Source organism: Larus michahellis, chromosome Z (genome assembly GCF_964199755.1).
Source record: "Larus michahellis chromosome Z, bLarMic1.1, whole genome shotgun sequence".
Taxonomy (NCBI): domain Eukaryota; kingdom Metazoa; phylum Chordata; class Aves; order Charadriiformes; family Laridae; genus Larus; species Larus michahellis.
Window position 1 is genome coordinate 10,919,049 of NC_133930.1, and position 280,992 is coordinate 11,200,040.

General features: G+C 54.1%; 2 protein-coding genes across 8 annotated transcripts in view; both read left to right on the forward strand.

Annotated features, from left to right (window-relative positions):
- Positions 1-19,948: 19,948 nt before the first annotated feature.
- On the forward strand, positions 19,949-233,884 carry CNTFR (ciliary neurotrophic factor receptor). 7 transcript variants are annotated; one of them, XM_074570606.1, is made up of 11 exons: positions 19,974-20,145; positions 74,586-74,690; positions 110,405-110,472; positions 142,497-142,578; positions 171,159-171,389; positions 208,934-209,051; positions 209,867-210,033; positions 217,401-217,564; positions 229,981-230,161; positions 231,845-231,989; positions 232,588-233,884. In XM_074570606.1, coding segments are annotated over exons 3-11 (1,134 nt in total). In that variant the 5' UTR covers positions 19,974-20,145; positions 74,586-74,690; positions 110,405-110,427; the 3' UTR covers positions 232,589-233,884. The 7 variants fall into 7 exon arrangements, with proteins under 7 accessions (XP_074426706.1, XP_074426707.1, XP_074426709.1 ...); XM_074570605.1 differs by lacking the exon at positions 110,405-110,472 and having other exon boundaries at positions 19,949-20,145; positions 209,867-209,917; positions 217,466-217,564; XM_074570608.1 differs by lacking the exon at positions 110,405-110,472.
- Positions 233,885-260,642: 26,758 nt separating this feature from the next.
- Positions 260,643-280,992, forward strand: part of IL11RA (interleukin 11 receptor subunit alpha) — a 24,433-nt gene continuing 4,083 nt past the window's right edge. Inside the window, exons 1-5 of the mRNA XM_074569519.1 lie at positions 260,643-260,936; positions 279,352-279,451; positions 280,174-280,234; positions 280,354-280,520; positions 280,702-280,816. Of these exons, the coding sequence (XP_074425620.1) occupies positions 279,352-279,451; positions 280,174-280,234; positions 280,354-280,520; positions 280,702-280,816 (443 nt within the window). The 5' untranslated portion in view covers positions 260,643-260,936. The remainder of the gene's footprint in view (positions 260,937-279,351; positions 279,452-280,173; positions 280,235-280,353; positions 280,521-280,701; positions 280,817-280,992) is intronic.

Genomic DNA, 280,992 nt, shown 5'->3' on the forward strand with positions numbered 1-280,992 from the left:
AAGAGGGGGTAAATCACCCCCAGTGCTGTCCCCAGCCATCCTTGTGGTAGCACCTCACTATGTGTTGTCCAGAGAATGACTCTGCACCCCTGCTTGCCATGCTATACCTTGCAATGTGGTGTTAGAAGAGCTCAGCTCCACACACGACACCTGAAGGGTGAAAGGCAGTGGGCTGGTTTGAAATTATGATGCCTCCAAAAAAAAACCTCATGGCATGGATGGATGTGCGTGGGAGGATGGAGGTGAGGCAATGGGAGCCATACAGCAGGGTCAGCTCAGGAGTTTGGTTGCTGAAGGGCTGTGGGGAGCTGGCTGCCCAGAAGACCTCTAGTGAAAGGAAGCAGGAAGCCTCGGAGAAAAGAGCGAGGGTGGTTTGGATGTGCCTAGTGAGGCAATGGCAACTAACAGGTTAATAAGGCAGAGAAAAAGTCCTGCCGAAATGCAACCACTGTGCAGGGTGGTTAGGCCGTGTCCCCAGCAGGTCATTCCGGTCCTGACCTGACCCAGTCGCAGGGACGCGAATAGCCATCCGTGAGTTTTGGTGTGGAAAATATTACTAATTAAAATTAAAAAAAGGAAAGCAAAACATCTGTACTAGGCAGCATCTGTCATTCTTGCTTCTTCAGGGCATCGTGCTTGGAAACTTTAAAACGAGAGGGTATTTTTAGTTTGAAAAAAAATTAAAAGCATAATTTTAAAATTAAAGAAAAAGAGACCACACGACTTTCTCTTTTTTTCCCGTTGCTGCCCGTGCAGCCGTGGAGAAGCTCTCGGAGCATCCACCAAGGAAACGAGCGTGGGGAGGGAGCGGGTGCGCGAGAGGGCAGGGGTGGCAGTCACATCCCTCCACCTCGAGACCCGGCTTGCTTTTCCTCCAAAAAGGAGGGATGGCTGAGCAGGGATACCATCTGGCTCCGGGGCTGCCTCTGGCCCTCAATCCGTTGACAGTGTCACATGCGTTAACAGCAACGTTCTGTTAATTAGGATGGGGCTGGGTGGAGGCAGCGGGAAGCAAATTGGGCCACTTTCAGAAGTCTTCCCTGCTGGCATATTGGAAGCAAGTAAATAAATAGATGTCCATGGCAAGCCAGTGGGAGACAATGTTCATTGAATTTGGTGGAAAAAAACAGGGAAGGAGGAGAAGAAAGCAGCTGACACCAGACACGGGGCAGGCATGTAGGTGCCACACGAGCTCCTCAGTAGATCACAGCCCCCATAGCCATGGCTCAACCCCACAGTGCTCCCCTCTGGTCTCTCACTTCATCTCCACACCCCAGTGCCATCCCAGACCCTGGTCCTTGGCCACCATCCAGCAGGGACCCCATCTCAGAGGCACCATGCACTCTCTCCAGCCTCCAGAGCTGTGGAAAACAAGCAGAAGAAGCCAAACACTTGCCAAAGCGTCATCCATCCCTCAAACGAGCATGTGTCCTTGCCCTCATTGCCTGCTGGCAGAAGCTCCATCTCAGCCAGCACCAGCCCCAGACCCATTCTGCGGATCAATTTGATTCCTGCAGCGTCTGGATTGAGCTAGTTGCGAAATGGTAAGGCTTTTCTAAAGGGCAGAATAATTGTTTTCGGTTTCCTCGTGAATATTTTCTAGATTTTTTTTTTTTTTTAAGTGTATGGTAAAATTACCCTAGGGCTTGCATGGTTGCCTGCATTAATCTTGAGAATTTTGCAGTTTTTAATTGGGAACCTGAAAGACTGTGAATGAGGCAGAAATCTCTGTCTGGAGGGCTGGGTCTGCGGTAAATACAGAAAGCCCAGGGAGACAGGGCTGGCAGGGAGGTTTGGGCCACTCTAGTAACATCAGCGAGTGCTGCAGGATGCTGGCCAAGGAAGCTGGCCAAAAAAGCTGGCCAAGGAAGCAGGTCTATGCATTGTCCAGGCTCTCCTGTAACCCCACAGATTGCTCATTTCCAGGCATTTTATCCATGGTGGTGGCACTGGCCTTTGAGAGCAGGCTCATCATTTCTTGGCTGCTATCAAGATGAAAGGCAGTTGTCATCCTCTCCACCCAAGGGGAACATAGAGCTAGGAAGATCCAGGTGGGAAATGCCAGGTTTTATTCAATAGCCAGGTATGGCATAGCCTTTTCTTCACCCACGGGCCTTTCTTTATCAGGTAGGCTCAAAAGAAATAATTTTTAGGAACAACCTGCAAGATACAACTGCTTTACACACATGTTTAGGCGTCTACGTGTGCAAGCACCACTGTGAAGAGGCAGGGGAGATGCTGTCTTCCCTGGAGTAGATGCCTCCCTCTGCTGAAGCACAGTGAAGAGCATGTGGACCTGATCAGGTGTCCCCTATCCTATTGCCTTACCAGTGGCAGCATGCCTTCCCCCTGCATTCTGCCCATCACCTGTGCCATAACCATTTTTGCAACTAATGGGTAGAGAGGGGCTCCGGAAGAGCAGTGTGGTGTCTTGGGAATGGATATCTCAGCCATCCTTAACCCCAAAAGACAAACAGAAGAGACCTTCACCACCAGGACTCGGGGCTGCCATGCCATCTCTGCCCTGCTGCAAGAAGCATTTTGCCTCTCTAAGTCAGCAGGAAAATGAAGACAATGCTTCAAGGCATGGGCAGTGGGGATGAGGGGGGAGAACGCAGGGCAATCTGTGACTCCAAAAGTCTTTGCGCTTCCCAGACAGATGGCACTTGGCAGGGGCTGCTGTCACTCATGCTTGAAGTCTGGCTTGCTTTTCTCAGGGAAGGAAACCCACGGAAGGGAAGTCATAAACGCTCCTGGCCCCAAAGTCTCCCTGATATCAACCCAGAGCTCTGCCCAAAGCTTAGGGATGCAGGAACCATGCTGCACTTTGGGTAGGAACCACTGGTTTGTTATTGTCGGGACACTTGGGAGCACATTGAGCAAGGACAAGGTGACGAATGCAGGGACACATGGCAAGTGCCGGAGGGGAAGGGCACGAGTTGTTTAGTCCCTATTTCTCAACAACTCACGTGGAGGGGAGCTGCCTTTCAGAGGGTTTGGGGATTTTGATTACTTTCCAGAGGGTTTCCAGCTCTGCTTGGCCAAGGAACCAGGGTGTGCCAGGCGTGCGTGGGCACACGCGTGTGGAGGAGGAGAGACCCCATGCAGGGGAAGCCGTTGCGAGGACAGGAGCGTAGTCCCCGCGTTGCCTCAGCTGCAGCCCATTAGCTGACCATGCTCTCTGCTCCTAAATCATTTCCTGAAGGGCTTTTTTTTTCAAACCAAAAAGAAAAAAAATTCCTCCTCAAGACGGTGGGGTGGGGGGAAATATGGTGAAAAGTTCAAACCCAGCCTGATGTCCCGGCACTGCTTTCATGCCCGGCTCCATCTACCAGGAGCCGTGCCCGGGTGAGTAAAAGGTAACGCCGAGCAGTGGCAAACCCTCCCCTCCGCGGGGGTGGGAGCCCAGGGACCCAGGCTGGAGCTTTTGTCTTTTTTTTTCTTTTCTTTTTTTTTTTTTCCTGCTTGTGACTTTTTAGCAGTCCTTAGGGGACATTCCAAGTATGTGGCCAGGCATGGAGATAGTTTAAAACACATTAAGTTCACGGACAAGGTGTCATTAGGGCTTCTTTGGAGGGGGAGAGAGGGAGGAATTATTTGAAGTTCATTTGCCCAGAGGGAGTGCTCTCTGAAGAGGAATGGTTTTGGGGCACGGCGGGTCTGTTTCAGGGTTTTTGCTCTTCCTGCGACTTCGAGGAGCTGTTTCTTTTGAAGACGTCGGTTCTTACGGTGCGGGACGGGGAACAGAAAGCATCAAGAGTATCTCGCCTGCTCTGCCTTTAAAGTCGCTCTCCCCAGACTGTCTAGGAGAGTGGGTCGGAGCCCCAGAGTCCTGTTTCGTGGGAAATATCGACCTCTTTGTTGTTGTTTTTTCCAAATAGGAATGAAAAATGTAAATTTCTGGTCAAGCAAACATTCCTCAGGGCAGATCTGGAAAATTGAAGTGACACTTTCTCAGCATTTTTGTTATATTAAAATTCAGCATGCAAATTGGGTGTATGATATATATTACATAACATATTGTGAGCGAGTCGCAATAGAATATAAAGTATAAATATAAACTCCAAATTGAATGGTTTCCTCTAAATACGTTACCAAAATGATACCTTTCTGGCAAAAGGTTTGGATTCTACTGAAACAGCTTCTTCTCCTTTTGTTTCGGAAAACTTGCCTGTTGAAAACAAATCTGAGCCATCCACAGGCATTGTCCCAAGCCAAGCCTGCCTTTCCTCGGGGCCGTCTTTCCATCAGGGCCATCTCCTCTGGGAGGAAAGAGCTCCTTCCACTGTTTCCTGCTGAGATTTTGGAAGAGCTTCCTGGTGGCAGAGGCAGCGGCTGGATTTTTGGCTGGTCTGCCAGGCTCTGGGTTCATCTTGATACCCATCACCTACTTTCTGGAGGAGGTAGGAGAAAATCAGCCTGACCTGGAAGAGTTGCTCTTTTTTTCGCTGTAATAAGTCTGCAGTGAGTCCTGTAATAGAGGTGGTTTGGGGTTTTTTTGATTTTCTTTCAGTGCTGTTGTCCATTTGAGGAACGATGCAAGCGAGCTGTTCACTCCCAAGCAGAAATGCTACTTCAAAGGGTGTACTAAAGTGTGTCCTGGAAGATGAAGGAAGATGAAGAAGATGAAGAAGGTGGGTAAGCCTGGGCTGGCAGTCACTAGTGGTGCAGGAAAGGCTGGTGTACGTGGCAAGAGCTTACCCAGCTTGTTATATGGCCACTCAGCAAGCTGGGGGTCCAGCCAGCCCCCCCACCAGTAAGCCCATGCTCTGCCCTGGGGAGGCTGGGCCACGAGGCACCAGCTCAGCATGATTTGCCTGAGGGTCTCACTTCCACAAGCCCTTATGGATTTCGTCGTTATTAAAAAAAACAACAAACATGAAAATTGCCCTGCTTCCTTCAAGATGGGATATGGGCTTGTTTGGGCTGTGAGCCTGGGAGATTGATGAACCTGCCTGCAAAGACTTTATTCGTGCACCTCCTGGGCTGAAGCGATATAACCCAGACACAGCTTGGCGTGCCTTGGAGTGGGATGATGTGTGGGGACAAGGACGTAGCCAAGGGGGCCTCTGCCAGTCTGTCCAGGACCGAGCTGGTCTGACACCAGGCTGGGTGGTGTGCTGGTTGGTGCACCTGGCTGGGGCCCAGCAGTTCGCGCTTGTGTCCGAGCCGCTGAGTCAGCGGCACGTGGTCTGGGGCACATCCCATACCGCTGCCTGCCTCGCTTCTCTGCATCTGAGAGATGGGAGAGGAAAATATGAGTTTGCACACAGCCTCTGGAGAGCTACTGTTGATAGAGCATCACTGGGAAGTGGTTTGTCACCAGCCTCGCTTGGGAAAGGCTCTGGATTAAGGAGGTCCATGGAGACTCCTATCTATTCCCACCATTTTGATTCAGCCCTGAGTGAGAAGGAAAACCCAGGGCTGGCCTGTGGGATACCAGCAGGTTGTTCTTGCTCCTGTCTCTGGCCGGTGGCAGATAGTGGCATGCGCAAGTCCCCGAGGCAGATGTAGGATCCCCATGGGCTCGCAGCATCACCTGCACCCAGGGTGGTACCACACTTAGCACAGGGCCAGCACACTGGACTGGTGGCACCGATCTGCCTTACCCCAGCAAGGGTCAGCCCTGGCCGGGGCTGCAAATATCCCTGGTACCTGTAAAAACTCAGTAGGTGACAGGGAAGGGCAGTTTGCTCTACAGCTAATTGAGAGTGAAGGAGAGTAGACCCAGAGTGACTTCTGAGGTTTCCACGTGTGAGTACTACTTCAAGAAGGGAGCAGGCAGCTTTCAAAGGGATAGAGGACTTCAGATTGCACATGAGATCGGCCATAACTGCTGCAAATCTGCCCCAGGCTCAGAAGATACATAAACCTGAGCATTCCAGGCTGGAATTCCGCTTCTCCCTGCACCACAGCCAGTCTGGTGGGGTGTAAGTCCATGGGGAAGGAGGTTGGTGCAGGCTGCAGCAGGGAGCTGAAGCCCAGCTGCTGCAGGGCAGCTGAAGGCTTGAGAATTGCCATAAGGTGGGAAGGAACACTCCAAAAAATCCCTCCTTCCCATCCACCACCCCTCTGGTGACCCAGACAGCATATGAGGCAGGGCCACAAGCGTTTCTAGCTGTCTTTCTGAATTCTCACAGGAACCGAGGAAAGCAGAGTTACTCACATAGGTACGTGAGTAGTTGCAGGATGGTTTGGGGAAGTATATTTGTTAACGACAATCACTCAGGTGAAGGCTGCAAGAGAAATTCTGTCCTTAACCTGTTTTTTTGGCATACCTAAAGAAGCAGGTTAAATCTGGGGCAGGGTAAAATGTCCCTACAAAGCTGGAATTGAGTGGGGTGGGACCTGAGCCTCAGCTCTGTGGGAAGGAGAGGTGTCAGCAGCGCTCCAGGAGGGCACTGATTTAAAAATAAAAACCTGCAATTTTTTTAAAAAATATCGTAACAGTAAAAAAGAAGTCAGGAAGAGTGTGGGGTCTGGGATCAAACTGGCTGTGATCAAAGCCTCGCGTAGAAAGCCGTTAAATGCAAAATGCTGCTTTGATGACACGTTACCAACGCAGCAGCAGGCGGGGCCCCCCTGCAGCGGGCATCACCCCCAGCTCTGCAGCATCACACAACAACAGGGCTGTGCTTGGTGGGGCAAACCACGCCATGGGAAAGTCTGTTCGACCCCCCAGGCTGGTGACCATGGTGGGGAAATGGGTGCCGTGCCCCTCCATCAGGTTTTCTTCCCAACATGCCAGGGCAGATCTAGCAACATTGAAGGTGCAGACCTCAAACTGTGCCCCACAAGGCCATAGGAAACCCCCACTAGTCTGCTCTGCTGCAGCCAGCCTCAGTGGGACAGAAGCTATCCGGAGAAGGGCAATGATGTTAATTAATTCCATCCATTCATAAAGCAGGACGGTTAAAATTGGTTCCCCCATCTCTGCATAGTGCAGCCCAGGGAGAGTATCTGCTGTGAAGGGCTTATGGTGAAACCACGAGGTGGGACACGGCTGGTGGAGACAGAGGACCCACAGATAACCAGGAGATAAACGCAAGTAATTTGATGAGCGAATTACCTGTGTACATAGGAAGAAGGTGGCAGTGGTTTCATTGCTATGACAAAGCACATAGGCAAAACCAGAATTTAAGGGAAATTTAACACCTTCTATCAGACTAACTAGCATAGTTGGAAGAAGGCAACTGTTTTTGGGGCACGCCAGACCTTTTCCAGGCCTCAAATACAAGGAGCAACTTCAAAGGGAAATGCAAATGGAGAAGCACAGCTGGCAGATTAATTGGACTTGTTAATCAGCTAGGCCGTCGGAGTGAAGAAGTATCTGATACCTGCAGCACAAGGGGAGAGCCTTGCCCCTGCCCCACTGAGCTAACGATGCAGGAGCACTGTCAGCTCACCAGATTGATTTTAAAAGATGGAATAAAATCACTCAAATTACCCATTCACCTGCACTGTTCGCGCAGCAGGTTCCCTGTGGACAGGGTCTGCCTGGTTTTGCAGGTCTGGCTCTCCTCCCCACCGGGTGCCAGGGACACGACTTGGGTATAGGAGCAAAGAGGAGCTGCGAAGCCAAGCTGGGCTGGGATGAGCACCCTGAGGGGTGGCCTTACTGGGCTTCACAGCCACACCAGCGGTGATCAGAGATGGGATTTTTCCTTTCTACTGAAATTTCTGATTTTTCTCCAGTGGAGGCATCACCAGAGACTTCACTGAGCTGTTGCTTTGGGGAAAATGCACTGCAGGAAATCAGGAAGCCACCCTATTTCTGACCACTGAGAGCCCATTTGGGGATCACAGCCCCAGGGCTGCCGCTCGGGGGTTGAAGAGGGATTTGTGCCTGGCACTGCTGAACAGTAAAAGGCATATCTGCCCCCACGGTGGGAGAGCAGGAACAGGCAGATGTAAATCCCAACAACACCTGATCCCAAGGGGGAATTATCTTCAAAACTCCAGTCCTGAAAAGCCCGACAGTCTCATTGTCACATTTCTGGGCAGTACAGAAGAAAACTTTTAGCTTTTCCAGCCTGAAGCACTTTGCTGTAACTTCTTGAAATCATCCCAAGTGCCTGGAGCTAGGTTAGCAACTCCTTGGAACCGGACTTTGCTTTGAGGCTGTTTCCCTTCAGGACCTCAATGCCTGTTGTTCTCATGAAGTCCTTCTCCTAGCTATGGGGCTGCATCTTCCAGTGTCTCTCTGGGTCACTGGGAGGCATGTCTGCAGCAGTCTGTGCTGTACTGTGAAGAATGAGGCTTTTGGGGGGGAAACTCTGTGATAGCAGAGGCTAATTCACTGGCTCTAGGAAATGCAATCCCTTGTGGGACCACACTGGTGGATTTACAATTCCTCATCCCTTTTGCACAGCAAGAAAAGTTGCAAGAAAACATCTTGCCAACCTTGAAATGCAAATTTCTGGCATTTCTGGAGGTAGCAGAGGGCAGAGCTTTGCGCTGGGACTGTGGTAGCAGCAGCGGTGTATGACTGGCAGGAACTGATTTGAATAATTGGGTGTCACGTCTCTATTTTTCTTTCAGTTTAGCTACATGTGCAATTAATTAAAATAATAACCTAAACGGTCTCCTGCTGGGGTTGTGTTTGCTGCTCCGCTTCAGTCTGCCATCAGTGCTGCTGAAAGAGTTTTATCGAGAGCCGCTTCTTGCTGAGAGGAGCTCGAGCTGAGGAAGGCTCTCCCAGCAGAAAAACCTTTAATGCTCATGGTGTCTGCGCTCTTCCCACCCGTGTCATGTGGGTGGCAAATAGACAATAAACAGGGCTTTAATGTATCACTTCCCACATCCTCTGCTCACCCTGCGCTTTGCCTGGCATGGAGAATCACCTCGTCCATGTCAGGGGAGGTGTAGCCACTGTTCTGCATCCAAGGCAGCCTGGCAGTGCCACAGGAGGGCTTGTGGAGGGTGCTTTGAAATCAGGGCCCCTCGAGCACAGGATAGCCTTGCATATATCTGATGACAGTGACAAGGTACAGGAACACAAGAGCTTTGCTGCTGAGAGGTGCCCCAGGACCACCCCATAGATCATAAATGCGCCCAAGACTCCAGGCACTGAAGTTTTCGTGGAAGTGTCATCTCCCCCTCCTTGAATTAACTATTTCCACCAGCTCACCACGTGTGTAGCTGCCTCCAGACCACCCATCTGCACCATTTTGCTGCCTGTTTCCAGCTGTGTTCCCTTCCTCACCTCTGCGCTGCAGCCCAAGTCTGGCAGATGCCCTCAGCAGCCTTTGCAAGAGGAGAAAGCTCTGGTCCACGAGGAAACCACCAGAGAATCTTCATTCATTCACGGTCCTCCCTAAGCAAAGGCCAAGGTTTTGGTGTGAGCTGTGCTGACCACATTCGCTGCAAGATCGTGGTGCAGCTTGTGCTGGCTGCTGCCACACTGCAGATCTCTGTGGAAGAAATTAAATTACCCGGGGAACCGTGCTCCCGCTTTTCACACTCCTCCCAAACACCCTTTAGCTGCAAGCACGTGCTGCGACAGCAGCAGCAGGAGCATACTTTTAAAAATCAGGATGCTTAAATCTGAAGCCTTTTCCTGTTGCAGTGTTCATTGCTGGTACAGGAAACATTGTTCCCCTGCAGCTGAGTGCATTCGCATCTCATCTCGTGCCTTTTTTCCAGTTCATTTTCTTGCCTGGCTGATTCCCTGTCAGAAGCCAACATTAATCTATCCCTGGCAGTCCTTTCCCTCCCTGCTTTAGTTTTAAGGATGCTTGGGATACAAGGTATTGACCATGCTTGTGAGCATGGTGCCAACCAGCCCCTCCACCCCACAATCCCTGCCTGCTTCTGGCAGAGTTGACATAGGGTTTGGGGGCAAGATGGCAGGCGGAGCTGCCTGTCCTGAGATGGCCCTTTTCATCTGGGTTTGCTTGGAAAAGGCTTGAAGCAGCCTGAGCTAGATGGGCAACAGAAGACAATGTTAGAGATTAAAGCAACTGGCTGGCAGGAGGAAGATGATAAACTTGTCCAGAAGAAATTGAATTGGGATTTAGCTGAATGGGAAAGCAATCAAAATTCAAAGGTTTTTTGCTTAAACCAACTGACCGAAGCAGAGCTCCCAAGCCTTTAAACAGCATTAATAAACTGTAAGGCCAGCGAGGACGATTTTGATCATCCAAGTCTGACTTCTTTCTTGGTGCAAGCCTGGTCCCTCCTGCCAGCCTGAGGACTCCTGCATCAAGCACGGGACTTTTGTACCTCTTTTAGGAAAACAGCCTGTATTGATACAGAGAGCCCAAAAGAATGGTGAGTCTCCCATGCTCTTTTGTGGTCTGTGATTGGAGGTCAAGCTGACTTATCAAGTCTTTGAATAAAAGGATGCCTCGTGCTTGCCCCAGAGATAGTGAGGACCCGCTCCTGCACCCACTTCTGAGCTGAGGGCTCAGACCCTGAAGGATGTACCAGGAGGAAAAGCCAGAACATTGAACCAGAAGGGAAGGGGAAGGAATCCAAGAGCTTGATCTCCACTGCTTGGAAATATGCTCTCTCTTCTCTCCCCTCAGCCCATTACCTGAAAATAAGAGCGGATGTTCTCTTGTTTCCATACCAACTCAAATTAGCACTATGGGGACAGCCATTAGTACCCAACACACCTCGCTCAGAGCCCTGACCTCCACAGAGGTCTCTTAGTACAGCTGTGGTCTACAGCGGAGGTCAACACAATTATTTATCACTTATCATCGCAGAGAGTGACACAGCAGGAGCTGTTGCACCCCATGTGCCAAGGTTATAGAACATTCACAGCGTGGGCTGGAAATGGTGCTGATCAGGGGGTGGTGAGGGCAGGAGGCATCTTTTCTCTGGCCCTGTCAGGATCCGGATGCTTGGGAGGTGCTGAGGGGCAGAGAAAGGAGAAGTCCCAAATTGGCGTTTGCTCCCCGGCCGGCTCAGAGGTGGCAAGAGGCTGTGGGAAGAATCCAGCCCATGGGATGCACACATGGGATGTTGTGGACCTGGGCACAGCCAGACCTGAGCGGGACCACTGGTGGGAACAAGCTGGGATCCAACACTGCGATCTGGGCTGTCCCAGCTGCATAAGGAAATTTGGTTGCTTCTCTGTTCTCTGACCTCTCCTCTTGCCTCTGCCTACCTAATCCGATGGGTTGCATATCCTTGGGGGAACACTAGCCTTACCAGCTGGGTGGGCGATGTCTGCTACCCACCCCTTCTGTCTCCACAGATGTCCCAGGGATGTTTCACATTGGAAGCCAAGTCCTGTCCTGCGTACACCCCTGCTGCAGCAGCCACCACAGATCTCAGACAGGAGCCCCCACACTCCTAAACCCAAGTACACACTCCCAGAGGCAAAACTGGTGCTCAAAACCTCTGATGGAGCAACAGCCACGTGGAGGGGTGGAAACTGGTGCTTCTCAACTCTCCTTCTCCTCCATATGACTGCTGCTTTCCCAGGAGTCCCCGCAGAGCCCAGGGCCCACTGCTTGATACTTTGCAGACACAGAAGAAGGACAAGCCCTTGCTTCCCCACATGACTGCAAGAACAGGCAAAGGCCAGGACATGCGCACCTTGAGACCCTCTCTTACATTTACACCATGCTGCAACACCCAGTGTCACTCTTCCCCTTCTGTCCAGGCATCAGATTTAGCAAGGGTCTCTGTCATCCTACACTTCAGGGAAAGCTTGTCTCCTTTAGAGGCCCCACATGCAAGGGGGCTCACAGAATCAGAGAGTCATAGAATCGTAGAACGGTTTGTGTTGGGCAGGATCTTTCATGGCCATCTAGTCCAACCTCCTCTGCAATGAGCAGAGACATCTTCAATTAGACCCGCTTGCTCAGAGCCCTCTCCAACCTGACTTTAACTGTTTCCAGGGATGGGGCATCTACCACCTCTCTGGGCAACCTGTGTCAGTGTTTCACCACCTTCATGGTAAAAAATTTCTTCCTTATATCTAGTGTAAATCTTCCCTCTTTCAGCTTAAAACCATATACCACTTGTCTTAACACAACAGGCCCTGATAAAGAGTTTGTCCCCATCTTTCTTACAAGCTGCCTTTAGGTACTGAAAGGACACAATAAGGTTTCCCTGGAGCCTTCTCTTCTCCAGGCTGAACAACCCCAACTCTCTCAGCCTGTCCTCATAGCAGAGGTGCTCCAGCCCCCTGATCATCTTCCTGGCCCTCCTCTGGACCCGCTCCAACAGGTCCATGTCCTTCTTGTTCTGAGGGCTCCAGAGGTGGATGCAGAACTCCAGGTGGGGTCTCACCAGAGCAGAGTAGAGGGACAGGATCCCCTCACTCAGACGGCTGGCCATGCTGCTTTTGATACAGCCCAGGATATCGTTGGTCTGCTGGCATCTTTTGTATTAATGCAGGAAAAGGTCTGAGAAAACTGGCTTGGTTTTGGTTTAATTTTTTTGCCCCTCCCAGCAAGCTCAGCCCCTCGGTGCTCATCCCAGCCCCTGGCAGGCTGAGGGGAAGAAGCCCAGGTTCAGCATCGCCCACCCTCGCCCCCGCCGCCGCTCCGCACGCCCGGCGCCCCCGGCGGCGATCCCCGAGCGGTCCCCGCCGGGAGATGGCACTGCAAGCAAGGACAACGCTCCCGCCACGCACCGAGGGTGGCAGGAGCCGACGAAGCAAAACACTCCTTTCATTTGTACTTTCCCCCTCTTTCCCCTGAGACCTTGCTGGAAAAAATAAAAAAATAATAATAAAAAAAAATAATAGTCCTCTTGTCGCCTGTGATGGCTGCATCCCCGCCGCTTAGTCACATTTCTTTCATGGCAAGTGAAACTCGCTGCTAATGAAGCAGCGGGTGTGCCAGGGATGGTTGGGAATAGCAGGCGCATCTCTATCAGCAGCTGAGGAAAGCAGGATGGAGGGGAAGAAGTCTGCGCCTGCCCTTAGGGGATGAAGACAGCCCTCTCCATGCAGGAGGTCTGCACTCGCACACTCCGCCTTGTACCCTCCAGAGCATCAATATTTCAACTGCAGACTCTTCCAACTCCAAAATCACCCAAAACTTCAATGGGAGCTTTTTTTTTTTTTTTTTTTTTTTTTCAGATCAAACAAAGAAGCTGTGCAAATATAATGAATTTCCCCCTCTGGGTGGGAAGCTTTGCTAAAGTGGTTGTCAGGGAATCAAAATTTACAGCACCTGAAGTTTTGCTAACTTGCTGTTTCGCATTGAGGTATCAGGGGAGATGCAGATTTTCTTGTTTCTCATGAGAGCTTGAGTCTCCACCTGGATGAAACTGAGAAATTTCGGCAGCCTTTTGCGATGCCGGCCCAATTTCCTAAGGAAATTTCACGGGCTTTTCCACACCCTGCAGATTTTTCAACACCTTTCAGGAAGTGACAGCTGGGCAGTTTTGGTCAGGATAGTTTTGCGTTTCAGGGAGAATATTTGGACCATTAGGTCTTCTCAGCAGATAGATGTTGAATGCTCCCAGGACCGGTGTTTCTGGTCCCCAGCCGTGTATTGTCCCAGGCAGCAAGGTGTTCCCAAAACAGGCAGTATCATGCAAACCCAGTGAGAAGACACCCATCCGTTCTCTTATTAAAACAGATGTGTTTGGGATCTGATAAAAGACTCCTAGTTGAGGCTGTTTAAAACCTTTTTTTTTTTTTTTTTGTGGGGGTGGATAATAATAAAAAAAAAAGCAAAGTTTTTTTTAATTGGAAATCCTGAAGTTTTGAGAACAGGAGTGTGTTGTTGCCCTTCCTGCCCTGAGGAGGTGATAAAAAGCAATTACGCAACTTGTCTTAATGTCCTCTTCTGGCGTTTTTGCAAAAAAAATGGGTCTGGTTCTCAGTTTTGAGCAGGAGCCAAATGAATCTGTACTGAAAAAAAGAGCAGTGTTAAAGGGTCACAACTGAAACATATCAACATGGGGTAAACAGGCAGGTGTGCTTAACACCCTGCGATTTTGCCAGGTTGTGGGAGAGAAAAGCAAACATTTGTCCAATTCTGATCTTGGCAGTGGCGAGGCTGAAGGAGGGGATGGCTGGGGACATGGCTAATGAAGGAGAGGAGGTGGAGGAAGAGGAAGACAGCAGAGAATGCAGGAGCAGCGAGAAGAGGGGGTATTTCTCGTTTGCTATATAGGGCTGTATGGTGCGTAACTGTGCCCATACTGTCTTCGTTAGTGACTCCGGGAGTCAGCCATCCTCATCGTATAGACACATGCCCCACATAGAGGCACCAAGGAACTGTGGTGCGAGGATGGGGCTTAGCCCAAGAGGGTTTCACTTGCTTGGGTGAGCTTCTGGGCTTATAGGAGTTTGCCCTCAAGGCTAGGGAGGAGAAACCCAGCAAATCATTACAAGAAATGCATCTTTGCAAGGTTAATACTCGTTGAGAGCCAAGTGGTGAGGGGCACAGGAATGGAGGTGTTGGTGGCGTCTCTTTCCAGGCATCATATTTGGGATGGTGATTTCCCACTGCGGTTTTCCCTCCCAAATGCAGTGAACAGGAGCTCATGGGGGCTGCTGGCAGAGATGGGGAGCTCTCTCTCCTTTCCTTCCCCTGCTCCCCTCACCCGGCACTGATGTTTCCCAGGTGTTTCTGACTTGCAGAGTTTGAAACTGAGTCACCTTCGATTTTTTCTGACACTTCCCAGAATTTTTTAAACTGTGATATTATATTTACTCCAAATGTGGGTTTCTGTGGGAGTCGTGCTTTTTGGCTAAAGGCAAAAAGAGAGAAGGTGAAACAATATTAATCCCCCCGCCCCCCAAAAAAAAACTCTTTTGAAAATCGTGGGGGCAGGGGTTTGCAAATTCCTCACCAAAAGACATTCAAAAAGCAGCTCTTTCACTTTTTTCTTTTAAGCCCAACCTTTTCATGCTAAAAACTTCAAACTGCTCTAATCCCTGGCTTCTGCTTTCTGTGTGAGGAGGAGGATTCGCGATAGAAGCCAGTCCCGCAACCAGAGCAAAGAGCCACGCTGCTGCTGATGCTGGCCTGCCTTGAGGCGTTAATCCGCAGGGAGATCGTGGGGGACAAACCAGCCATGCCAGCGCAGGGCGTATCTTGGGACGGGCTCACACATGTCCGGCGACTGGTTGGGTTTTGTGGCAGGGGTTCCCAATCCAGGCAAGAGCCACAAGCACCAGGACACATCCTGGCTTTCTCAACGGCAATGAGAGCACCTCTGCCATGTGTAAAAGACTGCAGACCCTGTGGTGGTTTGGGTGCCATCCTGTTACAGGAGGGGCTGGGTCCCCTCCTGAAGATGCTCACTAGCCTGCGTGTGCCTCATGCCAGCCACCTCCCTCTGGGCACCTCCATGGCCCCCAACCCTGACAGCGGGACAGCACTGCCCCATCCCTAATAAGTTGTCCTGATCCATGGTGGGGGATAACACCCCACCTGGCAAATAGACAGGACTATGGTGCTGATTTCTCAGTTCCAGGAGCATTGCAACACCCATCCTGTAATTCAGGACACTTACAAAACAGAGATGCAAAAAAACGATCACTGTAACGTCTCAGTTCTTGCCTGAGATTATGTGGGGTTGTGTTTGTGACACCGAGGAAAAAAAGTGCTGAGGGGAAAGCTTTTCCAGACCCCTCTCCTGTTGTTCCTTGCTCAGAAAGACATATGCGAAAATGTATTTTAAATATGGCTTTCATTCCATGCTGAGCCTCTTCCGAGCGAGGAGCTGGCAACAGTGGGCCATGTGCTGAGTGGGTGATGGGACGGCCGTTATTTATAACAGGTGTCAGGCGGTACTTTGTCATCGAAATCTTACCCGGCAGTAGCAGCGAGAGGTCTCGCCTTATGCCAATCTCTGTTTTCCAGGAGCGGTTTGATAACAGCATGCGCCGAACCTGACATCCTTGCTGCACATGGAAACTTTATTCGCGCATTTTAGATGACCGGTGGGACCTCATCCCCTCTGAACCCCTTGACATCCCAAATCATGCTCATCATTCAGGTCCGAGCGACCGGACGCCCGTGGTCAGGGTTGCATCTAAGGACAGGGTTTTCTCCCACGCAAACCTTTGCGCACACACGTGTGGTCACATCGCACCCTTCCCAGGCACATGGGTAACAGGCTGGAAAGCTACGGCCAAGTCCTGCACTTATTACCTCCATCTTTGTCTTTCGCACGCACCTCCTGCCGTTCCCCTCTATCTACACAGGAAGAAGTTTGGCAAATGTAATAAAGACAAGGTGAAGTTTTACATAAAATAATCTCTCCTGCCATGAGTCCTGAGGAATTTTAATCAGTCCAGGAGTACCAGCAGAATTCCTTTGCCTGCAATCTTTTCATGATCTTGCTTTCCCCTCTTGTTCCTCGTGGGGAGCATTTGCTGAGAAGATGATTAAATTGGGCTGGTAAAAAGGCTCGTCGGCTCCGTAGCTCCCATCTTTTCCTGCTTCTTTGCAAGATCGTTTGTACTTTTTCTCTGGCCTGAGGCATGCCAGGTCAGCTGCTTTCTTTGCCTACCCCTGTACGTTTCCTCACCATTGTTGTGGGGTTTTTCCCCCTCGGGAGAATCTCTTTTGTGCAAAGGCAAGAGACAAGGCTCCTCGCTCAGCCTGCTGTGTTGTTGTTCGCCTGAAGTCCAGCAGGAATTCAAGGAATGGTTCCCCACGTCTCCTATTCACCTTGCTCCTGCTGGTGGCAAGGGGTCGGGCAGGGGGCGGATATATTTTGGGGAAGCTGTGAGCGAGGAGGGCAGACCTAGGGGCTGATGCGAACTCGGGGATTTTGGAGGGCTGAAACTCATCTGCGCATTGTCTGCCAGTAGTTCAGTGCAGGAATTTGGGCATTTGGCTTTGAACAAATGATTCACCAGTAATCATTCAATCAGCTCTCCCCGTGGTTGAATAATCTGTGAGTAATTTAGTCAGATGTTTGCCACAAAGTATCAAATAAATGGTTTGGAAAGACATCGGCTCAGACTCTCACCCTATACATACACAGCTTCGGGGTACAGCTAGGCAAATGCTGTCCCCTGAGCTTTGGCCCAGGGGGTCCAAGGGATCTGTGTTGCTTTACAACTGGCCAGGTCCAGCCCCAAAAGTTCAGGATCTGACCACGGCTCAGCTCTGTCGTACTCTTGCCGTGCAGCTGGGAAGCATCCTCTCTCCTGCCCAGGGTACCACCGCTGCTGGGGGCAGGTGGGTGGCGCGTAACCGGGTAGCGATGTTTTTGGTGACAATCTCCTGGTTAAACATCAGTGTACGGGCTTGTGATGAGCCCCTTGCTTTCTCCGAGTGGCTCCCACTGGTGTACAGTGGACGCACTGTACACAGACGGAAAAAGCAGCCCATGGTGATGGCCTGATGCCAGCTCATAAACTAGCATAGAGTCATTTCCCTGGGTCCAGCTCCCCTCCTGGACCTATGGGTGCTGCAGCTTCTTTCCATCCCCGTCCTCACCAAACCACCTGCTCTCCTGACATGTTTCCCAGTGGCATCTGAGAGCTGCTACTTCCCACACAGCTTTTCCTCCCTCTTTTTCAGCCCTGATCCTGGCTGGCAGCAGGGCTGGAGAGATGAAGAAGGAGAAGAAGAGGTTGGGGTTTTCTTTCCTCTTCTTCCGTTTCATGACTATTTCAATCTGGTCCAGAGTCTCTGGGCAGGAGGATCATTCTCCAGCTCTGCTGCAACCTGCTGAACAGCCTTGGACACATCCCCTCTCTGCTCTTAGTTTTCTTTCCTGTTTTTTCAAGACCTGCTATCATCTATCACAAATTCCCCCAGAGCCCCAGCACACTGGTTATTCTTCATGGGTAAAACCAGTAACGATAAACAGATAATATATTGTGGACATTCATCTTGAGACAAAACATCATTATTTCCATCCAATTAACAGTGGCTTTTAGTAGCATCAATGAAAAACTAGACAACACCTGGCTGTGTGAGGCCAGGATTCGGGAGAGGTGGTATCTTTAATTTGATCAACATCATATATCTAGTTGGAACAAAACAGACCAGCTTTTGTAGGTTTGCTCAAAGATTACCTTCTCCATTTTCTTTTTCTTTTTCAACAGGAAGATCAGGAAGAAAGTTAAGCTGTTATTGCTACTACTGTTGTTTTCTGCAGCCCAGGAGAAGTCCTGGGATGCCAGGGAAAGTGGGAACATGCCAATGGGAGTATTTCTCCCAAGTCCTCTCCGAGGAGTTTTCTCGCATGTGTTGTTTCCTGAGTCACAGGGATTTGTGCCGGGAACGCTCGGATATCTGGAAGATGAAACAGCGCTTACTGCCGACCCGAATGATGATGTCCAGGGAGCAGCACCCCAGCCCTGCCACAGCCACTGGGTGGGGGCCAGGGCAGAGGGCTCCTGTAACAAGTTGTAGGGCTCTGCAGGGCTCCCCAGAAAGCCCCCGTCAGCGCCGGTGTCTGCCCCTCGCTGGCACCCAGCCCCTGGCAGCAAGCAGGATGTTTCTCCATGGGCATTTGTCCCTTCCTGGCTGGGCAAACAGAGAGATTTCTCTGCATGCTGGCAGCCAAACTGGGGATGTGGCTGGGTAGGGCTATGCCTCCCCACATCTCCGTCCCCATGGCACCCCCCAGCCAGTGGCACCGCAGTCCCAATCAGCCTTTCCCCAAATCCCCCCTTTCCCCCCCTCCAAGGTGTCAGGCGTGTCCTGTGCGGGTGGCAGGAGCTGGAGGGAGGAGTAAGCCCTGCAAGGGTGCCTTTTCCTCGGCCTCCTGCCCACCCTGCCCTTCCTCGCCCTGCGGCTGCTCGGGTGTCCTTGCTCACCCTCCCCTTTGGCTCCTGCTCGTTTGGCCTCGCTGCTGCTTTAATTTTAGCAATTCCTTGGAAAGAGTCATTTTCCATAACTCAGCTTGCAGCGAAGCCCTCTGCCTGCCAGCTCTGCCTCCTCACATGTGTTGCTGGCGTGCCCCAGCAGCACACGCCTGCACCTGCCCAGCCAGGCCTGCCTGTCCCAGCCTTTTGCACACCAAAAGCCTCACACCCGGCTCCCGTCCCACCCCCCGCTTCCTTGGCACATCTCATCCTGGCACTCCCAAATTCCGTCATGCCACAGCTGGAGTGGGCACCCTGGCCTGGCTGCATGGCCACCTCAGAGGCTTCTGCCTTGTCTCCAGTCGTGCACAGCACAGGAGGACCTCTGTCCCCCTACACGTGTGACAGGTTTACCTGCGATGGGAAACAGGGAGACCCCACATGCCAACGGGGCACCGTTGGAGGGGCAGGGTGGGTTGCTGTGGGGGTGCGATGGATGGGCAGGTCACATCCGAGTGGGAAAGGTGGGTGCGCGTTGTGGGCGTGCTGTCTTGCTTGTGCATCGCTTGTGCAAGACAGCATGGGAGCAGCCTCGCCTGCGTTGGGCATTCAGTTGTGTAGCCTGTGTGTGTGTGTGTGTGAAAGGGGTGAGTGCGATGCTCTTATTTCAGTCTGCATCTGCTTGTGGTGCTTCCGTTGTGCGCTCCTGGGGTGGGGGAAAGCTTGTGCAAGGGGGTGCGTCACTCACAAGTGGGGTGTGTGCGAGGGTGTGCACGGAAATGTTGGTGTAGTGCCTTCATTTGGGTCTGCATCTCTTGATTTGGGGGAGTGTGTGTGTGGGGGGGAGTGTCTGGAGGGAGCACAGTGTGTGTGACCCCACGGGTGCAGGGCACGCGTGAGTGTGCATGTGCGCGCAGGGGGGCCGTGAGCGTGCCGCCTTCACTGGGGTCTGCACCTCGGGGGGGGGAAGTGGGGAAGGGGGGGTGACTGGCGGCGTGCCCCCTACCCCGTGCACGCCGGGGCTGTGCGGTGCACGGCGTGGGTGCTTCCACGAGTGTGCTCCGCCGTGTGCATTTGCACGGGTGGATGCCTGTGTGCGGCACCCCCCCTCCCGCTCAGCATCCGCGGGGAGGGGTGTGTGTGTGTGGGGGGGAGAGCCTGCGTGTGCAAGGGTGTGTGTGGGGGTGGGGGGTGTGTGTGTTGTGTGTGCGTGTGCGTGTGTGCGGGGCGGGTGCGCGCCGCGGCGGGGCCGGGAGCGCGTCCCCGGCGCTGTGCCGGGGGGTGCGGGCTGAGCTCATCGCTGGCTCCCCGGCGCTCCTTACCAGTGGCTTCTGCGGTCACATGGGTTATGTGCTGGAGTTTAAAAGAGCTTATAGCCCCCGAGCCGGTGCAGAAGCAGCCGGTGGTTGCATGGGGTAGCGCCGGGAGCGGCAGCGAGGAGGGGCGCCGTGAGTACCGGGGACGGAGGGCGGTGCGGGGTGTCGTCCCCCCACCCCAAGCACAGCCGCGGGACGGAGGAGGCGGGGGGTCAGCGGAGGCGAGCCCCGGTGCCCGCCGCCGCCTTTTTGGGAGGCGAAAAGGAGGGGGGGTGGTGGTGGGGGTGCGGGGGGGGGAAAGGCTTGTTTCCACCCCCACACACACCCCGCCGCCGCGCACCTTTCCCCACCGCGCCCACGCATGTCCGCGCCCCCCCCACCCCCCCCACCCCCGCCAACCCCCACTCCCCCATCCCACCGCCGGGGCAGGGGGGAAGCCCACGAAGAAACAATTTGGGCAACTTACTTTCCCTGCTCTGCCGTGTGTGTCCGGCCGGGCGTTCCCGGCCGGGGGAGGGATGCGGGGTGGGTGGGGAGGTACCAGCACACCGCCACCATCACCACCACCACCCCCCCCGCGACCCCGGGCGGCACGGCGGGCACGGCGGGGAGGATATCGCGGCCGCTGGGAAGGGCATCAGGTTGAAGGCTGGGAGAGGGATGAGCCCTCCTCGCCCGCTGCGCCGCTCCGGCGGGGCCGGAGCCGAGGTTGCCGGGTGGCTCTTTGTAAACCGGAGCCCGTGGATTTCCTGGGCGGGAGAGCAGACTTTTTTCTTTGGTTCTCCCAAGGCGCAACCTGCCCTTTCCTCTGCTGTGGCAGCGCAGATTTTTTATTATTATTATTATTATTATTACTATTGGGGGTGGGGGGGCGATTTTATAAGAAAAGTGTCTGCTTGGTCCTTCTGTGGAACTGCTCTCCCTGGGCTAGGCAGTTCATCCCGAGCGCGAGTCCGAGGGCGGCTTTCCAGAATTGCATAATACACACCGATCCCTTTGCTGCACAAACTCCCTGACATTTCCAGATCTTGGTGACTTCCCCCACTGCAATCTTAAAACTGGATTGGGACTCCAACCAGCGCGTTGAGCTAATTTGTGCTGCCTTTGCTGGGGACAGAACCTGGTCTGCATGTTTCGGCTTCCCTGGCTCCTCCAGCAGTTCTTTCTTAATCCACTAAACTTTTTTTTGGTATAAAGATTGGCATCTCTCCTTCTCTCTCTTAGAAAGCTCCTTTCTTCCCTACCCCTTGCTTATAGATACATGCGTAGGGTCTGTACAGGTTGTAGAAAGGGGATTGCCTGCAAAGCTGTTTGATTTCTTTTTCACGTCTCTTTGTGTTTCGATTTGTGGGATAGTCCAGGAGGTCTTTTCCTCAGATTGCTTTTTGCTCAGGAACTTGCTGACTTCTGCAGGGATTTTGCTAATTTGACTCTGCCCGTGTCCACTCTCCGTGTACGCGTCTTGTTTACCTCTGCGAGGGACGGGACCTGCACACGCCAATGCCGGTCCTGCCGGCCGTGTGTGCAGGCAGCGAGGCAGGGACACCGGGCTGCTTCCTGCGAAATGTGCAAATATGTGGGAGCAGCCGATCTTACTCCCTGCCCTGGCCACTCCATGAGGAGACAAATCTTTGCCGTGATGGCTGGGGATGTGCAGGGGATGCTCGTGTCCCACCAGGCATCTTGCTGGGACCAGGTCCTTGGCCCAGAGCTCACTGGGGAGGGCGGACTTTTCCGAGACGGGCTGTGCTTTGGAAATGAGAGCCCCGTGCCTGGCAGGCTTCTTTGCAACAGCGCTTTAGGATAACTTCATCAGAGCCTGTTGTCAGAACAGGCCAAGCCACGATCTGACGATCGTGCATTATCTTTGGTCTGACTTACCCTGGGAGGATCTGATCCTGCCAAGGTGCTGCATCCTCATCCCCATGGAAGGTGCTCAGCACCTCCTGGACTTGGAAAAGAAGCAGCTCTGGTACCTCTCGGAGCTGCAAATCTCTTGATGCACATACACGTACAAATAACTGTGCAGCCCAAGGCTTTCGGAGACGTGGCTGACTCTCCGAAGCTGGCAGCAGGAGTTTTGTGGGTGTGAGCCCCGGCTCCTGGCCACTCTCAATTAATTCCCCAGGAAGCTGGAGGAATGCATCCTGCTCCAGCTCAGGCTGGGGCTGGGTATGCGTCTGGGGAGCCTGTCTCTCGGCTCTGTCGTTTATTATCGCTGCCGCTGCCATTACGCCTGACAAATGGGAGTTGCTGAGTAATGTGCTGTTTGTGTGTAAATATCCGAGTACTCGCAGCTGAGCTCACTCCTGTGACTTTGCAGGAAGCTGTCTCAGCACCTTTCCCCCCGTGAAGACCTGGGAGAGCAAAAGCATCCTTCTGCGGGGACCTTCCCACCTCTCCCAGAAGGATTTAGCCTTCTCTCTCCACCGCTTTCCTGCAAGCGTGAAGCCTCCATCCTCTCGGGTTAATGCGGAGGCCCTGCTGCTTTCCTCAGTGTGAGTCGGGGGCGGGGGGGAAAGGGCTGTGTCTGTGTATGTGTGCGTATGTGTGTGTGCACACCTTCTTAGCCACCCAGGCACGGCTGCTCCCAAGGGTGCTTGTCCTCGGCAGAAAGAGTTTTGGGGACTTTGTGTGTTTTGAAAGAGACAAAGTCATGCAGAACTAGGAAAGGAGTTTTATTTTGGGTTGTTGGTTATGTTTGGTTTTTTTTACCTACCTACTCAGTTCCCCTTAATTTCATCCCATCACTGCTGAAGATGCTAAATTATTCCTTCCCATATCGTTTTCATCCCATTTGCAGATTAGCATCCGACTGCTTCTGTCAGTACTCGTTCAGCCCAGCTAGACTGATCACAGCTCTTTTAATCTCCCCTTGTAAATCAATCCCTTCTGCCTCCTGATCATTTTTGTCGCTCATTTTTCTGAAATCCCTCCAATTTGTCCATTTTGTGTAGGTGACGTATGCCTGGCCCTAAACATGATGTATACCAGGCATGGCAGCGTGAGGGAAGGACACCTCCTCCACTCCCACCCCGCTGGGGCTTGTGATGCTTTGTCAGCACTGAACTGAGTTACTTCCCCATTATTCTAAGCTATAGTCCCTGCTCGGTGTTGCAGAAGAAAGCAGCATACCCAGGTCAGTGCCCTGGGGAGAATTCCTCCAAATTTTGGCGATGAGGTGCTGAGGTTTGTTTGCATGCTGAGGGAAGGGACCGGTGCTCTAGGTGCTGCCTGTGGGGTGCCTGTCCCCACAAGAGCTCACAGTTGAATGAGAAGGGATGAGCCAAATAAGAGAGGGCAAGGTGCATCGGGGCTGCTGGACAGATGGGGAAACTGAGGCACATGCACGGGCTCAGCGCATCTTTCCTGAGCTCCTGTCCAGCACACGCCGCTTGTTTAGGTGCGTGGGGTCTGGTCCCAGTTGCACCCATTAGTATTGCAGCCAGCGTGGGCAGTCTCCCAGGAGATACTGGGTCTTGTCGCTTGGTCAGAGCAGGCTGGCAGGTGGGGATCCTGGGTTCTGGGATGGTTTTTGTGTGTTGCTTCTTGTGCTGACGACCAGAGCTCAATGCCACAGGTGCTCTCCTGGGGAAGAAGCAGGGGCTTTGCGCAAAGGCAGTGGTGTCTTGCATTCACGCACTTTGAAGTTCTGTCACCCCCAAACCCTGAGCTCCTCGCACCGAGCGTTCACATTAGCTGGAAGGACTGTGCCATTCCAGGGACCATCTATTTTTAGGAGGAGTTGTATTCTGGACAGTGTCCACTGCAGATGCTCTGCCTCCTCCTCTTGGCCCCTCGCCAGGGACACCGCTCGGGCTATCTGCCGGTGGGGCAGATCTTGCTGAGGCTCTGCGGGGACCGGAACGGAGGTGGCGCCGTGCCGGCCACGGGGACACTTGGGGGGCTATCGCTGCCCCGGGGGTGGCTCGGGAGGGCCAGTGAGCTCGCGTTGCCCTTCACCTGAAGTGTTGGAGATGGCATTTAATGGTGCTGTGGGTACCAGCAGGACTCGTTGCCGGCTTTACCGTGGGATCAGCCAGGGCAGTGCCTGGGCCCGGTGGTACCGGTGCCGGTGCCCGGTGCCGGTCCGTTCGCCGGGATGACACTAGGGGGCACGAGATCTGCTGGAATCCCTTTGTCGGGGATGGGGAAGAAGGATGCAAAGCCGCTCTTGACCCTCCAAGCACCTACACCGTCCCCCTACCAGCAGATTTTGTAGGAATCGGAGCGTTAAAACCCCGAGGGCTGCCCCCCGGTAACTCGTCCTGCGGCGAGGGCAGGACGCGGCTCTCCGGCCGACGCTCCGCTGGATCCCTGCGTCCGCAGCCGTGGGAGCAGCAGGAATAAGGGTGGGAGCGCTCATCTGGCAACAGCTCTGAAGCGAGGGGGAGATGGATGCAGCCAGAGTGCCAGGGAGTCTCCGGGGAATTTGGGAAATCCAGGAAAACACCTCGCATGGTTTTAATGCCTCTCCGGAGGCATTGTCCGGAGCAGGGATTAAGCTAGATTTGGGGTTGGCTTTCAAGATGAAGCGTGTTATGGTTTCATTTTCTGATGGATGTTAAGTTCATGCATGATGTCTCCTCAGGGTCATGTTTTCCCAAAGCAGCAGAAACTTTAGAGAGTCTGATTTAATGAATGGTTCTGATCGATCTGAAACATGGTGTGTGTGTATATATATATAATGCATATGTGTTCATGTATATATCTGGGTAGGGTGCAAAGAATGTGCTTTTGAAGGTATGTTTATGCATTTCTGCATACATTCAGCTGTAATATTGTCTTCTGTCCTTAAAATCTATTATTCCAGCTGTGAATGCATATATGTATATTAAAACACTGTGTACTGGAGTCTCTCTCTCTTGTTATAACAAACCTCGTGAAAAGCAAATAAAGAGACATTGTTCTCATAGGAGGCTTGGACGGACTCAATATTTATCTTCTATGAATTTTGATAGTTTTTGTTCAGCATGTTTGCAGTTATGATGGTGTGGTGTTTTTTGACTATCTACTTTAAATTTTGCGCTAGTGGGAAACTGAAAACATTCAGATCATTTCAGTTTATTCATTACTTAATGAAAACAGGAATCGGGCTTCTGGATTGAAATGTTGATGCTTGATAGCATTCTGGCATATTAATTTCTAAATGGTTAGGTTTTTTTAATGCCTTCTGTCACCAGATACCAGACTCCTTTGCTGGAGAACCGTTTCTCTTGCAAGCCCCCAGGCAATATTTTTAGTAGGACACTGATGCATCACAAATACTCCCTTTCTCCTAGAAAAGGCTTTGCTGACTGTTGTTGAAAGTAGCACCAGGATGGCTGGAAATGAGAGATCAGAGGAGGACGATGCTGCTGCGTCAGTGCGGTTGCTTTGTGCCTTTGATGGAGGTTTTGTGTCCGGCCGTGCGGGTGCATGCCTGTGTGGATGCAAGGGCACTTCCCCAGCTGGTTTCTGAGCCAGGGCTGAGGACCAGGGCTTTATTTATTTTGAAATGCCTTGTGAAGTGGAAGGAGGTCCGTGAAGAAGTGCCGAGTCTACTTTTAAGTCAATTAGGGATTGTGTCCGAAGGCGTGACGTGGTTTGAAGAGGAGAGGGTGATTTGTCTGAAGGTGTTACCTAATTAGAGGGTATAGTCAGGGCTCTAATTAGCCGTGACACCCTAAAGATGTCATCGAAGCCCTCTTGAGGCACCGCTGCTCCGGCGGCGTGGCTCTGAGCTGTCTGGGCAGCCTGGCCATGCACGGCCAGGACTGCCGCCCTCCGTCTGGGAGGCAGCCCGGATGCCGGAGCTGGAAAAAAGCTGTTTTCCTTCAGGTGACTTGCAATGCCCTCTGGGGCTGCTGCCAGCACCGAGTGATGTTTCATAAAGTCGCAGAATGAAAGGCAAGCTGCAGCAGATGGAAAAATTAATACTGGTGCCCATTATGTGGGAAATCTCTCTCTTTTTCCCAGGGGGGATCGCTTTCTGCTGCTCCCCGCTCAGGGGAGGCTGGAGGAGGAAGGCAGTAAGTGTTTGCCATAAACGGTGCTGTACTTTAGTCATGGCTGTGTTTGCAGCAGCTGGTGGAGGGATCGTGACCCCTCTCTTAATGTTGCCTTAGGAAGGGGCATGGGATCAACTGAAATCCAGCTTGCCCAGACCTGGTTGCATTGAAATACTATGCAACACACACTGTGAGGGGGGAACTGGTAGGAGAAACAGCACAAGAAATGCTGGGAGAGGCTGATGGGCGGGCTTTGCCCCCGGGACTGGAAGCGACTCACAGCCAGGACCTCCGCTGGCCCAAACCTAGGTGGTTGGTCCCTTTCTGAGTGGAGGGACTGGGGGTTAGTCTGGGGCTGCTCTCACTCCTTGCTTTTATCCGTCGAGTCAATTGGTATTTACTGCATCAGTTCGCTCCGCCCCTTGAGGAGAGGACAGTATGAGTTGCCGATTCCCACTAGTGATGCTAAAGGCCAGCTGGAGCCAGGTGGAGCCAAGGAGTTGCCCAGTGGATGAGCGTGGAGAGCAGGGCCCGTTGTCATTCTCAGCATGGGTGAGCGAAAGCATCCTCTCCCCCATCACAGCTGAGGTCCCCACCACTGTCAGAGCCCTCTGAATTGCCAGGAGGGTTTGAGTCTGCTCCCTCAGCACCCAAGTGCTCCCTGAGGGTGGTGCTCACCTCTGGGGGTAGCAGTGGCTGGCTCAGACCTCCTTGGGAGGAAAGAGCTACTGTTATTCCTGTTTTGATGGGAAGAAAAGGAGATCCTTGGGGCAAGGCGGGGTCAGCTGCAGATTTCACCAGTGCTGTGAGCAGCCCCGCTCTGCACAGGGACTAGTGGCCAGCTTTGCTTTTGTAGGCAGGATCACAGGCCCCCTAAAGCACACAACCAGGCACATCTCTGTGCTAGCAATTACAGAGGGATGTGCCTGCTTTTAATTATGTAGGTGTTAAACCAATGAATGAATTTTGTTCACAAAGTTGCAGCCTGGTATGTTCTGACTTCTAGTGGTCTCTGGTGGTTTTCTGGTGCACGGGTGAGAATAGTTTGGAGACTGGACATAGTAACTTGTAGGACCATGGATCTGCAGGGCTGATCCACCTGGCTATCCCTACTCCATGCTATTGCCATGGCTTCCAAGTGCTGCGGGGGAGAACCGCTTTGCATTTTATGTTACCGTGGTGCCATTTTATAGGTGAGGGACGGGGAGGTAGAGAAGGTAGCTGCTTTTTGACTGCTGCATCTTCTTTTCTCCAGAAATAGCTTCATTTTGGGGTGACCACCAAGGCATCTTATTGCTACATGCTTTGCAAATGCCCAACAGCACAGCTAGGGATGAGCCAGGCTGATCCCTGCCCAAATCCCGTGCAGGCACAGCAGCTATTGCAAACTGCACGGGATCATCTGTGAGAGGTGTAAAGTTCCCTTTGCTGGAGCTTTTCAAGCTGACCAACGCGGAAGGAGGGATCCGCTGCTGCCAGCGTGCTCGGAGAAGGCAGGCTGGGCTGGGTTCCTTGGGGTCGGGCATGAGCATTCACTTGTGAAATTAAAGAATATTATGTACCATAAAACAAGCTTGTGTCTGCTTGGAATACAGGTACACACTCTGCACCATGGTCCTTCTGTCCACGGCCTAAAAAATGCTGGTGATAATGAGGACACGTCCTCTCCTGTGGTTAGAGCGTGGCTCTCGGATGCAAAGGGCAGGCAGCCTGTGCCAGACTTTGCCAATGTGCGATTTACCCTCCTCTGTGCATCTGAACTAAGGGCTTGAAAAATAAAATACGGTAAAAATGAGAGAACAAAATGCTGCTGCTGCTCTGACATTCAATCAAAAAAAGCTCTCTCCAGTTCTCCGGGCTTCTCATTTAGCAAGGAGTTCTAAAAATAACAGGGTTACAGCAGAGGTGCACCCACAAATAAAGATGAGTTTGGGGAGGGGACAGTTTTTGAGGCACCCGGCCGCTGTGTTTCACAGCTCTCCCGCCATTCGGAGCGGTTTCCTCTCTCCCCATCCCAAACCCCGGACATGTGCGGGGCGGCCGGTTCCCCACACGTGTTGCACAGACACGTTTCCGCGCTGGCTCTTTGTGCCTGCCCACCTATTCGCAGCTGGGGGAGCTGAAGCTGCTCTTTCTTGTGATTCATAAAAAAAAAAAAAAAAAAAAAAAAAAAGAAGTCTGTCTCTGGATGGAGTTGTCTGTGCTTTTATTGACCTGGTTCCGGGAACGACAGAGGCTTTTCCGTCTCCTGGATGCGTGATTTCTGCAAGGGCTCTGGAGCAGGGGCCGGCCCTTGCTGCTGGTGTGTTTCCAGTCCTCCTAACGTGATTAGTTTGACAGGCCCATTGGGTATGTTGGCGAGTCTAGTTTTTATTTCGTGCATGAAAGTAAGTACTGTGATGGGGCACAGAGCACCAGCTAACGCTGAAATCTACGCAGGAGGGAGCATAGTGGCTGAACAGTATTGCTTTTTTTGCCATTGCCACAGTTGTGCTATGCCACTTGGCAGAAACCCTTGCCCTTTTGATGGGATATTTCCGTACATCCTAGTTCCCAGAACATTTTGGGGGCTCTGCCTTTGGGGCTGCATAGGTTGGGGTTTTTTTGCCTGGAGAATGTGCAGTTTGGGCTCTGTGAAACTCAAGTGTTGCAGGACATCCTCGGTGTGTGCCTGGGGGCTCCCAATGAAGGCATCCGTCTTCTAGACGCTCAGCAAGCTGCCGTCAACCATTTCTTATCCATGCACCTTGCAATGCTGGGCTCCGGTTTGGTGTGCCTTGCCTGCTCCCAGCAATGCTGACACTCACCCAAGTTCTTGGGGCTTCTTTAGATGGGATGAGGACTGGGAGAGGGATCATCAATGTTCTGTATCCCAACTCTGCACGGTGCTTTTTGCTGTACAGACTCATCTGCTGCCCCCCAGGCCTTTTTGCTTTGGATCAGCAACTTCAGGTTCACCCTAGTTTTCTCCTTTGCGAAGCAAGGATGAAGAGTAACTTCTTCAACAGCCACGGTGGATCCTTGCCTTCAAGGACATGCAGTATATCTGCTTCCCAGTTTTGGCACATCTTTACCTGCAGTCAGGCCAGCAAGGTTGTTTTTTCCAAGCAGGGCTGCCTTATGCAGAGGAGAGAGCCAGTTGTGCACTGATGGGATTGCCGTCTCCCCAGCGCTGGCAAAGGGAGGGAGAAGATGATGTGACTCACCCAGTTTGGAGCAGTGGCAGAGGAAGTGGGTTGATGATTTTGACTTCCCCTCTCCCAAGAAGGAACTGGGATGGTCTGACCTGTGTTTGAGCCTAGGACCCAAACAGGAGGTTTGGTTTGGTTTGGCTTCTTGCACATCTGCATTCAGGCTTGGAGGGTTCCCCAAGGCTGCTTGCTGTACTACCAGGGTCAGCCTTTAACCTTGCCACAACCTGGGGTTGCAGGGAAGCATCACTGCCCACAAAGAGGGGAAACTGAAACCTGGAGTGGCTTTGGGATTTCCTTGAGGTCCCAGAGGCAGAGCTGGTGGCAGAAAACCAGATTTCTGGAGTTGCTGACAGCTCATGCCAGCTGCAGGACACATTAGTAAATATTCTGCGTAGACCAAAGCAGGGCATCCGGCTCTGCGTAGCGCTGTGTGCTTATCTGTCTGTCGGTCTCTAGTTCTTCTGGCAGCTGAACCCCTAAGATGACATTTAAAGGCTTTACATTTATTCTCTCTTGCCAGTTCCAGACCAAATTTGCTGAGTTGTCAAGCTGAAGATACTTTTCTCCTAAGTGCTGGCCCTGCAACAGCGCACCCTGCTCCATTGCTGCCCTGGAGGAGTCCTCCTGCCTCTGCTGTCACTGGCAGTAATGGGTGGGGGCTGCGGCAACAGCTCAGCTGGTGGAAGCGTGAAGAGAAACAGATTTCAGCTTCCTTTTTCCCTGTTGCTCAGGCCATGCTGGAATCAGCTGGCGGCGGGTGTTGAAAAACAGCAGGCAGAGGCAGGGCTTGCACTGGAAAAGAGGTGCTGGGATGGAGAGGGAAACGGTAGGGACTTGCGTGCGATCCCTTCCTCCTCCTTAAGCCTGCCTCTGACCTAGGTCTTAGTGGGGAGCGTGCGTGCAATGAGCTGGTGGGTTCTCAGCAGAGTCCCAGCAGGCTGGGTGTCTGCCTTGAGACAGCCAAGGAGGAGTGACGCTAATCAGTGGCTTGCCTGCTGGATTTCAGCAAGGATGGTGAGCACTTGTCCGTGTGTGGTGAGTAAGTTTCTCTCTTGTCCCCAGAGGCTGTCACTCTAATGCTTTGCCATGCTCTGCTGGCAGGGAGCGGCACCAGAGGATGCCTCTGTTGATGCTGTCTGCCTCGGGGACAAGCACAGACACGTGTCTCCAGCTGGAAGCCAGCTTGGGGAAAGGAGAAACCTCCCCAGAACATGCATTTGCAAGCTCTGGTGTGTCGTAGTCCCTCCCAGGAAGTCGCAACCTTCTGCCACCATGAGAGCTGGGACGAGAGGTCTCTGGGCTCAGTGCCCATTTCCCAGTACAAGAAGGGGAAGGTGCCACCTCTGCCCTGGAGCGGCTGGTGCAGAGAGCCAGGGCCTTCCCTTGGTCCCAGCACCAGCAGCCAGCTTCATCTTTGGTCCTCATGGCATTTTTGAGGGTTTTCTGGCATATATTTTTTAAATCCATCCCTTCTTCTTGTGCAAGCTTTCTCCCTGATCTGGCCCAATGATAAAGTCAATCCCAAGACAGATGTATTTTACTGGGTTTTGCCAGGCTCTCACCTCCCACATTACCCTCACCGGACCCTGCACAGTGTCTGTCGGGAGCTGCCTGAGCAGCATTTTCCAGGAGAGATGGCAGTTCGGAGGATACCACATAACTCAGTAGGGTGATGCCAGTTTAACCCAGCTAATGTCCCTCTTGCAGCCCTGGCACTCACCGCTGTGTCTGTGGAGGACACCAAGCTGCTGCTCGACAGTAGAGCCACGAACTGACCTGCATCTTGGCTTTTAAGGGCAGAGTCAGCACATGTGGATGGAGCGAGGCTGTGACACAAGCAATTACAGTGTTGGCTTCAACGACCAGAAGCCCGATGTTGCTCCTGTCACCCGGGCTAGGAGATGGAGAAATTTAATTATCATTCTAACTTCTTCCAGAAGTGACTCAGATGCCTCAGCAACAGACAGCTTTCTAAAACTGAAAGGAAGGGAGAAAAACAAAGGACCTCTCCTTTTGCTGAGTCCTGGCCAGTTAACCCTTTCAGCTGTACCATGCCCAGATGGTGTGACCGGGTTCTCTGGGGCTTGGGATCATCCTTCTGAAGACACCCTTAGACATGGCCATGTCCACAGAGCAGCCGGGCAAGACCTCCTCCCTTCGGTGGAGGGGGGATCCGCCCCAGAGAGAGCCTCTGCCTTGGTAGGACTCGGTTTCAAAGCCCTGCCTGCTCACTGTCCCCCCACTATTGCTGCTATGGACATTAATTTTTCCCAGATTTCTGCTTCCCTTTGAATATCTCTGCTATGGATCATTTTCCTTGCATGTGTTAGCTGGTATTTTCCCAAAACTGAATCTTGTGCTATTTCCTGCCTGTCCTTCTATGATTTCTCTTTCTCCCTCTTCTGTTATGCCTAAACCCACCTTGGTCTCTGTTTCTGCTCCCTTTGGAGGAGACTGTTTGCCCCCTTTTATTCTTAAAGTCTGCAAGCAGGGAGGAATCGGCTGTTTAAAAGGCAAGAAAACCTGCCCACCTGTGTCTTGCTTAGCACTTCCCCATCTGGAGGAAAGGGACTCCAGCCCTATGACAGCCAGGGTGGGAGGATAGATCAGGAGTTTTGGGAGTGGGGAGAGCTGTGTAGGAAGGGAAGGGCTGCAGCAGGGCAGGCTGCTGGGGCTGGCAGGAGTTTGCAAGGGCTGCGGGGTGAAGGTCCTGGCTGCAGCGGTGGCCAGAGGTAAGCTGGGAGCTCCTCTCCTGGGGGGTCTGAAGGACCGAGGGGCTGTGAAGGGCGTAAGGGTGAGGCTACGAGGCCGGGCTGGGTAAGAGGGGTGTAGTCTTTGTGGTGTTGTGGCTGGGATTTCGTGTTGGGGAGCACAAAAAGTAGTCAGCTTGCCCTTTCGCAGTGTTTTCCTACAGTTCTCTGTAGCTTCCCCAGGGGCTTGAAGCTACCCCTGTGCAATCTATTCCTGTGTCTGTGTGTGCTGCGCAAGCTGAGGCTGTACAGGCAGTGTGTGATAACTCTTTTTGTGGCTCCTTGTTTAGGTGTTGCCTCCTTAATTGCTAGTTGTAGTCTTTATCTCTTCCAGCTGCTGCTCTTGTTGTTTGTCTCCCCTGAAGGAGCGGGGAATAGCAGCAAGTGGGACAGGATTACTGCAGGCCCCCTGGTGCCCCGCTGTGTGCCCCGAGCTGGGGATGGAGCATCCCGGGTGTTGGGTCCTCTTGCTTTGCCCCAGTTCTCCTGCAGCTGGCTGTGCCGTGACACCTCCAAAGGGGGTGGGCAGCCTTGTGTGCAGGAGGAGGCAGAAACGGGGGTTTCCGAGAGGATGCAGTGGAAGGGGGGGCTTTTCCTATCTCAAGCAATGAGCCCCTTTGTGCACCCTTTTTTTTTTTTTTTTTCTTTTTTTCCCCCCCAGACCTTGCCTTCCTTGTACCCTTCGTGAAAACAGCAGGGCAACACTGCTTTTCCCAAAGCCCGGTGCGAGGGGACCACCACCTCATGCCACAAGCTCAGGAGCCAGACAGCGGCTTAAAGGCTAAATATATCTGCTGCTGCAGCTCCCGGCTTCTACGAAAATAAATCTTACAGAGGTAACTTTTTGCTGTGCAGTTCTCAGGGTTGGGTCTGCTGTGGTTTCCACTGAGATAGCATTTGGCTAACACAGCCAAACATGAGTGGAACAAGCCTGGAGCTGTACAGAAAGTGATAAGATAAGGCAGGGTTATGATTTGCCTGTCTGATCCTGAAGCTTTGTGCATTATTTAGTGTGTGTAGCAGGAGGTCAGTAGCCTCCTGATAATTTTCATTAGATTAGTCGGGCAGGATAATCACCTGCTCAGAAAAAAACAACTTGACACTGTCTGTTCAATAGTTGGGGTTTAACTGAAAATAAATAGTCTTCTAATTATAAGGACACTGCCAAGGTCAAGAGGCTCAAAGATTCACTTTCTTTTTTCCTCTGGTATGTTTACAGAGATCCTGTAATTCTTTGTGAGATTTTTTTTTTTCTCTCTCTTAAATTCAAAACGAGAGCTCCAGAGCTCTTAAAGGAAATTCAACACTTCCACAGCAGCGGACGTGAGTGGTGTTGCAATAGCCAAGTGGTGCTTGTGCCCCGCTGCAGCTGAGTGACCCCATGCTAATGAGCGGGGCACTGGTGAGTGAGCCAGAGTGCCTGCCGCCAGCCCAAGCAGAGATGCTCTTCCCTCCTCATCTGTGCTAATTGCGGGATGGATCCCGCCCAGAAGACCTCCTAATGTGGCAGAGGGTAATCAGTTCCTCCTTGGGAGCCGGCGGGCCAGCACGAGTGCCACCCTCTTGAAATGAGACGGTGCGTTGGCTCCTGGGGGTGACTTTGCTGCTGCAGTTAGCTGCTGCTTTTGGAGACCCCAAGAGAGAAGAGGTGGGAGTGAAGCTGATGCCCTGATTGGTACTAACGGGCTCTGTTAAGGAAGCAAATAGGATATTGTCCTGGTTTGAGAGTTTGGCACTTGTGCGCTGCTAAATTGCCTGCCCTTTTCCACCCTGGAAGTGGCTGTGTTTGCTATTTATCTTCTTCAATCACGTGCAAAAATAAAGCCTGGAGGGGTCTTTGTCACCGTCTAATCTGGCCAGTGGCAGGACCGATGCGTGCTGGGTGAGATCTGGGCACGGCTTGCACGTGCTCAGGGGAGAATCAGAGCTGGTAGTGCCCAAAGGGGTGGAGAGCTTGCTGTGTCCACGCTGGGTGGTGTGGTTCCTCGGCAGTACGTTGTGATGGCAGGTAGCCTTGCTTTGAGCCAAGCAGGGGTGTGGAATGTATGGGGGAAGATCTCAGCTTGCTGTCCCGAGCTCGGCCGCGAGCCAGCAGAGCTGCTGGCTGTGCAGGGGGACTTCAAACCTGGTAGCCTACATGGCAGAAGAAGCAATGCGTGAATGTTTGTGCCAGCTGTGCATGGCTCTGCCATGGAAAAAGTGAGCTGATGATGTGGCCAGACGAGCTAGTGCATTGAGCCCTTGCTGCCCTCAAGTTTTGTCTTTCCCCCCGACCCCGCCCAGCCTAATGGCCCATAAGTGGGGATTCTCATCGGAGGAGCTGGTGGGGCTTGTGCCTTTGCTGGGAATCTGCTGCTCTCGTTCCCTGTCACAGGCTTTGACGGATGCCCGAGGGAAAGCGAGGGCAGGGCTCGGCCCGATGTGCCAAGTGACTGATGGTGTGGTCTGATGACTGACGCCACGTGTCCATGGCAGGCGTGCGGGTGCTCCCTCACTCTTGCTCTGCGGGAGATGGGAGGAGAGGGGGCTGCCTTGACAGCTTGTTTTGAAAGCAAAATGACTCCAGGGCTGGATTCCTCCCCCCCTCATCATCATCTCCCCCCCCACCTTTTTCTTTTTTGCTTGACAGAAAAAGCATAACTCGTCTTTGTTTAATTGGTGCTTTGTGCCTGTCTCCTGACAGAACTCGGCAGAGAGGGGGCTGGCTGGATCAAAACGGCTCGAAGTTGGGAGGCTGTTATACGTCTGGCCTGCCTGTTTAAAACAAAAAAATTCAACTTTTATTTCTCATCGCCCTCCCCCCGCCTCTTTCTCCCAGTTGTAAGCCAGTTCCTCGTGCACCGTGACAGTCAAGCGGCAGATGCTGTTGTAAGCCCTCCTCGGAAGATGCCCCATCAGAGGGGCCTGATTGACACGGGGAGTGCCGGCAGGATGGTGCACCGTGTGCTTGACCTTCTGCTGGAAGTGGGGTTTGGAGCATCTAATTGGCATGTTCGTGTAAGGCTTCAGAGCCTTTCATGATCTTACAAATAAGACCTGCCGGTGCCTGGAACGCAAAGCAGATGCGTCGGGGATGGAGCTGGGAAGCGGTCTGTGCTCCTGGGGCAGCGCGGCAGCATGATGGCAGTGGGGTGAGCAGGTCCAGCAGATCTGTTTGGCATGGCTTCCTATGTGAGCAGGGCAAAAGTAGGGTTAGAGTGGTGTCCCCGCCACTCCGGGAGGGTTCCTTCAATCACCTAGTCTTAGTTTCCATCACTGTTGAACATCTGTGATGATACAGGGGCAGGTAATGTCTCCTCAAGGGGTGAGGTTTGCATATATGGGAAGAAGTCATAGAATCACAGAATGGTTCGGGTTGGAAGGGACATTAAAGATCATCTCGTTCCAACCCCCCTGCCGTGGGCAGGGACACCTGCCACTAGACCAGGCTGCCCAAAGCCCCATCCAGCCTGGCCTTGAACACCTCCAGGGATGGGGCATCCACAGCTTCCCTGGGCAACCTGTTCCAGGGTCTCACCACCCTCACAGTAAAGAATTTCTTCCTAATATCCAATCTAAATCTACCCTCCTTCAGTTTGAAACCGTTACACCTCGTCCTATCATTACACTCCCTGATAAAGAGCCCCCCTCTCCCATCTTTTTAGGTACTGGAAGTCCATGCCCTTGTGCTGTCTTTAAGCTCTAACTCTGGCAGAAAACAACAGAGGTTTGCCCATGCTTTGAGACCTGCTGGAGCCTTTGCAGGCTGGGCTTGCCCTGCTCCTTGCAGAGCAAAGGCAGCCAAATAGTTTGCTGCAACCTGTGCCTGGTGCCTGACGGAGCCGTCCTCCCTCCCAGGGGCTGCAGCTCCAATCCTGGACTTCTGGAAGGGGCTAGGTGTCTCCTAGAGCTGCTTTGTCCCAGCCCTGCCTGTTGGCATGATTGGGTCCAGTGCCCCTTCCTGGGGACACAGGGCATGAAGTCAATGTCTCCTTGAGGTCTCTTCCAGCCGGATCTGTCCCTGTGCAGGGGGAATGCAAGAAAGTCAATTGCCTGGATTTTTTTGGTCTCTACTGTGGAGTTTGCAGATGCTTCTGCCCTTCCCCAGACAGAGGTAGGTCCAAGGCAGCAACTTGCAGCTCGTTCTGGTTTTGGGCATGGCCTAGACCTGCTGGGCTGTGGTCCTAGCTCTCTGACTTGCACCAGCATAAGTAGCTTTTGGTGCAGACCAGCCCTGGGGCATGTGGGCCAGAGAAAATGGAGGTGTTTGCAAGTGGCTTCACAGCAGTTGGTTGGTCAGTTCTGAGGGATCAGAGCAAGCCTGGTGCTGGGGCGATGTTTCTGTAGGTGTTTCTGGGGCTTCTTCTCAGGATGATGGGAGCAAAGAGTAAAGTGGCTTGTCTATGAACGTTAGGCTGTCCCGTGGTCATCCTGGGGAGCCTTGCTTGAGGTGGTGAGCAGTGTTTTCCTCCTCACCACCTATAGCAAAGGGGTGCTGGGAAAGGGCTTGGAGGAAGACGCAAAGAGGCTGGAGGCTGGTGGGATCTGAGCAGGGCCCGTTTGCCCGAGGAAAGGCAGCTGCAATGATGGGCATGTGAGAAAGCAAGAGCCTGGAGGAGCTGGGTTCAGCTAAAGGGGGGAACGGTGTTAAAGTTGATGTCATTGGGTCAGGGGAGGTACTGTGGTGAGCAGGTGATGGTCAGGATGGGAGGGTAGCTGCTGCAGAAGCATCTGGAGAGAGAACTGGGAAATTGGCTTGTGCTGGGATGAATTGGAAGTGACAGCCAGGTCTCAGTGAGGAGGTGTCAGAGCGATACTGCTACAATTTACTCTGCACAGCCACCAAAGGGCCATGAATGGGGTCTCCTTAATGTTTGGTAGGTGCCTGCCTACAGAGGAGAGGGGAAAGGGCTGGACTGATGGAAGTCCAGAGTCACTTTACTGTCTGTGGTGAATGGTGCTGCTACAATGATCTTACCCTGCTCTTGAGACAGACAAGGAGGTGAAACACCATCTGTGAGAGACCAAAGCCCTGGTGGGCTGCACATGTTGTGAGAGATGGGGATGTTTAGATTGTGGACAGGGCTGGATGCCCAAAGGAAGAGGTATTTGAGGGAAGCAGGCCCTTGGGGCTTGTTCCTTATTATATTTTCTAGGGGAGCTTTGGACCCTCTTATGGGAAGGAAGAAAAAAACAAATAGCAGCTCCATCACAGTAAAGTCCTAATTTGCCAAAACATCTTGTCCAAGGCTGTCTGCACTCTGCATGTAGGATTTTTCTTCACTTTTTTTTGGGACTGCTCCAGGCATCCTCCCTCAGGGGTGGTCTCTCTCTCCCGTCCACAGCCCTTCTTCTTGCAGCCACCCAGAGCCTTTCCCAGCTTGTTCTCCGCTCTGTGCTGAGTAAGGCATTGCTGCTCTGGGTTGGTCTTGCTTCTGAATTTGTAGAGTCTATTCAGCAGATCAGTATTTCAGACCCTCCCCAGGGCTGGCTGTCTTGGTCTCCAAGCGTGGGAGAAGCTGGCAGCCACTTTTGTGGGCCACTTCTCTCTTATTTTTAGCTCCAGGTCTGCTGTTACAGGGCTCCCACCCCACCATGCTGACAGCTGTGGTTGCCCTCCTTGGGGATGTCTGGAGGAGAGCAGGGCAACTTCCTCTGACCTGGTAGTTTAAGGGCTAGTGCAATGAGTCTTCTGTGCTTTTCCTTCTGACCCTCCTACTACCTGAGCTTTAGTTACTGTTTTCTTGCCGGTGGAAAATAACTGGTATATACCTATTCTTAAGTTCCTGAGGAGTCTTAACCTTATTTCTATGCTGGAAATACCATACTCCGTAGGGCAGAAATTGAGGGCTGCAGTAATTCCAGCACTGCACTATAGCCTCTGGGGAGCAGCCCATTGCTTCCCTGGGACAGATTCTTTGTTGGTATCGCTTTGTTCTTGCTGCCAGATGTGTGATGCTTCTCTGCCCTGACCCTGGGGACCGGGCTGTGGGGAGGAATCATGCCCTTCATCAGAGGAGGTTTGGTTGGGAGCTTTCTGCATTGCATCTTGCCCTGGGGACCCATTTTCTGCTCCTTAAGCCTGATGAGAGCTCAACCTGCTGCAAGCTCTTGCTGTTTGTGCCTTTCCAGGTGGAGAAGGTGCAGGGGGCAGAGGAGGGGATGGCCCCTTCCTGCATCCCTCTTCCCCATCAGTGTTATTCAAAGCTGGGTTGGGAGTCCCTCTTACAGAGGTGAGTGGGGAGCCCTAATTGCCCCTCTTCCCAAGGCTCCTCTGTGTGTTAACGACCTGTAATGGGATGGGTTGTGTTAGCCTATTAAGCCCCAATGGGGTTCCTTGTCGACTTAAAAGTGTGAGGAATTTCACTCAACCATGTTAAAACATTTCCACCCCCTTTAATAGCTTCATGCATTGATTTAACCCTATGGCAGCTGGGGTTGTTTGCTGGGAAAAGCCATCTGGCTCTCCCCAGCCTCCTGTCCTTGCCTTCGCGCAGCTCCTTTGGCCAACGCTTGCGTTTCTGGGGGATCTTATCAGCAGGAGGGCTGCTCTGGCTCTTGCCTTTGCAGTCCTCCTGGTGGCTGGCTCAGCAGAGCCGGTGTGGGAAGCAATTTTCCTTCCATCGTGCCGAGCGTGGTCTTGCTTAGCTGCTTTTAATGAGAGTCATTTTGCCCTGGCTTGTATCAGCCGCAGCCCACCTGTGCTGCCAATTACACCGGCGGATTTGGTGTGACCTGCGGAGCTGGGATCAGGGTGTCCAAGGTTTAAGTGTTTCTGAGCTGCAAGGTGTGAAAAATCTCACCAGTGTTGAAACAGAGAGGGGTGGGGGGTAGCAGCTTTCTGGGTTATGAAAGACCTAAGGACATGCCCGTATCAGGTGCTGTTGATCTCCGGGGAATTTAGAGAATCAAGGGCTTGCTAATTGCAGGCGTGTTGCCAGCATGTTGGGAAAGAAATTCTCCTTAATCACAGGCTGCGTGCCCTAATATTTTTGTGTGTGTGTGTGTTATTGAATTAATTAAATGTGTATTGTAACATTTCGGTGCCTGGGAAGGCTACGCGTACGGACCTGAAGTGTGTGCCAGTATGCAAACACACTGACAGGGCTCTGCGGGAGCGAGGGTGACGGTTCTGCTACATAAACACGATGCATCTGTCACACATTCCCCATTCCTGGAGAAGCCGGCATGCAGGCCAGCGCGAGCAAGGCACACGCTGACCCAGGCACCGTCCAAGATGTGCTTTCTGCGGTGTCCACGTAGCCGTGACTTCCTTCTGGCTGGTGGGTGGCGCTCAGATTTGTTCCTGCCTCCTTGTAATTACTGCTGTTGTTATTGTCACGGCTTCAGTCATTGCAGGGCAGGCTTGGAGGAGAATATTGGCTGGTCTGGTGTTAGCCTGTGTCCTTCGGGGCAAAAGGCAGTGGTGGGGGGGTGTGGAAATGGGGGTAGCTGGGTGACTGCAACACCAGCGAGCCCTGTCTTAAGGACTTGGTGCCTCTGATGATGTTTCCGCACTGATGAGCAACCCCTATGTGCAAATATACTGATATCTGAGGCACGCATTTAAGGTTTTGGCTGGTTCGAGATGCTCTGCTAGGGCTCAGCATCTGAGGGTTGGGAGGTGATACAGTATTTTGGAGGCTGGATGGGCACTGCTGTGAGTTGGTGGGTGCTGGGGTCCTGCCTTGGTGCGGAGCAGGAGACACAGCCCGTGGGGAGAGCGATCTCTGGCAGCAAGGCTGCATATAGGACTGCTTAAAGCAATAACAACTCGTGTCAGCTCTTATTTTGTTGAGGTTTCTGGCATGGGGAGGGCGTATTGTCGCTAGTAAGCAGCGCTCAAAAGGCTGTGCACAAGGGTACTTGGTGAATTTGGGGGCAGAAGCTGTTCTGGCTCTTGCCCTGTGTGCAGGTCAGCTGTCTCATTCAAAAGTGCTATGTTCTGTACTAATACCTCTGCAATTAGGTGCAAGGAAGAGTGCTCCATGTTTTCAGTGTAGGGCAATTGGAGGGAAAGCTGCAAATGAATGAGGATGTTTGTAGGGTCCATCCTCAAAGCAGTGCCAGGGGAGAGGGGGAGGGTGGGGTGGGAAGGGAAGGGGAATTGATGTGCTTTGAAGAAATGTAAAGATGCTGTTGATGAAATGAAGACTAGCTTCTATTTCAAAGGCTTAGACCTTCTCTGGACACACTGGCATAGCCTGGCCTGGGCTTGTTCTTTCTTGGCAAGGATATTCTTGTAAATCGAAATGCTGGCCTGGGTGACCTTCTGTGTCCGGCTGTCGGAGGAAATGTGCTGAGCTGAAACAAGTGCTTCCAGAGCTGAGGTCTCAGGCTCGGGGTCTGTTGATCTCCCTGCTGAGATGCTGGGGTTGGCAGCCAGGCCGCGGTCCTTCTCAAGTGCCTGGGCTTGCTCCCAACCCAGGGCCCATCAGACCACTTGTGATATGAGCTTGCTTTTGACTCTGAAGGTCAAATGGCTTGCAGCAGGGTGACAAAGGAGCCCTTGATCTGAAAGCCAGATTGTTCTTGTGCCTCGCCCCAGGAGGGGTCTCGTGGGCTGGGATGCATGCTGGCTGAAAGGAATGCTTAAAATGTTCTTTCTTTGCTCCTGTCAAAAGCCCTTGCAAATGTGAATCAAAATATCTGCCCCAGTGCTTTCCTGCTGCATGCTTCAGGCTGGCTTATTCCCTGAGAATGGCTTGACCAGTACAGCCAAATGTCCTGGGGTCCTGTCCCTGACAGCGGACAGCAGTGGGCATGCAAGGAAAGGAGTAAGGACAGGGTGAGAATGCACTGGTGTAGCTCCAACCTTTGGCAGCCTGTAGCTCAAATGTTTTCAGCCAGAAGCAAAGAGATTTTTTTATCTTCTGCTGTGAATTTGTCAAAGGGCATAGATTTAAGAAAGCAAGTCTCAATCACCCGCAGCATCATCCAGCCCAGTATTCCCACCGCTCTGCTACACCTCTTGTGAAGAGCTGGCCCTTTCTGCCTTAGGGACCTGCTGCCCGCTGCCTTTTTTTCTGTCTCTACTGTGGAGGTTTGGATGCTGTCAAGGGCTAAGTAGGAAACTCATGTCTCACTCTCCACCAGTGCAAAGCCTGTGCTTGTGTACCTCCAGCCTTGCAGCAGCAAGGTATCCTCCAGCCAGGCACTGTGCTATGAGGGGTCTTGGATGATGCTGTGCACCCCAGCCTCACGCTACTTCCCTTCTCTGCCCGGCCATGCCTCCCCAGGTGTCTCCAGGCACATGTTTTATGCTGTGCCACTGATGTCCAGTTGCACATCTCCAGCATGACAGCTGAAAGATGAGGTTGTTTCTGCGGGGAGGCAGCAGCTGCAGCTGGGTGTAAGTTGCTCCTGGTTTCCCATGTGCATCTGCTGGGCTGTTGTGCTGCAGCCGTGAGGCACATCCCAGCCACATCTCACTGCGATTTTCCCCCAGCTCTTTCTCTTTGTTCAATTATATTTTGGCAATAAAGTAACTGAGGGCTCTCATACTGGGCAAATAAAATGTCAGTGTCTCAGCCTGAAAAATACCTCATAAATTTGTCTACACAACTTTAAATTAAAAAAGAAAAGCTGCAAACTGGCAGCATCCGTTCCGATGAGCCTTTGGCAGTGCCCTTTTGATCACGAGGAGAGGGGACTGGGGTGACTTCTGCATTGCAAGAAGTTGTGCTGGGGCTGGAGGGAGGCTGTGATCGCTAGATTGATCATCCAGTCTTGATCCATTGGTGAAGGTGTGTTGATTACTGCCTTCATGTGTTAACATGACACTTACACCAGGGGGACCTGTCATACCCTTAACTTTTTGCAAGCTGTCCTGATGGTGACTGTCATTCCTGTTACATTAGCTGTAAACTGAAGACAGGTCCCTGGGAGACGATGAGTGTACTTAAGCACATCAAAGGGCTGCCAGTTGGAACAGCATGGCCCATGTTGCATTTGTAGCCTGATTTGCAAGCTTCCTGCTCTGCTCCTGCTGCAACTGTGGCTTTCTACCATCTGCTTGCCCTTGAGGTGCAGAGCATGGTGCTTGGCCCAAGCAGCGATGTGCAAGGATGTTTGTAGAGCAGCAATGAGCTGCCTTGTGCCCAGTGGGGAAACACCAGCAGGAAAGATGCTGGGAGCACCCAGCATCGCAACCATGTGCCTGTTGTGCTTTGCTGGGAGTGATGCTCAGGCAGATGGAAGCGTTTTGGTCTTGCTCTCCATCTGTTCTAGGCCTGTACAGCTGAGCTGCGGGCAGAAAGTTTTTCGCAGTCTCTTTGCTCCCTGTGTAGATCATGGTGGGCTTGCTCGGTGCTTTTGAGTTAGGATAGCCCTCACCTGGCTCTAGCCAGCAGGTGTGGTGGTTTGCGGCCCTGCTAGCGGTTTATACATGTCTGGTTAACCTAAAGCTGAGTGGTTGTGGCTCTTTCCTTAGGAAAACCCAAAGTACCTGCTGTCTTATGCTCCCCTGGGTGAGGCAGGGTCTGAGCAGCCAGACCGCAGCCAGTGGAAAGCATGCTCCCTGCATGCCATTAAGTCTCGCATGTTGCTATTACAGCTCTCTGTGAAGCGCTTGGGGCATTTCTCTGCTTCCTCCGTGTAAGTGTAATACAAAATCTAATCTACTTAAGATGCAGCTCTGCATCTGCTCCCTCCACCCTGCAAGTCTGGGTCATGGATGGTCACTTAAAAATCACAGCACTCTGCTTGCCTTGAACTGGAGGAGGCTGTGTGACCCGCAGCCTCTGACCAAGAGATGCTGCACAGGCGGGTGGGGGAGAGAAGAAAATTTATTTTTTTTGTCCTCTTGTTTCTTGTACCCTCCCTTTGAAGTGCTCCGAGCTGTTTAAGGCGTGGATGGTCAGGAGGCTGGCAAGGATGGGAGGAGAAGGGCGAACTGTCTGTTGGTGCCAGTCCAGAGTACCGAGAAGATTGTGCGGGGCTGCCCAGGGGTTCCTGCCGGTGGAGGGTGAAGTGTTTGGGCTGTCGGCAGCTGATGGACAGCCCCACTGTGCCCCCCTCCCTGAACCTGCTGGCCCAAGTGCCCTTCCCTGGGGGACAGGGACCTGCCAAAGTGCACTTGTCTTGTTCCCCGCAGGCCATTCAAAGGCAAAGCGGCCACATTTCCCCAGCATCTTCCAGCTCCTGGGGGATGGGGATGGCTAAGCCCACCCAGTGCTACCTGCAGTCCGCCTTGGCTGGTCCTGGTGCCTGGCATGGGAGCTGAGGAGCATAGGAAAGAGACGGCACAGACTGCGAAGGAGCTGGCTGGTTTGCTTTGCTCTTCTCTTAAACAGATGATGGAGCTGATCAGCAATCCTGGCAGGTTCCCCATGCCCAGGAGCAGGAGCATCATGGCAATGCAGGGAGCAGAGGGACAGCGGAGTGTGGGAGGTCTGAAAGGGGACTGGGAGGTCAGGGCTCAAATCCAGCCAAGTTTAATGTCACCCCAGGCTCTCCCAGGTGACTTGCAGGAGAACATTGCTGTTGTGTGGTCAGTGCAGCCAGAGCTTACTGTGATCCCTTTATCAGGGCACTTCCAGAGACACTTAAGAACTAGGTCTCTGGTCCCACTGTGTCTTGGCTGGGCTGTGGACAGCCTGGTGAAAGGTTACCTTGTGGCACAGCATGAAGTGGGTTTCTTTGAAATGCTGCGGAAGGAAGGAAATCTCCCCTCCTGATTGTTTCCAAATCCTCTTCTAATCACATGGATTAGGCTGATTGTCATCATGTCAGCGCTGTGATTGTTCAGATGATAACTTCAACTTTTTTGTCTTAAGCGATGGAAAGCATCAGCTAAAAGTCTGTTTGCAGGAAATCAGTTAGAAAAACAATTGCCTGATTTTTTTTTTATTTTTTTTTTTTTATCGAGCTGGTGGTTTCTTATCTGGCCTTTGGCTGTACAAGAGCTTAGACCAGCAGAACCTCAGTTGGAACAAGCTCCTGTTTTTGTCCTCAAATGCATGAGGCCAGAGCACGTGTACATGACCCATGTCTCTGCTGCATCAGGGAAGTGATGGGAGTTCGAAGACCCCCTTGGTTATAAGACTTCTTTCTTTCCTGGCCTTGCTGCGGCCATGAAGATCTTGAGCTTTCAGGACAACATTCCTTGACTTTTAAGGGCCACTTTGCCTCTTTTGACAAACATCCCTAGACTGTTTTTTTGAAGTGTTGCAACATTTCTCTCCTTACAAACTCTCTTTAGCTGCTTGTGTGTGCAGGTGCTGCTGTATGGGTGTGAGGTTTTGCCCTTGCAGCTGTGCTTGGGCTGCTGCGTGATGCCTTCAGTGTCTCCAGATGAGAATTGCTGGTCTGGGGAGCTCCACGCTGGTGCATGGGGCTAGGAAGGGAGAGCAGCACCTGGAAAACATCACCCTCCTAGCATGGATTGCATTTCTGTCTTCTCCTGTCAGTCAGTAATGCCTGGCTGAGCTCACCGTGCTCAGGAGAAGTTTGTCCCTGCCTTGCTTGCTTTGAGCCCTTCTAATATGCTTCCACAGGCATTTTATTTCTGTGCTTTCTCCAGAGCTTTCACCAGCTCAGAGAACAAACCTCTTCAGGATTGAATGCTCTTGTGTTATCATTTGGAAATACCTGAGGAGAAAAAGATTTTTCTGGGGGATGGGAACGACCTTGTTGTGTTTGAGGTCAGTGAAACATCAAGCTGCCCCTTCTGTGGTGCCTGTGGCTCACTCTGTGTGTGTGTGAAGCTGAAGCCTTTCTTTCAGGGAAGGATTTCTTGGTCATATTTTCTAGTCCTACCTGCAGCCACCAACCTCCTGTGATAGTTACTCACCCTGGAAGACAAATCTTTCTCTTGTTCAGGCATCTTCATACTAAGGATATTTCCTGTTAGGGGAAGCTGTCAAGAGAAGGGAAAGGGCTTTCTTCTGCCCCCCATGCCAAACTCAGTCCCTGAGTGTTGAAGCACCCTGAAGTGCCTCCAACACCTTGCATATGCTTATGCTGAGGGTTGCATGCAATGACACGTAAGGTCCGTGCTTGGCCTTGTCCGCTCCTGGAAGCCAGGCTGTGCCAGAGACCAGCTTCAGACTGGTATCCCACTTGCCCTCTGAGCTGTGCCACTGGCCAGCAGACTCCAAAGCTGGTGACCCATCAGGGTGCAGTGCAGGAGCTTGTCTTGGCACTTGCTCCCATGCACTTGGCCGTAAGCCCTGTGGTGTCTGCCATCTCTGCTCGGAGGGGACAGGCGTGCTGAGGGTTTGATCTTGCCAACTGCTGGCAATAGCTCATTTTAATTTCCGTAATGGATCTGGTTCCTGCGGAGATGGTCTGGAGAGAGATAAATCACAAGGCTTGGAGAAGAAGGGTGGGGGCACCAGGTGAAGGAAGAGCCCATCTAGTTCCCATCCAGTTTCTTCCTCTGTCTCTTGTCTTTGCCAAGGCAGACCTGCTTCCTGCGGTCCTGGATGCTGTCCAATATCTTATAGTTTACCGGGCTGGAGATGGTATAAATCACACTTGGAAGAAGCTGAACCAAAGAGTTTCCCAACCCTGACAGGAGTGGGGAGGGACGAAGAAGAGCGAGCAATGCTGAAGAGGGGAGGGAGCTGAGGCTTGAGTGAGTGGGAGACGATTTCTGAGTAAGGGTGAATACTAAGCAAGCAGGAGCCCAGCTCGGCGTGCCGTGAGGCTGTTTGAAAGGAAGGTGGTGTGTTGTTGCAGCATGTCACTGCTGCTTCCCATTGCTCTTCACCACCTATCCCAAATGCTCTGCATTTGGCACAGAAGCTGCAGGAGCTGGCTCGTAAGCAGGTGATAGTTCCAGATCTGTGCATCCCACCATCCGGCAGAGGAACACAGCATTGCTGGGGGTAGTCCTGTATGCAGCTACCCTGTGCCCAAGTTGACCAGACCTCTGCTGCTTCCGTGTTTGATGCTAATGCTAGGTATTGGGTTTGCGTGGCAAGGGTTTGGTAGCGGGGATGCTACAGGTGTGGCTTCTGTGAGAAGATAACAGAAACTTCCCCTAAGTCCATAGATCCAATGCCAACTGGCTCCAAGATGCAGCCGCTACTGGCCAAGGCTGAGCCCATCAGGTAGCACCTCTGTGATAATATATTTAAGAAGGAGGGGGGGAAACTACACAACAGCAGCCAGAGAGAGGAGTGAGAATACGTGAGAGCAACAACTCTCCAGAATCCAAAGTCAGTGCAGAAGGAGGGGAGGAGGTGCTCCATGAGCTGGAGCAGAGATTCCCCTACAGCCTGTGTTGAAGACCATGGAGACACAGGCTGTCCCCCTACAGCCCATGGAGGGTAACAGTGGAACAGATATCCATCTGCAGCCCATGGAGGACCCAGTGATGGTGCAGGTGGATGCTCAAAGGAGGCTGTGACTCCGTGGGAAGCCCATGCTGGAGCAGGGTCCTGGCAGGACCTGTGACGCCATGGAGACAGGAGCCCATGCTGGAGCAGGTTTCCTGGCAGGACCTGTGGCCACATGGGGGACCCACACTGGAGCAGTCTGTTATTGAAGGACTGCACCCCATGGAAGGAACCCATGCTGGAGCAGTTCATGAAGAACTGCAGCCTGTGGGAAGGACCCACGTTGGAGAAGTTTGTGGAGGACTCTTCTGTGGGAGGGGTCCCACCCACACTGGAGCAGGGGAAGAGTGCGAGGAGGAAGAAGCAGCAGAGATGAACTGGCAGCAGCCCTGATTTCCTGTCCCCCTGCGCTGCTGGTGGGGAAGAGGCAGAGAAAATTGGGAGTGAACTTGAGCCTAGGAAGAAGGGAGGGGTGAGGGGAAGGTGTTTTAAGATTTTTCTTTATTTCTCATTAGCCTACTCTGATTTGATTGGTAATAAATTAAATGAATTTCCCCAAGCCGAGTCTGTTTTGCCCATGATGTTAATTGCTAAATGATCTCTCCTTGTCCTTATCTCAACCCATGAGCTTTTCAATACATTTTTTTCTGTCTCCTGCCCAGTTGAGGAGGGGGGCTGGTAGAGCAGCGTTGGTGGATACGTGGTGTCCAGCCAGGGTCAACCCACCACAACCTATAAAAAAGGTGCTGTCTGGTTTTAGCACATAGGCTGTCTGCAGCATCTCTTCTGGATCTTCTTTTCAGGGATATTCTGGAAAAACAGACCTGGAATATGCGGTCAAACCAAATTGGTTTTGTTTAAATCTTCACACTTACTTAGCTTCTTTGTTCTGCATGTCTACCAATGCCTCCTTCTCTACCCAACTCTCGGCACTGCTGAACATAGGAACTTTTTGCAGTCAGGTGGTGAAATGTGGTCCCTGAACAGCTTTTTGAAGGCCTTGTAGTGAGGGGGAGCTGTGAGATGCTGGGGGTGGGACAGAGAGTGACCTGGGGGCCACATGTCTATCCAGTCACCTCCTGGGAGGCTCCAACCAGCCGTGGCAGCAGGGTAGAGGTGGCCAAAGCTTAGGAGCAGAGAAGAGGTCCCTTGTGCTCATGCAATGGCAAAGAAAAACCCCAAAGCCTAAAAAAAATTACCGAAGAGGAAGAAAAACTTCTTCGCTTTTCCATGTCATCTTTTTCTCAGACTGACCGCCAAGGTGAGGAAACAACTTGGGGGATGGCAGGATAAAACTCATGCAAGCCAGTGGGCAGATGGGAATTGAAGTCTGCCTCTGGCGCCCTAGCACTGCCCAGTTCAACCCACTCTCCTGCAGAAGCTCTAGGAGGCAACTTGTGCTGCACAGGTGACCCTGTGCCTTTGTTGTCTTGTCCTGAGTACAGGCCCTTGTGTCTCTGGCTGCAGGTCCTTGAGGAGCTATTAAGTGGCTCGGTTTGGTTTGTAGCATTCTGAGCTCAGCTGCTTTTCTGCCCTTTGTCCCTGTGCCACAGTCTTTCCTGTTTGCTTGAAGCTGGTGGAGACCAGAGCGAGCCTCACAGCTTGTAATAAGCATGGATAATACGGATCAGAAGTGCTCTAGGTAATGATGTTTTCTTTCAATTATCTGCACTTGTTACTTGTGGCAAGGGGAGGAAGTGCCCTTGAAGGTGAAGGGTGGGTAGAGTTCATGCAAAACCAAACCAGCCTTTTCTTGTCTGTTGCTTCGAGTCTAATTCCTTCCCTCCTCCCTTGCTCAGACATTTCTTTGCACTGGTGCCCGGAAGCCATGCTTGTGCAAAGATGTCTGAACTGGGTTGCTCCAACCTCGGCCGGTCCTGCAGACATGGTTGCAGATTAGCACATCAGGCAGTGGAGAAAGAGAAGTGCATGCAGCACGGTCTACTCCTCTGGGGCCAGTAGCTAGTTGCTTTTCTCTCTCTGGACCTGGGTTGTTTTGTTTTTTTTTTTTGTTCCCCCTGCCCCGCCACCTGCTGTGCCTGCGTAGGCTGTAAATCTTTCCAGGCAGGGCCTCTTGCTGTGCCTGTGGTGTTGGAGCTGCTGTCTCAGCTGGAGGCTCTGGGCACGGCTCAGGCACGAGCGTAAACGGATGGTGGGGACAAGATGGCTTGGCACCACGCCAGCTGATGCTGCCAGCCTGGGAGGCTGCTCTTGAGGTGATGGCATTGCAAGTCGGCAGAGGTTCTGAGGACCAAAGGATTTGCGTTGGTCCTAGCTGCCTTCAGGAGGAGGTGGTAGGGGGAAGGCTGCGATGAAGCAGTGAAGGACTGTTGCGGGGTAAGAAATCCCCGAGGCAGGATCCTTGCTGGGAAGTTGTGGGCAGCTTTGTATCCCCATGATACCTCGCCCCAGTTGCGTTTTTAGGTCAGTGATTCAGTGCCTGGGGAAACTGAAGTAGAAAGTGGACTTAAAAATTACAGGCTCTAGGGGGTGTAAAGTGGCCCTGGAGGGTTGCATCAGGGAAAGAACCAGGAAAGAAAGAAATTCAGGAGGCAAAATGCAGCAATGAGGGATGTAAAATGGAGAACAGAAGTGTGCTCATAGATGGATTTCTGGGGGGACTGGGAAGAGTGGTCAAGCTATTAAAAACCTGTAATGTCTGCAGGGATGCTGCTGGATGCCAGAGAGGAGTGTGGACCCTCTTGAAAGCAACAGGATGAATCTTTAAGTTATGATGTGGAGGTGTCTGAGCAGTATGATCTCAGCCCTTCCAGCTGGCGATGGAAGGAGGGAGAAAGGCTATTTCACAGTACTGCCAAGGAGGAGTAAATACAAGGGAGACAATAGGTCTATTAAATAGAATTGGTTTCTCACCAATTTCTTTTCCCTTCTCAAATGACTGAGTTCCTCACCATCTCTTTATACCTGTCTTTAGCAAGATTTAAAAAAGCCCAAAGAGGTGTGGGGGAGATTGGGAACAAAAGACGACTATACAGAAATTGCTATTAAGGAAAGCTCGAGGGTACTTTGCAAGCATCTCAAATGCTTGGCTAACCTCAGTAAATACTCTTCAGGGCATTAGGGGAATTAGTGAGTGAATGTAAATAACTGGTGCCCCTTTGCTTTAAAAAACAGAAGGGAGCCTGGTGCCAGGGTGTGCTGCCAGTGCAGGGTGGGTACCAGTCTGAGGGACAAGACGGGCTCGCAGTGGGTCGTTCCTGTCCCTGCAGGCAGCTGTGTGATGTCCCTGCTCTCTCCTCTTGCAGCCTGACGCTCCAGGAGGCCGCTCTGCGATGGGATTACGGCCACAGTCTGGCAGCGGCTGATCTGTGCCATTTATTACTCAGCTCAAGTAGGCATCCTGGGCAGCCTTGCTTTAAAGGTGAAGCGAGCACTGTAATTGGAGGGAGGCGTGAAGAGCAGGTTTCAGTCTTGCAGCTGCGTTTTAGCGCAGTGTTTGATGCAAAGCTTCTGTGGTGAAAACGGTTTCAATATGGAAGCAGGAATGAAAGGATGGTGAGACTTCGAAGTGCTGGAGAAGCATATGGGATGCCTGTTCTGACCTCTTAAGTTTGCTGGTTTGTCCAGTGAGGATAGCTGAGGCTTGCATTTTAAAAACAACATAATCTGCCTTCCCTTTTACCAAATGACCATTGGCTTGACTGTCTTTAATGAGAACACAGGCCGTCACCTTTGGTATGTTTTGTGTGTGCAACAAAGAGCTAAAGGTGCAGAGAGACATCTTGGGGTGAGCTGTCAGTAGATGCCCTTGGTGTTGGCGATGTGGCTTGGTTTCTGTTTCATCTTTGTGGCTGGTCTGGAAGGAGGGGACCAGGGCATCTCCGCTGCTTATCTGCCCTCCTCTGCTACGCCTGAGGGCTTAAGGGTGGCGTGGATCACGATTGGAGCTGAGACTCCGGTATCACGCTCTCCAGCCCAGGGCAGTTTGTTTGCCCTCTTACAGTGACCCACAAGCCGAACCCTCTCCTTTGCTCTGCAGGATCTGACCCCACAGCCCTTCCGATGCCCTTTGCCTACCGCACGCCTCATCCAGGAGCAGTCTTCCCTTCTCCCCTCTCGGGAAGGGCACTTTGCAGGAACCTGAGCAAGGGGCAGGCACGACCTGTTCCCCCTTGGCAGCCCCGGAGGCAGGGTCCCTGCTGCCAGTGGAAATATTCTCCCTGCACGGGTACTTTTGCAGGGGATGATTAAATCCTCTCTCCTGATCGTCTCTTGGCTTAGTTGAACCAATTGAGCACTCGAGCCTGTGGCTGCACAGCAGGCTTTCCAGTTCCCGACTCATTCTCCTAATTCTTCTTGGAAGCTGTTCCACTTCCACAACTTTTTTTTTTTTTTTTTTTTTTTGCAAGAGCGGACACCAGCGCTGAAGGCAGCAGCCAGGAATAGTCTCACTGTGCTCTAGCAAGAGCTAATACTAAGCTCATGCTGTTCAGGATGCTCCCTGGTGTATGCAGGGTATTTTTTCCCCTTAATTATACGACTGTCCTTGAACAAGCCTGACTTGTGTGTAGGAGCCATGGAGGAGATTTGGAACTGCATTTTAGAATATATGAGGCTCATTTAGACCAACAAGTGAGTTGCAGTATTTGGCTGCGCTGGCACAAACGGTGCTCAGGTTGGGAGAGGAGCTTCGGCGAAGGGGACACGGCAAGGGTAGCCAGTTGCCCTTGTGACGCTGGGTTTGCAGCTGATGCAGCGGAGCAGGGTTTTGCTTATGCCATGGCCTTGCCTCTGAGGGTAGGGATGAAATAGTGATGATTACTTGGGAGGATCGACTTTCCGCTGAGCAAGTAGGTGGAAAGTCAGGCAACAAAATTAGCTGAATACACAAACAGTCTGGGCTGGAAGAGGTTCTCTCCCCGGGGAGAGATTAAGGCATGTGGTGTCTTACGTAGCGGTGATGGCCCGTGTGCTCTCGCCGTGCCTTGGCGCTCTGAGCGGACAGTTGTTGAGCTGTTGGCTTTGTGCTCTGTCCTCGTCGCTCCCGGCTCCTTTCCGGTGACCAGATGGGGTTGAATATCTTGTGACACACGCTCAGTCCTTCTTGCTGCTCTTTTCCCACAGGCAGTTGGGTGCTCTGCCTCAAAGCCCTCACTCCCTGGGACACTTGAGCTCAGCTTTGCATTTCGTCTGGATCCATATGCAACTCCAGGGTGTGAATGGCTCTGGGGGACAGGCAGGGCTCTGCAAGCCCTGTGCCGCTGGTTTGTGCCAGCTGAGCTTTTAACAGCGGGGGCTGTACCTGTGAGCATCACATGAGGCTTCAGAAATTGCTTTGGTTGCTCTCAGACAACCTCCCTGAGCTTCTGGGTGCTAATGTCAGGACATCGGGTCCTGAGCACAAAGCAACAGGGATCCCTCTCAGCCTTCTTCCCTGACACACAGGATCGCAGAGGGGAGGGGATGGGTGCAGCGGAGCATAGCAATAAAAATCTGCAGGTCCTCAGTTGTTTGGCTCCTGGAAATGTAGCAATCGACAGGATGCTGTTGGTCCTGGCAGCAGGCTGGTGTGCAGGGATTTTCCTTGGCTCACTGTAGCCGTGGAAAGCCGTGGGAGGCTGTAGCTGACCTGTAGGCAGTAGCTCAGTTTCCTGTGCAGGTCTGGTAACATCCTACCCAAATGCTGTGAAAGGATAAAAAATAAATAAATCGTGTTGCATGTTTTTTCTGCACGTGGGTCATATCTGCTGTTCAGTGTCAAAAGATCTTATCAAGTGGAAACCTCTCCAACGTGCTTGATGCAGGAACTGGAAGCTTTCAGCAAAGCCTCAAGATTGTCCTATTTCTGAGAAGGATGAGAGCTCTTCCCACAAACCTACCTAACAGGATGTAGATAAACTTGGCAAGGTCCGGACGTAAAGTCCCTGGGTGGGTCAGAATTCACAGTACATGTCAAGGCCATAAGAGGCTTGAAGATGTCTCAAGTGGTATTGCAAATAAAGTCTTTAATTCTGCTTTTAATTTATGTCTGCTAATGATCAGGAAGGAGTAGCAGAAGTCTTAAATTCAGCTCGGGTAGTTTGGAAAAGGGGACGAAACTTGAGGAGCCGCCAAAAAAATAGCAAGGATGTGAAAAGAATGTAAGGAAACTATAACCTGAGAGGATGAGAAATGAAAACTGCAGGCTACTGCAGGAGGGGGAATTCAGCCCCAAAGTGTAAGGACATTGGACGTTTCCTGTGCTGAAAGCATCAGGCTTCAAGCATTTTGCAAATGGAGTAGAGGGGCCAGGTTTCCTTGTGCAGAGCTTGGTGTGCCCCATGCTGGGTTCCCATCAGCTGCCTGGCTCCAGATGTGCAGTTGTCCTGCTCAGGCAGGAGTGGAGATGGGAGGAGAGCTCTCTGGTGGTCTCCTTCTTTGGAGTGCATCCCCGAGGGCTCCCCACCTGCTCTGGGGATGCTGGTGGCTACTTCTGGGCAGAATTTAATAGTGTGAGTCTTCCAAGTACTTGCAGATATCAAGCTTGGCCTGTTTCTCCAGCTGTTTTTGAATGAAATGACTCTCATGCTACTTATTGGCACCATTTAGCACCGGGCTAATAACGTTGGTGTCTTGTAGCTCCTTTGCCATGGATGTGTGTCACCAGAAAAGCAGTAAGGAAGGAGTAGGGGGTGTGGGAGGAACAGATGTGGGTTTTCTGATCCCTCTGCCCTGCCCCAAGCCCAGTCTGGGAAACCTTTAGGAGGTACCTTGAGGTGGAATCATGTGCTGCAGAGGACTGGGACCATGTTCGGCAAGGCCCAAAGATAGCGTATGGCTCTGGCACCAAAAGCCAAAAAAACCCTCATCTGTGCAGGTGGGGGGGCTTTTGCCCTGCCTCCCCCAGGCCCGCCAAGTGAGGCAGGGCTTTGCAACCGGGAACCTTAAACCAACAATTTGGTCTCTGTCTCCTCATGGCCAATGTTGGACGAGGCAGATGTTGAGTTGCCTCTCTTCCCTCTCATGTTCACGCAGAGACCCCCGCATCCTTGGCTAGTAAATTACTAGCCTAAACTTCTCCACAGCAAACTGCAAGGCAAATAAATATTCTCTTTTAGAAACCTTTTTCCCAGTTAAATTGACCCCCTTGGTACTCTCATGCATTTCAAGAAGTCGGAACAGTTCACAATTGAAAACAAGCAGTGTTTAGCTCCTGCTGTGAAGGGAAATAGTCAGGCACCAGGAAGACTGTCATTTTAGCCGTGCTCTTACAAAAGAGGGTGTTACAGTAAACTTGCTTATTTCACTGAAGGAGAATTCAGCAGGCTTGACGGAAACCGGATGAGACAGGCACGGTAAATGGATTTTGCTGGCCGAATTGAAAGCAAAGAAACATGCATGTGCAGTGGCTGGTCAAGAATTGACTGTATCTTGCAGAAACCAGGAATGAATTAGGGACAGAGAATTAGTGAGCCCTGAAACAACATCTGTCTAGCTGTATTCAAAGTCCCATTCACCTGCGGTATGCCTCCGATGGCAATTGAATGCAGCGAGTGGGGCAGCTCTGTTTAACTGCCTTGCTGCCTTTTAGCTCTATATGCATGCTTGGAAAGGTTAGGGGTCTGCTCGAATGATACTGTTGAGGTTCAGCAAGATGTGATGCTGGGTTAGGTCAAAGGCAAGCTGAGGGAGCTTCCCCTGGGCGCAGCATCCTGGGGAGCAGCATCCCATGTGCTTGGCACCAGCTGCTGGAGGTGGCTGGGAGCCAGTGGGGACCATTGGGGTAGAGCCAGGGGAGAGGATGGATGTCTCCTGGTGCCCAATCCCCAGGGGAGGAGAGGTACTCAGCCCTGCTTGTTTTGTTTTGTTTGTTTTTCCAATGTTTCACCACCTTTTAGGGGCTGGATTTAACTCCCCAGTGGGCACTGTGTGGGGATCGCAGTGTTACTTACATCCCTTACTGCCACAAAGCATTTGCTCCCTGTTTTTGATGCAGCATCGGCAGGGACCCTTATGATGAGGTGGATCCTACCCTGCCTTGCTGATAGCTGTGCGGAGGGCTGGGTTGATGGAGCACTAGGGAGGTGTTACAGCATCGTATCTGTGACCTCTTCCGCAGCATCTCACTGCCAGTGACACAAGAGCAAGGCTCTTACCCTGCTGTCCTGCAGGCTTTCGTCTCTCCGGGCAAAGCCACTTGTTGCACCGTTATAGCTACCAAAAAGGGCTGATGTCGCCTTCCCTCCTGGGCTGGGGGGACTCTTTTCCTCCTGGGAACGCAGAGGGGACTCTGAGCTTCAGACCTTGGAGGGGTGACCAGGTGGGAGTCCAGCAGGGTGGTGGGCAGCACAGTTGGGTGCAGTGTGCTCCCCCCGACCTGGTGAAGGAGCCTCAGAGCTGCTGGGGGCTCTGGTTAGTGTGTGAGGACAGCTAGAGCAAAACAGCCTTTCTGGTGTTATCCTAAGGTAAACCAGCTTGGCAGGGAAAAAAATCCAAATGCCAGAATGAAATGTCCTCCTTAATCAGCGTGTTCCTCTAGCAGAGTTTCTTCTTTCCTAACCAGAAGTGACATTGGCCAGGTCTCATGCACAACAGAGGGCTTTTGTGTAGCAAATCTGATCCAAAGTGTTAGGAAGGTGGGCTTGGTTCTCCCGCATTGACTGTCCTACCTCCCCCTTAAGCACTGAGGCAGAAACAAGCTTGTTAATAATAAATAAATAAATAAATAAATAAGTGTTCTGCCTTTTGGTAGTGGTTCTATTTACTTTTCTAAAGAGAAGTTATACTCTTCATCAGTATAAATCAGGAACAGTTGCCAGCACTGTGTCCCTTGGCAGGCTGCTAAACCTCATCTGGGGGTGAAGAGCAGCGGGGCTTGAATAGTGGCTGCAGTAACTAGGTAAAAGCTAAAAAAAGTAAAGAAAGAGGCAGGGGCTCGCAAGATTTGGGAGGCTGCTGGGGTACAGGTGGCCTGGGAAGTGCTTAAGAAGTGCCTGTTTAACATTAGAGCAGGACGTCCTACACGGTAACTCATAGAGCATTTTGATCTGTGGGCTGATAATCCAGAAATGGCTCTTGGACAGTTGGTTTGCATTTTCTATGCATTTGAAGTCAAAACACCTGGGGTCCCTCTGGATCACTGATCTTCTGTATGAGGTGCAAACTGGACATGTGCTTGGACTCAAAGGCTCGGTTACCTGGATCTTGCTTGCTGTGTTGGAAATGGCTGGACCTAGAAGCCTCTTTTTTTTTTTCTGCAAGCAGATTCTGTCTGCCTCTGTGTGTTGGTTAGTGACACAGATCAGCTCGGCATCATGGTTGGCGTTACAGTTAAATGGAAGTCCCATACTTCAGGATGAGGATAGGAGGGAATCAATATTACACTGGTCTCAGTGACAAGGGTAGAAGTGTATTGCCTCTTCCACCAAAAATTAAATCCTTCATCTTCGTGTGTGTATCAGCAGCGAGTCAGTTTTGCAGGGGCATCAGTGTCCTTCCTGTTTCCAGCGCAGCTTGGTGCTAGACAGTTCTGTGTGGTCCCACTGCTGTTTTCCTCCGGTCTCGTCCTGTGACGGCCTTCCCCTTGCTCCACAGGTGGCATGGCCAGTGCCTGGCTTTCCCCTTCTCTGCCCGGGGGCTGCCCGCATCCCCCTGCCTGGCAGCAGGCACCTGGCTGTCCCCAGGGAAATGGAGATTGCTTGCTGGAGGCTCCCAGGGAACCTGGAGGTAGACAATGCCTTGGGGAGCTGGAGAGCTATCATTTTCCAGCTGCTGTCATGTTGGCACAGGCTTGCCATGGAGACACAGCTGCTGTGGGACTGGGGAGAGGCTCTCTGTCTCGCTGGAGGGTTTGTTTTCTCTCAGCAACCTCCTTTGCTGGCCCTGGGTTCAAGGCTTTGACCTGGTGAGGTCTGGAGAAGCTGGACTCCTTGTGAAGCATGCGCTGGGAAGGGCATCCCTTAGCATGGGGTTGTGGCTGCTCATTGCAGGGTAGCAGCAGAATTTTTACCTGGTGGCAGCGTGCCTGGGCTCAGCACTGCCCCATACCTCACGATTTATTGGCTCTTCCTCACCTCTCCATCCCTTTGCTTAGATCCCCCACCCCAGCCTGGCAGTGCCGTGAGGAGAAACATCCATCTGGGAGTCGGTACCAGAACAGCAGCGGGATTAACAGAGACATGTTCTTGGTGCACCCCAGCCGGTATCAGTGCCACCTGCGGATGCCACCTCACCTGCCAGGCAGATGCTGCCCATGGGTGCCATCTCCCCCGGGTGAGCAGAGGCAGCTGCAGGCATGGGGAGGCCATCGAGCGCCTTTTAGCAGGAAGCCAAGGCTGCTTCTCGAAGCCGGGAGGACAATGAAGGCGCTGAAGCAGCCAGAGCACGGCTGGGGGCAGAGAGGGACAGGCAGGCAAGGGGAAGCCATGCAAATGGGGACTTTGATGTGGCTGCAAGGAGCGGGGCTGGAGCATTGTTCCTATCACATCACATCAGTTTCACATTCCTCATGCAGGAGTGATCAACGCTTTCAGGGCCAGACAAAAGAGCGGGGAGATGAACAAAAGCGAGGGGGGGGCTTTACCTACTGCAGAATAGAGGCAGAGGATGAATTGCTCTCTTGGCAAGCCGTGGAGATGGGCTGGCGGTTGCTGTGCTTTAAAGCACCAGTTTAAAATTTTTCTCTTTTATTTAAAGGAGGGGGAAAAAAAAAAGGTAGGAGAAAGGGTTTCCTGTGTGCAGAAGGGGAGGATAAATAAGATAGCATGACAAGTATCTGTGGTCTTCTTACATTCCCTTGTCTGGTCTCCCCAAGTGACGACTCTCAGCTTATCGAAGAGGTGCATTGTGTCCTCTTGAGATGAGGAGCTGGCAAACATGGGTTTGACCCAGACTGCAAGGTGAGAGTACTTTTAAAGGAACCTTCTCCCAAAATTAGCGATGTAAGTGGGTTTGGAAGGGGGCTGGCCACATACAGCTGAAGAAAACTAGGCTCTGCAGACCCACAGAAGGTGTTGGCATCATCCCTGGTACAGGGGGAAAAGCTGTATTGGAGGGAGCCGTGGGTTGTGCCCAGGTCTCCTAAGCTAGGGTGTGGGGAGGAGGAGGGTGGAGGACATGAGGAATCCCTTCATGTTTTCTGCTGGCTGTTCTGGGGATCCTACCTGTTGCTGCAGGGGAAACTTGGTGATGTCCCTTCACTGGGCTGGGTTTTGCTGGGGCTGGAGAGCGGGGATGGGGCACTAGGCAGATCATGACACGAGGTGCACGTGTCCACACGTGTGTGCTTCCATGCTGCCATCCCAGCCTTTGCTGCAGCCCAAGGTCACTGAGTGCTGGGTTTGCTCACCTGCTTTCCCATCCCTGATACCTCCTAGCTCTCACTGACCCCTCTTCCTCTCTCTGCGCCTGGGGTCCCCCTTCTGTCTTGTCCTCAGCTCCTTGCTTTTTCCGGTGTACGCTGCTGTCCACTTACCTCGGGAAAAAGTGCATTAAACCAACTCTCTTTTTTTATTCCCTTGTATGTGCTATCTGCAAATTGGCTTTTGGCAGGATTAAGTGGAACTGCGTCCCTCAAGAATGCTCTAGCCTTTCTCATCCTTCCCCAGAAACCTTTTTCCCATGGAAGCACAAACCTTGAGCATCGTCCCCACCTCGCAGCCATCCCCTGCTCTCCCAGCCCTGTGCAGGGCTCCGGCTGTCCCCTCTTAGCCCTGACCCACGGCCCCCTCCTCTCCCTCCAGCCCCGGGCCTCTCTGCCTGAAAGGCTGTCAATCAGGCTGAATTGTCTGGTGGTTTTGTGATGTGGAAAGACTCCCACCAAGGAGTCAAGGGCCAGGCTGAGACCTTTAAACTCGATCCCGTTTGCGTCCTAAATCAAACAGGAATCCAGGTCCTGGGGTGGAGGGGGAGGTTTAAGGGGACGCAGAGGCTCAAAAGCCTCCGCTGCTTCCCCCCACCCCCCGCCCGAATTTTCCTGGAGCCCCTTGCCCACCTGCACTGTGTGGAGGGGGGGATGTGCCCATGGCCCTGGAGTTTAGGGCTTGTTTCCCACTGTAGCCCTTTGCTCTGGGGCTGTCCTGTGAGGCTGGGCATTGGCAGCAGTGCTTCCTTCAGTGCTGGCCCTTTGAACAAACCCAGCTGCCTGGGGTATGTGGCCGGGAGGGTCCTCCACGCTGAGCCAGAGGTTGAGGGTTGTGCTGGCAAATGGAGGCTCTGCTGTAGGGAAGGGGAGGTTTCTGGGATCTGCTGTTGGGAGGACGTGGGGCTGGGGAGGTGGGCAATGCCGTGCCCCCAGCATCTCTGGTCTCACCAGTTTGTGGTGGCTGCTGGTGCATGGGAGGATGTGGGTGCAGAGGACAGATCTGTGGCCGACTGGTGTCCCCTGCAGATGGCTGCAAGGTTAAAAGCAATATTTTAGCCTCCTCCCAAGACAGTACAAGCAAGCGTGAACTTTTTGGACTGTTGTCACTGAAAAGGGAAGAGTGCCCTGGTCCCTGTCCCCAGTGTGCCCGTGTCTGGGTGGCTTGAATCACACAGTGCCTGGTGCTTCAGGTCATCCACTGGTGCCCCCCGTACAGCAGCAAAACCACAAGGCAGCATGTGCGGTGTCCTGAGTTCCCCATCTGCTGCCAGAACAGGGCATCAGGGCCATAGGTGAGGAGGCTTAAACACCCTCTGTCTTGTGTGCAGAGGTGGGCTCAGCCTCCTGTCTGCAGAGGAAAGATCATCTTAAATGGCAGGTTGATACTTCTGGTTTTTTCCTCTAGAAGAGGGTTTGGTGGCAGCAGAGCTAGTGCTGCCCGATTTCCCCTGGGGCTGAGCCCCATCCCGTCTCACGGGGACTGCTGGGAGCCCTTGGACTGGTGCTGCTGGAGAGAGGAGGGAGAGCAGGGCTGGGTGGGGAAATGGCTTTTGCAGCTCAACCCATGTCTTTCTCCGCCTGCCTGTGAGCAAAGAGTTTGTTTTTCTCTTTTCTTCCAACTCTCTTCCCAAAGTCCACGTAGGTGAGAGATTTCATTTTACCGTCCCGAGGGAAAGTTGCAAATCTTTCTTCCCCTGACCAAGCTGTGTTTTCAGGAGAAGCCTGGGGCTGCCTTAAGACATGTACGAGCTCAGAAATGCAGTGGCTGTGTTTGTTTTTGTGTTCTGGGCAAAGCCAGGGCTGCTGCCAGTGCTAAGTAAATACAGAGCTGCCCTAATGAGTGACTGCAGTAGCCAGGGCCATGCTTGCTGCCTGCGTGAAGCCAGATGGATCTATCTGGGGACTTGAACAGCAGCCTTCTTGTGACTAGCAAAGGCAGAGCCACTGGCATTTGGATTACCAGCTCTCCTGTGCTTTTAACAGAGTGCCAATGTTTGACAAAACCATTAAGTTAAATTAAGCCTTACGCATTTCAAATGGATTCGGAGACTTCTGGCTGACTCGCTATTAGCAGAGCTGTCTCTTCTCCCTTTCGTCTTTCTCTTTTTTCTTTTTTTCCCCCCCCCCCTCCTCTTCCATTTAATTCCCTCTGGTGTGTAGCTGGTTTTACTGCTGACATTTAAAAGCAACGTGCTGGGACTCAAGGAGAGGCCTGGCACTGGCGATGGCACCGCTGTGAGCCCAGGCACGCCTGGTCCCTCTGTGGTGGACCGGCAGGATGCTTGGAAGGTGTTTGCTCAGGGCAAGCCCTGTGTCCCGCAGAGCCTGGGCATGGGTTGGCCAGGGATGCTCTGGTCCCTGCAGAGCCCATGGCTGCTCTGCTCTTGCCCATTGCCAGTGTTATTTACGGCACACGGGCTGCTGCTTTGCTGGGCTGTTTCCAGAAAGCGAAGAAGGACGCTCTCTGCCCCAAGGGGCTCGCAGCACAAGGGCAGGTGATAACAGAGGGCATCGGTGGGAGCAGCAGGGTCTGTCCAAGTCACCTTGACTTGCCTCGGGCAAAAGTGGAGGGCTTTAAAGAAGCACAGGGCAATGACCTTGTAAATGGATGCATGACCCAACTGCTCCCCTGTGGTGCTGGCTGCTTTGTGTCCCTGATACTGCTCTTCATTGCCTGTGGGGAATCGCTGGGGCTGGGAGGTGGTTGCTGGGGTCTCATTTGCACAGCTGCATCTCCGCGAGTCATTGGTATGAGAAATGCTGTCAGCTTCCCCCTGCCCTTCTTGGGGCAGGAGAACCCCTGTGGCACCTCACCGTGGCTACTGGTGGAGCTGTTGCTGCCCTGGAGCATATTTTGGGGATGGGCTGTGGAGTTGAAAAGCGTGAGCAGAAAGCACAAAAGGGTAGGTGTGGGGCATCAGCCCACCTATGCCACTGGGATGTGGGGGGATGAATGGCCTCTGCATGAGGACCAACGGCAGCTACATCACTGAAGCTGTGCTGGAGTGTGAGTGGGGTCAAGAAAGAGGGAGAGTGGTGGGATGGAATGAGCCAGAGATAGAAAAACACTGAATATTACAGTACAGGAGTGAAGGTTTTCCAAATAGTAAATATACTGAGGGGGATCTGATGGAACTCGTGGACTAGGGAGAAGATACAGCAGCTAGATGGTGGACCAAAGCTGGAAATGTCTTGCTGGTGTCCGAGGCTTACAGCACTCTTATCTGCTGCCCTGTAGTCCTGGTCCGTGGAAACACGTTGTGCCAAGTGCTGTCCTGGCAGACAATGTCCCACGTAGCAGCTCCTGTTGCTTGGCCTGCAAGCTTCAAAATATTAATTGCAGGTGATGTGGTGACTGCAAGCTTTGGAGAGAGCTGGAGCAGCCCTTCCTGCTGAGCAGGTCACTGCCCCTTGCACCGAAATGCCCTCACGGACCTCTGCTCCTGTGCATCTCTTGCCCCTTGCTCTTTGCTGCCTTGGACCTGTGTTGATCAGGTTGCTCTGAGATGTGCCCTCTTGCTGCACATCTTGATGCAGGCCCCTCTTGCTCTCCTTGTCACAGCTTGCTGGGAGATGAGCCGGAAGCTGCTGGAGGAGAGACTTCAGCAGAGGGACAACATGGTCGGTCTTGGGTGTGCAAAGCTGGAGCCCTAAAGCGTGGGAGGCACCTCTGGATGAAGACCTGGAGGAAGCTCAGCACCATGCAGCCCGCTCCCATTGACACCCAGCACGCAGTGCCCGTAGCCATCTCATCCTGCTGGGTGAAACCGCCCCCCCCGACCCCTGCCGTCGGTGTCTTGTTTCTCTGGGTGCTCTCGTTATTTCCATGTTCATTAACGCTGATATGCTCAATTGCATCAGCTCGTTTCCAGGGACCTAAGTGCAACCCTGCGCCTTCATTTGCATCCCCGCTGCCTAGCTGTTGCCCAGGCAATGCCAGGTGCTTCGACATCATTACCCAGCCGACTGGCATCCTCTCTGCACCATTAACCTTGCCGTAATTGACTTCGAATTGAAGGAAAGGGGGGAAAACTGTGTTGGAACAGCAACTGTTTGTATTGCTGTGGAGCAGGGCTCCTTATTTTTGAAGCGGAAACTGTGACAGTCGGTTATGGCTACAACTAGGTTTGGGAAGAGTTTCTTGCCCTCTAGGAAGCTGTGCAGTCTGTCTTGGTTTACAGTATTTCCCCACCACCATCTCCCGTGGGAATGTGATGTCAAAACTCAAGGATGGTTGTCAGCAGGGAAACTCGGAGGGTTTATGGAGGAGAAGAATGGTGTCGGAGATGCTGAGAGCAGCGGGTCTGTGCAGTCTGGGGAAGGGAAGGTGAAGAAGGGTGTTGGGGGGTCGTGCCTCACTGCTGTTTTGAGCCCGTTGGTGGGTGAGGAGAGGCAGGTGGTGGACTCATTTTTGGATGCAGCCAGGGACAGGGCAGTAGACAACAGCCCAATTTGCAGCATATGATTGCCTGGGGAGCATCGTGTACCGTGAGTGTGGTAAAACACTGTAAAAGGATGGGAAAGGTCCAGCCCGTGAGACGCTCAGCCCTGACCTGCGGCAACCCCTGTATGACCTGAGATGGCTGGTCCTGCTCCTCCTGCACTGTATTAGGTTGAGATCTGGGCCAAACTGTGTTATTCTACAGGTCTGATACTAAATTCATTCTGGTAACTAGCGATATTTTCTTTCTTCTCAGTTAAACTCTTTTTTTTTTTTTATTTAAATGTTGAAATAGTATAAAACTTCTCTGGAGTTTTTCCTATTTAAAAGTAGAAGTGGCTTTTGCCACGTTTTCTATTTGTCCCCTTTGAGCCAAAGTCACTCAAACAGATGCTTCGCCGCAGAATCTCTGTCACTGAATTGGCAACTTCCAACAAGTTTCACTGAGCGGTTTTCTGTCAACTCGAGTCAATTTTATTTATCCACCTTCTGCTTGCATAGCACCATGGTCGCCAAGTCTTCCAGCACTTGCTCGTGACTCGTGCTGGATGTAATTCGTTAGGCTTAATTGAGCTGCCCGAGGAGAAGGGCAGTGTGAGAGTGGATGGATGGAGACCTCAGCAACGGCTGCTTGATGGCCAAACCCAGAAGAACTGGTCCTGCTCCAGAAGAGCACAAGGCAGGTCTATCCAGCGCCTATAGGTGCTGTGTTTCCCATGGACTTAAAAGTTGGGTCAAAGGAGGGCAATGCTTCAAGCTTTACTGTCCCTTATTAAGGAATTATTACTCATTATTTATTAGTATTACTGTTTAATTACATATTACCTGTTACTTATTAAGGGAGGAGGTAATTCTGGACTGTGTTTCTGAGCTTTCCAAGACGCAGAGCTGAGAAACTTGTGGCAGGAGGGGTTTCTTCAGCTCGAGGATCTCAGCTGACTGGATCTTACCTGTCTGGCGTGGGCTGATTCTTGCATTTCTCCATCTGTTTGCCCTCTGCGAGGTGCAGGAGTCCGCACAGGGACAAGCAAAATGGGGACTTGTTGCTGTACAAACCTCTTAAGTGCTGCTGTAATGTGGTGTTGGGGAAAACTGTTCGTCTCTGCCTCCCAGCAAGGAGATCTTTACTTGAGGAGAGCCCTGGGGCTGTCACCCCCAGTTGCTGCGTTAAAGAAGAAGTCTGGTGGAGGCAGTTGCTGGCTCTTGTGGGTGCCGAAGTTGGATTTGCAGATGGCTCTGACCATTGGCTGGGAGATCGTTTGAGCCTTTGGTTGTCACAGTGTCTGGAGGCAGGTCAGGGCTAGAAGAAGGCACAAATACAGGCTGGGGGGGGAATGGCTTGAGAGCAGTCCCGAGGAGAAGGACTTGGGGGTGCTGGTAGACAAGAAGCTCAACATGAGCAGGCAATGTGCACTCACAGCCCAGAAAGCCAACTGCATCCTGGGCTGCATCAAAAGCAGCGCGGCCAGCAGGGCGAGGGAGGTGATTCTGCCCCTCTGCTCCGCTCTGGTGAGACCCCACCTGCAGTACTGTGTCCAGCTCTGGAGCCCTCAGCACAAGAAGGACATGGACTTGTTGGAACGGATCCAGCAGAGGGCCATGAAGATGATCCAAGGGCTGGAGCACCTCTGCTATGAGGACAGGCTGAGAGAGTTGGTGTTGTTCAGCCTGGAGAAGAGAAGGCTCCAGGGAGACCTTACAGCCCCTTCCAGTAACTGAAGGGGGTCTACAGGAGAGATGGGGAGGGACTCTATATCAGGGAGTGTAGTGATAGGACACGGGGTAATGGCCTCAAACGGAAAGAGGGTAGATTTAGATTGGATATCAGGAAGAAATTCTTTACTGTGAGGGTGGTGAGGCGCTGGAACAGGTTGCCCAGGGAAGCTGTGGATGCCCCATCCCTGGAGGTGTTCAAGGCCAGGCTGGATGGGGCTTTGAGCAGCCTGGTCTAGTGGGAGGTGTCCCTGCCATGGCAGGGGGGTTGGAACTAGATGATCTTTAAGGCCCCTTCCAACCTAAACCATTCTGTGATTCTGTGTGATTCTGTGAAGTATTAAGAGATCTCAGGGCTGGTGTGTGCAGCTCGAGCTGGAAGCGGTGCCACTGTGTCCTCAGCAGCTTTCCTGGGGAGCTCAGGCCCCTCATATCGGAGTTGCCATCAGTGAGCCGTGGTTTGAGGGGCACAGGCTCTGCCTTTGTTTCCCCTAGAGCTAACAGAGCTTAGTAACAATTAGCAGCTTAATTTGTAATTAATAACTTGCTCTCTTTTTTTTTTCAAATGGCTTGTGGAGGGGGCTGGCACAAGAGGCTCACGCAGCCTGCAACGTGCTGCCATCAACCACGTAGGAGCATCCTGAGATTTGTGGGGGGAGGCTTTTGGACGTGGAGGTTGCTGGAAAGCAGGGAAACAGCCCTGGCAGGAGGACGTGATGCAGGCTGTCCTGGAGATGAACCTGGGGGCGTCGAAAGACTGATGCTTTTCTGCCTTTGCATCTTGGAGTGCTGGCTTATCATCCTGGGGCAAATCCTGCTTTACTCCACAGCACTGTGATGCTGGGATCCGTGCTGGGAGGGTTTGAGCCCCATTGAAAGAGGGCGATCTGGGTGCTCGGCTGTCCTCCCAGGCCTGCGATGCTCCTGTGGCAGCCAGCCCAGCAGTGCCGGAGGTTGTCCGTGTGTCTGGCGGGCACTGCGAGGGGCTGGCGGGGCCATCGCTTCCCCCCACGTGCGGGAGCTGCTCCAGCAGCACAGGTTGTCTTGGCTGGGTGGTTGCGTGTGTCCCAGAGCTGCGGTCCAGCTTGGGATCTTCTTCTCTGGGGTTGACATATGTCATTTTCCTTGCGGCTCTTGGTGGGTTTCCCTTCCCTTTCCATATGGCTTATTACTTTCCCGGCCGGAGCAGCTCATGGCAGTGTGTGGGGACTCCAGCCCGCTGAGTGCCTTTTGCACAGGGAGTAGAGGTCCCTGCAGTGAGGAAATTGGGGCTGCCCTGCTGAGAGAGGCAGCCCATGGAGATGTGACTGGCCCAGCGCTACCCAGCAGGGATGAACTTGGGCTTCCTCATACCCCATGGCTATGTGCTAGCAATGTTGCACTCAAAGTAGCCTTCATCTTACCATCCTGCAAGGAGGAGCGTGATGTGATGATAATGATACCTCTTTTTTTTTTTCCTACTGCCCATTCTGCTCCATCCTGCTCTGGCATGCCCACTCCGTGTGAGCAGTCCAGAGGACTTCTGTCCTGTGTGTTCCTCCCGTCACCTGCATGGTCTGTGCCTCTGGCTTTTCTCAGCACCTCTACTGGTCAGTGCAGGACAGAGAAGAGCTGTGGTTCTTCAGCATTTTTTCCTGAACAGCTGGTTGCTACTTCATTTTCTGAGAACGGCAAAAAAGTAACTCTGACATGTACAAGGAGAAAAATGCTTCTGCGCTTCACGTTGCAGAGGAGACTGCACCGAAGACACCAAGTGGATGTGTGCAGCCATGGGAACCATCGGAGAGTGGTGGCAGGATGCCAGCGCTGGGGATGCTGTGCATGTCCCAGGTTGGGTGGGACACCGGCGTCTGAGGAACAGCCAGTCTTATGTCGCTGCAGCCTTGTCTTCCTTATATGAGTGTTGTAGCTGGGTTTGAGTTGGGTTTTTTTTTCCATTTCAAGGCTTCTCAATGCTTTGCTGTTTGAGCCAAGTGTTCTCTTAGCATTTGAGGCTGTCTCTGTGCAGGGAGAGATTTACATCTGAGCTGCTTGGCATTCGTTTGCCGTCCAGTGGGTCTCATGTCTGGAAAGGTCTGTAGTGGGGGCAGAAGCTGAGTTAATTTGCACTGGAAGGCAGGCTTGCTTTGTTTTGCATGTTGGTTTGTTCTCACAGAAATCCCATTTGAGGTATTTGTTCTCTTCTATTATTGAAGCCATGTTAGGGGCCACGGCAGCCTCCCTGCAAGGCTGGGAAAAGAGGGAGCTAGCCTGAAAGGTGCAAATTAAACCTGTGCTCTGCTGTAAACAGCTATGCACTGTTAACATGGACCCTTCTCCAGAGTTTTGATGCTCTTTGCCTGCAACAGAGGAAGAAAAGCTTGTCAAGACAGACCTGTGGGAAGCAAAGCAGGCTCCAGAGCTCAGTTTGCAGCTAGGTTGGATGAAACGCTTCTAAAAGTTGGGGAAAAAATTGCCAGAGGGTCTTCAACTCTCATTTGAATCAGCTCATGAAATGATCAAACAGGGCACAGCGTTTTGGTACAGCTTGCCTAAGAAGAAGGACAGTTGGGAAGAGCGACTGGGTCCGAGGGTCCCTGTCACTGTGGAGAGCAAAGGGGGAGCGTGGGGAGGTGGCTGCAGCACCGTCCAGGCTGGAGGTGTTTTGGTCTGGAGCTTGATTCCAGAAATACTTTGTTTTTCCTTACCTGGGTGCCAGACTTGGGACCTGTGGGTCATCTCGTGTGTCTTCCCACCATTGCTTCCTTCTGGGATTGCCCCAGAGCCTCTTGCCAGCTCCCAGCAGTGTGCGGTGTAGTTGCTCCTGTCCTGTGCATCCTGGGGAGCCGTCACCACTGACAGCCCTGCTACCATGGGGGCAGTGGCGGGGGGCTCCCCGTGGGCTGGGCAGAGACACCCCAAATGCATCTCTGCAGGCAAGGCAGCTCCAGCTGCAAATCCGGAGGAGGTGAAAACCTAGAGAGGCCATAAACCCTGTTGCCTATTAAGAAGCTGTCGGTGACTCGGAACTCTTCTGTACTTTGGAGACGGCATTTGCACAGTCCCCAGCTCATCCCAGCCTGGGGCTACCTCCGAGGCCCCAAATACTCCTTTTTCATGCCCTGCAGCAACATCGTCACGGCTTTGACAGGTAGAAGGTGATCGCTGTGGACTGGCATCAGCTTTTGAGCTTCCCTTCACCTCCCTTTGCACTGTGTCCAGCCCGGGAGGAAGACGGGAGAGGCACCCATCGGTGGTGCCAGGGCTGTGCCGCCCGTGGAGGGGCTGGTGCCGGTGGAGAGCCGGCTGTGGGCTGCACAGGGTTAAGCAGACATTGACAGAAAACAGGAAGAGAGGACAAAAGCAAGCCTGCTGTAATTATGTAGCATTTATTATTAATACGCTGGAATTGCTGGAAGCTGCCTCTGTAATGTGAATACTGATACAGAGGTTCAGAAGACAATTTAGCTCTCATCTGTCTGTTTATTAGCTCCCTCAGCTCTGGCAGGCAACGAACTAAAGCCTCATTTGCTACTGCCTTGTTGCACCCCCTCCTTCTCCCCCCAAACTCCTTGCTATTTCCGTAAAGAAACCTGTTCTTTGTTCGTCCTCCTGCCGGGCGCCGCAGTGATGCACAGCGTGATCCCGGAGAGTGAAGCGGACTTAATCCTTGACCTGAGCCTGCCAGTTTGCGACGCAGGGCCCGAAGCCCCACGCTGGGGCTGTGCAAAGCTGTTGCCTTTCCCAGAGCAGCACGGATGCGGCTGGTGGTGGCTTGGGATATCCCAGCTCCCCGAGGGCTCCCGTCCTTGGGGCAGCAGCATTGGCATGACCATATTGCATGGGGCTGGCATGGTGTGGGGTCCCCCATTCGTAACGGGGTTGTGATGAGGGGAGAGGGCAGGGGAGCTACGTGTTGCTTGAGGAGGCTGGCTAGGAAATAATTAGAGGCTGCTGGGGCGGAGGGAGGAAGAAGTCAAACCGGCTGTCAGGGGGTGCAACAGGTTTCCTTTGTCTTCCGTGGCTTGGTAGGATCTGTCATTCTAGCTTCCGTCCAAGTTTCTGAGCTTCAGCCTGGGCTTTTTTCTGCACATCCCAAGCATATTGGACATCCATTCCCTTATGTATTATACAGTAGTTTAAAGAGGATTAAGACAATAGCTAATCTAAATGATGAATGATGTAGATTGCTCAGCCACCGGGGTTTTTCTTGCACACAGATTAGTCAGCTCAGTAGCTAAATATTGGGGGCAAACAGTATAAATCCATGCAGATAAGCCTCTCTGGCTTGAATAGGATAGAAGGATTTCGAAATAGGCTTCGACGCTTCTTTGCATCTTGTCACGGCGTCTGTGGCCGTGCCGCTGACACGGCGGGTGGGGAAGGAGGCCTGATGGCTGCTGATGCACAGCCCGGGTGGCTGAGGAAATAAAGCAACCAGTGCTTCCCGGTCGATGCCGTTATCGGATACGGATGGTGGCAGGAGAGGGAGGAGATCAATGCCGCTCACCTCCCTGCCACCGGAGCCGGCTGTTTGCTTGTTGAGCTGGGGGGAGCCTGATCCAGCCTTGGAGATGGCAGCCTGCCGGGGGATAACGTGGGCTGGTGGGGTTTTACTGGGATGAGTGGGCTGATGTGGCTGGTCCCTGCCCTCCCTCCCACTCCAGCACCAGGACGGGGCTGTTAGCCCCCCGGGCAGCGTGACCCATAGGAGAGAGCTTGTCCTGGCGTGGGACTGACAGCGGGTTTTTCTTAAGCTCTGAAGCAGACGGGCTTAAATCTTTTATTCATATGTCTGGTCGAGTCTGTCAGAGTTGTGTCAAATATTTTTGACAAGCAAAAATGCCATTTGCTTCAGCTTAATGAAAAATGATTTTTTTTTATTCTTTTTTTTTTTTCCCCCCAGGAACTAAAAGAATTGTAATTTCAATTGCAAACCCAAAAAAAGCTCCTTAGGAAAAAAACAACCCACAAAACAAAACCAAAAAAACCTTCTGATAGTTGTAAGAGTTGGCTGTTAGAAGAGATTCTCAGTTGGTGTTTTGGGTCTGTGTGAAATGAGGGTCTGGAGGGCATTCAATCATATGGTATCTCCTTTTATGAAGCTTTCTGGGCATATTATTCTAATGATGTTTAATGGCACTGATTTCTTCATCTTAACCGAGTGTGTCTTTTCCCAGTCCCACATCATTTTAATTCGTTCCTCTTATGAGAAGTACGAGAGCTGGGACTGGCTTGACTCAGTGCAGACGAAGAGCCATCCTGACGGGTCACTCCCTGTGGGGATGCCATCCTGCCAGCATCTGGCTGTCAAAGGCTGAGGGTTGTGCTGAGGCAAAGCTTGCACCGGGACCAGGATTTGTCAGAGGACCTGTTCTTGAATTTTCCCTGCTCCTCTTGAAACAATTTGTTTTCTGCCATTTAGCAAGGAACTGTGTCAACATCCTGGTTTGGCTAACACGGTTTGTCTAGCCTGAGGTCCTGTGGTTAAGTCTTGTCTCCTCCTCCTTCCCTCTCTCTCTTCCTTGGTTGAGAAAAATCTTGCTGTGCCCCGATGCAGAATCTGTTTTTTCCCCTTCCCCTGTACCTCTTGCAGTCTCACTAACTCCGTTTCTGAGGAGTGAGGACACCAGAGCTGCGCGTGGTGTCCAGGCGATAGTTGCACAATAGACTTGTACGGTGGCAACACGGTCTGGTGTGGGGCAGAGGAGTGCTGGACCCCGTGGCACAGCCCATCTGCTCTGCAGGACACAGGTACAAGCTCTGCTCAGAAATGCAGGGTGGGTCTGTGTCTGGATTGTATCTGGTTTCCTCATGGAGTGAGATCTGGGTTGACATTCAGCCTGGATCATGGTTGGCTGTGGAGGAGGTCTGAGGGCCACAGTCGGTACTGCACACTGAACCCCCCAGCTGGCTGGTTACCGGGGGGCTACAACAGACAGCACTGAGACACAGGATGCTGCAGACATGAGAAAAATGTCTTTTTTTTTTCCCTCCTTTTTTTTTTTCCTCTCCCCTCCTGAGATTCAGGCAAGGCTGGCTTTGCCTGAGCCCTCCTCTTTGGCAACAGACCTCCCTTCTCGATAACCTAATCAGAGCTCAGCAAGGGATACCAACTGGGAGAAGGGCAGGGCAGCGGGACAAGCCTTCGAACGCTCACCACTCATCCTGCAGCTGAAAGGCTTGTCTGGTGCATCCTGAGTCAGGATGGGGCTGTGTCACAGCCCAGTCCCCTGCCTTGCGTTGCGTCCCCTGGGAGCTGTCAGGAGGCTGCCGGAGCCGTGTGGTAACGTGGGTCACGGGGATGCAAGCAAGGTCAGATGTCTGCTCAGAAATGAGATTGGCGATGATGCCACCAGTGCTGACAAATGGCCTGTCGTTAATCTCTGACTCACGGCAGCGGAGAGGGCAGTGGTGGAAGGAACCCATGAGGTCACTGGCAGCTTCTCTCCCCGGGGAGCTGCACACAGCTTCCCCCCCTGAACTGTTCCGGATGGGGTAGGCGCCCATCCCCAGGGATGGTGGGTCTCATTGTACACGCCTGAGTGCGTTTGTGTGCAGGTGGAGGTGATTGTCACGAGTCCACCTCGCTCCAGGACGGCGCAAGCCCTGCAGCCCCTGTTGGGGACTGGATTCCTGCGCGTGGCGTAGGATGAAGGTTGAAACAAAGCTTGTGTTTTCTCTGTGCTGCAATACCGTTGAGATAAACGAGGTGCTGTACTGCTGTGACACACTGCAGGCAGCGGGGGGAGACCAGACCTGGGATGCTTCAGCCCTGGCTGTGCTCCCCCATGCCAGGGCATTGCCTGGGGGTAGCTCTGCTGGGTGTTCAGCCCTCTCACGGAGCAGCCTTCACCTCCTCTCTTGCCTTTTGAGTCTCTTTCCATGCTTTTTTATACAAAGGAGGTCTTTCCTCAGTTGCAAAAGACTCCTTGGAGCTTATAGACAAAACCAGGTCCAGCCAGGACCTCCCATGGTGCTGGAGGCTGGTGGAGATGCTGCGCTCGCCGCTCAGCCATGCTGGAGAGCTGCTCAGGGCTGAGCTGCATTTTGGGGCTGCTGTTGATGCTATGAGTACAAGCTTTGCCTATGTGTTGGGGCAACAGGTGACTTCATCCTCTGAACTATTTGGGCATTTGTTAGACTCTTTCAGGAGGGAAGGAGATACCGTTATTCCACCTCTGGCTCCCTCCAGTTGGGAAGTTGATAGGCAGCAGGAGACGGGCTCGTGGGATGGGGTTTCTTTGACTGGAAGGGCGGAGGGGAAGGGTGCACTGGTGGGGAAGGGGAGGTGCTGGTTTTGGGGGTGCAAAGGCTGCTGCGGCCGTGGCACAGCCCGAGCTGTGCCTCCAGGATCCTCCCTCTCCACTTTTGCTGCGCTACGATTTCATTTTTCACTTTTCTTCCATCCCCTCGTAACTGGAAGAAGTCCTAAATAAAGTTGCTGTCACTTTTATTTATGGGCGCAGGGGAAGAGACGGACAAAAAGCCTGTGTGCTCCTGACAGCTACAAAGCAGCCGGCTGTTTTTCTCCGCTCGCGTTGGCAAAGCAATCGATCCGGGCGCAGGCGAGCATCCTCCTCGGGCGCGTGGGGCTCCCCTGTCCCCCCTGCCCCAGGGCGGGTGTTGGGGAAGGTGGATGGAGAGGGCTCTGCATCCTGGCTCCTGGCCATGGGGCTGCATCAGGGCCAGGGCTCCTCTGGGAACACCTGTCCTAAAATCCTGGACCCCCGAAAATACAGATGCGTGAACTCGCCTGCCTTAAAAATCCATCACAGGCTTCTTGTCTCCATCTTGATTGGTTCCAGTGAGGTCAACTTTTTTTAATAACTTCTGGACTTCGGCAGGGAAAACTATTTCCTTCAGGAAATAATATAATTAAGGTTGCCTGACACGTCTGATTATAAGCCCCTGTCTTCAGTTGCTTGAAACTACGCCAGCCTTTAACCATTTGGACTGAAACTTCACATGTCTCTGCCTCCGGCTGAATTTTTTTGGAAAATTTTAGCAAAGAGGGTTTTAAGCTGCTCTCAGAATGCAGTTTGGGGAAGAAAAAGGCATTAGTTTATCCACCGTTTAAGAAAAAAAAACAAACAAACAAAAAAACCCCAAAACACCCCCAAAAAAAAAAACAAAAAAAAAACAACAAAGAAAAATTCTTGCCATTGTTGTGCTGAAGAAACTCCAGTACCTTTACGCTGTGAGACCAGGTCTGATAGTTCTGGGGAAGGTTTTCAGCCAGGTGTCAGGGATCTGCTTGCTGCTGACGCCACGAAAATCCACCTTCCCCGTGCCAAGTTGCGAGCCTCCAAAAAACCCTGCTGTGTGGGTGTATTATATATAGCCTGCGCGGGGAGGTAGCGGCCGTGCTGCTCCCACGGCAGGAACTACGCTGCTTTGAGCACATGCGAATGCAAAACCTACGCCCCGGCTCTGGCGGGGGATGCCTTGCTGCTGGGAAACCATGGGACCCTTCTGCTGGTACAAGTAAAACTCATTGATCCCTGATCGACAGAGCCCTGGCTTGTGCTGGGGGGAAAGACTTTTGGCAAATGCTGTGTGTTTGGCTTTTTTTTTTTTTTTCTTTCTTCTTTTTGCAAGAAGTGTTTCCGTTATCCCTTAGCCCTTGCTGTAGCATTGACGTGGGACATGCAGCATGCAATGGGCGCTGGGTTTCCTTCGGGGTTTTTGTAGGGACTTGTTTAAATAGTGCTTTGGCACCACAACAATTGCAGGTCCCTCCTAACTCAGTCTGTTGCTACAGAAATGGACAAAACAAGAGTATTTCGGGGCGGGGGGGGGGGAGGGGGGGGGCGGTGGCCCATCCAGGACCTCTAAAGCAGGTGTCACGCTGATGAAATATCCTGACTGACACTGCTGGGACCTCGAGTCCTGAGCGATGTGGGGTGAGCACAGGACTGGCACAAGAAGGGACCTGCCCCAGGAATCCTCCCTGCTCTGTGGGTGGTGATATTTGCTCCGTACATGAGCCTGCCTGAGCGGTGGTCAAGGCTGTCCCCTCTTTTTGGGGCAGTCTAGCTCATGGATCTTCCCACTGGCTCAGTGGTAGCTCGTGCCCTGAGCCAGGTCCTTCAGCTGGTGACCTACTTTGGGCATGCTGAGCTCCTCCAAACTCAATTTGGAGTTCTTAAAAAGCAAATCCACGCTTTGGCTTCCATGGGGAAAGCTGTGCTGCTGGACCCGTGGCAGGGGTGGCTCATCCCATCAGGACGGGGCACAAAGGCAGCAGGAGGTGTCAGTTCTTTCCATATGAGCAGGTTCCAAGGACATCCCTCAGCCAAGGCGTCGGGATTTTGCACTTTGTTCCCAGCATAACTCACTGTCCTAGCGAGAGCCGTGTCCTTACAGCTCGAGCAGAGGATGCTGCAAAAACCTCCCCGAGGGCGCCCGGTACTAAACCCATGTCTCTTGTCCTACCCCTGCCAAGCTGGAGTGACAGCCCAGGCGGGTCCCTGCCAGGGACTGACGGATGAGCCTCCACGCTTGCTGTAGCCTGGTCTCCTCTGTTCCGCTTCGTCTGCGGGTGAAAAATAAATAAAATACAACTCAGAAGTTGCATTGGCATTGCGGAGCAAGGGGAGGCTGGGTGGGGAGGAGCCCTCTCCCCTCCTTGCCAGTCACTTGTCAGCTCAGGGGTGCCTGGCAGAGCGGGTCCTGAGTGACAGGGCGTTGCGGGTGTTGGGCTCGGGGCAGCTGGAGTTAAATTTCTTGGTGTCTGACACCTGACAAGCATGATAAATTGCGGCACACCATGCGCTGCCGGCATGACAAACGGTCCGCTTCCCTCCTTTTAAGCCCTGGGAAAACTTTTTAATTATTTCCCAGCACTTTGCAAATGAGGGTTTCTCCATCAGGCACCCAGTGGAGTTTGGGGTGTGTGTATGTGTGTGTATTTATTTATTTATTTACGTTTTGTAGGCGGGTGGGGGTTGTAGTTTGGGTTTCTGTAGCATCCTCCCGCTGACTCGCCCAGGCTTTGGATGGGGTCCCAGGGAGGGCTCTGGCAAAGCTCATGGGTTTCGGGGTCGGGTGCTAATTAAAGCACATGGTGTTCCAGGCTTGGAGTTGCTGTCGCCCTTGGGAAAGCGTCTCCGCAGGAGCGACTCCCAGACTTTCCTCTTGCCAGTGGAGTTTGGCTCCTATTTTTCATTTTTAATAATGCAGAACCATGAGACTTTTTTTTTTCTTTTCTCCTCAAAGCATTTAAAAAGGAAGGGAGAACAACACGAGCTCAGCCACAAGAGCTAGATAATGAGTGTGGATCGTGACTGATAATTTGTTTGTCTAACACAAAAAGCATATTTGCTGCTCTAACTGAAGGCACTGCTGGTTACCGTAATGCCTCGGACTCCATCTCACTAGGCAGCGTGTCAGACGTAGCACAGAAAGTCTCTCCCTCCCCTTTCCAGTCCTCGGTGTCCGTGCTGCAAAGCCGTACGTGCGTGCTTTCCTCTTCACACTCCCGGGTTCAGTCGGATTGGCCTCTCCCTGCACAGTTTAACACGTGTGTGAGGCTTTGCAGGATTAGGGCTTAGGCAGCGCAAGACCTCGTGGGCAAATGCCTTGGTGCTGGGCTGACGTTTTAGTGCTGCTATGCTGTTTTGGCTGGGGAGCATTGCTGTCGGTCTTTAAAGAGGATCAGAGATGCCCCAAGCTGCTGTATTTTTTCCTTTTTCCCCTCTCCCCTTTCATGTCTCTAAATCGAAATAATTAAGCAAATGCGTGCTTTGGGGCTGGACTGTGATGCTCATGTGGGAGGGCTCTTCATCTAAACTAGCTTCATGTTTACACCAGTTACCCCCAGCTGTCAGGGCTGGAAAACAGATGCCCCCCTCTCCTTCAGTTGTTTCCTAAACCCGGGGCGACGGCAGAGCTCCACCTGGTAGCCTGACAGGTTGTCTCTTCTGTTTTGTTGAAGAAAATCCCAGATCTGAGCGGTGAGGGTCGGTCAAGCAGCCAGAAGAATCCTCTGGGTGTTGATGAGAAATTGGGGACGCCCCAAGGACTCTGGACTGGTGGAGAGGTAAGAGGTGGATTAAAGCGCGTGCTCACTCGGTTCTTCCTTGGTTGGTGTGCTCTGGGCTGTGGTGGGGCTGCAGACCATGTGTCTTTTGTCTAGGGCGGCGTTTACTAAAGTATGGCAAAAGGCTGCTCCTGGCTCTGCTGCATGAGCAGCCCCATGGCTGCTGTGCAAAGAAGGAAGATGCTGACAGGGGTTATTTAGGTTGTAGAGGGACAGGTTTGGATGAACAGCTTGGAAAATGCACATTGTGGACTGCACATGGAAGGCTTCTCCATAGAGAGTCCTCCTGCTTGAAAGCCCTTCTGGCGGCTTGGATCTAACTGGGGTAGCAGAGGTCCTGCGGTGGCTGAACTACTCTGCAGCAGGTAAGTGTCACCCAGCCCTGCTTTGTGGTGGGAGGTAGAGGTGCCACCTCTCACAGACAAGCACAACTTCAAGCTCTGCTCAGCTGAAAAGGGCTGCATCTCCTAAGGAGACCACCAACATCACCAGCCATGGTTAAGGGGTTGCTCCACCTCTGAGACCTTTTGCCCATGGGCTTTGTATGGGGCTGTGATAACACCGTGTTTCTTGAGGAGAGGTTTGGGGTCATCTTCTCCGAGACATGGGGACCCCGGTGGATCAGGGAAGGGGCCTCTGGATTGGGCTGCTGCATTTGGGGACGCAGACCCTGCGGAGCCATGCTGGGGAAGCCGGTGCTTCAGGAATGAAAATGATGAATTAAAATTTAACAAGTCTCTAAATGCCAGGCAAGGACATCTTAAGTGGGAATTGTCGATGTTTGACTAGTGCAGCCTCCCACTTAGCTACAACTGCATGGCTTTAATTACATTGATCTTGGAAAAGCAAGAGCTAACACCAAAGAGGAGAAACGGTTGGCCAAAAGTGCATGAAGTGTCATGAATTTTCCCTGTGTGGCTCCCCTGCCCTCTTCCCCTACATCGTGCTTCCCAGGGATGTTGTGCAGCCCCTTTCACCCTGGATTGGCAAAGTCCTGTATCCTCTGAGCCACGGGCAAGGACAAAAGTACTCCCTGTGTGCAAGGCTGAACACGGGCTCTGGAGTTATAAAGCTCAAGGTTAAGGGACTGCAGGGGTGGGCAGCACCTGGTGGAGCCACAGTGGGGGGCAGGCTGTGGTCCTGGGTACAGAGATGCTCTGCAAAAGCAAAACCTTGCCCTTGATATTGCCTGGTGGTGACATCCGTGGAGTGGCATGGGATAAGGACCCATTCCCTCCCTTTCGTCGGCGTGGACCGGCTCACCCATGGGACTCCTCGCAGCTCTGCAAATAGAGCAGCTCGAGGAGGGTACGTTGCTAATAATACCAATTACTGTTACATGCCGGCTACAAGGTACACTGGCAGTAATGGGATCCGGCGGGATGAAATGAAAGCGATATAATATGGTGAGATAAATTAGCGTTGTAAAATTAGCCATGGGTCTAGTCAGGGATCTGACAAATGTGTCGCAGCTTCAGTACAAGCTCTGAGTGCTGCTGAATTGGATTTAGTGGCCCAGAGCAAAGCAGATGGGAGTAAGGGAAAAAAAGAGTTTATGAGGGGTCTCCGTACACACATGCTAACGGTTAACGCTGCTTGTTTCTTCCTCGGCTTTGCTGAATGATACGTCCCCTGGCGCCTGCTCGTACGCGGCAGTGGAGGAATGAAAGTCCAGCCCTGTTGCAGTGCTGTTGGAGTAGCTGGAGCCTGGCAGTGAGGTGGGAAGGGGCCAGACTTGGTGCCCCAGATGCCGGTCCGTGCCCTGCCGTGGGCTTCTTCACCCGAGTTTGCTCCCAAAGGGAGCATCAACGTGGTTCAGGTGGCACGTGTGGCAGGCGTTTGCACGTGCTTTAGCCTTGTAGGGAGGGTAGAAGGTTGGTTTCTGCTTCCCATGTTGCATCCTGACCTCTTTTCCTATGCCCAACTGGGCTCTGGGGCAGAGGGATGGCTGGAGCAGGGCATCCCGCAGCACAGGGGCTTTCCTTGTTCACCAAGGGCGTGCAGCCAACTCTTTCCAGTCCAGACACACACGTTATCCTTCCTCCTGTGAGGCAGAGGGTGGAAGCTAGGTGATGCTTTTTGTGCCTTGTGGAGGCTGGGAAATGGATGTGGCTGGTTCCAGTTGGATCCGCTTCCTTGTGGCTCATTAGGACAGGCTCCACCGGAGGGATGCGAGCGGTCCTGCCCGTGAGCGATGGTTGGCCGGCGAGAGCCTCTTACGGATTTATAAATGCAGGCTAATTGCATGTTTAATGGCTGACGCATTACACAGGATCTAGGGAGAGGCAGGCATGATTTAGCTCTGGTTTGATAAGGCATGTCATGTGGCTCACTTAATAGTAATAAAAAAGAGGGAGAAAAATTCTGAATATGCTTTGTAGTGCTCTGCGGTGGAGCTGGGGGAAGGGGGGTGGTGTCAAAGGACTTGCAAGGGTGTTCATGCAAGGCCTCTCCCAAGTCGTGCCACGATGATGCAAGAGGTATGGTGGAGACCGGCTTGTCACATCTCTGGGGATGAGATTGCAGAGAGGGCAGGCTGCTGCCCTGCATGGGTCTGGAGCAGCACCAGGCTGATCCATGAATCCCAAGGGGATCATCTCAGTGCTGCCTGGAGCATCCCAAGGGACTTGAGTAAACTTGTGTGCTGAGCCCACGTGGACGGAGACGTGAGGAGATGAGCCCCAGACTGTAGGAGGTCAGCCTGGACACTGCCAGCAGCCCCTGCGTCGTCTTGTTGCAAGGAAGTGCGGTGGTGATGCTTTTAGGGTATCTCAGACCCCAACCAGCCCCAGGGCTAAGTTGTCCTGGAAAAACCCACAGGGTGGTGAACTGCAGCAGTGGAGGGAGCCCCTTCCCTCGACTCTGCTGCCGGAGAAGGAGTGATGTGGGACCGCGGCAGGGAGCAGCAGGACAATGAGCCTGCGGTTGGAGCGCTAGTAACAGCATAAACAGAAATACAACTTCTCGGGTTCTTGTGCAGCAATGATATATCTTGTTTCTATTGACTTTCTTAAACCTCTAAAATACATTGTAGATTGATCTACAAATCTGCAAAAAGCACCTGTTTTTTTTAAAGTCTAAAGCAATTTTCTGCCTTCTTGTGGTTGGCTCTGAACAGACACATGTTCTCTTGTCCTATTTGAGGCTGGCGTGCTGCCATGGTGGTAGGAAGTTTAGTAATACTTGAGCTGGATCGATTCAAGCCCATTATCTGTGCTGCCTGGGACTCGGCGGCAAAGGGGAAAAAATACTCTCCCCAAACGCATCAAAGCCCTGCGATAAGGACACACGGTTGAGCTCTATTTATAGACGGACAGATGTCTTGCCAAAGCTCTGCTGCTGTCACTTGGTGATGCAGGTTTTGAGTGTTTAGCAGTGTTTGGTTCTGAAGGAGTCTGTTCTACCTTCTGGCTTAGGTGCCTCCCCTCCAGGCACAGCCCATAATGGTACAGCAATCTTAATCTTGTTCTTGCATCTTCATCGTCCCACAGGGACCTCAGAGGTCTCCAGAGCAGAAATGCCACCGATGCTACATCAGACCAGTGCAGCTGTTTAGCTGAGCGTTCACAGCTTAAGCATGGACGCCCCCATCTCCTGCGGTAGCTGGCTCTCAGCTGTGCCACACTCCCAGCAAAGAGGTTTTTCCTACTGTTTATCCTAAACCTCCCAAGCAGCAACCTGTGGTCACTGCCATGTTGCATGTCATGCATTCTCCTCGTTCGTCAAATGATATCAAGGACATCTGAATGAGCACCAGCTGTGCAAATTGCATGTTTGGAGTTGTTCCTCCGGCCAAGTTAGTGCAGGTCTTGTAGTGAATGTGCACATACGTCTTCAGGGAGCATATGGTTTTTGAGGGCATGGTTAGAAAGGATGGGGTGAAATGGGTTACCAACTCCAGATTCATTTCCTGGCATGAAGGAGTGCCTGTGCTCATATGGTAGAGCTGCTCTTCATTTCCTTGCGTACCTTGCCCTGTCGCAATAGTCATGAAACTGGGAATAGGAGAAGGGCAAAGGCTTCATACTCTCCAGCTTTGAGTGTTGTCATTAAAGGTGATGTGCTGGTTTTCCCTCAGTTATGACCCTGGGAAGCAGTGGCCTGATGCGACATTGCAGCCACAGACTTGCAAAACCATCCAGTTTGGAAGGGACCTCAGAGGTCTCAAGTCCAGCGGAAACTCTGCACTGAGCACGAGTCTGAAATTGGACATGGCTGCTCGGGGCTTTATCCAGCCTGCTCCTGAAAGCCTCTGTGTATATAAAGAGCATATATTGTTTGGGCCACTCCGCCGGTGCTGGTGGGCTCTCGAGGGGCAAAAAGTTTCTCCTTGCATCTAGTGGGAACCTTTTGTTTCAGCTGCTGCCCACTGTCACTCATCCTGTTGCTACGTGTTGCTGCAAAAAGCCCGTCTCAGTCTTCTCAACAACTCCCCTGTCCATCTCAGTGGCCCCTGACGAATTTGCTCCGGTTAATGAACATGGGTCTTGTGCTGGTTCTCCCAAAACTAGGAGCAGAATCTTGATGCGGTCCGAGCGCTGTGGGAGCTGCAGGCAGCTGCCTGCTGGGACCCACGCTGGCACGAGGTGCGTGTCCCTGTGCCCACACCCTGCACCACACCGTGGCAGTGGGCTGGAGATTTCACAAGAAGCGTGGTGTTTTACAGGCTTTGGTGGATTGTGGCTGAAGGAGGGAAGGAGTTGTCCATGGGCAGGTTTGGGGACAAAAACCTGACTTTTTTAGCTTTTTTTGACATGTCCTCTTGATCCGGTGCAGGATAATTGCATGATGGCTTCTGGCTGCGTGCCATACCTGATCCTGGGAGAAAGGAGATTTCTCTTCCCAAGGGTGTTTATAATGTGTTCATCTGCACGGCTCCTGCAGAACACGATGAGCTCCGCTCATCCCTTGCGCTCCGCTTGGTTTTAGTCTGTCTCCAGGGTGCTGCTTAGCTCCGCTCATATATTCCTCTGACGAGTGGGCAAGACAGGAAGCAAATACCTTTGTTACAAAACCACATATGGGCTTTCAGCGAGTGATGACACTTCCCCAAGCTATCTGTCTAGTGAATGCACTTTCCCCCGCTTGTTTATATTCACAGGAGTGTTACTTAGCTGCTCAGGTGGGCCATAGATGTCAAGAAAGATGTCAGTGTCAGGAGAAGGCTTTAATGCAAGGCATCCTGCTGTTCCATGCGGTGGGTGGTGGATGAGACCCCAATGCGCCGAGGTCTGTGGGTGTGGGAGAGGGACTGTCTACTGGGTCTGGCATGGGAGCCGTGGCTCGGGAGAGAGGCAGCAGTAGTGCTGGAGGTGACTTTTTATAGCTGCCCCGGGATGCTGAGATGATCATTCAGTAAATGAGGGCTCTGATGGAGGCAAGCAGTGTTTTCCAACTAAAAGAAACAACCATCAGCAAGAGGGACTGTGCTCCCTCTGAAAACATTTCAGATGGTGTCACGGCTGTCTTGTGGCTCCTGGAGGACCTCGGCAGTGGATACTCAATGCTTTGTGCTGTAGAGCTGGGGACTGTGGGTCCACAAATGTGGTCCCCCTTAGTGCCCGAGGGGAGTGGGTGCTGGTGGGGATCCCCCGGAGGAGCTGTTTGGCTGCGATGGAGATGGGCAGGATCCCACGTCTGGGTGGGAAGAGGAGCGAGGGTCTCAGCTGCACACACCTGGATCCCTTCCATAGCCACGGTGCTCCTGGGGGTCATGTTTGCTTAGCACCAGCAGGGCTATTCATAGGGGAGGAGACTGCAGCACTGATGGCACCCCTTAGCAATGTGTATTTTGTTATTTTTCCCTTTAGGATGACTCTTTTTAAGCTCAGGATAGCTCTAGGAAGCCTCCACTGAGACCCCATGTCTCCAGGGCAATTTACAGCACACAGCAGCCCCTCAGCATTCGTTACAGCCCCTAAACGAGGACGGCTCAGTGTTGCCTTTCAGCAAGATCACATATTACCAGGTCTTTTTTTCTTCCTCTTGCCCTAAATTGTTGCACTTTACATCGAAAAGGAGGGGCATGCACGTGGGGGCCAGCACAATTTATGGATCAGAGATTTATATGCCGCTGCGACGCTGTATTTTTTCCCCACAGTGACACTTTATTGCCACAAATTACCAAACAGGCAAGGTTACGCGAGTGACAGCAGGCAGAGCTGTAAAGGACAGGAACAAACGGCAGCAGGAAAAGTACCCAGAGGAGAGGGGGAGGCTGGGCACCAGGCAGAAATAAAGCAAGGCGGGAGGTGGGACGAGCGTCAGAAATCAGCTTGCCTTGCAGCGGGATGCGTGGGTGAAGCCTGGGAATCGGTGTGCCATCTCCGGCACACGGGCATGCCGCAAGGTCGGGGGAGCGGACGGTGGGCTGAGTTTGGATGCTGTAAATCCTTGGGTTTATTTTAATTTTTTTTTTTTCCTCTTCACCGCGCCCCGCCCCCCCCCAAGTCCCTAGGTGCTTCTGCAGGCTGCTTTTTGCTGGGGGAATTGCAGGTTTTCGGTTGCTAAATGTTCTTCCCTGTGTGCTGGGTAGTGTCAGCGGGGAGAAGCATCCTCAGAAAGTGAGACTTTATCTTCCTTCTAAGCACCCTTCACCCCTAGCTATGTTCAGCCCATGGTAGAGGTGCCTGGGGAGGTGGTGGTGTCCCTGTGCTTGCCTCCGCACCAGAAATCAGTAAAACCCTGAAGTGACCTGTGCCATACAGAGCAGAAGACAAATCCAGCTCCTCAGAGGTGAGAAGCAGCAAACTCTCATCTTGGGCTGGCTGAGGTCTTGTTGTCATCCCAACCATGGCACCAGCGGTGCTGGAGTCAGGGCCGCTCTAGGCAAGTCTCAGGAGCACCGGGACTCCCCCGAGAAAGTTATTTGCAGTCTTGTTTTCTCAGTTTGGTTTTCAGTGCTCTGCCTGTGTGCTGCAGGGACAGTCGGGTCATCTCCTGGCTTCATTTGGACATCAGACTCGGATCTGGAAGCTGAAGGCTAGTGGCACCAATTTTTCTGCCAGCTTGGTAGAGGGAGGGAGGTGCTGAGAGGGCGGGCAGCATTCAGAGGGCTAATATTTCCTTGCTTTGTGATTGTGGGGTGGGTCGAAATGTCCCAGGCTTGCCCTTTGGTGCGACAGGACGGTCACTTATGTCCATTGATATTAATACACTCAATATAAGTGACGGTGCATGGGGGACAGGCACTGTGCTTCGGGCAGAGGGGCGTCCGCTTTGCTGCCGAGCGTCTGCGGCAGCCCCGCTCCCACATGCTTCGTCTTTGGTTGAGCGGCTCCGTCTGCGCCCACTCACCCAAGTTAGATCAGCTTAACTTCAAACGAGTGTAAAAACTGAAAGGCTCAAGATCGGCGGAGGTATTAAGGCTGCCTTTGAGCTGGGGATGCTACTTAAAGCTGCCAAGGAGCTGTCACTCTATTGTTCTTGCAACAAAACGCTACCGGAGGAGCTGAGATCCGCAGAGGCTCTGGAGCCCTAGCCAAAATTGCGTTTAACTAGCAGAAATGTGCTACAGCTGTGGGGCTCCCTACACCAGGAGAGAGCCGGCACTGCCGTGTGCCGCTCTCCCTGGCAGCAAGAGGGAGGGGGTTCAGGTCGCCTTTGCACCACGATGGACCACTGCACAAGGCAATTTGCCTTGTCTCTTCCCGTGCTTATAAAAGATAATTTCCCTTGAATCCCAATGCCATAAACCAGGTATTTAATCTTGCTTGAAGGGAGCATGTCTAACGCACGCAGGGCATCACAAACAATAGTAAGCAATCAATAGGCTAAATCCTGAGGTCTCTTACCCAGACTTTGCTGGAGTAAAGGTTGACAAAGTGCTGAGTAGTTACTCGAGACTTCAGCCTTGCACAGGGGGCAGGTGAAGTGATTGACTGATTTATTGATGATGCATTTCACTATGAATCTAGTCTGTCTGTTAGTCACAAATGCTCATTTGAGCATAAATCCTGGGCTGCTGTGAGCAGATAGCTTCTACAGCAGAGCTGGGCAAAAAGATTTCAGATGGATGGATTATTTGGTGAAAAAGACTTTTGGATCAACGGGAATAGCTTGTGTTTCTGTGTTGTGCTTGGCAAATAGCCTCAGCAGAAGAAAGCGAAAGCCCACTTGTGAAAAAGATCAAGCGCTGGGTTTTGACATGATGTTTAGATCTCCTTTCAAACCAGTTTTAGGTTTTCTTCCCGAATCAAGAAGCCAGCCGAGTTTCAGAAGATCCCTCTGAAACCCTTTTCCCTCGCCCTCTGTGCCTGGCTTCTGCAGCGAAGCAGCGGAAACGTGGCACTTCTTAAACCTGGCGCTGACTCCCTGCGAACCCGCGCTTCGTTTATTTTTAGTTCCCCCAGCGGTGTGAAAGGCTCGGGGGCTGGCGGGCTTTCGGTCGGTGTTGCTGAGCTGGGGGCCGGGAGGTGTACGGCTGCGGAGGGGCAGCTCTGTAAGACCCCCGGCTTTGCTCCCGCGCCGGGGGACTGGGCTTATCCTGCCTTGCCGGGCCTTTGGAAGGCTTGTGGGGGGGACAGAGGCCAGCAACACCTCATCCCCCATGCAAGGTTAGGCGAAGTGTTTAGCTCTTTCTGCAGCAAAAGAGCGTGCAAGCCCTTTGGAGGTGTCCTGTGGAGTAACCTCCACCACAAAGCCTCAGCAGCTGGGACACGGCTTGCTCGCCCCCCTGTTCTTGAATCATCACCCTTTTTTTTTGATGCCTTAAACTGAGTAGTTTCTTATTAATTCAGGGATAAAACCATGCTACTCTAACATCTCCATGGCTGTTTTTTTTCCTCTCTAGTGTTGATTCTTCTTTGTTTTCAGCCTGGCTGTTGCTGGCTACCTCTGCTGCGGCTCCCAGCCCCTGTGCTCGCTCTTGCAGCGTGTGGATACACCCGCGGTGGGTGCTGTAGGAAACTGCTCAGACAGATTTGTGCGTGTGTATGTGCCTCTCTAAGTATTTCCCATTAATTAATGGACGCTGGAGTCTGTCTTCTGTAATGAGCGCTCACTGGCGGGTGATAAATTGCTTGTATGACAAGATGGCAGTGAAATCTGGGCAAGCCGCGGCTGTCAGCGCTGGGTTTAGGAGCGAGGGGCGAGCGTCAGTCAATATCTGGATGGGGAGAGGGATGGTGAAGAGTCCAGCAGCCGATCGCAAGATCCTTGTGAGGTGTCCTGCCTGCTCGCGCTGGAGGAGCCCTCGCTGTGGGCTCCAGCAGAAGGGCAGCAATGCTGCACCAGACCCCATGTTTGCCTGGCAAACCCCAGCCCTGTTGCTGCTTTTTGATGTGGAGGGAGGGAGGAGGAAGGGTCTTGCACCGTGGTTGCCACCCCTGCTCCACAGGGATGCTGGCTGGAGCTCCGATGGATGCACTTGGAGCAAACCATCCTGACACGGGCTGGGTTTTGCTGCCTCACGCCCCCCGAAGAAGGGACTGTGTGCTGGGATCTGTGCTCCAGCAGCGCCACGGCTTCCATCAAACCCTGCTTGGCAACCGAGTCCCTTGCAGCGGTGCCAGCAGCGGACATCATGGCATGCCTTGCCTGCTGGCACCACCCTGCGAGCAGTGGCGTGAGGCTTGGCTGGGCACCTCCATGCAAGACCAGTGTTTTCGGTGGCCTCTCTGGGCAGCATTTGTGGAAGCAACTTGGTCTATACCACCAGCAACCGCGTCTCAAACCACCAGCAAGTGGTGGGTGAGGGTGCCATGTTGCAGAGCGATACAAGGCTGGACTTCATGGACGTGGTGGAGCACAGGGCTGGGTGTGATGGATCTGAGTTGATGGTTTTCACGGGCTCTTCAGTCGTAGTCCTGAATGGACCCCAAAGTCTGAGAGCCCCATGCAGCAGAGACCCATCCCAGGGAACCAGCGCTGGCACCAAAATCTGCGGCTTCCAGGAGAGCAGCTGTGGACCGAGACTGATTCTTCCTGATGTAGTAGTGACAGTGGGACTAATCCCTGCTGCATCCCTCTGGAGCACGCCGTGCAAGCTGCACACTGTAGATCCATCTCCATTTTGGCTGGTACTCTGAAGCAGAGGTTCAATCACCCGTTGTGCTGATTAGGACTCCAGCACTCAGAGCAGGGATGCCGCTTGGAAGGACAGTGTGGGTGCTGGGCACACTGCAGGATCCCCCCTTTCCCTGGGACCTTGCCACTGTGTGGGGGGAGCAGTCTGCATTTACTGGGGAACTGAATTATCTGCTTCCCCAAGTGGGGAAAATAATAATAATAAAAAAAGTGCCTTCCACTAGGTCATGAGCCATTACCTCGAGGGGCCCTTCATCAGCTGATGAATTCTACTTAATAAAATAAATACTGAGAGAAAATGTAATTGGATTTCATTTATTACCCAGTTCCGCCTAGCAGCCCCAGATTATACAAAAGCAATTAGAGAAAGCTCTCCATTAATAGCTATCTTCAAGCCGCCCAATGGGCTCATTCCATCAAACCTTCTGGCTCGTGTAATTTCCTTTCTTGGAGCTCGCTCCTGGCTGGGGGAGGATGCGGGGTGTGCAGCGCCATTGCCAGCGGCCTGTAAACAAAAGCATCCCTGTCTCTTAATGCTTGCGCAGGCACCGTCTTCCCAAGCCCATGGCTCTGCCAAAGGGTCTCCTGGTTTTGGGGCGAGAAGCCAGAGCACCTGGGCAGTTTGGCTGCAGACTAGGGCTTGGTTGTGCCTTCTGTGGGCTGGGAGCATCCTTCCTCCGCTTGGCATCGCCAGGCGGTGAATCTGACCGTGCTGCTTGGCAGCGGGTATGCGAATTCCCCCCCCGGGGCGTTGGGTGTGATGCTGTCCCCCTCGGGATGCGGCTGGTTCTCCGGTGCTCGTCTTTCCCCTGATGCCAGCAGGTTGCATAGCAGCTTCTGTCTCCGCTAGCTTGCAGGGACACAGCAGAATACTTCTGCTTCCTCGCTTTTTTTGCAGGGAGCTCAAGGAGGGCCTGGGACAGCTTGCTGAGGTTGGGCAGAGGCGCATGTCTCAGAGCATCTCTCTGAAAGTCTTATGGCAACGCAGGGAGGCATGTTTGAGGCCTGCCACAGGACAAGGACAGATGTCTGGCACTTGCATTGTCACTGAGGACAAGGTGCAAGTTAATCTGCAGCAGAGGCTTAGCCCAGTATCTTTACTCCTAATCCCTGTTTACAGTGGTGGATGAGGAAAGAAAATTATGGTGGAGATGGCTTGCTGGGGAAGTGATGCTGACTGATCCAGGTGCATGGTCAGTGAGGAGTGGTCCAGCCTTGGGTCAGGGGAGCAGTAGGAAGGGAGATATGGGGTGTGTGGACAGCAGCGAGACGATGCAGCCCTCTGTCCCCCCTCTTCTAGCCTCTTCTTCACTTGCAGCCCTGGAGTAACCTTATCCAGCCATGCTGCCTGCTTTTGGGTCAATCTTAATTTTTGGAGGGGCCTCTAAGGACTATCTCACCAGATAGATGGAGAGGAGGGATTTTGAAGGTTGGTCCCTTCACAGGACAGAGGAGGAGGAAAGGCTTTGGGGGCAAGGGAGGTTCCAGGCTCCTGCCTGCCTGGGAGTGGCATTGCCTTCTCATCCCAGTTATCGCCACCCCAGAGAGAAGCCAGCACCCTTTCTCAGCTCAGACAGCGGACTCTGTTCCAGCTGATGGTTTGATGGAGCCGGAGTGGCTCAGCCGGGATGCGCCAGCCCCCTTCATGCAAGGGAGCCTGTGCTTGGCTCCAGCATCTTTGATCTCCCCTGCCGTGAATGCTCTCCCTCCCTCGCTGCCTCTTGCTGTCACCTTCCCTGGTTCACTTCTTGTTCCCTCTCTTTCGTGCCTCCATTGGCACGAATGGAGCTGTGCCACACGAGTTTTTGTCTCTGGTGCAGGCGATGGGAACAGCACAGCCAGGAAGGAGCTGATGTTTAGACTCAGACAAGACGCAACGTAAGGCGTAGTGCAGCTGGAAAGGCACGGGCAGATGGAGAGGGGCATCAAGAATATGTGGCTCTTCATCTTCATTACAAGGCTCACGTCTGTGGTCTTGTTTCTATGCTGTTTGCCGGCAAGGGAGGGATGGTCAGAGACCAGACATGTGCGGGCAGGGTTTTGTTTGCAGGCAGCAAGGGTTATTTCTGCAGGGTGGTGAGGCAGAGAAAAGCAAAGGGGGATTTCTTAAGGGAAGCAAGCATGGGAGGAGGGGGACATGGGAGGGGGATGAGATGGAAGATCCAAAATGGACAAAAGGGGATGCTCTCCTTGATGCATCACTGGGAAACACCTTGCAAATGCAGGCTGTCTGTTCGCCCTGGGTGCTCTGGAGAAAGAAGAAGTGAAGGGGGGATGTTTGAGAGCACAAGAGGGGGTGTGGTTGGTGCTGGTATAACTGCAGAGGCAGGGGATTTGTCTTGGCTGGTGAGATGGATGGCGGTATGGGGCCACCTTGTTCAGAGATGGAAGAGGTAAAGCACGAGATGGTGGAACTGTGGGTCTGAGAAGATGGCTGAGGTGTGGAAGAAGGTGGAGACCTTTCTAGCATGGAGTGAAGGATGTGGAAAGGTCAAACAAGGGCTGTTGGGCTGGCACCAGCGCTGCCTCCTCCCCAAAGCAGCAGCTTGTCTTTGGCCTGGCAGAGAGGAGGGTCTGGCGGGTAACTTGGGCTCATCTCTGAGATGGCAGGAGGAGCTCTGAAAGAAGTAAACCCGTCCACCAAAGAAGAGAGAAGACCTCAGAACTATTTTTTCTGAGCTATCCAAATGCAGTGACCACATGAAACCCTCCTTTTTCATCTCATTGTTTATTTTTCACAGGGGGCTTTTATTTATACCCCCTTAACATCCGTGCTGTTAAAGCATCCTTATTAGGATGCTGCCCTTCACCAAGGAACTCTGCTCTCGAAAAAAAAGCATTAATGATTCAACAAATAGCTGAGAATTGGGATTGATCCTAACCTCCCATAAATGGGAGTACCTTCCCCCATTAATCAGCCTTGGTTTTCACTTACAGGATGATGGCCTCAGTGCTACACTTCTTCAGGACTAAAAGCACGTTAAATATTTATCACAGCTGAGTATTCACTTCCCCCGCTATTGCCAACTAAGATCCACTGCTTAAGCCTGCGTCGGCTTGACAGGTTGTGTAGTGAGGTGGCATGCCATTAGGAAACCTCTTGTGCCAATGTGCTCCACTCATTTGCTGCACTAAGCATGGAGAGATGGTGGTATCTCTCATCTTGAAGCATGGTCAGCATGGGACTGTATTATAAAGTCTCTATGCCAGCATTTGCACTAGTAAATTAAACATTGCCTGGGTTTGCTCTTTAGCAGAGGCTGTGGAGCATCCAAGCTCCCCCACGTCTCCTTTAACCTCCAAAATAGCATTATTGCATCCAAACCACTCCATGAGGGCAGCCCCTGGTCTGTCCTGAGGCTTTGCCCCATGCCAGGGCCTGCATTAGCAGTTCAACGGGCGGCTGTTCCTGTTGCAGCACCTGGAAACGTTTCCCAGCTTGCGGCCGTGCGCACGGCTCCCATGTCATCCTCCCGTGATGAAAGGATGCCGGCAGTGCTCTGCGTTTCCCTGGCATGCTGGGAGAGAGCTTTTATTGCCTTGCGAGGCTTGAAACGTCGGCAGGGTGTTTAGTGGTCCAGTTGGCCTAAACATATGCAAGTACGTCCTTGGTAATTGTGCCAGGTGTGCCATAGCATTCCAGCGAATGTCTGTTTCAGCAGCGTCTCTGACAGCTGCCTCTCCTTTTTGCTCGCTGGGCTTGTGCCGGCATTTCTCGAAAGGTGGCTCTGACTTGGAGAGTTGCTGATAAACTTCAGAGGCTGGGAAACACATGGGCTGCTCCACACCGGTGCCCTGGGGTGCTGCTGTGAGCGTGCCCTGAGCCCTTCCGAGCCACGATGCTCCTGCCCCATTTTATCTGCCGAGGAAAACCTCCCCGCGATGCAGGAGGGAGTTTTCTTCGGCAGTGGGCTCAGGGCAGACTCCGCTTGGCCAACTCCAGCAGCTGAGATTGAGCTGTTGTTGCTGGGTTAGTACTTATTTTTTTATATATATTTAACTTGTTGGCATCATCGTGATGCATCTCCCCATCTTCGCGCCCCCCCACCACCCCCAGTTTGAGTTACTGATGTGCGCAGCCTTGTTATAGCCGTTTACACGTACAGGCGCACAATGTGTTTCATTATCTGTGTATCAAACTTGTTTTGCTGCTGTCACGCACCAGAAAAGTTAAACACGTCTGATCAAAGGCATGTAAACACAGCTTCAAAACAAATGCCCTCGAGTCCTGCCAAAAGCACAGAGCTGTCTCCGAGCAAACCCCATCTCATATTCCCCCGCCTGCGCCTCCCGCTCCTTCTCCGAGCGGGTGTGCAATGCCGCCTGATCTCAAAGAGCCTCCCAGGCTGCCGTTCGCAGCAGGGAAGAGTTGCCCATCCAGCCAAGCAAACCTCAGTGGGGTTTTGCCCTGAGCGAGGCATCCGGGGAGGAGGAGAGCAGAGCCTCGGTCGCGGGGCAGGAGGGAAAAACTTGTAGCATCTTTGCCACGTGTGAGATGGCAAACCCCAATAGCAGTGTTCTGCAGCCCCGGTGGATCAAGGGAGAGGAAAGCGTGGTACGAGTTGGCTGCAAATAAAGGTGCTGAGTGTGTTTTTTACAGGTGTTCCCTTGATGGGAAGCTGCAAGACCAAGGGTGCATTCCCAAGGCTGACAGTGCCTGCCTTCCCAGAGCATCCTTCTGGGGTTGGGGCTCAGCTGGAAGCGGAGGCAGCTAGCTGCATCCTTTAACTTCCTCTCATCGTAAGTGGGGTGAGAGGAGCTGGGTGGAAGGACTGGGAATGGTCCTAGACCAGGAACTGCTACTGCTCTGCCCGGTGTCCAGCCCTGGGTGGGCAGGGAAGGGTGAGGTGAGACACACACTCCTGGTACAGGGGCCCTGGAGTCGCTTGTTCTCCCAGGATGGGAGATGATCTTAGTATCTACAGTTACGACAAGTCAGGTTTTCATCTTATTCCAGACTCTGTGAGGGCTAGATGTGCATCTTAAGCGGGAATGGAAATCTTTGGGCTTTTGCAGCCTCCGAAGGCAGGTGTTTTCAGAAAACACTAGCTCCTTTGAAATCTGCCAAAAACCTATTCACTGCTTGGCGATGTGCATGACCAGCGAATAGTTCGGGAATTCATGAGCCTGTGAACTGACCCAGACTCTGCAAATGAGTTGCCCAAGGTCTTTGCCAAATGGCTTTGAATAATGGACATGTCAGAACGAGACGGGGTTGCAAATGGCAGGTTATTAGTGCCCGCCGCCGGTGCCAACTGATGCTGCACGTGCGTGCAAGCGAGCCGCACTGCTGCGTGCAGGGCTCATCCCATCCCATGAGCGAGCAGCAGGTAAGATGAGGCAATGGGCCTCCTTCAAAGCACCTAATTGTGCTAATGGGGGAGATAAAAATGCAATCATCCCCCCATGTTGCTGCTGGACAGTCCCAGGCAGGCTGCGAAATGCCCTCCAGGCAGCGGGGACGTGGTCAGAGGTTAACAATGGTGTCAACCTTCATAAATCATCCCTAATGAGACTTGGGAAAATGTTGCGTTGGAGCCTCTGATGCATGACTGTGCTGAGTTGTCTTTCCTTTACTTTGGGCTTTTTTCCTCATTTGGTTTTTAGGGTTATCTGGGTGAAACCTTTGTGAGGCTGAAGGTTCTGGAACCTTTCCTACCGCTCTAGGTGACAAGGGGTCCTGGGCTCTACCCAGCCCCTGTTCCTGGCAAGGCCTGGCTGATGTGCTGCAGACTAAATAAATTTCCCCCCAGTTTTTTTTGGCCCGAAGAAAGTAGTTTGTGCATCCCTAGAGTGACAGAAATCATAGGCTGGAGAGTATTGCCTGGGTCCTGGTGTGGAGGAGCAGCATGCTGTGTGCTCGCTGATGCTGGGGTGGGGATGGCTCTGGTTTTTAGGACCCAAGTCACAAAGCCTGGCTGAGCCAGTGATGCCTGTGGGCAGCATCCTGTCCAGTCACTGGACAGCCAAAGGGCTGCTGGGACCTTCTCTCGAGGTGTTCTCCCAGACCTTCTTGCCAGCATGGGGATCGTATTATGGGGATGCCATCAAGTCCAAATGCTTTGCCGGGGAGAAACCCATCCAGGAAATGGAACCCTAAATAAGAATCTTGCAAGGTGGGAAGAAGAAGCAGAAAGGGGGTTATTGAGGTCCCCACCAAAGGCCACCTCTGGGGCTGGTGGTGGTGGGCTCCTCTAGGCCGTGTGTGGTCCCTGCGAAAGCTGCCAGCCACCGACCGGGACACTGGGAGGAGTAGAGCAGGGTACAGTGAATATTCCCTCTGACTTATTATTTATAAAGTACTGTCACAGCCCTGGAAGTGTTGGGACTCTCAGAAAAGCTGTAGGAATGTACTAATTAAAGAACACAATGGGAATGTAAATTGGGAAAGCTCCCCAGGGGGAAGCAGCCCTGGGGGGAGCTAATTTGCCAGTCCCCACTCCTCCCCTGCAAGCTGGCTGAGACACTGGAGCAATTAAGGAGGAATTTGAGTGTTAAATATAATCTGGAATTGTGTTTTTGGCTTTTTTTGTAATTGGTTTATTTTTCTCTTGGGTAACTGTGTTTCTAATTCTGTAATTGGGACTTTAACCCTCTGCTCTGCTACAATAAGGGCTGGTTTTGGGGTGGGGGGTTTTTTGGTGCTCGTTTGGTGTTGAAAACAGATTCAGGTGACACTGTCAGCACTGTGGTGGCACATCACCTCTTTGAAGTGGTAAATCTGGATGTAGTGGTCCCACAGATGGCACTGTGGGATCTTTGCAGCCCAGGACAAATTTGGGAGGCTCCTGGAGGATTGCTTTGGGGGCTGCTACAGCTCCAAACTGGTGCGATGAAGGAGATATGGCACTTGGGTAGGGCTAACCACAGCTGATCTGGTAACGGACAATCCTTGGCCTTGGAATAAAATATCAGTTGTCAGAGTCACGTCCTTATACCCATCCGAAGAGTCTGGCTTTTTTGGTTGGTCTTTTTGCCCTCCCATTTCTCTTCCGCATGGTCTGGCTTACTCTTTTGTGCTGTTTTGACTCATCTTGCCCTGCTCAGGAAATAGGTGTGTTTGGTATCACTCAAACTGTGGCCAGTAGGGCAGACCCAGGGCAGTGGCTCTGACGTTTTGTCTTTTTCTGTAAACTTCTTTTATACCGTCCAGGGCAAGAAGACAAAAGAGGAGACTCCATCAGGGGTGCGAGGTGAAGTAAAGACATGCTGAAGCTATGGTGGTCAGCGAGGGATGACCATCAGCTCATGTGCTGCTTGGTGTTGGGTTTGTGGGTCAAGTGTGTCCCTGTGGTTGGGTTTGCAGTTCAGCACAGGGTTTGTGTTCTTGGGTTTGGGGTTTTTTGGTTTCCATCATCTTGAGCGGACCCTTTAGTGCACTTTTTGTTGGAAGGTGGGCTCAAAGCTTGTAGAAAGCCTTTGAGAAGAGAAGGCGGTGTGATTGCAGCTGGGGTTTTGTGTGATGGCTTGGTTGCTGGATCATTTTAAGATGGTGCTCCAAGTGGCATGCAGGAGCCAGCATGTTGCAGGGTCTTCCTCCCTCTCTCGCTTTTATTTTTCTGATTAACTTGATTATTTATTCTGTTTTTTAAAACTGGCATTAGTTGCCTGAGATTCTCAGCCATTGCTAGCTCCTGTTGGCAGAGGTTTGAGGGCTTTCTAAGTTGAGACATAGGAAAATATGATAGATGTACTCATGTGATATGAGCACCCTCAGAGCAGTCGGATTTTGTGTGGATGTGGGGGCTGACTTGCTCTGAATAAACGAGTGCTTTGTCATGCAACAGCACCCCTGATCCTAACCCTGAAAAGCCTGAATTCGGCCTAAACTGTTGCACAGCATGACATCTCTCTCCCCTCCCAGGGATATTGGGGAGGAAAGTCCCCGTCTGCCCAGCCCACTGCTGCCACCATCCCGAGGGTCAAGCCCTGACATCCAGTGACCTCGTTGCTGCGGCTGCTCTGTGCTGTCCCGGCAGCTCTTCATCTCCTCTCCCCATCTGGATCCAATAGCTGCATGTAGTGAAAAGTCACACCGAGCCCGGGAGTTGGGACAGAGCCCCTTCCCGGCATCGGCTGAGGCTGGGGCTGGGCGAGCTGCTCCCCATTCGGGGCGGGACTACCACCACGGTCCACATCTGCTACCATGGTCCACACCTCCCACTGGGGAGAAATGGGCCCCAGGGTTTCATTGGTGTCAGGAGATTCCCCACCACGATCCGGAGCACTCCCAGCAGTTTCCCTCTAAGCCCGCCTGTATTTATTGCCATTTGTTCTGGTTTATTTTTCCAAAAATAAAAGTTGGTTGAAGTAGCACAAAAGCTTGGGAGGAAAAAGGCTGAGGGAGCCTGGGGAAACAAAGATTTAGAGATTGTGCTGGATCCCCCTCCTCCTCATCCCCATCTCCAAAAATTACATGGAATTGTGGCATTAAAAACCCTTCCATCTTTACTTATTGTAGGGACTACAGATTCCGTCTGTTGCCCGCAGTACATAGTCTGGGGAGGCAAAATAAGAGAAAACAGGTATTTTCCCTAGGACGGAAAATGTTCTGTGGGGAGGGCAGAGCTGGGAGTGCTTTCCCCCTTCCTGGGCACTGCACCTCCGGAGCTAGTCTGGGAAGCTGCCGTGGAGCCTGGAGCATGGCCTGGGCATCCTGAATCACTGTCCGGTCCTTTCAGCCTGCGCCAGGGATGGTCTTTTGGGGACCAGGCCGAGACCCACCAACACTTGGGGTCATGTCCAAGCTTTCACATGGCATTTTCCTGTACAACCTCCATCCAGCTCACCCCCGGGCATCCAATTCCCCCTGGATCTGGCACAGATCATTCTCCCTTCCTCCCTCTCTCACCATCTGAAGTTAGTTTCCTCTAGATGACAGGGGTCAGGAGTACTCAGGTGCTGACGGATCACCATGTGCTTTCCTGGATCAGGGCCTCGCATTCCTCCTGCCCTTCCAACTGGATTTGGGATCCCTCCTGGGCTGCAGCGTTGGGGGGATGCTGCGGTGGTGGATGAGACCTGAGCAGTGCAGCGAGCCCTCTCGCCTGCAGTCGCTGCTGTGGCTTTTTCCTGGCAGAAAAACTAGCATCAATTGCAAGGGTAAATTAAAACCAAGGAGCAAACACTATCTACTGGGCTGGGTCGGGCTGATGGTGGTTATCAGTGCTCGGTCCTAACCCGAGCCAGGCTGTCAGACGACAGCTTCCTGCTGGGAAACAGCCCTCGGCTTTGCTTGTCCCGTTTTTGGGCAAGGAAAAGGCTTCCTGGAGGCAGGGGTAGGAGGGTCTGCGATCTCTGCCGGGGGTCAAGGTAAGTCACCTTCTCGGCAGGCTTGTTTGCACAGCTGCGGGTGGCCGTGCCCGCTCCAAGAACTCCACATTCTTCCTCGCGCCAAATATCCGGGACAGGCATCCCTCCGCGCTCAGCGCGCTTTCATTTCCGTCGGCGAGCTTGGGAAGTGCACGAGAGTGAGCCTGGTGGCTTTGCCGTCGCTCACCAGCAGTGCATCCCAGCGCCGGGGCTGCATCCCAGCAGGGCTGCATCCCGTCGGGGCTGGCTTTCCTGGCTGATGGCAGCCTGATGCCAACTGCTGCCCCGCACTATGCGAGGCCACCAACAGCCCCGTGCCTGTGGGAAAGCTTTGGAGTCCACATGCTGTTGCTCCCCTCCCACTTGCACGCTCCGGAGTGGATTGCCGGAGGCCGGGCTGGCGGAGCGGGAGGCTCTCGGCCACCCCCGGGCGCTGACAGCCTCCGCTGTCACCCGGCGTGTTGTTTTCTTTCTCGCCAGCCCTCCCGCCGGCCAACAAGCCCTTCGCTGCGTGCGCGGTGCCTCCGAGACACTGACAACCTGCTGACATCCCTGGGTTGTGGGTTTTGAGTTGTTTTTTTTTTTATTTGCTCGGCTGCCTCCATCACCCCAAAACCCCAGCACCAAGCCCAGCTCCCTGCTAGCGGGCTTGGTGTGAGATTTTCGTGGCTGCTCCCTGTTTTTCCTTGCTTTGCAGAGAGCTTTAACGCTGTCCCTGTTTGTCCTGAGACTCTGCAAAGTGGCAAGCCTCGTGCAGACTGCGCGCCGGGGCGGCTGCCCGTGCTGGCCCTGGGATTTACTATAGGCAGTTTATTTTCCCAAGGAAGTTAGTTTCCAAGATAGCATCTGTTTTTTATGAGGTCTGATCAAATAAGGTGGTATGTGTATAAGCGGGGGGGGGGGGGAGTGGTGTTGTTGTTTTACGTTTGTACATGTATTTTTAAAGTTTTATAAATAGCGGAGTAATGAGTTGCTTGCTCCTTCCAAAACGGCATCTCTTATGACCGTGGTTTTGCTGAAATTATTACTGAATCCAGAAAGCAAGTTATTTCTCTGAAACGAGAAAAGGGCGGTATAGGTACTCAAACTTTGCAACATACACATATTAGCAGTAGGTGCTGTTGTTTTCAACGCGGTGCAGAACGATTCTTTAAGTGCCTCATCCACAGCACGAGAAGCAGTCAGCCGCAGAAGTTATGGGCGAAAACGAGATACTTTAGCCCGCAACTTGCTGTCCCACTGAAGCTCTTCAACAAATAGTAGGAGAGACATAATGCACTCTAGGGGGCTTGGACTCAGTTTGCAAATGATTTGCCTGGAATAAAAAAGGTTAGAGGTTTGAATTTTCTTTTGTGGGCAGAGCTGGAGAGAGAAGCTATGTGTGAGTTTCCAAAGGGACTCTGGGCTTTCGTCGGTGCACAGTGAGTCCTGCGTGGAAAAAGGGCTAGATGGAAACTTGCTATGGAGCTGCTTCTGCTTGAGTTTGCTTCTTTTAAAGCTTCAGTTGAAACAAAGGAAAACAGAAACGAAAGCACAGCTCTCGGGTGTTAGCTTTTGGGGGAATTTCTTGTAATAAACTTGGAGAGGAAAGGAAGGATGGCTGGAAAATATAGTAGAGGTAAAAGATGGGACTCTGCTATCTGCAGCCCTTTCATTAATGGGTGATTAATAAGTGATGTGCTAATGGTGTGTGGGGACCTGGTTACTTGTGGCTTCCCATCTGGGTAGTTTTAAAAGTATCTACATAGCGATCTTGTCTCATTTATATTTTAATGCTATCATCTCACCTCTTCCTTTTCCCTTTTCTCCTCCATGTGCACCCCCTTCACTCTTCCTAGGTTGGCTGCACCAGATCAGGTGGGCATCATCCCATGGCACGGGGTTGTCTCCTCCATGGGATGCCTGACCGGCAGAGTCCAGACAGGGAGACCACCAACGTGCTCATCTTCTCCAGGTCCCACCGGTCCTTCAGCCAACCAGGCAACTCCCAGCGATAAAACCATCCCAGTGAGACCTGCCCTCCTGTTGCAGCTTCCCCTTTCCCCCTGCCTTTACAGAGCCACGTCCGCTTGTCTGGATGCGAGCCCTTAATCCTCTCTCCCGCGGTGACCCCCGCGGAGCCCACCCTGCCGACAGAGATAACACCGTGCCGCAGCCCCGCCTCGGTACATCCCCAGCTCTGGGATTTGTTTTTCATTTCCTCTTGCTCTCCCCTCTCCCCCCGCTGAGAGACGTGAGGGTTTGGCAGCAGATCCTGTCGCCCCGTTTGCTTTCCTGCAGAGAATCGTTTCTTCGGGGCGTTGTGTTAGCGGTGACGGGGTCTGAGCCGAAGCCACTGAGTGTCCTCTCAGAGAAGACATGAAAAGCCAGCCTGTGCTGTGTGACCTAGCCCCCTGCCCCCTTGTGACTCCCATGTGGACCGCCACAAGCTTCCCCAGCTCCTTCCTTCTCTGCACTTTAGTTTTTCTTGAAAATTTTTAACCTGTTCGTAGAAACTCGTACACAAAGGGGAGACAAAACGTCACCCCTGTGAGACAGATTGGCAACATAGCTGGTATTTCCACTACTTGAGAGCAAGCTGGCATCAGCTGGAACAAGGATTTTCTTTGCAATAGCAGAAAAGCATTGCCTAGACGCAAAAAAAAAAACCAAACCCAAACCAAACAAATCCCACCTTTTTTCTGAGATACAGGGTAACCAGCTGTTTTAGCATCCGTCCCGGCATCATTGCAGTCATTTCCCGTTTTGTACCAGCCATCCCACAGGCATCTCTGAAACATCGCCCGCGTTCTGAGAATATGACACTGTGTTCAGGCACTGGCTTTTATGAAGATTGGAGCCGCCGGTCATGAGCGGCTGATATTTCCCACGATGAGTTTCTCCCCTTTCTGCTTCAGGAACTGCCGGGAAGCAGTTCATGTGGAGGGGGAGGATTTTGGGGACAAGAAGCTTGTTGTGTGTGCGCCTGCATGCGTTAAGGGAGGTGGGAGAGGTAAAGCCTTTTGGTAGCTCAGTCAGTAAAGGGCCTAAGAAAACACAGCCCTGAGCTTTGATTGAAAGCCTGGGTGCTGCTTTACCAAGAAAAATGCTACTTGCTGTTGTTTGCACTGCTGCGAGTTATTTACCCAGTGCCTCCTGCCAGCAAGTGTTTACATGGATCGGGAGCAGCTTGCCCAGCATTTTCGGCAGCAGGAACCTGCCTTGCGTTGCTGTTTCTGGCTGCCAGCGAGGCGCCCAGCCCTGCCTCCCGAGGGCGAGGGCGCCGGGATGAAGGCACTGGGCTCCCTGCGGCTTTGGGGTGGGGGGGGCGCAGCTGATGTGCTGGTGGCTCCTGCTTTGGCTTTTTCTGTGGGCACAGCGCTCTTCCCCCAAACCTTCGCAAAAACCTTTCTGGGGCTTAGTGCAAGCAGGAGGAAAGCATGTCCTTCTTTTTGTCCTTTTGCTCTCTCCCTCCACCTTTGCTTGCTCAGCTGCGGTCCTGCTGTCTGCAGAGGACAACTCCAGCGCTATGAATGAACAGCACCGGGGTGAGGACTGTCTTTCTGCACCCAATCTGCCGAATGTGCGTTCATGTCTGAGTTCAAAGCCATCTTTCCGTCAGCGCTTCCTAAGCCGTGCTGCTCCCATGCACATTTCCTACCTTTAGCTGAAGTATTTCTGGAAAACAGATGCAAACTTTTTCATGGGAAATTATTGCGAGGTATTTGCTCGGTTCTGGGCGCGCATTGCAGAGGAGCAAGCGGTGCCTCGCCATGACCCAGGAGTCTCTGCTCCATCGTCTGCCCACAAGCAACCACGGAGCAGATAAGAGATAGCTGCCTCATGTTGCACACTTGTTTTTTTTTTTTTCCCCAGCCTCTCATTTGGGATGAGGTGAGCATAAGCAGGGATTAGTTTGTTAAGCTGTGACAGTTCATTAAACTTCTTGGACTTTTTCTCTGCGTTTCCTCTCCAGACGCTGCTGATGGCTGAGCTGGGGTGTGTGTGTGTGCTGTGGGATAAGACAGGCAGTGGACATTTTCATTATTTTAGTTTCCAAGCGCCCTTGACTATTTGCAAAGTCTGACGAGTACCTACAATAACCGTTGCATTTCAGATACTTCTATTTTGAAAAGCTTATAGAAGTGAAGTTCATTTTTCTTGGCTATTTTTTGCCTTGAAGCGAGCCTCTTTTTTGTATAGAAACTGATGGCTGAGGCTTAGATGTGTAAAACTTGGTGAAATTAATGGGAGCCGTGCCCCGAATCTCCTGCATGGCTTTTAAATCCTCTGACTTCTAAACAAGGATTCTAGTTTGCAGCTGGCTTTCAAGTCCACTAGAGGAAAACCCAGAAGCTTGAAGGTAAAATGAGAGGGATGCTCACAGGGAAAGGGAAGAGAGTGGCGCCCTTGTTCCTCGGTTAATGCCTTGTTGCATTAATTGCTGTGCAAATAGTGGGGTCGGAGCTTGTGGGCACCCTCAGGTGAAGAGTGTCAGGACACGGCAGGGCTATGCCGCTTGGTATTACCATCACACCAGTACCTTTTGGCTTTGAAGCCTGTGTAACCCTGTTTTTTGGGCTTTGCGAGGAGACTTCAGCTTGCAGGGTTCACTTGGGCTCTTGCAAAGGGTTTGGGTGCCCCGTTGGGTAAGTTGTGCGTGGGAATGTGCTCCCGGTTGTGTTTTTCCCAATGTGAAAAAGTCATCGTTGAGGGGAAATTATTTGCATGCAAGGCTGTGCCACCCCAGGGCGGGTTTCACCCCGCACGGAGCACAGAAGGGGCAGCTGAAGGGAAGATGTGTGAGCATCTCTGTGTAGCCACAGAAATCTCATTTGATCCTCAGTGGTGGGAAAGGAAACGGAGCAATAACCCAGGACAGTTTAATAGAGTTTGGGTGAAATACGGTTGTTTTTGTAAGCTGGTCTCTGTGCAGTGAGGGCTCTTTAGCCCGTTTGTTGTACTTGGCTCTGCTCTGGATGTTGGCACCAGCTGCTCTGCAGGTGCACGTGCCTTTGGCAGGAAGGAGCTGGGATTTGGGGATTCGCCTTGGTTGCTGGGGGCGGGGGGGAAGAGGAAAAAAAGCAATGAGAGATGATGTTTGTGTCTTGAAAGTGAGGAAGACACATTGAGGAGGGGGAAGGACACAACCCGGGGTTCAGTCCCATCTCAGAGAGGCGATGGAGGGCAGGGTCCTCTCCTGCTGTCCCCTTCTCCGAAAGGGGGGGAGAAGTCCCCGGGACAAAGCAGGAGCGGATCCTACAGGCTCTGGGGATGCAGAGCCCAGAGGGGACCAGCTCCTGTGAGCAACAGTTTGCCCCAGAGCTGAGAGCAGCTGAGACAGGGAGCAAAAGCAAGTATTGCCTGTAATTCCTAATTCCAGAATTAGGAAAACTGGAGTGGAGACATTTCCAGAGCTGAGCCCATGCAGAGAGAAGAGGTTTTTAGAGGTGCTTGCCCTGCACCTCTCCATCGTTTTCACTGCCACTTTTGCTCTCTCCTTCCTGTCTTGTGCTATGGCAGTGGGTCCTGGGAACCAGCACCCCGACGGGGCAGAGCCCAAACCCCAGGTGCCCCCGAGGAGGCCGCGATGCCGAGCGGTCCCAGCTGCTTCAACCTCCCAGCTGGTGGTGGGGCAGCTTTCCCGGGACAGCTGGTCCCTGTGGCCTTCAGGTGCGGTTTGTGGAGGCCATCAGTGCTCTGAGTACCCCTGTGCTTCCCCACCCGTGCCCAGTTTTGGAGCACAGGGACTGGTGGGAGAGGACCAGGAGTCCCCGCAGCCCCTGGGCAAGGGCTGTTTGGTCCAGCAGGCAGAGGAAGGGAAGAAGCTGATGTTTTCCCTAGTGAAACCCTGCAGTCGAGCCAGAAGCAGCAGACCTCCATGCGCTGGCATGGGCCCAAGGCGTCTTTGCTTCCTGCCACCCTTTCAAATTAAGCAAACGATTCATTTTATTTCTTTAATTTTCCAAATGGAAGTGAATTGGCCGCGCTGGCAGGTGCCTGATTGACATTCCAGAGAGGACGGAAGCCGGGGGATGGGGGGGCTTGCCACTCCACATCTGCCACCGCCCTCCCGGCAGCACCGGCGGGGACCCAGCCCTGCCACTTGGGGCACAGGGGACACTTTGTCCTCCTAGGAACAAGTGAGAGATGCCCAGGTTTCATGCCACGGGTAAAACGATTACAATGCTGAGCCCCTGCAAGGTCCTTTTGGGGCGGAGGAGCGAGCCGTGGCACCCCTGCTGCCCCCTATTAACTCCTGGCGTTCGGTGTTTTATGAGTGTGGCTTTTCCTCTTGCTTTTATTATGCTTTGCAGAGCCTTTCTCATGCATCTGCTTAGTCCCCTGCTTGCCTCAAGGGGACACTATCAGTAAATGGCACCGCCTTCACCGGTGAGGAGGACCAAGTCCTCCTTTGCAAGGACGTTTTTGGGGTGGGATGCTTTCGCAGGGGACACATGGGGGTGGCCACGCACCCTGCCCAGCCCGTCACCACCACTGTGCACCCTTTCTGCGGGGCCAGGCACCCATCTGGGTGGGTGCGTCTGCACCTCTAAACCCTGCCGGCTCTGCTCACGGGTGCCTGGCCCTCTGCAGAGCCGGCTGCAGCTCCCCTCGCAGGGAAACAAGTGCTGGGAGGTGGCGAGGGGAAGATTATCCCTGCTACGTGGCAGTGATTATCAAATCTATATATGCTGCATCGGTGAAACGAACGGCAGCCAGTGGCTCGCTGCCGGAGTGCGTGGCGTGTAATTAAGTCTAGCTCCCCAATCTCTGTTAAATCTCAAAGATCCCTTCCTAATCTCTGGCACCGCTGTCTCGTGGCTTTTTCCCCCTGCTGCTGTTTTTTCTCAGTGCTGTCTTTCCCCTCAGCTGCCTTCCCCTCTCTCCTGGTGAGAGGCAGTGGGATAGAAATCCTTCCCCTGAGCTGGGCTGGGGTGCTGGAAATGCAAAACCTCAGGGTTTTCAGGCACCATCGGCTGTCCTGGAGCTGAATCCCACTCCCCGGTGCTCCTGCATGCCCAGGTTTTTTTTTTTTTACCTTCCCTCCATCTCTCCTTGGCTTCTCCATGGGGTCCCTGGGAGGCTGCGGGGGACACAGCAGCCCTGGCTGAGCTTGCAAGCCTCTGAGACGCTCCACTGGGGAGTGAGAGAAGCGTGGTTGTGTCATGGTGATGACCCCAGCCTGGGTATTAAAAACAGCAGCTTAATTGGCCCTTTGAGGCGGGAAAGAGCAATTCTCGTACTTGCCTCACCTGCTCTCGGGAAAGAAAGTCCCCCTCGGTCACAAACACGCCGTGTCTCTGGGATTCGTGCTTCTGTTCCTCTGCTTGGCAAAGACGTCACCAACACCCAGGCTGTTTGCGGCAATGGGGAAACTGAGGCATGGTGTGCTAATGCGATTCCTTTGGGGATGCTCAGCCTGGGTCCCAGGCCAGTGGGACTCCCAGCAGGGCAGGGACGGGCTGTGGGATGGGGGAGCCCATGGCATCCCTGTTCCAACTACTTGGGGTGATGGGATGCTATCAGCTGCACCATGCCACTCCGTCCCAGCAGCCAGGGATCAGCTCTGCAAGGGTTACAAGCCCAAAAAACTAAGTCTCCACCCTCCCCAGTGCTCTGCCTGTGGAGGGCACCAACCTCAGGTTTTTGTGCAAAACCATCAGCAGTTTGGAAGAAGATGGGCAAAACAAGAGCTGTCTGCGAGCGGTGTGGCAGCCGGAGGGATGCAGATAAAAGCTCTGCTGTCTACCACCGAGATAAATTTCATCTCTGGCTAATTCAGGGGTAAAAAAGAAACTCGGCAGCTGGGTTTTGTAATCTTGCGCGGGCGAGTTTTTCTGGGAGATGCTGGAGCTGGCTCATTTTTACGTGGGCATTAGGGATGTGACAGCTTAATTGCGGAGAGTTCTCCAGAGGGGGAGCGGTAATCAATAGGTGTTGGGTAAGGCACTCGTTTTAAGATAAAGTCTATTTGTTAAATTATAATCATTTGTCTCCTTGCAGCCTCAAAAGCAGTTAATTGCGAGCAGCTTGGAAGGGCAGTGTGGTCTGCCCCAGCCTGAAGCCCAAACATCGGCCGTACCCTTCAGATGCCCGGGATAGAGATGACGGTGGTGCTGCCGGCTAGCGGTGCCGCCGCCGCAATTCAGGCGGGAGGGACCCGAGCTCACGGGGGGAAGCTGAAGGTTACGAATTCAAGCCTTTAAGCGTGTCCTGTAATCCCTTTTCTGGCTCGGAGGAGCGGCAGCCTCTTCAGTTACCAGGGCATGGAGGGCTGCGGGGTGTGCGTTTCCCAAAGGCCAGCCCCAGGCTGCAGGGAGGGCGGCCAAAATACTCGGCTTATTTGGGCACCATGAGGACTCGCCTTACAAGGCTGGAGAGCAGTTCGTTAAACAAAAAAAAACAACCCACAACCCACTCCCGGACCAGAGGCTGAGTTTTGCACGCTGGGGTGCAGGGGAAGCCTCTGTGGGCTCCCCAGGGCCACCTCTCCTGGAGCTGATGCTGTGAAGGCTTTGCTCCGGGGCCTTGGGTTGAAATGGCCTGACCTTAGGAGAGCGTTGCAAACAGGAGAAGCTTCAAGGGGATGCAGTTGCTGCTGGATAGGTTTGGGGAGGGGGGTTCGGTGCTGCGTGGTTGGATGGGTGATTTCCCCTGGCTTGATGTGTGCTCGTGGCAATGCCCAACTCCACAGCTCTTTGGGCAACTTTGGTAGGGAACGGATCCAGCTGGCCAACCGGCACACCGATGTCCAAAGCTGCCATAGGAGGATAGGACAGCTGGGGGTGACAGGGACCTTCCTCAGGAGCTGTGTCCACCAGCCCTGTACAAGCTCCCCCTGAAATATCTGTGTATTTTTGCAGGAGGTAGGAAGGGCAGGGACAGTGCCACGTGTTTTCTACTCAACACTTTGCTTAGGGCATCCTTTGTTTTTCTGTTTGTTCTCTCTGCCTTCTCTGGCCCTCCCTTCGCTCCCCAGCTGGGTGACCAGAACCTGCTGCCACCCAGTGAGACCTGCCAGATTCTGTGCATCCCCTTGAGCTGTGAGACCTGCCCAGGCTGCCTCCCTCCCTGCCCGGCTTTGCCCTACCCATCTCCTCATGGACGCATTCACACGTCCATCCTTGGCAATGATACCTGAAAGCAGCACGGGGCTGGGGAAAACAGCATCAAGATAAGGAAATTAGGCAGGAGAGGCTCTTTATGGAGCAAGTGGTCGGATATTCTCCCTGTCTGCCTCTTGTGATAACTGCTGCATTGAGATTGGATGGACAGTGTTTGGAGCATCCTCCGGAGCTCTTGGGAAGGAAGACGTGGAGCTGGTTTAGTGCTTTGCCATGGGTCCATGCTGCAATGGTCCACTTGGGGGGCAGGAGCACAAGGTCCCTGGATTCCTCTCCCTCTCTGAAACGGGCCTTATGGAAGAAAGCCCATGGCCAGTCCATCCTGTGGCTCATCCTTTCAGCACTGCAGGAGGTGAGGGCCTTATGGCTGTGAGACAGGGAAGCAGTGGCCACGCAGGGAGACCTTGCAGAAGGGTCAGGTTGCATTTCTCCTGCTATGAGGAGGGAGAGGCAGGGAGTCCTAACACATGCAACCACACCAGCATCCCATCCTCAGCACCCTGGCGATGTCTGGGAAGCTCTCCAGCAGTACACAAGGAGGATGGGAGAAGAGCTGCTCAAAGCTCCTTTTAGTTGATGGGGAGTGAGGGTCTCCTCTCTGCAGGGAGCTGAAGGTAGTTTTCTTTGTAAACCAACTAGCTAGGAAGCTAGGTCACACAGGGCTTTCAGCCTTTTGCACAGGCTGCACCATGCTCCCCTGTCTGCCTTCATCTTTCATGTACCCGCACAAGTGTTGGCCCTTGGATGTGGTGCATGAAGGATAACCATTAAAGTCTGCCCCCGGCCACAGCTGGGCTTTGGGGGCTGGTGCTGCAGGCGGCAGGATCAGGCCTTCCCTGATGGTCTACATAACCAACAGTGGTCCTGGAGAGGAGGGTTCAGCCACCATTCCCCATCCTGGGAGCAGCACCGAGCCCTGCTTCAGGGCAGGCAGCACCGACACAGCCAAGCGTGGAGCAGGGTGGGCAGGGGATGCATGCTGGGGTCCCGGCTGTTGGCAGGCAGGTCCATTCAGGACAGCCAGGAAAGCCCTTTGTGTGTGTGGAGGATGCGGCGTGCACCAGGCTTTGTGTGTGTGCCGGTGCAAGTGGACACGCATGTTCATCCATGCACACGGTCGGAGGGATGGGGAGGATGCCCACACCTTGCACCCCCAGGGTGAGGAGGGGGGTTGTCCCCACTCACAGCCCCCTCGGAGGGGACGGAGGCACACACGTGACGGTTTCCGTGCCGTCCGCGTTGATCTCATGTGCTGAGATTCTCGCAGGCACCCAAAGGAGCCATCGAGCTGCGCGCCGATTGCTGCACGCTGCCAAAATCCTCCGGAATCTGCTCCCCTGCGTCGCCCCTTCCCAGGTCAGCATCGGGCTTCGCGGCAGCAGGTGCTGAAACCCGTCCCTCCTCCTCACGACCTGCCTCCCTTGCTTTTCCAGCACATTTTCTGGAGGTCAGTCATCCCCTCCCCGCCACTGGATTGCTTTCCTGCCCCTTCCCACCTGCTCTGTCCACGCCGGCAGCTTTTTTGGAGCTGGAAAGCAGCTATAGGGCATAGCGGGGGGTGTCGGGAGGGGGAACATGAATCCGAAGGAGAAATCAATCCTATCCCGGCTGGGGCTTGAAATCTTGGAAACACCGTGCTCCGATCCAGCGGCTCTCGAAGAACCAGGGCCGAACATGGCACTTAGCTATTTCTGGCCCCTGGCGGCTATTCCTGGCCCCGACCCCAAGGTCGGTCCTTTTTTCCTCGCCTCCTTCCCCGCGCGCTCGGGTAAGCTTGGTGCGGTGCTCCGCGAGCTATAAATAACGGCAGCCGTGGGCGGCCTCCGGGAAGGGCACCGAGGGGAGAGTTATCCCTGGCTCCGCCAGCAGCCAGGATCCCCTGCCCCAGCCCAGCTGAGGGCGATGGGCGTCCACCTCCCCCCCGAGGGCAGTGGGATGCTGCGGAGACATCCTTGTGCTTTTTCCACAGGGTTTTGATAGTCCCAGAGCCCCGCTCTTCCCTGCAAGCAGCTGGTGGGGCTTTCAGGCTGAGCGATTGCTCAGGGATGAGTTTATTTTTTTTAAAATCCCTTGCGAGCTGCTCAAGCTGGACTTGCTGCCCTGCAAAGGCGCCTGGGTTGGGATATCTTTTTTTTTTTTTTCTTTCTCCTTCCAGATCTTTTTTTTCCTCTGGGGAGGGTTGAGCAACCCGATGGATGTGGCAGAGGGACCGTGCAGGGGGAGGCAGCTCCCCTGGAGCCCGCATCCAGCCGCAGCCTGAAGTTTCCTGAGCGCTTTTCTCCTCCTCGCTCGTCCTCCTTTTCTCCTCCAGGCCCTCGCTTTCTCCCCACTGTCTTTCCCCCATTCTCATGCCCTTGCCTTCCCTCTCCCTCAGTTCCCCTCCGTGCTTTTCATCCCTCTGTCTTTCTCTCCATCACTCCCACGCCCTCCCCTCCCTACTCCCACTATTTTTGCCCTCCTCCTGCCCCATCCCCTTTCTCTGTCTCCTCGATGCTCCCACCCACCCTCCGGCCCCTCTCTGCAGCAGGGTACCGTTTCGCTCTGCAAACACCAGCTGCCTTGTTTTTCTTGCCGTGCAGCAAATGCTTCCGCAGCTCTGTGGAGATCGCCAAGAGCCGCCGCCGAACAAAAGGAGCTTTTAATTTTAGCAGCGGGATGGAGAGCGAGGGCGCTGCAGGTCTGAGGGGTTGGGGCTCAGGTGACCCCCCTGCCTCCATCCATCCGGCCGCCTTGCCCACCTGAGCACCGGCCCCCCATCCCCGTTGGGAGAGCGGAGGGGGAAGCCCGGTGCTCTGAGCGGCACTTTGGGTTTATTTGGCAACACACACACACACTCCCGTCTCTCCTGCTGCAAAACCGGTGTAATTGGAGCAGGAAATTAAACATTTGAAGCGTTAACGTGATAATCTGCTGGTTTAGGCTTTGGAGGGGGCAGGGAGCTGGGAGCTGAGCACGCTGCCGCTGCCCGGCGTGCCCGGGGGGAGAGGGGATACGGCACCAGGGGGTGTCCCCAGCACCTCCCGCCCTCTTGTTCCAGCCAGGGAAACCACAGGGAGGGCTCTCCTTCAGCTTGCTCTGGCCTCAGGTGGTCTTTAGTCTCTTGGTGAGGATGGTTGTGTTTTTCCTTTGGTCCACATAGCCATGCCTTGTTGCCCATGGTGGTGGGACCAGTGCTGGTGTATGGCTGCACCCATCACATGTGATGAGCTTCTCAGTGCTTTGCCGAAGCTGCTGGGGGATGAACCAGCCTGAGACTTGAGCACGTCCCACATCCCCAAGGCCAAAGTTTAGGAGCACTGAGATAGGAGAAGAAAAAAACAAAAGAAACAAAGTTGTAAGCTTTCACAGATGTAACAAGGTCCTGTGAAACCATCCCTCATGTCCCTGGGGCAATAAACCCTGGGTGAAAAACACAGTGAAGGAGGTTCGAGCTGGGTGCCAGGAGAACTGATTCTCATGGGAAGGGTGGGTGGATGTCCAAACTGACTGCCAGGCAAATAGGTTTGGGTCTCCATCCCTAGAGGCATTGAAGAGCAGAGCAGACCCCCATGGGGATGGCTGTGCCCAAGGTGGTCCTGAGCATGGTGGAGGGTGTGATGCCCCGGCTGGGTTTGGGCAGCAGGCACGCAATGGAGAACGGGCTTCCCGATGCCTTCCCCGAGCTCCTCAGTGGTCTATAAAGATGGCTGGCATGAACATATTATGTTTTTTTAATTCCTTTTTTATGTCAGGCTTGGATTGTCTAATAGACGCTTGCATTGTAATTTTTTACTTTAATAGGAATCATTTGTAGAGAGATCTGCTGAGCTCAGCATCCCGGCTGGAGCTTTTGCATTATCGAGAGTTGCTGTCTTTGCAGATGGATGAGTTTCAAGGATTTCTAAATACACAGGCCTATCTGTCTAAACAAAAGTTCAAATGCTGTGCAGTTCACTGGTTCAGACCAAATGTCAAAGAGGCAGTACTGGGCTGTCCCCACTAAACAAACCTCTCCCATTTTCTTTTGCACTTTCCACAAAATCCTGCACGAATTTGGAGTGATCACCGAGCCCTCTTCTATTTACGGGGTGAAAAACCAGTGTGGTGCACAGCTGTGGGGTTTTTTTTCCTTTGCTTGGGGTTACAAGGGTGTTGGAGGGAGAAACAGTGCCGTAATTGCTATAAAACCCTTTCCTTTCCAAAAAGCCTTTCAGGGAGGAGACTCGTGACCTTCCCTGAGAAGCATCAGTCTCCACTGGCCTGATGCACTGGCAGACTTGATGCCTTTTCCTGAGGATCTTTGATGAAGGCGAAGGTTGTCCGACATGCCCTCTTCTCCCGGAGAAGGACCAGACATACGCTCTGTCACTCCAACTGGATGCTTGTCTCACTTTTTCCTAAATAATACCCAAAACCAGGATCTCTGGAGCCATCGGCCACAGAAGCAGGGCAAGCTCATGGTACATCTCGTGGGTTTTAATGTGCTGCACCCTCTGAAAAAAAATGCAGTTGTTTGCAGACAGGGATATCACCAGGAGATGCCTTGGGGTAGAGTTTTAACTCCTGGCCTGACCCGATGCCTTTCTCCCTTTGCTGCAGCTCCAAGGGCAGGGGAAGGGGACTGTGCTTTTATGCCTGGGATAAAAATGCCCCCAGTGATATTTGTAGCTGAACGGTGAGATGATATCTTGGCAGGAGCTCATATGCATAGCTCTTCATGTCAGCATGGACATATTTGAAGCCTCCAAGGCTAGATACCACCTCCTATGGGCACGGCTGGGCGCATCCTCCACCGCTTCTCCTCCTGGTTCAGGTCGACAGCAAGCTGGTGGAGGGAGAGGTATCAACTGGAGGTATCTCCGGGTGTCAACCCTGCACAGGAAGGCTTTGTAGGATGGAGATAGCAGCCTGGCGTGGGAGACAGGAGACCTTTTTCCCTGACACCTGCATATGGTGCGACTTCGGCACGGCCTCTCGCGTCCGGTGTTTTTTGTGTGTTTTCCGAGGCGTTTTGTCTTTGCTCCTTGGCCGGTGCTGGGAGGACTGGATTGGAAAGGAAAGGGATTTTCATACTTCATCTTTTTCTCGCCGGGGCCTGAAACGTGAGCGCCTCCGAGGCGTTGCCGAATGAGGTGGTAATGTGTTCATCAGCTGGGAAATCACCAGACCTTGGAAAAATGGGGAGGGGAGAGATGGGGAGACATGCACGGATTTGTGTCCACCTGCCCGCCCCTGGGCAGCCGTGGTTTTAAGATGCAGCTGGTGGATGCAGGGAGCGTGGTTTTGAGGAGCATGCCAATGGTGTCGAGGAAGGTAGGGGCTCTGCCTCAATTTGCCCACCCTGGGCAGTGTCTGCCCTTGGGAGCCATACAGACACCGCATTCATAGTGATGTGCTGGAAGCAGTGCTCCTCAGCAAGGGTTGAGGGAGACATGCAAAGAGAGAGAACCCAAGCCAATAAATACCTAAAATACCAATAAGAGGAGGTGCAGGAGAGATCCTGCCTGCTGCAGGGCATGGGTTGACCCTTGGCTCTGCCCAGCTGGGAGCAACCTCCTGCACGGAACAGGTCATGTTTTCCTGGATGGATGTAGGTTTTGTCGATAAGACCTTATGATGACCTTTACTGTGGGGGTGGTGAGACACAGGAACAGGTTGCCCAGGGAAGTTGTGGATGCCCCATCCCTGGAGGTGTTCAAGGCCAGGCTGGATGGGGCTTTGAGCAGCCTGGTCTAGTGGGAGGTGTCCCTGCCCATGGCAGGGGGTTGGAACTAGATGACCTTCCAACCTCAACCATTCTGTGATTCTGTGTGTGATTCTGTGGTGGCCTTTCTTTCTCTTGACCTTGGTGTTCTTTTTCCCGGTGTGGCCCTTCCTTCACCCACCACCTGCCAGTGCCACCATGCACCTATGGATCTTCTTAGAAATCAAAGCATTTAATCTGTGCTCTTAACTTTCCCTCGTCATGGGTCTGCGGGATGCTTGGAGGTGGCACAGCCCAGGAGCTGGCTGTGCACATATGTGCGTAAATAAAGCAGCTTCAAGTCTCCTTTTTGGCTTTGTGGACTCTTCTTCTGCCCTTCTCATATTCAAGGAGCCTTTGCCGTCTGCCTTTTCTTGCCCCCTGCACCTCCTTCCTCTCCCTGTTTATCCACCTCCTTTGTAAATTGAAGTCTCAGGTTTTTTAGTCTCGCACTCCGCTCTTTCTCTACCTCTCATCACTTTTATTACCCATCTCTGAACAGAAACCCTTTTCCTCTGTCTTTTTTTATGCAGCACATCCAGGATTGATCGGAGCATTCCAGGTCAGGGCATATGGTTGATTTACACCCTCACGTAACTTTATAATCCCGGGTCTTTTATACATCACCTGACATTTTGCTTGCCATTTTAGCCGTGGCCACAGAACGAAGGCTGACATCACTTTGCTGGCTGTTTTCAGCTAATTTAGACTGCAGCAATATGTGTGATTAGTTCAAAATCTCCCTTGCAGCGTGCGGTGCCTTGCATTTATCACCATTCTGGGCTTCCTCACTGCCTGGCGCTGCTGTTGGCTTTGGAGGTCTCCCTTATCCATCACACTCTTGATTAGCCTAAATAATATTGTCATCTGTCCGTTTTTCCCCCTCGTTGCTCTGCCCCCTTCAAAGCATTAATAAACAGATTATAGCGTGCTAAGCCTCGTCCACAACACCCAGGCGCAGGGAGCTGGCAACGCCACGATCGGTCCAAGCTGCTTCGGCTGCTTAATAAATTAAGGTCTGAGACACGAAGAAGGTAATAGCGAAAGGAGGCAGAGAAAATACCATTGGTTTTATTACAAATCAAGGTGTTTCTATCTTCTGACATGCCTATGACCCTGCCCCATTCACTTTGTGGATGGTTAACACCAGTCTGCGTAACCAAATATGCTCTTAGCGTTAATACTTTGAAATGCAACCATTGTGCATTTAAATGGCAAGGGCCTTTTAAGGGAAATACTTAGGACTTTGGTTCCATGGGAATAACATAGTTTTATATGAGAAAAGTGTAGGGTATTATTGATGTGTGATATAGTAAAATTATGTATGTGGACATATGCTTACAGTTAGATCAATAGGTCTTATTAATGTGTAAAGATATAATTTTTATGTTTCTTTTTTTCCAAAGGGTTTTGTGGTTAGCTCATACTTTGGGCTTATTGATGAAAGAATAGAATTTATTTTGTAAAGTCAATGATTCAAATCAGGGCAATTTTTTTAATGGGCTGTAATTTTAAGCAGCGTAATAAATTTTCTTTGTCATTTACAGAAGTATTTCCCTCTGCGTTCGAGATGAATGTGGCAGTCTTCAGGTCAACAGCTCTGGTTTTCCCTAAGGTAAACTCTTGAGCTGCTGAGCTGGCCCCTTCGTGGTGGGAGCAGCTTGCAGCTAAAATGCCTTCGAAATTAGCATTATTTGGGAAAGGAAGCAAGGGAGGACTGATCACAGCCATGTTCACAATTTTCCTTGGTATTACCTGAACTGGCATAAGTATAATTCTTAAAAAGCATGGGAGACACAGCAGAAATAGCAAGCCTGTGCTCTGGTTTGTAGCCTCACGGCTTCTTGCAAGCAGATGCTGCTCTGGCGGTTGCCTCAGCATCAGGAGACCTGCGCTTCTCAAGGCCCCTTCCCTTCAGCCATCAGGACATTTTTTTTTTTTCACACAATATGCCCTGGCAGTGACTTCGGCTGGCTTTTGCTGCGTGAAAGCACTGCAAGAGTTGTGTCTTGTCTTTACTTTCACCAACTGGTTGGCGGTTGAGTTGGGCAGCCTGTGACTGCTGCGCTGGGTGGAGGAGCAGCCAGTTGCTCCCTCTTCGCTTCCCTGTGTTTTTTTGGTTTGATTTGCTCAATAAATTCACTACAGAGTAGTTGGGAACTGCCCTGCAGCTTGCCTGCTCCCGAAAATCTCTGCACAACCTGCTTTGGGATGCTGGCTGCGAATGGGAGAAAAGCACACCACCTTCAGGGGTGCTCCAGCTCCGGCTTTCCTCTTGGCTCAGGCAAGCCATGCTCTTCATAACCCCCAGCAGGAGCTGCGTGGAGACGGGAGATGTGATTGCTTGGTTTTATTTGTGTCTTTGCACCAGTGGGACCAAATTTCTGCTCTGACTCCAAATTCTGCTCGCATCCCCACTCCTGACTCCGTCCTCACCCCAGTGCTGTTGGGAATGTTTGTTCCTCCAAAACCTCCATTTCTCCTCTTAGAGGATGGTGGTAGGTCTCTCCTGCTCTTATTTTGCTCAGTAAATAGGATGAAAACAGATGAGGTCATTGATGTCTATACAGGCAGATTTGGCCTCCATTTTCTGTTTACTAGGACTGCATTAGTTATGAATAATGGCGCGTCAAACTACTCGCTCCAAGCAATTTATTCATGGGATTTGGCCCCGCTTGCTGTCTGAGAGCTGCCTGCCAACAGGATCTGATTTTTAAAATACACTTACAAACACGCAGCCGTTTGCCCGATCTGTTTGCAAACATATCTGGGCCTCTGGGTGCTGAGCAGATGCTCAGCCCTGGTGCCGGGCTCCAAAAATGACCTCCTGGGGTTTTGGTCCATGAAGAGGCAATGGTGATGTCCTTTGAAGCAATTAAAAGAGATGGAAGATGAGAAGTCATGGGAAGTTTTAAATAGTCTTCCTTCTCTTTTTGCCCCGGGGGACATCATTATGTGAAGCTGGAGGCACACACGCGGTCCCGAATCTTTAAGACAGGAATCCCTCCCCGACCCAGGAGAGACGGCAACAATTTCTAGCTCGTTTCTTGCCGTCTGGCAAATTTTACGTCTAATTTTTTGCTCTGTCATGTCCCTGCAGAATAACCATTGATTTATGTAGTGGCCGAGTCCAAAATAAATGCTTTTGCTGGATACCTGTATTCCCTCCAAGAAAGGGTCCTGCTCCCCAAACTTGGATAAAAAGGCCAAAACCAAAAAGAAACCATGACTTGCTGGGGTGTTGGTGGAGAAGGGAACACAATAGCCCACATGTGATGGGAGGCAACCACGGGTCATCTCTTCTTGCCCGCTGCCAGTACACTGTGCACCGCACACTGCTGTTTTCTGGGGTATTGCTCGTTTGATTGATTGCTTAATTTGCGCGCTTGTGCGATAGCGACTGTCACGCGATGGCTCTTTTGTCATGCTGGACTGAAGGATTTTATTCTTGGGAGACAGTTCAGGCTCCGAGATGCTTCCCGAGAATGCCTGGGCTGATGTTCCCATGGGCCATATTTGGAAATCCCAACTGTTTCTGCTTGGCCAAAAGCACCAGTTGATTTTAAGGGACGTTTTGTTTGTGTTACTGTGCAAGTTTCTGGCCCCTGATGGTCTTGAAGGAAAAAAAAAAAAAAAGATTCCCAGCTTACAAGACATTTGTGCTAATTAAACAGCAGGGGATTTGCTTCTCTTCACCACGGGTTTGTTTTTGAGGCTTCTGTCAGGCTTTTTGCACACACATTTCCACAAACCTCGTTAACATGGCGGGTAGATGTCACACAAAGTTGGGCAGATTTTTCCTCTTGAGGCTGGTGGGATGCAGACCAAAGATGAGGGATGTATTCCCACCACCCGTCTCCATTGCCTGAAGTTCCAGATGCCCTCCATCGCCTGTCCAGAAAAGAGGGTCCTCAGTTTGTTAGGGGGTGATTTATGCCTGGAGCCTGTCCCAGGTCCCTTGTGCTGCTACCTCTCTCCCTGTCCATAGAAGGATTTTGGGAAAACTGCATTCCGGCCAAGACAGCAAGAAGGATGCACACCCTCACCTAGGTATGACACCACAACTGGAAGTCTTATTTTTTGGCCTTTCCTAGCCTTTTGGGCAGGGAGAAGCAGACTAGGCAAGGTTCAACTTTCATTCCCCTTTGTGCAGTCTTAGAGTGTTTGCCCTCCCTCCTGGAGGGAGGAGGATTACAATCCAGCAGCCTTGGGATTGTAATAGGTGCCCTGGTGTTCCTCAAGACATGGGGGACAGCGGGGGCAGAGGTCCTGCTCCCCCCAGTTTGGAGCAAGGGACTAAATCCCGCGGCCCACGGCAGGGCAAGCGCCCACTGTTTGCTCCAACAAGGTCTCCAGTTTCGACCAAAAATTCCCCTCCTTTCATCCAAGAGATTCGCCACGGAACACCTCCCTTCCAGGGAATCTGCAGGACCTTTTCTTTTCCCCTCCACCTCCTGTGCAAAATCACGCAGTCAACAAAATCTTTTCCAGCGCTAATCCTCTGCTATGCCGGAGGACTCCTCCAGCCCCGCGGTAGTAGGGGAGAGACAGATGTTCAGCAGATAATTAGTGCAGTTGCGCAGCGCCTTCCTGCTCGAAGCCTGGATGCCAGAGCCCCCGAGTAAGTCGCTGCGTGTCTGCCTGCCTCGCTTTGCGCTGCGAGACCTTGTTGGAAAACTGGAGCCAATGGGACTTGCTGCTTTAGGAGACACTGTGCTTCCCAGAAAAGTCCTCTCTTGCTCTGGTTCCCAGAGCCATTTCTGCGCCCTTATCCGTATAAGACTCTCTGTTGCTTTTTTCCTATGGGTTAACCCCCAAAAATGGTGCTTCCCCCCCTCCTCCCGCCCCCAACCACCACCTTCTAGAGGTTTTTCAAAGTTAAGGGTTAAGTTTTGAGACAGAACCAGCTCTTTCCCGATGAGGTTAGCAGCACTGAATGCAAAGGGAAGTGACGATTTCAGCACAAGGCAGGGAAACACTAACAGTTTCTAGAGGTTTTGTTTCCTAATGACATTTTCGAGCAGTTTTTGGAAGCAGCCAGAAACGGCATAGGACGATTTCAGTTGAAAACCAGGGGAAAAGGAGTCCTGGCTCCCATTCAACAAAAGACGCGACATTGGGTTGCAAATCCTGGAGAGAAATGGGGCTCTGTGCTGAGCAGGTGGCTCTCTTTCACATTTTTCCACGGTGGTCCTGAGGTCCATCATCGGCTTAATTGTTTCCTAGTAATTGGATAGTGTGGGCGTGATGGCTTCTTTTAAAAAACCCAGGTCATTGGCCGGGCACTGGGGTGCAGCTGGGGGGTGCAACGCCAGCCTGTGCTCCCAGTGGGAATTCTTGGCTTGGCCCTACACCAACATCTAAGGATACCCACAAGGAGAAGCTGGCAACCAGGGTGGTCGGAGGTGCCCAGCCTGTTAGAAGCACTGGACCCCTCCTGTAAAGACCTTGAGAGGTTTTTGTGGCCCGTGTCCCACTGGCTAGGAGGGAGTGGGGATGGGGAATGCTTTTCCAGTTTCTCAGGGCAGCAGCTTCCCCCTGCCCCGAGGATGGGCACCCACATCCCGCCTGGGGTCAAGAGGACCTGCCCAAATTGCCTCAGTGGCATTGCCCATCTGCCTCTCCCTCCTGGACTCCATTTGGTTTTGGATTGGGGTGGTTTGCAGAGCTCCTGCTCCCCAGTTTTGTCCTCCCACCCTCCTCCCACCCTACCCAGGAGGGGTAGGGGGTAAGGATGAAACCTCATCAGAGCTCATGAGAACTGGCAGCTCATTGCAGCCATGTGAAGGAAGCCTGGCATGGGTTGACCTACACCTCCTTTAACATGCTCACTGGCAAATTTAGAGTCATCTCTTAAAACTTCGTTAATTCAAGTGCAGAAACGCTGCTTGCTTTCCATGTGCATGTGGGACGGGGATGACCTGGGAGGCAGCTGGCCTTGCTCAACCCCAGCCGTTGGAGCAGTTTGCAGGTCGGCGAGTGGGATAGCAACTGGAGAGCCCAAAAACGAAGCCAAATCATTTATCCTTCCTCTGTCCTCCTTTGGGCAGCCTTGTAGCTTGTTCAATATTCACTCTGCAGCATGAACTGACTCTGTACACAGCACCCAGTGCTGTGAGATTAGTCTTTGGGGTTTTTTCTTTGTTTGAAAGAAAACCTTTCAACAAAAAAGGAGTAACTTCTGATGCATATCATTCTTCCCCTCTTGCATATGTTCATTTTTGATTCAAACACACTGTTGAAACCTTTCTTCCCTCACAGAGCAAAATACCCTGGAAAAGAGCAGACCCTGCTTGTGTGCATTTATTTTTACCAGATCTTGAAATAATTTGTGACTTAAAAGGAGAGAAGGGAAAAGAAAAAAAAAAAAAGCCTGTTCCTGATTGAGGCCGCTGAGCATTACTGTGATAGAACCAAAAATAACAAGGTAACGAGCGGCTCTAACCTTAGCTTAATTAACACATCGTTAAGATCAAGTGCACAGAGAGGTAGCAGCTCTGTGCCGCTGTGCCTGGTGCGCTGCTCTTAGGGCTGAACTGGAAGGCTTGGCGACCCAAGAAATGCATTGCAATTTATTTCTTATTTAAGTGTTTGTTCTCTAGCCCTGGTGAATAACCTAAGTAATTTCTCCAGGGGAGACCTGCAACACGCTCATAACAATTTTCAGGTACGAGTGGGAAGAAGTGAGTGATGTGAGAAAGGGCGGCGTGTGATGGGGGAAGGTTTGCTCAGAAGGATGCCTGGTGTAAGCAGGTCTAGAGCTGGATCCTCAGCTGCTGAGAGCAGTCAGGAAAATGGGAGATGACTGAAAGCTTTTAGTGCCAGAGCTATTTCTTGACGTCCGAGGCAGATCGCTTTCTGATCTCATCTCCCCTTGCACTGAGCTTGGAACCAGAAGGAGAGGTAAATGGGTCAAGATTCCCAGGGGGGCGGTGAGAAGGGCCAAAAAGCAGGCGTCCACAGGGGGAAAACAGTCGATTTGGCAGGTCTGGAGTTCATTGAGAAGTTATTGCTTTGGAAGGCACAGGAATATCTGTTGGGAGTCATAGAAGAGTTATTGGTGTTGGAAGTTATGATGTAGAATTATGGTGGAGGATATAGAGACCCTTATAGAAGCTCAGCAAACCTGTGAATCCATCTATCTAAGCACCCTCAATTCCCACTGAAATCCTCTTGGAACAATAATAATCATTTAACAAAGGAAATGGTTTTTGACCCAGACAACTAAATGCATTTCCGCTTAGTGCTTCCCAGCCCTCGCCTGATGCTCAGCCGTGTGTTGAGGTTGCCTGTTATTTTCCCAGACATCAAAGACTTTGAAGGAAAAAAAATGCAACTTGGGAAAAATTGATTGTTTGCCATGAAAATCTCCCCTGAAAAAAGCAGTCTGAAGAACAATTAGCTAGAGGCATGTGAGCAGATTGCAAAGCGAAAATACAACATCAGGACTAGGGCGAGGATTCCCCCGGGAGAGGTGGTGCAGTGCCCTGCTGGTACAGGAGCAATTAAGGAGGACGAGGGCATTGCAGGGACCTTAATTTTTTTCCTTTCATCAGGTTTTGTTACAGAGGGTGTCGGAGGGGGATCTGCTCCGGAGCGAGTGCTGGCAGGAGGAAATAGGTGAAGCCTGGCACTTTGTTCTGCCTCTGGCACACGAAGTCCCATCTAATATGACAAAAGCCCAAAGAGCATCCTGCCTTGGATGGAGGGACTGGATGGGATGGTGCTGCCCACTTTCCTTCGGCTGGGAAACTGGGGTTCTGAGCCCTTCCTGTAGCTGAAGGTGATGGTACCCATCTGCCACTGCTGCCAGAGATCTCTAGCCCAGACACCTGCGTGGTCCCTCTATCCTGCTACAAAGCCCTGTCTGGGTGATGAGTGTTTAAAGCTAAATGATAATTTTGGGTTGTGAAAGCTGACTTTCTGCCTGCAAGCCACAACACCGCTTCCTTGATGATGGGGAAGGGTGGAGAAACACATCCAACCTCGTACGGTTGCAGTGCAGGGAACATCATGAGCAGCTGGGAAAGACATGAATCCCCTTGCAATGACAATGCCACGGGGCCACGTGCAAGTGCTGAGTTAATTTTGCCATCACTAGCTCATTCTTTTATTTTTTGTGTGTTTTGGACCCAAAAGAATGACTGTACTGAGAAGGGATCAATAGCTCAGCCGAGCGTCCAAGTTATTAACTCACAAACAAACAGCATCGGGGCTGATGGGAGGAGGAAGAATGTCAATTTTCTGTGCAAATGTTATTGCGGGGAGCCTTCAAGGAGTGTTTTATTTAACAAATCAGGGCTATTAGAGACAGCTATTCCCTTGCTGGCTGAAGGGGGAGAGTTGGGAAATTGAATTATCTATCTGGTAAAGTATATCAGGGAGGTAGACCTTCAGGCTGAGGGGTCAGTCTGAAGGGACCAGATGGGGTGGGATGTCATGTGTGAGAAGGATTCCTCACTTTCCTTATCCATCTGCCCATTTAGCTGTTCTCACACCAGTGGAAAAGGCTCTCTGCCGAGTCCCCTTTCTCCTTTCTCCTTGCTGTTTTTCGGATGTTTGCCTTCACACGCAAAGGGCATGAATCTGCCCTGATTTTTTTCCAAAACGGAAAGAAAAAAAAAAAAGGCTGGTCTGTTCAAGCCATCTCCCCTTGGAGGTGGGTCATAAAAAACTGGGAATCACCTGCTCAGCCGTGCTCATCACCCTTAGGGCTACCAGCGGAGGGCTGTGCCCACTGCATCCCGGCAGGTTTTCGAATCCTCATCCTCCTCTTGCCCAGTCTGGCATGCCAGGACTTTACATCGCCTCGCACTGTTTCAGTCTCGCTGCCTTGTGCCCCTCATCAAGAGTGGCAGAGGTCTGGAGGGCCAGGCTGGCAGCTGGGGCGGTCCCAGTTCTTAGCAGACCCAGCCATGCCTTAAAATCTTTGAAATCCCAGCCCTTTTCCCCTGTTATTTCCAGTGTCGGCAGTGACTCAATACGTAAAAAATATTACCAAGGTCAGAGCTTATGCTTTGAAATCTCAGCTGCCACAGAGGAGGTGGTTTTGCAACACATAAAATGCAGTTGGTATCTTGCCACATCCCAAACTTGCAATGTACCGTGCAACGCGCTCCCTTGCCCGACGTTTAGGAAGTAGATGGAGAAAAATCTCTATTTTGTTCCCCTTCGCTCGGGTTTGTCCTGCTGCTAAACCCCGAAACAGAACCCAGCAGGCTGGGTTTTTCTAATGTTGTGGTGCGGATCTCTCTTATAGGAGTTTTTGCAGCCTTGTGTGCTTAAGCTGTGTCCCGCAAGGGTGTTGCTGTGACACCGAAGGGCACTGTGAGAGCAACGGCAGTGACACTGCGTGCACAGGGCTCGCTGCAGGGTGCTCTGCATGGCAGCATTGCCTGACAAGCTTGCAGAACCTGGGGTTAGTGTCAGGGATTGAGGTGCCTGCAGCCGCCGGTGCCGTCCCCCCGGCCTCTTCCTGCACAGGAGGTTGGGTGCTGCTTTTGTGGGGGTGCAATGCTCAGAAAAATATTTACACCAAAACGGTAACCAAACATTGGAGTGGGCTGCCCAGGGAAGTGGTGGAATGTCACCCCTGGAGGTATTTAAAAGATGGGTAGACATGGTATAGCGATATGTTTTAGTGATGCTTTTTGTCAGAGTTAGGTTGATGGTTGGACTTGATGATCTGAAAGGTCCCTTCCAACCTGGGCAATTCAATGATTCTATGACCCAGCAAGGGGCAGGAGGTCTCACTGCAGTAGTGCCTGCCCCCACAGCCCCCTCGCCCAGCACAGCCCAGTGCAACCTGCTCTCCGCTGGTAAAACCTGAGGGATGGCAGAGCCTCAGGAAAAAGGAGCCTGACATTCCCAGGGAGCGTGCAGCCACTTTGCCTTTACAAGCCCGGAAAAGCAGAGTGTGAAAGCACCCTTCTACTGCCATGCAGCCATCTGACATTTAGGAAAGCGGTGAGCAATTAAGACAAACATCTGCCGGGATGGGTTAGCCCAGCGCAGTCTAGCTCTTGCAATGCCTCCAGTTCCATGACCCCATGGCGGTCTGTGGGTGTATTGGCCATCCCCCTGCCTGACACAAAGGGGTCTGTCTGGAGCCGTGCAGCACAGCCTGGGAGCTTCATTACCCCACAGAGCAGCCCCAAAGCAGCCAGCCTGTTTTGGGCACTCAAGGTTGTACAGTGCTGGTGCTCTTCAGGTGAGTAAGGCAGAGGGACCTGGTGCTCCTGGACCCAACTATTGCTCCGTTTTTTGCTGAAGCACATGTCCCAAGCTGGATTTTTAGGACCTGATGTCCCAGTTGCTTGAAGCAATAGATGTCATGCTCTCCCAATGTCCAAGCCCGCTTGGCTGCACTGTCATTCCTTTATATATACCCCTTGCTCACACAACTGCATGTCCTGGGCATGCTCCTGTGAGCATTGTAGTGTCTTACCTGCTGATGAAAAGCCTGTTCCTCAGTTAAAGGGGGAAAAATAGTGCAGGGTGGCATTGGCTTCACATCCAGCAAACTTCTCCCGGTGCCAGTTTTCAGTACAGCATCATGCTGGGCTCCTGTGAGGAAGTGTCTGAGGCGGGTCATGACTTGCTGAGCAGCACCTGTGTCCCAGAAAGTGGCTGTCTGCAGTTCTGTGTCACGTTTCTCTCCCCGAAAAACTTTTCTTTGCAAACACGAGCTGGTAGCCACTTGCTGCCACACACATCGTGCCCCGCCAAGAGTTCTGGTGAGTTTTTCAGGGCAGAAGCAGCTACGTCTAGCAGGCAAGCCAGCAAAAATTTTGCCTTTGGATGAGACAAGAAAATACGGCTATAAAGCCCAACATTTTATTCCACATGCAGCAGTTCCTTAAAAAAAGAACAAGCCCTTCATTTTTTTGCAAAGCTCTGGTCCCAATCAAATAGCTGGACTGGGAGAAGCATTAGAAAATGGGGGAACAATCTCATGTTAGTCCATTGGGAAAGTTAATAGACCTTTTCCATCCCAAGTCTGTAGATTCTGGGCTTTTCGCAATAGCTGCTCCACTTAAACCACAGCTCTGTGCATTGCCTCGCTCAAACTGACGGCTCCTTCCCCTGCAGCGGCCCCGCTTGTCTCATTAAAGCTCCCACCTTTCCGCTGCTCAACTGAAAATCAACAAAGGGAAATTTAGGCTGGATATCAGGAACAATTTCCTCAAGTTGACTGTGAAAGCGCCTCCAGGGAGGAGCGGCGGAGGCTTCGTTGCTCGCAGCGTTTAATGGGTTTCCCATCTCGGCGTGGGAGGGAGGGCAGCCCGGGCTCAGAGCCGTCTGGACGGTGCCGGGCATCCCTGGCTGCAGGCGATGGTCTTGCTCTTTTTTTGATCATTTCCCTAGGGAGGAGCAGAGCGGGTGTTGCTGCTTCTCCTTCCCCACCGCTCTTGCCACGACGCTGCTCAGCTGGAGCCTGTGGGCATGTTGGTGCGGTGGCTTTCCCCGTTAATAAAGCCTGAGATAAATCCCTGCCTGCGAGAGCGACCCAGGCATGTTTGGCTTGAAACAGCATGTGCTCTCTAGGCTGTCCAAAAAAACTGATTTCAGGTGAGAATAACTCCACACGTGTGCTGGAAAAAGCAGATGCCTTCGTTCGATGACTCACGTCCTTTCTGCATCTCATCCTTGGCCCTGCATTTGCTGGAATGGTGTTTTGCTCCCAGTTTTGCTGCCCCAGGTCGGCTTGGCCTGGCTCTTCCCCACCTTGGGGGGAGCCTGCAGCCGTACCACTGGGTATTGCTGCTCCAGTATTTATTGCTTGTCTGGGAAAGTGTTTTTCCAAGTGGGGTGTGGGGTCCTGCTCCGTGTCCCAGCATGGTGAGTGCATTGAGCACGGTATCTGCTGGATCCTGGCACCACACTGCACCTTCTCTGCAGTCCCTAAAGGAAAACACCAGAGAGACTTCCGAAATATTCCCTCTCTGGGGAGGCTGGTTGTGGCACATCACTGGATTGGACCTTTAATTTCAAACTGGGCTTTTAAGCTAATTGTTTCAATTGAAAATGCAATGTCTCATGTCAATTCCTCAGGTGTAAATGAAATGGGCAGGAGGGATGGAGAAGCTGCTTCTCTGCTGAGGTCAATTTCAATGGTGGGAACCGTGTTTTCCTGGAGGAAACACTTGCTGCAAGATTATCGTGGATGATGCTTTGGGATAGAGGAGCCCAGGGAAGGAGCAAGTATAGGCAGGGCTCACCGGTCATTCCCGGCTGGCAATGCAGGCAGGAAGGTCTTGCAGATGGGCAGCAGTGAATTAAGGTGTAGCAAATGTCCCACGGAGCCAGGCTGAGAGGGCAACCTGCAACCCAGGCAGCATGAGAGATGGGGAGGGGAGGCATCGAGGTAGAAATGAATCCCTAAGGGGAATAAGCCCAGGCAGCATGTTGGCAGGCTCCTTGGAGACCAGTGGTGTTGAAGAGCAGGGTAGGTAAGCATCTTGGTAGGATGTTTGATCTCACCTTGGGTGACTTTAAACCAGAAGCCAGGTATGTGGAAAGGGGCAAAGAAAGACCCATAGTTTGTCATCCCATAAAAGTGTAGTTGCTATCACAGGATTGTTGTAAGGAGAAGAAAGCACATCTGCAGTAGGAGAGGGAGATGAGTGCTTTTTTGGTTCCTGTTCTTCATGGTACCAAGTGAGCATCTTGCTGTGGCTCATGGGCTTTCCCCTTGCAATGACCTTGTGAGGCTGTAAATACAATGGAGAGAGAAACCCCAGGGTTTCTGGGGACCATCATTTGAGGGTGTTGGCATGTAGTATCCCACAGTGATTTTTCTGGGTTGCACATCTTTCCCTTCCCACCCTCCTTCCACAGCTGGTGCTGAATAAATGCAGAGAAGGACGTTTAATCCTTTCTTTGAATAATTTCATAACCTAAGGCTAAAGGCTACAGATGAGCATGGCCTGTTGGGGACAGGGAACAGTCGAAGGTCCTGGTCAGCGTGACAGGCGGTGGTGTCAGTGCAGCAGCCGCCAGGCTGTTTTAAAACAGAACCCTCTCTAGATAGCTTTTAAAAACGTACGTGATATCTCACAAAAACATGGTCGGGGTGTGGATTCCAGCTGTGCACTTCAGAGATTTCCGATCTTTTGTTTCCCGTGCATGAACCCAACGCACTAATCTGCAATTTGGGGTCTGACTCTGCTCTTTGCTCCAGCCAGCGGAGCTGTGCCGGGAAGTGGGACGCCACGTGTGACCCGCAAGGGCTCGGCAGAGAGCAAGCCAGGAGCGGCGAGGGGGAAGGGGAGCAGGTTGGGCTTGATTTCTATGGCTCAGCTTGCAAAATGCTGTCCTGCTGCGCAGGATGCTGCTGGGAGATGGGAGACCCCATTGGATGCTCTTCCAGAGACCAGGGATCCTTGCAGCAGGCCACTGCCCCCAATGGTGTGGTAGAAATGCAGCATCTGGGCTCTCCTGGGCTGCACCCGCATCCCAGCTCTGTAAGAAGGCTTTGCTTGGAGCCTGACCCTTGGTGCAAAGACATGCCCTGATGCCTCAGGCTTTGGGCAGCCTCCCATGAGGGGAAAGCTGCCACCAGCATGGGTGCAAGCTGGCCCTGTGTAGGAACACAGGTGGTGCAGAGCCCAGGGGTCCCATCTGCCCCATGCATCGTGGTGGGCCATCACAGTGGGGGTACCTTTCTCCAGGCTTTTCCTCAACTAGCATCATTGTTAGCACCAGCGAGATGGTCCCTGGTTATCTGCACCCTCCTTGGCACAGGGGCTGCTGGTGAACTTCCCAAGGCATTGCTGCATGGGTGAACGCATGCAGCCCACCGCAGGTGCCAGCGCTGGTAGCAGCTGGGTCAGGCAGTTCAAAGCCATCCAGAGCCGGGGTGTAGGAGCCATGCAGGCAGTGGGGTGCACAGGCTTGAAGGGTTCATTTGAAAAAGGAAGACAAGGCCACATAATGCAAGCAGGGCTGCTCCTGTAGCTTGCTGTGGGCTAGGAGCGATTTCCTTTGGGGACCCTAGACCCAACATTACAGCCTTTCCCTAGGATTTCTTATTTTCACTGGTGTCTTTAGCCAGGTCAGGGTTTCCCTTGTGTTCACTGTCGCAAATGCACCTCGTGCGATGGAAGTGACATTTGTTTTTTGTAACAGCGACGCTTTGCCCTCCCAGAGCCAGATGAATTCCTGCTAATCCTCCCTTCCCTCGTTTCACACATTTTTTCTTCATTCTGCTTCTAGACCACGGCGCTTTGCTAAGTGTCACAGTCAGCAGCAGGTAATTTAAGCACACATCTGCTTGCAATCTGGGAGGAAGGAGAGAGGCAGTTTGTCTTTGTTAGAAGCCCCGGCGGTCGTGGCTCTTTGCTTACCTGGTGGCATTAAGGCTTTTTTGTGGCTCTACGGGGGCCAGGTGGGAACCAGGGGTCAGACAGGATGGGGACAAGGTGCCCTCCTCTGGTCCCTCGCCCACGGGTATCATTGGGGATGTCCAGCCAGGGGTGATGGGCTGCACAACCCAACTTGAGTGCTGATACCTGCTGGGTTTGGCTGTCCCCATCTTCCCCCCCTCCATTTTGGTCTCCTTCTTGTGGTCTGCCAGGCTGTCAACCTTCCCCGGCAAAGGCTCGCCATCCTGCTGGATGATTGCAGCCAGGTGTGATAGACAGAGAAAGCCACCAGAGTCGGTGGCCAGGTCCATGCCCTTGTTTCAGGAAGGCTCTGGGTTTTGGATCCCCTCCCTATGGATGAGGCAGGGGACACAGGATGAGCAGGAGGAGGTTGAAGCTATTGCTGGGGGCACACAGGGATTAAATCACACAAGCCTGTAGGAGAGCAGGGCTTTTCTCCCTCCAGTGCTTCAGGGCAAACTTATTTCAGCAAATCCTCCATCCCTTGTTGCTGTTCCCTCTGTTGGGTTTCCTCTTAATGCAGTGAGCTGTTTGGTTTATTTTTGGAGCTGCCCACTCCCCACCAGCAGCACAGAGATGCCAGGGTGCCCGCATGTCGGAAAGGCTGAAGGTGGCTAAATTGGGAGATACTGCGGATTTTCCTGGGGAAATGAGGACACATCCCTGCTTTTTTCCAAGGAGATGGAGGACTGGAGCAGTGCTGCAACGGTCCCTCTGCTACTGAGAGAGACCGGGGCTGTGGAAGGATGCTGGCAACCCAAAATCTTCCCCTTCACACGCAACCCTTGCAGAGCTCTCCTTTCCTGTTCCAGTCCTTGCAACTGCATTGAAGCCTTTTGTCGTGTTTTGCTAAGTTTAGACTGACTGCCTTTTCCCTCAGTGTCCCAAAACAGCTGCTGAATGAAAGGCAATCGTTTTCTGATATTCAATACCATAAGCAGGAGTGATTTGAAAATGTGTTGATTCCTTAGACTGTGGGAAAAAGACCTGTACTGCTGGCAAAACCGGGCTGAAAAGTAATGTGGGGGTTTTCAGGGTTTTTTTTTTCTCTTTTTTTCGATGGGTTCATGGAAAAACAACTCATATTTCTTCATTGCTTTGAATTTTCCCTGGAGGCTTCCAAGGGGCTGAAGTCTTGTATTTCTATACACTTGTTTGCAGAGACGGCAAAATGTGGTAGATTCACACAAAAGCCTTGGATTTGGCAGTATTGGAAAAAGGGGATCTGCGTAATGCCCTGAAGCGTCGTTCTTACAGCCCACAAAAGCCAGACATCCCAAGGGGAGCCTAAAGCCAAAATTAGCTGAACTCGCAGCCACGTGAGTGGGGTGAAGGGGCTGTCCTGCAGCCGGTGTCAGAGGAGTCGTGCTTCCCGGTCCTTGCTGTGACACAAATGTTTTATGTCACACTCAGGTCTGCTGGCAGCAGTGCCAGGGCTTTCTGCTCCCTGCAGCTCCAGGGCATCCACGAGGGAATTGCTCCCACAGCCAGGGTTGACCATCCTGGCCAAGCGTGAGGTGAGATGCTGATACCCGGGCTCGTTCCGGATGCTGTGCTGCCGGCTCTGCGTGGGTTTTCCTCCGTCCGTCCGGCAACCTCAGCTCCTCTTAAGGTTGCGTGTTTGAGATATGTGTAATATTAGTCCGCGTAAATCACATCAAGCCCATGGCTTCCAGCACTGCTGGCTTGGATTCTTGCAGACTAGCTCGCTGTCACTCAGCCGCGGGCCGTCTAGGTTAGCTTAATGAGGAAGCCAGACTAAGATGAAATAATTAATGCAGCTGTAGAGTGGAGATGTAGGAGTCTGTGGGGGATAAGGGAGCTGGCCCAAACCTTCCTCCCCAACCGGAGCGCTCCAGGCCTTCATGAAGGTTCGGAAATACTCCTTGTCCACTGGGTGCCGAAGGTGGGTCTGTGGTCATTCCAGACCGGGATGCTCCTGGGACCTCTCCAAATCAGCTGCGTAGGCATGGGGGTCTGGACTGGGTTCAGGGCAGCAGCTGTGAGCTGGGAGCATCGTGGGGGGCCGTGGATGTTTTAGGAGGGTAAGACCCTCGTGTGGGGTGAGACGAGAGCGGCGCCAGGCTCTGGAGGATGCTCTGTTGTTGGGATGTTCTTCTTGGCCCCGAGAGCGGGGAGATGGGCCAGACCCCTTCTCAATGGGGATAGACCTGCTCCACTGGTGCAAATGGGCAGCATCGAGGGTAGGCACCCACTCCCGCTGCGGGCTCTGCCACTCATCGTGAGCCCAAATTAAATCACGTTTATTTAGTAAAGCCATTCCAGGATAAAGCTTTTGATTTATAGGCGCCCCAATAGTGCTCCAAGGAGGACTCGTACAACTTTAACTGCATTTTCTCAGCATCACACCAGCCCAATAAAAGAGAGTTCATATGCGCTGCACAAATTCTCACTTCCAATATAAAAAAGGTTTTATGAGACTGGAAGTCTCTCTGGCTCTGCGGGGCCGGGAGTATTGGCGGATACTCCGCATGACAGACCCTCGATTCCTCTTCGAGTTGTCAGACTTCAGTAGCATTTACAGCTATTTAGCTATCAAATTTTATGTGCGGCTCTGAGAGAAATGTGTCTTTTAAATACTGCTCTGTCTCATAAACAGCAGTCTGTTAAACCATGTCAATGGTACAAGCGGTTCGTGAAGCCCTCCGATGCAATCGCCTACAGCTCCGCTCGTTACCTGAGCGGTGAAGTGCTGAACAACGCACCAAGTTAATTTTCCGAGCCGGTCGTCTTGACTGGGGATCAGTTTGCTGGGCAAAAGCTGGTAATAGCTGCTCTCCAGCAGCCCAGATTTGGGTCCTGTTTTACCCTGGTGTAAATCCCGTTCCTGCTAGCCTGTGTAGAGCGCCGCTCACTCTGTGCTCGCTCGGCACGCGCTGGGGCAAAGAACTACAAAGAGTTTGTTGTTTATATTGTGGCTGCATCCGGAGGCCACTGATGAGATCTCATCCCTAATTTTGCACCCCAGGGCTTTGAAGCTCAGGATCCTCTCCTCTCCATGGCAAGACCGTTTGGTCTTCCCTTTGGTCCTCCCTCTTGGAGGAGGGGCTGGAGGCAGAAGGTTCCTGGGGTGCCAGCCTTGCCCTTGCCCATAACAAAATGCTTTTGTTGCTCCTTCAAACCTCCCCCTAGGGTATCCCCATCCCGTTGCTTTCTATGCTTTTCCCAGCAGCGGTGCAGGGGAACAGCACGTGCCATTTTGCAGCTCCATGCTATTTATTTAGTGACCCAGGCTGAGCCCTTTCGTGCTGGATGAGGAACAGAAGCTGCTCACCCACTTTGCCGATGGTGCAATTGCGCCAGCTCCGATGCTTGGGATATAATTTACAGACTCTGAGCAAGGTTTCGGGGCTGAGCCAGGCTTGAGCTTTCAGCTTCTTTAATTTTATTGTTTGCTTCTTTTAAAATTCTTATTATTTTAGCTCAAAACAGTAACTTTATGTGTGTTTTTGAGCCTGCGCCGCTTGTAAAGTGCAGGTGGTGCAGGGGGTGCGGAGAGCCCGGGATGCGGGTGCCTTTGCCCAGTGGTGTGGGCTAACGAGTGCTTGGATGTGTAATTGCTGCCGTGTGGTGCAGACCGGGAGGTTTGCTCTCCCATGGCTGCCTTTTCTGTGTGCAATGAGACAGGGGCCGGGGAGGAAAAAAATATACGTGCGTGTGCAGCATGGTTATTTTCAAATATGAAATTGCACCTGCAAAAATAGAAGCCAGGAAGGGACTGGCGAGCAGCTCGGAGCTGGGAGGCGCGATGCGTGCGGAGCAGGGATGGGGACAGCATCTCCGAGTTTCTTTCCCATGCTCGCACCGCCTGATAGTTTTAGCGGACGTTACTTTTCCTCCCCCTTGCATTTCCATTAATCATCTGCTTGTCAGCGCTCTTTCTCCCCCCCAGCTCCCCTCCCCGCCAAGTCTCAGGGAGCAGCACGCATGCACGCACGCACGCACGCACCCATGCACGCAGCCTGCGTGCTGACGAGCTTGGCCGCTCGTTAATCACTCACCGGTGTCGTGCGAGTCGATCCCCACAGAGGAGGTTTTGAAGGGGGGAAGATGGCCATCTCCTCAGTCTTCACTTCCTCGATGGGGTTGGTCTGAGTGTAGGATCTGGCCCTCACGTGTTGCAACCCATGGTCTCCGTCCTGCTCCAAGCGAAGAGCTGGTCAGGTTTGTTCAAACAGGTTTTACTTTCCGATGTATTTGAAAGGAGCTCGGGGATGAGCCATTCCCCTCCCAGAATTTGTGGGCGACTTTTTTACATTTAATTTTTCCTGGCAATGGCGTGCTCGTACATCCATCCAGGTGAGAAGTGACCTTAGGAGGTCTCTAGCCCAGCCTCCTGCCCCAAACAGGGTGAATACTGAGTTTTACTAAAAACTAAACCAGTTTAGTTTTCCTATCTGGGTTTTGAAAACCTCCAGGGCTGGAAATCCGAAAACATGACTGGGTCCCTTTTCCAGCAGGTGACCATCCCCATGGGAAACATCTTTCTTATGGCAAGCCTGAATCTCTCTTGTTGCAGCTCCTGCCTGTTGTCTCTCATCTTCCCACCATGGAGGAAAGGGTCTGTCTCCATCATCTCTGTAATCTCCCTCTAGGCGCTGGCAGGTTGCTGTTAATTCCCCCCGAAACCATCTCTTCTCTGGGCTGACAAACCCTGTTTTCTCAACTTGTCCTCATCCCCATGTTCTTCAGCCTCATCATCACCCTCATGTCCCTTCACTGGACTTGCTGGAGGTCAGCAATGCCCATCTTGCACCGTAGCCCCCAAACTGGGCACAATGCTCCAAGTGTGGTTTAAGGACATTTTTTTCATTGAATTTTTTTTTGACATAGTGGATTTTGCAGACCCTACGTGGCATCAGATTTCCCCTCTGGTTTGGAAATATTGCCAAGAAATAACAAAATTTAATGAAGTGTGCGTGTGTGTGTGTGCGCACGTGTGTTTGTGTGCACAGTTATTTAGGAATGATTTTTGTTTTGAAGAGTCAATAGACTTTTTATTAATACTTTTCACGGGTGTGTTTAAGAACTTTGGTTTGACCCCTGCGCAAACGTGCTGCTCTGCTCGGAGGCTCCTCTGCATCCCTGGTGGGAGCCGTGCCCTCTCCGCAGGCTGCGTCAGCCACAGAGACAGTGAACTCAGATGGTTGCTTTTCCTACCCCCTCTCCTTGGCCAGGGTTCCTCTTAATCAGTGCTCAGAGTTTTCATCTGCCAGGAGGAAGCTTTTGTGGGGGTGGGCAGGATCTGCTCTGGTCGCGCTGGGAGCCGCTGGAGCTGCAGAGAACAGCTTGACGGGGCGATGGGGATGAGGGGTGCAGCCAGAGCTGGGGTCAGGGAGCACGAAACCTTTAGGAAAGGTTAAAGAAAGTCAGGTGGGCTGCAGGGCAGGAGGCAGAGCACCTTGGAGATGGGGGCTCACAAGGAGGAAAGGAACTTTTACTGGAGGTGAGCATCCCTGGGAGAGGGTGAGAAGATGCTTGGCGTGAGTTTGGTTCCTTCCAAAACAGCTCTTTGGCTTGTTGCAGAAAAACCCTCAGCCCAAATGCTGCTGATCCATCTAAAAGCTGAGGGTGAAGGGGAGGGAGCCAGTGGCGCTGGTGGGAGATGGGGGACCGAGGCAGCTGTGGCAGTTATTCCCTTGCTGGGGCAGGCTCAGTTCTGCGGCTGCAGTGGAGTATTTCCACCCTCCACGGGTTTTGCAGAAGGGTATCAGCTAAAGGAATGCCCATCAGCAGGTCCAGGATGGGCCACCTCCACATCCCCAGAGTGGAGAGCTGGGGTTTGACCTGAAACCTCCTGCTGTGCCAGGGAGGTGGGAGCTGGGCTCCCCCTCTCCATTCAGGCAGCACCGCAGTGGGCTCAGGCAACCTGAAAGGAGCAAAACTGGGGGCAGAAATGTGTTTCCCCATGTTTGCTGCTCATCCGTGGCTTTACCCTGGGGTGAGCACAGCGAGCTGATGAGTACAAGTAGACTTGACTCTGGCTCAGCTTTTTCTTTGTTCTGCCGTTGAGGAATATTTGGGGATTGAAAGGGAAATACAGCCCTTTCCTCTTCCAAAAGAAAAAAAAAAAAAAACAAAAAGAAAGAGGGGAAGGGAAGGAGCCTCTCTTGCATGCTGCACCGGCGAACCCTCATCATCCTGTAGCAGGAGGCCAGCGCACATGAATATTCCTGTGCAATATGCGCAAGTGATGAGCCCCATATGCAGGCCTTGGGAGAAATTAAATATTTTCTACGGCGTTTTCCAAAGAGCCTTTCTATCAAAGTGCTCGGTCAGGAGCCAAAAACGCCCCAGCTCTCGCAGACCCAGCTGGTTGACACTTTTTTTATTTTATTTTTAAACGCTGATGAATATTTTCTAATTAAAAAACAAGCCCTCCCCTACACTGAGTCTTGCCCCAGTGGATGGACTTGAGCCAGAGTTTGGGAGGGGGCTGAAGGCCGCTGGGGACTCCACGGCTGCTCTCGGCTGCTGTTTTTTTTTTCCTCCTTCGATGCTGGAGCTTGCAGGAAGGGTCCAGAGATGAGGCGCACACGTGGTCCGCATCTGCTGGGCCATGCATGGTGGAAGGCAGCTATCCAGGCAGGGGGTGGCAGCCTGGTCCCTTCTGCCTGGCCCTGGAGACAGGGGAGGGATGAGCGCAGGCTCCGGGCAGATGCTTTGAGAAGCATCAGCCTCCCAGGATGGAGGTGGTGCACCACTGGGGTGCAGGTGGGCAAGGAGCAACCAGTTCTGGCATTGCGAGGGCTGCCCTTCATATACCGTCTGTTTTGCCTGCAAAGGTGAGAAGAAAAAAAGACTTGGTGTGGTTTTGGGGGTGGAAGAGACATGATTATCACTGGAGGGAGAGGAGACGGAGGCGGGGCAGATAGACAGGATGAGACCTGACACTGGCTCTCGTCTTTAGCTCAGGGACAAAACCCCTTGCTGGTTTTAAGGCATATGAACGTGGCGCAGAGTTGGAGGGGAGCTGACCTGTTGGGGGTAAGGGAGTAGGAGATGGGTGCTGGTTCTGTCAACTGGAAGGAATGGAGAGCCCGGAGAGCCCAGCAAGAGGCTGGCCGGCAGGGCAGGGTGATGGGCAGCAGGGTGATGTGCACCAGTGGTGGTGGAGAGCATGGAACGAGGCAGGAGGACTCCTGGGGTCTGGCAGCATGGCCACCTCTGGAGCCACAGCCCCTAGAATTGCCCCAGGGTGAATTTAGGCCTGGATCTGTGCTCCTTGGATGCAAGTCTTCATGGCAAGTCACGGAGGCCACTTGCGTTCATGTTTAGTGCTTGGATTTGATGGAAAAAGTGCCTTGGAGGAGCAATGCTGTCAGCTCGTCTCCAGCCTCCTCTGTGGAGGTTGCAGGGCTTCAGAGTGGGGCAAAGCTCACAGAGCAAAGTTCAAGCGGTAGAGAAAAAAGCTTCTAGGATCTTGCAAAGTGGGAATTCTCCCAGCTGAGTTGTTTTTCTCCTAAATAGCCAGATTGGCTGCAGACCATTTTCTGCTTGCTGCATCCAGCATTGGTAGGTGGGGAGGGGATGGTATGCCCACCTTGAGTGCTGTGCCCCACAAACCATGAGAAAGAGAGAAAGGAAGAAAGGACGAAAGGAAGAAAGGAAGAGAGAAGGAGAGAAAGAGCGAAAGAGAGAGAGAGAAAGAAAGAAAGAGAGAGAAAGAGAGAAAAAAAGAAAGAGAGAGAGAGAAAGAAAGAGAGAGAGAAAGAAAGAGAGAGAAAGAGAGAGAGAGAAAGAAAGAGAAAGAGAGAGAAAGAGAGAGAGAGAAAGAAAGAGAAAGAAAGAGAGAGAAAGAGAGAGAGAAAGAAAGAGAAAGAAAGAGAGAGAAAGAGAGAGAGAGAAAGAAAGAGAGAAAGAGAGAGAGAAAGAGAAAGAGAGAGAGAAAGAAAGAAAGAAAGAAAGAAGGAAAGAAAGAAAGAAGGAAAGAAAGAAAGAAAGAAAGAAAGAAAGAAAGAAAGAAAGAAAGAAAGAAAGAAAGAAAGAAAGAAAGAAAGAAAGAAAGAAAGAAAGAAAAAGAAAGAAAAAGAAAGAAAAAGAAAGAAAGAGAATCTGTACAGTTTGACATCATATGGGGACCTAATCTGTTCCCAGGCGTGGTACCAATGTATGCATCTTCCCTGCCTTGCAGGGCTGGAAACAAATTGGATTTTAACCCAATTTCTCCTATATGGAGTATTCATTTAATTCTGTTGGCTTTGCATAGCAAAATCTTCCTCCGAGCATACATCTTCTTGGCTTTTTTTTTTTTTTTTTTTTTTTTGGAAAGAGGCTGAGACCCAAATACGGACTCAACGCCGCAGCTCACCTGCCAGTGGCAGCACGCAGCGGTGCTGGGCTTGCCAGAGCTCATCGCTGCTAGCCAAGAGCCGTGCTCGGAGGGCATCCTCCTTTGCAAAGGGGTGTTTTGCTGCCCCGACGGCCGCTGATCCCGCCGCGGTACCTCGGCACGTGTTCCGGTGTACAGCCCCTCCATCCCCCCCGCAGGAGCTGCTTCCCTCCTGTCAGACAGCTAATACCCCCTAACAAACATGCTAATTTAAGAGCTCTTAAAGCCAGGGGGCAGCGGGAGGTCACAGTCCGCACAAACAGATGGTGTTTTGTCCTTGATAATTAAATTTTCCTGTAGTTTTGGGCGAGAGACTTTCTTGCCTTTTATTTCAGCACAGCTGCCTCGGGCCAACTCCGTTCCTCCCTCCTCATCCTCTGCCGGCTCTCAGCCTGCGGGGCTGGGGCAGGACCCCCGGGAAGGTGAGGGTCCCCAGGGGGCTTCGGAGGTGCCTTCGGTGGCCCATTGAGCTCGCCCCACGTGCTCTGACAGCTCTGGGCTGGCTACCGTGGTGAGAGTGTCCCCAAAGAGGCAGCAGTTGGAGACCAGGTGAGCAGCACCAGTCTGGGGGCTTTGTGGGTGCCCCCAGCCCATTTCAGTGATGCTGGCGGGGGGACAGACCCAGCGCTTTGGCCTCTCGCGGCTGCTTTTCCCCCAGTCCCGTCCAGGCGATGCCGGGCCGTGGGGGGATGGAGGTGGGGGTGGGGCTGGGGTCAGTGAGGTCCTGCTGCAAACTGAGGTGGTGGTGATGGCAAGACTTGAGGTGTGAGTGGGGCCATGTGGGGGCTTGGAGAGAAAAGGGGTTGATTCCTCCTCCCGGCTTTCCCAAGAGGGTGTTTGTAAGCGGGGGGTGGGGGGGGGGGGCGGGGCAGGCACATTGCCCCAGTCCCAGCTCCAGCTCTGTCTACCGAAGGGGCTGCTGGCAGCAGAAAGCCCCCTCCAGCACCACTGGCCCTGGCACAGGCTGTTCCTGATGACGGGCAGGATCAGTCCCTCCCTGCTCCGCCAGTCTCTTCACTTGGCCTTGGGGCATCACATCGCAGTCCTGTGCCTCAGTTTCCCCCAGCTCGCCATCTTGGAGCCAGCTTGGTTGCCCGCTCCAAAAACTGGGTGCCACTGTGGCATTTGGGGACAGTCTCCATCAGGCTCCATGGGGTGCATTGGAGCCTACGAGATGGCGTGGGATGAGCTTGGTGGAGAAACTGGATGGAACTGGAAGAAGCAACGAGTACCACCTGGCTGCAGGGTGGGCAGCGTTTCTCTCCAGCCTGTGCTTTTCCCTGCCCTGGTTTTGGGCAGCATCCTTGCAGTGGGGAGGGAGGCAAGGGACAGCCCATATGCAGGTGCAGGACAAATGACCCCACCACCACATCTGTCCTGGCTGCCTGGAGTGGCCTGGTTGTCCCCACAGCAGCTTGTGCGCTGGTGACCCCAGGCTAGTTGGTGGTGTGAAGGTGTTGCAGGGACCACTGTCCGGCATGCTGCCCCATTGCATTGCTTGCAAATTGGTGTCCCAAGTGTTCTGCGGATGTCTGGGGCTGGAGACATGCATGGTGGTCATCGTGGCAATGTCCACTCCGGACATTTGCGGACTGCAAAATCCCGCCTGGGGGAAACCCGGGGCCACCAAGGCAGAGTGGGTTGAGGTGTGGAGTGGCTGGGGGGCTAACAAAGGGTGCCACCAGGCAGGACTGGGGGTGGCCGCAGTGCAGCTGTATGCATTTCGTGAGCAGACATGTGCACAGCAGCTTGGTGAGCAAGCAAGCCGGTAGCGGAGTGCTTTTTTGACCCACCTGCCCACCCTCATGGCACTCCTCCTCCAGGGCACCCCATCTGGTGAGGACCCAGGGGAACCCTTGCACCCCATGGGGCAGCAGGTGAGTGGGGAGGGCTGGGGTAGGCTCATAGCCTGGCCAGAGCTGCGGTCGTTGGACCATCCTGATGCTCTCCCCATGCTGTCCCCTATAGTGCTGGGAAGGAGAACCATATCCCAAGGGATGGAGAAAGTTCCTGGGGTGGGTGGATGGGTTGTAGAGCAGAGAACCCAGCATCTCCCATCCTGGACAGGGGAGGAGAACAAGTAGAGACCAGTGAGGAGCACATAGTCCACAGCATCCTGAGCCCCTGCCTGTCTCGAGCAGCACCCATTGTCCTCCCTGGGCCCCGGGGGCTGCCTGTCCCCTGCCCCCATCCTCCTGCCAGCTCGTACTGCAGGCATGGGGAAGAGATGAAGCAAAGCAAAACAAATCATCCTGAGGCATCTCTGGGGAGGCGGCGTCAGAGTGGCTTCCTCCGTGCTAAGTGCTTCAAGAAAAAAAGCCCAAACAAATAAACAAGACAAAATTAAAATGCCCAGCAAGTTCTGTACAACTGGACGATCCCTCCCTTATGCTCCCAGCTGCTAAACCAGCATCTTATTCCCTTCCTGGACAAGACGGGCTGCCAAGGTCTCTTCCTGCGCTCCTCACTCCAGTCCTGCTCATGTCCCTGAGACCCTGCAACAACTGCTTTGTCCCTGTGTCCCCAGGTGCCTTTAAGGTTGTTGTTAAAGCTCCTGTGGCCAGACCTCCCCTAAAATCCCCACTAGCAGCAATCAGGCTCTTGAGGCTTGGGAAGGCTTGGAAACACCTTGCTGCCCTGTGCCATGTCCACTGTGCCAGGGGCATCCAAATGATGGGGGAATTCTGGACAACAAGCTCTGTCTGTCTTCCCTTTCCTCTTTGTTTTGCTCAGGATGGCATGTGACTATGGCACGGTCTGGAATTTAATGCTTAGAACACTTTTGTCTGCCCTGGAGGTTTGCATCTTAAAGGGAATTTGGGGAGTTCATAAAGCAGCCTGGCCACAGACTCTCCTCAAGGCAAAAAGCAGGGTTGTGAGCAAAATCCTGAAGGGTTTGTAGGGCAATGCAGCCCCACGGACAAAAGTTAGAAATGTTGCAAGCATTTGCCTGGAAATCACAAACTGAACCTGGCATGAGGCAGCAGGACCTTCCTAAAATGTTTGGGGGTATTTTCTTGGTGTATGGGAGTTTGGATTTGCTTGTGTGTTTCGTCTGGGGTTTTTTTCCCCATCATTAATATTGTGTTTTCATGAGTGAAGGCTGGGAATTGAAGTGTGAAAATTCAGTGTGACACCAAGAGCTCCTTCCCACTGTAATCACAGCCTGGAGAGGTGGAGTGAGGAGGACCTACCCCAAAATGTGCCCATCTTGGGTGATTTCTCCGTCTTCCAGGGAGGAGCACTGGGAAACACCTGGATCATGAGCATCTCCCATCTCCCATCTCCCTCCCTTGTCTGCCTGATCTCCTCTGTCTCTCCCTGGGATGGTGCCACCAGCTCCATGACATTGTGGAAAGCATCTATGGAAAAACTCATCCCAAATCCCCGCTTGAATGGAGGCTCCAGAAAAAATTGTCGTCTTTGACATGTCATTAATAGAAGCAAACAAGCAATTGATTCCTGCAGTCTCTCTCTGCAGAAAGCCAGGAAAGGCTCAGTGCGGACAAAAGTTGAGTAAAAAGAGGGGGAAAATGACATTTCCCTTCATTGGTCCAAGCTTTCCTCCATCTTGGAGGCTCTCCAGATGTGGATTTGGGGTGTGGATGAGCAGGGTTTGGGTATGGCGGCTCGGTTGACCTTCCTTCCCGAGTGGCACTGATGTCTCTGAGGAATAGGCCTGGGGCAATGTTTGTCCGCAACCTCCGCCTTGGGGATTCAGGCCCCCTCCTGCCCTGCAGTCCTTTCTGCCGGCACCAATTTCAGAGACGTGTGATGCTTATTAGTATGCTGTGCTTTGCCTTGGCTTTTATCACCACTGGAGCAGATGGCTGGGCTTGGACTGCTGCCCTCCGCTTGCAGAAAGGCTGGATAACGTGATGGTAGTTGCGAGGACAGGTAGGGGCTGTGGGAAACGTCCCCCTTCAAGGCTCCATGGAGGAAGAGGGGATGGGTAGTGGCAGGTAGCTGCCAGCCCGGCAGCATTGCCCTGCGATGGCCATGGCACCAAGCGCTGTTGGTAGGCAGGGTCAGTGGAGAGGTTCTCAGTGGTGTACCTGCACGATGCTCTCCTGACATTGCTCATGGAGGTAGGATGCTCTCTACCTCCATGCCGCAAGGATGATTCCCCTGCCTGTCCTCGGGGCACGGAGCAGGCAGACTGTAGCACCACTGTACATGCCCCTTGTACTGGGATCAGGGTGCGGGTTGCAGTGTCCTGATGCATTTGGGCTCGCTTGGTCAATTTGGAGGAGCTGCAAGGTGTGGTTTGAGAGAAAAGGAACCCACCTTGCTCCTGGAGCAGAGATCCCCCAGCCCTTGCAGCTGCAGGGTGAGGACCTTGCTCCTGGGGAGTCTTGGGGCCCACTGGCCTTTCCACAGCCTCCTGCCCCAGCGGGAGCATGTCGCCATGATCTACATAAGCAAGAAATTACCTGTCCTGGGAGACAGCAGGCTCCCAAACAGCCTGAGACGTTTCATGGGTTGCTTGTTCCTCCCCAGACCATCCCAGCTGCCCCTGGAGCCCATGGGCTGTGCAGTACCCCCTGGAAAGCAGCTCTAGTTATAGCTGGGCTGATGCTTCCTCCAGGAGAACCTCTTTCTTCATCCCCATGGGTACAGGGAGCAGCTTTGGTCAATGCCTTTCTCACCGAGACATCCTACCAGCGGCATCCAGGGATGATGGAGCAGCTCCACGCTTCAGCATGCATGTGTTGGAGCCAAGAGCCCTGCAAGCCTACAGCTGCCTTCAGGGACACTTCTTCAACCAAAGCAGCTGGGAAATTTTTTGAGGGCCATCCCTCCACCTTCCTTCCATGTCTCCTTGACCATGAGGGCAGGAGAGTCTGCTCAGCTGCCCAGGGGTCCTGCAGCACTCCCTGGGCCAGCAGAGACACGGCGATGGAGGGGATCTGCCACGGGAGCCTCCTTCCCCCAGGGCATCCATGCTTACTTGGCATCTCCGCTTTGTTAATGGAAAGGGAGGAGGGAGGAAAGTTGCAGTCTGCAAGAGCCGTGAGCGAATTAATTTCAGCTGGCCTCAGTCATCCCTGTGGCGATTGTAGTCCGGGGGGGCAGTGCTAATCGCCCTGTTGACAGTGGGGGTTTAAATTAGATTTAAGAAGGTTTTTCAAGCAACAGGGGCTCTGGCCCTGCAGGTAGGGCTTTCTGATAGCACGTATTAAGGAGATGATAAAACCCCTCTTTTCTCTCCTCCTCTCCTCCTCTTAAGCAGCAAAGTGGAGTTTAGTGTGAGCGGCGCATTGTGAGACCAGAAGGTTTTAGGGCTGTTGGCAAGTGCACAGTATTAAGCAACAACTATTTTTTCCTTTCCTTGCTGCCAGGGGAGGTCTGAAGGAAGGAGATGGTACTTAGTGCTTTTGGGCGCCCAAGTGTTGCTCCCAGGGCTGCTGCCCCCTGCCTACAGGGATGCAATCCCTCTGGGACTGGGACTGGGGGCTGTCCTGCCCACTGCGGCGCTTCACTGCTTGTCCCAGCAGCAGGCGCTGCCCTCCAGGAGGGATGGCACCCCAGAGTCCCGGGGCTGGGGAAAGCTGTGGCAGGATCTCTGCTAGCAAAGGGCTGGGCTGAGCAACACAGGGTGGCTTTGGTAAGGGTCTTTCATAGAATCACAGAATGGTTCGGGTTGGAAGGGACCTTAAAGATCATCTTGTTCCAACCCCCCTGCCATGGGCAGGGACATCTCACACTAGGCCAGGCTGCTCAAAGCCCCATCCAGCCTGGCCTTGAACACCTCCAGGGATGGGGCATCCACAGCTTCCCTGGGCAACCTGTTCCAGCACCTCACCAGCCCCACAGTAAAGAATTTCTTCCTGATATCTAATGTAAATCCACCCTCTTTCAGTTTGAAACCATTACCCCTCATCTTATCATTACAATCCCTGATAAAGAGTCTCTCCCCATCCTTCCTGTAAGCACCCTTTAGGTACTGGAAGGCTGCTCTAAGGTCTCCCTGGAGCCTTCTCTTCTCGAGGCTGAACAGGCTTTCTGTGGGGCTGGAGCCCAGGAGGTGTCTGCTGCGACTGTCTCTGGTGCAGGTGGGCTGTAATGGCTTCAGTCGACGTCTGCTCTACAGGCGTAGCATCACACCTTGGGGACAAACAGCTCCTGAGCTCCCCTGCAGCAGAGGTGTGCTGCAGTGTCTGCGGTACAGGCATGTGGAACCATCTACAGCCAGTGTCTGCAGTGCGGGTGTACTGTAAGGTCAGCAGTCAGTATCTGCAGTACACATGTATCGTAGCATCTACAGTCAGTGTCTGCAGTACAGGCGTACCGTGGTGTCTACAGCTGGTGTCTGCAGTGGAGGTTGTACCATAGTGTGTCTACAGCGGGTGCCTGCAGTGCAGGCACTGCAGAGCTCCTTTGGAAGGCTTTGGGCAAGGCTATAGGGGGATCGTGTCGGGGCAATCCCAAGCACCGATATAGGCTGGGCAGTGACTGGCTTGAGAGCAGCCCTGAAGAAAAGGACTTGGGGGTGCTGGTAGACGAGAGGCTCAACATGAGCTGTCAGTGTGCACCTGCAGCCCAGAAAGCCAATTGTATCCTGGGCTGTGTCAGGAGAAGTGTGGCCAACAGGTCGAGGGAGGTGATTCTCCCCCTCTACACTCTCGTGAGACCCCACCTGGAGTACTGTGTCCAGTTCTGGAGCCCCTACTACAAGAGAGATATGGACGTGCTGGAACATGTCCAGAGAAGGGCCACGAGGATGATGGCCACGAGGCTAGAGCACCTCTCCTATGAGGACAGACTGAGAGAGTTGGGGTTGTTCAGTCTGGAGAAAAGGAGGCTCCGAGGAGACCTTATAGTGGCCTACCAGTATCCTAAGGGGGCCTACAAGAAAACTGGTGAGGGACTTTTTAGGATGTCGGGTAATGGCAGGACTAGAGGGAATGGATTAAAACTAGAGATGGGATGATTCAGACTGGACGTTAGGAAGAAGTTCTTCACCATGAGGGTGGCGAGACACTGGAACAGGTTGCCCAGAGATGTGGTGGAAGCCCCATCCCTGGAAGTTTTTAAGGCCGGGCTGGATGGGGCTCTGAACAACCTGATCTAGTGGGAGGTGTCACTGCCCATCACAGGGGGATTGGAACTAGATGATCTTTAAGGTCCTTTCCAACCCTAACAATTCTATGATTCTATGATTCTATGATTGTGGGGAGGAATCAGCTTAACGGAGCTTTTTTCTCCCCTGGATCACCAGTTCAGAGCCAGGCCCCATAACAGCACCCAATAGGGAATTGCCTGACAGAAGACTTCATCGCAGAAATGCTAGGTTTTGAAACTACCACTTTTTTTGTTATGGAGATACCTGCTTCCAGGTCAGGGTCTTATTTATTGTGGCTGGGAGGGGGCTGTGATGGGAGGAAGCTGGGCTGCAGCCTGTGTCCCTCACCAGCCAGGGACAGCCCTGTCCTGGAGCTGCTGGGCACCTGGGGCAGGTCATGGTGGCACACACGGAATTGCAGGAACATCAGAAGGACGCAGGTTTGTCCCAGTGTGCAACAGAGACTGTCCTGACTCTGGAAGGTGCTCTCAGGGTGGCCAAGCAGTTTCCAGCTGGCTGTTGCCAGTTGATACCCCATTACCAGTGAGCATCCCTATGGCTTTGGGTATCCTTTTAGGGAGGGCTGGAAAGGATCCATTCCTCTGGATCCATTCCATCAGCAGATTGTGGCACCCTACTTTTTGCGTGGATACACGATCCTCTTTGCTCTTACTACCTACCTCGGGACTGTCCTTACCCCATCATGCCATGGTAGTTAATGTCAGATTGCTGTGCTCCTTCAGTCCTGCTTGCAGGGACAGCCTATGGGCTTCTCTTCACGAAGGTCTCGCCACATCCTGCTTAAATGAAGCTTGATCCAGCTCAGGGAAAGCAGGACGGGGAATGCATTTGGTTTAGACCAAGAGCTGCTAGGAAGGACCTTGTTCCTACATTGAGTTGTCTTCTGAGTCAGTGACAGTGACTGATGTCCTGATTGCCCTTGGTGCAGAGGACAAGGCAGGGAAGGATGGACTGGTCACTCTCTCCCAAAACAAGAAACTGGGGACATCAAGGAAGGCTGATGGAGGTGGCTTCAGCTCCAGAGCTGCCAGGCCACCACGTCTCGTGAGCGCCCTTGCCTCCCCCTGCTCCTGCCCAGGCTCCTCTTTCCTCTCCGCCGCCAAGAAATGATTCACTACAGGGGCAAAAGCAAATATTCTCCAACCTCTTTTTCCGCGGAAGATTGAGTTTCCCACTGCTGGGTTTGCAGTGTAATAAATGCGGTTCCCCACCGTCACCTTTCAACTGGTCCCTGCTGGAGCGAGGACACAGCCCGGGGAGCCACACGCCCGGTGAGCTGCTGCTCGCTGGCCCGTGAGCTCGCATGCCAGGGCACTGGCTTTTGCTAGACAAACTGTTAAATGAGCAAATACAGCAAATGGAAATTTGCATTAGAAGCATCTGCAGAAATTGCGGTGGTTTTGTTATGTGCTTGGAAAAAAAATAATCAACATGGCTTTGGGCAAAACAGGCAAACAAAGCAAATACTGCATGGGAAATTGAGATTCAAGTGAGAAAAAGTTGGTTTTCTGGCTAGATTTTTCGCACTAAAATAGCTCCGACTCCTGCCTGGCGTCAGGGCTCATCTCCGAGAAGAAATGAGGTTTTGCAGGGCGAAAGCAGCCGAGCGGTGAGGTCTCTGTGCCAGCGTGCGGAGCCTCTGCCTGTGTCCTGGCTGTGCCACAGAGTCCCCAGGGAACTTGGCCGGGTCTCTCCTACCTCTCTCTTTTTCCACCTGTAGCCAAGCAACATCACCCTCGAGGCTGTCGGTGCTTCGGGACAGGAACCGTCCCTTGCCACCTAACTGTGGTGCCTGTCTCCATGCTGGTCCGGCCTTGGGTGAGGCTGGCAGGCATGCGGGCAGGAGCAGCAGCAATTATTTTGACAACCGATAAGAGGAGGAGCAGCAGGGGAGGGTGGGTGGCTTTGATCCCTGGCAGGACTGAGTTGTAGACCGCGATGGTTGGCGATGATATTTGCACCGGCGTGAGCCAAACCAAAGGCTATGGTGAGCAGATCCCACTCTTTAAGAGCAGGCTGATTGCCGGGGGGGCCATAGGGGCTCCTGTCCTGCTTCCCACCATTGCCACTGTCCCCAGAGATGGGATGGCTGCACTACCTGGGGGTACCTGGACTGCAGTGCAATGGGGGCTCCAGCCCTGGTGCAATTCCTTGCTTGCTTCAATTCCTGGTGCCACCCACCAACTTCCGGGGCTGTGGTGAGGGAATATTGAGTGGGAAGTGAATTTAGGAGGGACAGGGAGGGTTGGCTGCTGGTTTGCAGGCAGCTCCCAATCTCTTCAGTGCCCCTTGTGCCAGTGCTGCCCCAGGATGCGGCATTGCCACCTGCCGTGGGTCCCGGCCATCACCCTCTCCCCAAGCTGCCTCTTGCGATGGCAGCTCATGCACAGGCGGGGTGGCAGCAGGGGAGCCACACTGCGAGCATGGGGGGGACACATGGAGGAGGCAGAGCGGAGAGCAGGCATGGGGAAAAGGAGAGAAACAGCAGAGTGAACGATAACGATGTTGTAATTAGCACTTAGCGCTCCTTGCCCAGAGCTTTCCAAGGAAGGTCATCTTCATTATCTCTGTTTTACAGGCGGGGGAAACTGAGGCACAGGGGAGGCGGTGGGAGGGATTTCCTCAAGGTGACCCAGGAGGGCTGGGGCTGGGCTGGCACATCCGTGCTCTGCCACCACAGCCGGCTCTGGCTGCCAGCCCTCGCTGCCCAAACCCAGCGCTGAAAATTCAGCAGTGAGGCTGGGGATCTCTTCTCTGCCTGTCTCCCAGCTCCCCATTTTCAGGGTCCCCCCCTCCCCTTCAGCATCCCTGCCCCTCAGAGGCACTTGAGACCAGGCTGCACCCCAAAATCTGCTCGTGACATCCCTCCCAGCCATGGTGGCTTTCCCCTCCAGCCCTGCGAAGTCTCGTGTCCTGCTGCGAACCGGAGGCCATCTGGGCTCCTGCAATGGCCGTGTTGGGTAATGGAATGTGTTTTGCTGGGCTTTTTTTCCTCTGGCCAGTACAGCTCCCCTTTATTTAGGTTTAAATGGATGCCATCTGGCTAACGAGCCCATACTCATGTTCTAGATTAAAAGGCAATCCTCCACGCATTACCGATACGGCGCTGGAGATTAGAGAGGTTTAAACAGTTTTGAAGGTGTAATTTACTTTTCACGCATGGTGCTACTTACCTCCTGGCGGGTGGGCCAGCCTCCCCATTGCTGTCCCCAGCAGCTCCCTCCGGGCTCTGGTCTCCTCCACCAGCTGCAAGAGGAGCAGAGCTCAGGTGTCTCCAAGCCTGGAAGGGCTGCGCAGGGCATCCTTGCGGTTGCTCCTCCCACATGTCTGCTCCAGAGCATCAGCAGCAGCTGCCCGTGCTGGGATCTGCATTGTGCACATCCTAAGTACCGGCTGCTGCTCTGAAGTGCCTGGGGGTGCTCCCATCTCTTCAAAAAACCTCTGCAGCCCACTTGCAGGCGGTGTGTGCTCAGAGGGTGATGCCGCAGCTTCCAAGGAGAGCCCAGCAGCAGGGTCTGACTTTCTTGAGGGAAAGGTTGAAAATGAGACGAGGAAAATGCAGCACTTGTGCAAGACGTATCGTCGCTTCCGGGCACCTGGTTGTGCTGGCAGCTCCCCTGGAAAGTGCCACAGGCCGTTGAACTATGAAATGCACGCCAGCAAAACATCTCCATACCTGAGATGAAGTGTCTCTTCGTGGACATCTCCTTGCTCCCTTCGGCTGCCCATGAGGGGCCTGCTCTCGGCACGTGAGTGTGCAAGGTCTCCTGGGGGCAAACCCTGACTGCTCCTGCCTGTGTTTGCTTCCACAGATGGCTAACCCTGTCCCGTCAGCCTGCTGCGTGGTGCTCGCCGCGGTGGTGGTGGTGTACGCCCAGAGACACAGCCAGCAGGGTGAGTCTCCTCGCACCTCTCCCACCTTAGGAGTCCCGAAAAATGTGAATGCCGCTCCTCCAGCATCTCTCCTGGGGCAAGCTGGATGTCCTCTCCGGGCTTGCCTGTTGCTACGTTTCTGGATGTTTATAGCTTTTTTCCTCTGTGTGATGCATGTGTCCCCTCCTGCCCACCTCTGCAGGATTTGGGCATCCTGCGTCCCCACAACACCTGCTGGTCCCTTCACCCTGCCCACACCCCTGTGTGTCCTAGGGTGTCCCTGCGGCCAGGGAACGGCTTCCCAGCCCTTTACCCTCCCTTTTCTGCACGCTGCTCCATGCAACCCACCCGTGAGGGGATGAGCCAGTGGGAGGAAGCAGCAGCCTGACAGCCCCAAGCCCTGAGACCCTACCCCATGACCTTGAGGGATGCCTCATCCTGCCCTCACCTCCTTGGGGTGACTTCGTCCCCATTGCTACCACCCGTTGTGCCCACCCCTAGCTTCTGCCTCTCCCGGTTAGCAGAGGATTTGGCACTTGCCTTAGCAATGCCCTTAGAGAGATGAAATTTTAGAGCCACTAGTGATCACCTGTCCAGGCAGGAGCAGGAAGGTTATGGGACGGCTGGTTGGGTCCCACTGTAGGGTCATCTATGGCAGCCCTGTAATAATGGGACAAAATGGAGGACCTCCAAAACTCAATGAATCCCTAACAGTCAGCCTGGCTGTTGTTGCTTTCAGTGGATTACAGAGGAGAATTTTGCATCTTAACTCCAGTAAGGACATCTGTGCATCTGTGCACTCTGTGGGACTGAGGGAGACAGCCAGAGCACCCTGCTGAGCTCCCTTAAATCCAGCTAGGTGGGTTTGCATTGCTGGAAGCTGACAGCCTTGCTTGCTTGGACATGAAGCAGCTGAGGTTTGGCAGCATGTTCCCGTCGCATGGGGACAGCCACTCTCTGGACACAGAGGGAGCTTGCTGGGCGGTGTTGCAGGAGCGTTCCCAGAACCGTCCCAGGGCACTCCAGCTTGAAGCCATTTGGGTGCTGAGACCTGTGCTGTTTGCGGGGGTGTGATGCTTTCTGCAGAGAAGCAATGCTGCTTGGTCCTGCTGTGCTTGCAGTACCGCTACCTGGGAAGATTGACGGGCCCAGCGCCGTGGCTGGCAGAGCACCCTTTGGATGCACTGTGCTGCTTCCCTCTGTGCTATGGGGAGAGCAGCCCAGATCTGTCGCACAGGGAGATGCGCAAAACGCAGAAGCGCCAGGTACTTCAGGGTTACGCACACCTGAAATGTGTTGTCTGGACAGAGAGACAAACACTGCTCCCCACCAGCGCCGGCCAGGGCCACATATTTAGCTGCTGGCAGCAGCATGATGGCGTAGAGAGCACAGCCCCGGGTAAGGCCCCTGGCCAGGCAAGCTGCAATGACTGTCACCTTGTGCTCCGTGATCCGGCAGGATTCAGGGATTTGGCAGCATAGCCAAGCATCCCTGTGTCCCTCCTCCTTCCCTGGCTGCGTCCGGGAGGGAGATGTCTGGGGCACCAGCTCAAAACTGGAGCTGCTGAGACCTGAGTGCTTCAATAGGCACCTGGAGGGGGTGCATGGGGTGATCTGCAGGGGCCAGAGAGGCTGCTCTGCGCTGGGGGACATAAAAGAGGAGAGAGGAGGGAAAATTGGGTATAAGACTGGGAGGAAAGCTAGTAGGGCAGTTCCAGGACTGCCCTCAATCTGTTCCCCAGAGGCACCCTGTGTCCCTCCTGGGCATTTCTCTGAAACACCAAGGTGATGCTCAGGGCACAGCTTTGAAGACGCAGATCTCCTGCTCGCCCCACCGTGCTGGGCTTGGAAAGCTGGCACACATGCGGGGGAAGTCGGGGAGCATCTGCCCTGCGTTGGAGACCCGAGGGGTGGGCTCCATCCCCCCCCACCTCACCCCCTGATGCACTGCAGCCTCCCCTCACCAGCCAGCCCCAGGGCTCATCCGCTGCCAGCCGGACACTCGGGTTGGGAAAGCACATCAGGAATGGGGTGGGAGGATGGATTAATCCCACTGGTGGCAGGGACCGGGTGGAGTGGGGGGAAGACGCTGGCATAGAGTCCATTTATCATGCACTTGAGACACGCTCGACTTTAATAGCTCATGAAGCACTTTAAGAGATGCATTAGCACTGAATACTTGAGTGAGGAGGATGTGACAAGCTGTTAAGTGAGCACGAGCATGGCGCAGCGAGGCCGGCCACCCGCTCCTGGCTCTCACGTGCACCCTGGTGATTACTGGAGTGTCCTGCAAAGTGCCACGTGAATTAATAAAAGCAGCGATGGACTCAGAGGAGGTGAGGCTGCTCATGCGTTAACTCCTCTGCTGCTCATCTTTGGTGCTTCTCCTGGGAGCTGGCAGAGCAAAGGGTGCATTTGTCTGGGATGCAGGAGCCCAGGATGCTCCCCAATGTTGGGGAGGGAGGTGGAGGGGCTCAGGGGTGAGCAGATTTGGGTACCCTCCCTCCCTGCGGTCACAGAGCTCCCTTGCTTCACATTTATGGCAGGTTGCTAAAGTTATACCTGCACCACCCTGTGCAGCACCACCGCTTCCAGCTGCCCATGGGGTGGGCACTGTGTGGTGGGAGACTGGAGCCATCACTTAGGGGGATGCTCGAAGGGTGTCACTAATGTGCTGGCTCGGGCAGGGGTTTTTGAGTGTCCTGCTGCAAGTAATGGGGCAGAGGGGCAGCGAAAGAGGGTGCTAGCAAGACCTTCTCCCACAGCATGGTCCCTTGTGTCACCCCGACTGGCGGGCATGAGGATGGGGCAGACTGCCTGTCTGTGGGTGGGGGATGCAGCTCCCCAGGAGAAACATCCCTGGTTGTGTCTTCACCCCCAGAATAACTCAAGCCATTGAACGGGCATTGCTCCCAGCCCACCTCCACCGTGGGGTCTTTGTCTCGTGTGTTGATGTTATTTTGGGGCAGCCGGCTTGGACTGTGGGTGCTGCTGGGGCGGCCGGTGCTGCCAGGAGTCACAGGGTGCGCTCACGGCTAATCCTATTTCTGCTAAACCGATCACCCCACGCCGCTCAGCCCCTCACGCTGGGTGGCTCTGGCATGCTGTGGCGTGCTCAGCGTGCGTGGGATGGCTGCCGCACGCTGCCGCTGCATCAAACAAACAACCTTCCCCATCCCGGACAGGGCAGCCAGTGCAGGGTCACTTTGAACAGCCACCTCCCTGGCTCTTGAATTTAGCAAAGCAAAAGGCGGTGCGCTGGGTAAAGTTGGAAGCAGGGGAAAAACAGAGGTGGGGCTTGCAGGGATGAGCTGACAGAACAGGTTGGTGTAGGGTGGTGCCTGGGACTCCTGACGGACTCGCTGAGCAAGTGGTCCAGGGATAGGGATACCCTTCCCATGCCTGGGTAAGCACAAAAGTAAGCCAGCTTCAGACAGGGCTGCAGGGTGAGGGGCAGCCTGCCTACAGAGGCAGGCAGTGCCCTGGGTAGCCATGGGGCTGTCCCCATCCACACAGCTCCTGGCCAGCACAGGGGGAGCTGCAAGAAGAAACGTGAAGGGACAGAGGAGGCAGAACTGGCCGAAGAACACGCAGTAGAGCCTGGTGCCCTCCCCGTTATCGTGGGCAGCTTAAGTTTTCCTTCTGGTGTTTCCTCCTCCAGGCAGTGGTTGCTGCCAGTTTATTTCAGAGCAGAGGAAGGCGACGGGGAAGGCTCGGCAGAGCACAGAAGCAATGCTGCCCGCTGCGACGCTCACACCTTTGGTTGGCTGGGGGCTCTGTCGTGTGAAAGCAGCCCTGGCAGGACTCGGTCACCTTCAAAGGAAAGGGAGAGGCCACAGCACGAGCCCTGGGCTTTGCCAAAGCTCCTCATGTGGGAAGTGTGTACACGGTGGAGACGCATAACCGCGTGTCAGGCCATAAAGCGTATGTGCGCGGGTGATTTCAGTTCTTCCTATTCATTGCCCTGACTGCCTGTGGATGGACTTAGCTGTTTCTAGTAGACCCTAGGGCTACAGCAGTCCTGGGAAGAGCAAGCTCTGCTTCCCCCAGCTCCTGCCACGACCTAAGCCTCTTCCCCATCTGTCAGTGCTGCCAGAGTTATGTCCACATGTGTCCCACGTTGAGATTTCTCAGCTTTTAAAAGAGGAGTAATTCTGCTTTATTGATCCTCACCTTGCTGAATTAACTCATGTTTAAACAATAATTATGTTTTCACCCAGGAGAGGAGACAAAGAGATAAACGTCTCTGGAAATGAATGCGTTTCAGATGCCACATGCCGGCGTTAATTTATTGATGGGCGCAGAAGCTGCTATCTCCTCTCTTTCTCACCAGCAACAAGCAATTAGCCCCCATCATTCCTCAACCGAGGAGAGGAAAGAGGGATTTTGTTTCATTACTTTCCCTTCTCTCTTGCTCTCTTAAGCCCTGGCGCTAATCTTTTGCAATCGGTTCTGCTGCAAAGCCTCCCGGGAGTTCCAGTTTGCGTGTGCCTCGTTAGAAATGCTGCCCACATTTCAGCTAAGACAAAGCCTGGGCCGGTAAACAGCCTTCAAAATGCAGAGCAAAGCCATGCAAATTGGCTTTTCGAAGAGAAACCAACTATAGATATGTCCCTCTCTCCCCTCTCCGCATTGTCCAACCTTCTCCGCGTGGCATTTGTTGGCTGACGGGGATGTGACCAGCTCTTTCTGGACTCTGCTTCCCCCCACGTCCCCGTCGGCCCGTACAATTCCTGGAACGGTTAAACTAGTTGCTTTGCTTTTGGGGGTGTTCTCTGGGTTTTCCGTGTAGGAGGTGGTTTGTAGATTCACGCAGGAGCGTGTGGATTGTTTGTAGACATCTGAGTAGATTTTTGATTGTTGTGCAAATGCTCTTCAGGGAAGGTGCCTACATTCAAGTGGTGGGATGGGCTACCTGGGTCTCGAGGCTTGGTCTCATGCCTGTGGGTGCGCAGGGGAGATGGGCATTCAAGTTAAGACAGCACTGCAAGGAGTAGTCTCACCGAATATGCCTACAGAAGGTCTCCTCTCCCTCTCCCTCTGCCTCTCCTCCTTCTCCCTCTCCCTTTCCCTGCCCATTGGAGTGCTTTTCAGTCATGCATTAAGCGACACGACTAACATCTGTCGTGTGTTGTTTGTTTTTCCACCCACTCCCCAGGGCGAGAAGCGAGTGCAACAGTTTTGGAATTTTTGTAATTGGCACTCACTGTTTACACTGGGGAAGGCAAGGTCAAAGGGACCGTGTGTGTGTGTGTGTGTGTGTGTGCGCGCGTGTGAGAATCGGCCGGTTGAGAGGCTGGAGATGGTGAGTGCTTCCCACAGAGGCTCGCTCCCTGCTCAGGCTGCGGCCAGCCCAGGAAAAAGCTCTGTCTCCTCATGACATAGCACCTTCCCACCTCCCCTGACACCTCCTTGCGTCTTGGGCCAAGTTTTGCTCTCATCACACACACTGGCACTTCATCTCCGGGTGGCTCCTGCCAAGGCGTTATCGGCGTTGTCCTCAAGACGCAGCCCTGCTTTCTCAGAGTCTGACCTACATTCTTTCACTGGAGATGAATGGACTTGTGTTTGGCTGCATAAAACACATGTTCTTGCCGAGGGAAGGCTACTATATTAACTGCTCCGGAGCTCTGCGTGCGATGGACTCGTCCTTTCCGTTATAAACATCAGCCTTTGTGTCACTGGCAAACTTTGCCAGCAACAGTTTTATGTTGCCTTCAAGATAATTGATACGATGAGTGATTAGCAATGGGCCAAGAACAGATCCCTGTGGGGCCACACTGGGAACACCCTCCTGCAATGATGATTCCCCATTAACAATTATTTCCCCATTAGCAATTACATTTTTTAATCCTTCCTGTTACAACTCTGGATGCTCTCATTATCCAGCTGGCTGAAATACCAGCCTTGCTCCAAACTGCAGCCCCGTTCAGTGTGTGAGCTGGTTTCAGAACATTTCCAGGACCCCTCTCGGGTTAGGAAGCAAGGTTTGGCACAACCTCTACCTGCCCCTGCATCCCACGCTCTTTTCAAGCCATCTCGAAGCCAAAACACTCTTCAAATTTGCTTCATGGACAGCCTGGAGAGCCAGAACCGAGGTACAGTGCTGGATCAATAAAAGGACATGTCTTTGGCATTGAAAAGATGTTTTCAGGGTTTGCTCAGCACTGTCAAAGTTGGGGGGCTTAGCCCAGCTCACAGTGGTGTTCACGTAATCTGCTGGTGGAGCCAGTTGTATCTGGAAGACCTTGGCTCCAGGGCAAGTCATGAGTAGAGACGTGCTTCTGCCTTGGAGCAGCAAGAGGGGAAAGGCACAAGCGCTGGGGCAATGGGGGAAGGTATTGCCGGAGGTGTGGACACCCCTGGACAGCAGCATCCCTGGATGGCAACACTGCCTGCACCTCTGGGCTCCCTGGCAGTCACTTCACTTCTGCTGGCAGCTCGTGTACCCAGCGGGTGAGTCAGCCTGACTCACCCAGGACACGTTACCCCTCACATGAAGGCTCCAGCGCTGGTGGCTTATGTGCAGCGATTAGGATTCGAGCTTCTCTGCGATACGGGGCCTGTTTAAATCGTTCTGAAGGCTGCCATTCGAGGGCAGGCATCCACTCTTTGCCTCCTTTGCCTTGCTAATTGCTTCCCTGGGCTAAGCCAGCCCAGCTCATGGCTTTCTGCTGGCAACCAGCATCATTCTAGTGGGATTGCTGCGTCTGCTGGGGGCCAATCTGCTAGCCCACCCCATGCCAGCCAGAGATACAACCTGGCTGGAACTCAAATAGCATGAAACTCGTGTCCGTCCTGATGCCTTTGGAAGGAAGGTCTGTTACCTTCACCTCTGGGTGTTCATTACTGCAGTGTTTTCCCCATTGCCTCCCCATCTTCCCTGCCAGCCCACAGCTGCAGGGAAGCAGCAGAGACAGCAACTCACCCAACTTGCAATGGCACCCCAGCTGCAATCCATTGAACTTTGCTGCATGCTGTTAGGGCATTTAAGAGCCCATCAAGGTCCAGTGCTCTCTTGCTGCTCTGGTCTTTCCCTGCTGCTTCCTTGCCCAGCATGGTGAAAGTGAGTCTGTCTGAGAAGAACCCCAGACCCAAACAGGCACAAACTTCTGCACCCCACTTTTTTATTCTTACCCCTATGTCTGTCCTGGAGCACCTGGTCCTTTTTAAATTTTTTTTCTTCCCGCCACAAGATGCATCTCCCGAAAGGTTCCCTGTCTGCAAAGTAAAAGAAAACATCAGAAATAGCCCTGGGTTCTGGAACATCTTTTTCTATTACTGGACATCCCTCTGAGCTCAAGTAGATTTCCTGCCCAGACACAGAGTGAATTATGGCCAAGCTCTCAGGGGCTGACCTTGTGGTCAGCTGGAGCACAGGCTTACTAATAAATGTGGTCAGCCCCTACCGCAGACAGCCTATTTTTAGTGCCTGTGTTTCCTTGCCCGCTCCCTCATCACCCTGCAGGTCCCAGAGTTGAGCATCCTCCGGGGGTCTGGATGGCGGTGCAGGATAGCCCCATGGGGAGCGTGTCCTGGGCTCACTCCTCCCACCTGGGCACTGGGAAACTGAGAGCATTGATTTCCACCCAGCTTCTGTTAATTTTGCACCCGCAGAAAGTGGTGGGTGCGTGGGGCAGGGTGGCCGGTCTCGCTGGGGTGCACTGCAAGGAACACAGCTCAGGTCGTGCCCGTCAGACAGGGAGCTGAGAGCTTGTGGCATGCACCCAGGGTCTGTGCTTTTGGAAAAGCGCCACAAGTCAGCGCGAGATTGATGTCCCGTCGTGCAAAGTGCTGTCGGACGCATGAGGAGAGATGCTCTTAAAGTGCAGGTTGGGGAGGGAGGAGAAGGACAGGAAGGAAAATAGAGGGACTGGCACTTAGGTGAGAGGAAGCAAGGCTTTGAAGACTCGCTCTTTGCAAGTTACTGAAGTTTGGAGACAGGCAATGGACAGTACAAATAAACTGCCTGCATTTGCTATAGAAGTCTGTCTGGAGGCGCTTGCACTTAATTTACCCCTTTCTGGGAAGGGAAGAAGTTGTTTGAAATGGAGCCAACAGAGATGAGGTTCTGAATCAAAGCTGGGATCTGTCCCCAGGTCCACATGAGCCATCTGAGATCTTGGAAGGAAATCTGGTGTGAAATATCTGGGATGCTAACAAAAATATGAACACTTCCATCAGTCTGGTGTATTGAAGCAGATCACAAAGCTGTAAAAGATTAAAAAAAAAGAAAAAAGAAAAGGTAAGTAAAGGTAAAAGTAAAAGATCTGACAGGTTTTGTACAAACCTGTAATCCCACAGAACTGGAGAAAATAGTTCACATCTGTGGTGAGAAGAAGAAACTGCTGGGAGCCTCGCAGTCTGCCAGGATTCATTAGTTCTGCCAGTGGCAAGGAAAACCATGTCTCAGTAGTCTCTTAGACTTCATTAAACATATCGACAAGCAATGAAGGAGGAGGAATGGAGTTTGTAGTCCACCTGGACACGCAGAGGAGCTTTGGATGGAGAGCATTCAGCTCAGGATGAAGCCCTGGGAGTTACTGCTGGCAGGGCAAAGCTGCCATTACCCAACGGGAGGAGGCAGGACCTGCTGGTGCGGATGTGCAGAGGGAACAGTGTAAGACAGGGAGCAGCATTTGGCTCTTGCAGCATCTGTGTAAGCCAGCTGGGTCCTTGCTCACAAATCCCTGCTGAAGCCCACTGCTGGACAAGCCCAGATCATGGGAGAAGCTGGGAGGAAGGGTTTGGACAAAGGTCATGTTCTCAGGGTGGCATCGTCCCGTTGTGTGAAGCAGGAGCATCGCTTCCTCTGCCGACACTGGGTTGTAAATCAAGGCATTGCCATAGCAGCTGCGAGCCCCCAAATGCTGGTGGAGCCAAAATCTCATTTGCAGAGATTTTCAGACGCAGGGAGCTGAGGCATAGCCCAGCACACAGGGAATAGCCATGGGCTTTGCTCTTTACTTGAGCTCTGGCTGATGAAGAAGGGCTGTGTCCTGTCCTAGCACTGAGCTCCTTTTGGCGAGGGAGGAAGCAATCCTTGTCCGTGGATTGAGCCTGTTGTTTTTTATGCCTGTTGTTACATTCTCAAAGCCTTCCAGAAATGGAAGATCTCATAAAACAGTGACAGTTGGAGTGGAAACCTTTAGTGCTTCAGGGGTTTGGCTTCAATTAGCCTCCAAAAGCTCGGAAAGGTCTCACCTTGTAAGTCACAGACGGCCACCTCAGGGAGCCAGCCATCTCACATTTCCAAAGCAGCCTGGTCCCCACCAGCCTGTTCAGCGACTCGTGTCCAGCTGAACTTGGACTGAAGGTGCCACTCATTATTTATCCCCTTTGAAGTGTTTCCAGTGACTGAAGTCCTGGGTTGTAGGCTGCTCGGGGGCTGCGAAGCCAATCTCCGGTCAGGCTGAAAGAGCGAAGTGCTGCAGCTCTGGGGGCAGCTCCGGGCGCCGCTTGCAGGAGCCCACGACCTTAGCAGAGGGTGCTACAAATCATTCCCAGAGCGTGTCAGCAGGGCTGTGCATGACAGACCCCAGGACCAAAAGGGCAGCCAGGGCTGGGGCTGAGATGTTCAGGTCCTGCACATCCATCAGTAGTGTTGGACACAGAGTGAGTCACTAGATGCTGTCTTCAGGCCACCCGTGACACACCTGTGACCAAGCAAAGCCCTGGGTAATGGGAGCACAGCCACAGTGAGACACTGAGACCAAACACTATCATCTCTACTTTCCAGGGAGAGGATTTTGTTAGGGAGGAAGAGAGCAAAGGAACCATGAAGCATGCTCGGGAGCGCAGATGCTGGGACGCAACACGCACAAACCTTAATAATCAGAGTCTTTTGGGGGGGGTTAATTTCTCTGGGCAGACACTGTGCTTCTGTGCAAAGGGAAATACCTGATACCCAGATTCCTAATCCGGGTGGGAGATGCTGGAGTGTAAAAAACAAACAGGAGAACAGCTTGCAAGATGTGTAGTCTGTCCTGCAAATGAAAAGAGCATCTTTCAGGATAAGCAGTCTTGGGCAGCACTAAATGGAGCGGATCCATGCAGAGAACCCAATATAATTGCGGTATATTTAAAAGGAAAAGGAGAAGAAGAAGAAGGATTGAGCACGGGCTGTGGCAGGCTCATTACAGAGGGGAAAAGTGGTGCGTGTCACCTTGTAATGAGTGCTCCAGGAAGGCCAATCAGGTGGAGAAGTCAAGTGAAACGGCATAGCAATCGGCGGTGATGGAGGCAGGAGGGGTTACAGCAGTATTAGTCCAGTGTATGGACCATTAATCTCTTGGAGTAGGATTTGCTGGGAAAGATTGTTATTTAGGCTTAGCTGCCACCAGGCGCTAATTGAAGCTGAGGACTCTGGAGCCTCATTGTACAGCCTTCCTTTGCTTTAGACCCATACTGGAGAGGCTGGTGTTGGGGAAGCAGCTTTGTGTTATGTGACTCAACGTGGGAAAGAAACAGCTTTTGTCTCCACTCAGGAGACAAGGGGAAGGTGCTAAAAACTTTTCCTTGCACAGTTGTGTATATCTGTGTGCAGGGTGAGTCCCTGTCCCACATCCCTGGGAAAGACACATCCACCTCCTAGTGCAGAATCCCCCTGGATGGAGCAGAGCCTTGCCGCGGGGTGCACACAGCTGGCAGAGCCATGCACTGCCCTTCCTCCCACTTGACCTTCTGAGCTTTTTTGGCTTGCAAAGCCTCAAGCGTTTCCCCCCAGTGCTGATCCCTGCTAGTAGATTTAAGCCATCCAGTGGCAGCCGGATTCTTCTTAGTTATCTATTCTGGAGTACTGCAAAGCAGCCAGAGGTCTGCAGAGTCGATGCTGCGAAACATTGACCTGCGAGGCTGGAAGCCTGAAGAACTTCTGCCAGCCAAGAGCCGTGTGCTTTGTAGGCAGAAGAAAGCTGGCACCATCACACCAAGGAGCTGACTGGGATGCAGAAGCTAAAGCAGAGCTGCAGCGTGTGGTGTGCCTTGCTTGATTCCTTCCGAATTTCCTAAGGTGTAATGAGGTGTGCATGTATGTGCATGTATTTCTGATATCCAGGCGTTGGGCACGCTGCTGGGTAACAGCTCTGCTGGCAGAGGACAGGTGGGGAAAGAAGGTTTTGCTGTGCCAAAGCATGCTTCTGCTCTCTGGAGAGAGGTCCCCTCTGTCCTCTGCTGGTCTGTGCTGCTTGCAGGGAACCACACCTGCTGCCTCCAGGATCCAAACTGAAATAAAGCCGTGGACATTGCTGAGCATCCCTCACAGAGGTAACAGAGCGGTGGAGGGGGGTCAGGGTCCTGTCCTGTTGTGAGCAGCAGGACGTCAGGCTCACGACAGCAGTGGCTGGTGCAACCCTCCATCAGGCAGAGCATCTGCACAGGGGTCCGCTGCTGGGTACCATATCCATGCATCCGTCCAAGCACAGATCTCCGTCAGGCAGGAGAGCTCTGCTCACCATTCGTATTGTTTACGCGCAAACCCTCTCTGGGGGAAATGGAAAGCCAAGCCTGGAGCGCTCGCTCCCGAGGGGAGTCTCCAGCCGTAGCTGTGAACTTGAGAATATGTGGGATGAGTCACAGGGAGCCCCTGACTCCAGCCAAGCCGCAAGCCCTGGCAGGTCGGACTCTGCTGCCTCTGCAGATTGCCTGCCCCGTGGTGTGGTTGCTCCAGCTGAGAGCATTTCTCATTTGCATGCTGTGCAAATGAGAAACTGAGGCACGCGTGAGTGAGAGTGTATTAAATCCAGAAGCTGATGTCTGTCTGTCTGCTCCTCTCACTGCGATTTCCCGTGGGAAGCCTCTGTGTCTGGCCATAACTGGGAGCTTGGAAATCTGCCACAACCTGTGCCAGCTGCTGAGACAACTGGAGAGGTTTGGGGCAAAGCACGAGAATCCAGCGATGTTTCTGAGGAGTGAGAGGGGGCAGCTGAGCCCTGCAGGACTCCTGCTGTTGGGAGGGGATGCAGCATTACCTGGGATGCAGTGAGGCACCTGGCTGGTGATCACATCCAAGTTCCTGTGTGCAGCAGACTCAAAAATTACTTTTACCTTTGTGGTGGGAAGCACGGGGTAATTGGCCTGTGTGTTTGTCTCTTTTTGCCTTCGAGTGAGGATCCCGGCTCTGTAGCATCAGGGAAGGGCAGCTCTGGATCTTGGGTCCCTGTTGATTCCTCCCAGCTCTTAAGAGCATCATGCGAGCCCCCTTGCACAGGCAGGAACCGTGGCCAATGCCAATGGCCACAGGCTCACTTGCCAGTGAGCTGTAGCAGCATTCCCAGTGGCGCTCCTGCTGGAATTCCGTTCGCTTTACTGGGACTCTTCTCTGCCTCAGATATCTCCAAGGCCTTGCCTTTGAGGAGTGTCCTCCAGCTTTGCCCAGTAACACCCATTCCTTGCCTTGCCTTCTCCCAGCATCACTGGGCGCAGCCCTTTGGGTGCTAAGATAAAGGGTATTTCTCCTCCTTGCTCTTGGAGGATGCTTGTGCTCTCTTTCTGGACACATCGCAAGCATCCTCCTCTTGGCCTTGAATGGTGTAATATCTCTGCCGGTTCCATGGTTCCTGTTGGCAGAAAGCCTTTAGGGATGCCTTCAAGCTGCATTACTGCCCTTCCCGTTGTGTCAATGATACTTTCTTGATTTACAGCCTTGTCACACGGGTCTGCCCCTGCGCAGGCGACTCCTCCAGCTCCCAGCCCTGAGACAGACATGTCTATCCATCCCTCCTGGCTTGCAAAGAGAGTTTCTGTTGTTTTCAGCCCAAGTTGCTGGAGACTGTTCCTTGCTTTTATGGAGAGTGAGCCCTGAATATTCAAGAAACAGCACTTGAACTCAGTGTGACCATGATTGGTAGGTTCTGGCCCTTAATTAATTAGCATTGATCGTACTTCACTTCCAACAGTGAAGGAGGGAGCTGCAGCTCAGGGAAGCAGTGAAGTGTTGCAATATAATCACTGCGGCCATTTTTATGCTGCCGGTCTGTGCTCTTCAAAAGTTACATAGCTGCTGCGATGGCAGCATGGGAGATAGAAAGGAAAATCCTGAGGGAATAGTAATGACATGGGACTTCGGGAGCTGTTATTTTAAAAGAGATATTAATTTATACATTTTTGCAGGGTTGTGAGTTTTTTCTTATTTTTGTCTGGTACTTGGCATTGGCTTAGCTTGACTTAGCCTTAGCGCAGTTGCTGGTCTCTTCTGCATGGCAGCAGGGTCAGTGCGGGGTCCATAAACCCACCAGGAGATTCAGCTGTTGAAACGTGGGTCCTCCATGCACTCTCTTTTCCTTCCAGCTTCCCCATAATAATGCAGCTGCAACCTCACAGCCCCTGGGCAACCAAGAATTGCTCTTTAGGAGGTGAGATGTGCCATGTCCCCCAAGAAATTTGGAGGGGGTTGGATCAGTCATGGGACAATGGGGGTGTCAAGCCTATCTGAGCAAGACACCCAGTGGTCAGCCTTTCTCTGTGTTGGTGAAACATCCCTCCACGTGAAGTTGTCCACCTTGTTGCAGTCTGAGCACGTCTTTTCTACTGAGTTATGTTGGGTCCATGGGATTTTTTATCCCTGACGCATTTATTTCTCCATATTTCTGCAATTTTGCTTCTGGCAGCTGCAGAGAGATGGCCATGGGCATCTTTCTGTTGATCCATGAGTAGGACTTTACAATATAGACCCAGAAGGAAAACTTCAGGATTTAGGTAGGCAGACTTAATCCTGTTACATTCTTCATCTTGCCCTAAATCACAGCTCCAGAGTGAAGACTGCAGAGTGAGAACTATCGCCAGTGAAGGCCAGCCCAGAGCATGTCACAGCTTTTTTAAAGTGTTGCATGATACTGCAAACGTGTCTCCCAGCCTGGTGAATATTGAACCCTCCTGCAAACTCTGTGTGTCTTTAATCAATGCTATGAACCCAGCAGCTCCCAAGCTTTTCCTTGCACAACTTTGCACAACCCATTGCCAGGGGCTCCTCGTTGGGCTGTGACGGCATGCTGGGAGCCCTGGGCTCTGGTGGGCTTTCTCTCCCGCACAGCACATGTGCACGGCTGCCTTGCCAGGGTGCTGGGAAAAGCAATGCCAGGGCTGAAAAAGGTATGGGAGGTGTGTGTCAGCAGGCAGAGACATTGGAGTCAAGCCTGGTAGCCCGAGGGATTAGCGGATATGGGCTGTTAGGTGATTTAATTGTGTTTTCCTTCCTCCACTGAGTTTGGGCCATTTTTCTTAACTTGCTTAGCCCTTAGGAGTTTTTTAGTGTAACCGCTATTTATGGAAGGCTTTTTACTTTGCTGCTTCGTGGGGAGTCACCGGTGCACACCGCAGCAGCTGTCTCATAGTCCCACAAGCCGTCACTGCAGGGTCCAAGTGCTGGCATCCCAAGGGGCATACAGGGGTTCAAGATGGATAAAAAGACACCAGCTCAAATGAATCCTGTGCTTTGGGTGTTTGTCTTTCAGTGGGGTCAGGAGAGTCCAACCAAACCCTGGAGTTGATATACTAGGTGCCATAGAATCACAGGGGAGGAGGAGTATCAGAGCCCAGCCCTGATGCTGACAACTTGCACACCCTTGGGCCAGTCATTTAATCTGCTTTGGGAACTTCAGCTCTGTCAGTAAGACAAGAAGACTGATGCTGTCCTCATTTGTCTCATCTGTTTGAGTTGTCAGCTTGTTAAGGCGAGAGCTGCATCTTGCTGGGTGCCAGCACAGAGCTGAGGGTGACAGGGTGGCCGTCCCCAGGCGGCTGCAGGCATTTGCAGCAGTGTGAGTGCTGGGGAAGAGCCACCTCTGTCCCCTGCGCTGGGACCCCGCTCTTCCCCGTGGAGAGACATCTCCGTTGGGAAGCGAAGCGTGCACCACCAATCTGTCCTGAGCAGAGCTGATGGAGAAAAAAAAATCCTCAGGGGACCCATTTTCTGTTGGAAAATGAAGTCACGTCAACATCTGAATGTTTTACAAAATCGTATTTCTTGGTCAAGGGGGGAAAAAAAAAGTTGCAGGACGAGGAGAAAGGCTGCAGTATGTCTTTTTGGTATTTTTCAAAAATGGTTAGGCTCTTCACTTTAAATTGATACCCCTCTCCCCCTCCTCCTTCCCCCCAAAAAAGGGTTGCAAAACCTTTTGTACAACGCAGTGGGGTGGTTTTGGAAAAAACCTAAAAGACATGAAAACCCCTTGGTTTCCTTCTGAATGAAAGAACTTTCCTCTTTTCTTTTTTTCTTCTTTTTTTTTTCTTCTTCTTTCTTTTTTCTTCTTTCTTTTTTTTCTTCTTTTTTTTTTCCTCTTTCTTGTTTTTCTTCTTTCTTCTTTCTTTTTTTCTTCTTTCTTTTCTTTCTCTTTAAAGGAGAATTTTCGGAAGTTTGAGCTTTTGCCTTGATGGGGCCAGAGCAGCATGTCCAACTTTGCGGCATCCTGAGCTTGCCCTGGCCATGCCAGGGTGGCCGGGGTCTGCGAGCATGGGAGCCTGGAGGAGATGGAGCATCTCCTCCCACCCGTCTCCACGCAGGCGACCGCTCTCCCCTTCGCCATCTCCTGCAGGCCGGCAGCCGCTCTCCCTGGGTGGGCTGCAAGAGCATCCTCTTTTTGCTCTGCTTCAGTTTGTTTTCTATTCGTGGCCTCAGGCCGGAGGTAGGGGGAGAGCTGCTTGCTGCCTGTAGCTGCTTTCCCTGCGTGCGTGCATAGATTTGCACTGATTTTCTCTCCTTAAGGACTTTCTCGTATTCCCCCTCCCACAGGCAGTGTGTGCGGTTGTTTGCTGGCTCCTGTCTGTGGGCAATTTCCTCCTCCTCCTTACTACCATTCACTCCCTCATCCCTTCTCCTCTTCCTCCCTCCTGATGGAGACAGCCTCTCACAGCCGACTCATTTCAGAGATGTTTTTTCACTGCCGAAGCCAAGATTTTTCTCTCTCTCATCATGCTTAGTCTGGAAGTGGGAAGGGGGTTGGTTTGGGGTGATTTTTTCAGCAATAAATATTTTCAGCGTACTGAAGAGGCAGGAGAGCGAAGCCGGCGCTAGGCTACATTGAAATACTCCATTTGTTCTGGGAGTCTTTCTCCCCGCTCCAGAAAGCTTCCCCTAGTGTTTAGTTTTAAAGCAAGTCACTATTATTTTTTGTTTTCTTACTTTCCAGAAGAGATTCCCATATTATTTTGGCTTGCCTGGAGATTTCCACGCACACCAGAACTTCTTCCTTTGGCTTTTCTTTCCTCTGGCTTTCTTTTTTGCTAGGTTAAAAGCCCCAAGCCAGCAAGGTACTTAAACACATGCTGAAAGTTAAGGGCTTGCCTAAGTGCTTTGCTGACTTGGAGCCAAAGATATTTTCTCAAGTCCTTTAAATGCTTCAGAATCTGAATTCAAAACATTTTACAGAAATTCCAGAATTCAAGTATCTCTTGTGCTAATAATAGTTATAATTCAGTAGTCCCTTCAGATAACTGGAGCTCTAGACATGGTGAGCTTCTGTGTAATCTTACTTTCAGAAAATATGCTTCTGTAAAATCTTCTTCTGCTTCAAACCCAAGAGCCCTCCAGAGAGCTGGGGACATTTATTTGTATTTCAGTCAATGAACATAACTGGCCTTTTAGCTGTTGTTTTGCAATAAGACACTCGAATCTTTTAAGTGTTGAAATTTAGGAAATAATGGGCAATTAGTTCAAATCATACTGAATGAATGTCTGCTCCTGAACTAACATTTGCTCATCATCCTCAACATGGGAAAGAAAGAAAGAAAAAGAAAAGAAAACAAAAACAAACCAACAACTTGAGGGCTCTCTGAAACAGCAGCATCAGTAATTGGAGGTTAGGAGATGCTCTCAAAGGCAGGCTGAGCTCCCGTTTCACAGAGCCTGAAAGCAGCGCTGCTCTCTGCTTTTGAGAGATTACTCAGAGGGATGGCAATAAAAGCGGTACAGAGAGGGAATAGCGGTGGGTAGATGAGCAGGAATGGCTCTGCGGAGGAGGAGGTGTTTCCAGAAGCAGAGAGGCAGCCAGCATTGAATAGAAATTACAGCTCCGGCTGTTTTGGGCTCTGCATGGTGAACCCAGGGTCCTCTGCCACCAGCCAGCCAGTGGGGGCTGCTTGGAAATGCTCATCTGCTTAATGAAGAACATTGGCTTCAGAGGTTTTGGAAAGGGTGCTGGACACTGGTGCTCAGGGCACCAACATGGGCGCAGGACCAGACAGGAGCTAGCTCCAAGGAGTTGCGTGGACCCTCCTCTGAAAGCACTCAGTGCTGCTGCTGGCAATGGGAAACCCATTTACGATCCAGCTTACCATCCTCATCTTAAGGCTTTCTTTTCAGAGGTGGTATGAGCTTCTGCATTGTGCTTTGCAAGAATGTGTGTGCACACCTGCAAGAGAGGGCACCCAAAGCATCTGTCCGTATGCCCCAAAGCATCAAGTGCTTGCAGGCTCCTGCTGTCTCGTAGGTGTGTTCTGTGAGCTGCTCAGAAACCATATGGGGACTATGATCCTGCAGTTGTGTCATGCATGGCCCAGATATACACCTTCCAGCCCACAACTAGAGACCCAGACTCGTTCAACCTCCAGCTGGAGCCTGCTTCCGTGTTCTGCCTGAAATCCAGGAGCTCTATCCTGGGGTCCTCCCCTGGTCTGCAATGCTCCTTTAATGACGCTCAGGGGCTTATCTTGATGTTTCTGGTGGAAGTAACGCTCTTTCCAATGTGCCACGGCTCTGATAGGTTGCCGTCTTTCACCCCAGAGGTGCTTGCAGCCAGCGGACGCTCTGGGTGACTGTTAGGCTGCAGCTCCACAGCTGTGCCGTGGCTCAGCACACGGCGGTGGTCGTTTCCAGGCTTGGCTTCGCTTGAGGATCCTTTGGAATGAAAGGCATGAAATGCAAATGTAATATCTCGTTATTACCGAGGCAAATCCCGAGGCCTTGGCTTAATTCTTAATACAGCCCCTGATGGGCAAAGTAGATGGTTGCCTTATTATTAATATTGCTTTGAAACCATCAGCAGGCTCCAGAAGCGCAAGTGTTAGTTGGAGAAGTGAGTGATGGTGACTGAGTAAAAAAAAAAAATTAAATTACTCGGGGAAAATGCTTCCCATTTTACCAGCATCTATTCTTCCCACCCTATTGGCTGGGCTGCACTGGCAGCAGCTCAGTTCTTCTGTTGTCTCATAGCCACGTGCAGAAAGAAAAGTTTTGGTATTGGTTCAGGGGGGAAGAAACCCCTCTCTTGGGTAGAAACAAGTCCTGGGATCTAACCTCTGGTGGTTGTAGGGATGGAGGAAAAAGTATGGGTGTTTCTATTGGGAGTTCCTAGGCAGAGGACGTTGCTGAGAATACTTGGGTGCTGCAGGTTGCACCCCTGCTTTGATTTCTAAATATAGCCTGGGTGCTGCCTTTGGGTCCTGGCCCCACGTGCAGTGTTCCCTGTGCCTCCTGCTTGCTGGGACTGGGTCGTAAGGAAGAGGATGGACCTCCTGTACCTGTGGTTAAGAAAGCGGAGGAGTTTTTTCCATCCTCGGGCTGCAGAAGTTCATGTGTTTAGTTGCAGCGGTCTCAGCTTCAAGCCCAGCTGCTGCCGATCCGCCCAGGGGTGTGAGCGTTACATCAGTAAGCGACAAACCACTGGCCTACAGCAGGCAAAACCCAGGCCAACAGACAGACAGAAAGAGCCTGAGGGGCTGAATTTTAGAGCTATTAAATGATTAAATGCAAGGGAAAAAAAAAGTTAATTTAACATCGCGGTTGTGATTTTACACACCCAAGAGCCTGGAAATTGAGAGCTCTGCTTCTCACACAGGGATCGTAACTTGGCACTGCACAGATTGTACAGTATGTAAAATTAGACCGAAGAAATAGTAAATATGCTGCAGGGACCAATACTGTCTTGGCAGAAGGAGGATGGACTGAGTGGGACCCAACAGGTCTTTTACGCCTCTGACTTCCATAATTCTGTGCTAATAAAAAACCAAACTCTTGCACAATGCCTGATGCTAATCCGCAGCCTTGAGTGGGGTGAAGTGGGAGCCGGGTTGTTATGTGAACAAACAGCGGTCACCCCCGGTGTATTGGCGTGGAGGAAGGCTGTTATTTGAGAGCAGGTGTGTGGGCATTGGCAAACAGAGATGGGGAAGTGTACGCTGTGCACCAGGCTTAAAAGGCAGGTTGTGGTCAGCGGGGTGCGAGGTGCCCCGACATCTCTATCCAGCACTGCTCCCCCATCGCCAAATCTCAGTAAATACAGGCATCTTTGCACTGTTGCTGGACCACAATGAGCTTTTCTTGTGTTTACGGCTGTAATTTGGGCACCTAATTCTGAATCGTATTGATTTCCCTTTAAACGGTGCTGAAAAGCCTGATCTAAGCACTCTTTTGTGGCCTTGAGTTATTTATCCTGTCTGCATGAAAAAGCAAGACCAGAAAACAAGCCTTTAATTCATCCACGGTGCTAACAACAGTCACCTGGCAGCAAAGGGCGAAGGCTCAAGTGATCCCAGCTTGGAGGATATTGGTGGGACTTTTGTGCTGTGTTCTGTTGGTGCCATTCACCTCCCTCTGGTCCTCCAACAGCTTTCCCTCCATATCATACCACCCCACATGCCAGGGCAGCTGTGGTGTAGGTGCAGGGGGGTTGGAGGAGTTGCTGCTTCACGGGGCAACTGCTCTTCTTCAGGACAAGCCATCTCAAGTTGACTTTGCAAGGAAGAGGAGTGGGCAAAATCCCACCCAGGCTTCCCTTTGCCTTAGGATGAAAATGGTGTCATAGCTCAGCCTCTCCCAGCAAGGAGAGTACTTGGAGTTCCAGGACACAGACATTTTTGGACCAGAAGAACTAGGACACCCAAGTGTAGGTTGTACCAAGACCTCCTGCTGGAAACCAGATCAACACGTGAGCTCAGGTCCCCTCCTGGGAGGCAAGAGTAAAGTCTTCTGGAGAAAAAAAAAAAAACAAACAAAAGCCAAGATCACCAGTCCAACAGGATCCAGCCCCCTCTGCTGCAAGCAGCTGAGACAGAAAAGCAGAAGTATCAGCAGAGGTGCATCTTCTCTTTGTCCTGCCTATGGCAACGCAAGATGATTGGTGCTAGGGGTGTGCAGCCATTGCAGATGGATATACAGCAGCATTAGTACCCTCTGGCAGAGCTCAGCCCTATCCTAAAGCCATGGGAAAGGGCAGCCTCTTTGGGTTCTCCTACCCGTGCATGACTGGAGAGACTCTGTTATTGAGGCATGATGGACTTGGTTGCTGTTCCCAGGTTTGCTTGTCCCCTCCAGCCAGGGGGAAGTTGATGTTGGGGCAACACACTGCTGTACAGCCCCTGCTACTCCCAACAAGAATGGAGTGTGGTGGCATGTGAAGAAACAAGGCTGCCTCTGATGTGGAGCCCTTCTGGCTTGCAGTGAGGAGCACTGCCAGCATGATGCTCTGCGCTGAGGTAGTTTGGCAGGTCTGAAGAGCTGTGAGAGAGGCTCCGTCCCAACATGGGGCTGCCGAAAACACACCAAGACCAGTAAGAGATGTGGACATAGCCATGCTGTTCTGGCACAGGGAGGGCATGCCCTTCCCTGGTGAGATCCCACTCAGACGGGGCCAAAGCCGGCAGTTCAGCCAGTCTGATGATGTGCTACATGCAGAAAAATGACACTGAAGTTATTTGTCTGCTACAGCAGCTTCCCTCATCCTGCTACCTTGTCTCTCAGCCAGAGCTCAGCGTGGGACCACAGCCCACAAGGCACAGGGAGCTGCCGCATCCCTTGGGGCTGAGCCAGTGCTGCAGCTAGGACTTGGCCCTCGCTTCTGCTACAAGCTTGTGTTGCTTCTGCTTCCAGCGGTGGGTCTCTGTTCTGCGGTTTCCCACTGGGTTTAGCACTGTCTTTTCTCCCCAGGAGGGTGCTTATGCCCTGCCACTGCATAGCCTTGTTGGCTCCCATGCACAAGCCATGCAAGTGCCACCATCCTGACCATGTCACCTGGAGCTCGGTCCTGGGGACAGCATGCCAAGCCAGTAGCGGAGCAGGCATTGTACCTCCTCACTGCTGGACCATCAGGTCCATGAGGGAGCCTGTGACATGGACTACCATTTGTGACAATGACATATTTGATTGCACAAGTTTCCCTTCATCCCCAGAAAATCCCAGCAGATATTGCATTAAGCTTCATGGAAGAAGCCTCAGCGTCTCCCGGCTGGGTTTGGTGTGTAGCTGCAGAGGGAGGTAAGCTCAGCTGCAGAGCAGTGGTGGGAGGTAACGCTGCTGTGAAGCTGGAGGAGACCTTCTTCAGGGGCAGCAAGGGTTTCTGACCCTCACGGGAGGATGTTTTGTGGTCACATCCAGGCTGCGAGAAGAGGTTCTCCTGCCCTGGAGCTTGCCTTGAGCTGTGCATGTCAGAAGGGAAAGTGTCTCCTTTACAATACCCCTGAAGTAAACTGAGGTCTGCTCCCAGGCTATCATAGAGTGATTGAGTACAAGTCCTTTAGCACCCATCTGTTATCTCTTAATTAAAGTTTCTTGCTAATTATTTTTCTTGTCAAGAGAGCAAAGCTGCTGACTCCAGGGATTTACCAAAGCAGAGCAAACAAACGTGGGCTCTGCTTGCTGCAATTCTTCATTAATGGACAAAATTAACTTGGAACGGTCCATATCTTTGGCTACATCAATGACACTTAATTATGCCTGTTTCCTTACAAAGATGTATCTAGTTTTAAATCACTCGTGGAAGAACTGCCTCCTTAAGCATGAAATTCCTTCTCCTTGAAGGGAAGGTTTCTGCTGGCAACAAAAGCCGTAAAAAACAAGTGGCACCAAAGGAAATAGACGTAAGGAGATCAAGGGTGGGATGTGATTCAGGAAGCTGATGTCTGGAAACCCTCTCAAGTGCTAGAGGCTGTTCCATCTCAAGAAGTGCAGACCTCAGGGCTGTGAAACTGCAGATGGGAGCGAAGCCACCAGCATGCTTTGGGCATGGTCAGTGATACTCGTGCCAGCCAGCATCGGTGCAGGCACAGGGAAGAAGCCACAAGGTTGTGCCACCGCTCTGTGAGACCCAGACCTAATTGCCAGGAATGTCCTCCTCCATGCAGGAAGGATGACAGGAGATGGCCAAGCCACCTCGTCCCCAGGCACCGGCACATGAGGCATTGCTTCAAGGAGGCAGGGCAGCCTGGGACAGAGCTGAGCAGAGGCACTTGCAGGGATGGCCAGTGAATGTGGGGAAACAGTGCTCTCCTCCTTCCCTCCACCTGCTGGCTGGGCTCCTTCGCCTCCCCCTCCCCACCCTCTGGGGCTCCCTTCTTGTCTCCTGTGGGCTTATTCATCTCATTTACCATGGGAAGTTGCAGGGTGCAAGACCTCGTCGGTTTATCTGCTTGGAAAGCTCTCAGCATAGCCCTGGCACTGCATAAATATTAAATGTATAATTTATGAATACATACACAGAGAGATAATTAGCCGCTGAGATGATTACTCGTGGCTAGTTGCTTGGGGAGGGAGGCGGGAAGGCTAACAGGGGTGATGTGAAGGCCCCTCTGTCTGAAAGCAAATGTGTAATTCTCCATCCTGCTGCAGAAGTGCTCCACGTTCTATCGGGGGAAGTGGGGACCTGTCCTTTCTCCTTGCCTCAGTTTCCCCATCTGCAAAAGAGGGGCAGAGCTAGAGGCTGTGTGTCCTGCAGAGGAGAGGAGTGCTTGTGTCTGTCCCCAAAAATGCTTCGGTGCTTTCCTTTTGCTCTCGCCCTGTTTACGCCAGCCACAGCCCACAGTGCCTTTGGGCAGAAGACTCTGGGGGAAGCAGTTCTTCCCGTCTGTCTGCGAATGGCTGCGAGAGCAAGGGCGGTTTTGGCCCCCGTGTGTGCGTGCTGGAGCTTGGCTCGCAACGGGACCTGGCACAAAGAGCCCCATTGAGGGGCTGCGGTGAGCGCTGGCGCCGGGAATGCAAACCATCTTCTCCGCTTCCTCTGCTCACTCTTCAAAAGACCCCTTGGACGCCTGGGCACAAAACCCTGGGGCCGCATCCGTGGCACAGCTCCCCGCGTGTGGCACAGGGCAGTGCCTAGCGGCACGCTTGTCCTGGCAGCTGCCCACATAGGGAGCCTCAGTGGGAACAGAAGGAGAGCATCCGGTGAAGATGGAGAGTCCCAAGAGGAGTTCTGTTTCTTCCCAGCATGACGCGTGCCAGGGCAGCCCTCGAGTTTGCTGCATTTCCCTGTTGTTGTTGCCCTTGCACTCTTGATGCAGGTCAAGATTCATTAAAAGGGAAAATGAGGATGACGTTTCTGTTGAGGAGCTCCAGCTGAGGAGGGTGGTTTTGTGAAGGACCAAACACGTTCCTGTGGGCCCTGCTGCCTTGTCTTATCTTCCCTCCATGTCTCTCTGATAGACCGCTGTCCCATTAGTTCCCGTTGCATTGTGGTTGCACAGATCATGCCGTCAAATTGTCACTCACCATCGCTAGGAGGGCAGCAAAGCAGCCCACAGCTTGTTTCACCGAGCTACCCCAGGTCCACCACTGTGAGCTCTGTGTGTCTGTCCCATGGGCAGCTCCCGCCTTCCCTCCACTGCAGCTTGGCAGGGCTGTGGGTGAAGCTGTAATTTCTGCCCTCATTATGCATCACCACAGTTCCTCTCCAGCTCTGGGACTTTATGACATAAGCCCTGCTGTGCCTGTCTGGCATGCTATGCTACAGCAGACGATGTGGCCCTTGGTGGGGTTGGATGCTTAGAGGCATGTTGCTGGTTGGGGTGCAGCATCATAGCCACACATCATGTGCGTTTCACCCTCCTGCTGTCGCCTGACCCAAAAAGCAGCATACTTTGGAGAAGCAGGGTGGTGTAGGGGCAGGGCAGCTTTTCTAAGGATCAATTCTGGCCAATGATGGCAGCCGTGTTGTTGGGAAGGGATCTTTGGAGGTGTCTAGTCCAATGTCCAACCCAGAAGAGGACTATCGCCAACAGTCGGCTGTGGCTTTGATGAAAAGAGCCCTGACAACCTCCAAGGGTGGAGATACCCCCTGTCTGTAGGTACCTGTCTCAGGGCTGCACCAACATCCTGGAGAATAAATTCTCTTCCATGACCAGCTTGAACCTCCTGAGCTGCAGCCCCTGGCTGTTGGCCCTTGTTCTGCCTGCGCCACCCTTTGGTGTCCATCCAGGAGGGCTGGCCCTGCAGCATAGGCACCATCTCAGCCTCTGATCCCATGTGTTACCAGTGACGTGATGACCAGGAAAGGGCACAAACCACTCCAGCCCTCCCTGCTTGAGGGGGCTGTGAGGCTCTGGGTGGGCTGGGGGCAGGGGGATCCTGCCCATCCTCAGCCTGTGGGAAGTGGAGGCTCCCAGTAGAAGCTCTGGTCACCCTCACCCATCCCCATCCTAAAGCAGAACTGGTGTTGGCAGCACAAGACGGGGCTGCTCCAGCTTGGGGGCGGGGGGCTGTCCCCATGGTGCCCCTTCGCAAAGGGAGGTGACACCTGCTCACGGGGCTACTGTGCGTTCTCATGGCAGTGTGGTTAGGTGCAACACCTATGGCTGGCATGGGGCAGAAGGGACGTTGGGACCTCTCTCAGCTCCAGTAAGAGCCTCAGCAAACCCGCCGGGGAGAAATGCCTCCTCTGAAGCTGTGCTTTTGGTTTCTTCTTTGTCAGGGGCCTTAAATCATTGCCTTGGAAAGGAGCATTGCTTTCAAAGACCTGTCTTCCAGGAATGGTTCCCTCAGTCCTTCTGGTCGAGTGCCAACGTGTTTGCACTGTGTTTAAGGACAAATAGGAAATAATTCAAGGTGCCTTTTCCCCTTCCCAGCTTACTCCTGCTGCCACCAGCTACAGAGAAGCTCTCAGCCACAATCCTTAGTAGCGGAGCTGGGCACCCCAAAGCCTCCGCCACTCTCAAGTCTTCCCTGGGGCCAGGCACTGGACAGGCAGGAGCCAGGCAAGGCAGGCAGTTCTCCGGAACCGTCACTGCAATAAGCCTTTCTCCATGCAAGGCTAGGGGTGATGCAGTGTCTCCAGTGTCTCTGTCAAGCAGATCCCCAAGCGTAAGGCCAGAAGAGTCAATAGCCTTTTGTGACCCAGCAGGAACGGGGAGGAGAAAATGTCTTTTCCTTATGCTATAGAAAAAATCAGAGGAGAACTTGAGTAAGGTGCTGGGACTCTTACTTAACTCTGCTATCTATAACTATCCCTCCACCCATCTGCCTAGTCATCTGTCCGTCCATCCGTCCGTCCATCCATCCATTGGGCCCCTCGCTACAAGAGGGACATTGAGGTGTTGGAGCGTGTCCAGAGAAGGGCTACAAAGCTGGTGAGGGGCCTGGAGGACAAACCTTATGAAGAACGACTGAGGGAGCTGGGGTTGTTTAGCCTGGAAAAGAGGAGGCTGAGGGGAGACCTTATCACCCTCTACAACTACCTGAAAGGAGGTTGTAGAGAGATGGGGGCTGACCTCTTCTCCCTGGTGACAAGTGATAGGACGAGGGGAAACGGGTTCAAGTTACGTCAGGGGAGGTTTAGATTAGATATTAGGAGACATTTTTTCACTGAAAGGGTTATTAAACATTGGAATAGGCTGCCCAGGGAGGTGGTGGATTCACCATCTCTGGAGGTGTTTAAAAAAAGGGTAGATGGGGCACTGAGGGACACGGTTTAGAAGTGGCTCTTGTCAGGGTAGGCTAAAGGTTGGACTTGATGATCTTAAAGGTCCCTTCCAACCTCAACAATTCTATGATTCTATGATTCTATGATTCTATCCATCCATCCATCCATCCATCCATCCATCCATCCATCCATCTCCACAGCCATCCACCCAACCCCACTGCTGTTCACTGGTCCTTCCATCCCTCCTCTGGCCCACCCATCTGTCCACCCATCCCTCCATCCACAGACGCTGCCAGCCAGCCAGCTGCTTATATTCTTATCCCTCCATCTCTGCATCCTCATATATGCCCATCCATCCATCCATCCATCCATCCATCCATCCATCCATCCACTTGCATAGTCATCCATCCTTTCATCTTCATACACTTCCCTCCATCTGTGCCCCTCCAGCCAGCTGTCCATCTGTCTGCGATCACACGCATTCATTCTTCCATCCACCCATCCATCTTCTTCCACACTTCTGCCTATCTGCTTGTTTATCTGGGCCCAGTCCATCTACCCCTCCTCACACAGATGCCTCATCTTAGAGGTTCTCCCCTCTTTCTGCCTGTCAGTATACGCTCCAAGCTTTTTTAAGACACTTGAATCACACTCTTCTGATCAGCACAGTTACTCAAAGGTTCCCACCCTTGGCTAGTGTCTGAGATGATTCTGAGGCATCTCACCAGCATCTTACTCACAACAACACAATTTTTCCTCATCTGTTCTTAGTCCCCTCTTTCCCAGCAGGGGTAGCATCCCCAAAGTTGCTGCTTCCCTCTCTGAAGTAGGTGTCCTGACGCACCGACTGCAGGAGGACTCAGACCTGCCAGGGTCTCGCCCAGGGCCAGCTTCACGCTTCACCCTGCTGCTCTCTCTTTTGCAGATGGGCTCAGTCTGTGGGCTTTCATACAAGGAATGGCTGGATCATGCCTATGTGGTCCCACCTATCAAGAGGACCCAGAGGCTGATGTCTAGAGAGGGAGGAAAGAGCAAGATGAGCTTGGGGGGTGCTTCTTCTGTCCCTCCCCACCGTCAGCTGCCTGCAGCCTCCCCAGGCTCGCCCGGCAGCTCGGTGTTTTACTGCCCTGGGTGGTGTTTTCTTCTAAGGATTCATTTAATCACTATTTTCCCCAAAATGTTGACCTCCACAACATTTGATGAACATGGGTTTCCGTAATTTAATCACACTTTGTGTGAAAAAGCATTTTCTTCTGCTTGTTTTCATTTGCTGCCCCTTAATTATTTTATTAGGAGAAGGAGCAAGCAGTCCTTCTCTATTTGTCCTCTCCATGTCACTCATCATTGCTTAGGTGTCTGTCACATTTCCACTCGGTTGTCTCCTTTTACAGATGAAGGGATCAAGTCTGTTAAGCCATCCTTAGGCGGGGGCTGTTTCCAGCCTTTGCTTTTTCCTGTTTGCTCCCTTTTCAGCTGAACTGTACTCCTAATGTCACAGGGGTAGATTTGTGCACAGCTTTTAGGGTACACTGCTTTCCATTTTCTTCTCAGTCCCTTTCTGAATAATTCCTAGCATTGGGTTTCAGTTGCCACCAAGCTGATGCTTTCGGGGAAGTGAGCATGGCAACTCCAAGACATGTTTCCATGGAGGCTGCAGCTCCTTTGGAGCTGTGAGTGGTAGGGGAAGCAAGGCTTGATTTTCCCTCTGTGCATCCCTGGGTGTTTATCGATGCCGTGTTACCACCTGGTGGGTCCGTGCCGTGATGTCCTTCTGCATTGCTTTTGCACCCAGCTGTCCGCAGCACACTGTCCCCTCTCACCGCCTCGTCCCCCTTTTCCCCGTGAGTTGCGACGGTGTCGGGCAGCTCTGATCCAGCTCTGATCTCTGTCGAACTTCAGCGGTGACGTCTTCTACTGCCACGTCTGACTGCTTGTTCTCACCTTTGGTCTCCTGACCCTTAGCTGCTATAAATCCTTGCAAGGACTTTCCTCATGTGTCAGGGCTGCTTGGTTTCCTTGGGAGGCACCTTGTCAAATGTGTTTTTGAAACCCAGGAGTATTTTGAGAACCCAACAGTCCTTGTCTGTGCACGAAGGCTTGATGAAGCCTTAAAGGAACCTCATCCTCTGCTCATCCCCCTGTCCCGCTTCACCCCATGTCACGGCCAGGCACACACCCCAACACATGCAGTTTTATCCTTGCCACACGCAGCTGAGCACAGCCAGTGTAGCAAGACGGGAAAGATTCAGTTGTTAAGGATCATTAATGAATGTCAGCTCGAGCTCCTGTCCAGAAACCTGAGAAAATTCAATTAGGCAGCTGGTGCCCAATGAGCTGTATGGCCCCACTCGCAACACGCTAAATCAAACAGCTCAGCAAGGCATCGTGTTATTGCGGGGAGGGGAGAAAAGCCAGGCAGGGAGACAAACGGCATAGCACGCACTGAGCAGCTGCCCCTTTCCAAAGCACGGCGCAGCTGGGTTGCAGTCCTACCACCTGATTTCCTAGGCAGGGAATGGCTAGGGCAGCTGCCAGCTTCCCACCTCCACTAGTAAATAACTTGAGTTGGCTGGTGACAAGTCCTGAGGCTCTGTCACCTCTCTGCTGGGAATTTCTGATGTGTGCATTTAGGTTTGGACAAGCCACATAGACACGGGAGTGGCGATGACTTGCTGGTGCGAGCATCCAGCTGTGCTGCGGGGCATTTGGCTGGTGAGCCACAGGTGCATCCCTGACATGTCTTCTCCAAGGTAAAGGTCAGAGGAAGGCATCCTGTGAGACGGAGGTATGGAGGTGGTCCATGAGTCTCAATCCACTGGTCCGTGACAGTTGATCCACTCTGGTCTAAGGTTAAAATAAATCATTATCAGAGCCATGAGGAGAACTTGAGAACAGAGGCAGGCTTTCCTGGCCACTACCACAGTGCCAGCCCATGCCCCAGTCCTTCCCTCACTTCCTATACAAGTGATAGTAAGATGCTGTTTCCAAGGCAGCCCTGTCCACAGGGCTCCGAGCTCACCTGGTTTTCTCCTCTTCTTCCCCACAGACAGCCACATCCAGTACGAGCGGGTAGGCGCGGATGTGACCATGAAGTGTGGCTCCATGGACTGGGACGCAGCTGTGACCTGGACGGCCAATGGCACCGACATCGATGAGTCCCACCTGAACGGGTCCTACCTGATCCTGAAGAATGTCGACCTGACGCATAGTGGCCAGTACTCCTGCTACGAGGGCTCCTCCTGGCACCTCAAATACCAGACCTACCTGGGGGTGGGAAGTGAGTACCCTGGCGTGCGACATTGTGGGGGTCACAGCCTTGCTCTCTGCTCCCATATTGACCCCTCACAGCCCCTCCTGCCATGCCAACCCCTGTACTGCCCATACATATGGTTGCCTGCTGCACCACACCATACGAGGTCCCTCCAGCAGCAGGATGCTGGGATCAGCCCCTCCTGCCCCAAACTTTGCATCAAAGCCTGTACATTAAATGATGCCCCAGGAATAATTTGGGAAGGGATGTCGTCTCTCCATCCAGCCCACTGCAACAACCACCGTCTCTGCAGGTGTAAAGAGTAGGGGCTGAGCTGTCAGAGGGGCTTGCAGCTGGGAAGGAGAAGTCCTGGCTGGGTTTACAGCAACACGGTTGTTTCAGAGGAGCAGCCAAAAGGTGATGGCAGTTGCTGTGTGTCTGCAGGAGCCCCTGTGTACAGGCTTGTTGTAGGACAGCTGCACGTTCCCCAGGATTTTGCATATCTTAAGCACGAGATGATGCACTGATTTACAGGTCTCAGTGCGGGAGATAAGAGTTGTGCTATATTTCACACAATGCTGAGAGCTGATAGCAGCTGTGTGTTTGGTGGGCTGCTGTGTTTGTACAGCTGATAGCAATGGTGTGTTTTGCAGTATGGCGTCTGCAACCAGCAGCAGTGGGTGTCTGGGAGCACCAGCTGGCGTAGCTGGTTGTGGGATGGTGACTGCTGCAGAGGATGCTGCGAGGCACCAGATGGGAGCCCCACCAGCTGGGGATGCATCATGTAGATGGCCATACCTCCCCAGGTTTGGGAGTCATGGCAGAGCTTTTCTCTGCTCCTTGTCTCACCTTCGGCACCTTGTATCAGAACCAGGGTGGTGTTTCCACCCTCAACCATGGTCCAGGGGCAGAGGGTTGCAGGAGGACCAGCCATGGCCTGCATAAGCCCTGCAAATCAGATGGGAGGGGGTCTCTGCACCTGTAGGTGAGACTGAAGAAATACAAGTTTCAGGGATGCTGCACAGTGTCCAGCTCATGGTTTTGGGTCAAATGGGAGGCATCCTGGCGCATACACCAAGGGGAAGGGGTCCTGGAAGAACCAATATGAGAAGCGAGGGGGGCAGCTCTCAGCGTAGAGCAGGGGGCATGGCAGCGAGTAGGCGTCGGGGCTGGGGGCACAGCGAACAAAAAGGCAGTGGCAGATGAGTCAGGGGGCTCTGGGTCACACTATCAGCGTGAGGAGGTGTTCACAAGTTGTCCAGAGGCAGGGAAGACCGGAGCTGGGTGCGGAGCAGGCAGCAGCAGGACAAGGCTGTGCAGCTCCTCTGCTTGGGCATGAGCTCATCAGATCCCACCTGGGGAGAGGTCCCAGGCTGTGCCAGTGCAAGAGGGGCTGCAGCCCTTGTCTGGAGGAAACGCGGGGAATGGGGTCCATCCTCTGACTGCCTCCTCTGCAGCTGTGGCATCCCCCTGACTTTGCAATGGCTCTTCCATCTGCTAAGCACCTCGCTAATAGTAATCCCTGTCAATCCGCTCAGGGACCCATGGGAATTGCTCAGCATTACAGCCCAAATCCTGCTGTTTCCTATTACCGCGTGTTCCCATTTGCTGGCAGCTCACAGGCCCCCTGAGCACCGGGCAGCTGAGGAACATGGTCGGAGACTGCAGGGCCACCAGCCCCAAGAGAGAGGGCCACAAATAAACAAGCAAATGCTCGGTGTTGTTAATGCAATTAAGTACACAAGGAACTAATCAGGTGAGACGCTTTTAGTGGTAATTAATTTAATTGCCTGGGTTTTAATTTAATGTTCTCTGCAAGGTTTCTTTTCCCAGCACTGCCGTCCGCAGCCCCTCCCTGCAACCCCCCAGCTTTCCTGCTTCTGCGGGGCACGATTGACACCCTGGAGGTGTGCGGGCTGCTGCAGAGGAGCGGGTTTGGGAGCATCCCAGGAGGGGATGGGGACAGAGGTGGAGATGGAGATGGCCAGCTCATGGGAGGTTTGCAGCATGTCCCTGTGGTAGCATCTCCGCTGCAGCTGAGCGCATTGGGAGCCCAAACTTGGGACTTGAGGGATCTTGGACTCGTTTCGTTTCAATTGCATGGGAAGTTAAATGAAAACAGGCCTGCGCCTGTGCTTTCACCTCTTACTGGGACAACAAGAACGATGTTGGCAACGGGAGTGAGGGGCTGGGGGCTGCGCAGGGAGAAGTGCTGGAGATCTCATTAAATAAATGAGGGTACTAGGAATGTGTCCCCCAAGCGAGGCATGGGCGCTCCTGAGTAGACGACGCTGCAAGAAGGATGCGGGGAGGGAGTGGAGAAGCAGCAAGGACTGGGAAAGGGTGCCAGTTAGCTAAGCGAGCTCCATCATGGGGGTCAGCGAGCACAGGGATAAAGGGAGACCTGCCAGGAGTCAAGCTGAGCAAGACCTTGCAGAGGAAATGAAAAGAGGGGTTAGCCATATAAATATGGAGCAAACGAGGAGAGAAGAGCAGAGCTGGCTATGCAGCCAGGTTTCAGGGGAGATTAAAGGTAAGCTCAGCAGAGCCCGGTATGGAATGAACCCTGCCGTGTCTGAGTGGCGATGCTGAGAGCAAGGGCCATGGAGGCTCGGGGAGAGGAGGGAGGATAAAACCTTGAGACAACCCTCCGCCTCGTAGGCACCTTCAAAGAAAACAATTCACTGAAGGCTTGGGAAGCACCTCATCCCCAGGTGAGGACATCTCCTGTTCATTAGCAATGCTCATTAGTGGCTGAGAGGTCACCGGCAGTACCCATTGCTGTGGGGAGAGGCGACGTGTCTCCTTCTGCTTGAGAGTAGGAAAAATCCCGATCAGACAGCCTGACCCCACAGCACAGTGGGGCCGCGGGGCGCGCTTGGAAGAGGGAGCAATTAAAGATGTGGAGACAAATGGAAAATGGGAGAAAAATATAAGGGGGACTTGCCAGATATATATCACACCAGATTAACCTGATAACTCTCTTTGATAAGGGAACTGATTTCCTAAGCCCAGAAATGTGGTCGATATAATCTGTCTTGACTTCAGTGAAGTATTTGCTATGGTGCCACATGGGAAATTATGAGTTAAACCAGAGAAAATGTGGATTAGTACAAGAGTTGGAACACGGCTTAGGAAATGGCTAAAGGGGATCAGATTGTGCTGAAAGGGGAGCTGCTGGGAGGGATGGGGGAGATTCGGCATCAGCCTTTGGACCGTTCTCAGTGGTGTTTCCCGTAATGGCTCTGGCCTACAAGGACCAGGAAACGCCAGTAGGATGAGTTGGTGGTGGGGGAGGGGGATACACAAGGATTTCTGGGGTGAGGATTTCATGCTGGAGGGGCCAGGATGCTACTTGATGGTGCAAAAAGCACAAAGTGCATGAAGGTGTCTCATTGATGTCCTTCAGCAGGCAGTCAGGAGGACACGGGTAGTTCAACTGGTCCTCGAGGTGGGGTTTGATACCCAGGTCCACATCACAGGGGATGTGGCCGGGAGCCCAGCAGCGCCTCACAGAGACTGGGGGTAGCCAGGCTGTGTCATCCCCTGCAGAGATGGAAGCACTGGTGCACATACAGTGGGGACAATGTGCATCCAGGGATGGGGTGACCAAAGGATGGAGAGCCCATTTCAGAGAGGAGGAAGGGCCCACAGGCTTTCTTATCCCTAGGAGTCCCAGATCACCCATCTCCGGGGCGTGAAGCATCCCAAGCACAAACCGCCCCAGGCAAAGGTGGCACTTCTCCAGGGCAGCCTCTTCCAGGGGAATTGGAGCAGCGACCTGTTGCTCTGACCCCCTTTTTTCGGGCAGCTGAGCATGAGGTGAAGCACAGGAGAGCAGTCAGGATGCTCCATGTTTATCTCCAATGGGTGACCTGCCCTGCAGCCTGGAGAGCAGCAGATGACTGAGCATGGCCAGAAGGCGCAGGCAATGCGGTTGGAGGTTTTTGCATGCTGGGCGCCCCTGGAGTGAGCCCAGGGCTGAGCACTGGGAGTGGGCAGGCAGGATGGGAAGGCTCTGGGTACCAGGAGTGCGGTGCGGGACTCCCGGCTGCCCCCGTGAGCTGCAGCTCTGTGTTTGGAAACGCACGGGCGGAGGGCCCGGGGATGGATGTAACAAAGACGTTGGGAAATAATGTGCTCTTGAGGTTTGGCACACGGCTCTGTGCATTACAGAATGTTATAAAAATACTGCTAATGGGCCAGAGAGGAGTGGAAACGCACGGCGGAAAGGCTGCCAGAAGCCGGAGAGCGCACATGGGAGCGGGGAGGCCTTGTGTGCAAAGAAGGGAGGGAGGGAGGCAGCCAGGGCGGGCATCCATCCTCCCGCTCCCATCCCTCCATCCCTTTCTAACCTGCTTATCTCCATCATGGCCCAGCAGCTCTACCTGTTTGTGTCTCTTCTTTCCCCTCCTCTGCCTGGCTTTGGGGATGCCCAAACTCTGCTGCTGCCCACTGCCTAATGCGGCTGCTGATGATTGGGCTGGGATGCCAGCAGGGATGAGGTCTGTGTGGGAGAGAAAATACAGCAAAATCCCCTCCAGCAGCAGGGACACGGGGCAGGATACGAGGGGTGGAGTTGCCCTCTGCGTCGCAGTGGTGGCTGGGCGGGCTCGTAACCCAGTGCCAGCCCCATCCCTGCCCCATGGGTATCTCTGCCTCCCAGGCGATGGTGGGAAAGGGACTGGCAGAGGGCAAGCGGCTCTGGACTGGCAGAGGGCAAGCGGCTCTGGGCTGGCCTCCTTCCTCTGTGGCTGTCACTGCAGTGGCTGGCGAAAGAAAGGGGAAAAAACATGCAGTTTGACGGAAAACGACATGGAAAGACAACCAAATTAACAGAAAAACAAACAAAGCAAAACCAGAGAGAGGGAGGGGGGGGGAAGGGGCAAAGCAACAGGAACCACATGTGAGCAGGGAGGCCGGGAGAGCCCGAGTGTGTTCTCTGGCTTGATTAGCAAGCGATCAAACATCGGCCACTAATAAATAATCAGAGCCTCCCCTTTCTCTGCCTTAGAAGTCCCTTTCCTCCCAGCTGGGCTCCAGCTGCAACCGGAGGGTTGGACTGCACTTAGCATCTTTTTTTTTTGTTGTTGTTTTTATAGCTTTTTGCCTTTTTCACCCACCCAAAATAAAGAAGAAACAAAGAAGGTAACAACTTCTCCATGTAAGACATGCGTCTCTGGCTCCTCAGGAGAGGGATGGAACCATCGGGGCAGGCGTGAACATCCCATGATAGGCACGGGCGAAACAGCGGGGGAAGGCAGTGCCAGGCGTCGGTGTCTGCCCAGCTGCCTCCGTACGTTGGTTTGGTGGGAAAAACTGCAGGAGGGCACTGGCTTGGGAAAGCGGGTTTGGCTGGCTGAGGCAGCAAGGATGCCTCTGCCTCAGAGCAGGGTGCCCTCATCGGGCCATTGCTCCTGCCACTGGCACAGATACTGATGGAGAAGAGCGGTCTCGGGGTCAGCGTGTGCAGATATTTCCCTGCTCACGTCCAGCGATCTGTGACGCAGGGCTTGGTTGTTTTTTTTTTTAAAAAAAAGCCCTTTTGATGGATTTTTCCCTTATAAACTTATCCAATCCCTTCCCGTGTCCGTGTAAACTGAGGCTATTTCGAGAGCAGCAAGTTAAACACGACTGCGACTGTTCCCTGGTACCGGGGCCAGCTGGCAGAGGGCAGCGCCTGCCCCTGCGATTCATCCCTCCTGCCCTCCAAATGTCCTCCTGCCCCTCGGGAACGGCCCCGTGCAAGGTCAGCCCCAAGGCTGTGCCCAGGCGATGCTCTGGGCGGGAGCACATTAACCTGGACTGAACCTGTGGCAGGGATGGAGCTAATAAATTTAAGCATGTGGCTGCTGATGTTCCAGGATCAATGATGCACCCCAAAGCTGTTGGGTTTATTGCTGTGGATGTGGTTGATTTTTCCCCGTGTGCCCACGGGTGCTGGGGGCTGGGTAGGTGCAATGGCTCCAGGGGGCTTCACAGCCAAGCATCACCACCCAGTTCCTGAAAGCCATGGGAAGGGGCCATGACAAACAGGGTCAACCAGGTTGCAAGAGTGCCTCGTGTATCGAAATTCAGCTTTGTTTCAGGAGGCACACATGCTCTCCAGTCGCTGCCTTTCCATGCTGAGCTGTTCGTTCACGGCTGGGAAAACTCAGCAGACGAACTTTGTTGCCTGCGCCCAGATTTCAGGTCTTGGCCCATCTGGGAGCTGGAAAGGCATGATGGGTAACGATATGCAAATTGCCATCGCAGCTTTTTAAGGAGAAGTCCAAAAAAAAGAAAAAAACCAACAAAACCCACCACCTAAAAACCCCACCACGCTCCCAAATGCAATTAGTCCTAATCGAATTAGAAGCCGGACTAGAAAAACAAACACATTTGCAGGCAGCGGGCGACCTTTCTGCCCCCGTCCCTGTCCAGAGGGATGCAAGCTGCCGTGCTGCAGTGGGAAGGGCTGAATGAAGCGGTGCCACCGTGGCCCGCGTGTGCACACACTCGCACGCTCGCACCCCTGCGTGCAACGCATCCGCGCCCCGCCGCATTCCTCCCCTCCTTCCCCTTTGCCGGGCTGGGCAGCCTGCCCAGCTGCAGCATAGCAGAGTGATGCTTCTTTGGCTCGCCGCGTAAAATATGATAATCTGGGGCAGCCGGTGTCAGAAACAATAAAAATATCCCCTCTCCCATCCTTGCAGCACCCCCCTCCTCGCGCGGGGGAGCTGGGGGCGGCGGGGCGAGCGGAGCGGCACGTGGCATTTATTAGGTGCCGCGGCACAGGACCGCGGCGCCGGCGGCTCTGCCCTGGCCTCGCTGATGCTGTGGCCTGCAGAGACCCTGACCAAGGGAAGAGCATGCCTGGGAGGTGGACAACGCTTGCAGTGTCCCATGTCCCATGGCGTGTCCTCACTGGCAGCTGAAGGGATGTGGCCACAAGCTTGACCCCAGCAACCGATGAGCTCAGGCTGGATTGGGTGCTATGGAGAGCTCATAGCTTCACTCTTCACCTGAGTCAAGGTGGGAGGATCGCATGGCATTAGAGCACCAAGAAGCAGAGAAGGTGGTCACCCCCTCGCCAACCCACTCCCCAGAGCAAAGGCGAGGGAGTCCTCGGGTTGCCAGTGACAAGCCAGAGCCAGGGACGGAGCGTCCATCAGCGAATGGGTGCTCCCAGGTGCAAGGACCCCCTTGGTGAGCACCTGGTGGGGTCACAAGCTTTGGACCTAGGTGTGAAACAAGCCCAAAGGCTCCCTGTGCATCCTCTCACAGGATGGGGGATGTGAGCAGGGCTGGGGAGGAGTTCATGGGATGGGGCAGGGGGACAGCCCAGGTCTTCCCCACTGCCACATCCCAGCAGTTGCTGGGCTGGAGGAGAAGAGGGAAAAGGGCTTTGGTGCTTGGCAGCTTCCTGGGAAAGCTTCCATGTCCTTGTCTAGTACAAATGCCGAAGGCTGCGTGCCACGCCAGTGTCCCACATCCCAGGCGGATGGCAGCGCAGCCTCCTGCTCTCCTGAGGTTTGTTTACCCTCCTTAACATGACAAAACCAGCCTTATAATTAAAGAAATCCAAGTTCAGTCTAAACAGCTTCCCACAGCCCCTGTTTCCCCGTACTGTGCTGGGAATTAGGGATGCCCTAGGCTGGGAGGACAAAGCCTTCTGGGACAGTGCCTGCCAGGGGGAGCGGAGGAGAGTCACGCTGGCGCTCTGTTTGCGCTGGCCTCTGCACCAGGAAGGATTTGTCTCAGCTGCTCCCAAGTGCCCCTTGTCAAAATATTTGGCTCGAGCTTCCTGCCGCCCGCCGGTGGTGGGTCCCCAGCTTCGAGGGCGCTGGGACGGGAGGGACCGGCCAAGATGCAGCCATCGCTGCAGCCATGGGGCGGGAAGCAAAGGGGTCGATGCTCGGCATGTGGATGCTGCTTTTCACTCTCCACCCGTGGCTCCACACGGCTGTGGCTCTTAAAAAACATCACCATCTGCTTCCCAGGTGATGGTGGAAAAAGAAACCTCACCACTGTCACCAGCATTGGGTACACATCTTGCATGTCACCAGCCGCATGTGCTCATGTCTGCACTGACCCAGGCCAGGTAGTTTCCCCAGGGATGAGAAGACCCTGCAGTGGGGACCTTCTGCATCTCCATCCCTGGAAGAGGAGATGGCAGGCAGCAACAAATCCCCATCTTTTCCCAGCCACCAGTGCTTCTCCATCCCTCTCCAAATTCACCAGCAAGAGCTGGGAACTACAGCGGGGCTCGGGCAGGCAGTGAGGTCCCAGCCAAGCGCTCAGCAGGGTCAGGGCAGGATCCAGTGTACTTCAGCGTGAAAGACATTGTCATTAGCTATGGTTTCCCGAGCCGGTGCATCTGCTGTAAATAATTTAGCAGAGTAAATGTGTGCTAACAGCACGTCAGGGTGGGGAGGAGCGGAGAGGGAGGAGAGTCTTGGGTCTGGAAAGCAGGGAAGGGTACTGGGAATAAAGTGCGATTATTTTCCGTCTTTTAGCAGGACGGGGTGGTGTCTCCCCCCCCGGAAAAGGAGTCAGAGGGTTCCCATGCCCGATGGATCCCTTCTCTCCCCAGTCTCCTCCCGAGCTGTCAGCATCGGTACCAGAGGCAACTGCAGGACAATTTCCAGTTGCTCTTGCTCCAAGCACTTTAATGCTGTTTAAACAATTACGCAGTTGATAAATTTTGACAAGAAGAGATAGAAATAGCCTGGGAGAGCCACGCAGTAGAAATGCTCTAAACAGATGTCCCTTTTCTCCCCCTCCTCTGCTCCCTGGGGGTCTTTATCGTTTGCTGCCAACTAAACAAGACAGCGTTTGCATGAGTTGGGGTGGCGGGGAGGGGGAGCAGAACGCCTTATTAAAATGGTTTATGATACCATCCCTAGGGTGACGGCTGCTTAATTTCTCTCCAGGATGGTCTTCTCCTCACCAACAGGAGCCGTGCACAGCCTGCCGAGCCTGGATGTGACTAACGGCAGGTTGTTTGTCCCTCTCCTCGCCACCTCACAGGGTACCAGAGTCGGGAGCCTGGCTGCTGGTGATGCAGAGGAGGGAGAGGGGTGCAGGGTGTTTGCCAAAAGCAAGTGAGCAATGACAATCTGCTGTGCCAAGCCGCACGGGGAAATATGGTCTTGCTCTGGGGATGTGAAGAGTTGGAGCCCAAGAGTGCCCGTGCAGGACGTCATGCAGCAGGGACCAGCAGTGGCTCTCCAGTGCTGCAGTTTGCCCCAGCTGAGAGATGTGGAGGACTGAGAAACCATGAAACCAGGCCTGGACCAGAGTCAGGTCCACAGGGGAAGTTTGATGTCCTATGTGACTGGGTTTGGACATGTAGGGAGAGGAGATGGATGGCTGTCCATCTCTGGAGGCCTGGAGATCACTGAATGGGTCCATGCCAGGAAACTTCGGGGGGGTTAGAAGCCAGCGCTGAGACCTTGGTGCTGTATTTTCACTCGTGTTGGGCTGCCTTGTTCTAAGCGCTCCCAAACCCAGGTGTTTTTCCTTGCCACAGCCTTATAGTGTGTGTGGCTGTGTGCTGAGCGCACCCCAAGGCCGTGCATGCTCCACGAGGAGCAGCCTTGCACGGTGTGGGTTGTCACGTGTCGCGGGTGCACATGCCCTGTCCTCTTGGTCAGGGAAGGAAGCAGAGGGCTGCGAGCAGCTTTCTGCCTTTTGGCTACTTTCTGGATGCTGTGCAACCTGTGACGGTCCGAGGCAGTGGCTGGGGACTCGGGCTGGAGCCAGGGAGCTGTGAAATACATTGTTTATGGCAAACGGGCTGGGGTTCGTCACCTGCTGTTGTCTTTGGAGTTGATATGGCGCCGTTCAATTTTTTGGGGGACGGCTGCCTCGCTGAATCCCTGCCTCTGATGGCAGTGACTCTGTGGAGGTGTTGGTCCAGGATGTGACGGCCTGCCCGTGCGTACCTGTGCATCACTGCCCGCAGGCTGCAGCATCCCAATGTCTACAGCGGTGCAGTTGCACGGCCCGGGGGCAGCTCTGTTGCTCTGTTGCTTGAAAGACGGTGTGCAACGGGTTTGAGTGTGCCTTTGCATGGAGGATCTCTGGCTGCTCTGGGCACATTTCTGTCTCCTGATTGATTTCCTAACACTCAGTCCTCTGGTGCTGGATTCATCTCTGCTCTCTGCATTTGGACCCAAGCCACTGCCCCTTCCCTCTGTGCCTGACTTCCTTGAGTTACATCCAAGTGCAGCTGCTCTCTGCAAAGGCTCTTTGGCCTCATCAGCTTCTTCCTCTTCTTCCTCCCTTGCCCTCACCAAAACCCAGGGACACAGACTCCACTGCCGCACCAGGTACACGGGGACACAGGGCAGCCCTTGCCACCTCCCATTTCCCTCCCAGCCAGGAAGAAGAGCCCCAGCTGGGTGGGAAGCAGTGGGGTCAGAGCCTAAATGAAAAGGCAGAAGAGGAAACTGAGGCACAGGCTGGAGAGTGATTTCCCAAAGCCACACAACTGGGCTTAGAAACCAGATTGGTGAGTTAGTGCCCTCCTCACCCTACATGTCTCCCCAACTGGGGTGTGCTGGGTTGGGTCCCCCGCTATGCCAGGGCTCCCCACCCACCGCAGCCCACCCCGGGGGAGAAGCACACTCCTGTCACACAGGACTGGGCGCCTCTGCATCACAACGTGGACTGGGACACATCATGGGCAGCCAGCCTGGAGGCATCCCCCGTGGGCAACCTCCACGCATGCTCCCCTTTCTGCCACAGCCTCCACCATCCAGCCCTTCCTCCCATCCCTCCTTCTTCTCCCACTGCCCAGCCAAACAAGCCAGAGCTGTCTGGCCAGTATGTGAGTTTACTTCTGCTTCCTTCTCCCTGCAGCAGCTCCTGGTCTGCAGCAGGGAGACAGAGCCGTGAAGCCTGGGGAGGGGGAAATTCCCATATCTCCAGCTGACCTGCTACGTTGGATGTAAGTGGTGAAATAAGGGCCAAAATCAGACTCCTGCACTCCTCCTGAAGAAGGGAGCATGGAGGGAGGTAGCTGGTCCTGTGGCTACCGCTCTTATTCACATTAATGCAAAGCAGGTGGCAAAATGCTGATGGGTTGGGGACTCCCCGCTGATGCGGGATCATCAGGCTGCTCCTTGCTGCAAGTGCTGGTGGTGACAATGTGGCTTTTGCAAACCAGGCTTGCCTTGCTGGAGCAGGGTAAGCACACCATCAACACTTCCATCGCCTCTGGGGGCTCGGGAGGGGAAACACCACTCACTTTTTTATCTGCCAAGGCAGTGTTCATGGGTGAGACTTTTGCTGTAGCAGTGTGGGGACTCTGCGTTGGCCTGCGGAGGGTGCTGAGGGTTTTGTTCAGAAGCGAAAAAGAGCAGTGGACTTTTTCACAGGCTTTGAAAAGCTCACAAAGCTGCTATGACACACAGTTGTTGCAGGCGTCGTTTTGCTGCATTCCCTTCCCTCGCTTCCCTGTCTCCTGGTGACTGGTGGATCAGAGCAAACCTTGGGGGTGATTCTTACCGGCGTGAGCAGAGCAGCTGCCCAGGGCTGGCGGTGGTGTGAGGTCTGTGCTGTCACACACCTCCAGGACCTTCATTATGATGAAAAAAAGCAAAATTGCAAAGAGCACAGAAGGTGCCTCCTGCAGGAGGGTGCCAGAATGGAGAAGCCCCAAATTGTGAGTTTGGATTGGGACAGGCTGGCCAAAAAGACAATTCTGGGGTTTTTGGAGCCAAGATTGAGCCATCTCTGCCAAATGCGGCGTATGTACAACAAAGACGCAATTTTACCTCCTTGCAGATTGGTCCCGGGATGTTATGGGAGGAGTAATTTGAGAAGGACCTTGGAAAACCAGGGAAAGTGGTGAAGAAGGATGCAAGGGAGCAGGGGGAACTGCCGTAAGGAGAAAGACTTAAAATATTCTGCTCAGTGGCTTCAAGAGGAGCTGGAAAAGTGCCCTGACTCCTGTTGGTAATTACCTCCAAGTGGAGACGATACTGGGTACTAAACCAGCAAGCAAAGCCATCACTAGAGCCAATGACTGGAAGTTGAGCGCAGCCACGTTCAAATTAGAAATGAGGCTCATATTTTTAATAGAAAAAATGATTAAGCATCGGAACAAACTGCCAAAAGCAGTGGCGGATCCTCTGCCGCTTGTTATCTGCAGAGCAAGGCTGGCTGCCTTGCTGAAAGATGATTCAGTCAAACACAAGTTATTGGGCTCAATAGAGGGGTGACGGAGGGACGTAATGGCCTGTGGAACCCAGGAGGTCAGGTGAGATGAACTAATTTTCTCCTCTGGCCTTCAAGTTGGTGAGTTAAGGGAGGTGCATATCCCTGTCTTGCAGATTTAGCTTCGCGGTGGCTGTTTCTTTTGTCAGATGATGTGACTTGGGTGTTCGGTGGTGCAGAGCAGGGCTGCGAGGACAAACCTGCAGCACAGCAGGCTGTGGGGCGTTCGGAGGATGCTGCATGTCCCCGCTTAGGATGGGGCTGAGACCGTGCCCCTCATCCCCTGCATCTTCTGGGATAACTGGTGCTCCTATCTGTGCTGAAAGACAGCGGGAGGATGGAGTTTATAAGGACCAAAGTGAGGGAGGTGGGGAAGGGCAGAGCTGCCATCGCTGGGTCTAAACTGAGTTGTTCAGACAGGGATGCTGTGGGACAGTGACGGGGTGGGGGAGATGGTGTCTTTCCAGATGTCTCAGCCAGCCATGCAGGGAAGTTAAGTGAAGTGCTGGGGGCAGCTGCAGACGAGCACCCCGGAGCACAGTGCCTGGGAAGGGGAGGGTGGGCATCTGCCCCCCCAGAGCTCCCTGATACCCCGGCTTTTTGTGCGCCCTGCTCCCGGCCAGGCTGCAGAGAGAACACAAGCGACAGCTCAGCACCGGGCTGTCTGCAAGGCACAGGGAAGGCAGAGAAGCACAATGGACCAACAAGGGATGAAATGGCTCAGGGCTGAGAAAGGGAAAGGGGAAGGGAGACAGGGAGGAAAGTCTCATTATCCTGAAAGAGGGAAAAGTCCTGCCACCCTCCTCTGAAGGAGGGATTGACAGAGAGCTTCTGATGAGGAGCTGGACAGACATGATGTGCCATCAAATGGCGGTGGGGAGGGAGCCAGGAGCAGCTCCCCAAGAACCTCTGCCTCCAGCGTGCAGACAGGAGCTTGGCACAGCGCTCCCAGAAGCACTTACCTCCCTTAATGGCTGGGCAAAGCCTCCTGGGCTGCCCCATTAGCAGCTGCCTCCCCAGGCGAGATGGCACAAAGTGCTCGGCCAGCCCAGGCAGCAGCCGTGACACAGAGCCCAGCGATGCTGCCTCAAGCCCCGGCTCTCTCAGCCCCTCTGACTGAGTGTAAGGCAGGCCTTGAGAGTGCAGTGGGGCAGGACACAGGTATGAGGTGAGACGGCGTTAGTTTTTCTCTTTTTAAAGCTATCTGATCCCTCCAGGAGCAAGAAGAGCCATGCATCACTCAGGGGATGCCATGCACCCTGCAGGTCACAGAATCACAGAATCACAGAATGGCAGGGGTTGGAAGGGACCTCTGGAGATCATCTGGTCCAACCCGCTGCCAGATCAGGGTCACCCAGAGCAGGTTGCACAGGAACGCGTCCAGGCGGGTTTGGAATGTCTCCAGAGACGGAGACTCCACCACCTCGCTGGGCAGCCTGTGCCAGGGCTCTGCCACCCTCAGGGTAAAGAAGTTCCTCCTCATGTTTAGGTGGAACTTCCTATGTTCAAGTTTGTGCCTGTTACCTCTTGTCCTGTCCCCAGGCACCACCGAAAAGAGCCTGGCCCCATCCTCCTGACACCCACCCTTTAAGTATTTATAAGTGTTGATAAGATCCCCCCTCAGTCGTCTTTTTTCCAGACTGAAGAGACCCAAATCCCTCAGCCTTTCTTCATAAGAGAGGTGTTCCAGTCCCCTAATCATCTTCGTGGCTCTCTGCTGCACCTTCTCCAGCAGTTCCCTGCCCTTCTTGAACCCACTGCCATGTCCTTGTCTGAAGGTGCGCAAGGGGACACAACCCAGGGCAGAAGGAATTGGTGGTCCCGGGGGGTCTGTGGTGGGCTTGCAGCTGAGCTGGAGATGTGGGGTTTCAGGCTGGTATTGCTCGTGGGCGAAGCAGAGCCAAGCAGCCTGGGCTCTCCACCAGCCCCCTGCTCTCCGTAGGCAGGGCTGGCCTCATATGGGGCAGCAGAGACACAAGAGGAGGGGGACGCGGCCCCAGCGCAGGGCTCCTGCCAGGCAGCTTTTCCCCACGAAAAGAAACTAGCTCCTGTCTGCGTCCTGGCGGCTGCTGGCAGACAGGATCCAGGGCGCGTATCGGCAGGAGGAGCTGGCTCCCCTCCTGCGAGGAGGGGGCCAAGCCGCCTTCACCTACTGCTCCAGCAGCAGCGCTCCCTGTTTTGCATGAAAGAGGCGCTTTGATTGCTGACATCTGTAGACAATCAGATAAGAATTAGAGTTATTCCTCTCGGCATAAATGGTATTTCTAATCTCATAATCCCTTAATATTGTTCTCACCAGGACGTGGCCACTGCTAATCCCTGAGAGTTTGTTCTCGGGCAAATTTCAGGGAAGCTGGGGAGGTGCAGGAGGAGGGGTTGGCCACTTTCCCTCCCCTCACCCCCAGAATCCCTCCCGGGTACGAAGGGAAGAGCTGGTCAGGCAGCAGCCCCTCGTGCCAGACGGAGGATGCTCACGCTGGGATGGAGGCGTTTGCGGAGCCCTTTCACCACTGCTGCAAAGAGCCCTTGCAAGTGTCCCCACCTGCGTCCCTGCCCCAGGTTTGTCTCTTGGCTCTGTGGCACAAGCAGCAGGCTCCAGCCTGGTTTTGCCACTTGTTAGCTTTCCAAAATCAGAGGTTGATCCCTGAGGAACAGCCCAGGGCCTCTATTTGTGTGCTGGAGGGGTGCAGCAAGGGCAGCATCCTGCTGCTGCGGGGCTGCAAAGGCCAAGGTCCCCAGGCAGCTGAAGGCAGTAGTTGCTTTGTAAGGACCCTGGGCTGCACTTGGCCCTAATTCTGTATCCTCCCCAGGCTAGACTGCGTAGAACCACTTTGGTTGCTCCTTACCCCCTGACCTGATGTAGGTGCACTAGATACAGATGTGCTTCTCTCTGGTAACCCACTGTGGTCTTCCCTTTTGGCCACCTTGCAGGCATGGTTGAGGTGGGAAGGGGGCTGGAAACCTCCCATCAGCTCTCCAGAACACACAGGGATTGACGTTTCTCTTGTCCGTGCTGCGTCTTTCCTTCTGCAGCCCACCCTAACTGCACCTCGATGGCTCCACTGGCTGATGCTGAACCCCAAAAGCGGCTTGCACACAAGCTGCCGCGGAGGGAGCTGGGATGAAATCCAGCCTTGTGGGTATCGGGCTCCCCTGTTGCCTGCAAGCCATGTGCAACCCACCGTGGTGCAGGGATGGAAATCCTGCCCTGGGCACCAGCCCATCCCTATGCATGGGGGCTGAGCTAGCAGCAGCTTGCAATGCAGAGGTGAGCAGAGGGGCTGGGCGTGCGGGTCTCTGCAGACACGGCTCTGTGCCTTTCTCTTCTTCTGAGTTCCTTTCTCTTTGACAGCAGCTGTTGTTGCTTCTCCTGCTGCTTCAAGTTCCCCCCCCTTTTACTCCGCAGACAGGTTGGAGAGGCAGCACAACTGCTTCATCTGTGTCCTGGGCATCTTTTTTCATCCTGGCAAGGTGAAGGTGTCGGAGATGGCTTAGTAGTGATAAATGCCCAACAGGTCTGTGTCTGTCCATGAGGTTTAGAGAGCCTCATGCTGGTACAACATGCCTACGGCACGGGCACGCAGCAGGAGGAGGCTGCTTCCCCCTGGGGAGCATGCCCATCACCGTCCCCTCCATGCTCCTCTCCCAGCAACCTACCCCTCATGGTATCAGCATCCCTCCCCTCTGCCATGCTGAAACCTGTCCATCATTGCCTTGCAGCCTTAAGCAATTTGTTACTATAGCTACATTTTTCCACGCAGGGAGTGCTCAGATCTCTGCCGGGCTGAGGTCTCCCTCTCATTTCTGCATGGCTAGAAGGAAAGGAGAAGGCTTAGCCTCAAGGCCAGGCATTGCAGACTGTGCCATGGCGGTGCCGTGGTGGCGGGACTCAGGACACAGCGGTGCAATGGTGCATCTGCTCCAGGAGTCCCTTAATATCTTGCAAACACCAAAACTCTGCAAAGTCCTTGGGAAGAGAGAGGTGGGTGGTGTAGGCTTATAATGAGCCAACGTAATGCCACGATGCATTTCCCTCCTGCTCTCTGAAGTCTGGCAATTGGAGAAGGAGCTAGTGAGTACCTTGTTGCACTGGGAGATACTGGTTTTCAGATTCCTAAGGGCTTTGCCTGGAAAGGGGAAATGAATGGGTTTTGCTATTCACTGGCAACTTCAGAAAAATGCCCTGAAAGTCATAGCCAGCTGAAAATTTTTGGTAAATTGGGAAGTTAGAAAATTAAGTGCTTGGGTTCAAGATTTTCCTCATTTTATTTCTGTTAGATGAGGTTTTTATGAAATGGAGGTAGCTCCAAAAAGAAAAACCCTGGAAACTCAACCTTTCATTTCAAATCACCAGAAGCAAAAAAAAAAAACCAACCTGCTGTTGTTGTCTGGTTTCCATTGGAAGCAAACAAGCTGCAAAGCAGCCACAAATGTGTGAAATCCTTTGGGGTGGCCCGAGGTGCGGGGAGGACACTTTGGGTGGCCCCTTGGCTGCAAACAGGTGCCTGCGCCGGCTGTGGAGGGGATGGGTCCATGGCTGTGGGTGGGCGACCAAACACCCCCCTGGGCACCCTGGGGCTGGCATGGGTGCAGAGCTGCCAGGGCAGAGCAAGGGCTTACCAAGCCCTGAGACATGAGGGTTGGGAAGGAGATGTGTAAATGTGTCCACTGTCTCTGAGACCACGTGCCACTGCCCCTTCCTGTGCTAGGATGATGTTCTCCCCCTCCTTGGGATCTCCCTCCCTGCAGGACCACCACCCTTCTGCCCAGAATTTGGCCTTGCCCTGTGCCAAATCCTGGCCAGAGAGGCCCTGAGGGCAGGTAGACATCCCAACTTGGCCTGGGGGACAGCTTTGTCCCCAAGCTGTGCCAGCATACTGAAAGATGCTGTCAGGCATTGCATCTCCTGCAGGAGAGCAGTGACAGCATCCCTCATGCTCTGATGACCTCCAGAAACGGGTTGTGCCTGTGTTATCTCCATCCCCATGGACAGCCCATTCCCTGTCTCTTAAAGCTTGTTCAAACCAGCCCTTTTTCTCCTCGGGGATGGGATAACATCTCTGCACACAGCCAAAGGCCCTCCTGGCTCCACGGTAATCACCCAGAGCTGCACCAGGAAAAGCAGATAATTAAATTCAGGCCCTCACTTCTCCCCCAGCAAGCAGATGCAGTGAGACGGCAGTCCTGCAGACTTTATTTGGGGCAGGGGGCAGAAATTTCGGTCTTGATCTTTCCCCATAGCAGCTGCCGGTGTGTGGCCGCTGAGCCTGGGATCCGCTGCCCCCATCCAGCCATGCCTCGCTGGCTTATCATTTCCAATCCTATCAGAAACAAAACTGCTGCTGCTTAATGCTTCATTACAGGCTGTTATGTGTCTCCTGCACTGCCCAAGAGAGCAGCAAGGAGGGCTTCTGACTCTATTTAATAACTGTTTCATGGTTCCTAATTGACAGATAAAAATGCTACTAACTCAGTTTCATCGAACATAATCCATGGGCAGGAGCAGCGGTGCCCTTCTGGAGCCCGGGCAGCAGCACCAGTTTTGATCCATTATTTTGACATGGGAAATCCGTAACGCGCCGATCTGCCATCGCGATGACGGGTTTACGTCTCATTTTTCCCTCTGTTGGTTTTGGCTTTTACAGCCTTGGGGGAAGCCCCTGGGGCGGGATTTGTGGAAGGGCAGCCAGGGCAGACAGAGGAACTGAGGTGGCTGCTGGTGCTTTATTTCGGGAGAGCCTTTCCCACAAGGGTCTGCAGCACCCCTAGCACAGTGCTTTGCAGCAAGGGTTGGCTTTGCAGCATGTCCTCATAGGGCTCCATCTCTGGTCACCTCAGGGCCAAGCTGTCAGGTCCCCAGGCCCAGGACTGTCACCCTGTGGCTGTCAGGCTAAGCCATGCTTGTAGCCAGGAAAGATCGTAGACTCATAGAATGGTTCAGGTTGGAAGGGACCTTAAATCTCATCTCGTTCCAACCCGCTCCCATGGGCAGGGACACCTCCCACTAGACCAGGCTGCCCAAAGCCCCATCCAGCCTGGCCTTCAACACCTCCAGGGATGGGGCATCCACAGCTTCCCTGGGCAACCTGTTCCAGTGCCTCACCACCCTCACAGTAAAGAATTTCTTCCTGCTATCCAATCTAAATCTGCCCTCCTTCAGTTTGAAGCCGTTACCCCTCATCCTATCACTCCACTCCCTGATAAAGAGTCCCTCCCTATCTCTCCTGTAGGCCCCCTTCAGGTACTGGAAGGGGCTGTAAGGTCTCCCTGGAGCCTTCTCTTCTCCAGGCTGAACAACACCAACTCTCTCAGCCTGTCCTCATAGCAGAGGTGCTCCAGCCCTCAGATCCACCTAGCTTGTCAGCTCTGGGAGGAAAGTAGCTGTACTTGCTCAAATGAAACAGAAAAGGATTTATTGTTGTAAATTTGGAGATGTCAGGACACCAGGGTGTTTCTTTGTGCACTGCATTGTTAGCAGGATCTCATCAGTGCCTGGGGGCTTGCCCTGCACCTTTTTGCTGGCACAGGTGAACAAGTGACCCAGACTCCTTCCATGGTCCGCATTGAGAAACAGTGGCCAGACAAACCCCTGCTCTCCCCAGGGACGCACACGCAATCGTACGGCCAGAAATGCAGGGCCAGGATGTGCAAATAGTTGCAGAGGCTGGATTCAAAAGCCATGCACTGGACCTGAAACGTGCTCTTCAACCCAAACACTTGGGGATTTGCTTTATCAGTTCCCACCTGGGGCTGGCACTTAAAAATAGTCTTTGGAAATGAGATTTTTCAGGGCTTTCTCCTCCCATCAAAGTGGCAGGGAACTTAAATACCAGCTGGGAGTCCCCCATGGTATTTGTGACCACCGGAGGGGTTGAATTGCACCCCGGGTAGAAGCAGAGTCGTTCCTGGGCAGCGTGGGCAAAGGCGGAGTTGGGAAGGAGAAGTGTTGAGGGCCCATAGCTCTGTGCAGAGCAAAGCAAAATCTGACCGCAGCTGAAGGCATCCTGGGAGGATGAGAGGTTATTAGTAGCGAGCGCTTCAGGGATAACACGGAAGATATTGATTGAAATAAAGATCACCATAACAGCAGCTCTAACAGGACCCTGTGGGTCACTTGGAGGAGAATCAGAGGCAGCAGAGCTGCAGTGCTGGCACACTTGGAGTATTTCCTAGCTGTAAATATTGTGCTGGAGAGAGCCAGGACTGCTTGCCTGTAGTCCTGAGTGGACCAGGAGCAGGGACAGGGGCCCAGGTGCTGTGCCAGGGTGTGCAGCGGACAATGGGATGGGATGCCTAAAGATCATCGCTGCCGCAAGGTGAGGAGCTCGACCCACTGTGACCCACAAGGGCACGCTAGACTGTTTGCAGCGCTGCTGGGAGCCACAGAGACGGGAGATGGATATGCCTGATCTCAGCCAGTCGCGGGGCTGGGATGGAGGTTGGATTCCCATGGTGTGAGTCAGCCGCATTCCTCCCCAGGGTCAGTGAACTGTGCTGGGGTTCGGCGGCCTCGGCTGTCTCCGGCCTCGACGCCTGCGGTGATTAACTGCGCTGAGGATGCTCAGTTTGGGTGGACAAACCAAAGGCTAAGGGGCTCCAGCCAGCTGGGGACAGCTTCAGCTGATCACCCGTGGGAGAGGAGAGGAGCGGTTTCTTGGCCACCCTTCATACCAAGAGTGCTTTCATCAATGGGGTGTGAAGCGGTGATAAAATGCTACCAGCTAGCTCCATAGACAGCTAATCCATTGCTATGGATTTGTTGTTAGAGGATCCGGCAGACCCGTACAGTTCCTCATGGCTGGCTGTAACTCTCGTGCCATGGTACCGCCACCTGCAACACCAACTGCTCTCATCACGATACGGAGCCGTGTCGTGCTATCGGCAAACGGAGACATGATGCAAGATAATAGCCGAGCTGTCAAGAAAAAACTGGTTTCAGCGTGTTAACAGAAGCATTTCTCCACTCCAGGGATTTTTCAACTCGAAGTTTTTGGAGTTCTTCCTCCTGATCACTTGTGCTTCCTTGGCAATAGGGCATTTTGCAGAGGCAGCCTCCCTTGCCCTTCAGCATTCCCATCAAATATGATGGGCAGACCATCTGCTGGACCTGCAGCACAGACAGCGGGGGCTGTGCCAAGGTGGCTTCCCATTACCAGACCTCTGTCACTGAGTCCCTTCCTGCTCAAGGAAATTGAGACCACATGGAGCAGGTCCTTCCTCAGGGACACAGCTTCCCTGGGGCCAGCTCGCAGCCGGGTACTCGCATCAAGCAGCATGTGTCGAGTGCAAGGCTCAATCCAGAGCATTCGTGCATTAGAGTGGGTGAACAGAGATACAGATACAGCCCAGATCCTGCCCACTGGGTTGTCTCAGGAGCACTACAGACCTGATCGACATCTGAGGACAAGAGAAGATGGGCAAACCCACCTCCTTGATATAGCTGCTGGGAGTGGGCAGATGCCAGGAGCTACAGCTGGGAGCCCCTCGGGGCTTTTTCCATGGTCCCCCAATCTCTGCCGCCACTCACACTCTGCACAGAGACAGTCATTCAGGTTTAATTTTCCCTTAAATGATGTGTGTGGGTTTTTTTCCGAACTTCGTGACCTTCTTGCAGTCGCGGAGCTCCCCGTGCGGTGCTGCTGGTGCTTTGCAGCCCTCCACCAGCACCCCAGTGCTCTGCAGCCCCCTCAAGGTGCTCATTTCAATGTGGAAAACCCCAAATGAGGCAAAACCAAAAGGGATACTGCACAAGCAGCCAAAATCCAGCTGTCTGGGGCTGCACAAGACCTGCTGTCAGTAAGTCCCAGCTAGCAGTACGATGAACCTGGTATCAGGCAGCATCCACAGCAGGGATAAGGACATTGCCAGCACTCGTAGAGACTGGTTTACAATGCTGGGATACTCTCCAGCCAAACCACTTGGGTTCAGATTTCTACTAAACCACCTCATTTCCTTATTTGTCTTAATCTCCCAGCAAAAATGAAACCATCACCTGCTTTGACCAGCTCCTTGCCTGGAATTAAATGACTAACTCCTAACCACTGGTGGTCCCGGGCTGGCTTGTCCCAGTCAGAAGGTAACAGAGAGTAAAACTGCAACCAAGGAACTGTGTCCGACCTAGCAGCTTTGTCCCCAAGCACCGCAGCTTGACTGACCCCAATGTCCTCATGCCATGGGCAGAGGCAGATGTGTGCATCCCTTGCAGCATCCCTCAGATGTGGGATGTGAGGGAGATGTGGGGAACCACTGCTGCTGCCTGCCCTGCTGCGTGGCCTCTGCCAGGGCACTGCCCTGGACGAATCCCTCCTTGAAGGGCAGAAGAGCTGCCAGGAAAGCAGTCAGCCCTGATTTAAAGACTTTCAGTGACAGGGAATACACTTTGGGCCTTTGGGAAGCTCTTCCAGGATTTAATTACCAGTGTGTCAAAAACGTTCACCATTTTTCTTGTTTGAATCTGTGCAGCTTTGGCTTTGTCCACTTGGGTTTGTGCGGGCAGATGGAGGGTCAGGACAGGGGTCACGCACACCAGCCTGGCTTTGCACATCATGCCCACCCTTGGTGGCAAAGGCATTTGATGGGCATTGTGTTTGCTAAGTTAAGGGGGTTTCTAGCACCAGTGCATTGGCTACCCACCTTGTACAGCCATGAAAACGTTGCAGACAGTCGTGTACCCCATGTGGAGGAAAGACTTGATTTGCCTTCCCCAGGAGCCTGTCTGTCCCCATCAAGAACAGCAAGAGCAGAGGCAGGCTTCTTGGCCCTGCCAGCTCCCTTCCAGATGGTTAAAGATAGATGAACGCAACCCTGAGAGCATCAGCCCAGCCCTTCAGAGAGGTGAAGCTCTCCATGGCCTTCCTGCAAAGCCTCTCTCCCCGGGCTTGGTTCCCATTCGGGTTGTCTTCTGCTCCCATTGGCATCGTTCCCAGCTCGGGGCTTGGGGAGGGCAGGATCTGCCCCACACGTCTCCATCACCAGGGGAAGGGCACCCCAGAAGGGATCACTGGGTTGAAAAAGCATGAGCTTGTGGAATTTTGAGCAGAAACAGGTTGTGGGCCAAAGGGGTCAACACAGGGTCATTTTGTTAAAGTCACATGGGGTCAGGGCTCTGCAGCCACAGGGAGCTGCAGGCAGGTCCCGGTGGTTGCCCAGGCACAGCTGCCGTGGGAACACCATTAGCATCCCCCCTGTATAACACCATCGGCACTGATGTCTCTTGATTATGAGCAGCACAGTATCTCTAACATCCTCGTTATCCCAACAGCTGCCTGGCAGCCACTCCAGCACTGGGCACAGCCTTGTCCCAGTGCATCGGTGCACAAAAGCTGAGCCTATGACATAAGTTTTCTAAATCCTGCCCTGTTTCACGCCTTGAGAGGCATCCCACATCTTGGGAGGCTTTTGTCCCGCATTCCTATCTTGGGTATAAACCCCCAGCTCAGGCAGAACCCTCCTCCCATCTTCAGCTCTTCAGGATTTTGCGTGGCTTTCCTTACCAAAACCGATTGGTAGAGTTACTTTTAATAGCATGTACGTGACGTGGAGTGGGATAGACCACTCCGGCTCCGGCTGGCACATTATAAATCTCAGCAGGAAAAAAAATGCAAAGGGCCAGGATGGTGGGGGGTGAAAAAAAGCAGAATGAAGAGACCGTTTTCCCAGAGCCCAAAGCAGGCAGGGGTGGGGAAGGGGAAAGGCAGGGTCGTACGGCTCACTGGGGCAGAGTGTGCAGTTGTTTATACTGGAAATGAGTTTCTGTTTATTGCAAGCTATGGTGGGGAGACCACAAAGTGAACGTAAAACAAAATGGGAAGGGTGTGGGGAAAGTCAGGGGAGGGGGAGCGGGTGCCTTTGACAAACTCCAGAAGTCACGTCCAGTAATAAATCAAGCCGGGATCCATCCTGGGATGCAGGACCCGGAACATCTGCTTGGGCTGCGGGGAAGCCGGGCAGGCGAGGAGGGCTCTCCCAGCCCTGCTGGGGGCTGGGTGGAGGGATGGGGGACGCAGCTCAGCCAAGTGTTGAGCCCGGCGATGCTCACATGCAGGCAGAGGTGGACTGAGCACCCAGGTTCACCACGATGCATGGGGAGATGCAGGCACGGCTAAGGGATTTAGCAAGCATCCTCGGTCAGCCTCTGCATCTCAGTGGCCATCCCTTGGCAGTAGCTCCATTTCCTCAGCTGTAAGGTGGCACAGGGTGCTTTTCTCCCATTTGCCACTTCTCCCAAGCTTTGCAGCAAATGCCACATGGGAAGGCAACTCCTGCAACGTGTCAGGGCTGGGGCATAGCATAGGTGCCACCAGGTAGGGAGGTCTTCTGCCCTCTCTTGGGGCAGCGGGAATTAGTGTGTTGATGGGGCTGCTGGTGAAATCAAAGACAAATCTCCCAATAACCCCACCAGGGCCAGCATCGCATCCATTCTTTGTACAGGCTTTGAAGGTATTAAGTGCTAAGGATTTTGGTTTGACATCTGAATCCAGCTGCATTGTTGCAAGAAGCCCCAGCAGATTATTACTCTACACCAACTTTTCATATATAATCTCTTGTCCTGGGTTTAGTGCTTTGGAATGGGTGATGGACATTTGTTTTGCAGATTTAAGCATTCCCCTCTTCTTCCTTTTCTTTTTCCCCTTCCTTGGAAAAGGGGTCCTATTAACCGCTGCAGATGACACAACACATGCCAATACATTTGCAACCCATTTGGCTCACAGTGAGGGCTGCGTTCGAGCTACAAACTTCCCCAAGGGTCCAAGTAAAGCATCGGGATGGGGAGGAGAAACAAAGACCATGCATCTGCCCTCCGGGTCCTTGCCCAGTTCTTGCCTTTCCAGCCCATATTAGTGCAGAAAGCAGGAAAGACAGAAGCCAAGATGCATGTGTGAGCTATGACCTCAAAAGTCATTTGCATTTCATTATGCGGGGCTGTGGCTGAGCTGTTCTGCCGTAACACCGTGGGTGCTGCTACAGGCAACTGCCCTCTGAAAATGCCCACGAACAACCTTCTGGGCATGGGGCAGGTACCAAGCTGTGCCTCCAGCATCTCCCTGTTGCAGACAAACCCCAAGTCCTCCCGTACTGGATCCTGGGCAGGTTCAACCCCACATCACTGCTGGAAAGGTCAGAAACTTTGGCAGCATCACAGCACTTCTCCACTTACTCCAAGGCATGCTGCCTTCCTTCCTGTGCTGCTGGTGGCACATATGCCATGGGACAGACTTGGCTGCATTGACAGTAACCCAGCCAGAGCTGCTTTCTCTGCTCCAGGAGAGGACAGCAAGGTATTTGGGTAAAACCAGACTGTCCTGCCCTGTCAGTTTTTCCCCAGCACATCCCAGCTCTCGTCCACAGCTAAGCCCCTGCTCTCAGACCTGTCCCCACTGCTCACATCACAGAAGGATGCTGAGCCGTCTGCGTGCGTTGAAGAGAGAGTTGTCCCTGTTGCAGGAGGCATTTGCAGTGCACACAGCAGCAGTGTCCTCCTGGTCCATGACAGGCAAGTGGGGCTCATGTGAGCCAGGACACCACAGCATCCTTCTGCTGCTGGCAAGGTCCGGACTACAGGACTTGTGCTTCTCCTGCAATTTTCTGTGCAACGCTTCAGAGAGCGCAGCAAAATCCTTCAGTGACTCTAATAACTTTTCCCTCCAAAGCTCTAGGGTATTTCCCCCCCCCCATCCCTGAGAAGTCACGCTTCAGGTCTGCTGAAATCCTATCAAATACCTCCTGAAATCCCCTGGAGCCCCTACAACGGTTTATTGAGAGTCCGGGACTGTTTGACCTTGGAGGGGGTGAGAGAGGCAGGGGAAGAAAGAGCAGCCCTGGGCTGCCAAACTCCTTGATCCTGTGCTGAGCCTCTTGCAGAGATTACGACCCAGCCAGGAATGGGTCCCAGCACATCGGTGGGGTATCTGGGCACCGTGCCCTCCTCTCCTTCTCTGCCTCAGGTCTCTTCAGGGTGTCCTGCTGCACTGCGAAGTGCCACTGCGTGCACAGCATGATGCCTCCCAAAAAAAAGCAGCAGTGCCCTCATCATCTGTGCACGGCGTCCATCCTGGCATCCTGTCACCCTTTGTCCATCCCAAAAGAGATCTGGGGACCTCCGGGTGATAGCTTGGTCCCCAGCTCTGATGCTTGGTGCCCTGGGGGAGCTATGTGCTGGGGTTCCCACCAGCCCTCAGGAAGTAACTAAGACATTTATAACACCATTTTTTATAACAATAACTCCTTGTTATTTGTTCTATTTGTTGGAAGCAAATCAAAGGATGCCTGAAAAGCCTCTGTCTTCCACAAGGAGGGACAGGCTGTGCTGAGCACCGGGGTTATCCCTGCCAGGGCAGGGATGGCGGCAATGCCGCTCTTGCCAGGGATCTGGTGCCGATACACTCAGGAAAAGTGCGTTAGCTTCTGGGGGTTTCATTATTAAAAGGCCATCGATAAATTACAGGGAGTCCAGAGGAAAATTGATTAAAGGATTAGAAGATAGCGTATGACCTAAAGGGGAGATTAAGGGAATTTAGTGAGGTGCTGGCTGCAGAGTGGAGCTGGGGAAAGTGGGGAGGGAAGAAAATGAAAACAACCTTGCCAAGATTTTACAGGTGATGATTAGAGTGGGTGAAAACAGTCGCCGTGAGTAATCGAGTCGGTTTGTGCTTCACGCTTCATTTTGCAAATTGTGGGCTCCCACGCGGGTGGGAAGGGGCTCCCCAGGCCCCTCGAGCTGTTCGAGCTGCCCTGGCCGTGCACGCCAAGAGCATCCCGCTGGGTTTGCTCGCTGACACTTGTGGGGATTTAAGCGTTGAGCCAGGATTTCAGGAAGACGAGCATCATTTTCATAAAGAAAAGAGCCTTTTTTTAGCTCCATTTCTTTACAGATGGGCTGAATAATGGGACCTCCCTTGAAGTCGGCTGAGTTAAGGATGCAGCTATTACTTCCAAATGCAGTGAAGTCTGGGGTTGTGTGACTTACTTCATCCCAAGGATCTCATTGCCATAAGACAAGAATGAGGCCAGGGCCTGATTCAGGCCTGAGGGCGAAAAAAGACATTTGTAAATAGAGTAGTGATGTTCAGCGGTGATGTTAGCTGAGCTGGTATCTCAGCCCACCCCTTCCAGAAATGCTCTGGGTCCTCTGGGTTTCGTCCCCTTGAAGGAGGCCCTTTGGGTGAGCTGCAGAAACTGATGCTCTGAAGGGGGGCTCCCTCTTCCTTTCTGCCTCCACCCATGGTACCAGCAGCACAGGAGAGGAATTAGGCTTGAGCTGGGAACCCTCCTGCTGTTGGTGACATGCCTGACTGGTATTTTCTCAAAGCCACAGAGTGGACAGCTAAGGGCTAGTGTGGAGACCTCATTTCCTGGGATGAATTGAGCATCTTCCCTGATGCATATCATTAATGTGCTAGCAGCATCCCTGACCTGAAAAGCACCACCAACCAGAGTCATGCTCTGGTCTTGGACCTATCCCTACCAGAGTCCCACAGTGTGATTTTCCAGTATATTTTATGCAGAAGGACATGGGATGGGCCAGGTGGCTTCACTAGCCTCACCAAGGAGGCTGGCTGCTGCTGCAGGGACTCGCACGGATTCAGGGTGGGAACAGCATGGAAAGAAGCCATATGAGGCTCCTTGTGGTCCTGTGTCAGCTCCCTACAGCCAACCCTGGCGTCTCTCGGGGACCTCTGGCTCCAGCCCATCTGTTTTCGCAGGGTCCCTGGAGTTGGTTTCCCAGCAGGACTGAGCCAGTGACACGAAACTGGGTAAAGCCACCAGCATTGCGGGGGCCGGGGCTGTCACACGCAAAGGGCTGCATGGTCCCTGGGGATGAGGGACAGGCGCAGGCTGGAGATCAGCCCCACGGAGCAGTGCAGCATCTCGCCAGGAGAGCAGTGACATGAGGCAGAAGGGCAGTCCCGAGAATGTGAGTCGGTGGCCAGGGGATGCTGAGTCTGCGTGAGCAAACCCAGACGCACCCCGGACGGCCAAACACAGGGTCAGCTTGGGGATGAGCACATGGATCTGCTGCCTGTGCAGACACCCAGTGCTCAGGGGGGTACCTGCATACAGATGCCTACTTTCAGGTGCCCTATCCCGACTGAATCCAAGGTGGAGCAGCCGGTGTAGGCTTGAGGGTGCCCTGGGGTCAGCCTTGTAAGGGAATGGGAGCACAGCCTGCAGCGTTTCCTCTAGGCAAAACATGTGAGAGAGAAGTGAGATGTTGAGGTGGTGGTTTTCCATAAATGCTGAAGGAAAGGAGCTTTACCTGCAAAAGCTAGTGCAAGAACAAAGTAGGTGTGGGGTACGTCTGGTTACTAACTGCTCCTATCAGCTCCTCCTCCTGCCCAGGCAGGAGAAGAGAAGCCCAGAAATATCCCTTTCTCTCCTCCAGGGAGTCAGAAATCTCTTACTTCTTCCTCTCCATTCTCCATGGGGTGAGAGACCCTGGTGCCAGCAAGTACCTCCCTCGCCCCAGAGCAGCCTTTGGGGAAGAGCGGAGCAGAGAAGGGGGTGCATCCAGGCTGCATCTTGAGAGGGATGAAGAGAGAAGAGATATTTTTGGAGAGCCGCTGGCTGTTAGAGGCAGCCCACACTCCCCCACTGGGAGTGATAGCTGATAATATTCGTGGCTAGCTTGTTGCTCGGTACATGACAAAGTGCTTGTAGCTTCCCTCCAGAGGCTCCTCCTGGATAAATATACAATTTCCAGGAGTTCTGGTGGGACAGCTTTGCCGAGGATACACGGCTGCTGATGGTCCCAGTTGTGTCTGATTGCACCTGGTATTTTCCCTGTCTTCTCCATCTGGAGAGGCTGTGAGGATGGATTGCTTTCTTGCAGCCTTTAAATAAGGTGATGGAGGGGGCAGGGGCATTGCATGGTGTAGATTGTGCAGGGAAGTTGTGCCTGGAGCATAGAAAAGAGGGAGAAGGGGATGCTGAGCTCTCTTCTGCAAGCCCCACAGGCATGGAGGCAGGGGGCTGCCATGGCACAGACACTTGGGCTCCCCAATACCTGCCGGGGAGCCCTCAGGGACACCCCACATGCCGCCCTGCACAACCAAGCTGGGGAAGGCACTGCCCTCCCACGCAGCAGGCAGGGATGTTCCCTCTCTCTGGCTGGCAGCTTTTCCAGCTGAGCTCCTGGAGGAGATTGCCAGGGCTCTGCACAGGTTCGGTCTACAGGGCTGCATGCTGCTCACAGCTGGTGTGGGCTGAGATGGGGCACAGCAGAAACCAACACATCAGAGCAGTTTTGGGCTGCTGCAATCAAGCTTTTTGTCGAGGGGTACCAAGGGAGGCCACTACTCCTCTCTGTGTGATGTGCTCCCACTAACCACAAGCTCCTTGGGGTAAGGAGCAGCTGCTGGGGGACCCGTGTGAGTGCTAGGAAGCATTTTCCCCCTGCATTGCCTTGTCAAGGTGCACCCAGCCCCATGTCAAGGAGAAGGGTCCCCTGGAAGCAGAAACTATTGTGGCAGGGAGTGAAGAATCCCATGCAATTCATGCCCTGCATCCTTCCCAGCCCCGGGATGCTCCAGCCCCAAGCTGCGGGCAGAAACACTCTCTCCATCCCTGGAACCTCCCTTAGCTCCATTTGCCAGCACTTTCCCCTGGGAGCTGCGCAATCTCTCACCCCACACTGCTCCTCAGGTCTCCAGGAGCTGGACGGAGGCCCGGCACACTCTATCCCAGAGCAGCCGGTAACGAGGTTTGGTCATTACTGCCCGGGGCTATGTGCGAACCAGTGACCTGGCTCTGAAATGGTTTATGTTACAGGCAAAACCCTTTGCAGAGGTGTTGGGGGAGGAAAGCCGGCCTCGCCGTGAACTCCCCGGGCTGGAGAGCAAATCCCAGCGCTGCAATGGGCTTCCCGTGCCCGGCGCACTCGCCGTGCTGCCGCGTCCTGCTGTGCTGGGGTACCCCTCCTGGCCGTGCCGCACTGAGCACCGAGGGCCCCGGCCTCGCTCGCGGCCTGGCGGTGCTACCGTTATACACAAAACAATAATCAGCTGCCGTAACGAGGATGCAGAGTAGCTGAGCTGGCTTCCCTGCTGTTGTGCCGGCTCCAAGTAGAAACAGCTGCATTTGGTTTGGTTAAATGTTTTATTTACTCCCAATTATCCCAGATAACAGATTTGCTTTCTTTTGTTCAATATTTAATAGTGCTTCGGAGCAAAAACTGCTCTTTGGTTTGCAATGGAGGACGGGAGGGTTAGGAGGGACTTTCTGTGGTGGCACAGTCCCGGGTGAGGGCTGGAAGCACCCAGTGTCCAACGCTGCTGCGCGTCGGTCCCTGCGGCATCCAGCCCAGCATCCCAGCCCGTGGGGACAAGGTCACCTGGGCAGCAGCACAGTTGGGTTCGGGGTGCCGCTGTGCGAGGCGGGACCTCCGAGGCTCTGTATGGGCATTACCCCGGGACAGCAATGCTGCCCAGCACCCGCTCTGCAGCTGGGACTGAGCGGATCTCTCATGTGAGCGGGGTGCTTGATGGCTTCACCTGCCTAAATTACCTTCCCACAGCATCCCACACCTTGGGGAGCATATCCAGAAATGTCTGCCATGCCAGCCGGCCACCCCACCCCATGCCACGGTTGCCGGAGCCCCTTTCCTCTTGCCCTTTCCTCTTGCTGTTAACCAGGCTTGCTTGCTAATGTTTTTTGAAGGCTTTGAGAGCTGTCAGGTTTGAAGAGCACCTCTGCTGTGCCGCAAATAGCATGGCCTCGTGCAGGGCGGGATGAAGCAGACTTTGGTGAGCCTGTTATCACGCTGCCCTGCTGCGAGGCAGCTTTTAGGGTGAGGAGCTTGCACTGCGATTTGGGCTCGAAGCAGGGCTCTGAGCTCTCTCTTCTCTATGAGTAATGCCTCGCCCAAAAATTTACAGCGCTGCCTCTTGATGTGCACACTGAATTTTCTGCAAGGGAAATGAGAAAATCCATAGCTTGCTTTATGAGCCCCAATCAGTGTAAAACAGGGCCTTTTAGAAATTTATCTTTTGCTGAGTCCACCTTTTTCTCCGGCACCTTCTGGGGAATAAATTCTTGCTCTTTGAGGCTGAGGAACTGGCTCCTAGATGGCAGCAGGGACGAGGGACTTCGGTTACAGCCACAGGTGTCCCTTGCCTGTTTCGGGAGCTCCTGGGAAGATGCTGCAGCATGAGGGTGTTGGGGCTGGTCTGGGTGCTGGCTGAATGTGGGCAACTCTGGTGTTCAGCTGGGATGGCTCACGCTCCAGAGGGATGCATCTGTGGTGTCTAATTTCAAGGGGGAGGAATGTCCCTCTGAAAATGTCCCTTGCTAAAGTTGGGGTGGCTTAGGCTGGCTGGGAGAGACCTAAACCCTGTCTCCATCACTTGCCTGGGTCACCCAGGAGGTCAGTGAGGGACAAGTGTGTCTCACCCCATGCCCCTACACCCCTGGTCTCTATAATTCTCTCTCACATGAATTTTACACATTAATTTTTTAAAAAAAGAAAACAAACTTGCTTAATCCTTCTCGAAGAAGTGGTGGTTATGAACGTGATGTTCCCAGAGCGCAGAAGCACGATGCAGGGGAGCAGCACCTGCCTCCATGCCACCCCGCCACTGTCCTCTGCGCCCCTCCTCATGCTCACCCTTATCCAAGAACACCTTGGACGAGGGGTAATAGAGCAAAATCAGAGCTTCACCTCCCTCCTTTTCTCCAGCAATGAAACACAGCTGCATCCCAAGTTGGGGGTCCCCAAGGTGGGGACCATCCCCAGCCACAGCCATGCTGCACTCCAGCACAGGTAGTGCACAGCGGGCGGATGCTCCCCTGATCTGCTGGGCAGTAGAAATATTATTTATTCATCATTGTTTTCTTTGTTGTTCCCTACCAGCCTGCTGTACACAGACAATTTCAGAAAAGCAAGGTTAGATAAATAATACATCGTGCTTGCAGCCGGTGCGTGCATAACAAAAGCACCTATGTGGGTGCGTGCGCAGACGTGCAGGGTGTGCTACTTGTGTGCCCACGCACTTGGGGCTGGCTGTGACCAGGAAGTTCAATGGCGTCCTGGGGTGCATCAAGAAGAGTGTGGCCAGCAGGTCGAGGGAGGTCATCCTCCCCCTCTCCTCTGCCCTGGTGAGGCTGCACCTGGAGTACTGTGTCCAGTTCTGGGCTCCCCGGTTCAAGAAGGACAGGGAACTGCTGGAGGGGGTGCAGCAAAGACCCACGAAGAGGATTAGGGGACTGGAACACCTCTCTTATGAAGAAAGGCTGAGGGACTTGGATCTCTTCAGTCTGGAAAAAAGACGACTGAGGGGGAATCTTACCAACACTTATAAATACTTAAAGGGTGGGTGTCAGGAGGATGGGGCCAGGCTCTTTTCGGTGGTGCCCAGAGACAGGACAAGGGGTAACAGGCACAAACTTGAACATAGGAAGTTCCACCTAAACATGAGGAGGAACTTCTTTCCTTTGAGGGTGGCAGAGCCCTGGCACAGGCTGCCCAGAGAGGTGGTGGAGTCTCCATCTCCGGAGACATTCAAAACCCTCCTGGACACGTTCCTGTGCAACCTGCTCTGGGTGACCCTGCTCTGGCAGGGGGGTTGGACTAGATGATCTCCAGAGGTCCCTTCCAACCCCTACCATTCTGTGAGTCTGTGATTTCATGCCAGAGTGGGTCCCCGTTGTGCCCCCCAGCCTCTGCAGCTTTGCTTTCAGTCATCTGGGTGCCTTTTTTCCTCGTCAGCACATACCCACTGCCTGCAAGGTCGTGGCTGTGAAAAAAGTCAGCGGGTGAGGATGTGGAGGGCACATTAGGGGTACAGGCAGGAGAAGCGGCAGCGGTCCCGCTGTGGGCACTGGGGAAAGGCAGGGATGCTAACAGCGGGAATCTGTCGGCAGAACAGCATCGGTGCTGGGGTTGTCCCGCAGTGCCGGGCAGCGTGGGGGCCCAGGTGCTGGCAGGCTGTGTCACGGCTGTAGCTCTAGCACTAGGACATGGTGCTGTCATGGACCCTGGAGGCTTTGCTGGCCTGCGGCCGGGATGATGAGTTATGCAGGTGACCCCACTAGCACGCTGTAGGATCGGTGTTCCCCCAGCAGCCCAGCGCCTGGATGTGCCCTGAGTGCACCAGAAGAAGTGTTGGAGAGGCCTCTTAAGACTTTTATTGGTACTATTTTTTGTATCCCTCCACCTGTGGAGTAAAGCATCTTTAGTACATTCAGCCCTCAGCAGGAGAGGAAAATTATAACTGATCCATTTCAGAAACCTCTAAAAATGACCTAAAATAACTTTTCTATATATAAAAATGCCACGATTTTAATGTCCATTATCTCATGACCTAGCGGGGCTAGGAAAAGCTATTGTAGATCATTTTTAGTGGTTTCTAAAATGGTTGGTCACACTTTTCCCCTACGCAGTGGGACTCAGGGTACAGGGACGACCGGGCTTTAGAGATGGGGAAGGAGACAAAAATCTCTGTGTGTACTGACGCATCCAGAGCTGTTTCATCCTCAAGGACCACTTGTTGTGCTCTCCCCAGCTGAGCAGAGATGCTGGAGCTGGTCAAGCGACAGCTATTTCCAACAGGCCAGAGGGACAGGAGTCAAACGGATGCATAGCCTGGGGTATCGTGTAGTGGGAAAGCCAGCCCTGTCCCTGCCACCAATCTTCTGCGGGGTTTGCAGAGATGATGACCCTGGCACCAGCTTTTGCTGCCTTTCCCAGGCTCTGAATCCTGCTGGAGCATCGCACAGCTTGCAAGCAGCGTGCCCCGGTGGGATGCACCTCGGTGGGATCCCGGCACAGCCTTTCATCCCCCTGTCCCAAGCTTTTGCAGCAAGGCTGTGGCTGCAGCCCAAGCCGCTGGGAAGCCGCCACCGCCGGGCATTAAACACGCCGTGTTTGCAGAGAGGACATCGGCAGAGCGCGTGGGAGAAGTGGCTTCCTGCCATGCGAGAGGTTAATAGACAGATTAGAGAGGGCAGGCGCTGCTTGCTAGGAAAGGGAAGGAGCTCTGCCTTTACAGAGTTCAGCAGCTCCATGAGGCGACGGGGAAGTAAATATTTGCCAGGATTAAGGAGGCTGCGTGCAGGAGCCTGGGGAGAAGTGCCCGTGCAGGGGCAACATGTTGCTTGATCTGTTTTCTGCATGGGGCAGGGGCCGAAAGCTGGGCTGAGAGCTGGACATCAGCCCGGGGAGGATGGAGGGGGACACCCCGCGCCCAGAGGCACTGCCCAAAGCCTGAGGGCAGAAAAAGCCTTTAATGCTCCCTTGATGGCTTTGTTTTCCTCCGCTGCCTTTCTTGCTTTCTCAATTGGCCCGACAGGCTGGCCCACATCCAAAGACAGCATTATGGAGAGCCGGATCGATTGGAGCCTGCAATTTTATTTGCACTCTTTAAGAGCCTTTGATGGGCAGGATGAGCTGTGCCGGCGAGCGTCTTTCCTGGGAGAGGAGGGGAGAGGAACACGGTTTGCAAGCCACCATCTCCCACGGGGAGATGAGGACCCTGCCACCAGCTTGGAGAAGACACCGTGGTAGGGTGGACAAACAGCCTTCTTGATGCACCATGGCAGCTGAGAAGGGGCTTGCAGCCCTCTCCTTTGTGGCACCGGGTGGTCATGGTCACAGTCACCCACATGGTGTCATGGTCATAGCCCCAGGTGACACATTGCGCTGGCCCTGCACTCTCCCATGTGGTGGACTTTCTGCCCATCGAGGTGGAAAGTGAGGCAGTTGCACGACATCCCCCTCCCAAAATGCCTGTGGCTCTGGGACTGACGGCTCTTTGGAGAGACGGAGGTGGCAGGAATGTCCTTATGAGACAGCTTGTCCCTGCCCAGAAAGAGAGGGTGGTGTCTGGGGCAAGACAGTCTTCATACAGCAGCATCCCTTCAACTGCAGCAGGCTGAGGATGCTGCATGGGCACCAGGGTGGCAGAGATACAAGGGCCATTTTGCCCCCTTCCCCATGCTCTCCTTCCGCCTCTGGGTTGCTAAAAGGCACGAGATGAAGAAAGGTGGAGGATGTTGTGGGCACAGAGGCTAGGGGCTGCATTTGGGGCCCCAATCTTGAAGCAAAGGACAGGATCTTCAAGGCATTCAAGGCTGTGAAAATGGGGCATCTTCAAAGACTGCTGCAGAGTGGAGATGGACACAGGAGGCAGTCTGGGCAGCCCCCCTTCTTGCAGCAAAGCAAACCTGGAGGCACAACCCCGCTGCAGCTAGTGGAGGAATTAGCACAGATCACCAAGAGCCGGATCCGGTGTAATACTGGAGACAATGGAGATAAATTATCCTCGGATGGAATAATTGCGGCTCGGTGGCAGTGCAGCATCTGGGGCCGTGCAGGTAGGGCAGAGCCTCTTCATCGGGCAGGGACCGTGCAGGAGCTCAGGGATGCTCGCCGAAGCCCGGGCCGCCTCTGACTGCCTCGGCAAGCTCCTGGTGTCATGCGGGATGGCTGAGCACAAGCAATGGGCAAGAATGCATAAGTGCAAGTGGGCAAAAGCCCCAGGGTAGCATCCCCAGCGTCCTCCCCCCTCCCACGCAATGTATCTCCAGCCCCCAGCCCGGTTTGGCGGGTGCCAGGCGGGTGGTGTTAGCTCACACTGCCACCACGCGGTCGCTTTGACCCCAAAGGCTGTCCCTAAATCCGCTGCACCCCTTCAGCCCTTCCGAAACACTTCCCGAGACCCTCAAACACCACCATCCCCCCACCATTGCCCCCTGCAAAGGGCGATGCTCCCCGCTGTTTGCTCCCGCCTCACCCCGGGGCCAGCAGTGGGGTAAGGAAGGGGTTAAGGAGGTGGTGAGGAGGAGGAGGATGGAGCTGTAGCAGGGATCAGGCCCTTGTCTCTGGCCTTGCGATTAGCCACTCTGTTTTGCTGCGGAGGGTCTGCTTGAATAATTTAGCTGGGAGGCTCATTAACCAGGCTCTGGCCTTCGTCTGCCGGCTGAAGGCTGAAATAGCCATTAGGAGGAACACACGTTACGGACCAGCACAGCCTTCCCTCCCTGCCGGCCCCCTCCTCTCCCTCTCCCTCTCCCTCTCCCTCTCCCTCTCCCTCTCCCTCTCCCTCTCCCTCTCCCTCTCCCTCTCCCTCTCCCTCTCCCTCTCCCTCTCCCTCTCCCTCCCTCTCTGCCTCTCCCTCCCTTCTCCCTCTCCCTCTCTTTGCTCCCCGGCTCCCTGTCATCTGCTCACTCCCCCTCCAACCCTGCCCCAGGGGTGCTGGTGTGCAAGCAAGCCCTGTGCCTCAGTTTCCCCTCTTTAGACTGCCGTAGGGTGCTGCAGCTGGGGCTCATGGCATCCCCCCAGAAAGCTTTTCTAGCAAAACCCGTCAGCATTTTCTGACCATGGGCTCTGCCGTGCAGTGCCCAGCCGAGACCCTGGCAGCCCTCTCAGTCCATGCTCAGGGCAAACTGGCTGGGTTGTCCCTCTCCAGAGGATACTGTTGGGCTGCTGTTTCCCATCAGGGTCCTGCTCTGGTCCTAGACACCTCCAGAAGACCAGCAGTTCTCCAGGGTTGCGCGCCATGTGGGGGATTTGCTGCAGGGTTGTAGGGATGTCCCATTTTGCATTGATTTCTTGGGGCTTTGGCATCTTCCCGGTGCTGCCGGCTCACTGGTGCAGCAAGGGCACCCTTTGCTGACTCGCTGCATCCTTTACTTCTCTGGCATGGCAAACAGAGGTGTCCTAGGCTGTCACACAGCTTCCCTGCAACATCAGTATGGGCTGCTCCATAGCAAAACACATAGATTCAATAGTAGGAAGAAGTTCTTTACTGTGGGGCTGGTGAGGCACTGGAACTTTGCCCAGAGAATCTGTGGATGCCCCATCCCTGGAGGTGTTCAAGACCAGGCTGGATGGGGCTTTGAGCAACCTGGTCTAGTGGGAGGTGTCCTTGCCCATGGCAGGGGGTTGGAACGAGATGTATTTAAGGTCTCTTCCAACCCAACACATTCTGTGATTCCATGTTGCATGCACGGTGCTGTGGGACTTGTGATTTGCCCTTGCAGCCCCCGGGGGAAGGAGTTTCCCAGCCTGGGGGTGCTCCCTGAACTCTAGCATCGTTGCATCCCGGTTTGCATCACGTTTTCAATAACAGCCATAGGTAAAGATCTGCCTCAGCAGCAGGGAGGAGGGCAGTTGGCCATGTGGTGTGGAGCGCTGCCTGGGCCGTGGTGGGGTGGTGAGCAGTGATGTTTGCACTGAGGCTGACAGGTTTGCTAGGTTTTTTTCAAAACCTCTGCTTGGAGAGAAGAGCATGCCCTGAGACATCCCGGGATGCCATCATGGGGCATGCCTTCATGCCTAATGAAGGAAGGGAAAGAGGGACCGCCACAGGTTCAGACAGCTTTTCTGAGGGAACCCTGATGCACATCCAGCCCAGGGAGTGTATTTTATGGCAAGGTACTGTTCCACGGTGCTGCAGTTAAGAGCCAAACTGTGAGCAGTGCAAGCGTCCAGCTACTGAGAGGAGTTGATTTCTGTGTCAGTTCAGATAAGATTTTTACCAACCTACAGGGGCAAAATTTATCAGATGAAAGGTATCACCTCTCATCCTCCTGCACGCACTGGCCCTTGGCATTTTGCAGAGTCTTCCTGCAGCTGCGGCTGTGCTCATGCAGAGAGCACAGAGTGCATCTATGCCCGGGAAAGCCAAGTGCACTGTGAACACTTGGTTGGGTTTAAAATCCTCTGCTGCCTCTAACCTCTAAGACCAGCTGATGAGGCCAGAGGTGGGCTGCTCCCCGCTGCATGCTCTCATCCTGTCTCTGGTTGCCTCCATGTCTCTTGGGAGGCAGAGCCCTGCGATGGGATGATCTGCCCTGCTGCTGAAGGCGTTAACACTGCCAGTGCTCCTGGAGAGATGAACTTTCTCTGCTGGTTTCGGGTTGTTCCTCCTCACCTTGCCATAAGCGGTCCTTCTTACTCTCTCTGAGGACCTCTGGTCTTTTGGAGGATCATCCCTCAACAAGCTTATTGCTCCCCAGGCAGTGATAAGAGCAGAGAGAGCCCGTGAGCACTGTAACTTATTGGGGTCAAGAGAGCAGCACCTCCTCCCCATCAGCGATGTCTCTGTCACAGCCTTGGAGACAATTTCCCCCGGTGCCAAGCTCCTCTGCAACTCCATCTCTCATTAGAGCCAGTGAGGCACCAGGGGAGAAGGTGGGCTGCTGCGCACAGCCAAAGCAAGATGTCATGGGGGACCTCAGCAGCAGACATGGGAGAAAGGCCCCCAGATGTTTCGAGCAGCTGATAAACACAGACCAGGCTCCCCTTGCACGTTGTGTCCCCTCCCAAGCTGGCAGCAGTTGAGAGCAGAGGGACATTCCCTTGTTCAGGTCCTGGTGATAACTCCATCTCAACGGGTAATTGCTCTTTCTTTCTCTTTCCCTGGCAGCCCCCCCAAAGGAGCCAGTGCTGATGTGCCGGTCCAACAACTACCCGAAGGGTTTCTACTGCAGCTGGCACCTGCCCACTCCCACCTACATCCCCAACTTCTTCAACATCTCCGTCATGTAAGTGCCTGGGAAGGAAGGGTGCAGTGGGGCGAGTTTTTGTCCCAGCAGGTCCCTGCTAGTGCTGTGAAGTTGTGGGGCAGTGGGTCTGACTTGTGCCAAGGGTATGGGATCAGCATCCCAAAAATGAGCCTGGGGGAAGATGCTCCAGGGACATCCAAACTGGATACTTGGCACTGGGGCTTTGTCCCAAGAAAGTTCCAATTTCCCCAGAGGGGACCAGGAAAGTCCCCAGCTCCTAGGTCCCCTTTCCATGTCCCCCAGGTCCATCCTCTCTGCACCACTTGTCCACAGTGGAGGTTGTGCCTGCCGGTTTTTGGCACATTTGGCACAGCCACGCTCCCTTCTGCCGTACGCTGGCCCTTCTCCCCAGGCAGCAGCAGTGTCCCCCACCTAGAGCTGGTCCTGGCATGGCATCATCCCCCACCCTGTGCCTGGGTCCTGGCACAGCTCTTGCACAGGCTGGTGCTGTGCATCATCTTCTGGGACTTTTGTCCCCAGCAGAAAGGAGACCCCGTTCCTCTCACAGGAGGGCCAGAGGCAACTCCAACCCAGCAGGGTCTCATCCTTTCCTCGGGGCCAGCGTGAGGACATTGACCACAGTGTCTGTGCAAGTTTAGGATAAAACGTCACACACGTGAGCCTGCAAAATTCCCTGGCAGGAGGAAAGCAGCCCTTTGGCTGGTGCATGGGGACCACAGGCAGAGTGGGGACACAGCGCTGCTGCTTCTGCCTCCTCCCTGCAGCAGTGTGGGTGCATCCCCACTCTGAGCACTGCTCCGTAGGTAACAGCTCTTCTCACCTCTACTTTCCAGACACGGCATGAGAGAGATGGTCTGCGAGAAGGATATCTTTCCCAAAAACAGGTGTCACATCAAATACCTCCAGCTCTTCTCAACGGTGAAGTACAAGGTGACACTGACAGTCACGAATGCTCTGGGCAAAAACTCCACCACTCTCACCTTTGACGAGTTCGCCATAGGTAACTTCTGCGGCAGCAACTGGCCTCTCCGAGACAGTGTTGGGGTTGGTTCGCTCCGCACGCTGGAGCAACAGGACAGGGAAGGGGCAGACTCTCCAAGTGGAGCCTCTGCCTATCCATGCATGAGGTGGACCCAGGGTCTGAACCACCCTGGCATTCTCCCCATGCCCTCCTGATTCTCACAGCCCTGCTGTAACTGATGTTGGCATCTGAGCATCCTGGAGGAACCAGGCAGGATACCCACAGGCAGCTCCCATGCTAGTCATGTTGGTGGCCTGGTGCCCTGCCTGGTCCCATCCCTAGTGGTCCAGGTCTCCCATGGTTGCTGACCTCATCCCTGCTTAGGGGCTGGGGCTGGGGAAGTGGCTGCCATGAACCAGGGCAGAGGGCTGTGAAACTGGTGTTGTCCAAATGGCATTGCCCTTCTTGCCCCCATGAGTTCTCCTAAAAGAGATGTTTGGTGTTTGTGCTGGAAGCAGAGTCATGGGAGTCCAGATTGGAAGAGAAGTTAGAATTCTCTTCCCCCCATCCCTAGTCAGGATAAAGCCCTCCCAAAGTCATCCTCCACCAGCCCTTACCTAAAACCACTATTCCCCCCTTTACACCTCTTGAGTGCCCCACCTGGGCAGTGGGTGCTGTGCAGTGTGGGACAGGGAGCAGCGGGCCCTGGGGGTCGGGGTGTCCGTGCCACCGGCTGTGCCACAGGGATGCTGCCCGGCCACGTCTGGACCCATGGTGCAGATGCTTCTCTGACTGTGAAGGACTGGCGTGGACCGAGCAATTCAGTGCCAAGTACGGCAAAGCAGGGAGCTGGGCGCAGCGTTTTTGCCGCCATCCAAAGCCGGATTACAGCCGGTGCCGTGACAAGCCTGTCCACCCTCAAAGAACAGGAAAAATGGGAGAGAATAGAGTTCAGGAACACATCGAAAAACAATTTGCTGGTTACACGTGGCAATTACTGGACCAGAAAAACAAATAAATGAATCCTTGAAGTGCAGCCAGCAGTCAGTCTTTGCCTTCAATGTGCTGCATGTCCCAGTCCTGAGCTGCTGTAAGTGCTGGAGCAGGAGGAGAGGAGCTCCACTGCTATCCCAGATTTTCCCTTTCTACCACAACTCCTGGAAAACATCAAAGAAGAAACAAGGTGCCTGTTCTGAACAAGGCAGGGAAGTTATTTTGGAGCAGGGACTGTCCTGCCATGTCCCTGCAGCTGCGGTCCATATCTGAAGCTCGTATTCGTCAGTGCACTGCAAACATTGATAACAAGGCAAGGAGCTTAGCAGGGAAGTGGTGGATTTTAAGTCACTTGGGTGCCTTTAAATGGAAATTGTTGTGTTTGTGGAAGATACACTCCTTAAAAATGAAGGTAACCTCCAGCCTGCAGGGCCCAGGGCAGCAATTAAGCTGCATTTTCTGAGTTCCTTGCATTCCCTCCTGCAGGAGTTCAGGGCATCGTCCTGTAACATCTGCATCCCACCCATGCCCTGCCTGGCTTCCCAAACATCTGGTCCTCCATCCAGCACACAAGGGCAACCCCCCAGGGAAGCACACCCAGCTTCTTGTCCCGGGCATCCCGGCACCAGCGCAAGCCGGATCCAGCCCAGCAGTTTGAACTCAGCCCAGGTCAGAGGAGGGGTGGTGAGCAGAGGCCAGTGCTGCCCCGAGCATGGGTGCAATATCGCTGCCTCTTGCAAGACCACCTGGAGGGGTGCAGGGTGCCTGGACACTTCCTGGTGGCTATGGTGGGAGGTGAGACCCCCCCAGAGGTGAGACCACCTGGGAGATGCTATAACACCCTGCGGGATGGTGCGTGGGGAAGGGGTGATGGTCCGGTGCTGCTAGGACAGGCTGTGTCCTGCACCCTGCAGCCAGCCCGCTGCCATAAACACTGCAATATCTGGCAGCCTCAAAATCTCCGTGTTCCATACAGCTGTGAAATTCTCTTCCTCGGGATTTGTTACGGCCACTGTGCATAAGAAGCACAAATGCGGTGGTGACTGAGTGTTCAAGCAGGCAGTCAGCAGGCTTAGCAGAGTCATTGCAGGACAAACTCGGCTGCCGCCGACCAGCAGCCGCCTACCCTGAACGGAGCTTCTCCTTATGCCATCTGGGTGTTTCCAATTAAAACAAGTGCATGGCATTTGTCCATTTTGCCACACAATTTTGCCCCAGGTTGCCTGCTCTCCTTGCAGAAGCTTCTGTATTTCAGTGTCTCTTTTGGCTCCCCGCGGCTGCGAACCCAGGGCTGTGTCCCAGCGTGATGGGTGCTGGTGGTGTGGTTCTAGCACCCAGCAGGTTCCCTGGGGATCTCTACTAGTATCAGCTGCACTGAGATCTGCTCTTGGAAGTTGTGCTGGGTTTCGCTCTACGGAATGGAGGGGAGGAAAACCTATGGCTTGGGACAAAGCTATTGCATCGGCTCGTGGGAAAATGCTGCGTGGGAGCATTGCGACACTTGCATGCATCCTGCTACAATGGAGATATGGTGTCAACCAGCGACTGCATGATGCTTCTCCTAAAATCCCAGTGCTGGGGATGTGAAAGCCTGCCTTCTGTTTTCTCCTTAGCCTAGAGAAAACCATCACACCTTCTGCATGGAGGTTAAACCCCAGGCGTGAAGCCCTGATCTCATGCCCTGCTGGGGATGGAGCAGCCTGGAGCCAACGCGAGAGCAGTGCAGGGCCGGGGGCTCTCCCTCCCAACACCATCTGAGCTGGCAGCAGACCCGCTGCTGGGTCAGACCACCCACCCAGCTTGGGCAAACACAAAAAGGCCCCGTGGGAAGGAGTGACCTCCTTTGGTTTTGCTTCCTCTCTCCTTCCTCCCTCCCTGCAGCCCCCAGCAGAAAATCCCTTCCCCAGCCGCTCAGAAGATGGGCTCTAATTGAGTGGAAAATGACTGGTACTTTCTTTTGCTATCCTGAGCCCATGCCTTGCTGTCAGTCGTGCCGTGCTGGTTTTTAGCAGCCAGCTGCAAGGGGTCACTCTGCATTGTCATTTTCAATGATGGCTGGAAACACATTTCCAGGGCTCTGGCCCCCATCTCTCATCAGCAGGAGATCCGGACTGCCTTCCTCCTCATTTTGCCTCTGGAAATTGTTTTCATAATTACATCTTCTGCAAAGGTATCAATATTAATAAAGGTGAGCGTGGGGAGGGCAAGGTTCTGCAAAGACATCAGGGCTCCAGCCCAAGGCTGCAAAGGGGCTGGGGGATCTGGAAAGGAGAGGGCCTTGAGGCAGAGGAAGGTGCCACGGAGGAGTGAGGTGGTGTGTCAGGAGCTGCCACCTCCCTCGAGATGGATGGGACAGCATGGGGACATTTGTGGCCGTCCAGGACACAACCGCACCTTCCTTGCTTGTGTTTTGGCCCAAGAACCATGTAGCTGGCACATTTCCCCCAGGAAAGCAGGGACATCAGCACCGTGCAGCAGCACCAGCATCCCACCCCAGCGCCTTTCTCCTCCTGTGAGCCTGGGGAAAATCATCAGAAGATGCAGAGCATTAAAAGGAGGAAGGCAGCCTTGTAGGAGGCCTGTAGGCATGGGTGCCTTCCTCAAATCGGCCACCCATCCCTTGTGTGACCTTGGGAAGGTCATTGGATCCTCCCAGCTCCGGCTCTGGGGTAATTAAGAGGCAGAGCATCTCGGAGGGGCTGCATGAGGACAAACGTGCCCACGCCTGTATGAAATTCAGAGTCTCTAAACACGGGTATACAGTTGCCTAGGCAGAAGGTCAGTTCAATTCATACTACTTAGGGAAGCAGAATTAAATTACCTAGACTGACATTTGGCTAAGACATGGAGTTTAATGTCCCTCTGCTCATGGAAAATGCCAGGGGATATTTAACGGCCGCAAGGGATCCATTTTAGCACTCGCTGGAGAGGCAGGATGGGTGACAGGCCCCTCCATGCTGCAGGGTCTCAGCTGCCTTTCTGAACCACTGGCTCTCTTTCGAGATGTGTCTAACAACAGCCGGGGGTGATGGATGGCTAAAGACTCGCAGTTACGGGTGAGCATGCAGAGCCTTCAGGAAAACCTCTCTCCACGGCTCTTCTTGCACGCCAAGCCCTCGCTTGGACGCAGCAGCCGAAAACCAAGCGGGAAGAGCTGAGAGTCTCCTCCCGTCCAAATCCCCTTCCCAGGAATGTCTGATGATGCTCCCTCAGCTCCGCAGGATAATATTACATCTGGTTTTGTAGCCGCTTAACCAGTACTCGGTCTAATGCCCATCGTCCATTATTATTATTACTATTATTGCTTTTATTACGTTACTGCCTGCAGGCCTTTGCCGAGGACAGGGCTGTGTTACGCTGGCTGATGTACAGCCAGACAGCCCCTGCCTCACCATGTGCGGGCTAAATGGAGAAAGACAAAGGCTGGGGAAGGAGAACCATTCACCCCCATGTGTGGAGCAGGAACCCGAGAGGCTGTGGAGGATAAAGGACTCCTTCAAGGTCACATAGAAACTGGGGAGCTGGACTCAGCCCATGTCCCCTCACTCCTCAACTGGCCCTTGCGGGACCGATCATGATGTTCCCCGTGATGAGCACAGCGTTAGGAGGTCTGTCCTAAGAGATGCGGGTCTGTCCTTGCTGGACCAGCTGCCTGAGTTGCGGTTCCCTCTTCTGGCTCTTGCAACCCCGCTGCCTCGGAGGGACGTGGCAGGAACAGCTTTGGCTTTGTGCTTTCAGAGGGGCTGGCACTGCTGTGCTTTCTAGCCTGGGCAGGAGTCCCACGGATGGGGGGACACATGGGGAGGTAGCAGGGACTGCTGGTTTTCCCATTAACCCGCCGCACCGTTTGAAGACTCTCCGCAGCTGGGATCGCAGCCCCTCCGATGGCTGGGAGCTCCTTCTCGGAGCCAGGGCAGCCCTCCCCTGCGTGCCTGGGACAGTCTCCAACCCGCACGAGCAGGGCTGGGGATCACATCCCTTCAAAACGGGCAGGTGACTCCAACTTCTTCATCAGGGCATCTTTTCTTATGCTTTCCTCCAACCCACCACAGTGGCACCTCTCATTGCTGCCCAAGCATGTGTGTCCTACCTGGCACAACTGCATTTAAGCATTCCTCTGCCGTGGCTCCAGGCTGGCACCTCAAAAATTAGGGCCAGGCTCCCTGTGTTACCCCAGTGAGCATCCCATCGTGTCCATCCCCCGCCTGGTGCTTTCCTTCCCACTTCCTCACTGCAGAGCCACAATTCGCAGTCATCTGCATTCGTTCAGCCAAACAGACTTTTGTTTTGCAAGCCGAGCCCACTGAGCCAGCACTGGATTTATACTTTTCCGTATGCGTTTGGACTCCAAGTCCCTGTCGATGGAAGCTGATGTCCAGCCCAAGCCCGGGGATTCGAAGCAAGTGGAGGAATTGCGCAGCCATCTGGAGTAGCTCAGCACTGCGCAGGCCCAAAAGTCATCCCTCCTGCTGTGGATAAAGCTGAAAATGGAAAATCTTGTCCCATCCTGCCACAGAGAGGGGTCAATGGGAGCTGGGAGGTGGCACTAGGTACCCGTGGTCAGGCCCATGAGTGCTTGCTCACCAGCCACTCCCTGAGCCTCCGGGAACATCCTCTGAGTGCTGGGTGCGGTAGGGATAGAGGAAGATGTCCAGCCTTCCTTGCACCTGCCACAGCAGAGGGAAGGCGATGTGAGGCGGGAGAGGCTGTCAGAGTAACGGTGAAGATGACGGTGAAGGAGGACTACAGCAGGGTGTGTGCCAGGGTGCTGGGCAGGAGGGCTGGGGAGAGGGAGGTGGTAGTGGGCTACACCTCGGGAGGAACGAGGGACAATTCTGGGTCCCACTGAGGTGGCAGGGCTGTGACTTCATTTCAGCACCCCCCCTGTGACCCACCCACAGCCAAGAAAGCAGGTTTCAAAGCATCACAGGCTGGTTTCTCCTAAAAGGAGCAAGCAGGGAGGATGTCTTCCTGGAGACAGTTGCTGCAATGCCACCATCATCCTGGAGCAGAGACGGCAGTGAACGGCACACACACAACCCCACTTGCAGCAGGCTGGCCTCCGATCAGTGCCTGGTCCCATACAGCTTCAAGTGGAGGGAGAGGTGCCCTTCGTCCACAAGGCAGGGCTGCAGGCAGTGGGCAGGCAGGCTAGCGAGGGAGCAGCTCACTCACCACCACAACCCCCTTCCTCTCCTAGGGTAGGCGAAGCCCCTGCGTGGACATCACCTCCTACCCACAGCAGGTGAACCCCTGGAGTCACCATGGAGGAAAAGACCTCTGAGTGCAGGACAGGAGCTCTGCCAGGCAGAGAGGGGCTCCCAAAAGCCCAAGCATCCCTCCTCCGTGCTCAGGAGTGGAGTTTGGTGCTGGCACCTTCAGAAACTGCTGCTCAAGGTGGTCAGAGCCAGGGGACCATTACTCAATCCAGAGATTTTCAGGCCAGGAGGGAACCATCGGCCTGCATGTGGACTTTGGAGGGGGTTAAGAGCCCTCCCAGGACACGAGGACTCACACGCATTGCTATTCTTAGAGTGCACAGAGAGCCCTCTTCCACCCCAGGCACAGCTATGTGCCCAGCTCCCCATGACCAGCCCCATGACCAGCTCCTTCCCGGCCATGAGCAAAGGAGAAGCATGGGTGTTACCCAAATCTTGGTCTTTTTGTAGCTTTGCTATTGCAAATTGGGAGCTTGAACTGTCAGGAGCTGAGCAAACCCTCAGTGAGAAGCAAGCCTCACTCTGCAACGGGCAATGCCGTTCATCACAGCCTGTCTGTGATTTTCTCCCAGCACTCTGAAAGTAGCTGCGACTTCAAAGCATGTTGCATTGCTCGCAGCCAATTAATATTCGCTTGAAATACTTGTCAGGTAGCAAGACAATATCCCCATATCCCAAAAGCAGAGCAGGGCTGAGAGGGGGAGGTACTTGGGGTGGAAGGTGACCACGGCAGTCCTTCGACCTTGGCATTTATGTTGTGCTGCCAACGTTTTGAATCCTCAAAACCCCAGCCCTAAACCCAAGGGCCAAACTCTATCACCTTACTGCGAGGTACGTGGGTTTGAAAGTGGGTCAGACTCGCAGGAATCAGGAGGTGCAAGGAAATTGCAGGATTTGGGCTTGGCGGACTGCTTGCATTGACCCAAGTAGCCCTGGGGAGGAGGGATGCTCTCTGTCCTGGCCAGCTTCTTCCTGTCTCCAGCACTGGCATCTCCTTGATGGTTGTTATTTTGTGCCTGGACAGCCGTACCACTGACCTGGATAAGAAAAGGTGATTTGCATCTAATTAGTTCAGGAAAAGGATGTTCTGTGTGTTGGTTGCTCCCCTTGGAAAGCACATGGCACAAAGCCCAGGCAGGGGTATAAGGAAGGATGCCGCATGAAAGGTTTACCAGCCACTTTCTTCTCTTCCAGTAAAGCCGGACCCTCCGGAGAGCGTGGTGGCCAAACCCGTGCCCAATAACCCTCGGAGGCTGGAGGTGTCGTGGCAAAACCCTTCGTCCTGGCCTGACCCCGAGTCTTTCCCACTCAAGTTCTTCCTGCGGTATCGGCCCCTCATCCTGGACCAGTGGCAACATGTAAGTGACGCTGAGGTGGCCGGGACAGGAGGCAGTGCTGGGGGCTCGGAACAAATTGCGCTGGGAACAAGTGGTCAGGGACCCAAAAAAAAGTCTGTTTACTGCCCAGGCAACCCAAACCTTTTTCACCTCCTTCCCTGTCTCTGCTCCTTTCTCTCTTCCTCTCTGTCTTGCTTTTAACTCACATTCTGCCTACAAATGGCTCTGCAGGCTCTCCCCGCTCTGCATTTTCATCCACGGCTCCTATCTACTTTCCATACATATGTTCTATATAAAACCTGCCAACGAGATGTAAAAGGCATTTAAAGTATAAATGTCACCACATTTAAATGTGCCTCTGCCACATTTAGATTTTGAACTGAAGATAAAATACCGCTCACCGTAACTCAGAGCACAGTCACGGCGCGATTGCCGCGATGTTATCGTATTTCTTACTTTTATTTCTTGTTTCTTTAAAAAAAAAAAAAAAAATAGTCAGTGAAATCCTTGGCAGCCCGGAGGACAGATTTCATTTGTTAGCTGCAGGAAGATAACAAATGGGCTTTTTTTTTTTTTTTTCCCCCTCCTCCGTGTGCTGCTTGCATGCTCGGCTGGTGAAGGAAAGCAATCTGCCACTCGAGGAGAGGTGCTGCTACGCTGGCACGGCTTATCCAGCATCCCCCCTGCACCGAGCTGGGCCCGTCAAAAGACAATTAGGTGCTTTGCTTGATAAAGCATTTTGCCCCCCAGCCCCGCCAAAAAGACAAATAGGAGGCAGCACTCGGTCCCCAGGGAGCTCACCTGCATCGTGGAGCCAAGCGGGGCTTTCTGCCGACCAGCTCTTCCTGGGGAGAGAAACAGCTGAGAGAGGGGTTGGGAGACTTTGCTCGTGTCTCTGCAAGATGTCAATGTCTCGGCGACTGTTTCTTTTTGCATTGGTTGTTTTTTTGTTTTTGACGAGGCAGCGCCACAGGAGCTGTTTCAAACTGGAGCATTTGCTGGTGGCTTTGGAAATCAGGGAAGGGTTGGGATAGGGTTTTCCTGCTTGTCTCTTTGCTCTTCTCTTCCCTCCGGGGAGCAGGAGAACACCCGCAGAACATCCTGAGGGGTAAGAAAGCAGCGGTGGAGTTTGGACATTAGTTTGCTGTGGATATTCTTTTTTCACCTGGGGGAGAAATGCTCGAATTGTAGAAGCTGTGAAAAAAGAGGAAGAATTAATGGGAAATACCAAACACAATGTCATTTTTTTCAAGGTGTGAAACTGTTGTGGAAAAACTTGATGTTTTTACCCTGCCACAGCCTGACCCAGCCATGCACCCTGCAAATGCAGGGGTTTGCGCACAAAAATAGTGGGAGAGACAGTAACCTGCCTCCCGCTCTGACACCCTCAGGGTGGACGGTCCCTCCATCACTGAGTACTGGGATTCATATTCGCGGGGTCAAGCCGTGCCTGCCCCCTCACTGCAGGGCCTCCAAGGGCACAGTGTGACCTCTCCATCAGTGGTCTTAGGCAGGCAGCGACAGTGGGAAGTACATGGAGGTGTTGCCGACACCGGCAGCAGGGCCACCCTGACTGGAAAAGGCATTTCTGGGGCAGTAAAAGCTCAGTTTCTCCTATTTAAAGGTACCCTGAGCTGCAGAGAGAGCTTGACGTTCCAGCCCTCATGGTGGGTGCAAGCAGGACTGGGAAGGGCTCATCTCCTGGCATCCCAGGAGGTTACAGGAGTCCTGGGTACCACTTTTAGTCACCATCCCCTTGCAAGAGGCATGTGCCCCATCACTGGCTGATGGAAAAGTGTGTTTGGGGAATAATTTGCTCCGTGAGCAAGTGCAGGCATTCGGCGAGTGAGGTACCAGCCTTGTTTTCTGACTCTCTGCCCCGCCGGCTGGGTAATGAAAAATCTGATTTGTGGATGATTTGAGGAAAACTGCCACTATTCATCAGGTGAATTATTTGCGAAGCCTAATTCAATCAGCTCCCAAACACCAGGGGATGGCAGTGCTGCAGCAGCCAGAGCTGCTCCGACCCCAGACCCACCTTGGCACGCTCAGCCTGCTTAGCCCAGTCAGGCACCCAGAAAATGCAGGGCTCTGCACCCAGAAAATGAACGCTTCTGATGCCAGCTTGCTGGGAACGTGCACAATCCACACTGAGCTCTGCTTTGCTCGACATATTGCTTGTTGGTATCTTGGGGGGTGTCCCCGTAACCCCAAACTCAGCCAGAAGAGGGAAGGGCATGGTTTAGTAGAGCTCAGACATCCATCTCCTCCTACGGTGGTGGTGTTGGGTCTCTCCTCAAAGGGACAAGTGCCCTGAAAAAGGATGCAGTGGTCACGCATGCCACGCTTGCTTGGGGGAGTCTTAATTCTTGCTGAGTTGAAGGTGCCCTGCCACAAACCGCCCCACATCTTGACTCTTGCTGTCCCCACTGACTTGCCGGCATGGAAAAGCCATGGGACACAACCTGTTTGCTGACAACGGGGCAGCTCAGGAGCCCAGCAGGGAGAGAAGTCTCCGCCAGCTGCCAGGAGGAGCTGGGTTGCCTCATGCCCTGGCACATCCCTGTGTGCCCAAGGTCCCCATGCTGAGCCCCGTCCCTGCTTCCTCATGGCAACCCGCCCATGTGGGACCCATGGACTGTGGGTTTTAAGCATCTCCTACCACCCCCTGGCAGCCCTGCGGGAAGCCCAGCATCCCTGAGGGAGCAAACCCACAAGGGAGTACCGGAGACTGTCCAGAGCCAGGAATACCCACACAGGCCCTGCTCGCACGTGGCGTTTCTTGGCAGAATGAGCAGCTCCCCTTTCTCCCCTCCGCCTCCCGTTATCTTTGCAGGGTCTGATTTATGCACAGCACCTCGGCAGGCGGGACCGAATGAGCACTAATAGGATCAGATGGATGTCGAGCTGTCGAATACCGTAGGGCCTGATTCAATCAGTGTCTGCTTTCTCCCAGGCTCTTCCTCTCAGGATTTTAATAATGCCAGGGCTTGGCACCAGAAGATGAAGCCGTCCGTGGCGGAAGCGGTGGATCTTATCGAGACCGCCGCTACGCAAGCTAGTCGTAAATGCAGTTTTCCCCCCCGCAAAAGAGAGCTAAGCAAAGCTTGACCCAAGCATCCCCCCTACTGAGCAATATCTGGGGCTGACCCAGAGCTGGAGGGACACCCTCATCCCCTTCCCAGCGCTTTGCCAAGATGGGGCTGAGCCCCAGCATGCCATTTGCGCTCGCTCTCCCCGGCTCAGCAGCGCCTTTCCACTCAGGCCACTTAGCAGCTCTCGTGTTGCAGTTTGCTCTGGGAATTAAGAGGATGTGCTCTGGGAATTACTATCAATGGAGAGATGGTGGTGATGATGATGATGATGATGATGATGATGATGATGATGATGATGATGATGGTGGTGGTGGTGATGGTGAGTTTCCACGTGAGCGTGCAGCAGGGTGTGTGCCGGATGCTCCTTGCACCATCGTGCCGCCTGGCAGCAGCTCCCTGAGACCTGGGGACAGGCATTTCCCAGCCGTTCAGGATGCAGCCGTGTCACATCGTGTCACATCAGGTGGCCACCGGCTCCCCTCCACCAGCACTGAGCTCACTCTGAAACTCAAGCAACTTTAAAGTCATTCTCCTCCCTTTCTGGAAGAGGGGCTGGTGGTTTCTCTGCTGCCAAAAGAGAGATGGGATATTTGTAGCCTAAACAGGTTTTTTATTCTCTCCTTTTGGCAGAATCTCCCCTTCTGTCTCCTAAATATAAAACATTAAATGTTTAGGGTATCCTTTATTTTTCTGCTGCTTTTAAGTTTGTAATTCAAGCCAGATTAGCGTGGTTTCCTCTTCTGTTTTATAGCCCCATCCTGGCCCCAAGCGAGCTCTCCTAATGCTCTCAGATGTTCCTCTAATGGCTTACCTAGGCTGGAACTGGATACCCTTTCCTAATGGATTGCTAATAGCCTGTTTCTGGTTTTACAGGCTCCTTCAGTTAACTCACAACAGCAGCGATCGCCACGCTTATACATGCGATCTCCCCACGAGCACGTCCGCGCGATCACCCCTAGATGCAGGCGGGTCGCACAATCCCCAGCATCTTTGGGGAGCCCAGCCCGGGATAGGTCTTGACCAAATTTTCTCCCACCCTGTAGCATGTGCTGGAGCAAGATCTCCCCTTTTCACAATTTTTGGAGGGAGATCCCATGTGCTGAGAACTGACCAGCTCAGTGCATGTCCCAGGAACATGGCAGGGCTCAGAAGGTATTTCTTAATCAGTGTCAGAGCTGGCGGCCAGGCCAAGGGAGGATTTCCTCCAGTGGGTTGCCAGCAATTTCCAGATGCTGTCGCGAAGTCTTATTGAACCCATTGGCCGCGCTGACAACATGAAATGTTAACGAACCGTGAGGCGGGCTGCGCCTCAGATCTTGAGATTTGCAGTAAAAGGTCATGAGATATTTAAAGCTAATAATGTGGCTGGGTTCTCTCCTTCCTCTTCTGTTTTGGAAGCATTAGAGCCACATCCGTGAGCATTTGCAAAGGCTGGAAGCATCCTTTGGAAAAGCGAGCAGAGGTACTCCCACCATCTCGGGATCTGGGGAGCTGGGGCCACAGAGCCCACGATGCATCTGTGCCGGTTCTGCTGCTGAGCAGCTCTGATCAGGGAAACGATGGGTATTTGGGGACAGGAATGGGGAATTTGTGAGTACAGCCAAATATTTAGTGGTTGGGTGCGTTGGTGCAAGGAGAGCATGGTCCTCTGGGCTGGCCACTGCCCCTTATGTGTCGGGGGTGGCTGCCAGGGTGGGCTCAGTCTCATCTCCCAAAGCAAAGCAGCATTTTTCGGTTAAACAGGTGAATCTCACAGGCTGTCTCTGGAATTTCCTGCCTTGGGGCACCCTGGAATAACCTGGAAGTGTGTGCTAATGCTGTACCCCGCCTGCGACGGGCAAGGGGAGGAATGGAGATGGGGAAGGCAATTAGTGCCACTGCCTGCTGCAGCTGCGTCCCTGCTGGCGCGGTGGCAATGTCACTTTGTGGCGGGTGTGCTTCTTCACGCCCATTTGCATCCCCCCCACCCCACCCCGCCTCTGCCGCTTTGCCGGTGCTCCCCCTTTTTCCGAGGCAACCTTGGCAGAGAGGTCACCCTGAGCGGGCCGGGTTACAGCTTCACGCCTGGTAGCTTTTATTGCGGCGCTTCTCTCTCCCTTCCCCTGCCGGCTGCAAAGTCAGTGATTAAAAAAGAAGAAAAAAAAAAAGAAAAAAAAAAAAATGAAGAAATTAATAGGTCGGACCAAAACGCTGAGGCTGTAGCAGCGCTGCTTGCAGCTCGGCATGGGACAGGCAGGGCTGGAGCAGAGGGTGGCTGGGAGGAGGACGGATGTGGGAAATGTTCAGAAATCACCTTTTCCATCCTTCCCCAGCTCCAGGGATGGAGCCAGGCTCGGGACCCTCAGCTGGCACTGTCTGAGTTCTCTGAGCCCCCTTGGGAACTGCTAGGGACCTAAATTTACCGAGCACCCAGCAGGATCAGGCCTCCGAAGGCAGCCGTAGAGGTGCTACTGAGCAGCAGGGCATTGCTCCACGCGTCCGTGTGCCTGTGCTCACCTGCATCCTCACACAGCTACAGGCAGGGAGGATGGCACTGGCAAGCTTAGCTTTCCCTGCAGACCATGCCAGGCAGGTAACTGTGCCCGGCGATGCCCATGCACAAGCTGCACTCATCTGCTTTCACCCCAAGCCCATTGCATCAGCGTGGTAAATGCAGTGCCGGGCAGGGCTAGAGCTGGTGATGTGCACCCTGAGCATCCCCGATCCCATCCTCCCTGCAGCCGCAAGCGAAAGCGAGCTCTGCCAGTTGAAACTTGGCAGAAGGGGACAAGGCAGCAGGGGAAAGAGTCCCGTTATTAACGGGCTTACAGCTCCGCTTTCAAAGATGCTCTTTATTTGAAGCCAGAAGGGAGCCATTCAGCCGCACCTGGTGTGACACAGCCCAGGCTCCAGAGGAGTCCTGCGATAACGATAACTCGTCCTCCCAGACCGCAGTGGGGCTGAGCTATGTGCAGAAGCCTTTTTGGGGAGAGGGGGGTGACAGCAGGGACCACAGCTCAGACCCTGCTGGGCTCCTTTGCTACCCAGCTGGCAGGGAATAAGGCAGGCGTGTGGGTGTGTGTGTGTGTCATTCACTTTTCCCAACCTTTTAGTCATTCCAGAATCTGGGCAGAAAGTTTTGTCTGGGGGTTAGCCCAACTGACTCCTGCGGCGCTGCGGAAGGAGGAGGTATTTGGGGACTCGTTTATTAGTAATGAATGTCAGACCTATTTGCTCTCCAGGCATAGCTTTGAAAGGAGGAAAAAGCAAAACATTTCTTTTCCCCTCAGCGACATCTTTTCGCTGGCTGCAGTGGCTGTTTGCAGTGACCCTCCTGCTCTTCCCAGCAGCAGGGACACTTGCTGGGGGGTTACTCCTGCTTTTAGTTTAGCCTTTTCCCCAGGGCGGGTGGGACCCTGGCGGGACCCTCCCCTGCAATCTCAGGGACTGGCGGCACCTGAAACAGCAGCGAGTTGCGCAGCCGGAGCCCCTGCAGAACTCAGGGTCTGGCCACTTGTTGCAGGGAGAAGAGGCTGTGAAATCGAGCCCGCTGGGGTGCCCTGTCCCCCTCCCAGTTCCCATCCCCCGCCCCGTTATCCAGGATAACCCAGGGAGCATGCAGAGGTGGGGGAGGCTGCAAGGATGTGAGATGCACGGCAGGCTCGGGCTGTGCTCTTACATGGGCTTTCTTTCCACCTTCTCCCGCTCGCTGTGGGTGGCACGGGCAGCGCGAGCAGATCAGCTTCACCCTACAATAGCCGGGGTGCTCCTTTTATTTTGGGGAAGACAGGCTCATCCAGGCTCAATAGAACACCTGGGGCAGGTGTTAGTCTCTGTCCTTGCACGCACAGAGGTGGTGCATCCCTGCCGTGGGGCCAAGGGGTGACAGCACACCCCATCCCAGCATGGACAGCTTCGCGGCAGCAGAGCACCCCCTTCCCACACTGGGAGTCTTGCTGGGGAGACAAAGGTGTCAAGGAATGGAAAGCACAGGCACTGACGCCACAGGGGAGCCGGCAAACACATTTTCACATGGGATGCTGAGAAGGAAGCCTCTGATCCCCCCTTCTCCCTCTCCACCTCCTTCCAACACACACAAGCCCCCAGCCCAGCTGCCGGGGCAGGGAGGGTCGGGGTTTTCTTCCCCACCATCCCCTTCCAAAGGCCATCTGGGCTTCAGACCTGACCGTGCATCACCCTGCACCCAGCAAGCAAATGCTATGTGGTCCCACTGGACCAGGAGGAGAGCCTGGGTGGGAACAGAGCACGGTGACCTTTTTCACTGCCGGGGCACCCTGGCAGGGTGGGAAGGGGGCAGCGGGAGTGGGGGGAGGCTGGGGAATGTGGATAATGGCTTCCTTAACTCCTGCTGTGCTGAGCACTGCAAGGCGGTACCACCAGTCTGCAGGCAGGGACTGGGACAAGGGCACACATGGATGTCCCCTGTTGGGGTGGGTGGTATGGATGGCTTGTGTGGATGTCCCCAGGCCTCCAGCACAAATGGTGGGGGGGGTGGCAGGGGGGAGCGGGGACACTAGCATGGACAGGGGGAAAAGCAAGTGCTGGGAAATCCTCCCCTCCACCTGCCCTGGGTGTCTGTCCCCATTCCATCAAGGTGGCACTGGTTCCCAGGCTCATCTTGGTGCTCAGGGCTGTGGGTGGGCAGTGGCCATCCCTTGGCAGCCTGTGATCTTTCCCAGCAGGCTGATGGGGGTATGTGGCCACAGCAGGGAATGAGATCCCAGCCCACGCTGTCCTAAGCAAGCTGTCGGCTGAATTACTGGGTTCAAGGGCTTTTTTTCATTTCTCTCTCTCTTTTTTTTTTTTTTTTTTTTTTTGCAATGCTAATAGCTCTGCATTGCACTGGCTACTGATCCCTCATTAATCTGGGCAGCGCTTCACAGCCAGCCGGAGTGACTTTTGGCAGGTGCACAAAGGCAGGCAGCGACACGCAGACCCCCTGGCCAAAAAAATTACCATGCGCAGCCTTCCTCCAACTTTTGTCTCTGTGTGGCGGGGACTCGGATTAAGGAATTTCTCCCTCTGCCTTTGATGCTGTGTGTCCATCCATCCCCCCATGACCTCCCCCATGTTGTGCCCCTTCCCCCGACTCTCCCTGTCTCCCAGTCGGACCTGGTGACCGTGTGCTTTCCCATCTGCTGCTGCACTGCTGTGCTGAGCCACGGGCACCCACGCAGGGGCTTTCTCACCCGCCACAGCAAATGTTGGATGTGTCCGCCGGCTGCCCAGCTCAGAAGTCCTGCATGCAGACATCGTATGTGTGGGGAGAGATGGATGCTGTGGTCTATGCCTTCTTTTTTTGTCTGCTGTCGAAAGAGCAGCTTAGGGCAGCATCATCCCAGGTCCTACAACGGAGGTCCTCCAGGTCCTCCAGCCTGAGTCCTGGGGGAACGTCTTCCCCCACACAAGGGAGCGTTTGGTCCGCTGAGTGGACACTCAGCTGGAGGCTGGCTGTGGTTGGGGAGAGGCAGGAATTGCTCCCAAGGGGAAGCACTTAGACAGGAGGACTCTTTGGGCTGGAGAAAACACCCCATATGAAGCAGCAGCCTGGCCAGGCCAGTGGGACCTCAGTGGGGCTGGTCTGCCTGCAGCCAGCTTGCAGTGGGGCTTGGAGAATAGCCGTGGGGCTTGGAGGATGATGAAAGACCTAGAGAGACCCACACACTGTCCGGATAAGCCCAGCATCTTTCTGAGCTCTGTGCTCTTTCCCTGATTCCAAGGCACCCCGAGCCCAGCACAGGCCAAGCCAGGAGAAATAAGCTTGCCGAGGGCTGGCAGCTCACCCAGCGAGGTTTCATTTAATTTAGTTGTCATCATGGATTAATTGAGCTTGATCACCTTGGCATTGCCGTCTGAATTGGTGGATGCCACCCAAGAGCTCCGGGCTGATCCCACCCAGGCGGGTCCCCACCGTGTGGTGTGCACCGTGCTGCACAAGCATCCCGTCTCGCAGTGCCTGCAAGCAGCATGCCTGAGAGCAGTCACCGGCGCCTGTGGCAGAGGCATGAACCCCCGGGTCTGGGTGGCAGGGACAGCCTCACCGTGCCACAAGGCTGCTCAGCTCTGCTGGGTGCAGCAGTGGGTTCCAAGAGCCCACCACCTCTGAGGACCCTGATCCAGCTCGGGTTTTGGTCCTGGGCTGAGGAAGGCCGGAGCTGCATAGGGTTGGTGGGATAGGTCTCAGCCAGGACCCTCCACAGGCTGGAGGATGCACAGCTGTGTCTTCAGGAGGGTCTGCAATAGAATCATAGAATAGTTTGGGTTGGGAGGACCTTTAAAGGTCACCTAGTCCAACCCCCCTGCAATGATTAAGGACCTCTTCAACTACATCAGGTTGCTCAGAGCCCCCTCCAATCTGATCTTGAATGGTTTCAGGGATGGGGCATCTACCACCTCTCTGGGCAACCTGGGCCAGTGTTTCACCACCCCCAGCGTAAAAAAAAGTCTGCTTTATATCTAGTCAGAATCTGCCCTCTTAGTTTAAAATCATTTTCCCTTGTCCTGTTGCAACAGGCCTTGCTAAAAAGTTTGTCCCCATCTTTCTTATAAGACCCCTTTAGGTACTGAAAGGCCACGATAGGGTGTCCCCAGAGCCTTCTCTTCTCCAGGCTGAACAACACCAACTCTCTCAGCCTGTCCTTATAGCAGAGGTGCTCCAGCCCTTGGATCATCTTACTGGCCCTCCTCTGGACCCCCTCCAACAGGTCCATGTCCTTCTTGTGCTGAGGGCTCCAGGACTGGATGCAGCACTCCAGGTGGGCTCTCACCAGATGCTCACTTGAACATCCTCTTCATCTTTTTTCCCCATCCTCCCTTCTGCCCAGACCTCACAGTATTTCACTTTTCACCTGTCCCGTAAGTGAAATGGACAAAAACCCTTTTCCTGCAGGATGGGAGCAGCTACTCCCCTGGCACAGACTGTGCTGGGGACCTGCGAGCTACTAAACAGGACTGCTCTAAGCGTTACCCTGTTATCTGGACAAGAGGTGGCACTTGAGACCCCAGGGCTGGCTCTCAGTCTCTTTGGTGTGCGGGAAACTCAGGGAGACCCTGCACAGATCCTCGCTGGGCTCATCTGCCCCCCATGCCAGCCTCCAGCCAGCCAGGCTCTGAGCTTAGACCCCCTTGGTGGGCACCCCAAGTAGCTGCCCCGATACCAACAGGTCAAACCCCATGGTGAGACCCATGGCACAGTGGGAAGTCATCCCCTGGTTGGTAGGGATGGACTCAGGCACTAGTCATCCCAGTGCTTTGACTAATGGGAGTTTAGGGCTCAGGCATGTCTCAACTTTGCACAAGCCCTGCAGTGAAACCACCGGCATCCCTTGTTTGGGTCCCACCGGGGCCGTGGGTGGCAGCCCTGAGACGGTGGTGCGAGGAGGGGCAGGACTCAGCCTCCCTCCATCCAGCCCCAAAATCTGCAGCCATGAGACAGATGCTTGCCTCTCTCCGCACCGCTCCCCTGACGAGGTTTGGTAGCAGCTTCACACCTCATGGGCAACAGGAGGCCATTTGCTCCCCAACGGCTGGTGCGGGGGGATACTGGCCAGGCCTGCCTCCAGATGTGCTCCAGATGTGGGGCTCCTGCAGGCTTGGGATGGGCAGCATGAGCAGCTGGAGTGCAGACCCCAAGGGTCCCGCTGTGCTGAGTGGCAGGCTGGATGCGGCCCTGGGAGAGGGAATAGGGAAGGAGAGATTCTCACCTGGAGCAAGAAAGAAAATGTGTCCCCCTCCCTGGTAGGGAACCCCCAGAGCAACTGTGAAAGGCTGATGGGCAGCAGCTCGTGTGCCAGAAGGATTAAATCTGTGCTGGGGTGTTGCACGTGCTGTACTGGGGACACTGGAAAAGGGCTAGGTCTTTCTCAGGGTGAGTTTTCAGCTGCTTTTCAGCTAGTCCTGCAAGCAGCGCGGTGATGAGATTAGCCACCTTGGCCGATGGCCAGGCCATCACAGCATCCTTGGTGTGCACGCCATCCCTGCCAGTGTAAAGCCACAGTGCCAGCAGCCTCGTCCCGCCCAGGTACCGCCGGGCACCCCGATGGTGCAGCTTTTCTCCCTTTGGGTTTCGGGATGTGATCAAGGATCAGGCAGAAGTTTTCAGCTCCATCTTGCTCCTGCTGTTGAACTGAGTTCTTAATAAAATTCAGCTGTTGGTGCTCCCCAGGGCAGTGGGATCCTGTGCCTGACCTTCTCCTGGGTGGCTGGGGAGATGTGGAGGACCCCCACCTGGGTTGCACCATGAACGTCTTCCCACACGTGAAGTGCCGCTCCTTCTGCCCAAGCATCAGCCCCTGGCTGGGCACCAGCACTTGGAACAGCCATCATCCCCCCCCCCCACCCCAGCATCTTTATTATCAACATGTGTCTGGAGAGAAGGTGGTTTGTGTCAGCCAGGCCATGGGGGAAGGACAAGGGGTGCCCCTTGTGTCCCCCCCATTCCATGCACAGGCAGCACAGGGAGGGAATGAAGCTGGCAGTGTGTTGGTCCTCAGCCTCACAGACTGGGTGGAAGGCGAGCTCCCACGCAGCCTCTGTAGGATGGTCCTGCCCTGGTACCCTCTGTACCCACAGGACCCCGAGGCCAAGGCTGGCTCCATCCATGGAAGGTCAGTTGGGTGGTGAGCCCCCCTCCTCTGTCAGCCAGGCACGTTTGCTCACTGGTGGTCACGCAAAGGGGATGTATTTCTGCTGAGCACCCACATCCCCCAGTTCTTGAGCCATGCTCCAAGTGGATCAGAGATCCCCAGAAGGTGTGGACAGGGTCTGGGGTTAAACCATTGCACCAGCAGCTGCATCCCCAGGAGGATCAGCAGGACCTCCCGTGGCCCAGACAGCAGTGACAACAGGACAGAGGGAATTTTCCTTGGAAAGATGGCTGGACACAGCTTGATCCTTGTCCGAGTGCCCAGCCAGCGGGATGCAAGCCAAGTCGGTGGGACGCCAGCAGGCACAGGAGCAGGGTGGCCAGATGTGTGCTGGTGGGGAAGCCTCCTCCCAGCACTGGCAGTGATGCCCAGAAAGCCCTGACATATCTGAGCAGAGCCTGCCTGCACATCTGCTAGTTTCTGGTGACCTCTAGAGGAAGCCGCTCTGCTCCGGCACCACAAGTTTGGGAGCGGGATGGGGGTCTCAGCAGACCTTTGGCTTAGCTGCTGCTGGAGCATTATCCCCCTGCATCCCTCTCCTGGGCTCATGCCTCTGCCCAAAACCCCCAGCAATTCCCAACGTGCTGAGAAATTCATGTCATCATCCTCTAGCCGAGCTAAACACGCTGATCGTTTTACACCTCTCAGCAATGGGGGGTTCCTCTGACTGCCCTCCCCTCCCCGCTGCTGCCCTCAGGTCGAGCTGTCGGATGGGACATCCCACACCATCACGGACGCCTATGCTGGCAAGGAGTACATCATCCAGGTGGCGGCCAAAGACAATGACATTGGCACGTGGAGTGACTGGAGCGTGGCCGTCCATGCCACCCCCTGGACAGAGGAGCCCAAGCATCTCACCACGGAGGCCCAGGCCACAGGTGAGAGCCCCCCCTCCCACTACAAACAGGCTGTGCCCACAGCGGGGGGGCACCCAGGAGTCCTGGCTGAGGGTCCCCCCCTATCCAGCTTCATGCGAGTTTCATCCCCAGCCAAGGAGACTCCCCCCCCAGCACCCAGGGGGGCTGTAGCCCTTCACCCTACACTTTGCCCCCCACCCATGGCCAGCAGGTGCAACCATGGCCCAAGGGGTGCTGGCAGCAAACCTGGCTCCAGGATTCTTCTCGCCAGGATGCTTGGGGTGTGACAATGAAGCTGGGGCAGTATTATTATTATCATCAGCATAATTATCATTATATTTTATTATTTTTAATTTTATTTATTCTTTATTTATACTATTATTTTATTTTTATTACTACTATTATTATTACCTGGAGCGCTGCCCCCCTCCAGCCCTCCCTCTCCAGTCCTACCCCCTCCACACCCCCAACCCCGCACAAAATGGCTCGGAGCGACGCCAATTGGAAATAAAAGCCACGAAGTTAACAAGCCTCTGTTTCTAGGAAAGAGCTGGGACTGTGTCCAAATGGGCGTTATCAGCCCTCCGTTTCCCAGAAGGGCTGGAGCGGACCCTGCGCCGGTTCCCCTGGCTGGCACCGGCTGCGGGGCGGGGGGAAGTGCGGGCAGGCAGTGACCAGGCTTCTCTGTGGGGACACATGTGTCAGCTGGCCAGATTTGTGTGTGGGGAGGGGGGGATGCTCAGTGCCCCCCACCTTCCAAGCCCAGTAAGAGCACCCGGGGATTCAGGCAGCACCAGGGATTTGCAGCCCCTCATCCCAGCGGGGTAAACCCCCTCGAGGAGTGCCAGCACACTGTGCCTGTGTCAGGGCTTGAGGTCTGCTTCTACCCCTGCCTGCATCGTGCTAAATGCATATACCACTTCAAACGGCACCTGCCTGTCCCTGTGCAGGCACATGCGTGTCCCGCACATGCGTGTCCCTCTCAGACACGTCCCTGTGCATTGCAGGTGGCTACAGCAGTGCAGGGGTGATGTGGGTCATCCCGGCTCCGGGGCTGAGCCTCACCGTGACACCTCCGTGGGGTCTGAAAGATGCTAAGACAGACCCTTGTGGGCCCCAGCATCCCCCCTCCAGCGCTGTCTGGTCACAGGCACTCTGGGACACTCTAGATGTGACTGAAGCTGTCCCAGCCTGACTGCCCATCCAGGCTCTCCCTGCAATCCTGCAGCCCTTCATGGGGACAGACATCCCATCTTGTCCCATACAGCTGAGGACAAGCTCTGCAAGCCAGTCCAGCATCCACAGCCATGTCTAGGGCATTCCCTGGGCAGGGGAAGCTCTCCTGCTGAGTGCCTGTGGCCATGTCATCATGACCTCTTAGCCAAAATTCCCACAGAGCTGATGCAGAGGGCAGCCCAGCTGGGCAGGATGGGTCCGGGAGGGATGTCCACCTGGTGGTGCCACCATCTTCTGAGCAGGAGGCCCAGTATTAGAGTAGGGAAAGTCTCATGGACCGCACTATCCCCTGGGTCATCATCCCAACCCCCTGGCTCAGCCCTGGCATGGCACGGCATGGCAGTGAGAGAGGCAGTTTGGGGATGAGACGGTACCATGTCCCCACTGGCAGGGGAAAGGGAGTGCTCTAATTGGACACATCCTGGGGCACCCTGGCTCCCCTCGCCATCCCACTCTCCCTCCCCACAGAGACAACGAGCGCTAGCACCTCCTCTTTCATGCCGCCCCCCACCACCAAGATCTGCGACAAGGGGGCTGTGGTGGGCAGCGGGGCCGTGGCAGTGTGTTGGACAGCTGGACTGGTCTTGGCTGCCTATGGTGTCCTCTTTATTTAGTGAGTATCTCCCAAACTGGAGGCGTGAGAGATGGGGTGTGGGTGATGGGAGGAGGCAGGGATATGTGGACCCCAGGGGCTCCAGCGTGGCTGGGAAGAGGATGCTCCAACCAGGCTGTGGGTGAAGGGCATTGGGAATAGGCCATTTGGGTTTTTCTTGCAGTTTTTTCTAAATGCACCAAATCTGGCTGCTTTTCCAGGTTGGGTGTTCCAGTGGAGATCTCAAAAATGGCTTTTCAAACATTTTCCACAAAGCCTGCAAAGGGGTTGGTCTTCGATGCCTCTTTGTCAGCAGACCTCCCCCATCCCCGCTGGTGATTTTTTAAGAGGCAAAGAAACCACGGGGAAATCTAAGGTCTTTGCATAGTGACGGAAGCAAAATTGTCCAGGATCAGAAAATTCAAAGATACCTCTCAAAAATGTCCTTGGGCAGGGTCCGTCTCTGGGAGGTGGAGGTGACGGGTTGGGGCACCTGAGTTCTGGGAAGGGGTGAATTTCCCTGTGGAAAAAGGGGTGAGTTTCCCTGTGTGTCCCCTCGGTGGCCGGCCATGGCTGATTCCGGAGCCGGACCGCTGACCCCTCTCCTCCCCGCTTGCAGATCCCCGTCTGTCCATCCGTCGCAGCCCAGCGCAGACGCCCTCCCACCGCCCACCGCCGCCACCGCCCCCCACCCCGCCACCCCCCTCCCGGGTTGAGTCTCTTATCTCTTCGATTTTGCACACGTTGAGGACGTATCACGCTTCTCGCCATCGCTTCGGAGGAGGACAGAGCCGCCGCCGTCCCCTGGGGAGCCGTGAAATCCCCTCCCAGCCCGGAGCGAGGAGACGCACTTGTCCTTCCCCCGCCCCCGCTCCCCTAATTCCCGCCCCCCTTTCCCCAGCAAGGTGAAGCGAGCCCGGGCACCCCGCCGCAGCCGAGGACCCCGCTCATACAGCTAACCCCCCCACGCCAAAGACGTGCTCGCCGCCCCACCGCCCACCCGGGTGACAGGGAGCGTGACGGCGCACCGAGAAAAGGGGATATGAAAATGGGGGTGGTGGCGAGGGGAATGATGCTCCCAGCTGTGTAACCCCCTACGGCAGAAGGGGGTCTCCCAAGGACCGGACTCGCTCCCCCGAGCTCTTGACCCGCGTGGCGAAGCTGGAGGGGTGCACTGGTGGGAGCGGGGTGGGGAGGGGGGTAGGGTGGGGGGGTGGGTGTCTTTTGGTCCCCTTCGAGGGGATGATGGAAGGAAGAACCGGTGGCTTTCACAAGTGTGATGCGGAGCAGGGAGCTGGCAGGGTTTTAATTGGTGAAAAAAAGGGAAATGAAACACCGATGAAACCCCCCTTGCTCTTGCTGAGCACCTCGAGAGCCGCCCCTCCGGCTCCCCCCCCAGCACCCAGCCGGAGCTTTGCCATCCCCAGCCCCATTCCCACATCACCCCCAAACTTTTAACCACGTTGGATACAGGGAATCACCCCCGTTGACGTTTGTCTCATTCTCCAACAAAAGCAGAATAGTTCTGCTGTTGCCTTTAGAGCTGGAGCCCTGCAGACCTCTCCCCTGCTGTCCCCCCCCATGCCCCCCCCCCTGCCCCGCCGCTGTCCCCGGCTGTCCCCGTGCCTGCTCTGCTCTCCTCCCAATCCTGCCCCAAGCCCTGTTTTGTAAAGACACCTCCTCTTGCCCCTGCCTGGACCCAAGCGCAGTATTTAATACCGTACGTCCTAGTATTCCCACTGTTGACATGCTGTATTTGAATTTTTTATAGATGTATATATATAAAAAAAAAAAAAGAATCAAAAAAAAAGTAATAGAGGGGATAAAACAAAGCTCACACAGAGACAACGCACACACACACACACACACACATGCACCAGGAGAGACTGTCTTCATTAAATGATCATTTCATGATGACTGGCAGCTCTGGGTGTTATTTCCCCTCCGGCTGGAGTGGGTGGGTTTGGCTGCTCGCTCCCGTGCATGGTGCTGGCTGTGATGGGGAGGATGTGGGGATGGCAGTGGGGAGGTCAGGCACTCTAGAGCCTGACCTGGGGCTTGAGCCCATAATGTAATCTCCCCAGGCGGTGGGAAGGCCCAAAATCTGGGCTTCAGGACACCCCGAGAAGGTGCAAGGGGGATGCTCACCCCTGGAAATCACTAGTGGTGTAAAGGGAGTGGTTATCACTACCCCATGTGGCACCTGCAATGTGATGGGGAGGTGCCACATGTCCCCATTCATAGGCCTTTAGGAGATCCCATGTGTCCCCAAGCTCTGGCCGCCCCCTGACACTTCTCAGGCAGGCAGGAGGATGGAGACCTGCCTGCACCCCGCTTCAGCGTGAAGGATGGAGATGACATGTCATCCCAATTAATGCACTTTCCTTGTCTGATTAATAATTTCACGTTAGGAAAATGCCACTGTCTCAGATGCTCCAAATTAAACTCCCAACAGGGCAGGGCTCGCAGGGACATGGCGCGGGGGGCGACGAGCACAGGAAAGCAGGCTGTGCCGGGGTCTGGCCTCTCCCCACGTACCTTGCTTGTGAGCACCAACTGGAGCAGAGATGTCAAGCCACAGTTCATCCCAGGGGGAAAAAAAGCTTGTTTTTTTTAAAGCAAATTGCCTGCTCAGTGTCCTAGCAGCGTCGCTCCAGCTGGGAAATGGATGGGTGGGTGGATGGGTGGGTGGACGGATAGATGGGTGGATGGGTGGATGGAGGTGAAGTAGCCACAGCCCTGCTCTGCAAAGCCTGAAGGCAACACCAAGAGGGTCACTAGCTCCCACCGGGCACTTGCTATGACTTTCACCATGCCGGGGCTTTATTAAAGGAGAGCTTAGTCCCATGCAGCCTCCAGCTCGGCCGTGCTGGCAGCAGCACTGCCCCGTGTGCTGGCTTGGTTCGCTGGTTAATGTTCCATTACCAGACAACATGCCTCCGTCATTTATTAATGTTTCATTAGTGTTAAAAACATCTGGTAATTAATTATGCACTAATTATGGATTCACAGCGCTAAAAGCCAGGGTAATCTACCATAGCAGATGGCTCTTTGGGGCAGGGGGAAGGGACAGCTCTTAGCAGAGATGGAAATGTCAGGCCCAGCCCTTGCCTGGGGGAAGCATCCCAGACAGACAGATTGCCTTCATCTCCACCCAGGATCTCCATGCCTGATCCGGAGCCATGCTGTCTCAGGTTATTAAGCAGAGGAAACCTGTCCCTCTCAAGCTGTTTCAGGGACCTGCTCCCACTGCCCAGGGCAGCTGTATGAGAAGCCACCCGAGAGCAGTGGCTTTCGCACACAGCCCCAGGCACCCTGCGACACCTGGAGCTGGCACGAAGCCTGATGCCGGCTCCGGGATGCCGTTCATCAGCCCCTCCACGGTGCCTGGCCAGCTTAAGCAGCAGTCCATAAAGCAAGGGGTGTCGTAAAAGCCCACTCATGAAGTGCCCCAGCAATATTACGTACAGATGTGCAGAGATGTTTCTAACTGGGGAAGGTCCCAGAGGAGCATCCCTGCCAAGCAGAAAATCCATCCACTTAGCAGTATAAATCCATACAGGAAGAAAGAGGGAATTACAGCACTCAGAGAGACCTGTGCATCACATAACCTGAAATCCAATACATCAGCTGTGCGCAACGGGTCCCTGCATCTTCCCAGCACATATGTGGCAGTAAATCCCACCTTAGGTGTTGTTTTCAGCCATTGCTGATGCGAGAGCAGCCTTGCGCTGAGCTCCCCAGGCTCTGCAAGAGGGATCAAAAGTGCGGTTGGAAAGCAGGAGCTATTTCCTGGCCACGAGGCCTCGTAGGAAGCAGAAAGCCCCCTTGCTTGAGTGATGGGCTGAGCAGCGAAGCAGGTCCAAATCACTGCACCTCCTGCATCCTTCCCCGCGGCAGGTGCCAGCAGAGATCTCATCCTGCATGACCCAATGGCTGGAGAAGCTCCCTGCTCCCACACCAGCATGCCAGGAGCCCGGAGCCCCCAGGTGGTAACAAGCATCTTATTTACCACAAATTAGATTGGCAGCACAGTGTCACCAGGCTTCAATGGGGCACCAAGCTTTGGTGGAGCAGCAGGAGCCAGGTGCTCTGCGCCTGGGCTCTGGCAGAGCATTCGACAGTCCCAGGTGAGAGCGGGGAGGCAGAGCGGTGTGGAGGCAGGCTGGGCTGCCAAGAAATCACACTGATTGCTGCGCAGCCAGGCCCAGGCATGAGAGCATCCCACCGAGCTAGATGGAAATGGCAGGTGGGATCCATCAAGCCAGCTGGCAGGGGAGAGCTGCTGTTTATTTGCACAGGGCTAGCTCTGGTCCCCAAGGGGCAAACGTCCTCCTCCATCACAACAACAGGGAGGGGTGGATGCAAGAGCAGCAGGAGCTGGTGGAAAGGTGGCTCCCAGGGTGAGAGCATAAAGACCAGCATCTGAGACGGGTGAAATTACAAATGGAGTCAGCTAGAGTTGGAGGAGCCCAGATTCCCCTGGTCCTCAACCTGTAATGGTGTCAAGTCCAGCAAAATACAAGATCCCATCCCAGACCAAGGGGTATTGGTTCAGAAAGCACCTACATCACTTCTACAGAGATGTAGCACTGGATGCCATTGGCAGGTTATAGCCTTCCTCCAGGACTTTCTTCCCCAGTGGCAAGAGGGATGGCTCAGACACCAGGGTCCCACTACGAGGAAAGGATCCTGCCTACTAACAGTGGTGCAGGAACGAGCTCAGGAGCTTTGACTGATTCAGCCACCACCACACAGAGAATCAGACAGAGCTGCAGGTGAGGTCCCTTGGGGTAACAACAGCCCCGGGTGTCCCCACAATTCTGTAGGGCAGAGGCTTGTAGCAGTAAGAGGTGACAGATGGTCACAGCAGACTGAAAAGGACAACCTTGGACCATCTTATTCCTTGGTGGCTCCAGATCTGGACTTGATGCCTCTCCAGAAGAGGCCGTCTGTTTTTTGAAGAGCTTCAAAGCAGTGACTCTCCTCATGTCCATTCTGAAAGGCTCAGCCTCTGCCCTGGCACTGTGTCCCTGGTCCCCAGACACCTCTGCCTGCAGCCTCATGCCCTCCCTCCTCACCAGACCAGCTCCGACACCTCCTTGTCCCCCCAGTTGCGCTATGGCCGGATGGGCAGCACCCACCACTGCCTTCCCAGCTCCCCATCGCCTCCCCAGTCCTGTGACCTCTCTGCCCACCTCCAGTCTGCCCCAGTCCCCTGCCTGCTCTGGCCAGGGTGGCCCACATGGACCATCTGCTCACAGCATCCCAAGCCTCCCTGAACACACACACGGCAGCTGAGTGTAGCCAACCCGGCTCAGCTGCAGCAAGCAGAACAGACCACACCAGGGTCCCCTAATAAGCAATTGACTCTTTTTTTCCTCCCTTTCAAGAAAAAGCCAAGCATTAATTTGGCTTCTGCCACTCTGTTTATCTAATAGCATCGCTGATTGATTGTCTTATTTATAACCCGGATCCGGTGTCTGGGCTGCTCACGGAGATGGGATGATTGATGGAAAGAAGACAGCCAGGAGGGGACTTAATGGAGCCGTGTGGCTGAGCAGCAGAGTAGTGGCTTAGGCATGAAATGAAAGTGTCTCCCAGAAGTCTGGGCTCCCTCTTCTTCTTTCCTGCACGGTTCCTGGGGAAGCTGCTAAGTGCTGGGAGAGAGCAGCATGCTTCCTACGCCCTGCCAGGAGTGATCAGGGGCTGTTCTCAGGTCTCCTACAGCAGCTTGGGGGAGGACAGACCAAGGGGTCATGGCCAACAGGGACTTGGACTGCTTCTCAAGAAGGCAATGTCGTATAGTCTCAGGGAAGGTTTCCCCCTCCCGGGATGGAAGGGGTGGTTTGAAGGTGTGAGACAGCCTGTCCCTGCCCAGCCACCAGCCTGCTGTCAAGGCGCCTGTTCTGCAGGCTGGAAATCAGCCCCTCCTGCAACCAGGTGGTGCAGAGAGGAGCTTTTCCCATGGGTGACAAAGTGCCACAGGGTTGAGGTCTTGCCCTCCTGCCAGCTGGCAGCATCTTCCGGAGGTCTCAGTTTTGTCCAAGGCTGGACTGGGACATTCCCATATCCTTAGGGGAGGTTTCCCTGTTCCTCACACCCGGTGGGCACAAACCCCAGCAGAGTCACCAACTCACATCTGAATCACCCCATGGAGACAGTCACCGCCATAAAGCACCATCAGACAGAGAAGGAGACACAGTCCCAGGAGGTGACATGCCATTATTCAGGGTCACACTGGGAATGTGTGACGGCCTGGATGTGTCCCAAACCTCCAGCCCGCAGACTCACCCCAGAGAAGCCCGGCCCCCAGATGCAGGGCCAGGTCGTGGTCAGGAGATGGCTGACAACTCCAAGTCCCCAAGAAGGCATTCAACTTTGATCTGAGCCAGAACTAAACCCTCATCTTGTCCATAAAGATCGGTTAGGGAAGAAAAAATAACATATTGGTTCAGTCAAAATATTTCATTGCTGTTTAATGGTCTTTATTTCATGTCTGATTATAACAGATAATCTAATACAAGCCTAAAGGAAAGCCAAACACGGTTGTCTCATTATGAAGAACCCCATCAGCCAGTTTTGATGTGGCCAGACCCCACTCCCTTCCTTGGTTTATATTTTTCTTCCTTTTTTTTTTCCACATCTGAAATTTGAGCAAACCAAAGCGGCTTCATGAACATTGCTGTTCAAGCAGACCAAATGAAACCAGCTTGGGGACAGATCTTCTGTCTACCAGCCAGTGCCTGGTAAACTCTACCCAGTGTCTTATGGTAGAGATTTATTGCTTCCAGGAGAAATCCCCCTTGGAAAGTCCCCTGGGACCATTGGATATGAGCAGGCTGATGTAGGCTCCCTTCGAGCAGGGTGTCCCCAGCCACTGTGGTCCCCTCCATGGGTGATGCTGCTGCCACCTCACCATGTGGCTGGGGCTGTGGGGGGAGGAGGGGCCCAAGAAGGGGTGATCTTTGCAGGATGTTAGAAGATGGAGGGGCCCCCAAGCAGCGGGAGCGGAAACAGCCTTTGATGTGGAAGCTCTCCTTTTGCAAATACAATGAGTTTCAGAGAAGTTTTATAAACATGGCTATTGTTGCTCCGTCCCTTTGGTGGGAACAGATGGTCCAAGCACTCTGTTTGGCCCCCCTCCCCTTCCCTCACCCCCCACCCCCATTAATAAAGCCCCGGCAAGTCCAGCGCTGCTAAGGTTTTCCCAAGGGGGATCAATAAATAAATGTAATAACAACAAAGGGGCCCATGCAGACGAGATTGGGTTACAAAGAGGCCTCGGCCCCCCTCCTCCTTTCCGGGTGAGAGTCATTGCATGCACGCATTCCGGCTGGTTCGGGGAAAGGTTGTTCCATCCCCACTGTCCGCGGGAAGTGGAGACGTGGTCTTCCCACCAAAGGAGGCAGGCACCACCTGGAAGTCCCCATCCCACTGTCAAGGATGGTGATGTGTGACCTTGGTGGCCACCTTGCAGCCTTGGCCGTGGGATATTGATGGCACGTAGCACCCAGCTCCCTGTGGGCATCTCCTACACCTTCAGAAGTCACCCAGTGCTGACATGGCCCTGGGGACAGGCTCAGCCACCACCCCTGGATATGTAGCAGGCAGATGCCTCCTTCTTCCAAGATTTCCTGGCCAAGCAGTTGCTCCAAGTCCTTTCCCAGCAAGATCTTACCAGCACAGGGCACTAGGAAGCAGATGTCCAGGCTCCACCTTGTCTCACTTTCTGCCTTGCTCTTGACTGACACTGGACATGGCAACTTTCTGTCCAGCTAAAAAGCATTGCTGACTCTGACCTGCTCCTCAATGGCATGATGAGGTTTTATGCAGGGCTACGAGTTAAGGTTTGCTAAGGGATTAACCAGGGCAGAGCAATTTGCAGACAGGGTACTCATGAGGAAACCACCAGCATGGATGGCCCCACCAAACACTGCCCGTCAGGCTGTAGGGCAGGAAAGCAGCTTCTCCAGCAGGACTGGTGGGGTTTGAAAGTGGCCACAGCATCTCACCAGGCTCTGGGTTCTGGATAAGTCATGGCACTCTGTCATGGCACTCCATCATAAGGCACTCCATCAAGTGGCGTCTCCTTTGGGGAAGGAGGGGACCAGATCAACACAGCTTTCTAGGCATTCATCTGCTGAGGAATGGGCTGAGCCTGGAGCAACCCCACAGGCAGGGACCAGAGGGGACTTCTAGTGATGTGCAGAAGGGGCTGAGTAGAGGGTTTGGTCCAGAGGGCCAGCTACAAACCCTGCCACCACATCCCTGTTCCACGCAGGCTGCTAGCAGTCATTGTCCAACCTCCTCCCCAGCTGCTCCCCAATGCTTCGAGGTGACGGGATGTTGGTTTTATCTGCAGAGGACTCCTGCAGCTGGGGGTCAACAGGACGAAACGTGTCTCACACACGCACATGCATGCATCACCGCCTCCCCTCCCGAGCCGCCCTGGGAATCTTCTCCTCCCCCCAAACCCCTCGCTCATAAAAAAATTAAAACTCTCCATATCATCTCACATAAACGTGGATTTGAGGCCCCGTCAGTCACCAGACACGTCCCACAATCTGCACTGGCTCCAGACAGCTGGAGGTGCTTGCTGGAGGACCAGAATGACTTCACGCCGCCTCCCACGGACCGGGGTTACCCGGAGTGCTTGGTGCGGGGAGGGGAGCCGGGGGGCTGGACCCACTCAGCTCCATCCCTACTGCGCTGCCACCGTGCCGTGCCCTGGACCCACCAGGGTGGATGCTGGTGCAGGGAACGACCCCAGGCACTGATAATGAAAGGCGCCCGAGATGCGGATGCTGTCCCCGCAGGCGCGAGCGAGGCAGCTGGCCCGGGCTGTGGTGCCGGAGAAGTTTATGAAGGCTGACCCCTTGCACCGAGCGCCTGGGGCAGGATAAATCCCACTCCGCCTTGGAACACAGGTGCACAGGGCTGACAGAGAGGGGAAGGGACTACAGATGCATGGGGGATCCAGTGAGGGGGAGCTGGGGCCGGCCTCAAGCTGTGTGCTGCTCCAGGTCCATCCCTGCGATGGGAACAGTCCCCTCCGTCTGCGCTAGAGCCCTCTGCATTGCCTTGCAGATGGTATTGGCAGGGCTGCCTGCACACAGCCTACTGTGGTGAGGCCCAGGGGCGCAGAAAGACCTACACCATGCCAGTAGATGTGTTGCAGGATGCCCAGAGGAGGCTCATGGTATTCTGTGTGGCAGCGAGTGACTGCTGGCACCCCCTGGATACCACAAGTGTTTGGGTACCCAGATCCATAACTGTGCGACTCACTTTGAATTCACCCCTGGTTTAAGTCCTACCGTGGACCTCCTAGCCACTATAATGAAGGAAAGGGGCAGGATCTGGAGAGATCGTCTAGTCCCTCTTCCTCCTGCCATCTCAGCCAGGTGGTATGAAAGAAACTGTGCCAAGTGCCTCAGGACAGGGTCATGTCCCCAGCCATGGAGGCTCCTGCCCTTCCTCCCGCACTGGGAGACGGTTGAGACCTGCACTGGAGAAGACACCAAGGACTTCCACAGCCCACGATCCTGCAAACACCACCGCAGGCAGTGGGTCCTGCTGGGGCTGGGATGTGGGGAGCATCAAGTGCAAGGCTGGCAGGGAACTTCGCAAGACCAACAGGGATTTTAGCCCATAGCCCACCTCCCCTGTTTCATGTAGCACTGATATAAATCCTTCCCTCAGGAGCCAAGCAGGGGAGTGGGAGCCTTTCTCCATGTGAATTACAATAATCTTTTAAAAAAAATAATAACACAAAGCAGGCGGCTGAGCTTGAAGGCAGATAAATGCCCAGCACAGAACACCTGGCTGAAGCCAAGTGCAAGCCTGGCTTTGGACTCTTTGAATTCAGCGCATCTTTGTGCTCTCAGTGGGTTTGGGGTTCAAACACTCCGTGCATGCCTTCTACCAATGTTGGGTAATTCGCAGACATGTGAGGCTATCCAGAAAGCTCCTCCATGAACCTCCAGCAGCTGGCCGGGTTGTGTCTGCTTCCCATGAACAGCTTGGCAGGAGCACTGTATACAGCACGAATTCACCCCAAAAAGCAAATGCTAACACTTGGTGTCCAAATCACGTCCATGGACCTGCTGCTGTCCCTTGCTGCATGCTACCTGCCCCACCTGATGGGCAAAACATCGACTAACAAATGTGCAGACCCTTTAATTACAGCACAGTGAATCCACTTAGTGCTGTTTTGTTAGCTAGCTCGGCTGTTCGAGGAGCTGGAGCAGTACCTACTCAGCTCAGCAGCCCAAGTCTCTGGATTTTCAGGCCTTTAATATTCACTCTGATCTGTTCATAAGTTATTCATAGGGAGTGGGAAATGCCTCACAAGAGAACTCGCTCCAAATTGCAAGTGCTTCTGAGGCATCTTGCAATCTGCTTGCACAGGGAAAGGAGGGGAAAGTAATAAATAAATGATTATTTACAAATTATTTACTTGTCTCCACTAATTTCCACGCCGTTTACCTGGCAGAAGTCTGAAGTCAGGAACAATTAGAGAAGACTTTCTCCTGGTGTATCAGTGGCTGGAAGTTGTGCAGCATGGGGGAAGAAAGCCAATACACAGAAGAGCAAGAAGGAGATAGTTTTGGCTGCCAGAATTGGCCATCAGGTCCAGTCTTGCTTGGTCTTCATGCTCCAGAAGGGATCATCAGCGTAGCATGATCAGGTAGCTCCTCCATCTGCCTCTGCTCATCTGGATGGCCCCACCCCATCTTTGCAAATGATGTCCTGTCTCCAAAGTGTCCCTTTTTGCGTGACATCTGGGCAGGCAGCTAGCAGCCCCCAGGCACATCACACTGCAGTGCGTGTCCCCAAAATCTGGCGACAGGTAGCAGCAGCAGTGCAGGGAAATCTTTTCTGTCTCAGCTCACCCAGATGCATGGAGTCAAGTCCAGGATCATCAAGGCTGTCTGAGAGTCATGAAGTCCTCAAGGACACTGTGATCTGCAGAAGATGACCATGCCTTGCTAGGAGTCCCCTCTCTGCTCTGCTCTGATGAGCCAGAGCTTTGTGGAGATGACAAGGAGAAGATCTCCACTGTGAACTACGCAGCAGAGTGAGACAGGACAATACCTTTCCCATGCGAATATGGGAAAGATGGTGCTCACAGCCCATAGCGTGTTGCCCCAAAAAGCAAAAGGGAACTCCACCCCGGGGGAAAGTCACCCCATCAGACAATGGCTACCTGAAGCAGGCAGCAGAAAGAGCCTGTCCCCCGACCTGGGACCACTTCCTCAGTGCCATCTCGAGCTAACCTCACACAAAAAAAAAAGGAGACAGAAAATCACAGTGAAGAGTGCTGTGGAGCAGGAAAGTTAATGCGTAGGTGTCCTTTGGGGAAGTAAAAGACAATCTGGCAATGTCAGGAGAGGAGGACAGTCTGGGAGCCAATTAGTCCCAGCTGGGCTGGTGTGTCTTGCAGACCTCCCCATGCTTCATTCCCTTCCTGTTGTTCAAGGGTTTGTGAATTCCCTCCGGCTGAGCATTTAGATCCTAATCCTTCTAGGCTGGTCCTGGAGCATCCTGGGCAAATGTGGTTCTGGAAGGAGACACAAGATGCCTGTAGGGTGGAGAGAGATGTGTAGACTGGGAAATGCCTGCTGAAGCTTGAACTTGGACTGCCACCGACTGCTGGCAAAGCTTGTGTGAGGGCTCAGGGCTTGGATAATGCATTAACCAGTGCATGACGAACCCACCTTGCAGGATGGTGACTCACAGGCGGCAGCATGACTCTGTGTATAAGGAACTGACTAGGTGCGCAGAAAGGGCAGGTGGAAGTCAGATTATCCGGCTGCAGCCCGCTGGGCAGAGAGAGACACCATTATCCAGCATGAATAAGATGTAAAAGATGGATAGATTCATGCCAGCAAGACCCGTGAGCAGCCTGTCCCCAGTGCTCACACCTCCCATGACCGTACCTTGGGGACAGACAACAGTGTCCAAGCTGTCAGGCTGCAGGAGGCTGAGCAGGGCTGCAGGTATGCCAGGGATGGAGGGGGAATTTGGGATGCTCAGTGCAGATCCATGCTCTCACCTGTAACATGGAGAAAGCTGTCTGCAGGCTGCAGGACTCCTTTGGGGCCCCGTGTCCTCTGTTTGCCTCCCTGGTCCCAGCCACCCCTCACTCCTCTCACCATCCCTCACTCCTCCATGCCCCAAGCTGCTTGGCACTGACCCTGCTCCCTGCAGCCTTCCAGCTCATCACTCCCTGCAAGCGGCCCGTAAATCATCCTTATACACACATCTCCCTTGGCCTTGGGGAGAGGGAATTTATCCCCCTGGTTCAGCTGTCAGAGAGACCTCCAGCTGCCAGGAGTGATCAGCGTGCTCTTAATTCATGACGAGGGGTGCGGGGCCTCCAGCGAAGGCTCCCTGTGTCTGCTTCCCTGCCAAACCTTGCAAGAACAGTCTTCGGTGCATGCCTGCATCCAGGCCACGGAAATTGCCTAAGGGAAATTCCCCAGCACGGGTTAATTGCTGTGGTCCTTAATGAGGGCTCATGCAACTGGGTGGGTGCTCTGGTCAGGAAGCAGAGAGGCAGGAAGGGGTTGCAGGTTGGGAGTCCCATGCGTGCTCCGGGTGGTGGGCATCTACGAGGTGGGGATTTTACCGGCTCCTTGGAGATTCCTGCGGCATCCAGATCGACAGACTGCAGGCAGATGATTCAGGATTGCCCCAACCCTCACCGGTCACTGGCAAGTCCATCACGGATGGTGGTAGAAACACAGGCAACTTGTCCAGATGCAAACATCTGGATGTGCAGCCCCTCTTGTCATCGGCCTGAGGAAATGGTGCAGCCGAGGAGGCAGGAGGGGAGAGAGACATGGAAATGCCTGTAGGTCCCTTGGATTCAGCAGGAAGGGATTCGCAGCTGGGCGAGCTGGCAGCGGTTCACTCGCTTACACCAGTCCGCTGATCTCTTTCCACAGCCCCCCAGAGCCTGGCTCTCTGGTGTGAGATGAACACTGAGCAAATACCCCTTCTTTCCCTGCCACAATAACCCTCTTTAACTTTTCAACATATCACCTGCACAGAGGTTTATAAAATTTTCAAGCTAATGGTGTCTCCAGTAATGATACTGCAGATGTACGAGCTGCATCCTGGGATGAATAAATTATAGGAGGCAGAGTGAACAGCAATGGGAAGGACAGCAGCTGTGGGATGGAAACAGATGGCTTCACCGCGCGCCACAGCTTGGTCTCAGCGCGGGGTATGTTCCCAGGGCTGGTCCTTTCACGGTGGCCCCCGAAGGCCACCTGGGCACACCTGAGGCTGTAGATCCCTGGAGCAGCAGCAAACGCTGTGGCCAGCGTGGGGCTCTGCAGGTGGCTGGGTGCTGCTGTGGGGTGGCAGTCCGTGGGTCGGCATGGGGGAACCTGTCTTCTTTCTGCTGCCCACTGGTTTTCATGCAGCAGGACACTCGCAGCCCCCAGGAGCTCACAGGACACTTGGCCGCTTTCTTGAGACGGGCTGCAGCTGCAGATTCATTTGCTGACAAACCTCTCCCAACAAACCTTTTCCTGCCTTTCTCCATCCCCGCACACATGCAGAGGCAGTTCCCAGAGCAAGGTCCCTCAATCTCCTCCTCTCCCCCATGGCATGAGGCACTCAGATGTGGGGCGAGGACGCACGTGGGGCTGTGCAGAAGGTGCACATGTGCCCTGGTGGTGTGACCAAGGGGGTCACCACAGCTCAGTACTTGGGCCCCTTCATACCTCGGGGCAGCACAGCCCCAGTTGAAGTCCGACAGTGACACTTTTCTCCAGCTCTGGTTCCAGCAAAGCCGGCACCACACTTGTCACATTCATCAGAGTGACAGGACAAGGCCTTCTCTGTCCCAGACAGGGGACAGGGTAACAGAGCAGTTGCGATTCCCAGCTCTGTTAAGCCGCGCATCCCCTGGCTGCACTCTCTGTGCCACTGCCTGCTGCTTCAGCACCTGCTTTCCCCCACACACTGGTTCACGTCCCAGAGAAACTCATCCTGAGACAGGTAACTCCTGCCAGGGCATGTCCAGGGCTCCTCAAACACTGCTGCGATCATGGCCTCAAATATTAACCAGCCTGAGGATGACCCCCCCTGCAGGACTGGGATCTCAGCCAGGTGCCTGAGTCCTGCTGCCACCTCCGAGGTTGTTGCTGGAGCAGCTCAGCCCCAGTGACATTGGAGGGACGCGGGGTGAGCCACAGGTGGCAGAGGAGCCAGGGGCATGCAGACAGGCAGCCCCTAAGTCATAGAATCATAGAATTGCCTAGGCTGGAAGGGACCTTTCAGATCATCAAGTCCAACCATCAATATAACTCTGACAAAAACTATCACTAAACCATATCTCTAAGCACTATGTCTACCCATCTTTTAAATACCTCCAGGGATGGTGCCTCAACCGCTTTCCTGGGCAGCCTGTTCCAATGCTTAATAACCCTTTCAGTGTAAAAATTTTTCCTAATATCCAGTGTAAACCTCCCCTGGAGCAACTTGAGGCCATTTCCACTTGTCCTGTCGCCTCTTCCTCGGGAGAAGAGATTGACCCCCACCTCACTACACCCTCCTTTCAGGTAGTTGTAGAGAGCGATAAGGTCTCCCCTCAGCCTCCTTTTCTCCAGGCTGAACACCCCCAGCTCCCTCAGCTGCTTCTCATAAGACTTGTGCCCTAGACCCCTCACCAGCTTTGTTGCCCTTCTCTGGACATGCTCCTGCACCTCAATGTCTGTTTTTTTGGTGAGGGGCCCAAATCACTCCATTCCCTCCATCTCTTCATGAGTAATGTGGTCCTCTGGGCCTAAGGAACACACCGTGGATCCTACCCCTGCCAAGGGAACTCCAGTGAGGCTGATGAATGACAGACGCTTTGCTCCCAGAGGTCTCACTGTCACCAGAGGTTCTCTGACAGAAATACAGTTCATTAGTATAGAGCCAGCCAGCATAGTTCCATCTCTGAGGCATGCACGGCTTGTGTTGACCCACACCCGACATGCACTGCTGATGCCCATGGGGTCCAACCAGCCTCAGACATGCCACATGGTGGCTGCACCGCGCTGCTCTGCCCCATTCCTCACTGCGTGTCCCTGGCCCAGGTCAGAGTGTGCAGGAGGAATTCACCCTCCTCTGCTCCTGCTGCAGGGGTGGCTGATGTGCCAGAGAGTCATGCTGCCATCCTGAGGGACCTAGATAGGCTGGAGAAATGGGCCAACAGGAACTTTATGAAGTTCGGCAAGGAGAAGTGCGAAGTCCTGCCCTTGGGGATGAACAACACCATGCACTAATATATGCTGGGGACCACCCAGCTGGAAAGCAGCTTGGCAGACAATGACCTGGAGATCCTGGTGGACACCAAGTGGAACATGAGCCAGCAATGTGCCTTTGCGGCAAAGACGGTATCCTGTGTTGAATTACAGAATGTATTGCCAGCAGTTCAAGGCACAAGATCCTTCCCCTCTACTCAAGCACTGGCGAGGCCATACCTGCAGTGCTGTGTCCAGGTCTGGGCTCCCCAGTACAGGAGAGACATGGATATACTGGAGAGAGTCCAACAAAGGGCTACAAGGACAATGAAGGGACTGGAGCATCTGTCCTATGACGAAAGGCTGAGAGAGCTGGGACTGGTCAGCCTGGAGAAGAGAAGGCTCAGGGGGGAACTTACCAGTGTATATAATTACCTGAATGACAGGGGTAAAGAGGACAGAGACAGGCTCTTTTCAGTGGTGTCCAGTGGCTGGACAAGAGGCAATGGGCACAAACTGCAACACAGGAGGTTCCCCCTGAACATGAGGAAAAGCTTAATGTTAGGGTGACCTATGATGGGAGCAGGTTGCCCAAGGAGATTGAGGAGTCACCATCTTTAGAGATATTCAAAAGCCATTTGGATATGGTCCTGGTCAACTGGTTCTAGATGACCCTGCTTGAGCAAAGAGGACCTCCAGAGGTCCCTGCAAACCAGAGGCACTCTGTGATTCTGTGAACAATTTTGCATGCTTTACAATTTTTCCATTACATTTTTTTCTATGGCTCCACATTGGAGGCTGGCAGGGCTACAGTCGGTCACACAGCAAGCAGGAAGATGGGCATCCCTGGAGATACAGCCAGGTCTAACCGGAAGCGAAACACTTTCTCAAAGCCTATTCACATTCACAGGCTAAGGGGGCCCTACATAAACATGGTGGAGACATGTCTGTGGACAGAGGGGAGCAATCCCAGACAAGACCTAATGTTGCCTGACTGGACCTCAACAGCTCCTGGACCCGTCTCCAGCCGAGGAAGGGACCTCCTGTCTCTGTGCCCTCAGCTGGGCTCGGACACCAAACCTGGGCTAGGACTGTGCACAAAGTCCCCCTGGGATGGCAGGAACCCAGCAAAAGCAACACCCAGCTCCAGCACTAGTGGGGCTCACACCTTTGTAAGCATCCACAAATGCTGCCCAAGCTCAAAGTCCTCGGAGCACCGGGGATGCAGCATCGTCGGGGATGCAGCATCGCCACGGATGCAGTAAGAGCAGCACCGGGAGGGGATGGGGTCACCGTTCTCTTTGTCTGGAGAAAGTTTTACTGCACTGGGTAACACCATCTAACTCCACTTTCTTTCGCGGTTTCATTGCCTCATTCCAGAGCGATTGCGCAGGCGAATGTGTCCAAAAGCAGATGGATCCGCTAAGCGTTTCTTTGTTGCACATTATCTCATACAGTTTGGGTGCAATAAAACTTCCAGGCAGAACAAATCTTCAAGCTTGTGCCGTGCCTTATTTTTAGCTGTGAAGTACGTCTGTTTTAGTGCTCCTAATCCCTGGCTTGGTAGTAATTTATGGAGCAAGCTTTTGGCTTGCTTGGGCCAGAAGATTTGTAGTAAAACTTTTATAAGTTGCAGAGATAAATCCCATGGACTCTTGCAGTCTCGGGGGACTCTCCTGCAGAAGTGCGTTTTGCTGAGCACTCCCTCGGCGTGGGAGCACATTCGGGTGAGAAAACATCAGATGGCTGAGAATAAACCGTCCTGGGTGTCATCACGATCTGCAAATTGCCTGGAAGGAGAAATGAGGGGAGGCTATGAATTCCCCGGCCTCAGATATGCCAGAGTTATGAGAGTCCCCACTCGGCAGGAGCTGTTTGCCCCAGGTCGGGGTCCTTGCATGGTATCTGGCAAGCCCTAGAGATGAACCATGTTATCAGGCTATGCTGGGTGGTGAGATGCCTGAGTGGGAGCATGGTCCTTGATGGGATTATTGGAACATCCAACTGATGCTTGTGCAGGGAAACCTGCTCACATATCATGTGGGAAATCATGCTTGACCAATCTGATAGTCTTCTATGATGGAATGACTGGCTCAGTGGAGGAGGGGAGAACAGTGAATGTTGTCTACCTCAACTTCAGCAAGGCTTTTGACACTGTCTCCGATAACATCCTCATAGGTAAGATTAGGAAGTGTGGGTTAGATGAGTGGACAATGAGATGGATTGAGAACTGTCTGAATGGCAGAGCTCAGAGGGTTGTGATCAGTGGCGCAGAGTCCAGTTGGTGGCCTGTAGCTAGCGGTGTTCCCCAGGGGTCAGCACTGGGTCCAGTCTCGTTCAAGGTACTCATCAATGACCTGGATGAGGGGACAGCAGAGTGTACCCTCAGCAAGTTTGCTGATGACACAAAACTGGAGGAGTGGCTGACACGTCAGAAGGATGTGCCACCATTCAGCGAGACCTGGACAAGCTACAGTATTGGGTGAAGAGGAACTAATGAAGTTCAACAAGGGCAAGTGTAGAGTCCTGCACTTGCGGAGGAATAACCCCAGGCACCAGTATAGGTTAGGGGTTGACCTGCTGGAAACCAGCTCTGCAGAGAGGGACCTGGGAGTCCTGGTGGGCAAGCTGAGCATGAGGAAGCACTGTGCCCTCATGGCCGAGAAGGCCAATGGTCTCCTGGGCTGCATTAAAAATAGCGTGGCCGGCAGGTCAAGGGAGGTCATCCTCCCCCTCTACTCTGCCTTGGTGAGGCCACATCTGGTGTACTGTGTCTTGTTCTGGGGCCCACAGTTAAAGACACGGAACTGGTGGAGAGAGTCCAACAAGTGGTGGCAGGGAACTGGTGGAGAAGACTACAAAGATGATCAAGGGAATGGAGCGTCTCTCTCATGAGGAAAGGCTGAGACACCTGGGTCTGTTTAGCCTGGAGAAGAGAAGACTGAGAGGGGATCTCATCAATGCTTATCAATATCTAAAGGGTGGGTGTCAGGAGGATGGGGTCAGACTCTTCTCAGTGGTGTCTGGAGACAGGGCGAGGGGCAGCATGCCCAAACTGGAACACAGGAAATTCCATCTCAATGTGAGGAAAAACTTCTTTACTTTGAGGGTGGCAGAGCCCTGGCACAGGCTGCCCAGAGAGGTGGTGGAGTCTCCGTCTCTGGAGATATTCAAAACCCACCTGGATGTGTTCCTGTGCAACCTACTCTGGATGACCCTGCTCTGGCAGGAGGTTGGACTAGGTGATCTCCAGAGGTCCCTTCTAACCCCTGCCATTCTGTGATTCTGTGATCACCTTGGAGCTTTTAGCATGGATAAGGCTGTGACTTGAGAACAGGGGCAGTAGCAAATGTCTTTTCCTCCATTGGCTTGGGCTCCCTCAGGGAAGAGGTTTGCAGGATGGAGCACTACTTTATGCTTCAGTGGAGCAGGGGGTTGAGAAAAGTGAAGGACCAGAGGAAGGGAAGGAAACATAGGACCCAGCAGCAGCCCCTTCCAGATGCCAGTGGAAACACGGGCCCATAGTTGTGCTCCCAGGTCATCTGTCCAAGGGTGATCTGCAGCATCAAACCTGGCTTTCTTGGATTCCCGATGCTTTCTGAAGCTGGCAGCTCTCAGAGATGCCCTGTGCCCCGTCCTCGAGTCTCGTGGCTCCGATGAGCTGGAGGAGCTTGCATTTGGTCCAACAGCTGGGGTGGGAGCTGCTGAGTAATTACTGCAGCACATCCCAGCAGGGATGCCTGTGATTCGCCATCTGCATGCTGCGCTGCAATGGGATGATATTCCCTTTGCCGCCGTGTTTAGATTCACACAGACCCATATCCCCGAGTACTTCAAATTCCCAAGAGCACTTTTTCTGAAGAGAGGAAATGTTTTCAGGAACCATAAAGGAAGGAAGGTCAAATCCAGAGAAGAGACATTGCAGTTCTACATAACTTTAAAACCCAAGCAGGTATCAAGGTTAGCTGCAGCTGATGGGTAGATGCTCTCCCTGTGTGCTAGCTCCTCCAAAGACAGAGCAACCTTCTCTGTTCTTGGATAGGACAACCTGCTGGTGCCATTGCATGCTGTTACAGTGGGAAGGACGGGTCTTTCTCAAATATTTCCAGGTAAATTAGTTAAGGATAAAGTCAACCAATGCACAAATTTAGTGCCTTTGCATCTTTTTGGTGTCCTTTGGCAAATGCAGACAGCAAAGTGCATCCCATCACAACCCAGTTGGGAGCTGGTTGGGCTGGGCTGGGCAGGTGGATAACCCTGAGAGGTATCCTTCTCAGATAGTCCTGGCTGTCCTCGCAGAAATGCAGAGTTAGCCCAGTCCCGGTGTCCACCAGGGATCTTTTCCCAGGAGGAATGTCCTCCAGACACTGTCTGAAGCTGGGAAACGTTGGAAACTCCCCTGTGCCTTCCTGTCTCTAATGAACGGTGTCCGCAATGAGTGGTGCCTGCCAGATTAACAGAAGGATCCTGCAGAAACCATCCCCTACCTGCTCACCCTCCTGAGTGCCAGCTGGTCTCAAAAGCCTGCTGCTCCCTGTGGCAGCTCATAGCCCCTACATCTTCTGCCCTGCCACCTTCCCCTGCCCCAAACTCTATCCAAATGACTTGTAGGAGCAATGCTGCTCTGCTGTCACACTGGAGAGGCTCCTGTCACCCTGGGTGTCCTCTGCCCTAGCCCCTGTGGGGCTCTGTGGGCACAGCAGGTTGGGCAGACTCCCCCTCCCAGCCCCCACAAGGTGCTGCCATCATGGGCACGCTGCTGGCACAGACACATTTCCAGTCCCTGTCCACAGCGTGGTGTGGGGAGGTGGACCGTTGGTGCACAGGGCAAATTCTGCATGAGCAGGGCTCCAAAAAGTTTAATTTCTTTCAACTTCTCTCATGTCTTCCCACTTTCAGCCCGGTTTTCCCAGTGACTGACGAGGATTACCAAAGCCTGAGGTGGATGACATACAGCTGGAGCCACGTGCGCCCAACCAGCCTTGTCACTGCGTCTCATCCACCACAGGGAAAGGGGATAAAAAGTTTCCTGAGCCAGCCGCAGGCATTGCAGCAGCTCCACTCGACCCAAGCAAGCAGTGTCCTTCTGGAGGGGGAGAGCCAGGCAGGCGTCCCCAAAGGGACCTGTGCAGTGAGTCCTCAGCAAGCAGGTGTGCAGGTTCTGGCCTGCTCCTGCTCCTGCTCCTGCTGCTGCTGTGGCTGCTGTGTAGGCAGCGGTCTGTGCTGCCCTCACACGGCTGCGCTGCAGGCTGGGCACGCTGCGTAGGTCCTGCCAAGCTGCACAGACCTCCGTCCCGGCTCGTCCTGCTGATCCTCAGCTCAGGGCATCACCAGTTCCCTGCACCGGGGCTGGGGTGTGTGCACGGGCTGTGTGCACAGGGTCCGTGCTGCAGCCAGCGCTGCGGCTCCCAGCGCGCCCGGCAGCACCGACAAAGGTGCTGGTTTGAAATACATCTCCACCCTCCCCGGCAGAAGCCAGATCCTCCTCACCAAACGCGCACACGGAGATCCAGGCTGTGCTGCAGAACTATTGCAAAGCCTGCAGGACATCCTTAAGCAGCCATGGATTTACTAACACGTGCCACCCTCCTGGTGACAGGTCTCGTGGGGACCCCCGCCTCGGTGACACTGCCTAGAAGCTGTAGTAGGTGCTCTGCACTGGGATGGCTCACACAGCCCCTCAATGAGGGAGAGAGACATCCCCTAACGAGGGGTATTTCCCCCTCTCCCAAACCACTCTCTCATCCTGACCCCAAGAAAGAAGTCCAAACCAGCTTCCAGCAATGAGTTGTAAACCATCCAGAAAGCGAATCACACGGACTTACTGGAGATACCACTTCTGTGGCACAGTCCACAAATTCTGCTCTCCATCTTCCCTACTGCTTCCCTCCTCCCCATGCACACACCTGCTCCACAGGTGTCTTTTCTCACCTGAACACAACTGTGCTCCGGGAAACAACAGCTTTTCCTGATGTCTCACCTAAATCTCCAACCCACAGCGTCTCCTCCTGGCACAGGGGTGGCTGTTGCTCCTTCCCTTTCTGTATGGGTGGGCTGTTTTCCACCTAGACCTGCCCCGGCTCAAGGGATGCTTGCTATTAATTGCCAGGTCCTCATTTTCTCCAGTGCCTCTTAACTCAAGCTCCAACTTCTCATGACCCCGTGGCATAAAGGCAGATGCCCTGGATCGCACTGCTCCTTCTTTCCCAGGTGCCCCACTCTGCTTGGAGCAGTGTGGACCTGCCCCAGCTCAGAACCACTGGCCAAAATGGATGCTTTTGCCTTTTCCCAGATTGGAAAGCTGTTGCCCAAAGCATCATCCTTAGAGGATATGCTTTGAAAATCCAAAAACCTGGCAGAGTTTTGAATGGGGATGAGGTATGGCTTAGCCCCTTTCAAGAAATCCCTGTCTCACAGAGACATCCATGTCTCTGACAGGATGTCTGTCCCTGAACCCATGCAGGTCCCTGTCCTGCCCAGGATGAGGGCTGTCACCTCCCACAGCCCACACAGCACCACTGCCGTTCCCTTCATAGTTTTTATGACTTTTTCCCTTCCGAAACTTGGCTTTTCAGAGTATTTTTTTTTTTGCTTGGAGGAAAAAGCTCCAAACAGATATCCCCAAAGCTCTGACTGGTTCAGGGTCCCACTGCAACAGGCAAAGGCCCTGAGCACCAGGGATGCAGGAGACCTGGAGCATGGAGGAGAGGTGACCCTGTCACCTGCTGTAGAACCAGCCACCGTGACATCCTTAGCACTAGTGCTCTTTGTCGCCAAGGGGGAAGGAGCTGCTTTTGGGGATTTGAAGCCTGATGCTGTCCTCACGCCTGCCGTGACATTCTCAGCTGTGAAAGAGGGGTCACATATTGCCCAGGAGACCTGGAGCATGGAGGAGACATGTCCCTGTCACATGCTGTAGAACCAGCCACCGCGTCATCCCTGGCCCTAGGTACCAAAGCGCTCTTTGTCACCAAGAGGGAAAGAGCAGCTTTTGGGGATTTGAAGCCTGATGCTGTCTTCATCCCTGCTGCGACTTTCTCAGCAGTGAAAGAGGGGTCATACATTGCCCGGGGAAGCTCCAGTTTGATGGGTCGGAGTTACGGGTAGCTGCTGGCCCTGTGGAGCAGGGACAGGGGAGGGAGGGGTGCGAGGCGCAGGGCTGCAGCCAGACGGGGTCCGCGGAGGTGGAGGATGCCGGCCGGGAAGCGAAGTTCAGCCGCGGTCCGCAGCCGGGAGAGGGCAGCCGCAGCCCGAACAACGGAGCTGGGATGGATGGCTGCCTGCCGCCTGGGCCTCGGCGGGGACTACTTCTGCTCCCCGCTTCCCGTAGCTTCCCAGCCCTTGCCAAGCACCCCCTCGTCCAGGTCCAGCCTGGGGGCTGCTGCTTTCCCAAACCGACCCCATGTCCACCCCCGGGGTAAACCCCCCTCCTCCAGCAATGCCACTGCCTGCTGAAGCAGGGGATCCATCAGGATGGAAGGTTTTGAGGACCAGGCTCTGAGTACCCCCATCTTGCCCCTATTTCCCAGTTCTGTTCCATGCCGCAGCATCACCCAGAGCCCAAAGGCATGGATCTGGGCTCACGGGGCTTCTTATATCACCATAAAATATCCATATCCCCTGCAACCTACAGCCAGCAGCAGCCTCTGGCAGCACGGTCATAAGAAAAGACACCTCCCTGCCCTGATCCACAGCTGGTAGCAGGTCCCAAGGATGCTCCCCTCTGATTTTACACCAGCCTGGAGGGGTCAAGGAGACCTCTCTGGAGACAACCTGCCAACAGCCAGAGCAGAGCCAGTGCATTAGGGGAGCTGGTTCAGAAAGCACAGCAGAAGCACCTCCAACAGGAACAGGCAGCTGTCCCAGGAATAGCAGTATCACTGGCTCCGCTGAGATTTGCTGGGGACATGGAGAGCTATCTTGCCAAGGGACCGAGGAGCAGGTACGTGGGCGATTTATCCCTGGGTTTGAACAACGAAAAGCCAACCTGTAATCACTGGTGGCTTTGGGAAGCAGCCAAGCCTCATCCTTGGGCAGGGTCTCCTTGGAGAGAGCCTAGGAGGTGGACCTGTGGGCAGCATCCAGCTGCTGAGGGCCAGCACTGGGGAGATGCTGCCCAGAGCCAGGAGACAAATCCACCCTCCACAACAGCAGGGAGGCGGGAGAGGTGGAATCCAGCACTGTTCAGATGTAACAGCCAGCCTTTCTGGAAGGAAACATTCTAGTTTTTCCTTTGGAAATAACTTCTCATGTTCCACTTCTCTGGAGGTTTTTTTTTGCTCGCTATCTCACGCTATAAACTTCATGTCTTCAGAAAGTCAGACTCAATTATTACCATGGTCCTTCAGTGAATCCCTGCCTGGACTTTCTTTTTTGTAGAAAACACAAGAATCTTGAAATGCCCTAAGACAAGAAAATTATTACTGAGGTCTAAAAACCCTCCTTAGAGGCAGCTCTCTGTGCCCTCCACAGATTTAACTCTCTGTGGCTCAAACCGCCCTGTCGATGATTTCAGATGAAGTGCTTAGTCCCATGCCATGGGCTCTGGCACCCCGCTGCCTGCCCGAGGAGGAGTGCGGCCAAGTCGCACTGGGTTTCAGCAGCTGGCTCACCTCCCCCTGTTTATCGGCTCACTAGCCTTTTCTCCTTTTAATAGCAAGGCAGCCCAGTGAGACGCGTGACTCCACGGGGACCAGGAGCCCTCGGGCTGCTGAGAGGTTTTGTCTCATGTCCCCAGGTTGCTGGCTGGTGGTTTTGGACTGAGCTCCCTAAACGCCAGCCCAGCCCTTGCTGCTGCCCGTCAAGACCTGGCAGAAGGGCAGCCCCTATAAATAGCCGTGTGTATAATGTCTCCTCTCTCTGCTTCACTTCTTCAGCTGTGAGTTTGCCCTTGTCTTGCAGCGTGCAGTGCTTTGCAAGCTGTTGAAGCTTGGAAGCTTTGGAAGCTTTGGTGCTTGCAGTGCATGGCTGTGGGAAGCAGCTGGGATGGCTCAAGTCTCCACCTGGGTGCTTGTCCCCAGCCCCACAGGGAGGGATTCCCTGTTCTCAGCAGCCTCCAGTCCTTAAAGCAACCATGGTCACCACCATGGTGGTGTCCTCTCCAGGACGAGGACCTGCCATGGCAGTGGGGCTGGAGCAGGCTGCGTGGAGCTGCTGGCCATGGGCAATGAACCACTGGGGTCCCAGGAGCCCAAATAGCAGGTGAGCCCCAGGCTCTGCACATCAGGGTGGCAGCGGGCCTGTGCCTTGTGTCTCCTTTCCTGGGGTGATGGAGATGGGTGAAGAGAAAGCCCTGGAGCAGGGATGCACCTACAGAGCCATAGGGCAATGTTCACTGTTGTTTTGCAGAACAGAGGTGAAGAGCCAGGGAAGATGCAACCAGGCTAGGACATCCAGGTGCCAGTGCAGGTAATGCCTGCGGTGTAGCATTGGTCTGGGCATCCATCAGCAATTTCTCCTGGCACGGTGTGGCTGGACATGTTGGGGGCAACCCACTCTGCTCTTGGACAGGACAAGCATTGCATGGCACCAACCATCCTGCCATCCTGCTGCAGGACAGGACTGCTCTCAGACGCAGGACATGAGTAGGAATCAGAGCAGAGCAGGGCTGGCAGGGCTGGAGCCACACGGCAGCACTTAGGGGTTTTGCTACCTTCTTTTACAGCGTGGGCAGCCCAAGCTGTGACCATAATAAATAAAGTGACAGCCAGGGAGCAGAGCTCTCTGGTTTCCTGTACACCTCAGGCTGGCCAGGGTAAACACACAACAAGCCTGCACTTCAAACAGGGCCATGCCCACGGCACGTCAGCCAGATCCCAGCCACATGCCAAGCCAGCGTGAGAGAAGACACTGAGCAGGAGGCTTCACAGGACAGGTCCCACGCAGGGAAAATAGGACAGTGACAACCAGCACAGCTCCATTGCCCTGCAATGTCCCGCACCCAGCAGGCACATGCGCCTCTGGAACAGTCACCCAGGCCTCTGGGATGTCAGGGACAGTCACCGGGGCTGGCTCTGAGGCATGTGTGCACCCTGGAATTACCCCAGCCCCATCCATGCACAGGCTGTGTAGTCATGAACCATCTTCAGACAGATAGTGCTGGGATGGGCACCAGGGCAGGAGAGGCTCCATGCCATCAGCCAGCCCTGAACTGGAGGGGACGCACCCTGTGGCAGTGCCTTCTGCACAGAAACCATGGGAGGACACCGCAGCCTCCAGCTGCACTCTTCTCCAGTCCCCACAAGCCTCTTCCATCCATCTTCGCACCATCCAGGCAGCAATCCAACAAGTGTGAATGCATCCAGCACAGATGAGGACCAGCATCCCCATCCCTTGGCACGTTATCATGACACTGCACCTGCACATCCGCATGACGCATCTCACTTTATCCCATCCCAGCTCTCAAGCTTCTGATTCCACACCTCCCAGTCTCTCCACCCAGTTCGGCAAGATCCCACCAGTGGGAGCCCAATTCATGGATGTGGCTGATCCTCCCCAGCAAACCGCCTGGGGCACCTTTGAGCAGATACCGGCAGCGTGTCAGGCAAAGCCATGGGCTGGCAGGGAGAGCAATGCACAGCCCGTGGTTCAGCAGGTCCCACGTGGGTTACAGATAGAGTAATATAATCCCCAGCCATCTGCTCATGTGTCCAAGTCTTGACCTGCCTGGACAAGAGCTGGCGGTTCCCTCTCTGGCTGATCTCTGCTCAGAGGAGAGGGAGAGGGAAGACCCTACTGTCCCAAAATTCAGTCCTTCTGGGGTGCTGAGAGGGGAACCAGCTACTGGACAGGATGCTGCAGCCAGCCTGGGAGGTGTCCTTTTGTAAACCCTTGTGCCACAGCAGAATGGAGGAGCTGGGAAGCACTTGGAGGTTGCGATCCACACCTGAGCCCGAGGATGGAGCAGGGGAAGAGCCACATCTGAGCTGCAGAATATGTGAATCTCACCCACCCTGTGCCTGGGAGGTGTAGAGGAGTCCTGCCCTGAGGACTCCAGGGAGCCTGCAGCCCCACCAAGCACCCCGCTCACCCAGCAGACCCCACACTGACCCTGCCGAACCTGCTCTACCTTCATCCAACATTTCAGCTTTGCTCAGAGCTGGTGGCCCCGCAAGCCCCGGAGCCTCACCGCACCCCTTGTCCCACCATCCCAGTAGGGTGTCTGTCATCTCCAACATTTTGCACCGAGACCCCTCCAAATCAAGCTCTGCTCCCAGCTTCCTAACCTCATGGGTGGCCCCAGCCCTGCAGAGCTGGGGGATTCCCCGGATCTGCAGCTCGGCTCAGCTCTCCAGCGCTGCAGCGGCGGAGAAAGCAGCCCATGGCTCCCCGCCAGCCATGGCGCCAAGCAGCCCGGCTCCAAGCACCCGGCGAGCACCACGAAGCGCTGGGGGGAAGCTCAGGGTCTGCTCCCAGGGGAGAACCCCTGGCCAAATGCTTGCTGCAGCTCGCACGGCTCCGCTCCTTCCAGAGGGGCTGATCCCTCCTGCAAGATGCTTGGAGTCCCTCAGCCCATGCAGAGAGCAGAGCGGAGTGGGGATGGGGAAAGTGAGAAGCTGGATGGAGAAAACTTTCCTCTGCTCAGGACCAGCCCATCCTACATCCCCAGGCTCCCCAAATCCACATGAGCCGCTAGCGAAGGGCAGATGTCAGCAGGCTGGTGGGACCGGACCCCTCCTGCAAAGCACCTGAGAGGCCACATGTACTGACACAGGGAGGGACATCCCCAGCCCTGGCGCAGCCCCAGCTCTTGTAGCGCAGGGGGGATGGACCCGGCCACATGTGGCTAGCGAGGCAGCAGCCCAGGCCACAAGCAGATGAGCCACGCTGGGCTATTCCTCAGGCGATGCGGGCACCGAGCCTCAACCGCAGCCGAGAGCAACACCCCCAGCGTGGCCGGGAGCCAGCACAGGCGCTGGGACGGGCACCCTCACACGTGGCCTCCACCTCTCCCAAAATCCGTTATTGTAGGGTTGCATGGGAGGGCTGGGACAAAGGGAAATGCCGGTTTATTACTGCAGGGTTACATGGGAGGTGAGATGACTGATGGGTGTGTTATTGTGGGGTCGCAGAGGCGTGCCAGGACCCCAGCAAGGATGGGTTTGTTATTGTAGGGCTTCAGAGGGGGGCTGCGACCACATTTATTCCTGCCAGGCTGCAGAATGGTCTGTTGTTGCGGGACTGGGGCTGCGCGGGAGCTGCACGCACCTGGGGCACGTGGCCCTTTTCTCCACAGAGAGGGAAACGCTGGGTCTATCCCTGGGCTCCAGCAGCATCGGCCCCGATGGCATCGCCCAGGGTCTTCAGTGCATCCCAGGGGGACCCCAGAGCACACCTGGCCCCAGTGAGGGCCAGGGGAGGGGGAAGTTCCCAGTGGGTCTTCTCTAGCCGGTGTCTCATTGCAGACTTTCAAAATTCTGGGTTTTTTTTTTCCACCTGAAAACTTTCACTGCTATAAAATTGCAAAACAAACACATTGGAACAGGCTGCCCAGCGAGGTGGTGGAGTCTCCTCCTCTGGAGACATTCAAAACCCGCCTGGACGCGTTCCTGTGCAGCCTGCTCTGGGTGATCCTGCTCTGGCAAGAGGCTGGAGTAGATGATCTCCAGAGGTCCCTTCCAACCTCTGCCATTCTGTGATCCCAAGGGAAAGCCAGTAGGGCGATGGAGGGGTGCTGCAAAAGGGGCAGGCAAGCGTACACCAAAAAAAGCCCTCAGGAGGAACAAGGTGTTTCTTCAGCTCAGGGACACAAGCCCCGGGGCCAGATTTCACCCCACACCTTCCCCATCAAAGAAACCGCTATAAAAAACAAACCCCAAAGAAACACCCCTCCCAGGGGCAAGGGAAACTGAGGCATGGGCAGGACCTGCCTGCCTTCCACTCCTCTGGAAAGCTGGGAGAGGGGCTGGAGAATCATGGACTCATAGAATGGTTCGGGTTGGAAGGCACCTTAAAGCTCATCTAGTTCTAACCCCCTGCCATGGCAGGGACACCTCCCACTAGACCAAGCTGCTCAAAGCCCCATCCAGCCTGGTCTGGAACACCTCCAGGGATGGGGCATCCACAGCTTCTCTGGGCAACCTGTTCCAGCGCCTCACCAGCCCCACAGTAAAGAATTTCTTCCTGCTATCCAATCTAAATCTGCCCTCTTTCAGTTTAAACCCATCACCCCTCCTCCCATCGCTACACTCCCTGACAAAGAGACCCTCCCCATCGCTCCTGTAGACCCCCATGCGGGAGGTGATGCCCCGTGAGAACACCGGGAAGGGCTGCCACCTTCGTGGGGAGGGGGTGTCCCTACGCCTCCGGGGGGGGACGGGGGTCACCGTGCACCGAGGGGGACGGGACGGCGTCCGGGACCGGGGCGGGGTGGGACACCCGGACGGGGACACACCGTGCCCCAAGGAGGGGAGGGGACAGCCCGGCGATCCCCGGCGGGTCCCCTGGGTGGGGGGGACGGGGACGGGATTGGGGGGGGTAGGAGGGGGGGAACGGCTGGCGGACAGGAAGCGTCCCGGGTCGGCGGCGGTAAGATTGGCAGCGCCCTGCTCCAATGGAGCGGCGGCGGCGGCCGCCCCGACGGCTCCGCACCGCCCGCCTTTTACCGGCCCCAACCTCCAGCCCGGAGCCGGGCGCCCTGCCGCCGGCCCCCGCTCCCCATCCCGGCTCCGGCCCCGCTCCGCCGAGCGCCATGGACACATAGCCGTGTGGCCACGGCAGGAAGGTAGGAAGCCGTCTGTGTGTGTGTGTGTGTGTGTGTGTGTGTTTATGCCCCGTCCCACACACACCCCCCCGCCCCCAACTCCCTTCTCCTCCGCCATCCTCCCCCCAGCCCGAGGGGAACAGCGGCGGCGCCGACGCCGCGGTGAGGGGCGCGGGGATGCGGGCGGGCTGTTTGCTGCTCGTACGGGGAAAGTTGTGAAGTTTTGTGTGTGTATGTGTGCGTGTGTCCCCTCAGGGGCTTGCCCCCTCCCTGGGAACTCCGTGCATCCCCGGGCAAGGCGGAGAAGGGGGAGCAGCACCGGGGATACTCCCGGTGCTGCTCCCCCTTCTCCGCCTTGCTCCCGGGGGTTAATCTGCCCCCCACACACACACCCCGAACTTTGAGCCCCCCCTCCGTCTTCTGGAGAAAGGCTTGGAACGCCACCAGGCGAAGCTCTTCCCTGGCAGGGCCCCCTCTTTCTCCTGGGGGGTCCGGGGAAGGGAAAAGCTGCTCCCAATTACCAGAGGCGCTTTCCCATGCGCAGGCACTGGTGGCAGGGCTCTCTGCCTGCCTTGTCCCTCCCTGCCCCGGGATGCTGTCTCAATCACGACTTCTCCATCCTCTGCCAAGCCCCTGCGGGGGCCAAGCCCCGGGCTGTGCCCACTGTCCCCCTCGCAGGCTGGCTGTCACCCCCCAAGTCCCCCCCACCTCTGGTGAAGGGTATCAAAGGGGGCCACGGGGCTGAGCTTGGCTCGGACATCACTGTCAGCAAACTGAGACCCCACTGTGACAGGGCCTTGGAAATCTCGTTTTCATTGTGCCTGGTCTCCATGGGGAGAAACCCAGAGCTGCAGCAACTCGCAGTCATGTTGCCTTGCCCAAACTGCTGTTGGACCAACTCAGGGTGGTGGCGTAGCCGGTACCAAGTCGCCAGGGGCTGGACGAGTGCCTCGGGTGCCAGGAGGTGACCGCTCCTTGCAGGCTACAGCCACGTCTGGCCGCGTTTGCAGAAGGAGGTGGGGTGTTTGCTCTTTGCCTATGTTTATAGGAGGGCAGGTCGCAGCGTGGTTACAGACGGGGCTGCACGGAGCCCACAGCATCCCGACCTGGCACAGGGCAGAGGACCTTCACAGGGAGCGGCGAGCTGGCGGAGATCCCTCCTGGGGCAGGGATGGGGACAGCACATGGCCACAATGTTGCCCCCCAGCACCCACGCACCCACTGCTCCACCAACCTGGCTCTTTTTTTTGGGAGTGAAAGAGGACATATCTCCTTTCTTGGAGGACTGAGAAGTGACTTTGGCAGCCAAAGTGGGACTGGGGCCAGGGGCCAGGTGCTGAGCGGTGACAGTGGAGTTGTGCGCAGGGCTGGATGTCACCAGCAGTGGGTGAACAGGGGATGTGGGGTGCAGTAGGGTGGTGGGGAGGGGTTCATGAGGGGTGGGACCTGAAGGCAGAGGCTGCCTGCAGCAGGCTGGGAGAAGAGCAGTTTTGCCCTGCCTCCTGCTCCGTGAACTTCATTTTTTGGGGAACCTCGCAGGGAGGGGAAAACTTGACTTAATTATATCTGATAAGCCACTTTTTCCCCATCCCAGAGAGCTGTCCCAGCAGCGGGGGGGGTGGGGGTGGGGGGGAGGATGCTTGGCTGAGTGCGGGCCCTGTTTGTGAAGGATGAATGAATGACTCACGGCGCGCCGAGTCTCCCTGCCGCCTTCGTCGTGGCAGCAGCAGCGGTTCCCTTTTGCAGCTGCTGGGTTTATCAGAAGCTGTCACGCTGGGTGGGCGCCCGGGCAGCCCACTCCTGCATCCCCTGGCCTGCAGGTAACCTTTCTCCCCCAGCTTGCCTGGACCATCCCAAGTGGGGAAACCCCCACGGATGATGACGGCGCACAGCACCCTCACCTGCCGTGAATGAGCAGAGCACTGGGTTCAAAGCCTCTCTTTCTGCTCCGCTCTTGTTCAAAGGCGACTCCAGAGTCTTCCTGCTCACGCAGGGCTCAACCTCCCTCCAGTTTCCTGCCGAGTGCGTTCCTGGAGAGCTTATTCCCCCGTGGGTTCGTGCCAACATTGTGCTTTCAGTTCAAGACCTCTTCTCCCTCTCCGGTGTTTACCCTGCTGCATTTATAGCTTCCTCATTAGGTTAAACAAGCTGAAAGGATTCTTGCCTCCTCTTCTCCCGTGGGTTTGGCTCTGGAGGAAAACCCCTTGCGAGATGCCTCCTGCAGGAGGGGGCAGGTGCCAGCTTGAGGCTCTGCTTTTCTCCCTTCGGCAAATTTCAGCACCTCTCCCAGCTCGTTGCCCCTCTTCTTGTTCAGGCGTGGGAGATGGTGGCTCTGCCCCTGCTGAAGATGTAGCCTAGGACAGAGCTTGGATGGGACGGGACCTCTTCTCTATGGGTGATGTGCCGGGGCCTCTCCGGCATTTGGGATGCTGATACAAAGCCAACATCAGGAATTAGCCCTGGGATGTCTGGGGTGACTCGCTGGGATGTTTAGAGAGCTTTTGGTTTTTCTAAGTGTTCCTGTGGTTACAACAGCATCGCGTGTGTGAAAAATCACCAAATCTCTCTGCCTGGGGTTGTAGTGACCCTGCGACCCGAGTTCCTACCAGCAGATCTCTCTGCACTTCCCGGTGATGGTTTTCTCCTCCCATCCATGCTGTGAAGGTGGGGAAGGGTGCAGATGCCTTGCAGTTGTGGTTGAGTCGTCTTCTCCAACAGCCGGATTCCCATGGACCATTTCCATGGAAAAAGGAAAATTCCTCTGGAAATTAGAAGCAGGTTTGCGGTGTCAGGGATCAGTGTGTTAATAGGAATTATCTCTCGAGTCTGGCTGCTTCTCAGGTCTCTGAGTCACCCTGGCACAGGGGTGGGATGGGGGGAGCCTGGGGCTCTTTTGGATGATCGCGGCACCCGCAGCCCCTGGAGCGTGTGCCAGGATCTCTGGAACAGGCAGAGGGCTGGGCTGGAAGGTGCAACTCATCCTTCCCTCCAGTGACATGAGTCCGGGACATGGGAAAAAAAAATGGTAAACATATCCTCCTCCTCTGGTGTTTGGGGTGGAGGAGGTCCAGGAGAAGAGGGACAAGGACCCCAAGTGATTGTCGAGACCTGATGCACCTCCGTCCTAGCGGGACCATGCACTGTGGTCACATCTGACCAGCGGAGCCTGGGATCATTCCCGTGGGGATCGGCCCTTGCTGAAAAAGTTCACAAGGGATTTTGTAAGTGTCTGGCTGGTGGAAGGTGACATTCACCGCCACCCTGCTTGTACACATTTCCTGAAGATGTTTTTGGAGACAATGGATGGTCTGGAGGGACCTCAGGTGAGACCTGGTGGATGTGGGGCTGGCCCATGCAGGTGGTGACGGCCAGGGGACCACAGGTAAGACCCTACATCCACCAGGAGAGGGGACGATGCTGAAAACATTTTGGAAATCAACCCCGGCCTCCCTAGAGACTGTTCGGCTTTGGTCCCCTCCTCCAAATACAGAGACAGCCGAAATAGAAACAGCCTAATAAAAATTATTCTGGACCCACAGAGATCGCCTTATAGGGAGAGGTGGAAAAGTTTAGGGCTCCTTCATCTAATGAAATCCTGATGGTGGAAAGAAGGTTGTTCGGGTATCTTCTGGTTTATCCCACGTCCTAAAGTGAAAACAAGGGACACCAAGCCTTGTTGAAAAGCCAATGCTGGAGGCGCACTGAGGGGAGGAGGGAATGGGAGAAGCTACCAGCTTCAGGGGAGCATCTTCTCTGTGGCAGCGTGGGGAAGGTCTTCTGACTTGGGCAGAAAGGGACTGCCCCCGAGTCCTGTCACACTTTGGGGAGCCCCAAACAGAGCTCAGGGCTGCCGCCTCCCATCCTGCTGCCAGCCCTAAGGGGTGTGGATGTCCCTGCAGAAGAGCATGTGGGAGGCAATGGGTCGGGCACGGCATCCCTGGAGCATGTCCCCATGGGCTCATGCCCGTCCAGCTGTTTCCTTCGCCTTCCTGTGCTTTCACCAGCCCCTTCCTTTGGGACTGAAAAACCCTGCATGCTTCATCCTGGCCAGACCGATGGCTGCAGCGGGAGCCAGGGAATTCGCCAGCCCCTCTTTGATGAAGGTCGTCATGGGCATCAGTGCCTCTTGAATTCAATAACACCATGAAAGGCACGATTCGGCCCTCGCCTTCCTGCAAAAGTAGTTAGGAAAAAACAAAAAGTGCCGTCATTCGGGGTCTCCATCATGGGCCGGCCCAGCGCCGTGCCAGTCTTGCGACAGAGCTCCCGACAGCTGTGCTGCAACAGCCCCGCAAAGGTCCCCGGGGATGGCTCAGCTGCGGTGGCCCGGCTTGGCTTTGCGAAAGCCGCTGTCACGCAGGGTGCCTGGGCCAGCCAGCTGGCATCTCCCCAGGCTTTCTTGCAGGGCCAGGGCCAGCCCCTGGAGAGGTCTGCAGGAGCCTTTCCTTTGCTTTCCATGAGTTTTGCCCGAGGCCTCAGGGCTTAGGAGGAGCTGGTGGACCCAACCAGCTATTGCTCCATCACTGTCTTGCAAGGGCCAACACGCAACCCCGGGGGGTTCCTCGGTGCTTCGGCTGCTTTTCATTTTTTTAGCTCCTGCGAGGCTCCTGGGGGGATGTTTCACAGCCCCCCTGAGGCTGCTCCACCCCATCGTGGCTTTGAGTTCCTTAGCTTTACGGCTGGAGCATGGCTGTGCCCAGAAAAGCGCCCCTTTTCCCTGGCCTCCCCAATCCCGTGCTTGGCTCTGTTTGCCCTCTCCAGCTGGGACCGTGCTCACAGTCCTTGCACCCCAGCACCCAAAAAACCAGCTTGGTGACTCAGGCTCCTCGGCTGCTGTGTTCCCCCTCCCCATAGCACCGGGGGCAAGGGGTGCATGCAGGGAGCAGGATGCAGCCCCCCAGTACCTGTGACTCCAGAGGGGCCGGTCTCTCGGAGCATCCTGTTGACACAGCTCTTGGTCTACTGCACATCGCCATCCCTCCTTCCCGACCAGAGGCTGCAGATACGCGTCGGGGCAGCTCCAGGAGCTGGGTGGTTTGCTCTGGATACGCCGTGGAGGGCTCCTCTCGGGTGACAAGGTGCTGAGGTTTGGACTTGTAGTGGTCCGGGAGGAGGATGCTGAGATGCCCGGGCTCAGATGTATCAGCAGCGGTGCTCGTGCTGTGCCTGGGATGGGTGAAGGACGTGAGCAAGGCAAGGTCTGTGGGGAAGGTCATCTTGGTTTCCACCCCTGAGGTGCAGCTGGAAGAGCGAGATGGGTGCTGGGGCAGCATGTCCTGCTGCTTCCCCAGACAACGTTCCCTTGAGACCTGTCCCCAGCAGGGTGGTTAATGGTGAGCAGGTCTGGCCGTGCATGGAAGATTTTCTTCCTCCAGTGCTTGGAAAGGTCCCCAGGAGCATTTATTCACTTATTTTCCCCATCTACCAAGGGCGGAGGGACCCTGCAGCAGCATTTGACCCTCCTGGGGCACACAGGGGGCCTCAGCAGTGCTGCCAGCGACGTGGCCGCTGCATCTCCATCAGCAGCAGCATTTCAGGGATGGCAGCAAACGCCTCTCCACCATCCCTCGCCGCAACCAGAGGAGGGTGGAGCGGAGCAGGAGGCAGCGTTTGTGGCCAGCTCTATGAATTTCCAATTACCAGCTCGCCTTGCCACTGCGTGAGAGGTTCCTGCACCTAATTTTTGGTGAAACGATCCATTTTTCTCAGTAATTTAATAGCGTGGGCAGGCTGCTTGCTGATGGAGAGCCAGCAGCCGGCACCGAGGAGCCTGTGTGCTGGGCTGCCGGCCGTAACCACCTTCCCTGGGCGACGCAGGAATGCTGACCTAATAGAAAAGACATTTAAAGAGGAGTTTTGGAGAGCGGCTCGGCTCGGATTGGGCTCACACGCACGGCTGACGGCTGCAGCGGGGTCTCTTCGTGTCCCAGCGGGTCCCGGCGACCAGCACAAGCGTGGGGGACAGGATGGGAGCCAGGCACCAGGGCACAAGCCCTCTTAGCCATCAATCGGCACAGCAACCGCTTTATTTTCTAGAAAAATAGGTGCTTTGGAGAGGCCGTCACAAGTTGTGAGCTGAGGCTGGGTTCAGCGCCCGGCTGCGGCTCTCCCAGGGCTGGAAAAGCCATGGCGTTTTGCTCTGACATTTTCCAAATGAGATGTTTTGATTTTATATTTTTTTTTTTAATTTTATTTTATTCCCCACCCCAAGGTAATGTTTGGAAGCCAAATTTAGCTCGATTTAACTCAAACCATTTTAAAAAAGTAAAACCACTGAAAACTAAACAAGGCCTATCATTTAGAACAAAATGTTTTGGTTTTCATTTTCCTTTTGGCACAAAAAACACAAACTACTTTTTTTTTTTTTTCCATTTTCCTCTTGACCCACAAACAAATTTTTTTTAATTTTTTTTTCGTTTCTCCTGGTTATTTTCCAAGGCTGTGTTGTGCGTCGCAGCCAGGCGACAGGCGAGCCCCCAAGCGCTGTTCCCAGTGGGACAGGGGTCCCGGGGGTGGGTGCTTCCCTGTGGAGGCTGGAGGGATTTTGCAAAGGCAACTGGGAGCCGCTTTCTCCCTGCTGCCAACACTGACTCAGCTGGGAGCTCCTTGTGGAAAAGGGAGGCCCCCAGGCATGGGATTTGGGATTTGGGATTTGGGTCTGTCCCGGCTCTCCCAGAGCGATGTGAGCCCCGGGGCTGAGTCCTGCTGGTACCCGGGCTGGGCACGGCCGTGCCGCGGGTGCTGTGCCCTGCTGCTGGGCATCCCCACCGGGCAGGGCGAGCTCTGGCATTGCCTTCTCCCCTTGTTTATTCAGGTTTAAAATTAATCTGACCTTCCCTCGCTCAGGCTTGTGCAAACATGGCGTGTCCCTGAGCGGGGAGCTGCCGCCAACCCCTGTCTGTCCCCGGCTTGTGCCATCACTGTCCCCACTGGGTGAGGTCCCCAGCCAGGACGGGGGTGCCAGAGATGGGGTGCCTGCTCTCGCTGTTGGTGTGCCAGCCCCCTCCCAGCAAAGGCACCTCTGGCCATAAATCAGGGCACAGCTAATCCTCCGGCGCAAGCTGCCATGAGGCTGGGTGCCCGGATCTGGCGTCTCTAGGCTGGGCAAAGGGTGGCTGCCGTGCCTCCAACCCAGGCAGGAGCCCATGTGCGGACCCAGTGGCCGTTTCCCCAGCCTTAGACGCCCTCCGTCGCCTGCGGTCCCGGCCCTGCGTCCTCCATCCTTTGCCAAATCTCAGCTCCCCACTCTGCCCCAGCCTCTCTGGCCGAGGAGCTGGGAAGGCAGGATGGGGAGCAGTGCTGGGGCCAGCCCCGGCGCAGAAGCGAGCACCCGAACTCATCCGCCACCTGATTTCGTTTTTATTCCCCTCTCCGTGCCTCGCTGCGTGCCGCAGCCGTGCTTTTTATAGCCCCCAGCTGCAGCCTCGGCGTGCTCCCGGCCAGCTCCCTGCTGTGGCCCCGCTCGCTCGATGCCAGCAGCCCCGGCCGGGGCGGGGGACGGACACCGTCCCCGGGGTCCCCGCGGCGGTTCAAGCAAGAGGAGAGGGCGGGCTGCGGAGGAAGGCAGATAATTAAACCCTAACCCGGAGCCACGCTCCCGTGCTGGTGGAGGCGTTTAAAGAGCCGCATTAGTCACCCGCCGTCGCAGCCGGCGCGTGCCGCCTGGCAGGTCAGAGCCAAGCGGTGGTGGCCTGTCCTTCACCGTCCCCTCTGCTGCTGCCCAGGGTTTTTTCCAGCCTGACAGAGCCACCAGCTCCTTCCACCAGTTTGCTCTGCCATGGCGGGTGTCAGCAATCTCCCCCCTCCACACCCCCAGTCACCCCCCAGGCTCTGGCAGGGTTGCAGTGCTCTGGGAGGGGTTAGAGGGAGGTTAGACGTTCCTCCCCGCTCCCCAGGAGCGCTTTTACGAGTGCCTGGGGTTTGCTGCCACGTTTTCGCATCCCGCAGCCGTTTCCGCAGCTGGGATGCTGCTGCTATGGGGTCTGGAGTGAGGAGGAGGAGGAATGTGGGGCTCTGTCGCAGACTGCGTGCCTGGAGCATCCCTCCGTCGGGATGCGGGGTTTGCAGAGCAGGGGCGGCCGGCCAGCGGGCAGGGAGCGAGCATCCTCGTTGGGAAGCAGCGGGGCCAGGGGGGGTGGGAAGAGCGACCCGTGCTTTCTCCAGACGTGATTTCACCACCGTGGGGAGGGAGCACAGCCAAGGGACGGGCCCTGCTCACCCTGGCGGCACCGGGCTCGCTTGCCGGCGCGTTAGTCATTTGGGCTGTGGCTGGTGGTGGCGTGTGCCAGGGGTCCCCGCAAGCCAAGGGGACGAGGGGGCTCGGTCAGCCTGCACTTTTGGGGTGCTGCCAGGGAAAAAAGCAGAGGGATGGAGGGAGGGATGGATGGGAGGGGGGTTTCGGGGCTCACAGCCCACTGTCCCCCTCCTCGCTGCCCTGGGGAGGGGGTAGAGGGCAGCGGTGAAGCCAGATGTGCAACAGGCATCTCCAGCCGAGCAGGTGGGGCCGGGATGGGGCCACCTTTGCTGGCCTGACGCCTGCTGGGGAGGTTCCCCAACCTCCTGGTGTGTCTTTTTGGAGCCGGATATGGCAGCATGGAGGCAGAGGAGATGCTGCGGGGAGGCAGCATCCAGCGTCGGGGATGGATCTGGGGAGGTGTCCCAGGGAGAGGGATTCTGCGGGGCTTTGCGGGTCCCTGGAGATGGGGGGAGACCCTAAGGTGTCTGGAACCTCGCCACATCCCCTTGCTCTGCATGGGCACCGGGGGCGGGGGGGGGGTTGGGTGCCGGGGGCTAATTTTAAACCCCCGTCCGAAACATTGTCCGGCTTGTTCTGCCTCCATCAGGGAGGCAGAGAGAGGCCAGGCGGTGAAATACTGGCGGTGCTGCCATGTGGCTGCCACCAAGCAGCTGGGTCCGGGCAGCCTTGCCTGGGGAAGGCAGGGAGCTGCGGGGGCGTGGAGGAAGGGATGTGCAGGGGTAAGTTTTCCAGAAGCTGCCAGCTGTAATTTTAACCCGGTGCGGGGGACTGCAGAGCTGGGGAGGGAGGGGTTGGGGGGGGGCTTCCCAAATCTGCTCCCACCCGAATGTGCTGGGCTGGCAGCACCCCAGTCCTCGGGCATGCCAGGGGTGGCTGGGGGTGGGGGGGGGTGGGGGGGTGCTGCGGGAAGGGTGAGCTGCTCGTGCTGCCGGCCAGGTGCCGAGCATGCCGGGAGAGGGGAAAGCCTCCGAGACTCGTTCCGAAACAAGGCTGCCCTTTTATTCTCCTTTACAACTGCATTTTAATATCCACAAACACCCCTCCCTCCCCGGGTTGCTGCCAGCAGAGCCTGTATCGCCTGCGCTTGGCCTGCCGAGAAACTCCGGCCAAACCCTGGGCCCCAGTGCCGGGGAGAGGATTATTTTTCCCCCCTCTGTTTTTTTGGTTTTTTTTTTTTTTTAATATATGTTTTCTATAGCTGTAATTAGACGGGCTTGAGCCCCGGCCAAGGCAAACACACCTGGGGGAGCCTCGCCTTACAGACCCCATCTGCTGTGTCGGGGGGGCTCTGCTCCCCACACAGCCGCTGCCTGGCCCCTTTATAGGGGAGGGGGTTGCTGGTGGGGCAGGGGGGGTAGGACTGCTCCCACACCAAGCCACCGAGCAGCCTCCGTGGCGAGGAGAGCCCAGCGAGGCAGCGCGGGGAGATGGTGCAGAGGCAGCAGGGGCACCCGGTGGAGCCCCGTCCCACGGCAAGACCCCCGTGGAGCTGAGGTATCTCCCCCCGTCGCGGCTCTGGTGGCATGGGGCTCTGCGCCCACTGGGGTAGAATGCTGCGAAATGGGGGGGATGCAGTGGGTACCAGTAAGGTTTTGCCCTCCTGGTGTGGGAGCATGGGTGCATCGAGGGGTCACAGCCCCCAAAATCCATGTGTGCCCAGAGAGGGAGGACGTGGGGGGCTCCCTGGTGTGTCCGGGTATGTGTCAGGCTATGGGACCACCTACCCGGTGACACCCATCCGGGGACTGTTCTGGAAAGTAATCAGGGGACATCAACGTGCCAGGCCAGTACAATGGCTTGCGTTGACAGCCAAATCCATGCTGGGCTGAGCTTTGGGTGCTTCTTCCCACCACTGCTGGCTTTCTTGTGGGGCTTTTCGACTGGGCTTTTATCCCTCTGGTTGTTTCAGGGGCCATGCTGCAGCTCCCATTGCCAGCGGGCTAAGCAGCACCGGCACCCCCACGCTGGGGTCTGGTGGGTCCCACATCACGTCTGTGCCTAAGCTGGAGCTGAGGGAGCTCTGGGGGGTCTCTGCTTGCCCACGCTGGAGTCCCGCCTCTTCTGGGACTGGGGTGCACACCTTGACTTTGAGCAGCCTGGTCTAGTGGGAGGTGTCCCTGCCCATGGCAGGGGGGTTGGAACTAGATGAGCTTTAAGGCCCCTTCCAACCCGAACCATTCTGTGATTCTGTCATTCTGTGTGGCTGTGTGGTGTGGCCCAGGGAGGAGCATCACCTTTGTGTAGCACCCATCGCCATGGTTTATCCTTGGAGGACATTTCCTCCTCCCCTCTCCCCGGGGGGGGACAGCACTGTGCCCCCTGCTCCATCCCCAGGGATGGGTGCAGCACAGCATCGCCTCCCACTCAGTCTGCCCAAGCAGGAGTGGGCATCACTGCTGCAAACTGCCCTCCCAGAGCCCAGGGTGCCACTGATGCTCCAGGTAGGATATCCGGCAGTACGTCACCCTCAGCCCCCGCAGCCGGTGGAGCAGAGATGCCTGCAAATGGAAATACCAGTTGCTTTGGGGTGCACTCCCCGCACCGATGCACCCAAGCCTTTTTGCACCAGCATCGCCATCTCAAAGCAATTGTAACTGTAGTGCAGGCTAAAATATTAAAAAGCAGGATCTGGCCTCAGCAGCACCTACTGGCTCCCTTCAGGTGATGGGATGGGCTGGGCTGAGGGGGTTGTACAGGCTGGGACGTGCCTCTGTCTCCCTCGGGCACATGTGCTTGGGTTTCCCTGTGCATGGGGGGATTTTGGGGCACGGCGGCTCTTGGTCCTCGGTGCCTCTGGCCGGAGCCGGGGGTGTGCAGAGGGTAGTTCCAGCGTTTCGTGAAGGGTTTCAGAGCTGCCTTGGCCTCCAGTCAGAGCAGGCTGCAACGGGAACATTTCGAAATTCTTTTGGATGAGGAAAATTCCACGGGCAGCCCCCCTCTGGAGAAAGTTTGGGATGGCTGAAATGTTTGGAGTGAGAGGCTGCTTGCTTTTGTTTACTCTGAACTATAACACTGGTAGGGGCTGCGGGAGGGGGAGAACCAAAAGGAAAAAAAGAGACAATAGGAGCCCGTAAACAAAGTTGGCCCCAAGTGGGACCAGGGCATCTCTCCGGCATCATGGAAGGAGATGTGTCAGCACGCTCACCACGTTGCCCTGCTTTCCCCCCACTCCAGCTCGGATACGATCGCACTTAATCTTTCCGGAGAACTTGGTTGGGTGTTTTTTTCCCCCAGCAGAAAACGAGACAGTGGGTGTTTTTCCAACCTTCTCAACTGAGGCAGGGCACAGCCTCCATCCCCTGGCCCTGCGCTACAGCCCCCAGCCTTGGTGGTGGGCTTCTGCCCCAGCTTTTCCCCACTTATTGCCATTTCTCCACCTCTCCTTCTGGCACGATGCTGCCGCAGGGAGGTGTTTCCCCAGCCTCCATCCCTGCCACGTGCCTTGCACCCCGCTGCATCCCCTGGGCTGTCTCCCTGTAGCAAAGCAGGCAGGGTTGCCTCCAAGCTTGGAGAAGACAAGCCATGGTTGTCCCACCAAGTGCCAGAGCCTGGCACCAGCATCTCCACATCACACATCGCCGGGGGTCTACAACTGCCATCCTCCCCCCACGCAGGGACGCTGCCGGTGGGGTGCAAAGGGTTAACGGGCCACCCTTTGGTGGTGGCTTTTTTTGGCCGCCCAGGTGGCCCTTAATGATACCTAAAACCCCTCTCCAGCCTAAAAGGGATTTTGTTTTGCGAAAGGAGCGACAGCAAATTGGTAGCTGGAGGAGCGTTTGTGCTGCAGTACGGTGAGCTGTTTATTTTGGCCCCGCCGCCCCACAGCGTTTTGGCTGACCCGAGCGCCTTCGTGCCTCGGGGATGGAGCCGAGCCCGATGGCTCCCAGGCACTGGAGCACGGGGAGGGATGGGGGGAGCACCGGGCAGGGGTATGCTGTGAGGCCCCTCTCCTGCCTGGGGTTCCCGGCTCCAGGCTGGAGTTCATCGGGACCACCAGAAGGAGCTGGACTTTTGTCGTCATATATGTGCCCTACATGTGTGGATGCATATGCTTTTCTGTCAGCTCCAGGGCCAGTTTATGGGGGGAGTTTGTTCTGGGGGGTGCAGATGCTTCCTGGGGGGGTGACACGCTGGGGTGCAGGCTGGTACGCAGCTGCCCCATCGTGGTGGGAGCTATGAGTTCACCAAAACCTCTGTTGGGCTGGGTTGAGCCCGGGAGCAGAAAAATATCCCAAATCCGAAAACGTTCCCGGGACAGGAAAAGCCTTTCCCACCCTGCTCTAATCACAGGGTGGCCCAGCTCCCTGCCAGCGGGTCCCACCCGTGTCCTCAGATCCGGCACTGTGCCTGTCCCCGTCCCCCGACCCTGTGCCACGACTCCCTCCCTCCATCCTAAAAATAACCTCCCGGCTGTAAAGAAACCCACCGGTGCTAGCACCGGTGGGTTTCTTCACAGCCGGGAGGTTATTTTTAGGAATTTCTCCAGCACGTGACTTCGGGGGGAGAGCCTGGGGATGGGGATGGAGAGTGGGGGACCCCTTCTCTCCCCCCTCCAAACGCAAACCTGCCAGCTGGCGTGAAGCTGGGGCTGCTGGCTGCTAACAGAGCCCTCGCTGTTTTGGCCCTTGACGATGCCTCCGGTTACAGCCGGGAGCCAGAGACGACTTCTTCCCGCGGGATGGAGCAGGGGAGGGCGGAAATCAGGGTGTTGGGGTGGGAGTTTCCCGGCTGGGGTAAGAGCAGAGCCTGACCTCCAGGAAGCCGCCGGCATGCTGGGGGTGTGTGGTGGCCCCCTGGCCCCCCAGCGCTGGGTCCCGCTAGCAGCTGCCAGCCCCACGGAGAAGTGAGGTGACCCTCAGGTTATGGGGAGGGTTTGGGCTGGGCTTTGGTCACCAGTGGGGCTGTGGTGAGCTGGGCATCACCAGGGGATATCGGGGGGCGGGGAGGGGGGGTTGGTCTGGTTTGGATGGAGATGGACATGGTACCTGGCTGCGAAGGTGAACTGGTTCCCAGGGCAGTGCTGGGGTTAACGCTGTGTTTGAGCTGAGGAGTTAACCCCACGCCCGGGTTTAGCCCCGCATTTGGGCTGTGTAACCCCATGTTTGGGCTGTGCCGGGTCTAACACCGTATTTCGGCTGAGCTGGGTTTAACCCCACTCCTGGGCTGAGCTGGGTTTAACCACGCATTTGGACTGCACTGGATTTAACCCCAAATTTGGTCTGTGCTGGACTTAATCCCACTCCTGGGCTAAATTGAGTTTGATCCCACTCCTGGTCTGAGCAGGATTTAATCCTTCTCTTGGGCTGTCTGGGGTAAAATCCCATGTTTGGGCTGAGCTGAGTTAAGCCCCACACTGGGACTATGCTGGGTCTAGCCCTGTGTTCAGGCTGCACACGAGGCTTGTTGGACTGCACTGGCCTCACAGGGGAACGCTGCAACTGGTTTTACTGGTTTAACTGGAGTAATTCAAGTGTGCTGGGGTTGCACTGGGTGCACTTGTACATGTGTGTGTGCTGGCTCAGCTCAGCCTGGCGTGATGCCCCCCAGCAGGCGTGGGGGCCCGTGGGTGCTCAGCACCCCACCAAAGCAATGCAGAGGAAAACAGCCCTTTTGGAGATCCCCGGAGGGTCTGGGGACAGCAAGCAGGGCTCTCCCCTTGGCCTTGGGGACCATCACCCCGGCAGTGCCCAGGGTGGGCGAGGAGTTGCCTCTGGGTGCTGCCAGCGGTCTTGGGAACTGTGCATGGCCCCGGTGGCCCTGGAGGTGGTGGAGGACATGCTTCCCTCCCTGCCAGCACCCATTGCTGGGCTTTCTCCAGGCACCCAGCAGCTGGGAGGGTGCCAGCGGCATTTAGGGGACAGGGGTGGCTGGTTGCAGGGGACCATCCCAGCAGGGGGGTCAAGGCACGCCCCCTCCCCAAAGGTGCATGCTGATGCAGTGATGATGGACGTCGCTGATGCTGCAGGGGTGGGATGCTGCCAGGTTTCTGGGCAGATCAGTGGCCAGGTGGATGGGCTCAGGACATGCCATGGCTCCTCAGAGGAGGAGGGGTTAGCAGGGGGCTACACTCCCAGCCCCACAGCACAGCAAGAAGGCAGAAATTCCTGCTGCTTTGAAACGCTCTCGGCCACAGGCCGGGTTTCCCATGGCAGGCACTGGCAGAGAGGAGGGTCTGGGGTGCGGGGCCAGGGATGCTCCCCCAGCTGAGGGGCAGGAGTGCAGCGTGATGCCATCTCCAGGGTGTTGGAGCCGGCCTGCATCGGGCATCACCCGTTGCAGAGCAGCTTTTTGCAGGTGGGTGTCTCTGGCAGGGCTGAGCATGGGGCAGGCAGAGCTGCCAAGTGCCCTCGGGTAATTTGCCACATCTCCATTGCAGCGATGCTGCCCCAGACCACCCCAGGGCGAGGTTAGGAGGGCACCCCAGCTTTCTCTGCTCAGTGGGGAGCATCCCATGTCTCCCTGCTGCCATCTTGAGCCCTGCGGCATGGCATCATCTGCTTATGCCGTCCGTCCCGTCCCCCCCCATCCAGATCTGCGTGCAGCGCATTCTCTTTGAAGAGCAACTTCAAATGAAGCAAAGCAAAAAAAAAAAAAAAAAAAAAACAAAACCAAAAAAACCCCACGCTGTCTTTCAAAGTGCCGAGCACAATGGAAAGTTGTCCTCCCCCAGGAATCTGCATCAGGCTTTGCCAGGCCACGACGGGGCACGGCACAGAGCGTCTGTGCTGGGGGGACTGTTACACCCTGCGTGGGCATCGGTGACAGTGCACGTGACAGTGATTTTGGGGGATGTTCTGGCTCACAGCCTTTCGATTTGGATACAGGAAGGGGCTCATGGCAGGATTTCTCCCCACAGCTCCCCAAAAACTTGGGGATGAGCTCAAATGATGCCCAGTGGGACAGCAGGGTCGGTGCAGGATGGAGGGTGGCACCTTTTGTTTCTGGCTCACATCCACGGATCCACACATAGCCTGGTCACCCTGGCCATGCCGGTGATGAGAGCATCCCGTGCCGAGGGAGCAGAGCCTGTCACTGCTGCCCTCCCTGCCGGGGCCAAGCCGCAGCCCCAGGCTGGGCTGCGTCCCTCTGCCCCGGCCATGGCCACAGGAGGTCACCCAGCCCTGGGCGGGTGGCAGACGCCTCTTGGACCGGGATTAGCATGCCGGGAGGAAGAAAAGCTCTGATTGTTCCTTCTGTCCCGGCTTGGGTCCAGGACCACTGTCCCGGGACTCTCTGTCCCCGGGATGTGTCACTGCCGGTGCCAGCATAGAGGGATGCTTTCTCCGCCTGTGTGCCCATCCATGGAGGTGCCGAGCCGCCGAGGAAGGTGGCCTGGCAGCACGCGCGCGTGTGCATTCATTTGCACGCCCGCGTTCCCTTCGTCAGGGGAATTTGGTTGCCAAAAGTGAGGGGATCCTTTCTGGGCAGGCTTTTTTGCAGCTCTGGCTGGCCCAGAGCTCCTGGCCCCCTGCCACCCAGGGTAGGCGAGGGCTCCGGGTCTTCCCCCACTCTGCGGCTCCTTCCCCTTTTCTTTGTGGCCTTTGGGCAGGCAAGGGAGGGCTCGCCCTGTTTCTTCTCTCTGCGGTGATGCTTGGTTGTGGCTAGGTTTTGGCAGTACTCAGGCGGGTCATTTACTAAGGCATTGTGTGCATTTGTGGGGCTCAGTGCTGCCTTCCCCCACGGCGCGCTGGCAAGGGTGCCCAAAAGACACCGTCTGAGGGAGGGGTGCCCACGGGGTGCTGGGGTGAGGATGGGGAGCGCTGGGGGGGTCCTGGGACGGAGGATGCTGGCAGGTGGGAGGATGCAGGGTGGCCCTCAGGGGGGTCACCATGGAGATCAGGGGTTGAGATGCAGCTGGGGACGGGGTCTGCAGAGATGCCCTCTGCCACCATGTAGGGGTGTGGGGTGCCTCTGGGTCTGTTGGCAATACCACCCGCAGCCAGGCTGGCCAGGCAGGGCTTGCGCCATTCCCTGGGGGCATTAGCAGTGGCTGGCTGCAAATCGTGCTGTGCCCCCACCTCTTCCCTTGTCCATGCAGGGAAAGATGCCTTTCAGCATCGGGGCTGTAGCGTCATTTTTCCAGGTGGGTCTTGAAGACCCACCTTTGAGACCTAGCAAGCTCATGTCAGCAGTGAGCCAGCACCCAGACTGTACCCCCCTGCCACAGAGGGGCAGGGTGGGCGATGGGTGCAGCAGCTGTGCCTTCACCCTCTACAGCGTTCGCACAAAACCCAGGGCAGTCAGGAGAAGAAATGATTTTATTTTAAAAGTATTTATCTCTTTCCACACTAACACACTCTCCCTTCTCCGTGACCATCTCCCCCCCCCCCCCCCCCAGCACCACCCCTTAACTCTGGCCCACGTGGTGTTTGGAGCTATTTTTGGTTGCTGCTTTTAAGTGTATTTTAAGTCATCTTTTTTTTTTTTTTTTCCCATCACCAAAATATTTTACTTTCAGGCCAAATGTTCCCAGTTAGTTACCAGCATAGTTTTGGCAGAGACCTTTTAACTGATGTTTCTTGGGAATGTTTCTACGGGTGGTTTGTTAGGAAAAGCTTATGACAGTCTCATGAAATTATTTACGTTTGGGGCTTGTGATTGAGGCTGCTTGGCGTGTTCATGGCTGATGTGGGGTGCCACACACCTTCCCTCCTGCACTTGCTGGGTTGTAGCACGTCACCTTGTAGCTCTCATTTCCTTTGCCACGCGGTTTGGTCGGTGGCCATGGGCACCTGCCTGCAGGAGAAGAACTGGCAGCTGCTCCAGTGTACATTTCCAGGGCTGGAGCATCCCTCCCCTGAGCATCCTCTCTCGACTGTCGAACCCAGGAGGCTCAGGGGGATGCAGATTTATGCCCACAAGCTGCAGCCTGTGCTTGGGGCTTATAGGGAGCTCACTGCATCCCGTGCCCTCACCCCCTGCCCGCAGCCAGGAGCAGAGCCCAATAATACGGGTGTAAATAAAATAAACAGCCCTGCCCATTTGTGAGAGGCCAGCATGGGAGATCTTCCAGGGAGAAATGATTCAGATGTCCGTGCCTGCTGGGGGCAGGCGGGGCTGGCTGATAGGGACACGGTGATGCTGCTGATATGCATGGCGTAATGCTGGCCAGGACAGATGCCCTGGGGTGATGCTGGCTGGCGCAGAGAGGGTGATGCTGGCTGCGATGAACTGGGTGACGCTGGCTGATAAGTTCAGGATGATGCAGGCGGGAATAGATGCCTTAGGGCGATGTTGGCTGGCACAGACAGGGTGATGCTGGCTGGATAGACAGGGTGACAGTGTCTGGTACAATGTAGGCTGGGATGGATGCCTCGGTGCGGTGCTGGCTGGGATGGGTAGGGTGATGCTGGCTGGCACAGACAAGGTGATGCTGGCTGGGATGGGCATCTCACGACAATGTTGGGTGGCACAGCCAGAACAATGCTGTCCGGGATGGACAGGGCGATGCTGGCTGGCACAGACGGGGTGGGAAGACCTGTGTCTATGGCTGCGGTTGACCCATGGAGAGCTGGGTGCACATCCCTTCCTCAGCATCCCCCTCACCGGTGGTCTCTGAGTGGGAGGAAAGGATTTCAGGGTCATTCTCCTTGGTCCCAGAGCCCAAATGGCCCAGAAGGGCACAGACGTGCATGGACCAGCCTGCAGCGGGTGCGGGAATGGGCAGTGATGTGGGTCCCCCAGCCAGCCCCTCTCTCTGTATGGTCTGAGTTCTCACAGACCTGCTGCCCTGGCTGTGTGAGCCTGTACAGATCTAATTGCTGTCTCCTGCCACAGAAAAACAGGCCAGAATTTCTCCTTGGTCCCTTCCCGCTCCAGCTGCACTGACGCAGGTCTCTGGACCACCCCGGGTCTGGGAGCCAGCCAGGGCTCCCAGCACAGGACTACAATGGAAAAGAGACCTTCATCCCGCCAACCCACGCAGCCCCAGGCCCCTGGTCACTGTTTGCCCTTTGCATTCCCCCTCCAGGCATGGGGACTCCTCAGCAGCCAGGGACTGTCTGTGACAGTGGCACGGACCCTGCGGTACAGTCCCCATGCTGTCCCTGGCAAGATGGGGCGAGACGAGGGGGAGATGCGGGGCACGTGGTCTCGCAGGGATGCTCTGGGCAGTGGGTCCTGCCAGCTGCCCCGTTGCAGGGAATAACACCCTCTCCCTCCCCGCTCTGCCTCCTCCAGATGCGCAGTCCCATCCCAGGTCTGGGCAGGGTGATGGTGTTCCTCGCAGCAGCCCTGGCGTCAGCCTCCCTGGCCATCCCCGAGGGCTGGGGAGAGGAAGGTGAGCCCCCCGCCGAGTCCCTCGTGCAGCCCCTGCATCCCAGGCATGGGGACCATGGGGGCACCCCCTTCCCCCCGGGCAGGCACAGACACACCAGAATCAGGGCGTACGTGAAACGCAGCCCCACGGGGATGGGCGCTGGCGTTCTGGTTTTCAGCAGCTTAACACATTAATGATATAACTGCCATTATTTTTTCCATAAATGTTGTTGTTGTTGTCCCTGACAGCATATGTTGCTGTGTGATAGAGATGCAAGGGGAAGGGATTCACATGATCGTCCATGAATCACATAGGGACTGGCTTTCCATAGTCCGTTAAAATCTCGGACGTGTTATGGAGGGCTGAAAACCATTAATATAATACATATTCTGTTACTGTAACAGGCAACTCAGTCTCCTTTCCATGAGTCTACGTGTTGAAATAGTGCAATATTTTCTTGCCTTTTTAATTTAACATGAAACATACCAGTGGGGAAAAAAAATAAATACTGGGTCTTTTGGAAGCAGCCCACCCCTGCAGCTGCCCACTGCCCAGCCCTAGCTGGGACCAGTCCTTCCCAGTCCCCCGTGGCGGTACCTGTATGAAGCAAGACCCCACAGCCACCCCACAGCTGCCCGGGAGGGGGGTACAGCCCCAGGCTGCCCACCTTCACCCACAGCTTTGGCATATGGGGTGGCGCGGGGTGCTAACACCCATCTTGGGGGGGATGTGTGTCCCTCCAGGTGTGCAGTACGGACAGGTGGGGACAGACGTAACCCTGACGTGCGCCGGTGCCCACACCGGGTAGGTCTTTTCTGTGCACACCGGGGGGATTTATCTGATGGGATGGTTTACCGGGCAGACCTGGGATGATGCCCCAGTCGCCATCCTCTAACGCAGCCTGCCTGGTGTCTCCTCCCCAGCTCGCCGGTGCAATGGAGGCGGGCGGGTGCTGTGGAGCTGCCGGAGGGCTCAGCCATCCATCAGGGAGCCCTGGTGCTGCCACACGCCGGCTTGGCCACCGCGGGGACCTACAGCTGCCATGGCGAGGACGGCGGCCTCCTGCACGCCATGTCCCTGCGGCTGGGGCGTGAGTAGCATGTCCGCGGGCTGAGGAATGGGGGTGTGCAGCCCCACCGGAATGGGGTACCCGCAGCCCTGGCAGTGGCTTGCCGAAATGGGACTTTGCAGTGTCACAGGGGTCCCTGTGTGCTGGCTGGGCTGTGGGACAGGGGATCCCTCACTGACTGTCGCTTCCCCTCGGATCCCAGACCTGCCAGGGGTCCCCTTTGTGTCCTGCAGAGCATCCGACTATGAGAACTTCTCCTGCTCCTGGACCTCCAGCGTGGAGACCTTCCTCCCCACCAGATACATCACCACCTACAGGTGATGTACGGGGCACAGGCTGGGGGGTTGATGGGGTGAGCCCTGGGTCCCAGCCAAGGAAAAACACCAAATCCTGCTGGCCATCTGACCAACGTCCTGGGTTCACCTCCTACCCCAAGGACCAGGCTGCACCCCAAAACAGGTCATGTTTTGGGGTGAGCAGTGCACCGAGTGTT

What these genes read in the sequence shown, in the direction of transcription:
- CNTFR (XM_074570604.1), top strand. Translation starts at nt 110,428, where the DNA reads ATGAATGTGGCAGTCTTCAGGTCAACAGCTCTGGTTTTCCCTAAG. An exon ending in TTCTTCAACATCTCCGTCAT is followed by an intron (nt 209,052 to 209,866) that starts GTAAGTGCCTGG and finishes TCTACTTTCCAG; the next exon opens with ACACGGCATGAGAGAGATGG. An exon ending in TATGGTGTCCTCTTTATTTA is followed by an intron (nt 231,990 to 232,587) that starts GTGAGTATCTCC and finishes CCCCGCTTGCAG; the next exon opens with ATCCCCGTCTGTCCATCCGT.